The sequence below is a fragment of the Candoia aspera genome, chromosome 15 (assembly GCF_035149785.1).
Source record: "Candoia aspera isolate rCanAsp1 chromosome 15, rCanAsp1.hap2, whole genome shotgun sequence".
NCBI lineage: Eukaryota > Metazoa > Chordata > Lepidosauria > Squamata > Boidae > Candoia > Candoia aspera.
The window spans coordinates 2,079,720-2,356,571 of NC_086167.1; the positions used below are offsets into that span (position 1 = coordinate 2,079,720).

Sequence of the window (276,852 nt, forward strand, 5' to 3'; positions counted from 1 at the left end):
ATCCATCAGGGCCTCCCAATCTCACTTCTGCCACGTAGGAAACTCATCCCAATTTGAAGAGGGGCCAAAGAACCAGATGGAATGGCTAACTGAAGAAATACAGAGCTAGATGCGATGTAGGAACTTTTGAAAATTGTAACATTGGTTTTAGCTGTTTCCTTGTACCATTGATCTGATTTTGTTCTATCAGTATTATTTGTGTCTGGATGTGTTCTCATCCCTGGAAAATTAGCTTCAAATTAATGCGCCTGCAGAATTCCTGGTAGTCCCCTGATAAAGAGTAAGGAAGGTGACCTTGGCTGAGAGAGGCCAGATATGTTGCCAAAGCGACAAGGAGAAAAACATGGCTTAAGTCCCAAACAAGCAGAAGGAATGTGAAAATGGCTCAGGCACACACACCCCTAATTAGCATGAGTATTGGGGGAAGGGGGCAATATTAAGTAACTTCAGCATTCCTGTGGAGCTGGTTTCTTGGTCTAGTCTACAGTGGGGCTGACCTCTTTTTCCTTTCTTGGGGAGGCCGCAACAGCAGGGATGGCATTGGGAGAGTTTAAGGAGCCAGCTCATTACATGTCCTGCTGGGAAAGCACACACTCCATTACAAACGTACTCCACCCTCTGACCAAACTATTTAACTGGCACGTTCCTTCCCTCCCCACAAGCCATACTAACCATGTCATTGTGGGAGGGGTTGATGCCAGCAAGCTTGAAGGATGCCCTTCCTTAAGAGGCCCTCCCTGGAGCCACCTATACTTGATGACCATTGCCGGGTCTCCAACTTTGCCTTCCAGGACAAGGTTGGGGGTGGTGGTGGTGGAAGGCCAGCTAAGAGTGCTGTAGAAAAAGTGGATTACCTAAACCCAGAGATGGGATGGAAAGATCAATCTGGCCAATGACTGTTGGGGGGCAGAAGGGTGTTATGCATCTCCCAATCCTGTTGTACCTCTGATCCTGGCCACCATGGTATCTTTTGGACCATCTATGAAGGTTTGGGATTGGAGGCAGTACTCGTTCCTTAGCAACTGATCCCAGTTGGTGGTGGCAGGGAAGGAGAGGCAGGCCAGCCGGTCACTCCCTTGCGGAGTTCTATGGGGTTCAGGCTTCTCCCCACCTTTTTAATGCTTACATAAAGCTGCTGGGAGAGCTTGTCAGTTCACGATGCAGTATCAACACACTGAGTATCACCACCCTAGACCACTTTGGAGATGCTGCCAAACCAAATGGAAGCTATTGGGCTTGGACGGGATGGGACAAGCTGAACCCTAGGAAAACGGTACGTAAGAGTTCTCCATGAGCTCAATGGTTGGCTCCCAATGGTGTGACACTACTCCATGACATAAGTCCTCCTGGACTTGGGCTATGCTGAATGGGTAGGTAGAGCAGCTGCAGGCCTACAGAGAGCAAGATGTCCCTGCAATAACCAATTCCCCTATCACCATCCATTGCAAGGTGCTCCATGGAGGGTTAGGGTTTATAAGAAAGCCACTGCTGAACTGGGTGAAACCTTTATGATCAGCTTTAATAATTCCATGAATAAGTTCCTTGTTTTCCAGAAAGATTTGACACTGATTTTCTTTTGGTGCTTTCTTTACAAATTCTGTTTTTAGTGAACCTAATTTTCTTGATGTCAGCTGCAATCCTGCAGAATCTTAACATGCTGAAAGAATTAAACTTCAGCCCTGCCTCTTTCAAACCAACACTTAAGCACTTTCGTTGTGAACATCCTCCCCCAGCTCTCGCCTGGCGGCTTTATTTACATCAATCAGTGACACGGACAGCAGCACCACCCTTATACACATGTCCACATGCTGTAATGAAGGAGGGCTGTACATTTTCATCCTTGTAGCTATCAGCAGTCTAATTTATGTTGGCAGCATAAAGGCTCCACTGCCTGGGCTCTTCCCAGGGCAAAAGTGTGGCTCGATTAAACAGCAGTACAAAGCCAGGTCTCTGCAGTGATCCCCACTCCCTCAGGAAACAGATTTTAATCAGCCCATAAGCTAACTTGCATGGTGGTGTTCACATCCACTTAACCATTGGCAAGCCAGGGAAGTTTTATAATCTACTCTTTTTTGAAAGGAGTCACTGATGGGCCAGAGGTTTTTTTTTATTATTATTTCTTCACTATCTGAATGACATCTTCGTCCTCCAGAGTATGATCTTTTCCCACTTTCTGAGGGTTGTGCTTGACAGATGAGCCCCACACAAGGGCACTGGGAAAAAAAAGAAAGAAACAGTTAAAGCAGAGCGTTTTCATGCAGATTTGCATCAGGCTCCCCATGTGACCATCTATAATTTCATTACTAAATTCATTCCCTTGATCCTGTTGTTCTGAAATAACAGCCAGGCATTGCTGGGTGAAATATATTTGTGTTCATTTCAGTCTGCTGTTTCTGGGACTAAAACAATTATTTTCTTTGGGTGAATTTTTTTTTTCCTGGTGGTTTGTCTCGCCCTGCTTCCATTCTGATCTGGTAGGGAGGTGTCAGGCATGCTGGAAACTCACATGCTGAAATTCTTTCTCTTATGCTGATCAGCATCTACCTGAAATCACCAGCAAAGACCACCTGAAGATGCAGGGGTGATGTACAGCAAAATGCTAACAAGACGCAAGTCTGGATCCACTGGGTCATGGGGAGGCTGTATTTGCAGCCAGGGAGCAAGCTCACCAAGCAAGCAGCTACAGAAAAATATCAGGAGCTTGAGGTTTTAGGAGAAATCCCTAACCAACTTTTGCCCCAAAGTCAAGATCAGCCCCTGTAACAATGACCCACAGTAGTTGCAGCATCTTTGCTTGCCTGCCTAAAAACAGCCTGCTGTACACTTGCAGCAAATGTAAACTCACAGGAAAAGCTAAAGGATTAACATTAAGGAAAACTGAAACTGAGGTCAAATACCTATCTTGGACTTCAAAACAATGAATTCTAATAACCTCAGAGCAATGGCAGATAGAATTTCCTGGGAGGAGAAGCTAATGGGATTATAAGAATGAGGTGAGAGCAGAGAAGGATGCTGAAAATTCTTTAGATGTATTTTAGATAAGCTCAAAATAAAAGGAGAACAAAAGAATATATCAGCTGCTCGGAGAAAATGGCAGAATTTTAGCAGATAACAAAGCAGTACCATGTGACAGAAGCAAACATGTTGTCCCCATCTTCAAAGAGGAAAAAGTAAGATCTGGCAAATTACAGAACAATAAATCTTACAAGACCTGAGAAAATTCTAGAGCCAATCCTAGAATTGGACTGAAAACCAACTGAACCTTGGAAAACAATACAAGTTGGCATGGCTTTGTTAAGAAAAAAATCATGCTGCATTAATCTTATCTTTTCTTTAAAAACCAGATAACTTCCTTCACAGATTAGGGGAATGTTGTAGGTAAGGTATATCCTGATTTAAACAAAGCATTTGGGTGGGTGGCTTAGCTTTCAATACCTCCACCTCCTTCACAGACAGCTCGGGCACTCTGGGGAGGAACCGGGGCAGAAGCAGTGGCTGCAGCTCCCAGCTCTAGTCCAGCCAATACTCACTACTTGAAGTCTTTGATTAGGTTTTTATGAATCTTCGTGCAGAAATCCTCCACTGTAGTCCGAGAGTAAGGCAATACCACCGGGGAGGTATAATCCGGGAGTTGCCCTTTCGGTTTAGTGTAACTGTAATTGAACACAATGAAGGTTCCTTTATAAAGCATCCTTGCTTTCAGACAAGACCCCCGTCTAACCAAGATTGTTCTTCTTTACTCTGCCATGGCTACAAACAAAGTGGTTAACCTAAAGCGGTACCACAAGCAAGGGAGCAGGAAGGAAGGCCGCTCTAGCCTGAAATAATTCCCACCTGAAAAAAAGCTGCCTGTCAGTGAAAAAGAATTTAAGGTGATCTTCTCCACGACATACCCATTTTCTACACATAAATATGCTGGGTTTTGTGCTGGAGCATGTCCTCCAACAGTTCATGAAAAAATTCATTCTGATTCCTAAAAATATCATGGGTCGGACTATTACTTTTTTTACAGAACATAATTGAATGATTCCAATACGTACAAAATTTTTCTGACTGCAGTCCAGCATATCTGAAAAACTACCAAAATTCTGGACACCAGAGAATTACCAGGAACACTGAGGATCAAGAAGATAGAGTTGAGATTTCTGAGTTGAGCAGGAGGGGGAATTGACACTATGGAGCATTTTTAAGGAATGAAATACATTTTGAGCTCTGACAAAGCAAAACTTACATTCGCACAAGTTTGAGGTAGTCCCAGATTTTCTCCAGCAAGTCATCAAAGTTCCACCGGTGATGAGCAGAGATTGGAACACAATGGGGCACTTTGTAAATGATGTCTAGTTCCTCAATGGAGATTTGATCAATTTTGTTCAACACATAAATGCATGGGATGTAAACTCTGCAAGGATGAGGAAGTGAGCAAACAATTGAAAAGATTCAGAGGTCCTTCCTATCTTCCTGAAGGGTAGGAGACTTCCAATTCCAGGTAGTTTCAGTAACAAAGCAGGGAGAGCAAGGAATCTGCCTTGTAAGTTATAGCCAGCCAATTTACTATAGCCCTAACAAGTAGCAAGCGTTGGCATTTGTTCAGCTGCTGGAAAGCAAAGGTAGGCCTCTGCCATTTCCACAGCACCTGAGACTCATTCCTTGAACAATGCCCTGCACTTGGAACCAATCACAAGAGCCAAAAGCAAGGCTCTTGGAGTGGAGGAGGCTGTTCCCACAAGGTATCTGTCAAAAGAGCAGCCATGTTGTAAGGCACCCTCAGTTCCCTGCCACATAACAAAAGACAAGCCCCCAGAGGTTCCACTGCACCTCTTCTTCATCAGCCCATGGACACTACCTGTTTCCTTCAACCACATCAATGAGGTCATCTGCAGTCACATCGCTCCGCAGGGTGACATCAGCATTGTGAATTTTATACTCGGCCAAGATGCTCTTCACGGTTTCGATATCTAGCTCGCTCTGAGGACACTGATTGAACAAAAAATTAATTAAGAAAACTCTGCAGACCCACAATAGGGACTGGGTCAGGAGGGGAGCACACTGACGCTAACCGTATGGCAGGAAGGGCTTCATGAGTCAATTGGCAATTTTTGATGTGGAGCTTCCCTGCTCAGGACAGATGATGGCCACAGCACACCCAGATGGCATGGATGCCATACAGAAGCCATGGAGACGAGGACCTGAAGTGGAGGATCATATCCTTCCCAGAGCCCCAACCATGGTGCTGAAAGCCTCCTGGACAAAGAGGAAGGCCTGCTTCTCCTCCTATCTCATCAAGGAAAGGCCACTCCCCGGTGTCACAACTGAGCCAACATCTTCAGCTGCACTTCAGAGGGAGGCCTTGTTGGGAATCAGGGACTGTTGCCAGAGATCACGTCCAAACATTTCTTCAGGTATGGCAAATGGCCAGATTTCCCATGCACAGCAAGGTAGGAAACATCCTGTCCACACCTATACTTACTGTGGCTGTGAGGTTAATGCCTCCTTTGTCCTTCTTCTTAAAGCCAATATTGGGAGGTTTGCTGTTCAAACGTATCCCGAAGCCCTCCAACTCACTCTCAATTATCTTCTTGTGTCCCAGAGGCTTGAGAACATCCAGGACTATCAGTATAAGGTTACAGGTTCGGGCAACTGAGAAGAAAGGGGAGGACCTGAGAACATTTTCTGTCAGCCTCTTCTAAAAAGCCAAAAGTAAAGTGTCGGAATCTCAACCAAAAACTGCACAGTCCATGTAATCTCCTATCTCAAGCCAGAGTAATAAACTAAATGTATTTTTAATCAGATGCAACTCAAGGAAGCAAGAAAAAGCCACGTGTCTACTTTATATGAAAAGGCAACACTCTTGGGATCAGAAGCAATGCCAACAGCACCTCTTCTCTTTGCCTCACCAGCCAATCCTACTCTCCCTTCTTGCCCTTGAGCCACCAGCACTTACCTGCAATGACCTGGCGACCTCTGCCCTTCCCGTCTTTGGCACCCTCAATAATTCCTGGTAAATCGAGAAGCTGCAAAGTTTGTGGAAAAACAACTCAGAAACTAGAGATGTGGAGAAGCCTGATAGTCTAACTTAACTGGGTGTTTTCCCCTCAACACTTTGCTGACCATCAGAAAACCACCCGTTTTCAGAACCCACTGCATTATTCTCCACCAAGGATTGGCTTCCACAACTCTACTTAGCAACCTACAAAATTCTCAACCTCACTGACAACAGTGTGAAAGTGTGTGTTGAAATCCTAGCGAATTACTTGCTTTGTGGTGATCTGGGAGCAGATACCAAAGTTATTCTGCTCTATTACTGTCAAGAGGAAATAACCTTGGATGGATTTATGATCTGAAAAAGAAACCTCAGTACTCTGGAATATCATGAAAAAGTCTTAAGTGCTTGAATCTTTCAAAACTGAGCTTGGCATATATAGCTGGCAGATATACCTGAACAAACTGAACAAGGGACAAATACCCATTAAACCCATTCTTTTAATTCAGTAATTAAAACAACGTAATGCCTCCGGCCGTTCATCTTAATGGTGGAGTCCTGGGTGCTCTCTGAGCTTGGCTGTTCGCTTGCAGAATTTCATGACCCAACCAGGTATCATCATCGGTGCTGGTGAGGGTGGGCTTTGCACTCTGTTTATATACAGTAGCTGGCCCTGCCAGTGGGAGGGGGGTGGTTTTCATGTAGCTTTGGATCATTTTCCACAATAAATCTATGAACAAGTATAATGTTTTTGACTCGTTTAATTGGGTTCTCTTCCTCTAGTTTTGGGACTTGTGTGGAGAACAGATCACTTTTAGGTCATATTTATCAGAAATACTGAAAATTCAAAAGGGCTCACAAACTTTTAGGCACCGCTGTACACCTCACTGATCCATTCCCCTGTTCCTGTTTTACCATCTTCTCTTAGCAGTACACGGACCACTGCATTTCCCTTCCTTTCCTGCTGACAAAAGAGCCCTATGCCTAAGTTCCTTTTGCACTTTAACCTTTCTTTCTTTCTGCAGGTACCCACTACTGTCTGGTATTCCTCATGGGTGATTACACCCATCTTCTCTTCCCTGTAACATCCCTTTTAATTCACAGCTCAGGGGAAAGCTCCCTGCGCATCCCCAATGGTTTTCTAATCTGCAGAGAGACCCTACCCATGGATCATGCGACTCGATCTATTCCTTCCAGTATCTGTGTGCTCATTGGTACTGGCACATTCTGCCTACCCTTATAGTCCCAGGGATCACAGTATTTGCTGGGGGAGGGGGGTTCTCCTCCCGCCCCAGGATTCAATTTAAAGTCCTCCAGATCAGGTTTGAAAGGCACCTTTCAGCTGTGCTCTTCCCAGTCTTTGAGAGATACTGCTTGTAATTCTATTGGGAAACATACCCCAATATCAAGCAATCCAAATTGTTCCTGCTGGTCGAAAGTCTTGTGATTTTGTAACGGTTTCCTATCTATGTGTCAACCATGCTTAGGTTTTTTTTCTAAATATCAGCTAAGGTTGGCTTGGTAGTTTATGAAAATCAGAGAGCTACAAGTTGCCTACCCTGCCACACACCACAGTCTGACTTACATACAGAGCAAGTTCCTAGAGTCGTCACAGATCCGCCCGTAGGTGAACCAGCAAAGAAAGCTTTGTACGCCCAAGGCTCAAAGCTGTGAGGCACCTGTGACGTATGCACCTCCACGGCTCTGGTCGTCCTCGCTAGTGTAGATACACTTCTGTGTGACGTAAGAGGCACGCACAGGCACAAACCTTGGCTTCATAGCCTCACCTGTATTTTGGCTCCTTTGTACCGGATTACTCCTGGAACTGTGGTTAGGGTAGTGAACTCATAGGCAGCTACTTCTGAGTAAACACCAGCAAGGTTGCTCAGCAGAGTAGATTTCCCCACTGAAGGGAAGCCCACAAAACCAATTCGGGCATCGCCAGTCTTTGCAACATCGAAACCTACAAAGTGATCATTAATTCAGAGTAACTGACAGGCCCCAGGAAGCCTCTGCCAGGAAAGCCAAAGCAGAGAATTCATCTTTGTTTGTGCCACCTTGGGATCATCTTGAGCAAGAGAAAGGTTAACCGACCCACAACTGTCCCTCCCCTCCAGTATGTTGGGTACCCACTCCTCAAATCTATCCCCAAATGACAGCCTGGTACTTAGCTGCTGAAGCAAGTAGAGAAATGCATTATAAAGCCCAACTAATTTAAAATTCTGCACCTTTCACATAAGTTGTTCAAACAAAGCAACAGGAACATACTCATGCACTTTGTATAATTCATGACAATTTATACTAGTATGAGGCTGGCAATCTTCACATGCCAGCTGACAAAATTGTGTGGGTATGATATACCCAAACCCGAATGAGTTTACATGCACACACACCTTCTCCAGGTCCGCTCCCTCCACCTCCCTTTGGCGTAATCAGCTCCCGACGCAGTTTGGCCAGACGGGCCTTCAACAGCCCCAAGTGATGGGCCGTGGCTTTATTCTTTTGTGTGCGAGCCATCTGGAACAGAGAATACACACTCAGAGCCAGCAGTCGATCTGTTCCACAAAAGCCCAGGACTGTGGGAGAGATGGCAGGGCCAACAGTGTTCCTTGGCCTCTCGAGCTTATGAAAGACGGGCCTGTCTATTATGGCAGAAAAGTATTTCGGTTATTGGTGGAAAGAGCAACACGCACGTTCTGTGAAGAGGTGGTTCAGGAAAGTTTGCACCATTTTACAAACCTCAAAGCTCATCGCCGACCCAAGGCTCGGTTTCCAGCCTGGCAACCATTCCCTGCGAATTAATGGATGGTGGCCCAAGAGCTGGAAAAGGCCACTGTGGTGGGTTTGGGTTTTCTGGTTATGAGAGAGCCAGTCTGGTGTGGCAGTGAAGGGGCTGGCCTAGCAACCAGGAGAGGGTGAGTTCTAGTCCCGCCTTAGGCACGAAAGCCGGCTGGGTGACCTTGGCCAGTCGCTCTGTCTCAGCTGAACCCACCTCACAGGATTGTTGTTTTCGGGAAAATAGGAGGAGGAAGGAGCACTAGGAATGTTCACCACCTTCAGTTGATCATAAAAGGAGGAATAAATAATAACAATTATAAAAATAATCGCCTTGTTCTTCTCTTTATGACCCCCAGGCAGCTCCTGGCCAAGTGCACTGTCTGGTCTGCCTCGTTTAGGGACGCCTTCAGGCAGCACCCCCTGGGTTCCAGCTGCTCTCAAGCCCAGAGGCGACCAGCCCCATCGACCCGCGCGAGCGCAGCAGCCTCCGGGGCCGACCGCGCGGGGCTCCCCCCTTTCCTCCCCACAGCCCTGCGGGGGGTGTCTGACGCCGACGGAGAGGCGGCAGCGCGGCTCCTCCCGCGGGGCAGGCCAGGCTCCGCACCAGGCCGGCGGGCGCTGTGGCGAGGAGTTCCACCGGCCGGCGCCAGAAGAGCTGAGACGGCGCCTCACTCGCCTCCACCCCACCGGCATCAGGGAGGTAGACTGCCGCTGTGCGGAAGGCTCCCCCGGAACGTCACGGCTCCCCCCACCCCTCCCTGCAGACGCAAGCAGCCCCTCGGTCCTCCATTACCTCCGCCTCGATCTCGGCGATCTTGGCCAACGTCGTACTCATGTCGGCGGCGGCGGCGCCTTCTGACCGCTCGTTCCCCGGGGCTGCAGCCGCGCATGCGCACAAGGCAACTCTCGCGCGACTTCCGACAAAAGCCCTGCGGGGGGCGGAGCAGAAGAGAACGAGAATTGACCCGCCTGGCTTGCGCACGGCTACTCCGCGCGCTTCCCGTGACGCAGGGCGGGAAGGTGCGATAGAGCGTGGAGGCCAGAGCGGGACCCGGCCGCCCAGCCCTTCCGCCGACGCCACTTAAGGGCGCCCCCTGGAGCCGAGAGCGGGAGCCGCGGCGGATCGCCGCCTCGCTCTGCTCGGGGGCGCGCTCGGTTTCCTCTCCGGCGGCAAACGGGCAGCGAGCCCCCTCCCCCGGCCCCCCGCGGAGGGCAGCGCGGCGCTCCCGTTCCCGCGGGCCGACCCTCGGGGGCCCCGGGCGGCCTCTCCCTCCGCGGCCGGGGTAGAGGGACGGACGACCCTCGCCAACGGGGGGCAGGCCGTGTCCCGCGCCCGCCCCGACCCCGCCGCTGCGCCGGCCGCAGAATTCAGGCGCTGCTCGTGCGTTGTGCGGAGCCGATGAGCGGGGCCAGTTCTGTGCGGGGTGAAGCCGGGAAACTGGGGCGCTCCCGGGGCACCGGGCTGGGTTAACCAAGGTCAGCAGGTCATGCGGAGGCTGCCCCCGACGGTGGGTCGCAGGTTTCCAGTTGCCGGACTTTCAAGCAGTCCCCGCTTCGGGGCTCCAGCCGCTTAGGGCCCGTTCACACGAGCGCTACAAACCCGTCGCCAAGGTCCCAACAGGGAGGGAAGAAAGCGGGTGTGGGGCAAGGCTCCGGCAGGGCCACACCGGGGTCCGTCTCGCAGGGGCCCTTGAACCGCTTCGTGGCATGGCTCGTTGCCAGTCCGTGGGTGCCCAACGGGGGTAAGCATCGTGAGTGAACCAAGCCACGCTCAAGTCAACTCGCAGCACCTGCTGCCAAGAAGCATCCCGGCTCCCAAATGCAAGTCCAGCTCATGCCTGGCAAGAGCCCTGAGGCCCAGGTCGCTGGACGCGTGGCCTCCACGAGGGAGGGAGGGCCCTGCCAGGGCCGCTTTGGTGGTGGCTGCTCAGACCCTGCTCTCACAGGCCTCCAAAACCCGACGCAGGCCACGCGTGAACACGCAGCCTTCACCAGAGCACTGCCCTTTGCACACTGGCGGTTTGGGGACCGTGGAGTCCTTGATGCTCCCAACCCTGGGCTACAGATACTGTCTTCGATTGGCTTGGGGACCAACGGCAAAATCTCTTTTTCATGTTCCTTTAATAAACTGATAAAGGTGCTTGAGTGGGGTGCCAAGCTTCAGTCCCCCCCAAAGGAACAAAGGCATTTACTTCCATGGGAAGCACCCAGAAGGGTTCAAGGAAACCTGGAAAACGACACCCTTCCAGCACCAGAGGAAGATGTTTCTGCCGCTTGGCTTAATCAAGTGAGTTTATGGTGCGCTTTGAAAATGGTCATTGCTATTCATGAATATACCCTAGGGCAGTGGCTGGCTGAGGAATTCTGGGAGTTGAAGTCCACACCTCTTAAACCTGCCAAGGTTGAGAAACGCTACCCTAGGGTATATATAAAGCAGCTTATTTTAAACAGATAATATAAAAATAATAGTAATAATGATAATTCAATTTAAATCCTACCTATTTAGGAGACACTCAATAAACTATGCACAAAGAACATAAATAAATAAGCCTACAATTCAGGGCAAACTGTGGAAAAGGCTATTTTGAGCTTTCCAGCTACTTTGGATGTCATTTGACTGCTCAATTCTCTGAAAAAGTCCCAATTAGGTTTCTGGGTGTCTTGAGTTTCCAGATCCAACCCTCTAATTCAAGTAACCCAACTGGGAATGGGGGAAAATTACAACTTCTATTCTGATGTATTTCCAGGCACGCCTCTGCTGGTGGGGTACATATTGCTGAGATGGGACTGAACTTATGCTGCTAGAACATCGCTTGGGATCGATTTAAAGAATCTATGCGGGCACACAACTCAAACATAGCCATTCTGGGTGGCATACAATAAATAAACAACAAAGCAAAATGAACAAATACAGCTAAAATCCAAAAACTTTAATAGGAAATCATGTCCAGATCTCCACATGTGCCACATGGTATTCCATAAACCATGGTTAATAAACCATCATGGGAGCATTCACACAGTAGGCAATAAAACACTCTCTGCCTTAAAGGGATGCAAAACTCAGCCAGACTACATTTGTGTACCACTAACCTGGTTTCACTGAACACATTAAGCCAAAGACTAATGGCTAAGATGCAAGCAGTGAGGCAGAGGAAAGTTCAGCGTGCTGTGCAGTCAAAAGGCCTGTGAACCAAGGGGTGAGGGGCACACAGGTGCCAGCCTCTGCCCGTGCAGGCTCCTTCCTGCTGCCATGCCCTGGTAGAGGGGCTCTCGGGAGCCCCCTTGCAAAGGCATCAGCACCCTGGGAGAGCCTGCTGCCCAGCTGCTCCCTTCTGCGGATGGGGGTGTTTTCTTCCTGCTGGTGGGGGACTAACACCAAGATAGAAAGGCAAGCCTTGGGGGGCAAGGGGTGGGTTTGCAATTGGGGGATGCTCCCCAGAACAGCCGCACTGCCAGCGCTCGCTGAGCCAAAGCAGCAGTCCTGAGGGTTGACCAGCCACCTGAAAGCAGCTGAGCTGGGTGCCCCCAGAGAGGCCCAGCTTACTTTGACTTGGGGAGTGCAAACAAACCAGCCCCCCTCCCAGCAGAGCATCAATGGGGTTGCAACCCCTTTGGTTGTCTACGTTTGCTCATGCGTTGTGGCTGCCAGGCTCTTGCTTTGTGACTTTAATATGCACCTTCAAGGGAATGGCCCCCAGATACACACATCCACAGGTAGTGCCCAGCGATGATGCAGCACTGTCCACCCTGAGGGCGATTTCCGCACAGGAGATGCTGCCTGGCAGGCCCCGGCCCTGAGCCGGCTAAGCACCCCCAGAGTGCAAGGATGGCAAAGTCGGGCCCCCGGGGTGGCCCGGGCAGTCTGCACACTCTGGCAATCTTTGGGGCACCTCTTCTCCAAGAGGTAGGAAATGTGGATGCTGGTGCCATGGCAACAGATGCTTCATGGAGACAATGCTGCCCTGAGAGAGGAAGGAGAGGAAGGACAGAAGGGACTGAGGCAGGCGAGGAAACATCCTGACAGTCCCTGGGCAGGAAAAATGACAAGGATGCCCCGGGGGGCTGTTTATTCTCCCTAAGAGCTGTTTGAAAATCCGCGGTCAAACACGAACCACGTCTGGCTGCCCGGGAGTTTCACGGTCAAGCAAGCCCCATCCCGGTCTAGCGGGTCCCTCCGGCCCGGCTACAGAGGGGCTCTGCCCTGGGGCGCTCGGGGCGCAGAAGCGGCGGGCGGGCGCGCCAGAGGGACTCCCAGGCCGCGGAGGGGCGCCTCTGCTCCCAGGGGCCGGGCGAGGTCTCGGCCCCGCTGCCCGGAGGCTGGAAGCGAGCGCCGGGGCGGCCGGGCGCCGCGGCAGGAGCCCCGGGCGGGGGGCGGCGGCGCCCGTGGCCGCGCTCGCATTGGCGGAGGCGCAGGGAGGGGGGGCAGGAAGCGGGGGGGGGCAGCGCGTCGGCGGCCGGAGAGGCGGCGGCGCGGGGGGGCCGGTGCACCGGGCGGGGCGGGGCGCGGGGGCAGGCGGCGGCGGGGGGCGGCCCCGCGGCGGCCCCGGAGCGGCGGCCGGCCTGCTTTCGCGGCGGGGGGGGTGGGGAGGGGGACGGCCCCCTCCCCTTCCTCCCCCCCAGGGGTGAAAGTGCAAGAGGAAGTGCAGCCGCTGCCATCTTTCCTCCTCTGCAAACACACACACACTCGCACGCACGCACGCACGCACACCCAGGGAGGGAGGGAGGAGGGAGCCCCCCCGCGCCGCGCCCGCCGTTCCGCGCCGACGGCGGAGAAGAGCGACTCGCCGAGGCTTCCGCCGCGGCCGCCCGCCCGTCGGCCCGCCCGGGCTCGGGGAGAAGGATCCGGCGGGGCCTGCTGGCGGCGCCCCCCCCGCGCTGCTGCTGCTGCTGCCGCGGCGGCCTCGGCCGGGCCTTTGTTCGTGGCGGGCGCCCCCGCCGCGTCCCCGGCCTCGCGGGCGGCGGGCGGGCGGCCGGGCGCGCGCTCCCCGCCGGGCCCGGGGCTGCTGGAGGGCGCGGGCGGCGCGCGGGCGGCCTCCCTGACGGGCGCGCGCCCCGGCCCCTCGACGGGGGAGCGGGCGCGCGCCTCCTGCCGGCCGCCGCCGGGCACAGCAGGCAGGTAAGCGCGGCGCCGCGGCCGCCCCGATGGAGCGGGTGAGCGAGGCGGCCGCCGCCGCCAACAGCAGCAACCCGTGCGGCGCGCCCCCGCCGAGCTGCTACACCTACCAGGTGAGCCGCCACAGCGCCGACCTGCTGCACAGCCTCAACCAGCAGCGCAAGAACGGCGGGCGCTTCTGCGACGTGCTGCTGCGCGTGGGCGACGAGAGCTTCCCGGCGCACCGGGCCGTGCTGGCCGCCTGCAGCGAGTACTTCGAGTCGGTCTTCAGCGCGCAGGGGCTGGGCGGCGGCGGCGGCGAGGGCGGCGGGGCCGGGGCGCCGGAGGGGGGCGCCGGCGAGGCGGGGGTCGGCCCCGTGGGCCCGGGCGGCGGCGGCGGCGGCGGCGGCGGGGCGCGCGAGCTGGAGATGCACACCATCAGCTCCAAGGTCTTCGGGGACATCCTGGACTTCGCCTACACCTCGCGCATCGTGGTGCGCCTGGAGAGCTTCCCCGAGCTCATGACTGCTGCCAAGTTCCTGCTCATGCGCTCCGTCATCGACATTTGCCAGGAGGTCATCAAGCAGTCCAACGTGCAGATCCTGGTGCCCCCCGCTGCCCGCCCGGACGTCATGCTCTTCCGCCCAGGTGCCACCGCCACCGACCTTGGCTTCCCGCTGGACATGACCAACGGTGCTGGGCTGGCGCCCAACGGCAATGGGATCGCTGGCATGCCTGAGGATGAGGCCACGCGGGCCGTGCTCTCTGCCGCCGCTGCCCAAGCCTCGCTGCCCGTCCTGCAGGGGGTGGACCGCCTGCCCATGGTGGCTGGGCCCCTCTCGCCCCCCTTGCTGGCTTCACCCTTCCAGAACGTGGGCACCGCCGGCCCCTCGCTGAACAGCAAGAGGGGCAGAGGGAGACCCCGGAAGGCCAACCTTTTGGACTCGGTGATGTTCAGCGCCCCCGGGGGGTTGAGGGATGCCGGCATCCTGCCGTGCGGCCTCTGTGGAAAAGTCTTCACGGATGCCAACCGCCTCCGGCAGCATGAAGCTCAGCATGGGGTGACCAGCTTGCAGTTGGGGTACATTGATCTCCCGCCCCCAAGGCTCAGTGAGAACGGGATGCCAGGTCTGGACGACCCCGAGGCGCCCCGAAAGAGGAGCCGGACAAGGAAGCAGGTGGCTTGCGAGATCTGTGGGAAGATCTTTCGGGATGTTTACCACCTGAACCGGCACAAGCTGTCGCACTCTGGCGAGAAGCCGTACTCATGCCCTGTGTGCGGGCTGCGTTTCAAGAGGAAAGACCGAATGTCCTACCACGTTCGCTCCCATGACGGTTCGGTGGGGAAGCCTTACATTTGCCAGAGCTGTGGAAAAGGTTTCTCTAGGTAAGACAGGAGGCGCTGCTGGGTTCAGAGATGCTGGATTTGAAAGGCTACCCAGCCTGGCTCCCTCTGGGCACCTTGGGGCAGCAACGGCCCCAACCTGCCCCGAGGCAGCAGGCTGAGGAAGGCAGGCAGCAGCTATTGGCAGTGGCACTGGGGCCCCAGCCCACCCCCCCCCAACGTCAGCCCCCTGGCTAGAGCGCTCTGGGTGGGACGGCTGTCCCCCCAGCAGCAAATTGGACCATGTCACCTCCCAGCTCTTCCGTGATGGGGAAGCCATCCAGATGTGCAGGGGGACCGCCATGCTCTGGCCCTCTGGCTGGCTTATACTGTGCCATTTTGTGGCACATGGTCCTGGCAACTAGGCTGGTGGATTTGATTCCTCAAAGATGCTTTGGATTCAGTTTCTGGGGAGAGAATTTCAGGCCCCACGTGCTGCAAAGCCCCTTTTTAGAGTTGCATCCAAAGCACTGCCCAGTTCTGGCTTCACCTTTGATAACTTCTTTGCATTTTCTCTCAGTCGGTTCCTGTTCTTCAGCTGAGCTTAAGGTTAGTGGCTTCCACAGGGTTGCAGCCTAAAGGGTGCGAGGAAGCCTCTTCAGGATTTCAAGGCTGCACGTCCACTGGGAAAAAGAGGATGGCTCGATGGTCGGTGCGCCCCCCCCCAACAAGGCCCCTGTTCTTTCTGTATTTCTTTTTCCAAGTGTACTATTATGGTCTGATAGGCAGTGGGCGGCAGTGGCTTGCATGTCGCATTTTCCCACTGTTTCTCCTGAGCAGAGGTATAGATCCAGATTACCCCGCTGGTGGGATCAGTAATATTTTTACAGAGGAGATCCTGCTTTTAAGTTATTGGAACGTCCCTGTGCTTGTTCTTCTGCTATCTCAGCTTTAGAACTCAATCCTTCCAAGATTACGAGAGCAGGTTCAGACTGGGACCGGTCTGGGCAAGAGGACCGGCCTGTGAGGCCGGTTTGCAGGACTGACGTTTGCTAGTGTCCAAAGGGAGAAATTTGCTGTGGCCGAGGTCACGCTGCGCACTGAGCCAAAACGGATTTGGGGCTTGGCTTTGTGTTGTGCAGCCCGCCAATCGTGCCTCAGTGTGATTCTCTCCACTCCTGTGTGAGGGGCAGGCGCCAGGTCAAAGCAGACCTCTTGCCCTATTCCCAGATAGCCCCGAGTCAGTGGGGTTGACGGAAGGACTGCTGACAATTTAGGGGGTGCCTCTTGTGAGATCCTTTGCCAAATCCAGGTCATTGTGGATCTGAGAGAAAGAGTTGGGAAACCTCTTTAATTAACCTCCTGCTTTCATGCTTGATCTGAGTATCTCACTTTGTTTCAATATCTTGAGTGCCATCCTGTCCAGGCAGGACAACTTAGCCAGCAGATCAGGACCCACCCCTTAGGAGTAAAGGAGCCTCGTTGAGCCTGGCAAGAGTTTTGCGCACATCTGCCTAGGACCAGGTGGTCAGAACCCATGCCGTAGCCCTGCTTGGCAGCCGGCGGCCTTAGGAACCTTTTCCAGGTGGCCCAGCAGCTATTTTTCCTTCTGGCGCGCCTGATCTGCATTGGCACGAGGAGCTCAAGGAAAGATGGCAACTGGGGCACCTTGTGACCTGCACATGCAAGGCTCCCCTTTCTGAAGAGTCCTCCGTGTTTCAGTCAGGGACCGGCACCCCCTCCTGCCTCAGCCCGAGTGGCATCTCAGCCCAGACGTGCCGTTTGCGACAGCGCGGGACATCATCTTCTCCTGGCACTCCCACTGTCTCTGCAGAGCTAACGGTCACTCTTCCCTTCCTTTGACCGAATGAGCATCGGGAGCCAGGATGTGGCCATCAGCCCAGTGGGCCTGCTCTCCTCAGACATGGCAGTGGCGTTCCCAAGAGCCTGATGGCAGGGGGCGTTGCTTGGCAACTTCATTGGGCAAAGTGGGGCAAAACGTGTGGTGTACTCTTGAGTTGCCCTCTGCGTGGAGAACTAAGATGGGAGCAGCCCCGTATCTCGTGGCCTGGCATCTTTGCAGCTCTCTGAAGAAGGGGCATCTTTCTAGGCTGTTTGGATGCCCATAAGTGGGAAGGGCTCTTGTGCAAGCCCCCTTAAGGGCAGTCCTGTAGGTGAAAGTGAGTTTAGCAGGGCTTCCTTCCAGGTAAGTGGGTTGAGGGTTGCTGTCTTTAGAAGAAAGGCACGGGAACAGTGGACATCAGCCGGGGTTCAGCAGCTCTGTGGAGGTGTCCGTGGCAGTCTGGAAGATCCCCCACAATTCCAGCCATGCTGTTTCTTCATTAGTGGTTGGAATGAGGTCACCGCCTCTCCTGAGCTTTCCATGTCGTTACGGTATGGTATTATCAAGGCCTCAGGTGAGAAGGCCAAAGGGTTTGGGCCCTCCTGCATGAGACCGCCTGGGATCTTGATGGTGAGATTCCTGTCTTTAATCTGGGTATTATTCTATGGTGCCCATGTGTGATCTTGCATGATGGCACGCAGCACCTGGAAAGCTCACGGTGTGGGGAACACTTTTACGGCAACCTTTTAGTTATATTAGCATTTGGGAACAGGGCTTAGCTGGGGGTTGGCAACCCAATGAAGGCAGAGGGAGAGTAAGACCTCGTGAGCGGCAGCAACCTTCTCATGGCCAATGCATTTTGGGCCTCACAAAATCTGCCCTTTCTGGAACGCACAAAAGTGCCGGAGGGTCTTCTGGCTGAGTCTTGCACCCAGACTCACAGAGAAGGAGAGAGGTCTTCACCAGCTTTGAACTTGGGGCGTAATTTAAGAAGCAACAAAAGTTGTAACGAGAGATCTTTGAGGATTTCCTTAACAAACACGCAAGTGCTTCACCATCTCCAAGTTGTCTTCCCACGGGTGGTTTGAAGTGCTGTCTCCCTGCAGAAGGCGGTGGATAACCCGCTGCTGAACTGTCAGGTTTTATCACGTAGTCCCAACAAGCTGCAAGAGAGAAGCCTCCACTGAACAGAGGGAGGTTTTCCTTTGACTCTAATGTCCAAAATTGCCCTGTGCAAGAAGAACCCCAAACACTGCATGGAGATGGTTGTTGTGAAATTTTATCACTCCTAATAGATGAAAACTGCTCTTCATGGCTATCCATCTTGGGCTCAGTCCAGTCCACCCTTCCCTGGCCATCCTTGGTTTTCCCAGGAATGTGTACAGCCTGCATGCTTTCTAATCAAGAGCTTCCAAAAGACCGTTTCTAGGCTTGTGCTGGTGCATGAAAGAAGGACGTGCTTGACTGTGGAGGCCGCCAAGCTCAGGACTGGCTACCAGAAGGGCCTCTCCAGTCTGGTGCCCATAGCTGCAGTAAGCTTCTGGTCTACCTCCCGTGGGTGAATTTCACTGAGCTGTGTGCAGATGGCCAAGGACAGAAATGCCAGGGAGGATCATCTAGTTTCCAAGCAACTTCTGGGTTTCAGACAATGCCAGGCTTTCTTCCCACCAGGGTTGGGCGGGGAGGGAAGACTCCCTTGTTCCAACTCATCTGGTGATGCTTGAAAAATAAGCTGGTTTGTGGTTGCATTGCCTACTGAATGGGATCTCCAAATGCTCAATTGTCCCTTCAGGTGGCAGTCCTGTGCACACTTCCCTGGTAGTGTGTCCAGTTGATACTGATGGGTGAACTCAGTGGGCAGAGTCCAGCAGAAGGCGATGGCCTGGCTAGGCTAGCCAGGCATCCGGATCCTACAGGAGCAGATCACCTTACAAGTGTGCATCCCGTAGCAGTGTTGCTCTTTCACTGAGTAACTCTCTAGGCCCCACAACAATCTTCCATGTTGTTTATCTTAATGGAACCATTCCAAAGAATTCCACAGTTTTATCCTGCCTTTTGACCCAATATTTTGGGAGGCTCCGGGCATTTTTCTTCTCCAGACCCTAGTGAATCACATGGTTTCTGCAGTGGGCTGCAACAGATTCCCTGCTAAGTTGCAGAAATGCTCCTTCAGAGCGATGACACTCAAGACAGCTTGTGGAAGATTTTAAATGTTAAATGATAATTAGATATTTTAAAATCCTTCAAGGCGCCAACTGATGCTTGAACATAAAAAGGAATGTTATGCATTACATCTTAAATTGATAATCTGCATAAGCTTGCATGTGAGCTTTTAAAAAAAAGCAACAATTTGTTTTGACGATGCTGAGAAAGGAACTTTTGGGGTCGGGGAGAGAGGAAAGGGGAAGTGCCTCTCTGAAGGTGGTGTGGAATCCCTGCAGTTCTTAGAAGTACATGATATAAAAAGAACACTTAGGAGAGAGGTTGTAGTATGGAGCTGTCAGGGGAGAGTGGGGCTGCAGAAATTCACCGGTGAGCCCCCACTGCACTGCTGCCGGTCTGGGCCGATTGTAGGAGGGCTGACTCCCAGCCATCCACGGCTCCTGACCTGCCTGCAGTGAGAGTGACGCCAGGCAGAAAGCAGGTGGGCCTTCTGCATGAGGTTCTCCTGTTGGGGATTTCTGGCTGTCGAGGGAACCAGAGTCCTTTAAGGTGCCTAGGGCTGGACCACTGGGTTTTCATGTCGGTCTTTGGACATGCAGGCCCAGCTGAGCTGGCTCTGGAGGTCTCCTCTAGAACAAACGTACCATTTCTGGCTGCAGCCCCGTCTGGAGGCCACTGGTACCCTTGGGAGCCTGTGGAGTTCGCGTTCACTCATGGCATGATTGCTGCCTTGTTCTTCAGGACATTGGGGGGTGGGCATGGCCTGTGTGTAAATGTGGCTGCCCCTCCCTCACTTCTGGAGAGACCTTGACAAGGGTGTGATGGTTGAGCTTTGTGTCCAAGGAACAAACTTGCAGACTTAGTGATGTTTGTCCCTGTTTTTCTTTTCAAGGCCTGACCACCTGAACGGGCATATCAAGCAGGTGCACACATCAGAGAGACCTCACAAATGTCAGGTAGGTGTTCTGGGGTGGGGTGGGTGTGCTCTTAATAATAAATGTGCTTGCAGTGAAGGTGGAGCCCTTGGGTGGCCATTCCTTGCAGTCCAGAGGCTGTTGGACACCTTGTCCTCTTCCTGATGTCATCTTTGGCTTTTCCAGCTCCATCCCTCCCTGGAAGACCCTTCCTGCTCCCCAGCCTTGGATCCCTTTTTTTACAGCTTGGCTTCTCCCAGTTAGATGCTGAGTTCCCCACACCTTTTCCTCTTCAGCCTGTCCACCAAGAACTGGCTGACCGTGATTTGGGGGCAGTTCTGGCTAGCCCCCGAACACCATTGGCTGGATGTCCCCTCCCTGCCTGAACAGAGCAGAGCCTCAGGTTGGGAATTGGCTGCTTCTTTCTTGCTTTCTCGCAAGGCTTCTGGCTGAAGCACAACTGGAGCAGGCAAAGCACGTGCAGAGTTTTCCTTCCAGTTGCCTAAATGTTTGCAATTGAATTTTAAGAGCACTGAGTTAATCCCTGTGTAGTTAGCCTGAAAATAGAGCTTTTGTTCTTTTGACTTAATAAGATTTGAAAAAAAAAAAACCTTTGTGCTAAAACCAAAGCAGTGTACAAACGTTGAGACTCTTGTCCAGCTGTCAGGATACCCCAGGGTCTTGTTGCAGCTGCAGGGTTCCTCCTCTTTCCCACGTGTGTGCAACACCCCCCCCCCCCGCTTTCCTCTCCCCCGTGTCAAGTATGTTTGACCATGTATAGCCCAGCCTCCCCCAGCCTGGATGCTCTCAGACGGGTGGGCTTCAGCTCCCAGAATGCCCCAGTGTTGCTGTTGCTGAGAATGTGGGAGGTGAAAGCCACCCATCTGCTGGGTGCTGCGGGTGGGGGGAAGGCTGGTTGAGCCCCAGAACTCCGGTGGAGATGAACTGGGCTTAAAGGGGGCTTAGCATTCTCTGATTCTCTGGTTTTGTTCTTGGATTTTTTGGCAGAATTAATAATAGTACATATGATATCAAGCCAAGATAGGGAGGATTGCAAGCTGCAGGTTTGGGTTTCTCAGAAAGGCCCAAACTGAGAAGCATTAGAATATGGGGAATTATTTCAGGCTGCTGTGGGGTTCCTAGCATGTTCTGTTAGACATGGGTGGTAGCCACTGGATGTTGCAGCCTCAGTCAGTCTTCTGGAAGTGCCCTGGGCTACGGGCTGTTCAGCTCTCCAGGGCAGAGGAGAGGGAACACCCCCCAAGCAACCCTGCAAATGGAAAAGGATAAATTACTTTAATTTGGCTCCAGGGAGATTAACCATGTTAAATGTTAGGAGGTTTCTTTGTGGAGGAAATTTACGTGGGACGGCTCTGCAGGTTTTTACTTGGTGGAAGAGGCGAACGTTTGCAGCCAGGCTCTCGGCCAGAAGGGCAGTGGGCTTGTTCAGGGATGGCGTTTGGCTCAGGAAGGTGCTGGAGCTGGCGTGGGTTGGGCTGTATGACCAAGAAAGGCTGCCGGAGGCCCCCCATCACCTCACCTTGTTTGGGGGTCAGAGCCAGGTTCAGGTGCTTTCCAGGGGCAGCCCCATTTGGGTATGTTCTCTTTCTAGGAATTGCTGACTTTACCAATGGTCACAGCCGGAGCGTTAGACAGAACTGTGCAAAACCCACTCCCTGCCATCGTCATCAGCTGTAAATTCAGAGACAGCCAGGGGGTCCCTGGGCGCTGATCTGCTCTTTCAAGGGAGTCCAGAACAAGCTGAACCCCAATCCTAGAAGCTGCACTCCAACAGCATCTCCACCTTGTCTGGACTTAACCTGAGTTTATTTTCCTTTGTCCATCCCTGCCAGACTTTGGCAGGGTCAAGAGGATCAGCTGCTTCCTTTCATGGAGGGGAAGGAGTAGCACAATGGGGTCTCACCAGCATTCAGATGGCCCCCACCTCAGTGCTCCAGTGGTCTCATGTAGATGTTTAGAAGTGTTGGGAACAAGATGGTGACTTTGTGGGGCATCCTAGAGCAAACCTAGGCACCAATTTCTGTGTGTGTGTGTGTGTGTGTGTGTGTGTCAGCGTCAAAATCCAACAGGAGGGATGGGCTCCTTGTAAAACTGTGCCCCCAATCTCAAGACTGCCAGGGGGTTGAGAAGGATATCACGCTTGATGGGAATGAAAATCTTTGGAGATCCAAGAGCAAGTAGGGCTTGCATCCGGATCCCAGCACAGGTTACCTGACATAGTGGCTGCATGCGCTGGACCAAAGCCCTCAGATGCCCCAGAAACTATAAGGCCGCTACACTCTTAGTCACTTAAGAGTGTAGAAATGGGGCATTTGAGGTCAGCCATGGTATTTTCCAAGTCAAGGGAAGTTTTCTTTAACAATGTTCTTATTGCCTCCTTTCGGCAGGGAGGGGCCCTTCCGACTCAGGGAACCATGACTCCTTGGCTGTTCCCCAGTGGATGAGCAAGGGGCACGCTCTCCTTACCAGGCCCCCTTTTCTCCTCCCACCCAGGGAGCTGGGGGAGGGGGTCAAATGGGGCCACTATTGCAGCCACCATCTTGGCTTTCTTAACACCCCCCTCCCCCCATGAATGCCCCTGCCTAGCTAATCAGCCAGCCCTTGGGACTAGGTCTTTTCCTTGTGACTTCGTGCCCAACGTGGGCAGTGTTTCCCCCCTTACTGTGAAAAGCATCCCCAGCTGGCTTCAGCAGAGCAAACGAGTGTAAACGACTGTGCTGTAACTGGCACCCCCAGATCTGCTGGGCCTGGAGGTCACAGGGTTGGAGGAGACTGAGCCACGGATACCCTGTGCCCGGGGATCTTCGTGGCGTGGCTGAGAGTCCGGCTGAATGATTGGTGAAGACCATTTTTCGTTGGGGTCAAAGCATATTTATTGGTTTTTTGCTTTTTCGGTAGAATACCTTGTTCTGGTGTGTGCAACTGTCCTAACGAACGAAAGAAGAAAAAATTCAGGTTTGCTTCTCTTAAGAAGCAACAGCCGCTCTGTGTACATTAAATTGCAAATTATACCTCCAATATTTTGAAATGTCTCCTGTGTTGAGGTTTTTGGTTGTTAGTGAATGTTCTTACATTTAAATAATTTATTTATGTAATTATATTTTTATATCTCGTAGTTGGCACCTTAGGAAAGAAACATAGCATCATTAGGACTCCTCCCCCCCGCCATCCTCACAGACAGTGTTGGTTTTAGGCAGCCTAGTCTGTGCCGCTCCTGCTTCTGTCCAAGGCAGTTTGAGCCGCTTTGGCGGGAAAGGCGCCCCGTTATTGAAAAGTTCGGCCGTGGCTAAGAAAGCGCCCTCCTTTGAAAAAGAGGAGCCAAGACTGAAACAGAGACGCTTCCTCCTCACTTTTGACCCTTCTGGCCATTTCTCCAGAAGCCAGGCAGCTTCCAGGGTTTCTGGCCGTTGTGGCTGGTGGGTGTGCTGAGATCAGGATCACATCCGGCTGAGGACTGCTGGCTTGAGAGCGCGGCTCCTGGGATTTGCAGAACCTTCTCCGGGGCTAACCCTAAACCCAGGCAATGGTGGATCATCCAGAAGTGACTTAGCACAGGAGTATCCAGCCGGTGGTCTTCTCCCTTCATGCACTGCCCTCCACACACCCCTCTTCCCCTTTGGCCGACGGGGAGTGTGCTGAGAGGGCGTGATCTGTCTCTCCTGAGTTGTGAAGGCTGACAGTCCTGGTTGCTGACCCGGACGTGGCCTCAGGGCCCTCTGCCGCACCCAGGGTTGGGGGTGCAGTCCTTGAGCTATGCAAGGTGGTACGAGTTAGCCCTGGCACCACGTAGCACAGTCGAGGGTGATATTCTCCATTTTGTCATGACTTTGCCATAGTTCTCGCATGCACAAGGACAATGCAGGTGTCTGAAATTCTGGGAGGGAAGCGTTCCTGCAGCAGCCTGAGCAGAACCCTGGGTTTGCTGTGGTGGTCTGGTTCTGCAACCCTGGGAGTGTCCCGCTGAGCTTGGAAACTTCCACAGAGCAGTGACCCTGGGGAGAGCTGTTCTGCCTCAGCTGGCTGTACATCTGCCTTCTGCTCTGGTGCCAGTTTGTACCAAGGCCTCATCTGCGGATCGTGCCCTGTGCCCCGTGCTGCGGAGCAGGGTTAGCTGATGGACTGCAGAGATCAGAGTGGAGCTCTGCCTGTGTAAAACCCCGAGAAGGGCTGTATTACCATAATATGTAGCAGCTGCTCAGGACCATAAAATGTTGAATTTGCTCTGAGTGATTTCCTGCTAAGTAACAGGACTCTATGCTGATCTGGATTGGAAGAGGAAAAGGTGATTTGGGGTACAGGCAGGTATATCTGTCACACCTTAACATCAAGCCCAGCTTTTTCTGGGCTCATGCATGTGATCCCAGGGAAAGTGTGCCTAATTTAAGGAGGCAGAAGAGGCACGCTCACACGCCCTCTGAAGCACCTTTTCACCTTTGGGTCTGGAGAGGTGCACAGTGATTGTCTCCCAAGAACTGATTATTCATTTAGTGCAGTGTTTCTCAACCTGGGCAGCTTGAAGATGTGTGGACTTCAACTCCCAGAATTCCCCAGCCTGGGAGTTAAAATCCACACATCTTCAAGCTGTCCAGGTTGAGAAACACTGATTTAGTGGCAGATGTGCTGCCCCCGTTCACTGTAGGGAGTGGATCTGCAGATGTTTCTTATGTCTAGCAGTAGTTCCTGCCATCTTGTTCCTGGTTCTGATGACGATTTCCTTTCCTCTTCCACCTGTCTCGGACCAAATCCACGCGGTAACGCCCCCGCCCCCCCAGGCCTCTGAGCTCTGGTGGTGCTGAGAGCAGGTGGGAGCCAGCCAGCCTTTGCCCTCTGAATGATGGAAGTAACTTCCAGTGTCTTGCACTGGGTCCCTTTGGGTACTGCTGGGCTCATGTTTTTCAACCTTGGCCACTTTAAGGTATATGGACTTCAACTCCCAGAATTCCCCAGCCAGGGGAATTCTGGGCATTGAAGTCCACACACCTTAAAGTGGCCAAGGTTGAAAAACACTGTACTGAGCTGTCTTAAGCATGTGGGGGCCAGTTCTGATCCTCAGCCAATCCAGGCTTGTACTGACTGAAAATAAGAGTCAGCTTTGAGCAGCCCAGCGCTTCCCCACTGATGTTGTTGCAGAAATTAGTCTTCCTTTTCTAATCTTTCTTACTTCCTGCCTATTAGCAGGAAAATTCCAGCCTCCAGGGGATAAGCTCAGAGACCTCTGCATCCATAGAACAGTTGAAACTTCAAGAGGTATTTCTTAAACACTGTTTATTCTTTAAATATAAATACACTTCTCTGTGTTTACTATATTTGCCATGCTTGACAGGAAACTACTGGACGTTTTATCTATTTATTGTTGTTAGCAACAGCGATCTCTTCCAATATTTTATTCTTCTTTAAAAGGCATTAACGTTTTGTGGTTTATTTTAAATTGTCTGAGTCTTGCATTTTTTTTTTTGTTATTTCTGATAGCTGACCTCTGCATTCTGCATCTTGTATTTTGGTTCCTTTTAAAATTATTGCTAGTTTGACCTTTCAGTCTTAATTCAGTGTTTCTCAACCTTAAGCCACTTTAAGATATGTGGACTTCAACTGAGAGACACACTGCTCTAATTTGAGAATAAGCTGTGATTTGGCATCAGGAGAGATGAGCGAATTAAATGTTGTCCTAAGGACTGGTCATTGGGAAGTTCTCTTGAAGGAGAAAGAGGAGCCTCTGCATGCAGCTCCAGCTCCTTTCGGTGAGACCTATGCAGGACATCCTGAAGCCTCCTAAGATCATGATAGGGGGATTGCTTACAAGTGCAGGACAAGTGATACAGTTAGTCCTCACTTAAAGAGCACACCAGGGACTGGAAAACTGGTTGTTAAGAGGTACGGTTGTTAAGTGACTCACCACATGACCAGACCTGATTTTACGGCCATTTTTACAATGGCCGTTAAGCAAATCACTGTGGTCTTTAAGTGAATCATGAGTCATTAAGTGAACCCAGCTTCCGCAATGGATGTTTTTTGCTGGAAACTGGAAAAGTGGCAAATCACGATCATGTGACCGCAGGACGCTGCAACTGGTCATAAATGCAAGCCGGCTGCCAAGTGCCCAAATTGCAGTCGCATGACTGGGGGCTGGTGTGAAGTTTTGCGACAGTCTTAAGTGTGGGTACATGTTGTACAGCACTTTTTACGAGGCTGTTGTAACTTCAGCTTGTTAAGCGAGGACTGCCTGTACTTTTCTTCCCTTTATGGATGCAACGATAGCTATAATGTAGTTCTGTGAACTTTAACTGATAGGCTTTCTGACAGCCAACAGACTGATAACTGCTTGGTGTGGGGAGTGATCAGGACCGGGAGGGACGGCTTTCCACATCCTCAGCAGGAAAGATGCTCGGAGGGGACACCCACGCGCCCCCTTCAGAGACCTTTTCTGCTTCCATTGGGAAGGGCTCCACTTCCATTGATTATAAAACGGAACTCTGAATAGGACCTCAGGCCCAGCTGAGCCCTTTCTGAGGTTTCTGTTTTTGGGCACCCTCGCTGTTTCCTCCCGAATAAAAGGTGCGGCTCTTTGGCTCAGCGCTAGGTCTTAACCAGTCGTTACCTGGAATGGATGTCACCGCTTGGCTGTCATCGTTTAAAATCCCAGAACCCTTTCCTCGTGCAACGTTAGCGACCCCGGTTGCACCCAGTTGCGCTGCGGAACAGAAACGGTCTCGTTTCTTCAGGAGGGGATCAGCTGAGCACCCGGGGGCTCCCAAGGAGCCCCTCATTGCCAGGTTAGCTGCATGGCCCCTCCCTTGTGTGACGCAGAGCCTGCCCTTCCACTTTTGCTCCACCACACAGATGTCGCTGGAAGGGCAGCTCCTCTCGGGGCCAAATTATTTGCCCAACGGAACCCGCTAACATTTCTGTGAGGACTGGGGCTTTTTGATACAGAGCAGGGGAGTCGGGGGGAGTGCCCCCGCACTGCATTTGGGTTGTTTCCTGCACTGAGTTTTGCCTGAGCAGAGCAGGGTCGCCCTGGGGCTTGTCCAAGAAGCCGCTGGACTAGTGGGCAACCCCAGTCGGGGATAGAATGTCCTAAGCAGGTACAGAGTGATTGCCACCGTGGCACCCAGAGATCGGAGTGAACTGGCATCGAGATCTTACATCGTCACTCCCCTTGAGTATGTGAAGGCATCACTGTTGTTTTCTTGGCAACCTGATGGAAGGAATCAAGAATTCTGAGGTCCAAGTGGTGCAGCTTTAGGCCATTGCTTTACTTAGTCCTGCACTTTACATCGTTTATTAAATCTGTGTAATTTTTGTTGCTGATCCCGAGGAAATGTCCGGCAGGGATATGGAGAGGTTAGAGTGCTATGTGAACCCAGCTTTTGTGGTTTTAAAATCATGACTTATAGCTTAGCAGGGTCGGTAAAGTTGTGGCTTCCACATGAACCACAGTTAAGCAACCCATCCCCAGCTTTAGGGGAATGGCTGCCATCCAGTTGGGCCCAGAGGGTGCGCCTCGCTCCATCTTCCACACTTCTGTGCAGATGGTTTGTGAATCACATGGACTTTCAAATGGGAGTGCAGGGAGTGCCTTGAGACATGTTCTGGCTTCCATCCTCATTATGGGACACTTTTCTGCACCAGGTCATTTGGCAATGAAAGGGGCAGTCACATTGGTCATGCATGTTCCAAAGAGCGGCTCTTTCCTTGGGGAAGGGACCTGGGACATTGCTCCGGGCCCAGCTTGGCTCCCTGGCTTGGGGGTGGCTTTTGTGAAAGATGCCCAGGAGACTCAGAGCGGCCTTCCCCAACCTGGTGCCCTCCAGGATTCCTGCCGAATGCCATGCTGACCAGAATTGTAGCAATTGGCCTTGCTGTTTCTTCCTCTGGGGGCCTTGAAGGGGCCCAAGAGAGAAGGTCGGAGGGGAGCCCCATCCTCTTCCCCAAGGAAACTCTTCTCGTTCCCTGTGGGTTGGGGTCACCCATCGTGCTAAGTCCTAGAACCAGTTTAACAGACCGCAGTTGCTGTGGTTTACATGCTGTGTCAGACTGATGAATGAGATGATGTTTGAACCTCCACAAATGCTCCTTTTCGAGCCCAGTCCGGTGTGCTGTGTGAGCCTGGCTGTGCACATGCCTTGTTTCCCTCCTGTGTTCTCCATGGGGATTGCAGTAAGGCTGCCTTGTACCTGGGGGGGAGGGGGGCCCAAAGCCCCTGCCCTTGCCCTCCCACAGAGCTCCACCACAAAGCCTTCCCTCCGGCTGGCTGTTCTTCCCTTCAGAAACTTTGCAGGAAAGGCAGAATTATTCCTGCAGCGTCAGTGTGTCTGTAGGGGGATTTAATGTTGCCCTGGAGAAACCAGGACAGCCAACAGCCCTTGAGGAGAGCTGAGATTCTCCAGTAGCAGCTGCTTCTTGGGGTCACAGGCCAACTTTGCCAGGCAAGCCCTGCAAAGACAATGTGAGGAGCAGGATGGATCTCTTCAGGCCGGAGGGTGAATTTTCATCAGTGCTGAAACCAGCCCAGAGACCGCGGCCTCGCGGATAGAAGGACTTGCTGCACCCTTTGTTCTCTTCAGGTCTGCATCTTAAAAAATACCCAGCTAAGCACCTCCTGCTGTTTGTCACAGGACCTGATACTCAGGTTTTATTCATCTGCCACAGGGCAGGTCCATGGACTGTGTCTTCAGAGGCTGCTGCCGCACAGCCTCCCACAGCTCCATGGATTCCCAGGCCTGGCTCGGGACGTGGCTGTTGCTCGTGGCCTGAGAGGAGCTTCGACAGTGCTTGCGCTGGTGATCAGTCAGGGAGGCTGGTCTGTCCAGCTGCAGGCACTGCCGCGGTTGCGCGCAGAGGCTCCTGCTTGTGCTGGAGCTGTTCTGCAACTTCCAAGAAGTGCTTGCTTTCCCCTCTGGGAGGTTTGCTTTGGGTCATCACTGAGTTCTGCATGGCCTTCCCCCAACCTGTGAATGCGCTCTGCTTGCCTGGTGGAGGTGGGGAGGGAGTAGCCTGGGATCAGAAACAGGGATGGCTTGGATCAAGCCAGCCTCTCCCAGCCCCAGCCCACTAGCAGCAGGGATTGTGCACGCGTTGGGTTGCAGCCACGGATTTTGTTGGGGATGTTGGCTGTTGTCAGCCCTCTGAGGTAGGCCAGGTCAGGGAACAGATGCTGCATGACCTACTGGAACTCTTTTTTTGCTATAGGGAGCAGGACCACAGAATCGTGAAAGGCTGGTAAGAGTTGCTCTCCCCACTCTTCCAGTAAAGTGAACCGAAGTGGGGGCACATCTTTTCCTCATCCCCCCCGTGTAACAGTCACTGTGTTCCTTCCTCAGGGCCATCTGCGTCCTCCCCTGTCCCTGTGGGGGAGGATGGCCCAGAGCCCTGCCTCCCATTTCCACCCAGGCCGAGGCGGGTGGTTGTGTGCCTGCGGGAAAAGGTTGGCAAACATTTCCTTCAGGGACGTGGTCTTCTTGGCTCCCTAGCTGTATCTTTCCTGTTTGAAACAGAAAAAGAGCAGACCTTTCTGTGAAGATCTCCTGCTGGGGAGGAGCCCTTCCTGACAGAGCTTCGGCTGGTTGAGTTTCTCCTCAGTTAGGGCTGTCTTGGTTGTCCTTCTGACTGACAACCAGATGGTGGGTGGGGTCTGCTGAGCTTGCACCTGCAGCCCCCCAGGCAGATGAGGCAGGAGCAGGGCTTGTGGTGCTAAGCCAGACCGTGGTTTGGATTTGGGCATTACAACCCTGCCATTGTGGATTTATAGCTAAGGATGAATTACAGGCCCAGCTTATGCAGCAACCGGTGGTCAAACAACCCCAGCTGAACTTAGTCCCTTCCTCCCCCCGTCCGGCTAATGTCCCTCTGCTGCCATCCACAGACCTGCAACGCTTCCTTTGCCACCCGGGACCGGCTGCGCTCACATCTGGCTTGCCACGAAGACAAAGTTCCCTGCCAGGTCTGCGGGAAGTACTTGCGGGCCGCGTACATGGCGGATCATTTGAAGAAACACAGCGAAGGACCAAGCAACTTCTGTACCATCTGCAACAGAGGTAACAGATCCCCCGCTGCTGGTAGGGTGAGGGCGAGGGGAGGCCGGCTCGACTCAAGCTGACTGATGTGGTGGAGGGGGAGGAGGAGGCTGAGAAAAGCAGCTCCTCCGTTGTGCAGGAGGAGGTCCTCCTGGCTTACTTGTTGACTCTCTGGCACCCGGGCACAAAAAAGCCCTGGATCGATCCCTGCAGCCGCCTCCTCCATTGCTGCAGCCATGGTGCTTCTGGACACTCACTCAGGCCTTCAGGTTGCCGAGGGTCAAAGGCTAAGAGCCTGGGCATTGGGCAGGGGCCAGGTATGCATGAACCAGCCCCTGCTCTCTGAGTCTTCTTGAAAAAGAGGGATCTGAGCAAGGGAGAGGAACCTGGGGCTGTGCCACTGGCTTCTTGCTTTTTCTGGGCACAGAAAAATTTGATAAATAAAATAAATAAATAAAATAAACTCCTCCCACCCTTCCAAGCAGAGAAACAAAGGATCTCAGAGAACAGCATTTCCAAGAACGTGGATGGGGGTGGGATGGGGGAGCGACACCTGCACTTTTCAGTGAGTGTGCAAGGCAAACAAGCCCTTCATCAAAATGAGGGCATGGCAGCAAAGTCCCTTCCCAGGTTTTGAAATGGATGGGTGCTTCATTCTGCAAGGTGTGTGTTTCTCTTACTCAGAAAAGCATACCTGAGTCCTGAAGAATCTTTCCCAAGGCCACGTTGCAGCCTCAGGGCCATTACTTAACTTTCCAAACATGTGACCAGGTGTTGGCTCTGCTCTGTGATCCTCCCCCTCCCTGTTTCCTTCTTGAGGAGTCCCTCTGGTTTCAGTGAGCCTGCTTGAGATTGCAGCCATAGGCCAAAAAAGATAATATTAAGAGGTAAAGCTGTTTAATTCTTACTTAGATGGCTTGATTTGGATGCTGAAAATAATGACAAAGAGCTGTGGGTGATATCCTTTGGACTCCAGGAGGGGTGAAATGATCCTGCCTCCTCCCTGTTTTTCTGAGAATCCTGCTCCATTTGTGGGGGTGAGGAATGCAAGAAAAATAGGGATCTGTAGTTTAGTAGATCAGGGGAATGCTGTGGACATAGTATACCAGGACATTAGCAAAGCCATCAGAAAGTCTCTCATGATTTTCTCCTTAATAAAACGGTAATGTATAAGCTGGACAATATTACTATGACGCACTTAATGGCTCCCCTTCAGCTTGAGGGACATTTGGGATGGAGTGCCCCCAGTCCTGTGCAGTTCAACATTTTTATCAAGGACTTGGATGGGGTTGTTGAGGAGAAACTTACAAAGTTTGTAGATAACACAGAACTGGAAGGGATGGATAAAACTGATGAAAGAGAACATATTCAAAAAGAGCTATCCAGGGCATTCCAGTAGAATTTGAACTTCCACGAGTTAAACATGATCCGGCAGTGAGATGCAGCTGCTAAAAAGGCACATGCTACCATGAGATGCATTAGTAGGAGCACAGAGTCAAGATCATGAGAAGTAATTGCCCCCTTCTACTCAGTCCTGATCAGATCCCATTTGAAGTATTGTGTCCAGTTCTGGGCACCACAGTTCAAAAAGGGCACTGACAAATTGGAGCAAGTTCAGAGGAGGGCTGCCAAGATGGTGGAGGGTCTGGAAACGGTCTTACGAGGAAAGATTAAAAGATCAAAGTAAGTTTAGCCTACAGAAAAGAGAACTGAAGGGAGATATAATAGCAGTCATCAAATATCTGAAGGGTTGTCACATAGAGGAGTGGGTAGACTTCGTTGCCCCAGGGGACAGGACCAGAACCAGTTGGTTAAAACTACAAGGAAGGAGGTTCAGGTTAGGCGTCAGGAGGAACTTCCTGAGTGTACAAGCTGTTAACCAGTGGAACAGGTTGCTGTATGAAATGGCGAGTTCTCCTTACTGCAGGCTTTTAGACAGACTGGATGGTCATCTGTCAGAGATCCTGCACTGAAGCAGAGGATTGGAGTAGATGACCTCCGAGGTCCCTTCCAACCCTATGAGTCTATGCTTCTAGCACAACTTGGTGGCCAGTGCATGCAGAGAATCACAAGTGGTCTCACCATCCAATTTGGAAAATACTTTTTATTAGCTGGGGTGAGAATGACAATCTCTGCCCCAGGCCCTGGAAGGCCCTTAGGAGCAGAGCAGCTGCCACTGGGCTGCGAAGACAAAGGATCAGGGAAAAGACAGATCAGGGAATAGAAAGCCATCATCAGAAGGTTCCTCAAAGAAGGACACACTGAACAAGGAAAGTTCAGGCAGAGGAGGAAGAGACCACCCCAGGAAAACCCACCTTCAGCTGCATCGTTCCTTTTGGGTGGATACTTGCACTTCGACCTTTGTGAATGGTTCCACGCAGAGAAAAACGTTTATGGTTGGTGGAGAGGCTGAAGCAGGTCTGGTCATCCTGTCAGATGGTTCGAGGCCAGGGGCATCTGTTAGATTTTGTCAGAGATTAATATTTCGAGTAGAAAGGACTGATGAAGTGGAGAGGAGAAGGAAGGACAATTCAGAAAAAGTTAGAAAAACCAACAACTATAGATCATTGCTGAAACATTTGCTTTCAGCCAGATCATACGTGTGTAGATTCAGAAATACAACCAGTTACATCCAGTGATGTTTACATCCATGCTTAAAAGCACCGGCTCAGTCTTTTCTGGTGATTGCCAGAATCACATTTTCCACAGTGCTTCGAAGAAACCATCCTTTTTAGGTCCAAATTATCACTGGGGTGTGCTTCCTTAGCGACTGTGCAGGAGGTCTGTGGGAAAGGGAAAATAAACCTTTGAGGTGTCAGATGTTACTATCAAAGCACGAGATACTTGTGCCCTGTTCCTCTTCAGTCAGTAGGGAAAGTAGGCTGAAATCTGTGTTCACCCAGGAACTTCCCAAGCCTGCAGAGTTGGATTCATCCTCTCCAGTACTTTTCAGACAAGGAACCACACAAGCATTCCAACAAGGGGGTAACAGATTTCTGTCTCCCGTATTTATTAATTTATTTGCTTGCTAGGGAAGGACGGGGGGATGATTAGGGTAAGTTCTTATCTCCATTTTCCTCTCCCTGAGGGATCCGGTCCTGGACCACGTGATCTACACCTTGGGGAAGTGTGGAAGGCCCCCATGAGTGCAGGAGGGCAAGTGTTGCCCCCGCCTTCAAACAGGGAAAAGGAGGGTCCCACGAATTGTGGACCAGCAGCCTGACCTCAGAACCTGAGAAGACCCTAGAATCTTTAACGAAGAACTCGCGTAGCTCAATAGGCTGACTGCGCCTCATGTCTTGGTTGGGTAGCTTCCTTAAGGGATTGCTGGGATGCTGTAGATGTAATTTTAGATTCTTTATCAAAAATGTACGATAGCCAAATCATGGGAAGTCATCCTTCCACTTATACTGCCCCCCACCCCCCATTTCTGTGTCCAGTTCTGGGTACCACATTTTAAGAAGGATTTGGAGAGCGTGGAACATGTTCAGAGAAGGGAAGTGAGGACTGCGGGGGGAGGGGGAGCGCTAGAAACATAGAGGCTGGATTGGTGCCAGGGGCGAGGGGGGCAAAGCCATGCCAGGTGGGCCACGCTGCCTGGGCTCTGCTGAACTGGGGCCGGCCAGCCTCTTGGCTTCTTGTCCCTCCGGCTTTCTGGTTGAGGAAGGGCAGCAGGCTGGTCCTTCCCCCTTGGCCACCCTACCAGCTAGGTCCCCACCCTGAGGCCAGACACCTCGAGGGAGCCCCGCAGAGCCTCAGCCGCTGGGGGCGAGGAACGGGCTGTCCTGAGTGGCCATGCCAGCCCCTGCCCTTTGATCCCCTTGGGCTCCCACTCCGGCCAAGGTGTGCCATCCCCGACAGCCCCCCTTCCCTTTGCTGTAGGGCGGCCCGGAGCCTCTTCCCACACCCTGCCCACAGAGTGGAGCTGGGTGGGGCGGGAGGACCGGCCCAAAGACTGGCAAGGCCAAGGCCCAACTTCCTCCGCTGCCACTCTGCGCTTGGGCCCGTCGGCCGCCATGTTTTGCCCGGCTCCAGCGCTGCTCCTGATGGCATGGGCTTGGCTGAGTCTGGGAGCGGCAGGGGAGGTTGCTTCTGCCTGGCACTGTGCTTCGCCTGCGGGGAGGGCTGTGCCAGGCCCCCCAGGTCAGTTCCCCCTTAGTTGAGGCAGAAGAGTGGCCTCCATCGCACTGGAGCCACTGGAGCCAACTGGAGTGATGGCAAGCGGGGGCTCGGTGCAGGGGACCCTGGGAAGGATTGGGAAGGGGGGCTGTGCGGCCGAAGGGGGTGTTGGTGAGCGGCGCCTTTGTCCCTGCACAGGGGGCTCTGAGCTGCTTCTAGGGCGCCTGGATCGGAGCCCCCCAGCTGTGCTCCTCCTCCTGTAGCCTTAGCTTAACGTGCTTCCTGGGCAGTGGTCTGATTCGGGGGTCTGGTGCCCTGCGGATTTTATCTCCCATTCCCCAGCAGCGAGGTGCCCCCCTCTGACCTCGCTGAAGGGGGGCTCTCAGCTGGAAATGTGGCGCAGGTCTACTTCCTGCCAGGTGTGTTTGCCTTGTGGGTCGCACCAGATTGTGTGTTTAGGGTGCCTCTTCCCAGCTATTGCATTTAAGCCACAGTCCAACCCACACCCTTTCCCACAGAAGCCCCTGTGGATGACAAAACAGGAATGCCCAGTCTGTGCCCGCCATCTTTACCCGCTTGGATTCTGCCAGGGAGGGTCCTGCGGGGATCCTGGCAGACCTTGAGCCCAGCCACATGCCATGGAGGAGCGGAGGCTGCCAGTTATCTGGGCATAGTGGGCAACCCTCAGCCCCCCCCCCCCCCCGTTTGCAAGCCCTCCAAGCAGGATTGTTGGTGGCACGGCCTCCCTCCATTTCAAGCTCAGGAACACCGGAAAAGTGCAGCATAGGCCCTGAAATGGGCACATCACGGTTAAAAAAACAAAACCCTCAGAGGCCCTGAAGTTGGCCCCATCCGGATGTGTGATCGGCTCCACCCAGCCAGTCTGCAGCTCGCAGCTCTCCCCCTGGTATTAGGTAACCCGTTTTGCAAGTCCGCTTGTGGTTTCTGTAGGCTGATGCACGGGGTGGGAAACAGGCCTCCTCGATTTAGCCTTTCCCCCTCCAGCTCCATTTGGACTTGCCAGCTGGGATTTCCTGGAGCTGCGGATTCCGTCGGGTGGGATCCAGGTCCAGCCTCCGTCCCGAGATGGCTTTGGACTTTCCCTTCTCAGCCCCTCCCCACAGGGCCAGGCCAGGGCGGTCATCTCAGATGCTCCTGGGCTGCAGTGGATGTGGCTGCACTGAGTGGGCACATCAGGGCATTTTTCCTTGCACAAAGAGCTTTGGTAGAGAAAACAGGTTTTCCCCGCAGCACGAGAAGCAACGGCTCCTTTCTTTACTCGCCTACTGTATTTAGCACAGCCCCACAAGCAACATTTTGAAGGGGCAGCATAAAAGTATGCAAGGCCATTTGAAACCATAAAGTATGTTCTGCAGGCAACACTAAACAGCCAGTCAATATTAAATAGGGGGAAAGGATTAGGAAAAAGTAACTGTCTAAACGTGTCTGAGGATAAGACAGTCCTATTAAAGCAGCAGGCTGCAGGAGCGAAAATGGCCCTGTGCAGCACCTCCCTCTCCCTCCCCTCCAACCAGCCCGTTTTCTCAGCCCCTGTGCCGCCACAGAGGCGCTTTGCAAGTCCTTCTGTCAGTCCCGCTCTGCGGCCAGGCCCCTCAACATGCTGCTCTCCTACCGGCCTGACTTTCCTCTCTCGCCCACCTTCATTCAGCACCCGTTCGTTCATCCTGGCCTGATCTTCTCTTCTTTTACCAGACATGTTTCTTCAGAAACCGTCCCACAACATTCGATTCATTTTTATGCCTCTTCAGATGGACCCCGTTCTCCCTTCCGTGTAAAACATGGTCAGCCCCTTATTCACCTCCATTTAGCTTCTTTTGACAAAGTTTTATTTCTTGAGACAGACCACATCCTACCTACTCCCTTTCTAGTCTTCTTCCTTGCACATTGTTGAACCGTTCAGTAAGCATTGCCTTTATTCCCACACTCAAACTTCAGCTCTTTTCTCATTCTGCAGCCAGCCTTCAGCTGCATTTCCACACGGCGTTCCATAATCCAAGCCTTTCCCACTTGATCGTACACTTTCTCAGAATCAGCCAACATACAATAAACGTTCTCATGTTCATACATTTCTCAGTGACCTTTTGAAGAAGAACAACCCTGCCCAGCATGAAGCCACACTGCGTAAACCTGGGCTCCTGCAGGAGAGAGAGGAGGGAACGTGCCGAGGTGCCCAGTCCTTCCTGCTTGGAAAAGGGAACCTGAGTGCTCCAAGGGGACCCCGAAGTGCCAGAGGCAGCTCCCCGGAGGTGTGGTGGTTCTGGCGGTGTCCCTCTGCATGAACAAGGCCCTGATTCTCACAAGGCACCTTCCCACAAGGAGGCCCTTGGCGTGAGTCGGCTGGAAGGCAGGCCGTTCTTCTTCCGGCCCAGAGCGAACCTTGCCGTGCTCGCCTTAGCCAGCGTGAGGCCCGTGGCCCCCCAGACCTCTGGCTCTCTGTTTCCTGGGGCCTTGCACTTCTCTCCCCTTCCCTCCCCAGCAACAGTACATTTGCACATGGCTTCACCTCCAGGGACAGCTTGAAGCAGGTTTGCAAGCCACGGTTAAAGCTAATCCTGCTGCTGTGGACCTCAGCGCTGTGGGGAAGGAGTGACGTGGAAGGGAACCGCATTAGGCGATGGAACTCCCCTTCTCAGAGAGGGCCGGCGGGAGGTACTTCAGGTGGAGGGTGGGCACATTTCTGGCGATCGGGCTGTCAAATTCACATCTCTTGCCCCCTTTCATTGGAATTCTGCCAAACCCCTTCCCTGCCATTGGAACATTCCCTCATGCCCCCCATTCCTTCGTATAGGAGAAGGATAACCGCATCCGTCCAGTCCTCAAGCACAGAGGTAGCCTTCTCACGCCCTTTAAGCAGGTCACAGCTGCTCCACACGCAAACCTCATCCACGTTTAACGCTTTTCCACTGATACCGGCCGTGGGTGCAGCTTTTCTGCTGGAGACTCCCTGTTTAGGCCTCTTCATCCACTTCCAGAACAATTCCACTTCTGTCTAAATAGCTCTGCCTCTTTTCAGGTGTTGGTTTCCTTGTCTCCATGACCACTTTCCACACTTAGGGCCTTTATCTGACACCTTTGTTGAACAGACCACTGGATAATCCAGTTTCTCCTTGGGCCTAAATCCATATTATCCTTCCATAAAATAGCTAAAACTCTTCTGGTGCCATAGGGAGGCCTGGTTGGCCAAGTCATCAGGATGCGAGGCGTTTCAGCGAAAGGAACATCAAGGGTTGCTTTCCCACCAGAGCGAGGTGTGTGTGTAACTCTTTCTTGCCTGTGACTGAGGCATCTTCTGGCTGACACACCCCCTCCCCGTTTTCTTCTCTTGGTTTTCTATTGTGATCTTGTCTTTTATTCGGCATCTTTAGCTGCATTCTTTTACATACATTGCCAGCCACCTCAGGTGCCCTCAGAATAAAGGTAAATTCCAAGTCAATTTCTTAAAAAGTCCAGCCAAACCCAGAATTTGTGAAATGATCCCTAGCAGACCGGAGCCTTTGCTACCGGTGTGCACACATGCTCAAAACTGCAGCTGTATGAAGCCTTTCTGCACAATCCCAGCTTTTCAGAGCAACAGACCTGGTAAAAGCTGCCAGGTAACACAGTTTTATTTAATCCTGACAGCTCCGCAGCTGCTGTGGAGGTTTCTGGTGCCCTCGAGGTTTTAGAAAAATCCCTCTGTCAGGAGTAACTTTATGTTGTTTTCTCTCTCAGGAAAATGAGAGAAGCTCTTTTGTTGCTCTCCTAACTATAGGGCCCAGTTTTCCCACTAAAGAAGGAGATGAAATGCAGAGAGCTGAGAATGGCACGTTAGTGGTGAGCTGCTTTGCTTAGGGGGTAGAAGGACCTGGGCTCAGCCCCTCTAATTAAGGCAGGCAATGGCATTGAGAGGAGACTCCCTGGAGGTGCAGGGAAATGGGAACAAGGCCCGTGCTGACCTCGGGAGGATGTACACAGTCAGCACGAGAAATGTCTTGCTGTGATGGGGGTGGGTGGGTGCAGAGTGAGTCCCTTTTTTCAAATAAAAAGGGTGGCTCTTCTTAAGGGAGCGGTCTAGTGTTCAACCAACACCCTTCTGGAGAAGGTGGTCCCAGGCTCTCTGCAGTGTCCCGAGTCTCATCCCTGCCATTCCTCACCCGGCGCCCCCCTGGTGTGTCGGGAGTGCAGCTATGCTGGCAGGGAATTCCAGAGTTGCTGTCCTATCATGTCTGGGGGGACCCAAGTTGGCGGCAGCAGATCTTGCCTCTCCAGGAGGATTTTCGTCTTCCCATCCTGTCCTACAAGAAGAAAGATCACTTTGCTGCCAGTCTTGATGTGTTGGCCAATGTTTCTCACTTCCTTTGACCTGTTGTAGATTAAAGACCAAATATGGTAGATCCCTTCAGCAGCAAGGTAGACTTGATTGTTTAAACCAGTGTGTCTCAACCTTGGCCACCCTTAAGATGTGTAGACTTTAGCTCCCAGAATTCCCCATGGCTGGCTGGGGAATTCTGGGAGTCGAAGTCCACACATCTTAGAGTGGCCAAGGTTGAGACACACTGCTTTAAAGGCATTCCTGGCATGGGATGTTCTGGAAGGGAAGCAGCTTTGAGGTGGATTCTAGAGTCCTGGCGTGTTCTTGCCGCAGCATCTCCTGGGCCTGGAAGTTTCCCTGTCACTTCTGGGCAGTTTTCCCCCACCGGTGTGGCGCAGAGGAGAGGGCACCCTTTGCGGGTCGCTGCCTCTTCCAGGAGCCCCGTTGCGCCAGTTCTGGGAGCGTCTGGCGAGGTCCGAGGGGAGAAAGGCAGAGGCGCGTCGTGCTGGTGGCAGGATCTCATCTCCTTTTGTCTTGTTTAGGTTTCTCCTCTGCCTCCTACTTAAAGGTCCATGTTAAAACCCACCACGGTGTTCCCCTTCCCCAGGTCTCCAGGCACCCGGAGCCCATTCCGAATGGGGGAGCGGCGTTCCACAGCGTCAGGACCTATGGCATCAAAGGCAAGCGACCCCTCCCCCGATCTTGGTGTAGGACTGTGGCGGGGGAGGGGCGGGGAGGCGGGGGAGGGCGGCCAGGGCCGGGCTGAGCGGCGCAGGCTGTGGGTGAGGACAGGACAGGACGAATGCCGTAGGGAGGAAGGGCAGGCAGAGGAGGCGGCCGACCAGGCCGTGCCCAGGGAGTCGAGGGCACCCGTAGGCTCTGGGAGGGCCGAACTGGTGTTCTGAGAGCCGCCGTCTCTGATCGGGGCCCTGTCGCTCTGTCTCGCTGAAGAGACGCAGGTCAGCCACTCCCATTCTTAAGTCCGCCTGGGACGCTGGGCATTCCTTGCTCCTCCAGCAGCGCATTCCACAGGTTGGGCGTTTGCTGCGTGGAGAGGCAGCGTTTGAGGCAAATGGTTCTGACATCATCTTTCTGACCCTCAAATCAATGTTTCCCTCACAAGGAGCCACTGACGTTTTCCAGACACAGGGTCCCCCCACCCAGCTGGGAGCCTCAGAAGCTTTTAGGGGAGCCTCGAGAAAGACCGCTGGCGCTCCGTGCGATGCTCTGGCCAGGGAAGCCCAGGCTGCCTGGGGGGAGGGTGAGAGGGGCTTAATTCTCCTCCTCCCCACTTCGTGCATGCTTTAGACCTCGTGGTGGCCTTCCCGTGAGGTCAGGGAGACGCGAGAGCCGTCGCCTGGCACACACCAGTGGGGGAGACCGGGGAGGGGAGGCTCTCAGCGCGCTGACAGCTCAGCCTTCAGACGGACAGCTCGGTGGCCCTCAGACAGGTGCCAGGCGGCGATGCCGGGTAGAAGGTGTGGCTCCGGGTCATCTTGTTTTGATGTGCAGGGATGCTTCTGAGCACAGACCCTGCCAGCAGTCACTGGGAGTGGGAACAGGGCCCGGCTTCTGAAGGCTGAGAAGACAGTTGCACCGTGCTTGGAGCGGCCACCAGATCTTCCAGGCTTGGTAGCCCACCAGGGCTTGTGTTCCTAGGGGATAATGGACCTTCCTCACCACCACCTTGTCATGCCTACACGTGGATTGAGCCCCTTCTGTGGGGTCTGGCTGGGAGAGTCTGGTTTTGCTTGCTGAGGGAAGTGACTAGAACTCGGACACGTGTAGCCTCTGGGACGTTCTTCGGAGAGCCCTTGCCCACCTCTGTTTTCTTCTCGTTTGCTTCCCCGATGTCCCCCTTGTGGAGCAGGGGCTCTAAATCATCTTTGGTCGGTATGATATTCCCCCCCCCATTGTTCTGAGATTGTCTTCTGGCTTAGGCCAAAATGTGACTTGATCAATACGTATTGTAAAGCTTCATTCACGTGTGATGTCTTCCTCTGGGTGCAAAAAGTTTGCTCCTGGGCCAGGGGGTCCTGGAGGGGATCCTTTCCCGAAAGCTTCTGCAGCTCTGTCCTTGGTTCTGCTGACAGCATTGGGCCAGTCTGGCAGGGGCCCCCAGGGGGGCATGGCAGCATAGTGTAGCCGCTTCCCAGTTTGGCCACCTTCATTCAACACGGTTAAACCCTAAGACAAAACACAGATGCTGCATCCACGCGTCACATGCTGTACCTAAACAAATACGCTCTAGGATGACTTAACTGCAGGGCCTGGCTCAGCACCCATATGAAGACCGTGGCCAGGCTCTTCAGCACGCAAACTCTCTGACCCCTAGACTGGTGTGTAGAGGAACGCAGCTTGGAGTGACACCTGGGAGATGGAAGTAAGGCTTCTGCGTGCCTGTCTGTGCCTTTCTGAACATGGCAAAGGGGTGCAGTTGTAGGTGGGAAGTGCAGCCGGGCCTGTTTTCTATTTGGTGGGTTGCAGAGATTCGGGGGGGAAAGGTCTGCTTTTGTCCCCCGAGTGGGTGGAGCCTGGAGGGTGGGGCTGCTGCAGGATCCCCCAATGATGCTCGACTTCCAACCAGGGAAAGCGGCTGTGCCTTTAGGGATCTGCATGCGACATCCGTCTGCGCCTTGCAGCCAGACTGTCACACACGGCGCTTCCTAATAGCTTGGCCTGGGATCCTCCTCTTTTCCGTGGCCAAGGCTTGGTGGACGCCGGCTCCTCCGTTGCAGACTGGGGGGTGTTCTTGTTTCCTCTTGCACTTTCACACCGTGAGTGCATCCTTGTCCACAAAGGTGTGAGCAGCGGCAGTAGATAAATCCTCAGGGGTGAGAAGTGTTTTGTGGGGCTCCTCGACACACACAAAGGCTTTTTGGTGCGGGATGGAGGACATCGCGGTCTGGAAGGCCGATTAGCACAGGTTTGGAACTAGCCCTGTGCTGGAATCGGGCCGCTTGAGCTAGGAGCCTCTTGTGGCCACCGTGTGTCCCTCGGGGCCCTTGGGGTAGCTACGCCAGCTGTGGCTGCGCCTCTCAGCTAGAACGTACATGGATTGCGTGGGACAGAGCAGGGTTCCTCAACCTCGGCCACTTCAAGACGTGCGGACTTCAATTCCCAGAATTGAATGCTGGCTGGGGAATTCTGGGAGTTGAAGTCCGCACGTCTTAAAGTGGCCGAGGTTGAGAAACACTGGGATAGAGAATATAGAAGGGACACCCCTGGGAAACGGGTGGCTGCCTTCGGATTTGAAAACTGCCATTTCTCTCTCTCCCTAGAAGGCCAGAAATGCTCACATTCGGACCAGATTGAGAGTTCAGATTCCTACGGAGACCTCTCTGACGCCAGCGACCTCAAGACTCCCGAGAAACAGAGTGCCAACGGTTCCTTCTCCTGCGACGTGGTGGTCGCCAAAAGTAAATTGGAGTCAGAGGGTGATAAGAAGTACCCCTGCCCTGAGTGTGGCAGCTTTTTCAGATCCAAGTCCTATCTCAACAAACACATACAAAAAGTTCACGTCCGCTCCTTGGGGGCCCCCTTAGGGGACCTGGCCTCCGCCTTGGGGTCCCCCTTCTCTCCCCAGCAGAACATGTCTCTCCTGGAATCGTTCGGGTTTCAGATCGTTCAGTCCGCCTTTGCCTCGTCTCTGGTGGACCCGGAAGCCGACCAGCAACCGATGGGGCCGGACGGGAAGTGAGGCGCCTTTGCTCTTCACAAAGCAGTGGTCGGTTTTTTTTATATACACATAGAGAAGATGGCTGTGAGACACCAGATCCAGTTTTAGAGCGGGGAGAGGTTTACTCAAGTTCCTTTTAGGTTCCCACCCTTCCCCTTTCTTTTCTCTCCAATCCCTTCCCTGGACGGAGACGCTTTCAGCTGACAATCTGCAGGGTCCCTGCATGATGGCGAATAGGTGAGGGGGGTCCGTTGGTGGAAAAGACCCAGCTCGGGAGTCATGCGAACAAAACAGAGGCCGGAGGGCTGGATCCAGAATTTTGAGACGTCCTCGCTCACCTGGCAGAGAGCCAAATGCTCCTCTGCCCGCCCTTTGGCTTTTCTCTCTGCTCAGGATTCACACATTAGCAACCTTGTCTGCTCATCCACACCTATCCAGTAGGTAGAATTGCTCTTTTCTTTGAAAGGAAAATCCACGGGAGGCCAGCTTTTAAAAACAAACCACGTTTTTCCTTTAAAGAAGACAGGGCGGTTGGCAAGAAGCGAAGAGATGTTGTGGGGAGGAGGTGCCACCAAATTCTTGAGCTGAAGAGAGAGCTTGCCTGCACGAGACCCCCCAAGGGAGCAGCTGCTACTTGCACGCCTCTCCTGCTTCCCTGAGGACCTTGTGCGGGGGCATCTCCCCCGTTGTGTTGTTGGCTTGTTTTTCTGATCCTCAACACTTGGCCATTGGTTTCCTGTCTCTCTCTCTTATAATTATGGTTATTATTATTACATTTATGATTTTAGGACCTGTTGTAGTGATTTGCTACTGAGATGCCTTCCAGGGCAATTATACAGAGAGCTCTTAAAGCAGCAGTCATGTTAGGATAGGATTAATTTTTTTTAGATGTATCATAATTAAAAACTTGGCTAGTTGATTGTTTTTAAGTCTATGGGATAATATAGTTATGCAAAGTGAAAGCAAGTTGGGGGAGGGAGAAATAAGCTTAAAATTTAAAAGAAGGTAAGAATGCACTCTTGGTTGGTTGATGCATAAAGACCTCCAGAAGTTTAACCTTTTCAATGAGATGATATGTTTTTTTGTACCACCAACCTCCTGTGCAAATAAATGCAGAGTTCACAGAGTGATTTCAAAGCAGAAAATAATCATTGGATTGGACTGCATTAAAGAAGTTAGAATGTTACTTTATAAACTTTCTTTTGTCTTTTTTTAATTTTTTAATTTGTTTTTATTTGTTTGGTGCAGGGATTGAAAGGTGTTTGTGCACTCTGATTGCAGAAGAGAGATTGTCCTGGTGTGAAGATGCCATTTCTGATCTCTGTCTTTCGGGGCTCACTCTCCCTCCTCTGTGCTTATGTTTGTCCATAGGGAGATAAGCAGAGCCCGTTAGATCAGACCATCCCCTTGCCCTGTTGCTCCATGGCATCGGATATTTGTTGGCTGTGATTCTATGGGAATATAGGCAGCTCGCAAGACTAGTTGCCATCAAGAGCCCGATCACCAGAAATGTGCCCACCCTCCTGAAGTACCTCCAGCCGGCCCTCTCTGGGAAGGGGAGTTCCATCGCCTAATGCGGTTCCCTTCCACGTCACTCCTTCCCCACAGCGCTGAGGTCCACAGCAGCAGGATTAGCTTTAACCGTGGCTTGCAAACCTGCTTCAAGCTGTCCCTGGAGGTGAAGCCATGTGCAAATGTACTGTTGCTGGGGAGGGAAGGGGAGAGAAGTGCAAGGCCCCAGGAAACAGAGCCAGAGGTCTGGGGGCCCATGGGCCTTGTGCTGGCTAAGGCGAGCAGGGCGAGGTTTGCTCTGGACCGGAAGAACGGCCTGCCTTCCAGCCGACTCACGCCAAGGGCCTCCTTGTGGGAAGGTGCCTCGTGAGAATCAGGGTCTTGTTCACGTCACCTCCGGGGAGCTGCCTCTGGCATTTCGGGGTTCCCCTGGAGAGCTCAGATTCCCTTTTCTAAGCAGGAAGGACAGAGCACTTTGGCACATTCCCTTCTCTCTCTCCTGCAGGAGACCGAATGGCAGAGTAGGAGCTGAGCTGAGCTTGGTGAAGCCGGGTGGTGGGAGCGACTAAGTTAATGGAAGCTTGTGATGGGTGGAGAGATTGGCGTTGCAGCAGGTGGCATGAAAGGAGAGGACAGTGGTGTAACAGTCCAAACAGCCAGGATGAGGAGCCGACCGGACCTCCCTCCTAATGGCTGCCTTGCATGCAAGAGATGCAGGATCCCGATGGATCTTCCACAAGACCACATTGGAGTCTGCATTCTGATGGCCCGGATTACTGCTGGTTTTGCACCACCATGTGTGAGCAAGAGGTGTGGAAGCCATCCCAGCTTTTGTTCAGTGTATGGAACTGCCACCTTGGCTCGGGCACCCCTGTTGGGTGAGAGCCAGGCTACCTGAGTCACAGTGTTTGGAGCCTGGGCAGGGAGCAGCAGGTGGGGTGGGAAGTCAACAGCTGCAGCTTCTCCCTCTCTGCCAGACGGCCCGGGCAAGGTCTCGGGGCAGGGGGCTGCCTTGGCGTCTGTAATGCTCTGAGTGCCATGGGGCTGCCCAGCCAGTTTGCAGTGCCATCTTTTGCGCGTCTTCCCAGAACGGTAAATCTTGCAAAATTGAAGAGCCCTGCTTATACTGAGCCATAAACCAGCTGGCAACTTTTGATTAGTTACAGGAAATCATGGTTAAGCCCCCCTTGGTTAAGTCTATTGTGTGAGCACAGCTGCTGTGACTTATTCCAAGGTAAACCGCTTCATATTGCAGCCAGATAAGGATAAGAAGTTTGGCTGGGAATGGAGGGGGAAATGGCTCCGAAGGGCATAGCCTTGGGAAGGCTGACCACGAGGGTGAGGTGTCCTTAAATGCAAGTCTTCTGGTGCAAACAGGGCAATTTTGCAGATGGGTTTCCAAGTTAGTGCTTCCAGAGTTGGATCCCAATTCTACTCAGAGGCTGGGTTAAACGGGGCACAATGGCTGGGTGCACGCAACCAACCCAACTATGATGGTTTAGCGTGTTATGAGCCCAACCAGAGTGTCTTCCTTTGGGTGAAGAAAATGCAGGATGGAACTCTCCCAGGTTGAGGAGCTGCAGAAGGGGATGTGGCCATGCAAGGAACCATGGTTTCTAATGTTCTCCCTATGAGGACGCCCTGTGGTTGGCTTGCTTTAGAACACTGTTTCTCAACCCTGGCAGCTTGAAGATGCATGGACTTCAAGTTGATGTCCACGCATCTTCAAGCTGCCAAAGTTGAGAAACACTGCTTTAGAGAGCATTTCAAGCATGGAGCTATGCAGACAGTGTGGATCTCACGAGTATCAGACAGTTGGCACAGTTTGCCAAATTTCCTGAAAACGTGGCAAAGCTGTGACACAAGATGCCATCTGCTTTGGCCCCTTTGGGATGGTCTCTTGCATTTGATGCTGCTTAACATAGTTGCCACCAATCACTTCCTTAGACTTAGTGAAATCATTTCTGTAGATGCAAAAATATACACACGTACACATACACCATTTATTCGTATACCCACTTGCAAGCTGCCTCCCCAAGGGATTCCAGGGAGCTTACAGTCCATAAAAAACAGCACCGCTGCATAAACCCACAAGGAAAGCAACATCACCCAGTTGCCATCCACCATGAGAGCTGCCTCCTGTTAGCCCGTCCCGTCCCCCCCCCCCCCGAAGAGCAGCCTTTGCAGTTGCCCTCAGAGGGAGGGGCTCCTCTCCCTGTGAGGCATCTCCTCCTAAAGCCACTACCGAGGTCTGAGTCTGCTCCATGTTTAGGGAGAGGCCATACCCACCGCATGCCCTCCCAGCCAGCATTTACGGGGTGGGGGTGGGGGTGGTCTGCTTGGAGTAGATGGTCCAGAACAGTGTTTCTCAACCTTGGCAACTTTGAGATGAATGGACTTCAACTCATTGCTGGGGAATTCTGGGAGTTGAAGTCCACACATCTTAGAGTTACCAAGGTTGAGAAATGCTGGTCCAGAAGCTAGCAGATCCATCAGCAGCTTCACCCCTTCCTTGAACTGAACCCAGAAGGCAACCAGCAACCAGGGCAGCTCCCACAGTATCAGTGTCCTGCCACTGCACCAACTTCCACCTGTCAATAGGCAGGCTGCTGAACTTTACACCCACGGTAGCTTCTGATTCTTCAGGGGCATCCCATGAAGAGCAAATTGCAGTACTCGAACCAAGGCTCACAGATTGTGCATCCATTCCTTCTGGGGTAGCAGCATCCCACCCAGGGCTAAAGACTGAGGCCCCTGTGGAACCCAGGGGCTTCTGGTGAACCTGTGCCTCCATCTTGCTAGGATTCCTCGTAAGCCAGTTCTGCTCCATCCAGCCCTGGGACCTTCAGACCCAGGGCCAACTTCCGTTGCATCTCCTGTGTGTGTGTGAATAAAATTTGATGAGCAATTGAAGTGTTTTTATTCTAACTCGAGAATTTAATATCGCAAGGAAAAGTTTCATTAAACAATGTACATTTATCTGAAACATCACAAGTGACAGCCAAAGCAAGAAAGATATGCCAGATTCATTCTGTAATACTTCGGCAGCTGAAGCAATCCAGCCCAAATTAACCAATTTTGGAATTGTCTTTTTTTTGGGGGGGGGGGCAGGAATTGAGCAGATTTGTGACTTCCCCTCTGAAATGCAGATGAGACAGACATGTAGTGCTTCCATTATGCCCCAAATTCTGGGACAGTCCTGGTCTAGCAATAAATAACCAATTTCCTCCCATTTAGGGGGAAAAAATACATTGTTGGCAATAGGTCTGTTCCCCTGCTCAGTAACACCTAAGATAAGGAGCTCCATGCTGTCCTCCCATCAACCCTTACCTAACCAGGTTAGAAAATCGGTCAGAAAAAACTTCCCCAGTGAGCCATGGCACCCCTTGGAAGCAACAGGGGCCCAATGGCCAGGGCCGCAATGGGGGGGGGGCAAGTGGGGCATGTGCCCCAGGCGCCGCGCTGTGGGGGTGCACCAAAATGAGCATGGGGGGTGTGTGCCAAAATGGGCGCAGAATCCACGTTTGCCCCGGGTGACACAGACCCTAGTTGCGGCCCTGCCAACAGCTGCTTTCGGCAACTGATGGGACTGACTGCAGTGTGGATTTTAAAGGGAGGAAGCCCCTTCACTCCACACAGCCTCCATTTTGCCCCCAAGGCCTTTCTGATGGACTCTGACGAGGGAGGGTGGGCAGCCAGCAGTCCCAAAGTCCAGCTTGGTCCCTCAGCAGGAGAAAGGCATAGGTGATGCCACCAACCTTAGTTTTGGAAATGGTTTATATAATTCATTCTGGAGACAGTCCTCCCCCACCTGACCCCTTCCAGCATGGCTGGTGCTCCTCCTCCCTGGAATTCCAGGAAGAAGTCTGGGGGCAATGGAAGCAGACGCCAAGATGGCTGGGCTGTTTAATGTGAATGGTTCCCCACCTCAGAAGGTAGATGGTGGCAATGGGAGAACATGCGTTTCTTTAGCAGCTAAGCATTGGGGACACGTCATGTTAGGCAACAAAACTGAGGGAACGTGGTCAACGTTCAAACATTGCGTCTGCAGTGTGGAAAGCGGAGACCCCCCCCCCCACAAGCCCTGGAGGGATCCCCCACGGGCACCTGATAACCTTCCCACCCAGCAGCAGGAGCTGCGACTCTCTGCCACAAGAAGTGGGCCCGACTCCTGGCTGGGGCCTTTGGGAGGCAGTTGGGCCCGCTGATGGGACAGGCAGCGGCTGGAGCATCGATCCCCAAGGCTCCTATGGGCCACTTTCTGCAAGGCACGGAATGGGGAAGTTCCCGCACATCAGTCCTGCTCAGTGTCACAGGACACCCCGAACCACATGGGCCAGCCAAGCATGTGCCGTCCACCCAGTCTCTGGTTAGTCTGAGGTGCCTCGATGAGAAAAGGGCATTCTTCTCAACGCTGCTGGAATTGCCTTTCTGCATACACGCATGCATGCATGCCTGCTTCTAAGTGCGAACAGTGCCTTATGGCCACACATTCCTGCCACGCCTGGGGCTTTGCAGGGCTTGGCTTCCCTCTATTCAGAGGCTGCCCCCTTGGGGCTTGTCCGAACCTGGAGTCCAGCTGTGGGTCAAAGCAGGGGAGAAGGGGGCGGCTGCGGCTTCTTGGCATCGACCACCTGGTCTGCCCATCGCATAGCTGGCAGGCCCAGCTTGTGAGGCTCCTGGTGTCCTTTCAGTACGTGTGGCTCCCAAGCTGACTCCCCTTACTCAGGGCATGCTTTGCCAGGAGCTCTGCTGACATTGCAGCATTTCCGCGTGAGCGGCCAAGACGGAGCGTGGCCGGCTTCTGCCCTCAAAGGTGCTGGCAGCCCTGCCTAGCACAGTGCCACCTTCAGATGCAGGGGGGTCATTTGCAGAGCATCCCCTCTCCTTTATTCAGGCCAGTTTTAAAGATGGATTGTATGTCCTGAGGCAGTGCCAGTTCTCCCCCCCCCCCCCGTCCTTTCAGCTGCAGGAGTCCGCTGCCTGGATTTTGCCACACCTGCACCCCCTTTGCTAAGTCTCTCTCCTGCGCACGGCAGCCCCGCAGCTGCCCCCGCCGCTCAGCTCTGGGAAAGCTTTCCAGCTGGGGGTGTCAGAAAGCTTACAAAGCATCCCTCCCCCAGCAGAGGAAGCTGGCATTTGGAAAAGCAGGATTTTTCCAGGGGGGTGGGGTGGGCTTGTTTGGGCGAGCTGCCCTAAGCGGGGGAGGCCATGCTGTGCTTTGTTCCTCTCCTCTCCCCCCCCCTGCTGCTTCTTCCCACAAAGGCCAGAGCTTGGAGGGGAGCAAACACCTTAAAGGGGGTGGGATACCAGGCAGGGAAAGCGGCCTGTGCCTTGAGCAAGGCAGCAGAGGGCCCTTCTCCCCGCCCCGGACTGTGGGCAGGGAAAGGCCTTATTTTTCTCCTTATTGTGGGGGGAGAAGGAAATCATCTTTGCTGAAACTCGCCCCCCACTCCTCCCCGTTTCCACTCTCTTGGCTTTGCTGCATCCACAACCACCCTGGAAGCAGATTCTCGCCCTTCCCCCCCGCAACCGCACTCCAACCTCAAGCTTTGCAATTCAGGCTGCCTCTCCTGAAAGCAAGCTGGATCGGGGGCGCCCTAGGCCCTTTCCACTGGGCTACCCACTTGCAACCAGCTCTGGAGGATCAGAGAAACGGCCACAAAGGAGCCATTTTCACCCCCTTCACCTGACAGCCATGGGTGGGAGGAGAGGGAGGGAGGGAGGGAAGCAGGGCTTGGTGGTGACTGTTCTCTCTGCAGCCAGGGCTCCTGTGGGGAAGCTGCCCTCCTGCCCATCTCCCCTCCTTCTGGGCCCAGGGAGGGCCAGGGAAGCGAGAGAGATGGCTTTCTAGCATGGGGCAGGCCCCTCAACTTCCTGCAATCAAAGGCAAACAGCCCTGAAAATCAGTGACCAAGGCAGTGTTTTTCAACCTCCTTTCAAGATGTTTCTACCCTGACTGGCACTAAAGATGCCTTTCGGAAGCCCAAGTGGTTCTCGCTTCTTGGATTTGCCAATGATGTGGGGCGTGGGTGGAGCCCCCTACCCCTAAATGTACATTTGCACAGGTTGTGCTGGCAGAAGTGAAAAGCACCACTCCTACACAAGGAAAGCATGCAGAGGCCACACCATGTGGGCAAAGAGTGACGTCCAGCACTCCTGCTCCCAACAAGCACCTTGGCCAGGCCAAGGAGTCTTAGAGGCCTCAGGCAGCCCTCTGGCTGCCCATTGGAGAGCTGCCCCTCTGGGATGTCCATTTGCATTCTTCCTCTGCCCTATTATAAATAGGCCCCATCAAGCTGTGCCCTGAAGGTGTGGAGCATCTGGGGCTCCCTGAAAATAGTCAGCTGTTTCCTGGCCAAGCTAGGGACAGGAGAAGCCCTACAGTGAGCAAGAGGGGGAAAGTCAGTGAAAGCAGGACAGGCTTGGGGCAGGGAGCCTGAAAGCGGTTGCCAACCAAGCCAGATCATCCCCCCCCCCAAAAAAAAAAAAAAACGGAGGATGTCCTGCCCTGCACACAAGATCTTGGCAGCCTCCCACAGAGATTCCTGGAGAGGGTTCAGGCTGCAGAAGGTCTGCTTGGCCTGCCAAATTACATCTCAGAGTCTGTCCCAGGTGGTGCAGGCCAAGATTCCTGTGGCCTAGGCCATCCTGCGCTGGTAGGCTAAAAGCCTGCTTGGCACAGGAAAGGGTAGTTATATTCAGAAAGCTCTAGCCTGGCAAAGGCTTGAGGATGACACTTGGCGCAGGAGGCCGTGCTGAGCACTTCTGTCTCTGTGGCAGAAAGCACCCAGCCCAGAAGGGGTGGCCTTTCAGTCGCCTGCCATCACCTTAAGAAAACAGCTCTTTGGTGGGGGAGATGTGAGTGCTGGGAAGGCAGGCCTCACGCCTCCAGTGGGTCCAGACAAGGCCCTGCGAGTCTCACAGCTGGTCTTGGCACAAGCAAAGTGGCCAACTGGGCACCTTTTCCTTGACCCTCTCCTGCTTTCTCCGTGAGAGTTTTCCCCCATTGCTACTTCCATCTCCGAGAGCTGCCTAAAAAGGCAGTGATAACCTCCAGGGATCTTCTAGAGAAGCGGAATCTCCTCTATGCTCAGCCAGTTCAAAACACATCAGCACTTGGGTTGAAAGGGTGACTGCCAATCAGACCTTCCAAGTACAAGTCCCAAAGCAGGGTCATTCTCATCAGAGCATGGAAAAGAATGTGGCTGGGTTGGACTCTTCTTTGCCCAGCAGCACGCAGGTGTGAATGCCCTCCTGCCACTCACCCTGCACCAATGCTGTAGGTGGCAAATACCCACCAGACCAGTAGCCATTGCATGACTTTGTCCAGTGCCCCCTTTTCTAAAACCATCCCAGTGGGTAGCCATCCCCTCTAATGAGCCAAGAGGAGGTTTGATCCTCGTGTGGAGAACAGGCACCATGCCCAGAGATGGCCCCTGCCAAGCAACAGACACACCCAGGCAACACTATCACCAGGCTCTTCTTCCACGTGCCTTAGACTGTCCACATGGAAGGCCTTGAGCTGGCAGCAGGAGGAAACGTGTCCACCCAGAACACCTGAACCATCTTGGGCCGCCTCAGAAGCAGGCTGGAGATGAGACAGAGGCAACTTCTTGAAGACGCTTCCTCTGCAAGCTGTGCAGGAGGCATCTTTGGGCCTGGCAAGGACAGCGTACTTGGCTCTCGCAAATCACACGGATAAAATGGCGCCTGGTCCGAATGGTAACTTCCCAGTGCTGGTAATTACGTCCTTAAACTATGTTTGTGCAGGGCCCCAGTTCTTGCGGTCTTGCCATGTCCTGGAGGATCAGTGCCCTCTGCCACTCACTCTTGTCCCCTCCTCCTGGGGTTGAAAAACCACTGCTTGAGCATCTGCCACAGGAGCATGGAGGGGGTGTTGTCAATCGCCATGTTCAGCTCACCCCCTTCTCACCAAGCCTTTGCCAAAGAGCCTGGTGCACCAATGTGGGGAAACAGGAATAACTCTGGGGAAGCCACAAGGCTCCTTTTCTCCAAGCCGCATCGGTAGCTGTGATCCTGTGATCACTCTGGCCATATTCTCACAAAATCTGGTTTGGAACATTGTGAGCTAAGCCATCATTTTCGCTCACAGAAGGACCACCACCTGCCGGCTGCGCACATCCTGCTGCGCTAGAGCGCGTAGCTGACAAGCCGGAGTGGACAGTTAACGCAACGAACCAAACGGCATAAAAGCAGACTTCGCCGCCGCCGCCGCACCGTTTAGCAAACCCAGCCTACCTTTGCAAGGCAACAGAGCTAGAATTACGGTTAGATCCTTTCGTTATTTCAAAGGGCTCATTATTATTCAATCATCTCTTCTTTTTCGGAATGTAAAAGAAAAACGGACGACTCGAGAGAGACCAGGAACCCTTCAGACGGGGCTCTGCTCCAAAGCAACCCACCGCACTGCCGGGAAAACGCACGCGCGCCTTTTGAGAAGGAAGGCGCAGCACCTGCCTTGCCCAGCCGACCCGCCGCCCATCCCAGCCGAGGAGCCCAGTGCTGCAGCTCTCCGCGCGGGTCCGGCCCAGCCCGGCAGCCCGCTCGCCCCAGCGGCGACCAGGCCCTCCAAGCGGGCGCTCCTCGGGGCTCTCCGCCCGGGCAAACGCCGTTTCCAGGCCAGCAGCGGAAGCAGTAAGTCGCGCGGCCGCCTCGAGCCTTTGCCGCAGAGGCGGCGGGCCGCGGCGCTCCCGCAACGAACCCCATCCCCTCCCGCGGAGGGACGGGCGGGCTGGACGTCGAGCCGCCCTTCTCCCCGCGCACGCCTCGGTCTCCGACGAGCCCGCTCGCTCGCTCGCCCGCCCGCCCGCCGAGGAGACCGGTCCGGAGGGCGCACAGCGCCGCGCGGCCTCCCCCCGCACAAGGCGGAGCTGCTCCCGAGCCCGTCTCCCCGTCGGCGCCGCGCTCCGCCCGCTGGGGCCTTTCCAGATGGGCTGGCCCCGCCGGCTGAGGAGGAAGGGCGCTGAAGTCCGCGCCAGTCGGCTGGCTGCTGCTCGCCGAGAGGGCGGCCTCCGGGGCGTCTGCGCACTCCGGCCGACGAGGACGGGCGGCGCTGCGGGCCGGCGGAGCGGCGTCGGACGCAGCTCGCCCCGCCGCCCGCCGGATGGAGGCTGCCGGGCTGCTGGCGCTGCTGCTGCTGCTGCTGCTGCGCCTGGGCTCCGCGGCGGAAGGTGCGTCGCTCCGCGCGGGGCCGGGGCGGGAGGGCAGGGAGCAGCCGCCGGAGCGGGAGTCCGGCTGGGCGCCTCCGCCGGCGGCGGGGCGAGACCTCTCCCGCTCCCGCGTGCAGCCGCCCCGCCGGCCGCTGTGGACACGCGTCGAGCCCGCCCGGGCGGGTGCTCGGGGCGGGGCGCTTCCCGGGCACGAGCGCTCGGGCGGAGGGCCGCTCCCCCTGGGACGGGTGGACCGCGGGCAGGGCGGGCGCAGGGGCAACGCTCGGGGCGGAGGCCGGCGGGCGCCGCCGCGCGGGGAAGAGCAAGTGCCCAGAGCCCCCGACAGTTGCGCCGGCGGACGGCGGACGGCGGACGCCCCCCCCCGGCTGCTCCAAAGCACGCATGCCCCGTCTTTCGCACGGGGCTGGGGCGGGCGGGGTGACGTACCTGTTTTTCTCTCCGCGTCCCCGCCCTCCTGCCTCTGATTGGTGCGCGCTGTCTCCAGGCTCGCAATGGGCCCGTCGGGGTGATGTCATCCTCCAGCCGCCTTGCTCCGCGGAGTAAACAACTTGGCCCCGCCTCCGGCACGTGGGCTGCCCGTGGGGTGTGTTCCCGGCGAGGCCCCGCCTTGTTCGCACGCGCCGCACCTGGTGCCCACCTGGGGCGCCGCGCCCCGACTCCCGCCGCCTTCGGCCCGCTGGCCGGCTCCCTCCCGCGCGCGGCGGGGCGGTCGGTCGGTCAGGCCGGCGGAAGGAAGCCGGCTGTTCGGCCCAGACCGGGCTCCGGCGGGCCTCGGTCCCTCCCGGCGGCCCTTCCCGCCCGCGCGGAAACCTACCCTGTCCCGGCCGGCCCGGCTCGCTGAACGGAGTCGGGGGCGCCCCCGTCGCGGCGCTGCGTTCGGCTGCCCCGGGGAAGGGGCGCCGCCTGTTCTCCGGGCGGGCCCACCGCCGCGGGGGAGCCCCGGCCTTTCCGCGGGGCGGCCGGGGGGAGCCGAGGCGACGCGGGGCGTCTGGCCCGGCTGGACTCGCGCCGGCGGCGGCGCCGCCCCGCGGGCTGGGGTCGTGCTGCGTTGGCTCGGCCGTCGGGGCCCGCGGAGGGCGCCGAGCCTCGCTGAAGCTCCCTCTCCTCCTTCCTCCTTCCTCCTCGCCAGGTGCGACCGCCGCCACGCCGGCCCTTTCCGCCCGGACGGCAGCCGCTGAGGAGGCGCCTCAGGCCTTCGAGCCCGCCCCTGGCGGGTCGGCCGCCGTGCAGCCGGTCGTGGGCATCAGCCAGAGGGTGAAGATGAGGCCGAACGAGAAGAAGGACCTGGGCACGCTGGGTGAGGAGGGCGCGGGGCCCCCTTCGGGCGACGGGGCGGCGGCGGCGGCTTTGAGATGGACCCCTCCGAGGACTGGGGTGGGGAGGGTGTGCGCGCCGCGCTGCGCATCTTCTCCCGAGAACTCCGTTCTTGCAATGTTGAGAACGTTTCCGAGGTGCTGGATTTGCGCGGCATGTTAGGCAGGAGTGTGGGAGGAAGACACCCAACGCCCCCCCCCCCGCAGAATGGCGGGCGATGTTCCTTTGTCTCTGGGAAGCACCCCGGGGTGGGGGGCCACCTGTGTGCCGCTGGGCCATTCTGCCCTCGGAGGAGCAAAGACCGACAACTGACCCGGGTCAGCTATTTGGGTGGCGGGTGGGTGCCTCAGGCGTAGGTGTGTGTGGGGGGGAGCAACCTGGAAGGTGCACCGGCCCAGATTGGGGGGGGGCACTAATGGCCTTGCTGATTTCTCTTTCCCGCCACAGGCTACGTGTTGGGCGTTATCATGGTGGTAGTCCTCATTGGTATTGGAGTAGGAATTGTTGTGGGCTATCTGTACAAGAGGCAAGTACTGGGCTGGAGCCCTTTGTGCCTGTGGGGGCGGGGGCGGGTGGTGGGTTAATTAATTCAGCCTCAGCGTCCCCCTTGGGTTCCAGCACATCCCCAGCCTCATCCATCTCATTTGGAAAGGAGGTGCGTGTGGTCCAGAGACAAGCGCAAAGGCTGCAGGGTGTGTGTGTGTGTGTGTGCTTTCCTGCTCCGTGGTCTGTTGTGCCTGTGCGCATATTTCCCTGCGGACCTGCCTTTTGTAAAACAGTTTCCTTGTGTTTTCTGAGGTTTTGCGTTTGCGCTCAGACCTGCTTTTCTCACACCCTTAATGCTCCACCAAGAACTTTGCTCCATTTCTGCCAGGGTAGAAAATGCAGTTTGTGCTTTGGAATTCTGATCACCTGTTTGCTTTGTAGTATTGTTTTTAGGCAGGTCGCTGTTCTTAGCCTGGGAGCGTGTTTTGTCCCGCTCTTGTGGCAGAACTTTTGGAAATTGGCAAGTCACCCACTGCCCCTGCAGCCATTTTGTGAGTGCACCTACAACATGCTCTCAGAATTTGAGATTTATTTATTTATTTATTATCATATTTTTATCACCGCCCATCTCCCCCACAAGGGGGGACCCTGGGCAGTTTGCAATAAAAGCAATTTAGAATTCAGTAAAAATCATAAAGACCAGTAATCAATAAATTTATAAAATACAGTCAAATCCAAGTAACAGCAGATCTAATTCAGCCATAAGCCGGTAAGACCTGTCCTGGGCAGGACTAGGGAACCAGCCTGCCCCAAGAATGGTTCTTCCTCTCCCCACTCCAAGCATGGTGGCAGAACCAATCTTCAATTTTTTTCCTGAACTCCAGGAGAGAGGGGGCCAACCTCACTTCTGGGGGCAGGATGTTCCAAAGGGTGGGAGCTGCTGCAGAGAAGGCCCGCCTCCTGGGCCCCGCCAGACGGAATTGTCTTACCAACGGGGTCCGCAACATGCCCTCCCTGCACGACTGGGTGGATGTAAGGGGGATGAGACGGTCCCTCAGGTAGCCTGGCCCCATGCCATGTAGGGCTTTAAAGGTGATAGTGAGCACCTTGGACACCCAGAAATGTGTCCAGCAAGCCTGCCTGGGAGAGGGATCGCCAAATTGTTGGGAGGGCGTTCTTTGCATGGCAAAGGGGGAGGGGACGCAAGTACGGGTGGTGGAGGCGTTTCTAGAACGGCTTTTGTGGGGCAGAGGAGAGCGTTGTTTCCAGCCCAGCGTGTGGTCCCTAGCAGCAGCCTTTGCTGCCTCCCAGGTGGCTGCGCAAGGCCAAAAGTACCTGCTCTGTAGCCCTTGGCAGAGACAGAGGTGATCAGATCTTGCACGGGGCACCGGTGCCATGAGGCGGTTAGGGTTTCCTGCATTGGCCTGGGGAGACAACACCTGCATCAGTCACACCCATGCAGACAACCCCACCTTTTTGCTCTTTCAGGGGCAAAGATCTAAAAGAGCATCAGGAGCGGAAAGCCAATGAGCGCGAAATGCAGCGGATCACTCTGCCCCTCTCGGCCTTCAGCAACCCAGCCTGCGAGCTTGTGGAGGAGAACGTCATTGTGGCGCACACCCACCCAACCCCAGCAGAGGAAGCGCAGGGGGGGAACACTCCGCTCATGGGCCAGGCGGGCACTCCCGGGGCATGAGGAAGAGACGCCCCGCTGGACCTCTGAGGCGGATGCCTCTTTGCCTCTCTATTTAACCCGAGAATCCATTTGTATTTTGCTTTTCCATTTGAAGACAGGCCCCCTGGAATGGGCAAAATGCTGCAAGGATCAGGGCTAGCTCGCTGAAGCAGGAAGAGAGGCATACTTGCTGCTCAAGCTAGGGGCTGCTCTGCCTATGGAAGGTCCATCTGGTGCAGGGACTGACTCTGGGAAGGGCCTGCTGCCTCTGCTAGAGGAAGATTTTTTCCCTTGTGGGTCCTGCAAATTCTTTGATCAGGGTAACGCAGGACTGGGGAGCTTTATTGAAAAGGGAGTCAGTGCTTGTGCAAGGATTTGATCTTGTTTGCGTTGATGCTGCTGAAAAAGCTGCAGCCCTGTGTCTGGCAAGCACAGCATTTTCCTTCAGGTGCAGGGAAGCATCAAGCTCCTCTGCAACTGCTGCCTTGAGAGCCCCCTAATGCTCCCAGGGGCAGGTGGGGTGGGCCAAGCTTTCAAGCACAGTCTCTGCAGCCCAATGGGCTCTCATGCAGCCCTGGGACAAATTCTGGCATGATTGAAATGCTTTGGCATCCTGAGGAAAGCAAGCAGCTGCAGAGATTGGCGCCCTGTCTCTCCCTTCCCCAGGCCCCAAACCGCATCCGAGTTCAACGGGAGCAGAGGCGTGCCGCCCAAAGGGCACACAGCCAGTCCCAACCACTTTTAACGGGCTTCCAGCAGAGGTGCATTTTCCTTGAAAAGGGTTCAGGCGGTGGCACTGCTGCCAGCCCTCCAATTTGGAGCCAGGCAGAAACCAGTCAGAAGCCTGCCTGCTTCCTGGGGTGGAAGGCGGCCATGGTGGCGACGCTGGAGGGCAGGACTAAAGGCAAGGCTTGGAGGCAGAGAATTGCCTCTGGAAGGGCTTTGGGGCAGTGCTAAAATGGTGTGCATCTGTCTCAGGCCAGCAAGGAAGCACTCCAGCCATGCTGTTTTTTTTAAACCTTTTACCACTTGAGGGAGGGAACTGAAAGTGGAGATTTCTTACAAGTTCTGTTTGTGCAGGTTAGAGGTTTTTAAAAATGTTTTAAATGCCTTTGAATACCATTTATTTGTAAGTGTTTTAATACCTCATGCCTACAAAATAAAAACTATCCAGGTTGTAAGCAGTGTCTTGTTTGGCGGGATTCAACATGCTGCGTGTCAGGTGTGCTGCAGCTGCCTCTTCCCCCCAGCTGCCCCATATCCAAAGCCAGGCTGCTTGTGGTTCTGCCAGAGTTCATCAGGGCCCAGACCCCGCCCCCCAATGGGTTAGTATTTGCTCCATCAGCTGCCCAGCCCCCCCAGCTGTCTCTTCACCAGCTCTGAAGACTGGTGGACTCGAGTCCCGTAAAAGTCACCAAAGACCCTCCACCCCCACCTAAGTTTCCTGTTCAAGAGCAGTTGTTTTCTCCCCTTGAGCAGAATTAACATGGGGCCAAAAGGGAAGGTGGCTGGACGGTGTTGAGACGCCAGGCCCTATTAAGAGCAGCACTCTTCCTTGGGCATTTCAGAGAGAGCAAGTACATCTGCCTGGCACAAGCACTGGCAACACAGTGACAAACTCCAGAGTTGTGTTGCAGGCGCACTGGAGGAGTTTGGTGCCCTTGTCCTTTGCAACGTAGGAACTGTCACCCCAGGGCAGGAAATGGGCCAGACCCACTGGAATGCCTGTGGGTGGCCAGCTCCCAACTTTGCTTCAACAACTGCCATCTATTTTCGTCTTTGTAGAACAGAGTGTATTGCTTTTAATTTAGACAAAAAAATCACCATGCAATTACAGGAGTGTGTTGTGGAATCTCTTGAACACATGACCCAGGTTTCTCCTTCCTGTAGCTAGCCCATTTATAGCGCGCACATGCACACACCTTTTAGGGAGGAGGGAACAAAATCTGGTCTAAATGCACTGGATCTGGAGCAATTGCCCATACCTACCATGGCTCCCACATTTTGAGTTTCGGTAGTGTGCGAGGGGGATTGGAGACCCTCTAGATACCACTGAACTACAACTCCCAGCATTCCTCACTCCTAGACATTTGGCCAGAGCCGCTGGGAGCTGTTCCATATCTGGTGGTCCACGTGTTGCCAACCCTTAAGTAGCTCTTAATATATTTTGCAGAGGGGAGAGATGCAGCCAGCGCAGCTTCCCCTCTACATCTGGAAGAATGTGGGAAAAGATGGCTCCAAGCCAAGTGTTTCTTTTTCTGAAAGGGGAGAGGCCTGAAATGGAGGACAGAGGTAGTGACTCTTAATGATGAGCCAGTCTTTCGGATCTGTGGCCCAGGTTGATAGCTCTACTCCTGGTCAGCTACATACAGTCTCAGGAGTATAAGCACTTCCTTCCAGAGATCCATCTCAACCATCTCCCAGTGGACCAGGCCCTCCCCCAAACGGAGAAGCTGCTGATTGCCTAAGAGGAAGCCAGCCCCCACCCCGTGTCTACGGCCCTACGACTCACGTGCCGCAGCTGCTTTGCTCAACGGGGTAGGCAGATGAACTGCCCCGCCCTATCCATGTAGCGCAGGGGCATTTCTTTGGCCGGAGAGATCATGGTTTAGAGCTGTCCCTGTGAGACAAGCTGTGCAAACTCCAACAGCCCCATCCGTACAGGGGTGTGCAAGGCATCGAGGTCGCCCTCCCGTTGCCTGGTCTGGCGGAGCAAGGAGCCCCGGGGCTGCATCCCGGCTCTGCCCCTGCTATGTGAGCACAACCAGGAGGCTTCACAACCTGTAGTGTATTGAGTCGGAAGGCAGGCCCGCACCCAGACGCTCAGGAACTGTTTCCAAAGCTAGAGCATCCGTCTTAAGAAGCAAGTGGCATGAAGGAAAGGACGATGCTTTCGGGAAGTGCCGCAAGTCCACGGGAGGTGCAGGTGCTGGAGTTGTAGCAACGAGGCGGAAGGTGCCCTCCTGTTGTCTTCCAAAGGGCTGGAACGGAGTTCTTTTTGCTGCCGCCAGGACATCCGTGGCAAGAAGACGCACAGTGATGGCGGGGGGTGGGTGGGGGCGGGGGCCTATGTGAGGCTGCCAGGCAGCTTGTCCCGAATCAGGCCGAACTGCATGCTCACGCTATGGTCCAGTTCCTCCAGTTCAGAAGGGAGAGGGATGCCCAGTTCTCCCAGGTACAAAGAAAGGGCCTCAAAAGAATCCTCCAGTTTGGAAAACGGGGGCCTAGGAAGAAATGCGGGAGAGGGAAAGGGTAGGAATGTGGCTCTCCAGAGAGCAGGTATCAGCAGACTTCCCAATGTAATTACAAGCACTTTGCAAAAAAGGAGCTGGCCCTACCTTCCATTCTGTGCCAGGTTCTTCTCCTGGTTAATGACCGTTTCTGCCCCAGCCTCTTAAGCCACCAAGAAACCCACCGAAGAGAACCAGGCCCAGGACCTGAGAGGTCCTGCTCTGCCACGAATCCGCCAGAGAACAAGGAGCACGTAGTGAACCGGTTACATGCAGCAGTGTGGTCGCCCTGCCTGCCATCCGCCCTCCCCTAAACCGCTTGCTTTCAGCACCAAAGCAGGGTGTGGCAGAGGAGGGGGTGCCCCCTTCAGACTCACCTGCTCTCTGGCTCCAGCCTGCAGCAGATGGCTGCCAGGGGGAAAAAGGCAGGGGGACAGTCCACAGGAACAAACTTTTCCCAGAACAGCTTCACGTTGAGGCCGAAGTCCAGGGTGCGCGGGAGGCAGTCTGGATCCGCATACACTTGTCCTATGATCTGGAGCAGAGCCAGTGCACATCATTCCCTCCGGGCACCTCACGCAGGGCCTCCGCTTAAGCTCCCTGCTCCTGCTGCTGACCCTCCCGTCTCTTCAAGAAAGGAGTCTGAGGCCTAACCGTGAGGCAACCGGCCAGCACCCAGGTACCCTGAGGCTTGATGGGAAAAGTAGGGTCCCTTCTCACAATCCTACTGACATGTACGGCCCGAGGTCCCAAGGGGCAGTCCCTGGCATTTGCTGGGCGGGACCGATGCCCAAGGCCCCCCCACAAACTCCCAATAGGCTGGGCTTACCTCGCAGAGCACAATCCCAAAGGAGAAGACATCGACCGTCTCGTCGTAGCTCTGCCCTGCAAGTAATGGAAACGGCCGTGTGGAGCAGACGCGTCACTGAAACAGAGGCGGTGCAGGCAAAAGCCAGTGGGCGTGTTGGAGGCAGCCGGACACAGGAGGGAGCGTGGACGGACAGGCGTGTCCTGCCCTGCAGGGTGTGTGCAAGTGTCACACCCACATCCAGCTGCCAAGGAGCTTTGGGGGCCCTCATGGGAGGCCCCTCTCAGCCTGCAAGGGGAGGGCAGGGAGGGAGCCTCCCCATCAGCACCGGGGCACCCCTTTAGGGAGCCTGTCCCCAGAAGAGCATCAGGCCCAGAGCTGCAGGGGATGAGGACAGAAGGGAGGCAGGAGCCTGTCAGCCCTGCGAGGTAGTCCAGGCAAGAAACACACCCAGGAGTACTGGCTCTGTCTTTACTGTAAGGTCACAGTTGTGGAATCTTGCAAGTCTGAAAGGAACCCTCCCGTCCCTCACTTTTACTCCCCCGAAAACGAGGGAGGGTCCCTTCCAAGAACTTTCTCGGCCCCCGTTCCTTCTGAGGGCTGAGATATCACTCGTCTGACTCCTGCCCCGTCTGCGGCTCTTCCTCCTGTCTCCCGAGGTCATTCCCACAGACTGTTGCAGAGCCCGTGGCAGGACAGACCTGTTGCAAACACACACAACCGGAAGAGACACCTCGGCCCGGCAGCTGGGCTCTGCAACGGTGAGAAGCTCTGCAGGCTCCTCTGTGGCACTGGGGACAGGGGGCTCCTACCATTTAGCATCTCGGGGGCCATCCAGTAGGGGTTCCCGACCACTGTGTAGCGCTTTCTCCGGTCGCTCTTGCGCAGGGTGCGCTTCTTGGCCAGCGGCTTCTCCAGGGAGGGCTTCTTCCTCTCCTCCACGATGAGCCGGGAGAGGCCAAAGTCAGCGACCACCACCGTGTTGTCCTGGGCGAAAGGCAAAGCAAAATCCAGGAGGGTTAGAAAGGCCCCTGGGAGCGCTGGGCCAGTCATGGCAGAGGAAGCACTGACACCCAGAACAGGTTTCCGGGCGGACATCCCTGTGCCCAGTTCCAAGCCACTCGTTTAGTCCATGTGGCATCAGCCCAGCTCAGGGGCATGTGCTGTTCTCTAGACAGCTGCCCTCTGGGAAGCTGAGGCTCCCCCAGCCCCTCCTGCCTTCACCAACTGCCAGCAGTTCTTTGGTTCTCAGGCATAAAGCTTTTCAATTGTATTTTAATTATATTTGTGGTATCCAAGATGGACACAAAACAGTTAAAAGCCTCCAGTTTAGGCCTTCTCCATTCACCAGTACTCAAAGAAGTTCACAAGTTTCATCTGCATTAAAAAACCCAAAAAACCCAGAAGGGGATATGAGTCTGGGACCCTGGAAGAGCAAGGGATGAGCTCTGATGCTCATCATTTGTATCTTCCTGGAGTTGTTACATCAGTGAATGGCCTTTGATTCAGAAACTGCAGTATTCTCAGGGATACTGGTAGCGGGCGTGTTCATGGCCCTCCCCTTCAGAGTAGAATACAGGGTCAAACAGTAGCAACAAGCAGTTCGACTGGCATTCACGCTTCTCCAAGGCAAAATACACCCCATTACAGTGTTTTCTTTCTGAGCACAGGGATACCCAAACTCCTTATCAGTTGCAAAACAGTTCTTCATCGATGGTCACATGCATGTATGCTCATCTTGATCTCTACAACCTGGGTTGACCAGTCTTGGGTGCTCTTTGCTATTAGTGGCAAGAGAAGAATGACTTGCTGCAACTTGCTGACCTTAACAGAGCTGTTGTTGGCTCCTCTCTAATGGTTGGCGTGTGGCTAGGCGAGTTTTCCCATTGGGAGAGCATCGTGCAAGTTCAACCCGAGGGAGTTGCGCTCCTATGGAAAAACGCTGGACCCCAAAATTGCAAGGAAAGCCAGTCTCCTGGGACTTTGGCCAGCAAGCCAGGAAGCAGACCCAGCCATGGGCATCCCAAAGAAAACTTACCAGTTTGATCAGGCAGTTGTGGGAGTTCAGATCTCGGTGGATGATGCGCATGGAGTGCAGGTAAGCCTGCAAACGGGAGAAGCAGGGTGGAAGAAGAGGCACCGTTAGGCACAATGCTCAGCTGACTTCCACATGGGAGTCTCTGGTGCCTGCAAGTGGGTTAGGGTTAGTGCAGCCCAGCCCAAGCAGCACATTCGGCCCCCAAAGGCCATCTTTTGGGAGGCGCTGACACCAGAGGAGGGCAGTGGAAGACCCTGGGACCCCACTTTCAAGAGCGTGCTCACCCTGTGCCGGTGAAAAAAGCTGTGGGGGTTGAGGTGATGAACTGAGACGGAGGACTTGGGTTCCAGTCCCCATTTGACCCAACCTACCCCATTAGATTATGGCAGGGATAAAACGAGGGGAGATCTCATTATTCATGCTTGGAACTTCCAAGAAAGGTACCATGAAGCAACCTGCTCTTGCACCATTCTTGCTTTGGAAAGCACATGACCCACGAAATCTCTGATGCTCCCCCAGAACATTCTGTGGACTTTGCACCCATTTGGGCAAACCTTCAGACTGCAGTTGAATGAACTGGCAATCCGCGCTCTCTCATATATACAATGCACCCTTTGCCCCTCAGACACTCCCCTTCCCAAGGCCCCAGGAGGGGATCCAGGAAGACAGCTCACCATTCCAGAGGCAATTCCTTTGGCAAAGCTGACCTTCTGTTCCCAGGGAAATGGGTCCTGCAAGAAAAAAAGGATCCCTCTGTTAACTTCTCTTAATGGCAGAGAGGAGTGCCAAAGGTCTTGCCATCACAGCAGTGGTAGGCATCTAAAAATTGACAAGTTGTTACTGATGTGTAGAGCAGGATGCAGATGGGGCACAAAGCAGGATTTTCTGCAGGCAATTGAGCCAGAACTGCCCTTCCCAATGAGCTTGCAGAAAACTGCTTCAGCACCTGCCAGGAATTTCATCCTCTTCCTTAAAAAAATTTCAATGATAACAAGACTGGTTGCAAAGCAAACATTTATGTCCAAAACCATTTTTTTTTTTGGCCAGGAATGTTTCTGGGCTCCAAATGAGCCCCCCAGGGTTTTAGAAAACAAGAACAGGTCTAGGGCTGTGGGGGGTGTAAACAAGATGACCTTGATGGAAAAATGCAGGAACAATTACCCAGGTAAAAGGGGCCGGAACATTTTTAAAGTCCCAAATAGCAAGGCAACATCTGAAAGCAGCTCAGGCAGATTCGCTGGATTTCAAGGAAGTAGTGAGAGTACATCAGACTTAAAAGGCTGATGTCAGTCCCACTAGGTAGACCAAGCAGGAAATCAACTCCTTGGAAGGTTGAAACTGTTTTTATTGAGATTGGTTATAGCAACAGAATCTCACCAGTGAATCAGACAGGCGTCTACCTGAGCCGCTTCTGAATGTTATATTGTTGTTCTGGACTTAAAGCACGTTTCAGCCCCTTTTGCTTAAGCTACAGTCCCTGTGTACCTCCATCAACGTAATTTTCCATAGTCTCCATAAGGGCACACGCAAGGCCCAGAGCAAATGGGCTGGAGGCAATATTCTTGCGGTCAAGAGGGGCGGCAGAGAGCAAACAACTCAATACGCCTTTTGTAAGTGGGATTTTGTGACTATCGATGCCGACTATGTCGGCCATTTCGGGGGGAAGTCCAGGACTTGCTATCAAATTCCACATAGCCCAGAAAGGTGGCTACGTGTGTTCTGGAATGAATACTTCGAATGGGAGCAAAGCAATTATCAGGTACTAGTGGGCTTCACACGCCATGCTAAGCCACGGTTTATTGAAAGGTCATCACTGACGTGTTTAAGCCAGAAACCAAACATGGTTTTTCGCGATACAAGAACCCAGCCATAGAGTGGGATTGCATTTTGTGCTGCTTTAGGGAAAGAGTCTTAGTCGTTTCTTCCACAAGGACCAAGTTTCCCCTTGCCACCGCCTACTGATGTTGTAAGAGACTGAACCCACCACATTTCGGAGGAAGTCCTTCAGAGTCCCCCCTTCAATGTACTCTGTGAGAAGATTCAACTTCTTGTCCTTGTACAACACCCCGATGAACTTCAGGACATTGGGATGCTCTAAGCTGCGCATCACCTTCACCTGTAAGAGAGAGGACAGCCCAAAAACTTGGAATAAACCAAGGCCATTGCCTCTCCTCCAGGGACCCTCCTTTTAAAACCAAAATAACTCTGGTGTATCACAGGGTACCAAGAAGCCAAGAAATGTCCAAGGGTGAAGTTGCTCTTCCTCTGGTGGGATCCTACGCATGGTGGGTTGGGAGCCAAGAGGGAAGCGCTGTCCACTGCCTGCACATCTTCACGAGACCCCTTTTCAGAAATCGCGCTTACCTCCGTGAGGAAGGTCTTCTGCGTTTCTTCATCACAGCGAATCAATTCCTTCATCACCATCACCTTTCCCGTGGCTTTATGAGTCACCTGAGGGACAGAATAGTATTACATCTGTGTTAAGAGGCATAACTGGAGAACGGGATTCTTCTGACTTTGCCATGTTGAATCACTTTCATTCTCACTAATTCTGCCCGGGGCTCTGGAAAAAGAACCCAGCCACAAGCAGGTGTGGGAAAGGAAAGAAGCCACGCCTGGAAGGTGAAGAAGTTCTTCCCTCCCACAGATGCCTGAGCACATCATGTCCTGCTGTGACCAGGGCTTGTTTCTGCTCTTCCAAGATTTGAAAGTGTTGGTCTATGGGGGAGTTAAGATCTCCAGCAATTGACTCCCCTATTTGTTGCTGTTCAGTCGTTAAGTTGTGTCCGACCCTTCGTGGCCCCATGGGCCACAGCTCGACAGGCCTTCCTGTCCACCGTCTCCCGGAGTTTACTCAGATTCATGTTCGTTGCATCGGTGATGCTACCTAACCATCTCATCCCTGCCATCCCCTTCTCCTTTTGCCTTCAGTCTTTCCCAGCATCAGGGTCCCCTGCTATGACTGCAGGCACATGACAAGCAAGTGAAAGATTCAACATGATCTATGTCTGGAAAATCCAGGGTGGTTTTGGGGAGGGCTTATTCCTTTCTGCTCTTCAACAACCTGTCGCCCTGACAGAGCAAACAAGACTTTGCACGCTCTCTGCCTCCTTCACCAGCAGGCATCAGTATCCATGTTGTGCTGAAACTGTTTCACCATGACTCTGGGCACATAGAGGCTTAAGCTACTCCTTCGCGCATTGGAAAACTTTTAAGATGCCTTCATGCCCACAAAGGCACAAAGACTTCACTTTCCGCTTAAAAACTCCCCTTTTCTACCATCTACACACGGGGGTACTTTTCAGGCTAGGATCTCAAGGGCAATGCACTCATAATAGGGCATGGAAATGCATTTATATGTATACTTGGAGCATTATTATTTTGCACCTAAGAGCGCCTCTCCTTCTGTTGGGTTTGCCCAACCAGGGGGCCAAACTGGCCAGAGAGCTCCCGCTAATGAGAGCGCTGCAGGAGATCGGGAGCCACACAGGCAGCCCTTGCCTTTTGAAAGCAGCCTTTGCAATATGCCCTGGCAGCCTATGGAGGGAAAAATGTGGCTATGCGAGGTCTCCCGCAGAAAGACAAGGGCACCCAGAAGCCTTTGCAAGCCCCAACCAGGGTGCTTTCTAGTAAGCTGATCCAAATCAGCCTGAGCATTTTGCAGAAGTAATTATGTTGAAGGAAGCCTTTGATTCAAGCACATTTAGGTACCAAGACATCCCACCAATTTCATTAGCCAGAAAAACCTCCCCAGCACTTGGGGAGAAGTGTGTGAACTTTTACCCAGTAGCTTCCTGGCAATGTTGAGTTAACACATCTTATTTACATTCACAGTGCCTGTGTGGTTATGCTCCCCCGCACAATTCCCTGTGACAAAAGCTGGGAAAGTTTGTAGGAGAGTCCAGATCTTCACAAGGAACTCTTCCCTGTGCTCTGCTTCTTAATCATCAAGCTACACAAACTGTGACAGGGATATTTTTGGCCGAGGAAATGTGAAGCTGGCAGAGACCAAAAGGCAGGCTCTGTACTGGCTCAGAAAGCTGCCACAAGTTATGACAACGCAGAAGGCTCTGCTTAAACCAGAAAAGTGTTTAGCACACCCCACAGCCTGGTGCGCTTTGTCTGTGCTTTTATATCCAAGATCAGGCTGGGCAACTTGCCAGCCAGGCCCTTTCAACACATCACATCAGCCCTGGAGTCAACAAGGCAGACAAGCAACAACAGCCCAGGGAGGGGAGGGGACCTTTTAACAGGCTGCACCTTGTTGGGCTTTGTTCTCATTTGCAGCTATACCTACCTAGGCCCCACAAAGACAAGATGTTCCTGTCTTGTCTTTACATACACTCCAGTGCCTAAAGCCATTTCAAACCAGGATGCGAACTCATAATTTGAGGTGGGCAGCAAAGACACTTTTGCTCCCTTTCTACTGCCCACAAATGATCTCCAGGCATGATGGCTTACAGTCAAACTGCAACGGCCTACCCAGGGTCAAGCAGAGGGGCCTAGCACAAATGCTGTACTGTAGTGCGAACTGCCACTATGCAGGATATTTAAGAAGCTAAGAACAGCCTCACTGGATCAGGCCAAGGTCCCGGTTAGTCCAGCATCTTGTTTTTCACCACGGCTAACCAGATGTCTCTGGGGTACTCGCAAGCAGGACACGGGAGACCCACTCCTCTCCTGCAGCTCTTTGCCAGCAACAGGCATCTGGAGGCGTTCCAGTAACACGGAGTCTTCCAGGCCAACAGCCCATCAATTTATCCAGCCCCACCAGGCAGACCAGACCAGGAAGTCAACTCCACAGGAAGGCTAAAACCATTTTTATTGAGAGTAGCTATAACAACAGAATCTTGCAAGTCTGGCACAGAAACACCTAGATGCCCTGTTCTTTGTTGAAACATGTTGGTGTGAATCTTTTTGTCTCTTTTGCATCTCCTGGGTATTGCATCCTGTTGGAGGGTGGGAAAAAAGGACAGGAATTTTCCAGACACACATCCACAGAATTCTTCTCTATTTACAGCAATATTTAATATATATACAGTAGCCTTAGCTTAAGAAGTTATACGTATACAGGTAGTCCTCACAACTGCCTCGATCAGTGACCGTTTGAAGTCACGACGGCACTGAAAAAGTAGGTTTACAACCAGTCCTTGAAGTTACAGCCGTTGCAGCGTCCCTGCGGTCACAATTCAGGCACTTGGCAACCAGGGCACATTTACGATGGCCGCAGCATCCCGCGTTCACAGGATCACCATTTGTGACCTTCACAACCGGCTTCCAACAAGCAACGTCAATGGGGAAGCCAGCAGGAAGTTGCAAGTCACAGGCATGCGATGTCTTGCTTAATGACCCATGGTGATTTGGTTAACGATCACAGTGAAACTGACGTTGTAAGTCAGGTGCAGTCATGTGATGTTTCACTTTATGACTGCATCACTTAGCAACAGAGTTGCCGGTCTCAACTGTGGTTGGTAAGCGAGGACTACCTGTATAGTTCTATACAGACTATTTCAAACAGACCACTGAAATATCAGTTCAAAGGCAGGTGCTTTAATTAGGCACAAACCTTCTCAGTGTTTCCATGATGTTAAGCCTGATTTTGGCCCAGAGGAAAGAAACCTTTAACCATGGGACCACTGCATCATCCCAAGTCCATCAGGGCAGATCATCTTGCCCACAGCCGCAAAATAACTCTCTTCCAGGGGATTGGACAGTCCCATTTTAAGACATTATCTCTGTTTGTGATCCTGGGCTTGGAATGATATGATAGTGTAGCTTATCTCCCAGAGTTGGAAAAAGAATCATAGATGTCACCATAACCTCCAGAAAGCTAGAAGCCAAGAAAGAAGGCTAGTCTTAAAATTTACTCTGCTTCAGCATGGGAAAAAAAATGCAGTTCTGGGACCTTGAGACCAGTTAAGGCAGCCAAAAAGGTGAAGATTACTGAGGTTCTATAGCCAAAGTAATTACAAGAGACGAACAATTCCTTAAACTACATATCACCACATACAGAAGAAAAGCATGTTCAGGAGAAAGACCTTTGGGATAATACAGCTAATGGTAAGCCACCCGTTTATCTTAAAAATAATACAATGTCTCAGACTCTAATGACTTAGATAATATTTCTCCTAATATTACAGCTGTTAACACAGTGTGTAAAAATTGCTTTTTAACGGCCCAGACTGTAAAATCCACAAATAACTGCAATTTCAACAAAAATAGAAAAGCGATCCTTTGATGGGCTTACAGAAATCACTGCTAAGAATACAATAAGATCACCTGACTTTAACCCAAACTCCTTAACGGCAAAAAGTACTGGTAATAACAACGCGAGGAGATGGCTCTATACGTAGCAAGTAACAACATCAATGCTAGGAGACAGTATTCTAAAGAATCTGCTGAACTTTATGTAAGCCAACTTCTTCACTGCCAACTGCAGGCATTAAGAGTACCACCTGGGTTCCCAGCCATAATGGCAGAAAAAGCATGAACCACCTGGCTATCCCAGCAACGTTGTTACGGGCGAGAACCCATCCGGGCTCCTCTGGAACTTCCTCCGTGCGAGTCTTTATTGACAGCAACGTGAGAACACTCTCAAATAGAGACAGGCATTTCCTCCTGGATTTATTTATTTATTTATTATTCACATTTCCATCACCGCCCATCTCCCCCTAAATCATACAAAACCTTAAACAAATATTGATGACAAACACCAATCAGTCCTCCCCTTTTGCTATGGACTGAAGAATCTGAGCTCGGTCCATTTGAGCAAGAATTCATTATCTTGTACAGCGAGGTGCCACAAGGCAGGCAGACAGATACATTATCCAGGATATAAAATCTCAGACCCGCAATGTTGCAGATTTGGGAGTCGGCAAAACCTTTGGCAGCGGTAACAGACTCACAAAATGACCCTGAGTCAATCCAGAATGGAGTTTTGAAGTCACAGAGAGAAAAGGAAAGACAATTGCCTACTTTACTGACCCCTGAGCCATTAAAGAGAACTCAAGATCTCAAAGAAAAGATGCAGGCACAGAAGGTGATCTGGCCGCAGTTAATCTGAGAATGACATGCAAGTAGGTGCAGATTTGCTACAAGATTCTTCCCCCTAATTAACTTTGTGGAAAGTTAATTATAAGGAGACAGCTCCAGTCACACACTTTATCCCAACAAAGCAGGCCAATGGTGTGAGAAAACCCTCTGAGAGCCATCCCTCTCATTTGGACACTACGCTACAGAAGGGGAAGGCCCTTAGGGAAACTGGGAACCAAGTCAGGGCACCCCCACCCAAATAATTCCTCCTAACTCTACCAAGTGGATGGATGTCCTTTTTACACCTCACGTTGAGGACCTACCCCAGACAATTAAGACAAGTCTAAGCTCATCTCAAAATTCCTTACAAAGGACTGAGGCCCCCAACATACATGAAAATTCGCCACAAAAGCCTGTTCTCCATCTTGAACAAAGCATTTGTGATGAGATGATTATGTGCGACCTCTTAACCAAACCACCCTCATGTCATAGGTTTTCAACTGATTTTATTTAAGACCCTCTGGGGAAAATTAACCAGCTATATCAGTTGGAACCTTCTTATCTAAGAGTTTATTTTAAAGACTGTGATTTACACGATAGCACACACGAGGTACCTCAACAGTAGATGAGATAAGCCACTATGCTCTGACACAAACTTCTTCTCTAGAACCAGGAGATGCTGTAGTTAGATTACCAGCTACAACTGACAAAAATTGTTTGCCCCAGGTTGACAAGACAATTCCACTTGGTGTAGACCAGTTAGCTGGGTGCAATTTATTTAAGGGAATAGAATCAAAGGAACGAGTACAAGTGCCAAGTGAGGCAAAGTTTAAGGCCTACTCATGTCATATTAGGGGTATGAGGGATCAATGAAATAGAAGAGAGCACTTAAAGCAATATTTAGAGAAAACCCCACCCTTACTTTTTTTTTTTTTTTCATAAGGAACACATGGCTGGGACATAAATAAAAAGGATAATTTTTTTCCATCCAACAATTGGTCAGCAATTCATAGCTAGGAGTTAGGGGAGTCACTTTAATTTTAACTAACACTTTCAACCTGCAAAATGTTAAAGTCAAGGAAGACCCCAAAAGTCAATTCACATTAATGAAAAGTATTTATAATAACAAGGCCTATACTTTGGCTTCCATTTATTGCCCTTATCAAAACTCACATAAGCTTCTTGAGTTTATCTTCTCTAAATTATCAACATTTAATTAGGGTTATAGTGTTTTAGGCAGAAACTTTAATTACGTCGCAGACATCAAATTAAATTAAAAATACGGTGAAAAATTTACCCTGCAGATAAAAATATAAATAGTTAATTAAACTTTTTACTTAATTTTCCCTAACTGATGTCTGGAGGAAAATTAATCCAACAGCTAGAGATTATACATATTACTGCCCAAGATTCAAGACATATTCTAGAATCTATATTATAAATTATATATTAATTCTGATTCTTTAAATTTTTCAATACTTTCAGCCAATATTGAGTATATTAGCCTATCTGATCATGCCCCAGTCTGCTTTCTTCCAGTCTGTTTCAGAATGCTTACTCATAAATTTGGAGATTAGATCCATTCATTTTAGATAAATATAGTGGAGAGAATGAAAAAATGCTATCTCACAATACTATCACTTCAACGACAATTCAAACACCTCTGGGGCAGTTATCTGGAATGCCATGAAAGCTACTCTGAGAGGGGTTTGTATCAAAAAATGCTTCTTATTTAAAAACAAAAAGGCAGAAGGTAAATTTTCTTGTCAAAAAAATCAAAATCAACTCACAAAGAACCAGGTATATAAAAACTCATTCAGAAAAGGAAAGGACTTGAAGCACTGGATTGTCAGAAGATACAGTAGTCACTAGTTTAGTCTTACTAAACAGAAGTTTTATGAACATAGAAACAAAAGCTCAAAATTAATGGCAAATAAACTAAAAGAAAAAGTGAAACGTAGAGCCACACATTCAGTTAGAGATTCTAGCAGCAATAGAATAGCTAGCAGGCAAGAAATCTTTAATTCTTTTGTTAATTTTTACTTTTCAACTTTATATATTACAGAGCCCACGAATAATAAGGAAATTAGTAATTAATTGAGTAGCTGTAGTATCTTACCACTTGAAGACCACCATGGGGAAGAGTTAAACTCCCCCTTCATAAAAGAAGAGATGAAAGAAGTAATCTCAAATCTGAGGAATCATAAATCACCTCGCCCAGATGGCTTTACAGCCTTGTTTTAGATGAAACTGGGAGATATCATAATTCCAAAACTGGTGACTTTTAAAACTATCTTAAGTGGGAGCTTAATTCTAGAATCATGGACACACTCTAGAGCAGTTTCTCAACCTCAGCAACTTTAAGACATGTGGACTTCAACCCCCAGAATGGGAGGCTGGCTGGGGAATTCTGGGAGTTGAAGTCCACACATCTTAAAAGCTGCCAAGGTTGAGAAACACTGGTCTATTTTATTCTTTCCCCACTGGATGGCTGTCATTCCCTTCCTCCCATCCACCAAGCCCAGGCATGCTCAGCTCTCCGTGGGTGACTTTTCTAGTTTTCCTTTTGAGCACATCAGCCTGGGCATTCTCCCTCCTTCGGGAAGGTCAGCCAAGGAATGCCAGGGATGATGCCTGCCTGAGGCCTGACAGGCCGAATCCCAAGAGCAGCATGGGGAGCAAGCAACGGATGCCAAACTCACTCTTGAAGCCAAGCAGCTGAATCTGACCTTGCGTCCAAAGAGATGACAGAACCCCGAGGAAAGCAGGCAACAGCAGGAACTGGCCCCAGATCATGGCCAGCAAGACAGCACAAAGCATGTGAGGCAGAATCTGCAGAAAGGCTCCTCGGAGGCAACGTCTGCTCCTTCCCTTAGGCATACAGAGGTTTATGGAATGGGGAGTGGCATGACGGGGCGCACACAAACACAAGGCAGGGACTGTCAGCCAAGCTGAGAACCCCAGAAGGGGCCTTGCTGCAGAGAGACCTCGGGCTTACCTGGACTTGCTATCTGCTACCCAAAACAGCAGCCACAGCCGCACCAGGCTTACTGGTGAGGAAAGAGAAAAGGCAGCATAAAGATGAGCCCTCGGCCACAACCACTCTCCACCCCAGAAGCACCAGGGCCCGGCAGGACGTGGATTCAGCCGCCCCTTAGAAAGCGACCCCGAGACACACCGCGCCTGGGTTTCTGTATGCTACTTCCTTTTGTTAATGTGGGGGGAAAGTCCTTTCAGATCCTAACAAAAACACTAGAAGTAAAACAATAAATTATGTAATTTAAATATTTGCTGGAGGAGCCATCAGGCCACGGATGTCGGGAGACAGGTGCCAACCTGCTGTTGAACTGGCATTCAAGTGAAAGGACCCCTATGTTTCATCAGCAGCACAACTGCCCCTCCCCCGGATCTATACTTCTGCTCTGTTTATTAATATAACTATACCACTCCTCATTTAGCAACCGCATTCCGCTCCAACCACCAGGTGGCTAAGCAAAATGGTCGCTAAGTGAACACGTGACAGAGAGAGAGAGAGAGAGAGAGAGATGCTGCGAAGATCACTGGTTGCTGCCATCTCATTCAGATAAGATTCTTTCATACAGCTATGCCAGCGTTACTCTCACTCCAGCCTGCGTTGTTGCCAGGTGTGCATGAAATTTGGTTACAATGCACGCATTGGTCGGAAAATGAATTTTTTATCGCCGCCATATTTGAAAATGGTCGCTAACTGATGTAGTCATTAAACGAGAAGTAGGTGTAAGGTATAATCCTCAATTTTAAATGAGAAATTATTGGTGCATTTATTAACAATCACACAATTTGACCTTTATACAGTAATAGCTGGACTAGAATTGGGAACACCTTGCAGATTTACACCCTGGCACTGCCTGCTTTAGGAATGGGGCGTTCAATGTCCTCCAGGCAGCTGAGCACAGCCTGTGATCCAAGAACCATTGCCACACTAATTCCCATATTCCTGCAACAGGTTAGACTTGCAGGTAGACTGTCTTCTGGGAGAATTCACTAGAACTTAAACCAGCAGCTCAGCTCTGAGCTTGCCTTGCCTAGCTGAAAAACACCTGGCATTTTCTTCTGCAGACGGTTCACGCCAACTCTGCAGACTTCTTCAGTTCTTTCATAGCCTCCATGTCTCACATTCCATGACAGTCCCACCATCCTTCTTTGAATCACAAATTTTCTAGCAGTCAATAAGCATTTAGATGTCATGCTGCATGAAAACGCACACTAAGCACAGTGCAGTTATCAGTGCAGTTTTCAGATGCTGGTGTGGTTTTCAAAACAATCCTGAGACACGCATGCATGCTGGTTTAGAGGTCACCCTGGAGTCCCAAAGAAGGGGAGAAAGCAGGCTTTGGTTAAGGCTTCCATCCCATCTCCAGCCATCTTTGCTTTGACTGAAGACCTCAGCCAGAGGAGAGAGTTGCAATCCACCCTCCTTCTCCCCAGCAATGAGGTTCTCCCTCCTCCCTGTTTATAATCCTACTGCAGGGCTTCACAATTGCCTTCCTTGCAGACTCCCTCCATGCTGAAAAGGTCCTGCTCTAACCACCACAGAAGACCAAGCCTCCCCAACCTGTTGCCAGCCAGATGCAGTGGCAGAATTCTGCTGACGCCCAGGAAGCCGTCTGGAACTGGCAAACTCTACATGTACAATTCTATATGTAGTGAATTCTACAATTCACTCCACTTCAGGGGCCACCTCCAAGGCTCTTGAGGATTTGGGGGTGGGGTGGGTGAAATTAACACGTGAAGCCTGGGTGTTGGGAGAGGGGGTAGGCAAGCTGGCTTTCTCACCTTGATTGCTTGGCCAAAGAAACCTTTGCCCAGCACCTCCCCATGGATCAGGTCACAGGGGCGGAAGATCTGCTGGGAACAGCTGGTTGAGGAGCGAAGTGATTCTGAACGACTGATATCGCGGCTCAGGATGAGCGGTTCCTTGGGGGAGCTGGGACCAGGGGACTTGGAAATGCTGTTGCTTCGCCTGGAATACAACACATTCAAAAGTTTATGTCTCTGACAGGACTCCAAGTACTATCTCCAACCTCCAGGCTCCCTTTCCAGTGAGGAAACAGGTAAAGCCTCAACCAGGCCAGCTCCCATCACCCTCAACTAATTCAAGAAGGTGAAGAATTGGCTCTGTGGAGAAGTAAGATGGATATTCATGAGCCAGACCAGGATCTAGGCTACCAAACAACCCCCCGCCTTTTAAACTTTTGCATGTAAGTTATTTTGCCCAAAGCCATTCCTAAACTGGCCACTACTCTACAGGAGGAATAGATCCAATTAATGACTTGATTACTAAATAGTTCTATCCTATCAGTCCAGAAAAAAATAGACTGGGGTGGGGAGGTCTTGCTCCTTAACAGCAATTTGCTTTAGGATTTTCGGTGTTGCCCTTGTAGGAGAGTGACATTAGCCTACGGCAGCCAAAAACCAGGAAGTCTGGTAGTACCTTTTCAGACTAACAGATCTTACGTTTGTCCTACAGAGAACCCGGAGGAGTACTGCTGGCAGATGGTGCCACTGGGAGAAAGGCACGCGATCGTGTGTGCACCTGGCCTTATCTGTGACTTTGCTGGGATCCGTGATGGGGCTGTGGGTGTAGACACCTGGATTTGTTGGAGGGCCTGGTTTTGGGTAGCTTTCTCCGGCAACGTTTGATGGAGTGTGATGGAGAGCCGTATGGCTCCTCCAGAGGGGTCTGCAGGGAGGGAGTCAAAAAAGTCAAGACACATGAAAAATGGGGCACGGCTTCGACTGCATGATTGTGGCTGCCCTCCTGACTATTTTGACTACTGGACTATTCTGTCCCTGAGAACACTTCTGGCTCCACCAATGGTCCGATTTAGCAGGGGAGGGCCAGGATCATTCCTGGCAATAAGTTGGGGTGTCTGAACTGGCTGGGTTCACAGGAGCAGCAGATCGAAGATGAATTCTGGTACTTCATCCCACATGTCCGCATGCTCTCCATTCACGGAAATTCTTCCAAAGGAGGTCAAGCTAACGCTCCTCTGCTTCCTACTTTCTTTGCGAGAGTCGGCCACTGATCCTGGCTCGGTGCTGCTGGTACGACAACTGCCTGGCTTCTCTTCCTGAGCCCAACAGCCATCCTTACTTGCTGCATTCTCTCCAGTTCCATTTATCTCAGACCTCAGTTTGTTTGTTTCTTTATCCAACTTACGAGACCACCCAACTCCACAGCCAGTTCTTCTGGTGCTCTCTGAAAGCTCATCCTACTTCCTCACTCTTCTTGCACCCTCTCCCAGTGCCGGGACACAGGACGGAATCTTCCTCTGTGCTCTCTCACTCGCCTTAACAAGGTTCATGGGGGTTGGCCAGTGGCACAAAAGTTGGGGCTTGGAGCACACCCCACTGCAGACTTTGGCCACCGCCTGCTCCCTGGCACAGCATCTTTGGAGAAAAAGGGGGACCAGGACAGCGAGGGCCCCTCGAGGCCATAGCATGGGGCAGGCAAGCCTTCTCCAACATTCCCTGCCCTTCCAGGAGAGGGAGAACACCGTGAAGGAAAGCAAGCAGGGAGTGCACGTGCCTGAGTGTCTGCTGGGGGTGGTGGAGCGAAGGGGAAGGCCAAGACAATTCTTTCAGCCCCAGAATTATGCTTGGGATTTCCAGAAAACCAAAAAGCAAGTCCAGATAAAACTAATCAGAAAGGAACTTCTGATTCAAGGACACAGGTTAATGTCTAGCTAGTAGTGCACTAAGATTATCCTGTATTTTCTATGTGCTAATTAAGATCGTTGTCTCTGTTGTTTACTGCAAATGAGTTCCTGGGTATGTCTGATGCCTCTTGGGATCTCTGAGCGGTAGATCCATCCCACCTTATTAAAAGTGGGGTTTATGATTCAAGCGGTGTAGGGACGCGGTGGCGCTGCGGGTTAAACCGCTGAGCTGTCGATCGGAAGGTCGGCGGTTCGAAACCGCGCGGCGGGGTGAGCTCCCGTTGCTCATCCCAGCTCCTGCACACCAAGCAGTTTGAAAACATGCAAATGTGAGTAGATTAATTGGTACCGCTTCGGCGGGAAGGTAACGGCGTTCCGAGTCGTCATGCTGGCCACATGACCCGGAAGTGTCTATGACAACGCCGGCTCCAAGGCTTAGAAACGGAGATGAGCACCGCCCCCTAGAGTCGGACACGACTGGACTTTACGTCAAGGGAAACCTTTACCTTTACCTATGATTCAAGCAGCATTTTTCAAAATTTCCTCTACCACCAATTGTTTTACATGTGACCACTTACAGGTAAAGGAATGGTTATATGTTTTTCTTTTCTTAATATTGATTTTAATTACACCTTGTGACTTTGATCTAACTCCCAAAATAGGGAGGGGGGATTTTCCAAGTCATAGTCCTCAAAGGACCAGGGGTGGTGCTAGAGAATTTATCTCATGTTTATCACCTGTTTTAATTCTATTTGCCAGTAAGGTGCCTAGGCTGTGGGATCCCTATCTATCTCACACATTAGGACCGCAGGGAGGGACACCAGGCAGAAGCATTCTTTGGAAGACAAATACTGGGGGCAGTAGCAAGGAGGTATTCCAAGGCAGGGCAGGAGGACAAAGGGGTGTAAATCCAGAGGGTTTCTGGGAGAGAAAGTTTGAGGCCTTCAGTCTTTCACCTTGTAGCTCAGCCACTACAGAGATGCTCTGGTCAAAGCTACTGGGTCAGGAAACTTGATTCAGAGGACAGTATCCAGCCTATGTCAATTATTTCTTACATTTCATGTATCACTGACTACCAGTCCCCAGGTAGCTTACAATAAAAGTGGAGAGCCATAGACCAAATCAACAGCAGGCTAAGTAGTGGTGGTGGTGCCACCGAACAGGAAAAGCACCTGCCTTGTAGAGAGTCATAGCTATGGCCTTGGAGAAACTATGCAGAGATGGTTTCAACCCATGCACAGCAACATGATTTAAGCCTGGGAAACAATATTAGGAAGGAACTCAGACTGGCTCCACCCTGACGTCCCGTGGTATAGGAGGGAGGGAAGAGAAAACACAGTCAGGCTTTCAAGATTCTGTTCCTAGAGCTCACGTCAATAAAGTGGAGCTCCAGTCAAACCTGTGGAGTCAGTTTCCTGGTCTGGCTACCTTAAAGGACTGTTATGGCCAGAGGGCCAGCAATTGCTTTGTGGTCCACCTTGCCAAGCTGGTGAGACCAGCTGGAGATTGGCAGGTGATTCTGCAGTCCCAGATATGTTACCTGAGGGAGCGACGGCGCAGCGTTCCTTCCAGATTCTCCTTGAGCTCCAGGGCAGAAATAGAGCAGGATGAGGACTTTTTATTGCACCCAGACAGCCGAGAGTCCAGACGCAACCGGTCCAAGCGCTGGGAGACTGGGTCGTGCTCAATTAACAGCTGAAGAGTTTGATTTGTCTTGTGAATCAGTTCCTTGACCTGAGAATGAAAGAGAAGAGTTCAGGGAATTGTGCCATGCCAGGAAAAGGGTTCCAAAGCAACGTACCCACGTTCTTCCTCCATCGAAGGGGAAAGGTGCTGCTCCTTGGGATGGGGCAGGGTTGGGTGAGGGAGGCGTCTCTTTGCCCACTCATTTTCTTAAGAAGCAATTGAGCTGAGTTCAATTAAGAATATGTCTTAGTTGTTTAAGCAGCTTGTCCTAATCAGGGCTCCTTTATTTATGTCACCTACAGCTAAGACGAAAACCAAAAGATGCAAGTCTTTCAACTGGCCCTCAGGAAGACAAGAACACGAAACACCTATTTTTGCTTTAAAATGCCACCGTAAGGAGAGAAGTTAAAGTCTTCTGAAGGATCAGACAAATCCCCCAAGACCCTTCAGCCAGCCTGCTCTTCTCTGTTCTTCTCCGTCAGCACCTCTTCACGTCTCCAGAGAAAGATCTCTCACAATTACTTAGAGGGGCCGAGAGGAGGTGCTCCAAAACTCAGCTTGCGCCCCAGGAGGCATTTGGGTCCCTCCTCAAGTCCCGAGACAGCAGGAAATAGGAAAAGGCGTGCAGGACGTACCTCTTCGGTTTGGAGTGTGCGCACTGGGTTTCCATTGATCTCCAAGATCTTGTCTCCGGAGTGAATGGCATTTTGGACATCAGGGCTTATGTGCGTTCGGTCGACTCTGAACCAAGAGAAAAACATTACATGAGATCAGAAGAACTGGCCTCCTCCCTGAGTCTCTGTGAGAGACCACATCGCAAAGGGGAAGAGAAAAACGTTCAAGCAATCCAAACCACCTCTGAAGGAAGGACACCACAGCAAGCATTTCCTCCTAGGAACAAGTAAGGCAGTCCTCGCTTAATGACCATTCATTCAGCGACCATTTGAAGTTACGATGGTGCTGAATGAATGGTGGTCACTCCTGGTCCTTGAAGTTACAGCCATTGCGGTGCCCCCAAGGTCACGTGATCAAACTTTGGGCACCTGGCAGCCCACCTGCACTTATGACTGCAGGGCGTGCTTCAGCTCCACCCACCCATCTCTCCCCTTTTGGCCGCCCTGCACTCCACCGCCTGCCCCCGCCACCCCCTGCCGCCCTTCGCCCTCCTCTTCCTTCCTTCACGTGGCCCTGTGAGGCCTCTGTGAGGCCCCCTCCTCACGAAGGCCTTGTGAAGGGCCTGCAGCTGCCTCGGCCAGCTGTGCCTCATCAGCAGCGGGAGGAAGAAGAGGGTGAAGGCCAGTGGGGGATGGCGGGGGCAGGCGGCGGCGGAGTGCAGGGCGGCCAAAAATGGGAGGAGAAATCCAGGATGCAACTTCTAAATTCCAAAATTGCCCCCCAAAACGAGACCAACCTTGTAGTTTAAATAATTAACCTTGCCTTCTGCATCCTTGGATGATATAGAAGAATATTTCTTAGCATACACGAAGGGCGCTATAACATGCTCCACCACACACCTCTTTCTTTCCTCTTTTGGAGTAACAGAATCACGGAGTTTAAAGTGGCCGCTGAGGCCAGCAAGTCCAATCCTTTGGTCAGCAGAGAAATTCCATTTCGCTCCTCACCAGAAATGATCTCTTCAGCCTACGCAGGGCACTCCCTACTTTCCTAAAGCCGTTGGTTTTGCGGTCAGGCCGCTCTTACCGTTAGGAAACTTTTCCGAATGGTCTGAACCTGCCTCTCTGTAGGTGAAGACCATGATTCGGTGTCCTTCACTCTGGAGTGATCAAGAAGAAGTCCTGACTCTTTTCTTACGACTTCCTTTCAAGTACTTGAGAAGTATTAGTATTCCACCATCTAGTCTTCCCAAGACTAAGCACCCCTGGTTCTTTGTAGGACTTCTTTGCAATCCTTTGGTCATCCTTGTTACCCTTTACTGAAACTGTTCTACTTTGAAGCCTTTTGCCAGAGGGTGTCTGAGTCTGGCATCACTTTTTCCAACTAAGAAACTTATTAAAAGGCAGAAGCTTTCACGCACTACAGCTCACTTCATCAGACGCACAGACTAAGGCGGAAACTGGATGAGGCCGAGGGAGGAAGGACAGGGAAGACTAGCTGATTACGCAGACGCAGGTTACATGTGAGACAGATTATAAGGGCCTTATCAATTAACCATGGTAATGTGTTGAAAATGCATTTTATTTCTTGGGATCCTTTCAGGAATCTTTTTAGAAGGATTCAGGAACAGAACCAGTAGAGCATGATGCCTCCAATTTTCAAGCTGCAGAGGAAGGCACCTTGGCCAATGGCATTAATGCCACTGAGGGATCCAGGAGGATCAAAGGAGACTCCTTCCTCAATGAAGATCATCACTCAAGATGACCAAAGCTATGTAGGCGTCAGAGCCATGCCGGAATCTCGAACGGAAATGCAAAGCCACACGGGGTGAGAATTTGGATCCCTAAATTCCCAGATTAGAACAAAGACCCATGCATTTCCTCGCTACAAGAGCTTCATACGCACTCTTTCACTTCGACAGTAGCAGCATAGGGTGAGCAGCCCCCTTCCACAGCCACAGTGAACCCCCTTTTGCCATCAGCGGCCGCAGGCATAGAGATGAGAGTCAGAGTGTACGGCAGCTGTTCACACAGCGACTCTGTCGACAGCCTTTCTATCATTGGTGTCAGCACAAACTGGTTATGACATTTGCCACTGAAAAAGGAGAGCAGAATTTTGCTGTTAGTTTAGACCGGGGGACTGAAGCGGCCATGTATGCTTTCCGTGCCCAGGTTGTCAGCTAGGAAGCAGCCCATCGCCTTGCCTTTCCCTACAGTGCTACGGGATGCAAAGACAAGGCCTATATTTGGACAGCTGTTGCTACCAACATTCACTCTTTGGCATTCCAACACTCCATTGGTTATCTCCCCATGCAGGACCAGGGAATGCACCAAGATCCCAAGGCCATAGATCCAAGGGGGAGCTTGGCTGACCAGTGGGAAAACATATGGCCTATGTTCCACTTCTGTTTCAAAGGAGTTCCAAGACCACATGAGGACAGTCATCAACCTTCTACCTTCCCCTTTAGTGAGCACTCAGAGATCTGGGTTGCACATCCAGCTCATGGCAGCTGGCCAATGAACCAACTACTGCCTCCTACAAATGGCACAGGTCTCTTGATTCCTGTTCCCAGACACTGTTCCTATACACTGGCAGGGCCTCTTCCACCCCAGCACATGGATACGAAAGATTGTCTGAAGAGAGGAAAAGCAGAACTGTCTCATGCAGCCTTCCCTTACTTGGTGCCCTGAAGATCCACTGATTCTACAATGCTTTGAATTCCCAGCCAGAATGGTGGGGACATGACTGCCCTCTTGAGTCCCCTTCCCTCCCTGGGGGAATGCAAAGGGTAAAAATACAAACCTCTCTCGCCATCCCACTTCTTCGGGGTGAGGACAGATGAGGGCCAAGAGCAGAGCAGAGGAACCTGCCCCGCCTCAGAGAGCCATCCGAACCCACAGCCAGCATTGCTGCTTCTCCTTACCAGTAAAGAGCCGAGTGCTGCACCAAGGCGTACGTGTCACCATCTTCGATGATCACTTTACATCTCATACACACAAAGCATTCTGGGTGGTACTTGTATTCCCCAGCCACCTGCCAAGAAAAGGGATGTGCATGATGGTAAAGAAGAAAAGTGAGGAAGGAACCCCACCACTGAATGAAATCCCAACAATGTTTTTGCCCTTTTCCTGAAAACAGACTCTGCAGCACTGTCAAGTCAGAATTTTATCACAATCTTGATGGGAGAGCCGTGCTCCAGGTGAGTGCACGGAGCAATTGGGGGACCCATGGTCCCTTTGGTTCACTGTGGCGGGGCTGGAATGCAGCTGGGAAGGAGAGGCCGGGCCAAGGTGGAGGGACAATCCCAATGTAGAGCAGGAAACAAGGAGCCAAATCACAGGGCGGCTGCTGCTGGCCAGGAAACAGAGGCAAGATCGACAAGCCAGGACAAGGGCCAGGTATAGATGATTCAGGGAAGGAAGATCTTGGGAACCGTCTGGGGGAATCACCTTGTGAGGCTCTGCTGGGTTTTAATCAGACTTCTCACTCACCAAATAACCTCATACAGACTGCTGGGATCTGGGAGGGAGGCTGTAAGCAAAGCTGATCTACAGGCCTGTCCTTGGCAGCATTTCTCGCTTGCCATGCTCTGCCTTCAGGACTGCCCCACAGGACAGCGGATGCGCTCTTCCCCTTCCCTCCCTTGTGAAGGGAGTAGGGACGCTGCCCTCTACTCGGGGCAAAGCAAAGCTAGAGAACCTGGGGGCCCAGAGACACCCCCCACACCCTCTCTTTCAGCTGCAAAAAGTGGTTGCACAGCTTCCAGCTACTGTGAAGAAAGAAATGATAAAACCAAGAGACTCAGCCCAATCAGAAAATGTAGGAAATCCCAGTTTTGCCCATAAAATCAATGAAAACCCCCATTTTCTCAAAAGGAAGGAAATAAAGCCCCAGTTCCTCAAAGGGATGGCCTTTCCCCTAAGTACAGAATCTGCAGGCTTTGTGTAGAGTGAGGAGGGGGCTTCCTCTGTGTGGCAGCCTACCCCTAAGCACCAGGCAAAGATCTCAACCAATGTTTCTCAACCTTGGCAGCTTGACTGGGGAATTCTGGGAGTTGAAGTCCACACACTGTCAAGCTGCCACGGTTGAGAAATGCTGATCTCAACCCACAAGGCAAACAAGGCCAGCGTGGGAGTAAAATATGAAAATATGAAAACATGAAAGCCGGCTGGATGACCTTGGGCCAGTCGCTCTCTCTCAGCCCAGCTCACCTCACAGGGTTGCTGTTGTGGGGAAAATAGAGGGAAGGAGTGTTAGGTATGTTCACTGCCTTGAGTTATTTATAAAAATAATAAAGGTGGGATAGAAAATGAATGAATGAATGAATAATATGGCTCCCCCTCTAGCCTGAGAGGGCCCTCTGGTGGCCACCACCAGGTTTCAGCACCAGCTGGTGTCATGCATGAATTTGGGCCCCAGAGTCCGCTGGGGTCACCAGGACTGAAATGGGCTGCAGTTTCTCACCACTATGAGACAGGAAATACATGAAAAGAATAGCAAAATCCATTAAATGGGATTAGCATCATTTAGAAATAAAAATACTCCCAGGCCCAGGAAAAAAACAAGAAACCATGCCCGCACCATGCAAGTGACCTTGCCTTGCCACACCCCCTGGCATTCTGCTCCCACCCATCCTGCTCCCCTGGCATCCTGCTCCCACCTTGCCTTGCCACACCCCCTGCCATCCTGCTCCCACCCAAGAGGAAGCTTGATCCCAGGACATTAAAAAGCCATTCTTCCAGCCCAAAGTGGGACCCTTACTGGCCCTTGTGGGAGGGGTTAAGGGATGAAATCAATGCCTCACTCCTTGACCCCCACACATACCTTTTCCCAGTCAGGCACCCAACCCTTGAAAGGGCCAAAATTTTGGAACAGTGACTCATAAAATAAAGCAATCTTTGGTTAAAAAGCCCAATGTTGAGAGGGTGGCCTACCTGTCTTAGCAATGCTGATATTTCCAGAAGACCCCTCCCCGCTTGCCGGAAGACCACGTTTACCACCCCTTCAAGGAGAGAAGCCCACCAATCCCATCCTCGTGGCTTCGAAAGGCAACCCCTCTCTACCGCAGGGGAGCTGGGGGCACTAGAGGGAGAGCCCAGGACAAGACCTCACCATGACGGGCCCCGTCATCAGCAGCGAGCAGCCGTGGCAAGACTCTCCAAACTTCCGCCAATAGTCCTTGGGGCAGTACAGCTTGGCATCCTTCTCGTAGTACCAGTTGGTGAGGAGGTCCTGGCACTCAGAACAGCTGGCAGGGAGAAGAAAGAGTGGTGGATGTTTTATTTGCTGACTACCTGGAGGGCACCGTTCAATAAGAAAACATAGAGAAACTACAGGGAAAACGGTGCAGAGACGGAAGAGCCAACGGCAGCACCGCCAGCAGCCGATAAAGAGCAACGTAGCAGTTCAGACCCGAAGTACTGAAGAGCAAGTGGACAGCGAGACAACCCTGCGACAGGTGGCCAGGGCCAGGCTGTACTGAGAGGACCGGCAGCTTTGCCACCCCTCTCCAGGTGACCGTGTCCACTCTCATGGCGGGACCCGACTGCCATCAAACAGAGCTGTAAACAGATCGAGAAGCCAGAATAACCGGGATCTCTCCAAGCTGCCAGCTGAAGCTTCCACTGGGGGGCAGGCCTGCGAACAGCTGGGGGGCAGGCCCCTTAAGACCCAGTGTGGAAGCTAGCTCAGGTGGGTGCAAGGGACAGAGCTCTGCCTCCCTCCGAGTCCCACGGCAGCTGTGACCCTGAACTGAGGCCGACAACAAGCCTGTCCAGCAGGGCGCCTGGACCAGGATGGGAGAAGACACACCATCTGGCTGCAAAGACTTTTTTTTAACAGCCAGCTGTTTTGGGGAGGGCCACTTCCATCTTGCCCTCCTGTCCCTCTTTTCGTTTTGTGGTACAGGTAGTCCTTGAGTTACGCCGGCAACTGGGACTGGAATTTCTGTCGCTAAGCAATGCAGTCATAAAGTGCAGTGTCACATGATCGCATCACTTAGTGATGGCAACCCCTGCAGACCCCACTGCTGTTGTTAAGAGAGGATCGTGGCTCATTAAATGAGCACCTCCTCGCAACTTCCTGCTGGCTTCCAACAACCACAGTGAGTGGGGAAGCCGGCAGGAAGTGGCAAGTTCCACGTGGGCAGCAGGCAGGTAAGTGGCTGCTGCCCGGTGGGGGATGGAGCGAGGGGGTGTGTGGATGGCTGGGGAGACACAGTGCAAGCCCAGCGGGGCTTGGGGTGGCTGCTGCCCGGTGGGAGAGGGGGAGTGAGTGACCACGGAGGCTCGCCACAACGTCAGCGGGGCTTGGGGAGGGTGTGCAAGGCTGGCTCTGCCTGCAAACACCTTTGGATCAGCAGTGGCAAATTAGATCCCCTTGTACCTATTTGAGAAGAAAATAATTAACTGTGCCAGAGAAGTGCCTTCAGCCTGGATCCACACGGTGCTGACAGTAGGGATAAAAAGGTAGATCTCCCTGCTTAGTACAGGATCCACTCCAGTATCTCCGGCAGATGATCATCTAGCCTGTTTTAAGATGGCAATTAATGACAGCTCACCACCATGTGGCACTTCATGTGTTCCACCGGTTGATGGCTTGTACAGTCAGGAAGTTTCTCTGATATCCAGCCTGAACCTCGCCTTTTTAGTTCCAACCCAATGGTTCTGGTCCTGCCCTCTGTAGTAATAGAGAATAAGTCCACTCCCTCTTTTATATAACATCCCTTCAAATATCTGAAGACTCTTCTATTGTATCTCCCCTCAGACTTCTCTTCTGTAGACTAAACCTGTCCAGCTCCTTTAACCATTCCTGGTTTCCAGAAACTTCACAATTCTGGTAACCTGTCTCTTAACTTGGTTCAATGTATAGAAAAAACCTTCAATAGTGGTCATTCAGTTGTCAGACCTTCTAGGATTTAGTGACAAGTCTAAGAAGAGGCCAATACCCCTTGGACCCAGTTACGTATTATCTGTGATGATGAAATTTTCAAGTTGGAGTGTGTTCTGAACTGACTAGACGATTGCTAAGCTCATGACACCTCTCTTTTAAACTGCTTCCTGGGATCAGGGGAAGGAGTAACTCTAACCCGGCGCTCTCCTAAAGAACCTCAAAACCCACTATCACATGTGGGCTGAAGAACAGCAAGGCTACTTCGTGCGTCCTTCACCTCTGACTCAAGTCTACCATTGTGTAATATTGGAGGGATGATGTTCCCTCAGCATCACTGCTTCCCTCCACCACAATTGCCACACACCCTTTGGAGCAGCAGCTGAAATGCTACAGTCAAGCTAGAATCTATTTTTGAAGGTATCTTGCCTTATTCCTGAGAAACCACAACAGAAGATAGACTACAAGAGGACACAGTTGTTATAATATATAGAAAAGAGAAGCAATTCCCCAAATGTGTATTTCTTTCCAACTTTTATGATTCTTCTATCTCTTCAGGTTCTTTCAGAGCAAAACTAAGACACCACTAGATTATTGTTCTGAAATGATACAGTACAGTCTGCTCCTCCAAAAGGAAATATATAGCTTCTACGGATGAACTGGAATATTCCAGCTGCATTTGGCAAATTTAAGGTCTCCAGCACTTGGTGCTGTCCATTCTTTTCTCCAGTTCTTCAAGGGTTCGGAGACTGCTAAAAAGATGACCTTGAGATGAGGCTGCAATGCTCATCAGAGCCAAGTTGTAGCCACAACAAAGCTCACTCACCTCCAACCATCTGTAATTGGCTACTGTGAATATTAAGATTAATCCTACGTACTAATCTGACCAGCAAAGTCAATGAGGGAAGCTGGATTTGCTTAATGACCCTGGCAAAAAAGGTCATAAAATTGGGTGCAACTTACTTAACAACCGCATTGCTTAGCAATGGAAGTTCTGGTCCCAGTTGTGGTTGTAAGTTGAGGACTACCTGTATTTCCATCTGCCCTGAACCAAGAATCATCTTCTGGAGGATGGACCATGATGAAAACAGCTTGGAGGCTGTGCTATATTAAAAGAGCCCCCTGAAGCAGCTGTGGTTACCCCTGAGCAGCAAGGAAAGAGACTGGAGAACTCTTAGCTATCACTGAGCAAGAAAATAACAAAGAACCCCCTCCCCCCACCCCCCGTGGAGATAAACTGCATTCTTGCAACGACTCTGAACACTTTGTGACAAACACCACTGGCGGCACCTGACCCTTGGCAAGATTTCAAAACTATCTATCCTCCCCAAAGGTTCACTGGCTTTGCAGCACAGACCCATTGCTCCATGGGAGGAAGCCCTTTGGCTTATAGCTGCAGACTCCTGAAACCTTCCCAAGCAGAAGACACGCTGCTGCTGGCGGGACCACGCTGTCTTCACCCACTTGGTATGCTTTTCCACAGAAAGCTCCACCCACCCAATCTGTTCATCATGCAGCTGAACATGAAATCTGATGCCTGTTGAAAATGTGTCATTCTGAAACTCTTTGCATTTGTTTTCGTCTCTCGCTGGTAACAGGGCTGGGATGGGGATCCAGATTTCATGGCAAACAGGGAGATGCGTCTGTAAAGTGAGTACCAAAGTATTTTATGCAGGAGTTCACTGGCACAGATTTCCATGCAGCATGTGTACCTACCAAGTGAGTTTTGGAACTCCCCCGGGAAAAAAACCATGATCCTGCCCCATGCTATTCAAAGGCCAGAAACAGTCCCCACCCACCTCTTTTTTCTGTTCTTCGTATGATCTATAGCAACATTCACTCAAGGGAACATCATATTGTTCAGGTCCTTCTTAAATTTACATGCAGCTTCCAGGGGTGCGTTTTGGAAATGGGCCCAGGTATCACCTTTTCCTTTCCCAATTTTTATTTATTTTAAAACAAGTTTCTATTGTTGCATAAAAGCCAGACAAAATCACCTCTATCTAGGAGGTGTCATGAACTGGTTCAAATCTCCTATGTGTTTTGCAATCTACATAGCACTGACAAAACAGCACATTAAGTTTTAAAGCCAGATTCTAAGTACTGTACGCCTAAAGAAAACCAGCGGATATTCTTTTGGTTGCCTATGTTGAAAGAGGCAGCCTGGTAGCTGACTGACAGCTTCTGACCATCAGTAGTTTCTTATAAGCTGATCTAGACCAGGGAAAGGCAATCTTTTGAGATGGGTGAGAACATGTAGAATTTTGAGAAGACAAGACATAGGCACCTTCGTTGAACAGCTGCCACGTTGGGAAGATCATTCACAAATATCTTGGTTACCACAAAGTCAACTAGCAAAACTGCTCACTGCCACCCCCCCTATCAAAAATGTTCTTCACCATCTCAGCTCACCTTTATCTTTTTTTCCCCAGATTGTTAGACATACTTCCAAAGAAAGAGTGCAGTTTCCCACCATTTTTACCTTCTAACAACCTGAGGCTCATGGGGAATATAAAGGGAGGGATTTGTGGACACTTTGGTACTCATAGGCACTACATAGCACCGACTGCTGATGTCTATCACCAGGCCAGGAATAATAGATGTTATCAGTGTTACATTCCAATAAAGTATGGAAATCATGTATAAAATTACAACTTCCTCTTCAGTAATAAATTATTAGTCTTATTTTCCACTTAGTGTCTGCCCTATGGACAGAAAATCCTACCACAGAGTGAAACAGACAAAGAAACAGAGTGAAACAGACAAATCATCCCTTTACCCAACTTCCAAGCTAGGAAGGAGGAAGACTGATTGAAGGCAGGGCTCCCAGGCTTGGGCATCCTTGGGTTCCCAAACTGTTGCTTCTCTTCACAAACAATGTCTACTAGGCAGACAACTTAAGGGAAAGAGGAGGACAGACGGCCAGGACTCACCAAAAGGGCTCCCTTGGAGTGACGTAAGCCGAGGCAGACAAGTAGCTTCCCATCTCCAGAGCACTGGCTAAACCAGCTTAGCAGCAAACCTGTCCAACTGCTTCTACTCAGCCGATATGGCCACAGCAAGGTGAGCTTAAGCTCCTGCCGTTTCAGGTGTTAGCACAAGAATGCCAGATTCCGGGCCAGCGGTTTCTTAGGGGACCTGCCCCAGCGCTCATGGTCTCCTTCCCTGGAACTGCCCAAGGGGCGACTCAACTAGGAACCTTGCAGGAGGACCATCGTACTTGTGCAGAGGCTGACCAAGGAAGTCAAGACTGACTGAGCCACCAAGTTTCCTCCCTTTGCAGTTCTCCCGCATGGGTGGAAGAGGCGGAGCTTTTTCCAGAAGAGAGGTGGATAGTTAAAATGATCAGCAGGAGATAATAACTGATCAGCAAAGGGTAGAATTGTAGCCACGGAAATCCTGGAGGGCATTAAGCACTTGCAAAAGAGGAAGCTGCCTCAAAGGTCAAAGACGCAAAATCAAGCTCACAGCCAAAGTTTGCTATTATGCCTATTCTCTGCAGCACAAATAGCAGCAAAGCAGCATTATTTTCTTTTTAATAATTAAAGTTTTTTAAAAAAATAATAAAAGACAATACAAACTAAACTCAGAAAGGAAAAGAAAAATAAAGAGAATAGAAAGTGCAAGAGAAAAGGAAAGAAGAGGAAAAAGTAAGAAAAAGAGAAAAGAAATATTTAAATAAGTGACTTCAATCGTCTTCACAACAATACAAACTTAGTAATTCTTCACCCCCTATAACAATTCTCCTCCCCATGCTGGCTGGGGAGTTCTGGGAGTTGAAGTCCACACATCTTAAAGTTGCCGAGGCTGAGAAACGCTGCCCTATAAGGTTACATGCAAGCATCTCTTCTTCCCATAACCCAACCCTTATCCATACACAAATCCATATACCATTAACATTTCAGCCCAGTTATCAGCAAAAAGTCCATAAGGGTTCCCAGAATTTTATAAAAACAGGTCCTAGTTTAACCTCGGTCAAACAAACCAACTTTGTACTCCTTTCTTTTGCTTCTAGCAAACTTGATCTTTAATTCATTTGGATGTTGTCAGAGGATTCGATCTCTCTTCCGTTTTTCTTTTTCCCATCTCAAAAGCTTCTTCAAGGCTTTAGCAAACCTCTTCTGTAAATCCAGTTAAGTAGCCATTTTCCAGGTCATTCTCTTGGCTTGTCATTTGTATTTCCACTTCAACTGTCACATTTAGCTTATAATCCACCATTTTTTAAAAATTTTCCAGTATTTCAACTATTTATTTATAGTCTGATATTTCTGCATCAGATGAAGTTTGTTTCAGCTCTTTATCCTGTAGATCTTCCAAGTTATTCTCTTCCACATCTGACATTTCTTCTTTAACACCTTTTGGACAGAGTCTATCCATAGCAGCAGACATCACTGCTGAGATTGTAGCTGCCAGTTTCTGTCCCTATTCTTCAAATATCTCCTGGAGTATTCAAATGTCACATGTCAAATGTCAGTATTCTGTCATTTTGTCTGTGCTGACCAAAGACAAAAGGCAAGCCTGTCTTTTTTTTTTCCTTTTATGCCTGGAATCTTTAGTCTCCTCTAGTGTCCAATTTCTGAAATCATAAAGTCTCAAATTTCTGTTATGATTTAAGATAGACTAAACAATTTAGTTCTTATGAAGGTGCTGTTTATTATTAACTAATATTATTATTTCCAAAATTTATAGCAGAAGTCCTAATATTCCAAATTCATTCCAAATTCATGTGGTCCCTTAATTTGTTCGTAACTTCCTTGGATTAAAGTCTTATTTAGCTTTTTGCCATTTATTTCAAATTCTTTACATTCTTAAGCTTATAGCTAATTTTTCTTTTATTCTGGAATGAAGATAAAGTCACCAGGTGGCTTTGCAAACTTCTTTTTTTGAAGATCTCTAATAGCCTTAAGATAGTTAAATAGGTAATTTCCAAAAGTGATTGGAAAGTGCGGTTAGCGAACCCAGTGTCCTTTAAAAGGCTCCACCGCAGTTGAGAGCGTGATGGCTTTCCTTTGTCTCCCAGCATTCAGACGCACAGGAAACCACTATCCTGCTGTCTCCTTATGAGGAGCAGCCATCTAGAGCACAACTGGGCAATCTCCTGTCCTCTCCTTATTCAGAGAGATTTCGTGGGACCGGTCTACTCGCCAATCCTTCAGTCGTGGCCATGACGTCATCTCCACTTGTTCAGAGACATGCTAGTTTGCCATTCCTCACCTGGAAGTCCCTCCAAAGCAGCATTGTTTTCATCCTGGCTGCCACTTTGCTGCTTCCCAAGAATATTCTGGAGTCTCTTAAGGTGGTCTGACAGAAGGCATGAAGTAACCTTTACCAGGACACTGTCAGACCCAGATTGTTAGATGTTTCAAGGATAAGATCCAGTATCTACCACAAACAGGATATCACAATGAATGCAGATCAGAGCCTGTGTGATCCAGTTTTGTGTTCTGACCAACTAGACCAGACACGGAAGAGGTGACAACGGATTTATTTATCACAAATTAATAAACAACTGCAATGGTTAATGTGGGTGAACTGGATTCAACTCAATAAAGCTGGAGACAAGGACTGACGCTGATGAAACCAGGCAAGGAATCAGACCCAGCTGACAGACGGAGTCAAGCAGTGGCAGAATGATCAGAGCAGCTGGACAGGAACTGGCCGGGACCACAGCGAGGCAAGACAAGGCAGGACTGAAATCGCCACAGCAGGAAATTCAGACTGAAGGACTGACTCACTCAATAGCAAGGCAAGGAGCAGAGACAACCAAATCAGTGACAGTCAGCAGTTCCGCAAGAGGCGAGGTTACTCTCATCAGCTGAGGAGAATAATCCAAGGACCAGGGACAGCACCGCAGCACAGCAGAAGGCAGGAGACAGGAGGCACCGCAGCTGAGGGCTTCAGAACGAGCGGTGGCCAGTGGCAAGATCAGAAAGCAGGAAGCACGGCAGAGAGAGGCTTCAGAGACAGTGGCGGCTCGGCGGCAAGTTCAGAGGCAGGAGAAGCGGCAGAGACAAGATCCTGAAGAGAAGAGTCGGCAGACACGGTAGGGAGATTGTCTGAGGCGATGAGGTCTGGAGATGCGGCTGGGAGGAGAGAACGGTGGTCACCCACAACCCGTTCTCGGTGCAGGCGCCTTTTAAGTGCTTGACTTTCCCGCCATTTGTGGCGGGGAGCCAATCACCTTTCAAGCTCTTGAGTTCTCTTCGCCGCCCTCCACTGTCAAGCGCTGATTGGCTGCTGAGTCTCTTCATCGGAGACTCCACCAATCAGCGGCTTTGAAGGCTCTCTGGTTTTCGCCCCCTCAACCGACTGTCATCCGGATCTCCTCCTCCGCACCGTCTTCGGAGTCCTCAGACGCCATCTTTACATATTGTTGGATTAGTTTGAATTACTATAGCCCTAGGATGTGGAGAAAATGCTTGGCGAAGTCCACCAACCAATGCAAGCTCACTTCCACTCTTCCTATCGAGGTTTAGAAATGCTTCTCCGGGAGAGACAGCAATTCCAGCTACTCCTCACTGACCTCCCCAAATATTTAGCAAGTGGTTGGTGGCACCCTTAGATGGCACTGGCTTTCCAGATGCAGTTTTTCTGAACATTGCTGTCCCAAGGGTGAAACCTCTGCCGGGAGGCAGACAGAGAAACATAATCTTGCTAGCTATCCTTGGGCTTCTCAGTAGCTTTTGACACTGAGGACCATCATACCCTTCTGGAAAGCCTGAGTAAGTTGGAGGAGGGGAATTACTTTTGGATGGTTCCAACACTACTTGAATGGTTAATTTCAGAAGGTGGCACTAGAAAGCTTCTTAACTCCTTGGCATTCATACTGTGAGTCCTCACATGATTCATTTTATCTTCATGCTAGGTACTTCCTGAGTACATGCCATCAACTTGATTTCTACCTTTCATCAAATGCACGTAAGGTGGCAGAAGAGTTTAAATTAGTCTCCCAAATGGGAAAGGATTGAATGAGAGCCAATAACCTCAAACTTAGCCCAAAGTATTTAGTAGACAGCTTATTTGACTAATAACTGATATTCCAACTATTCAATGGAAGGCTGCAGCCCCCCACCTCTTGAAAAACGAAGCACGTAATCTAGGAAGTGCCCATGATTGTCTTTGAGTTGGAGCATCTGTAGGAGTCTTGTGAATTTGAGAATCTTTTACAAGAATAAGTGGAAATACCAGCTACAACCCTCCTGGGACAATACCAGCTACAACCTTCCACGTGCTGGGAATTTCCTGTCCTGACCAGTTTCCAAAACCATTCCATAATGTTAGTTAGGTCAGAACAGGGCTTGCAGGCAGCTAACTGGGAACAGGAGAGCAGAGCATCATTCCAGGGCTCCTCCAACTGCCCTGAATCCTAGAAAATCTTTTCCAAGGTGATTCAAGGTGCTGGTTTGAATCTTCAAGGTTCTTCACAGCACGGAATCTTTCCCCTGCTTGCATTCACCCAAATTGGCTGAGAACTTTCTAGAGACCTCCCTAAGGGCCAAATGAGACACAGGAGCACATGGCTATTGGTAAGGGTCGTTTCAGTTCCATGGTGCCCCAACTGTGCAGTATCTTCCCCGGATAATCTCATTAGCACCTAGATTGCTTCATTTCTGGGCTAGACAAATAGACCTTTTTGTTTTGTTTTTTGTTCTGCAGGCTTCTGAATCTGCCTTAGCTTTAGGCTATTTTTATGCTTCAAGACTTTTCTATGGTGACTGCTTTTTAGTAAAGGTAAAGGTTTCCCTTGACATTAAGTCCAGTCGTGTCCGACTCTAGGGGGCGGTGCTCATCTCCGTTTCAAAGCCAAAGAGCCGGCGTTTGTCCGTAGACACTTCCGTGGTCATGTGGCCGGCATGACTACACGGAACGCTGTTACCTGCCCGCTGAAGCTACCTTCAGTACCTATTAATCTACTCACATTGGCATGTTTTCGAACTGCTTTTTACCGTTACTGAAATTCTACTTGTTTTATTTCTTGGTGTGAGCAACTCTGAGAACTTTACTATAGGAACAGGGTCTCAGTTGCTTTGAGATTCATGCCCCACATTTCCATTACCTCTGTTAATGTTAATCACAGGGACAACAATATTGGGAAATCTCCAAATATTTAATGTCTATTTGAATTTTATGTAAAAACTCATACATTTATCAGTCACATCTGTCATGCATCATGGACCAATCCCTCCAAGTGCTAAACAAATGCTGAGGGCAGCTATGGCCCCATTGATTCATCAGTCCAAACTCCCACATGGTCCAGTCACAGTGGCCAATCAGATGCCCTCCAGGAAGCCCCAAACACAAATACACAGCACTTCTCAACACAAGCCCCTCTACTGCTGCCTCTAATTCTGGAAGAAAAATATAGCCACCAGTGGCCATGCATAGTCTTATCCTCCAGAAATTAGCCTCACTTCTTTTTCAAGCCATCCATGGCCATGGGCATCACAACTTCTTCTAGTAATGGATTTCAGAGATTATCTGTGGGTACATGGATAAGGATCTGTTATTGTCTTGAACCTCCTGCTTTTCAGTTTAATTAGGCAATTGTTACATACAAAATTCAGTCCTGAGGAACTTAAATGTTGCATTTTCCCCCCTGGATCATGCCGACCTTGCCATTTCAGAAGAGAACTGGACGACTCCCATGAATGATCAGGCTGGCATAGTTTGAATGTTCTGCCAGAGGACCTGAGTTTTGCACATCCTCCCTGGACAACTGTTTGAGTCCTGCTCCTCTTTTTATTCCACGCCTGAAGAAGCTTCTCTGCTATACAGCACCAACACCACACATCACTCCTGCAACTGGTCTAAACTGGTGGGTTTAGACTTTTCTCTATATGCTGTCACTGAGAGCTTCCTCAAAAGACAGCATACTGTAGAACTGAGAAAAGTAAATAAAGAGGACCGACACTTGCCTCCAGATCAAGACAATAAATCACTCAGGGCAGGAGGGAGAGGAATAGGACTACGGCCTTCAGGTCCTCACAGCTGGGACCCAATCATTTTCTTTGTCCCTGGATGCAGGAAGGAATCTGACACACACATCACCTATCACCAACTGCAACATCCAGTCTATCTTTTCCATTTTGAGAAAGATTTTGAACTGCAAACCTTGTGGCTGAAACATCTGGTCAGATTTTTGGAATTTCCAGTTCTTCCCTGTCCCCAGTTTCGGCATCAGCGAATGATGAGGAATTCAAAAGCTGCGTGTTAAGGATTTATGGACCAACCCAACCATGAAAACGAGACGCTGACTGTTGATCCTTGACTTGGAAAGGAGATTTGCCATACCCCTTTCATGGGAGTAACAGATAAGCAGGGTGGGCCCCAGCGGCAAAAAATGACCACCCTTGCTTTAAAATACATATAAGCTTTCAAAGTGTACAAATTCATCATCCAGGCAAGCCACCCTTCCTTCCAGCAAGAACGCAAAGGCACATTTTGTCACATTTTGAAAGGAAACGGAAGTTCCAGCTCTGCCCAGAGTTCACAAGATGGCTTGGTCTGAAGTGCCACACAAGTATAAAAGGAATGTATGCGCTGGCAGAAACCGTCCAGTACTGGGGAGAGACAAAATAGACATGAAATGGTGTGTTGACCAACTGGGTGTTACATGCTGCTCCCTGGCTCAAGAGTTGCACCAAACTATTGTACTTTTGGTATTGATTCTGCTCTTTGGACTCCTGCCCAACACCCCTGATTTCATTGTGCAAGCTTGCTATGGGAACTGGTCTGGCTGAGCTCCTTGATGCCTTGCTGAGGAAAGACAAGACTGCTCTAAACAAGCTGGCAACATTTGGACCTCTTCTTAAGAAACCTACCCTGGATCCCTCAACGAGGGAAAATTATAAGGCAGTCTCCAACTTCCCTTGGTTAAGAATGATGATGGAGAAGGTGGTAGCAAATCAGCTTGAAGTATTTTGGAGGAAACAGATTATCTAGACTATTTTAAGCAAGCTGTAAAGTAGGCCTCAGGGCTGAAAAGGTCTTGGTCAGCCTGACAGAAGACCTTCACTACGGAACTGTCTGAGAGAGTGTGACTGTTGGGTTTTTCTGAATCTCTCCATGACTTTTGATACCATGGTATCTTCTAGATTTATCAACCGAGGGATTGAGAATTGAGGCACTGCACCACACTGGTTCCATTCCTATCCTTTGGATAGATCTCAAAGGATGCTTGGTGACACAGTTGCCACTCAAAATTTACATAAAGTCCCTCTGGGCTCCACTTCGTCATTGATATGAAACTGCTGAGTGAGATCATCTTGTTGTTATCAAGATGCTGATGACACTCTAACTTATTTCTCCATGTTACTGCCATCAAGTAATCTTAAATGCCTACAACAATGAGGCTGGGCAGTGCTTCAGACGCAAAAAGGTGTTTCAGTGTGTGTAGGGACACTCGAGTAGTACCTGTTGGAAACTACTTAACCTGTCTTTTCCTGAGATCGTGTAGCAGCTGCCCAGGACAGCCACACGATCTGAGAAAAAGATGGAACTGCTTTACAGAGTTGCTAGCAGGTGCCATTTGTGGGTCACTGCACCCTCTGAAGCACTTTTAGGAATCTGAAGTGCTGCATGCCGCAAGAGAGGTTGATGGGAGGTAGTAAGTTAGAACTGCATCCAAGCAAGGCGAAAGTGCCATGGTCATGTAAAGGCCATGGTCTGGGAGACAATGGACCGTCCTATTCCGGATGGTATTATACTGCCCTCAGAAAGCACAGATATACCAGCCATCACTCCTTTTCACCAGCTAAGACTATGACAATAGCTCTGCACATTTCCTGAAGACCCTCAAAGCAGCAGCACATCAACTGGGGATCTCCAGACTAAACTACTACAACATGCTCCACGTAAGGCAACCTTTGCACATGGTTCAGAAAATTCAGGCAGTTCAAAATGTGGCCAGACTGGTAACAAGGGCTACTTAGAGAAGCAGTATTATGCCTGTTTTGAAACAGCTGTACTTTCCATCCATGGGTTTTCAGACAATGTGCCCAGTCGGATTTCGGGTGTGGCACCAGCCGAGATGCCAGGGCAGGGGAGGAGGGGTGGGAGTTGTCATCAGAGAGTCTCTAGTGGCCTTCAGGGGCCCTGCTCCACAAGTAGCTGGTTGTGAGACCCTGTTTTTCAAGCTGGGATCCCGAGAACAGTTGGGGGTGTTGCTGCTGTACCAGCTTCCCTGCTGCGTAGCAACCTCCCTGCCTGAGCTGCTGGAGGCGGTCTCAGGGTTGGCGGTGGAGTTCCCCAGGCTTATGGTTCTGGGGGACTTCAACCTGCCATCCCTGGGGCGGGCCTCGGAGGCAGCTCGGGAGTTCATGTCCACCATGGCGGCCATGGGCCTGACTCAGATTATTCAGGACCCGACTCGAGACAGTGGCCTTACCCTGGATTTAGTTTTCTTGTCAGACCAGTGGCAATGTGATCTGAAGGGAGAGTTACATCTTTCCCCTTTGTCATGGTCAGATCATGCCCTGGTGACCTTGGGATTCTCATATGCCACCCCGCTCCGCAGGGAGGCAGGACCTATTCGATCGGTCTACCCCCGGTGACTGATGGACCCAGTGCGGTTTCAGAGGAAGCTGGGGGTTATACCCGGGGACCTGCTGCACGGTCCAGTGGAGGCCCTGGCTGCTGCCTGGAATAGGGAGGCAGCCGGGGCCCTGGATAGGATCGCGCCTGTGCGGCCTCTCTAGTCCCATCGAACCCAACAATCCCTGTGGTTCACGGAGGAGCTGAGGGTTCTGAAGAGGATTAAGAGACGCCTGGAGCGCCGCAGGAGAAAGACGAAGACTGGTGGTGACACTGCAGCTCCAGAGAATCCTGGAGGAAGCGGATTATCTAGACCCCTTTCAGACAGGTTTCAGGCCCGGATATGGGACAGAAACAGCATTGGTCGCACTTATGGATGATCTCTGGCGGGAGCGGGATGGAGGCAGTGCATCCATCCTTGATCTCCTTGACCTCTCAGCGGCTTTCAATACCATCGACCATGATATCCTTTTGGGGCAGCTCAGGAAGTTGGGGGTGGGTGGCGTAGTTTTACGCTGGTTCACCTCCTTCCTCCAGGGCCGGTCCCAGTTGGTGTTAATAGGGGAGGAGAGATTGGGCTCACGGCCCCTCCTTTGTGGGGTGCCGCAGGGATCAGTTCTCTCTTCTCTCCTTTTTAACATCTACATGAAACCACTGGGTGAGACCATCTGTCTCCATGGGATGAGGTATCATCAATATGCTGATGATACTCAACTATACATCTCCATCCCAGGGGAAGTAAGCAATGCAGTGACTGCCCTCTCCAGGTGCCTGGGGGCGGTTGGGGTCTGGATGGGGAACAACAGGCTTCAGCTGAACCCCAATAAGACAGAGTGGCTTTGAGTTAACGACTGCTCTGCTTCTAGGAATTTGCCATATTTAGTCTTGGATGGGGTTGCACTGCCCCAGACAGACCCGGTGCGTAATTTGGGGGTCCTCTTGGACTCACAACTCCTGCTCGAAGAGCAGGTGGCTGTTGTGGCCAGAAGGGCCTTTGCACAACTTCATGTTATTTATTTATTATTCACACTTCTATCACCGCCCATCTCCCCCTAAAAGGGTTATGCACAAGTTACACCCCTTCCTGGAGCGAAAGGCCCTTCAAATGGTCACTCATGCCCTGGTCATCTCCCATATAGGCTACTGTAATGCACTCTACATGGGGCTACCCTTGAAGAGTATCCAGAAGCTACAGCTGGTCCAAAATGCAGCTGCGCGGGCAATTTTGGGTGCTTCAAGATCAGCGCATATTACCCCATTGCTGCGCAAGCTGCACTGGGTGCCAGTTTGCTTCTGGGTCCAATTCAAGGTGTTGGTTATCACCTTTAAAGCCCTACATGGCATGGGTCCAGGCTACTTGAGGGACCGTCTCATCCCTGTTACATCAACCCATTCCACCCGGTCGTGCAGAGAGGGCATGCTATGGACCCCCTCTGCAAGAGAATTCCATCTGGCGGGGTCCAGGAGGCGGGCCTTCTCTGCAGCAGCTCCCGCCCTTTGGAACATCCTTCCCCTGGAAGTGAGGTTGGCCCCCTCTCTTCTGGACTTCAGGAAACGTCTGAAGACCTGGTTTTGTCACCATGCCTGGAATGGGGAGAGGAAGAGCCACTCTTGGGGCTGGTTGGTTCCCTAGTCCTGCTGAAGCCGGTCTTGTTCCCCTTTGGGTGGTATTAGATCTGCCATTACTTGGATCTCATTATGTTTTATATTTATTTATTGATATTGGTATTTATGGATTAATGGTATTATTTATGATTTTATTGAATTTTAAACTGTTTTATTGTGAAGTCCCCCTTATGAGGGAGATGGGCAGTGATAAAAATATGATTGATTGATAAATAAATAAATAAAATGTCAACTGCTGCTTATCATTGTAAAGCACTAAATAGCTTTTGCCCACGTTACCTAAAAGAACACTTTTATTTAAGGTGATCAAGATAACTTTCCCTGTATAACTCTTCTGCTTTTTATTTCTCTGTGCAAATTTAGTAACTGTATGTATTCAGCCTGTTATGCATATCTCACATTGTGTATGAGTAAATTTCCCTTTAGAGTTTATGATTTTGATTAAGAATTTGGAATCTCTTTATTGCAAGTTCTTCTCTAGCAGATGAGCACCATCATATGGTCTGTCCGGAACATTGTATTTTCTTTTGGAATTCCCTTTTAAAACTGCTGTATTTCCATGATCTGAACAGCTTTGTATTTATCTCCTCCAACACAGAATGTTGGCATTATAATACCACCTACATTAAAAAGAGTTCTTACTTTTTTAAAAAAATGTACCCTTTAAAAACCATCCTTAATACTACTGGGCCAGGAAATGGTGTTATGAATTTTATTTACTTCACTTCTTCATTTTTTTTTAATTTGTCAGAAAAACAACATTAGTACATTATCAATAGAAACATTATTTTTAAAGCCTAATTTTATCATCAAAGTATTTTCAAGGAAGGGGCACACACTAAGGGGAGGGTAAAGCTTTGCAGTCAAACCCTGCCCCCCCAAACTAGGCTTTTTTAAAAAAAATTAGGATCTACTAGTGAAAAACAGGGCTGGGAAGAGAATGTGACAGCCAGCTGATATGGGACACATCAGAAGGGCAAACTGGAGATTCCTCACTTATGCCATAAAGCAGGGTTCTGCTGCTCAAGCTATAGAGACAAAATAACAGCTATTTCCACTAATCAGCACACAGTATTGTTGTTTTAACTCATAAAAGGCTGTGTGGGGCTAGCATTGGCTAACGTTTAGATGGAAAACCATCAGGGTATCCCAAGACTGTAGGCCGGGAAATGAAAAATGCATCCTGGAAGAAAGCAATGGCAACCTATGGCAGTGTTGTTGCCAGTACAACACAGAGCCCATCGCCAAGTTTGTTGTTAAATTCCTTTGAGGAAAAAGGCAAGCTGGGGCTATCAGCCATGATTCTGGGTAGAGCAGGCAGCCTCCCCAACCTGCTATGCCAGGACTATGCAATTCCCACAACTCTTAGCCAACATGGCCTAGGGATTCTGGGCACGGGAGTCTCAACACCAGGTAGAGCAACCCCAGCTGAGCTCAAGATTGCTAGGGACTGCATTCTGGGGAAAGGTTCCCAGGATCCCTCTTGGTTAGTCTTTCAAGTCAAGAGCAAAATGCAAATCCATCTGAGATTCTGGCGCAAAATCTGGGGCTGCCCATCTGCGGAGTTGGGGTGCACCGGAAAGAGCCAAACTGGGATGAGTTTATGTCTAGGAAAGGATGCCTTTTTTCCATATCAGCCTTTCCTTCTCATATTCCATCCCATCCTCTTCTGAATGCCAACTTGCATTCTGTAAACAAAACTGCCACAAAACATTCATCCCCATGAATGCGCAGGGTGTGTGCAGCGGGAAGAGAAAACATTGCTTCATCAGTAAGGTGACAGGGGAAATTGCCTCTGCCTGACAACAATCCATGCACAGTAGCTAACTCTCAACCCTACATTCCTGTGTTCCCCTTCCTTTTTCACGGTGTTAAGCAATTCTGAATCATGGAAAACAAAGTGCCCAACCAAGCCAATCACTCTTAAGAAATTCCATTTGGACACTCCCTTAAAGTCAAACTAAGGATTCAGGATATTACTTTAAACAGGAAATGTCTCATCAAACCCAGGTCTGCTTCTGAATCAGGTTCTGGCAAGGAGTCAACTGAAGTTGTCCTTTCCAGCAGAAGATATTTAGCAGCAACGAAAGGAAAGACGACTTCATTGCTCAGCCAGGAATACAGCGGTCCTAATAAAATGCAGCCTAGAAGAGAGATTCACGTACTTGTACTAAGTACACTTCTCTTCATGTTCGAGCTACTGTTCTTCTCCCCGGTTAAGCTTCACCGACTTCCGACAGTAAGGAGAGTCATTTCAAGGGGACTGCCTGATCACAATTTTTTAAATAAAATGTTTCAATCAACCTTCCACAAAGTGGGCCCCCTCTGGGGATGTGGACTTGAAGTCCAGGATGGTCACGGCTGAGCATTTATTTACTGTATTTACAAACGTATTTACCAACACATCCAGAAGACATCCAGATCAAGGAAGGTAGGCTATGCTATGCTATTCTTTTTAAAGGCAACCTCCCTATTACAAAGGACCTTGGGTCTCTCCCAAGACTTCTGGGCACTGTAGTCCAATGACAGCACCAGGGAATGCCTTTTCCTGATAACCACCATCCCTGAGGTAACTGGCTCCCTTTTCCAAGCTGCACAACCAGTTGCTAGGACTGGCAGCCACTTGACCACTCCTGAGAATTCTAGGAGTCCACACATTTGGAGACGATCCAGCCTGGTGAGGGCTGGACCCTGAACTTGAATACAGTACTTCCTTTCCAAAAGCAATTAATGTAACGGAAAAGGGAAAATAGTGGGGTGCAATCATTTTAACACAATTTAGTGCAATGAAATACTTATTAGTTTGCAAAAGATGAGCTCTTATTAATCAAGCCTGGGAAAACTCATTAGGAGGAGTAAAATAGCAAGGGTGTCCTACGTCCTTTGCTATGTGGACAGGTACTGGTAAATCAGAGCAGTGGTCTGAGGGACAGAAGGCTTGAGAAGAAAGGAGCAGGACAAACCAGCAGACCACAGGCTCTGCCTTGTATCTACAGCCCTCGCCCGAGAGAGAGGCCACCAGGGCATGCGCTCTCATAAGTGACAGAAGGTGGGGGAAGATAAGCAGAGGGTAACCCACAGATCAGAAGGACAAATAACGGGGCATGACTGGCCACGGAGCATGTCCGTAACTGATTTACACCGCTCAAGAGAGAACCGTGCTTCTGAAGGGATGATGGTCGACCAGGCATCCCCACCCTCCCCAGGGCAAAGAGGAGCCTGTGCACCGGAATCATCTCCCGCAAACTTCTCTAAAAGCTGCATCCAACCACCACGGCCCTGCAGGGTGAAGGCAGGCTGAAGCTGCCACCCAGCAGAACTACCCAGCCCAGGCAGTGCTGAGTGCACAAAATGGGAATTTGGGGAAGGAGGAAACTTCTCCCCACCAAGGCTTTCATCCTGAACCTGTCTTATAAATGGCTTCTGGTCACAGAGGGATGGAAAACATCAACTAAAAATTGGGAATGGGAGGAAGCAGGGATTTATCCTGGGATCTAAAACTCATATCACATCTAACCCTTGGCAATCCTGACTAGGGCCAAGACTGGGTGCTCTCTGACACAGCCAAACGGATCCTCGCCACCTCACGGGGATATCTCTGCTGCTGCAACACCTGGGCAACACACTGCAATCAACCGTTTGCTTCTTGGGGGGTTTTTAAATGCCAGCGGAGGGGGGCTTGCAGACCCCCTGCACCCTTCCCCCAAATGTTCCTGTGAAGATGTTGAAAATGCAAAGGGAGGACAGGCAAGGACTAAACCCTGTTGCCCTGCAAACCTGGAAACTATGGAGGGCTCCTAAGAGGCAGCAGGGGGAAAGGCCATCATTTCCTAGTAGGACTGTCAGAGGGGCGACACTGATTACATTTGGGCAAGTAACCTCTGCTTACAGAAAAGCTGCTCTCTGATTACAAACAAAGGGGAGCAAAACTGGTCACACCTCAAACTAAAAATAAAATGGTGTTCATCGGTTGCTGAGCTTGCAGGACAGTAAACTGGCTCAAGGGTGTGGGGGGCATTGTGGGTTGCTGTATGAAGACACTAAGCCAAAAAATGACCCAAAGGTCTGTCTGAGCTAAAGTTAGTCTTGTCCCCACTCCTGAGTTGAGAGGGATAACCCTTTCTCCAGATTGGCATAGGGAAGCCCACCAAGTCACTGTGTTTAACCACAGGCCGTATTAATGGCACCGCACCAGCCCTCAGTCAATTGGCAACTGTCTGGCTATCGGCTCCGGGCCAGATCCTGTTCCAGCCAGGTCCTACCCGGTGCAGAGCAATGGTGAACCAGCGCCCAGGGGGCTTCCTAGCAACATCCCCTTGTCAGGCACCTCCACCCCATAGTTTAATGCAATGAGGGCAGCATCACTGCATGCTGTGGACAAATCCCGTGGCTGCTGAAAAGGGCCCCAAGACTCGCAGAACTGCAGAGAAGCAGCAGCAGGTCACATCAGTGGCCTTGCACCAAGGCTATCATGTCCGCTTATGGCTGGTTTCAAGCTCAGGGGTATCAAGAGGCAAAGTGAGAAAAATCTGGGCCCAAATGAGAGGCAGGGAGATTCAGCCCCAATTGTGTGAGTGCTGCCTTGGGCTGAGCAGAGAGTTATGCATGCCTGGAGGATGGCCAATCGCACAACTGCACAGCGGGCCAAGGAGTCAGCTAATCCACAGACAGCCTGTCAACAGCCTTCACATTGCTGGAACTTGAGGCTACAAGCTGCCAAAGGGTTTTCATCCACAGCAGCCTCTTAAAAATTTGGCACAGGAGCATTCACTCAGCTGCGGAAGGAATCAGGGCTTTTTTTTTAAAAAAAAAAGAGGCCTTCTTGAGGAAGGAAAATTATTTTGTTCCTGGGCATGCAGGTGGAAAGACATTTCTTCAACTGCAGTTTCAAATGTAAAATGCTGTTGTCCTGACAGGGACAGCTGGCCAGAAAGCAAGTCCCAACGGGTCCACCTGCAGGGTGCTCAGCCCTGGAGGCGAGCACTTGGCATCCAGCTTTTGTTGACACCACTGAGGCTGGAGTGGATGCTGGCCCTCCACAACAATGTCCACCAGAGGAAAAATCAAGTCATTTCCACTCCAATGACAGAGGGACATGCGCAGGCAGTGCCAGATTCAACCTCCCTCCCTCCCTCCTCCCTCCCACCCAGCAAATGACCTGGGACAGGACCAGCTCCGGCTGGGCAGAGTCATGCGCCAGAGGGAGAGACTGTCTGGGCAGGGATAAAGCTGCGTCCAGCTCACCTGGCCCAGCCAGCCAAATCAGCTCTGGCAATCAGCTGCAGCTTGCTGCTGGGAGTTTGTTTCACTAGTTAGCTTTAAAGCCTGCCTTTCCTCCAGGAGTTCAAGGCAGCATGCACAGCACTCCTGCCTCCAATTTTCCCCATAACCCTGTGAGGTAGGATGGGCTAAGGAGGACTGGCCCAAAGCCACCCAGGCAGCTCCCATGAAGCAGACCTAGTCTGCTGCCTCAACCGCTCGCTATACACGGTTCACCTCCTTCTTCCTTGTTCTACCTTTTAGTCCACAAGATGTTAGAGGTGACCCATGATCTATTTAAAACAGCAACACACAAAACCAGGAAAACATCTGAATATCAGGAGGAAACCATTTCCTGATGATTGTTTTTAGGAAGAAAAGCTTCCCCGTGTCACGGAAAGACTTTCTCAGAGCAGCAAGAGGGGCCTCCCTCTGAAAGGTTTTCCAAGTCCTGAATGTGGCATGAGAGAGAAGAGGTCCTGATCTTCTGCATACCACTTTTCAGACACTTGAGTCTTACCAAGCCCTACTCAGTTGTCTCTTTTCAAGATCAGACATGCATATATGTCTATTCTGTCAATCTTTCTTCACAGGGCTTCGTTTCTACTCCCCCATCATCCTTACTTCCCTTCTCTGAACTCATTCCAGTTGGTCTGACTTCTTCTTACAGAGGGATACCCAGAACAGAACACCATACTCAAAATGAGATCTGACCATCACAGGGTAAAGCCAATTGCCTTGAATAAATAATAAATAATAAATCCATGATTTATCTCACTATGTAATGAAAAATGATCAAAACAGTAAATAATAAAAATGCCCCCAAATAGAATCCAATTATCAGTATAATAATACACAAGGCAAGGGATAGAAAAGTAAAATAAAAATCTCCATAAATGTTTAGATTACATTTTGTTTTTCACTAAGAGGAAAAGCGACAGTAAGACACTCATTCTCCAGACTTCGGTTACCACAGACATAATTTTTCTCCAGGCTTCACCACCAAACAATGGTTCATTGTTTCTAAAGCAGCCTGGACGATGATGTAATTTCACATCATCGGCACAGTTACATAATTGACTTTGCCTCTGACCGTAATTATGCAGTCAGGATTTTTACATCATTTGCATCATTGAAAAAAGTCTTAAATCAACACATAACATAAATAATAAACCATGTAACTATGTAAATTATGTAAATTTATGCAGATGACATAAATTACCTAACTTAAAATTTACCAGACACCTTTCCCCTCAAATGGTTCTTTAAACTGAGGTTTTACTGTACTGGGGGAGGGACCCAGACTATACTGGGGGTCGCAAGGGAATGGTAATCTGCTGAGGGGGCTCCATCGTTTATAATCTGACACTCTCTCTTGGCCCTTTCAGGATAATATTATTTTTTGTACTTTTTGTATGTTTTCATTTTTTTTTTAATGGTCTGTTTGTACGCTGCCCAGAGTCCTGTCACGTGAGATGGGTGGCCATATAAAGAAATAAATATAAAGAATAAATACTGGCAATACCCCTAATGAGCCACATGCTCTGAATTTTTATAGTCCAGCACAGAATTCACAGCGTTAGGCACCAGGAAGGGGCAACAGGACCCCTTTGACCTACCGGAAACAGGAAATGTGCCAAGTTTCATTAACAGTCTTGAAGAGGCGTTGACCAGTTGCAATGCTATTGCCACATCCCAGGCACTTCCAGTCTTCTTCACCTGCATCGAGCACAAAGAATGGATGCTTCAGCAGATGCTCTTTCACCGGCAGATATACAGGAACAGGATATGAAGAAATGCCAGTGTCTGAACAGGTAGGAAAAGCCCAATACGTGTGGTTATTCTACAACCCGCTTCCTGCACAGCCAGCCAGGTGCTACTAGGGAGCCTGCAAGCAGGAGATGAAGGTAAGAAGTCCCTTTCTCAACAACTAGTATTCACCGCAACTGGGTCTCCAAGAAGCCCAAGTGCATAGGCTAAACTACAGGTTAAACCTCCTTGCGTTTGAGGAACCTTGCCCAAATCCATACATACCACTGCTATGTCATGAGGTAGCAGAACAAAGGGGTGTAAAACAGTTGCTTAAACAGACAGCTGACTGCATATTACCCCATTAATCCAGTGTTTCACAGTTCTTAAAGAGGAGCAAATAGCTGAAAAGCTTCACTTATGACAATTACTTGGGCTGTCTCCTCCCCACACAGCTTGATTTCCCTGGCAATCATCAACTTAGCTGAAATGCCCACAGACTTCTATGCCTAATACAAATCTATTCTCAAGCCAAGGAAAAAAAATACCTTTGGCAGCACTTGAACTACTTTAGCCCATGGTCAGGAGCTGGAATTACAAACTCCCTACTGAACTTTGAAAACACAGTACTGCCAAAAGAAAATTACTCCTGACAAAACTGCCCATATCAAAGTTCTGGTTCCCAAAATTTCACATTTTTGCACTGGTTGCATGTCTACCCTACTCAGCTTCTAAAGAATTCAAGGCACTATACTGGTGTAGGCTTTCACAGCTGGTATCTGTTGGGCAGTGTTGGGCTTCAGGGTTTAGTGACCATGGTCTAGAGAACAGATTTCCTGCCTCTGAAGATGCCAGCCAGAGTTACCAGTAAAACATCAGGAAATCCAGTTTGGTCTAGTGGTTAAGGCAATGGGCTAGAAACCAGGAGACTGTGAGTTCTAGTCCCACTGTAGGCCTGCTGGGTGACCTTGGCCAGTCCCTCTCTCTCAGCCCAGGAGCCAATCAGGCATGGTATGAGAGTTCCAGTCCCACCTTAGGCACGAAAGCCAGCTGGGTGACCTTGGGCCAGCCCCTCTCTCTCAGCCCAACCTACTTCACAGGGTTGTTGTTGTGGGGTAATTAGGAGGAGGAACGAGTATTTGCTATGTTCCCCACCTTGAGTTATTTATAAAAAATAATAATAATAAAGGCGGGATAAAAATAAAAAATAAAGTAAAATAAATCTGTTCTCTAGACCATGGCCACTAAGCCCTGAAGTGCAATGCTGCCCAATTCAGGGCACCGTTTGAGCTCACTAATGCTGTCAAGAAGTTGACCTGAGGAAAAAACGATTTTGAAAACTGAATTCCCTGATCACTGCAGACAGCTCTCATTTGCTTGCAGCCAATACATGCATTCTGGCTAGTCTGGTGAAGGGTCTACAGGGGGGCATCAGCTCAACGAATTCCTGAAATAACTCTGTCCACCAATCACCTCCCATCACGCCAGCCTGCTTGGCTGGTTCAGACAAAACCCTTCTGCTGGGTTCCCTCCTTCCAGGCTACTTTAACAGGGTGAGCAGGAGGAAGAGCTGTGAAGCAGGCAGCCTCACTAAGTCCTTCGTGATCTCAAAAATTCACCAGACGGAGCCTCGGCCATGCAAAGCGAAGCTGTGGGAATTCAGCCTGTGGACAACTTTGGAAGAAAACTGTTTTCTGCCATAGAGTATTAAAAGCTAATTACCCGTTTGGGCTGGATTATATTAATTCACGCCGAGACTTTCCTTAGAACTGGAACACAAGCAGACCATTTCCCAGAAAGGGAAATGCACGTGTCCTTGACGCTACAGACCAGAAAGTCGTTTATACTGCAGCTCCCAAACAACTGTTATAGAACACTGGAAAGCTGGCCTAGTGAAAATAATATTCTGGCTAAAGACCAAATTGGATTCAGGGAACAAAACTCCACATTCTGTTTAATATCAGATAATTTGGCTCATGATTGTACAAGTCCATCTCTCTTTGTGTGAGTTATTTTTGAGCAGCCTTTTATTCAATCAACAGAGACTGTCTGGAGACAATTACCAGCTACAAAGGGCACTGTCTCTCTGATTTTGTTCCAATTTTTAAGTGAAAAACCAAGTTTCCCAGGGAGGCTTTTCTTCTGCAGGATTTAGGTCTGATAACATGTAGGTGACTTGCAATCAAGATCAGAAGGAATGTTGGTTACTTAGTTGCAAACGCAAGCACAGATGCAATCGGCATAACAGAAACATTATTAATGAGATGCAGGTGATCCTGAATCCGCAGGGAAGGCAGAGAAGCTACACTGGGAGGGAGGGTCCTCTTTACAGCAAGGAGGGTATCAATCTAATATACTGGAAGATCAGATTCCGATTCCTCTGCAGAATCACTCAAGATCGCAGTAGCTGGCCTTAGAGATCAGCTAGGTCTTGGGAGAGGATGCTATTGCATGTTGGGTCAAAATGCTGAAGGGGACCCTGAGATGGTAAAGACTGAGGAAGCTTGCAAAGGAAAAGTTATTACAATACTGGGAGACTTCAATTACCTTCACATAGACTAGATATATGCTGAATACATATTGAAGGAGGTTGGATTGGAAGATAAGTAGAGTCCTCCCTACTGAACGTAACCTCCCCCACTTGGATTTTATATTTATATTTATTATTTCAGTATCTCGGTTGCATACTTCGTAATTTTATACATGGATGCTTTTAAATGCTTAATTTTATTGTAAACCGCCCAGATTCCCCCTTTTTGAGGGGAGATGGGCGGTGATAGAAATTGAAATGAATGAATGAATAAATAAATAAACAATGAGCATGCTTTTAACACTGAAGGAAGAAAAAGTAATAATCTGTGCTGTGCTGATGATAATTCTCCGATAGCTAAAAAGGCAAACAAACTATAGACTCTAGTGATGACACTCAAGGAGCACAGTGAAAAAAAATGGGACTAAGGTTAAATATAAAGAAGACCAAACTAATGACAACTGGTTCAGCAACCAGCCTTAACACTGACAATGAAAATACTGAAATGGCGGGCAGCTTCTGCCTTTCAGGATCGACTATCAATGGTAAAGGAATTGGCAGTCAAGAAATATGCCACAGACTAGTCCTTGGTACAATTAGCAATGAAGGCCTTAGAAGCTATTCAGTTCCCAGGGTGTGTCTATGCGTACAGAGAGCAGAATCCTGAAGCCAGTGGTTCTCCTTGTGAGATTCCACGGACATGAAAGGATCTCTGGAGAAACAGCACAGAAAGAGTATTGATCTTTTTGAACTCTGGCGTGGGAGAAGACTTCTGAGAATGTCATGGATAACCGAGAAAATAAACAAGTGGATCCTAGAAGAAATCAGTCTAGAGACTTTACCCAGGGCTCAAGTGGACAGGCCCTCTTCTGGGGCAAGGGTGCCGGGACTCTCGGCTCCTGCAGAAGCAGCAGTTGGAGCTTCAGCCTCTTGTAGCCCCCAAAGGTGAGGAAGCTAAACTGCAGCCACTGAAACTTCCAGGGTTGCTCATCTTTGAACTGTGCTGTGAAAACTCTGTCTTCTAAATGTGTTATCATTGTCAAGGCGCTGGTGCTCTCTGAGCCTGGTTGTTTCCTTGCAGACGTTTCATTGCCGGACTGGGCAACATCTTCAGCACGGAAGATGTTGCCTAGCCTGGCAATGAAACGTCTGAAAGAAAACAACCAGGCTCAGAGAGCACCAAGGATGCTACAGTTCAACCCCGAGCTACAGATACTCGCTTCGATTGTTATTATCATTGTTGTGATTCTGATTATTTTCAGTTACTGGTCAAGCTACATTTTCTTTAATACACTGGACTGCCTATAACGGCCCTTTCACAACAAATGAGGACAAACGTTTAGCTTGGTTCCAAAAGTTCAGATTTAGTGTTACATCTTCCCTCTAAAGTTTTTTTTAAAAAAACAACCTCTGAATCCTGTTTCTAAATAACAGACCAGTCCCGAGGGCAGGTGCAGCCTAAGGCAGGGGTGCTGGGCTGTCGGGATGACCCAGGGGAATGTGAGTGTGAGTGCTGAGGTGAGCAGGTGTGGTGAATGGCTGCCTTGGCCTGGAGGGGAGAATAAGGGGTAGAAGGAACCTGAGGGGGGCAGGCTTGAACATCGAGACCATTAGATGTGGTCTCGATGAACATCTACCATTAGTAGAGAGCAAGTTTGGTCCAGTGGTGAAGGTGCTGGGCTAGAAACCAGGAGAGGGTGAGTTCTAGTCCCGCCTTAGGCACGAAAGCCGGCTGGGTGACCTTGGCCAGTTGCTCTCTCTCAGCCGAACCCACCTCACAGGGTGGTTGTTGTGGGGAAAACAGGAGGAGGAAGGCGTATTAGGTATGCTTGCCACCTTGAGTTATTTACAAAAATAAGGCAGGAAAATGAATGAATGAATGGTAAAGTGAGCAATGGTGGGATCCTATGAGTGGGTCACTCTTGAGAACGCTGGGCATACTGTTTAAGAGCAATCCCAAAACCCAGCCCTTAGGATTTCCCCTTGGGGACAGGTTATTGGATCCCTGGGGGCCCTGGGCTCTGGCTGTTGCTGTAATAAAGTTGTCCTCATCCACAATTCGATAGTGGATGTGCTCACCCGGGTTTTGGGCCAGGCACCAGCTGTCCCTCCAGCGGAGGGAAAGTGGGTCAGCAGATAACCAGGTGTGAGACACCCCGGTTGAAGTTGGGCTCTAATTGTTGGTGTTGTACCACCCTCCCGGCTGCACAGCATCTTCCCTGCCTGAGCTTCTGAGTTCCCTTGCTGGGCTGGCAATAGAGACCCTGAGGCTGATGGTTTTTCAGGAACTTCAATCTGCCACTCGGCAATGTGGAGTTTGGGGTGGTTCAGGAGTTCCTGGCCACCATGAACCTGTCCCAGGTCATCAGGGGCTCAACACATACCAGAGGTTGCACATTAGACCTAGTTTTTGTCTTGGAGCAGTTGAGTTGTGATCGGGTCGTAGCCTGGAATAGTGTGTGGCTGGGGCTTTGGACTGAAACTATGCAGCCTCTCTCCCTGTGCAGATCCTGGGGCACACTTTTGTTTTCTGAGGAGCTTCAGAAAATGAAGCACAAGAAGAGATGCCTGGAGCACTGTTGGAGGCAAAAACCGGGATGAGTCTGCCTGAACACAGCTAAGATCCCATATTCAGGATTACCTCAGGGTGATAAGGGCAGTGAAACATTCTTATTTCTCTGCCCTAATTACATCAGCTAATGGCTTTTCAGGAAGGAAAAGAAATATGCCATAAGTATTAGAGATTATGGTTGCAGTGTCATGTTCCCTGATGGTTACTTCTGTTTCTTAAGGTACACAGGAGAAAGGCATTTATTTCTTCTTGCTTCCTTCTCAGTTTTGCAAATTAGCTAAACACTTACTGTTGTACCTCTCCTGCCCAAATCCTTTAAGCTTTATTATTCACTTACTCAGTGAGCTCATATCTTGGAAACTGGCTACTTTATATTCCCCCTGCAGTCTTTCCAGTGGCCTCTGCTTCCTCAGCAGGAAGCAGTCATTTAATCACCCACAATGGGCAATCAAAGAGCTCTAAGGCATACCCTTTGCCAGAGGATGGGATGGCTTAGCACACAGAGGAGCACACAGTCCTTCCTGGTTACTTTCCTGCACTCTCCCTGTTGAACTCCACTACCAAACTCCTGTTAGTGCTCCCTCTTTGCTGGCTCAGTCAGCTCCTTGGAGGATTCACACAACCATGAACCCTCAGACAAAACAGAATACTGAAACATTACAAAGTGTAATTACAATAATTAGACATCTAGTTTCTGGATTCTCTAAAGAAGTCTGAGGCAAGAGCCTATACTGTACAGCCCTAAAAATGAACACATGTGCTCAGAGTCACACAACAGGACAAAATCTGGACAAGGTGGAATATAATTACTGAGCATGAAAACGTTGCAGAGTTTCAAGTCGACACTGGGCTACTTCCAAAGAACTCTGAATTATCATGTAAGGCTACAGAACGTCTTAGGCCACACAATCTCCTTTTGTATCTAACAAGATGCCATTTCAAACCTCAATGGCTTTCAAACTGACTGAATTAGCAGCCAAGATTTCTGCAACCACCCACCAATTGTTGGGTTATTGGTGCTCAGAGACAGCACCAACTACCCAATGATGTTACCTACCCTGGCAATGAAATGTCTGCAGGAAGAGAAGCAAACTTGCAGAACACCAAGAACCCAGCAATTCAACCAGAGCTACACGTATTTTCCACTAGGACAGTGTTTCCCAACTTTGATAACTTTAAGATGTGTGGATTTCAACTCCCACAATTCTCCAGCCAGCACTGCTGGCTGGGGAATTCTGGGAATTGAAGTGCACACATCTTAAAGTTATCAAAGTTGAGAAGCAGTGCACTAGGGCAACCACTGGTGTAACAGGATGTGTTAAGCTTGGCCTCCAAACACATCAGGCTCCCCTGCAGCGCTGCCCACAAGGGTCCCATCAGCAGCAGTAGATATGGCACTTGCTCAGTTTTAATAGCAGGGCACAAGGTTAACTAACTCCCAGAGTGGCATACAAGCCGTTATTTTATTTTTATTTATTTATTTTCTATCCCGCCTTGATGGCTGAAAGCGAAGAGGAACTGAGGAGCCTTATGATGAAGGTAAAAGAAGAAAGTGCAAAAGCTGGCTTGCAGCTAAACCTGAAAAAAACCAAGATTACGGCAACCAGCGTGATTGATAACTGGCAAATAGAGGGAGAAAATGTAGAGGCAGTGAAAGACTTTGTATTTCTAGGTGCAAAGATTACTGCAGATGCTGACTGCAGTCAGGAAATCAGAAGACGCTTAATCCTTGGGAGAAGAGCAATGACAAATCTCAATAAAATAGTTAAGAGCAGAGACATCACACTGACAACAAAGGTCCGCATAGTTAAAGCAATGGTGTTCCCCGTAGTGACATATGGCTGCGAGAGCTGGACCATAAGGAAGGCTGAGCGAAGGAAGATGGATGCTTTTGAACTGTGGTGTTGGAGGAAAATCCTGAGAGTGCCTTGGACTGCAAGAGGATCAAACCAGTCCATCCTCCAGGAAATAAAGCCAGACTGCTCCCTTGAGGGAATGGTATTAAAGGCAAAACTGAAATACTTTGGCCACACAATGAGAAGACAGGACACCCTGGAGAAGATGCTGATGCTAGGGAGAGTGGAAGGCAAAAGGAAGAGGGGCCGACCAAGGGCAAGGTGGATGGATGATATTCTAGAGGTGATGGACTCGTCCCTGGGGAAGCTGGGGGTATTGATGACCGACAGGAAGCTCTGGCGTGGGCTGGCCCATGAAGTCACGAAGAGTCGGAAGCGACTAAACGAATAAACAACAACATCCCGCCTTATTTTTATAAATACCTCAAGGTGAGGAACATACCTAGTGCTCCTCCCTCCTCCTATTTTCCCCAAAACAACAACCCTGTGAGGTGGGTTCAGCTGAGAGCGACTGGCCAAGGTCATCCAGCCGGCTTTCGTGCCTAAGGCAGGACTAGAAGTCACCCCCTCCTGGTTGCTAGCCCGCTGCCTGAACCACTAGACCAAACTGGCTCTCCCAAGTTTAATACATCATCATCATCATCATCATCATCGGTTACAGACTCCCAGGCACTGTTTCCAACGCCTCCTCCAAGCAGCCCGGGACGGAGTCCCCACCGCCCCAGCAGGAAACCGGAAAGAGGCTGCGTTCGGCCAGGTCGCTCCCGCCCTTCCCCCCTCCTGGGCCAGGGCCGCCTCCCTCCCCTCCTGCAGCCGGGAACCCGAACCACGCGAGGGACGACGCGCCCGGCCGCGGCAGCCGCCCTCGCGCGGCGGGTAAGGCCCCTCGGGGAGCCGGAGCCCAGGCTCCCGCCCGTGGGAGGAAACGCGCTCCGCCGACCGGGCCACGCAGAGCAGTCCGAGGCCGCCGAGGCCGAGCTTGGCTGCGGCCACGCGCCCCGCCGGCACACCTGGAGACCGGGCGACGCCGCTTCCTTACCCGCCGGCGCGGCGACCCCGCCGTCCATGGCCTCCGAGCGCCGCCTCAGCGACCCCGCGCGCGCGTGTCGTCACCGCCACCGCGAAGGCGGGGGCCGCATCCCCCGCGCCAGCGCAACGGACACCGCGGGCGACGTCGCACCTGGGCCTCCGGGCGCGCCCGCCCCGCCCCTGCGCGCCCGCGGCCAATGACGGGTCCCGCGCCGGCCCCGCCCCTCTTCCCCGCCCACCACTTCCGACCAATGGGGCCAAGGAGTGAGCGCTCGCCGCCCGCCTCCTCGGTTTCAACTTCTCTCTGCGCCGTTCTATCCCCGCCCCTCGTCCTTCCGGGGAGCCAATCGGCGCCCGCCGCCCCCGCCGCCGCACGTGGCTGCGGATGCGGCCGACTGGTGCTCCGGAGAGGGGCGGCGGAAGCTTGGGGTGGCGGGCTGTTTGCGTTCTGACGCTGCGCGGAGCCAGATCGCCTGAACACCCGCCCAGGGCTCCGCTAGGCTCGCTTGGCTTCCCCGAACGGAGCATGTCGAGCAGGCCCAGCCCCCCGCTGGCTTTTAGTCCCGGGGATTCGTAGGGCGAAGCCAGAAAACGAACGCCAGGCTGGCCTTGGCGCTTGCGGATAACCGCGTCGTGGGAACGCGCTCGATAGTTGCCCGCAGAGCGCAGGAGAGGAGGCAACCGGGGCTGCCGCCGCTCGCGATCCCGCTGAGGAGCTCGTGCGCCTTCGCGGACCCCACAAATCCAGGGTTTCGCCTCGGGCCGGAAAGGCTCCCTTCTGGTGGCCGTGTATCAGCGCTGGAGCGAAGGGGTTGCTTTCGCCTCTAAAGCAACGCGAAGCCGGTTGCCTCGACGCCCCCACCGGTCCACCTCGGACGCCCGCAGCCCTAACGTTCCAGCCGCCGGGGGTGCAGCGTCAGGCTCGGCTGGCGCTTCCCGGGAGGGAGAAGGAAGGGTCCGAGAGAGTCGCGGTTAGCGAGCCCCACCCCTCCAGACGATGTTCGGGGAGCCCGGTTGCATCACCGGGGCCCTTCCTCCAAAGCCGCTGGATGGGGCTCCCCTTTCCTGTTGGTGGTGCCTCTCCAAAGAATTGTGCGGGAAATGAACTCCAAGTAGCCGTAAGATAATGTAAAAAGGTGTTTATTCTGACTTTCACAACAGTGAAAATTAGTGAACAGCAGTGTTGCACAGTGGTACCATACTTTGCTAACCACAAGCTGAGTGGAATCTGAATAGGTGGTGCAGAGAAAAAAATAGGAATACAAAGAGTGCGGGCAGAGGGGTCCTTGAAGACCACAGGAAGTCCAGGGGTGGGTCTGTTTATCAGACAAAATGTCAGGAGGCCGGTGGCTCCCTGAAGCAGAGAAGAACAGAATCTGCCACAATCAGCTTCAGCAATTACACAAGGTTTGCAAAGCAAAACTTTAAATCTTTCAAATGCCACACAACTGTTTCCTCAAAAGCAGGCAAGAGAGACAGATCCCCCCCCCCAAAAGGCAATGCACCTTGGCCAGCACACCCAATCAAAGGGGGGTCAACCTCTGACAATTCAACACCTCAGCTCCTTTCCCACTATTACAGCCATTTGACCATTTTATAAGACTGATTTAGAGACAGCTTTTCTGGTATGGTGCAGTTTCTAAGAAAGGGAGGAAAATAAAAGATAGTTTTCTATATTAAAATGCAACTGAATTCTCTGTTGACAGTAGGTGGCACTCTGATCTTCAAGTGATGGCACTCCTGTCACCGAGTTTGATTTTGCGATGAGAGAGAACATTGCTTTGTCAAGCTAGGCCTGCCTCCCGTACTGAAAGCCCAAGTCACAAAGGGAAGAGCCCGGACAGAATTTGGGGCACCAGATCATCCACGCCTGGCATCTCACTTTGGTGAAAGGAAGCGGTTGTGACATGCACCCAGCTCCTGGGATTTCCAGCCTCACCCCCCACATCAGATCTACAGAAAAATAAGCCTCCCTGCCACACCACCAGTGCGGTTGGTCCAGCATGTCTCTGTTAACATCCAGGAGAAGATTAGAAGTATTGCAAAATAAAAAAGAGTAGAAGTCTTTGAGAGGCAGTCATCCAAGGGAGACTTTTGCACCCAGTGGATCCCAAAGATTCAACCGCAACTTGCTTTAAAGCACCATTCCTCCCCGGCCCCTTCTGTACAGAGTTCTCCAAATGCACCAAGTACCATCATTTGGGATGCTCTGCTACTAAAGCACTGTTCAAACTGCTGCTGCGTTGGGCCCATGATTACCCTTCAAAAAATCATTTCTTTGGTGATTTGAAAAAGCTCACACACTAATGGCCATTTGGCCATAGGCAAACCGCTTAAGCAGAATTTCTTGTATTATCAAAAATCTACAGACTTATTCCCACTATGTAATAGTCATAATTGTGAGGTGGGGAGGCATAAAATACTCAGTGAATTACCCCTGCAAGAGACTGTTCTATACTCCTCTCAGTTAGCCTATTCCCAAATATGGAAAAAAGGTCTCTGCACATTTCAGGAAGGAGAGATGTATATAAATAAGAACAGTAGCTGGAACCGTCTACTTAAATTAAGAGTTGATGGCTGCTACAAACCCTTTAAAACACTGCTTTTATCAGCGAGGAAGTGTGCTGCATGACAGCCAACAGCCCCCACAAACTCTGAGATGAGAGAGCCCCCACCCATTGATTCCAGTAAATGTAGGTATGCTACCATTTTAGGTTAGAGTCTTTTATCCTTTCACTTTTGTGATCGCTGGAAAAACAAAGGTGATCGGTCTTTTATCACTTGGGTATGTAACAGCAGGAATGGGACACAATCCTCCTCAGCCAGACGTCTTATTTATAGAAGATATTACCTGGAGTCAGTTGGCTTTTCAGCAAAATGTGTAGATGGGTTCTGAAGTCCACTGATCCCCTTCCTCTGGCTGTTCTTGAGACACAAGCTACTGGGATATATGGCAAGAGCCTCCATTGCTAGCCACCATGCCTGATGCCCTCCGGAGCCAGCATCTCTTCCAGCTGTTTGGCACAAGATTCAAACGACACTCCCCTTTGAGGTATGGAGCTCAAACCTAGGGGCACAGTTCCAGCCAGATCCTTGCTGTGTGAGATACGGCTGAGTTTCAGAAACTTTTTAAAAACTTTAATTCCGTAATTCTGGCAAAATGAGACTCCTCCTCACGTGAAGACACCAGTGGCTTTAAGGAGCCCATCATTAGCTGAAGAATTAAGACACCAAGGGGCAGACAAGGAGACAAGCAGCAGTCTGTGACAAGTTCAGAGCTCCACAAACCATGGTGGAATAGATGGTATGGAGCAACGTTAAGCTATCAGGAGCCAGAACATGATGACCAGGGCCACGAACAGGAACAGCCGGGACAGAAACTGCTCATCCACATACTGAGGAGTCCCTGGAACAGCTAAGGAAAGAGAAAACCTGCAGTTGTTATCTCCTTTCAGAATTTTCAACCAGAACCTGCCATTTTCCCAGAGTTGGAGCTCTAATGTGGACTCCAGTGTTCTCAACCTTGGGAATTTAAGATGTGTGGATTTCAACTCCCAGAATTCTCCAGCCAGCATAGCTGCCTGGAGAATTCTGGGAGTTGAAGTCCACACATCTTCCCAAGGTTGAGAAGTACTGGTGGAGTCGGACTGTAAAGCCTTTTTTATCAGAGAGCTTCCCAGAATCCTTATAATGGACAATTCCTACAACCATCTTGTCTTAGAAATAGATACTTCAGAAGGACTAGAAAGAGGTCCTTCCAAGGAGTGTATGTGTCCAATAGCTGCTCGCTGCTCATTTAGTCTTTTAGAAACATTCAACCCATCTAAAGGAAGAAAAGCTGTTGATTTGGGAGAAGAATGAAAGGCAAAAAATATTTCTCTGCTATTAGAACTTCATGGAAGACAGTAAAGATCAGTAAACTTCCACCAACATGGCATTCTACAGTCCCTGCGGTTCCTAACCTGGGCAAGCCAGTTTGTGGAAACCTGCCTTAGTAGAACCCAGGAGGAGGTTCAGTTTGGTTTAAATGAAGAAACAGGAAGCTGAACATAGTTCTATTGTAAAAAGGTCTTAAATCACTGGAAGGCAGATTCCAACTGAATGCCAGAAAAATGTCTAAGACTCATTGAAGAGTTCAGCCAATGACCCAGAGAGGTAACAAGTGTCCCTTCCCTGGATACGTTCAAGAGGAAGCTAGGTGGCCCTCTGATGAAAATGCTTTAAGGTGGATTCCTTCCCTGACAGGAACAGCCCATCCCAACGCAAGGCTTCTGTATGCATTAGCTGTTCAGGAAAGCCACAAAATCTTGCAGTTTTTGCAAAGATCTCCCAAAGGAGATGCCCCTGTTCTCCAAAGCCTGCCGTGATTCATCAGATGCAGAGACTCTGAAGTGTGTCACATACAGTACAGCTCATCAGGCACAGCGGGTAGAGGAGTGTTGGTTCATGGATGAATAGTTAAGCAGAAAAGATCAGAATCCTTGGCTGCACAGCAACCAAAGCTCAATGGAGCAATGCCAGCCCAATCAAGATTCACCAGGCTAATTTTGCTGAATTCAAAATGGAGATGTTCCATACCTGGAGGGGGCCGGCCATCGTTTATGTTGAAGGCTGTAGCAAATATGCCAAACGGAAACGCTCCAATTCCAAATGACATCTGGAAGCCTCCATCACCAAACCCAAACCCCTGGAAACCCTGGAAGCAAGCAAAACATGGTCGGTGTGCATGTATGTCCCAGTTCACAAACTGTAACCCTGGCTGGCTGCAATCTCTCTCAGCCGATTAGAGAGGGACTTCCAACTGTGTACGGTGAGAACATCATGAGCTGAAAGTGGCACTCCCAGACCAGACTGTTCGATGGACCCGGCTCTATTTCCCTTCCAACAGAAGAGAATGAATATAGCTCAGGGATGGATTGTGCAGCCCTCTTGGCTTGGTTGGTTGCTGGCAGACATTTCATTACCGGACTAGGGAGCATCCTCAGCGCTTCTCTGGCCTTGCCCCTTCCATTCAGATGGCAGTTCTCTTCTGCCACTGATAGGTCTGGATAAAACCTCATCTCTGCAAGGCCAGAATGGAGCAAAGGACCCGCACTTCTTGGCCACTGTTACGCTGAAACTTTTCAACTCCACGGGCTCCCTAAGAGAAGCAGTAAGGACTTCTGCATAAATACCGAGACAGGAGTTCGGTTCAAGGCTTTGTAGGAGGGCTGTTCATCCATGGAAGCAAAACATCAGGTGTCTCTAGTACCTTTTTCAACGAACACATTTTATTAAATTTTATTTTATTCCATTAAGTAGGTTCCTCAGAAAGGGTGCTACAGATTCCTTCTGATTTTTGAGCTGCAGCTCATGAAAGCTAATGCCCTTAATAGAATTTGCTAGCCAGGAAAGGCGCCACCAGACTCCTGATTTTCAAGGCTTTCTAAAGGAAACCCTTTTTGGGTGCAAGAGTGAAGCTTACTTCCAATTTGAATCTAGCATGGAGATAGCCCTCCCAAGACTTCAGGAGATGAGCAGGAGAGTTCTTTGCTGGGCACAGGTCACGAACACTACCTGAGCAACCTGACCCTGTCCCCATAGCAGAGAGAGCCCTGAGGGTCAGAGATCGACTCCAAGCTGGGCGAGGTAGCATGTGTGCTTTGCCATGGGCACGTTGGCCATGGCAGCAGGGCATGCTGAAAAGGCGCCCTCCGCTTTCAGCAACTGATTCAATCAGGCACTGGCTCTCCAGGGAGCGTGAAAGAGAAGCGCTCCTTAATCACACCCAGCGGAGCTGTTTGTTTGATGAAAGGAGGCCCGTGGGAAGCCTCTGGAGGGCCCAGCCGACTTGCATGGAAATATGCAATTCTTTCGTCAGGTCATGCATGCTCACCAGCTCAGGGCTATGAAATGCTGAAAATGCCCCTTTCCTCCACTGGGCAGAGTGTGCTATTTATAAGGCTAGCACTCACCATCTCTTTTTACACATCTTGCTGCACCTCCTAACTTGATACCAACTGTATTTTAAGGGTGGTTACACTGGAGCTGGAAGTTTGCAAAATCTACCCCACAACATTATTCCTGCCAGACGTTTGACTCTATATCAGTGTTTCTCAACCGTGGCGACTTCAAGCTGTGTGGACTTCCAACTTCCAGAATGGGTGGAAGTTGAATTCATGCTGGCTGGGGAATTCTGGGCATTGAAGTGCACACAGCTTGAAGTCGCCAGGGTTGAGAAACACTGCTCTGTCTATATAAATGGGCATCCGGTATTTGTCTGGTTTATCTTGGCTTACACAGACCTGAAGCAGACAAGTATGAAAGGTCTCCCAAGCTTCTCCCATCCTCCAATAGTTTACCTGGGTGCCTTTTTACTCTATAACTCTGAGAAGCACAAACCTCTCCCAAATTCTCTGTTACTCACCCCTCTATTTTCTGGCTCAGGCCTCTGGCCTTGGGGTCGTGGTGGTGTTTTCTCCCTGCAAGATGAAACCCATTGTGGGGCTTAATGAGGATGCTGCCGCCCACTCCCTGTATGTCCCAATCCCTCCTCCTCATCCTAAGAGCCAGCCTGCTGCAGCACTCATATCCCTGTGTCTGGAAAGCACCATCAGTCAGGGTTATGCTCTGAACAGCAGGAGAGAGAAAAGACTTTGCTTGGTGATGGAATGCCAAAGCATGACCAAAATTATTGGGCTCTCGCTGCCAATGATACATTAGCAGAAAATCCAGAAGGAAGGAAGGGGGGGGGGCTTTCCGCAAATGGGACGTACCCTGATCCACGTTTGTCCTGCAAAAGTCTCCCTAGGGAAACCAATCCAGTGGAAGAACTCATCTTCCAATCATCTGTTCCCTTGTCGGGCATGTCCGATCACCCTCCCACTGTTCCTGGAGCTACCGCAGAGCAGGGCTGGGCAACCTGTTCAGGCAGGCGATTTGTTGAAAATTTGGTCCAAACATCGTAACATTCTGCACATCTTGCATAAGAACATCCAAACGTTCATCAGGAGAGTTGTAGGCATTGCTGCTGCGGAGCCAATCACAGGGAAACGGGGGAGCGGGGCGGGCACGGAAGTCCTGAAAATGGGCTTACTGGAAGTGCACAGAAACCCACGCAAGGTTCACTCCAGTTATGCAGAAGCCTCCAAACCTACTGGAGCATCTGCTAGGAGACCCCTCCGTGTTTCAGCAGGCCCGGGTCACAGGAACCCTGGACAGGCATCGCCACCATGTACGAGCAGTGGCACGCAAACAGCCATTCAAGAAAACACCTCTACCGTTCCTGACTGTCTTCTGGAAGAATCTCAATAAAGTCCTAAAGAAATAAAATCCTCCTGGACACAAGTTTTTTCTTTATTATTATTTCTAAGTGCCAGAGAAGGCTTCCACTGTTCAATAAGGCAGCTGTCTGCAGCAGACTTGGACTGTGACCTGTTAAGCTTATGCAGTGCTAAATTTGTGAGTCCTTAAGACGTCCACAAGGTTCTTTCTTGTCTATCCTGCTATTCCAAAGGTAGGGATAGGAGGGGAGGAGAAATCCCCAGAACCGAGTTTGACAATCTTTGCTTGACAGATTCTTGGCTTGTGAGCCTCCTGGTACAACACGGCAAAATGAAGACGCGGAACGCTATTTTCAGTCTCCAGCTCATGTTAAGCTACACGTGACCCCACAGAATGCCGGGGCAGAGGACAGGCAGCACATGGAGCAGCGTATTACTAGTAACAAACGTTCGAACGGTGAGATTTTTACCGGTAGGAAAAGTTTGCAGAAACCTGAAGACTTAACCTGAATCAAGATACAGACAGGTTTGCTTTCATGAATTCCACCTGACTGGAGCTTGAAAACCAAAGGCTGTTTCCACAAGAGGCCTTCTTACCTGGGGTCCTGCTGTCCCGTGCTGCCCCTTCCATAGAGTGGGATAACTTTATCGCGGCTGATTCCTGCTTTACATACAGGACACACCTGTCTGTTGGGCCTGGTCTCTAGCCACTGAAAGGCAGAAAAGAGGAACAGCATCCGGTGAAAACCTGAACAGCCAACCGAAGAACGGCTTGCATCTCCCAGGCCCCAGGATAGGATGTTCATGGAGCTGTGCTAGTTGTGCAGTTTGTCTGGACACTTAGGCTCTTCTTCTTGTTTTTTCTATTTTATGCATAATCATTTAGGAGCCACCCAGAGTCACTTTGGAACTGGGCGGCTCCTAAATCTACTGAATAAACAAAAAATAAAATTATGGAATGCTGCAAAGGTGCTGCAGATTGGCTCTACAGGCAGTCCTCGTTTAGTGAGTGCAATTGGGACTGGCAACTCAGTCGTTAAGCAAACCAGTCACTAAGTGAAAAATCACATGACTGACTGTGCTTACGATTTTACTTCAGGTGTCCATTATTTTATTTATCAAATTTCGTCACTGCCCATCTCCCTCCAAAAGAGGGACTCTGGGCAGTTTACAATAAAGCTAAAAAAATTAAAATACAATAAAAACAGGATATATTACATACCATATTAATAGAAATGTAAAGTATAAAATAGTATCCAAGATAGCAAATAAAAGTTCTGATTCAGATTATAAACACACGGGGACCACTTTAAGGCGCCAGTCACCCCCAGGACTGACTACCCCCTTCCCGCCCCAAGCGGGATGGCACAGCCAGGTCTTTAACTTCTTCCGGAAGGCCAGGAGAGAGGGGCCCTGCCTCACCTCCGGGGGAAGAGTGTTCCACAGGGCGGGGGCCACAGCAGAGAAGGCCCGCTTTCTGGTCCCTGCCAAACGAAGTTCTCTTACAGACAGGGTCCGCAACATGCCCTCCCTGCACGACCGGGTGGGCCGGGTCGATGTAAGGGGATGAGACAGTCCCTCAGGTAGCTGGCCCCATGCCATGTAGGGCTTTAAAGGTGATAACCAACACCTTGAATTGGACCCGGAAGCAAACTGGCACCCAGGAAAGGTGTTACAGGTGCCCTTCTAGGGGCACCAAAGATAGCCCGCATGGCTGCATTCTGGACCAGCTGTAGCTTCCGGATACTCTTCAAGGGTAGTCCCATGTACAGTGCATTGCAGTAGTCTACATGGGAGATAACAAGGGCATGAGTGACCGAAGGGTGTCCCGATCCAGAAAGAGGTGTAACTGGTGCACAACATGAAGTTGCGCAAAGGCCCTCCTGGCCATGACTGCCACCTGCTCGGGAGTCGTGAGTCCAGGAGGACCCCCAGATTCTGCACCAGGTCTCTCTGGGGCAGTGCAACCCCATCCCGAACTAAAGATGACAATTTCCCGGAGACAGAGGAGCTGTCAACCCACAGCCACTCCGTCTTACCAGGGTTCAGCTGAAGCCTGTTGTTCCCCATCCAGACCCCCACAGCCCCCAGGCACGGGGTCGGATCTCTCGCTCCCTATCAACACCAACTGGGACCGGCCCTGGAGGAAGGAGGTGAACCAGCGCAGAACCACGCCGCCCACCCCGAGCCAACCCAAAAGAATACCATGGTTGATGGTATCAAAAGCCGCTGAGATGTCAAGAAGAGCAAGGATGGATGCACTGCCACCATCCCGCTCCCGCCATAGTACATCCATAAATGCGACCAATGCCGTTTCCCATATCCAGGCCTGAAACCCGACTGAAAAGGGTCCAGATAATCTGTTTCATCCAGAACCCTCTGGAGCTGCAACGCCACTACTTTCTCAACCACTTTCCCCAAAAAGGGGAGGTGGGAGACCGGACTAAAATAGTCCAGCACGGTCGGGTCCAACGACGGTTTCTTGAGGAGGGGGTGCACCAGCGCCTCCTTAAAGGCAGCCGGACACATCCCCTCTCCCAAGGATGAATTCACCATTGCCTGGACCCAACCACATGTCACCTCCCGAGCTGCCTTCACCAGCCAGGAGGGACATGGGTCAAGATGACAAGTGGTGGCATTCACTGTCTGGAGGATCCTGTCCACTTCCTCAGGTCCAACAGGATCAAACAATTTTCATCCAGTCTCCCACCTCCCCTTTTTAGTGAAGGTGGTTGAGAGGGTGGTGGCATTACAACTCCAGAGGGTCCTGGAGGAAGCGGATTATCTAGACCCCTTTCAGTCAAGTTTCAGGCCCAATAGGGAATGGAAATGGCATTGGTCGCACTTATGGATGATCTCTGGCGGGAGCGGGATGGAGGGAGTGCGTCCATCCTTGCTCTTCGTGACCTCTCAGCGGCTTTCAATACCGTCGACCATGGTATCCTTCTGGGGCGGCTCAGGGGGTTGGGGGTGGGCGGCGTGGTTCTGCGCTGGTTCACCTCCTTCCTCCAGGGCCGGTCCCAGTCGGTGGTGATAGGGGAGGAGAGATCCAACCCTCGACCCCTCCTTTGTGGGGTGCCGCAGGGCTCGGTTCTCTCCCCTCTCCTTTTTAACGTCTACATGAAACCACTGGGTGAGATCATCCATCACCACAGGTTGAGGTATCATCAGTATGCTGATGATACCCAATTATACATCTCTATCCTGGGTGAGGTAAAATGATGCAGTGACTGCCCTTTCTCGGTGCCTGGGGGCTTTGGGGGCCTGGATGGGGAACAACAGGCTTCAACTGAACCCTGGTAAGACGGAGTGGCTGTGGGTTGATGGGGCTTCATCTTCTGGGAAACTGTCATCTTTAGTTCTGGATGGGGTAGCACTGCCCCAGACAGACTCAGTGCGTAATCTGGGGGTTCTCCTGGACTCTCAACTCCTGCTCAAAGAGCAGGTGGCAGCCGTGGCCAGGAGGGCCTTTGCGCAACTTCGGGTTGTGCACCAGTTATGCCCGTTCCTGGATCGTGAAGCCCTCCGAACAGTCACTCACACCCTGGTTATCTCCCATATAGACTACTGCAATGCACTCTGCATGGGGCTACCCTTGAAGAGTATCCAGAAGCTTAAGCTGGTCCAAAATGCAGCCTCGCGGGCTATTTTTGGTGCCCCTAGGTGAGCACATATAACACCGTTGCTGCGCGAGCTGCACTGGGTGCCAGTTTGCTTCCGGGTCCAATTCAAGGTGTTGGTTATCACATTTAAAGCCCTACATGGCATGGGGCCAGGTTACCTGAGGGACCGTCTCATCCCCATTACATCGGCCCGCCCCACCCAATCATCCAGAGAGGGCATGTTACGGACCCCGTCCATAAGAGAATTTCATCTGGTGGGGTCCAGGAAGCGGGCCTTCTCTGTGGTGGCCCCCGCTCTCTGGAATATCGCCCCTGGAGGTGAGGCCGGCCCCCTCACTCCTGACCTTCTGGAAGGCCCTGAAGACCTGGTTCTGCCGTCTCGCCTGGGGTGGGAAAGTGAATAACCATTCTTTGGGATGGCTCACACCCTAGAGTCCCTCCCACCAGCCTGGATTTTACATCTCTCTTGGATTTTATTTATTTATTGTGTTTTATCATAATTGTTTTATGTGATTTTAATGTTTATGTTTTGTGTGGGATTTTATTGTAAACCGCCCAGAGTCCCTCTTCCGGGGGAGATGGGCGGTGGCTAAATCTGAGAAATAACCAAACAAACAAACTGTTCCCAGATAACTAGGTAAGAACGTTCCCTTGGTATATCCACGGACTATGCCTCACGCTTGGAGTCTAACTTGGAACAGATCTGAGCGATTTTATCCTGCGGATGCTCAGAAAACTCCTCCGCACTGCCCTGTAGGTGGGTCGATGGGCCCACCTTCCCAAGAAGGGATTGAGTGATTTTAAACAGGGCGGCTGGGTGGCATTCTGCAGACGTGATAAGGGCGGAAAAGTATTGACACTTCACCTCTCTGATCGCCATAAGGTAGGCCTTAACAGCGGCTCTGACCTGTGTTTGGTCAGATTCGGTCGTTTGCTTTACGGCGTCAGAAGGATGGGACCCAAACAGCCGGGTGAGCCCAAATGGCAGGGAAGGTTTCCAGAACTTGACTCACAAAGAAGCCGGGGAAAAGGGCAAATTTTATAGCCCCCTTTCCCCACTCCCCCACCCTCAGAATGCTCACCCCGGTGCTGGGATAATTAGTAAGAAGAGAATTAATGTTTGCATTTACATTCATTGGAGAGGAAGGGATCACAAGAGAGTAAGCAGGCGCACCACGGGAATACGCATGGAAAGGAATGGGCTGGTGTTCAGGAGGCAAATAGAAGCCTTTAGTGTGAAACTGATTAGGGTCTTGTCAATTTCAGGCAGCAGCTGCAAGGGGCCCATTCCAATCAAGTAATTAAGGTCACAGAGCTGAGCTTGTTAACTTGCCCTTGGCACTTTTTAGGGAGGCCCTGTACTGCAGAGAAAAGCAGCTCTTTAGGCAATCTCTCCGCTCTGGGAGGGGCTGGGTGGGGAGAAGAAAAAAACAGGTCAGGTACAGGACAACAGGTACTACCTGACTGTAATGGTGAACAGTGACTGAGAGAGAGACGCTGGGAAGGTTGTAAATGCGGGCACTGGTCGCAAGGTTATTTTTTCATCACCATCGTAACACCACCATAAAAAGAGAGACAGTTTAGTCTAGTGGTGAAGGCTCCAGGCTAGAAACCAGGAGACGGTGAGTTCTAGTCCTGCTTTAGGCATGAAAGCCGGCTGGGTGACTTTGGGCCAGCCAGTGTCTCTTGGCCCAACTCGTCTCACAGGGTGGTTGTTGTGGGGAAAGGAGGAGTAGGAAGGAGTATTAGTGCTGTTCCCCGCCTTGAGTTATTTATAAAAACAATAATGGGACTAAAAAATATAAAAACAAAAACAAAAACGGAATGGTCACTGTCTTGAGGCAGTCACTAAACGAGGACTACCTGTACTGTTTGTAAGGGCCCAAAGTGTCCAGCTCTTTCCCCTCCCACAGAGCTCCAACACTTTAGAATAATCCTGAACTCTGGACAGAGCCTTAATAGCTCCATGATTTTACCCCATTGGGATTATGGAGAGGAGAAAACCAAGCAATGATTCTCCCTTAGGCCTTTCACCCATTCAATGGGAGGTGGGTCAGCACCTTATCAGGCACAGGCATCGGACAGCACAAATTAAAAGAGGCTGAAATAGCAAGAGACATTAGCAATCCCAGTATCGCACCTTTCTTATCTGAAAGTTACAAGATCCTTATGTGAGAGCATCCAAATCTCATCAAAGGTCCAATGTGTTGTCTACCCTGTTGTAGGGCTCAGGATGGGAAATGTGATTTAAGCCCACCATAAATTCTAAAAGGTGTCCCCTAAAACCATCTAATCTGCAAACTGAGGTATTAACCTAGTGTTTCTCAGCCTTGGTGGCTTTAAGATGCGTGGACCTTGCTGGCTGGGGAATTCTGGGAGTTGAAGTCCACACATCTTAAAGCCACCAAGCTTGAGAAACACTGGATTAATCTAACCTACCTCATAGGGTGACAGAAAGGGTGGACAAAACAGGTCCTGAATGCTCATTAACACTAAATAGTGCCATCTCATGCCACTCTCCCTTCTTTCCTACAAAGCCCCAAAACAGAAGATTGCCAACAATTGCATGTTAACACTCATTACCAAATAGAGTTACCTTGGGGAGGACACACAATCCATCTAGAAATGGAAAGCCATATTGCACCTTCCCAGAGTCCCTTGGGAAACGAGGAGGTGGACTGGGTAACAAAGGCTGATGAAAGACAGAGCAAAGGAGAACCAGCCTTACCTGGTGTAAACAAGGCCAACTGTAGGGATTCCCAAAGTGATTCATTCATAGAGTAGAATGTCAGCACAGGCGGCAGTGGGGAGAGAGATCAACATACATGCGTTAGACATGAGCAACCAGCAGCCTGGAATCTAGCTCTGCAGATCTGACTCTCGGACAATACAACCACAGTATTTAAAAAGGCACCAGCAAAAGCAGAATTTTCCTCTCCTTGTTAAATCACAAGTGGTCGTCCCACTTACACAATCCAGTGCAGAGATTTCTTGGACGAAGTGACTGTAAAGTGTGACCCCCCTTACTAAGAAAGCACAAATTGAATTCTGTATAACTAATTCTGTATCAATTGAATTCTGAAGTAACTGAATCCTGTAGAATAAGGAAAAGACCATGAATGAAAAGCAAGTCCCGCCCCCAGTAAAGGAATGCAATACACAGCCTGAATAACTAAAGGGCATCACACTCAGAAAGAGAAGGCAGGACTTCTTGCTGTCAAGTGTCAGAAAACAGGCGGTCTCAAATCTTGGCTCATCAGCTGCGCAAAGAATCTTGGATGCACTCTCACATTACCTACAGCTGTTTCACTGATGCTACTAAAATATTTCCACCCGTTAACTGCATGTGCTACTTATGGAAACCCAGGATTAGCTAAAATAGGGTGTTTTTACATTGATGTAAAATGTCACACCCTGGCAGGACCTGCCCATGTTAAAAGTGCCCTCCAGGATCTCCTGTCTTTGTGACTCAAGAGTTTGGCCCATTGTCTTCTCCACACTTTAATGAGAGTGGCTGAAGCTCATAGTCATTACACTAAGAGAGAAAGAGAAGGTCTAGATTATGTGGCTGGTTTTGGAGCTTGGGTACAAGACAAGATAGTTTATTCCATCTGCTTTAAATTCAACGAATTTTATTTCAAAAAAGACAAGAGACAAATTTAATCCGAAATATTAAGTCAGAGTGAACAAATACAATCACAATTGTGTGAATTTTGTCAAAAGCTTCTTGGCTGCTGCTAAGCAACATCTGAAATTCAGGTCCCAACAAAGCTGCCTGTGAGGACGTGACAGCGAACAAATGCAGGAAGCCACCTTATTTTAATTTCAGCCCCTGGCCTACCTACCCCAGTTTAGTCATGGTTGAATGAATAGCAGTTGGCTGCGCTTACACACGGTTTACAAACCACAACAGCTGGATTTGCACAACATGCTGAGTCAAACCCAATCAAGCCAAATTATGCTTTAGCACAGTGTGCAATTCCAACCACTAACTAGCAGCAGTCACCATGACATCCAATCTGGAGCACCGGGTGGCAGCTCACAGCTCATTGATGAAACACCTGTTTTGCAAGCAGAAAGCCACAGGCTCAGTCTCCAGCATCTCCCAAGGCCTTAGTTATGAAAGCCTCACTTTGCCAGGGGCCTCGGAGAAATGATCATGCCGAAGGAGGTGGGTTGAGGGGCCCCTAGAAGCAAAGCAGACAGATCCATCATCTGTGCATGCCTCTGCCTGCCGCACCCGCAATCCCCACGATTCAGCCTAAGTTCCCTTTGCCACAACTGACACCCAACAGCAGCAAACGTTGCTGTTCTGCTTTCAAGGGCTCTTGAGCCAGGAGCAATTTTCCCAAGGAATGGAATGCCGCAGCAGCCAATCCTCAAAACAATCGCCACCAAACTGAAGCCAGGGTGGGCTGTGAAGGAGACACAATTCCATCAGTGCTATGGACGCAGCAAATGGGCTACATCCTGAGCCACAGCTGGGACTGATCACAGACACCCTTTCTCTTTCCTTAGCCCATTCCTTCCACAGCTCCACCCCTGGATGCATTCTCAAGGGTTAAACGGCGCCATCCCCCACTATGGGGAGAAAGTCGACTGTTCCACGTAGGGTTGATAACGAGTGTAAGACTCGGGCTTTACAGCTCTCAGCTGCCTAGGAAGGATCGTGCAGGGACAAAAGAAGCAAGAGGGGGTCAGAGCCAAGAGGTATGATGTTAAGCATTTGCCCGCTGAGAAGTAGGAGTGATACTGACCAGAAGAGGTGCCCGCACAGACTGATCACCGCATCCTTGGCAGTGTCCAAACAGATGTTGCATTCAAACGTGCTGTCCGGACTTGTGCTGTCCCCGTTGCTGCTGTTCCCACTGGCCCCACCCGCACTGGAACTTTCTGTGGAAGCTGAAGCCGCAGGTCCTTTGCTGGCCATTTTTGGCTTCCAATTTGGACCAGTCAAGAAGCCTATGTGGAGCTGAATCCTGCCAAAGCAAATAATAATAATAATAACAACAACAATAACAACAATAACAATAACAATAACAACAACAACTAAAAAAAACACCCTTAGATTATTTTGCTAATTATGCCCACAAGGATACCACCAGAGGCTCCCGTTGTGCAATAAGAGCAGCGATGACAGATCTTAGACTTTAGAACAGGCAAGAGACATCCTGACAGATTGAGAAACAATCAAGTCTTAATATGAGAATAAGAATCCTGTATGTACTTTTTATTCAAGCTAATTTCTGCCACAACACCGCACACAGCAGTTTCTGAACACCGGTTAGAGCTCACTGTACGCATCAGTAGAGTCTCTGCACTATATAAACGCATAACAACTAATAAATGAAAATTACATATCCATGAGCCGCCCTCTGCAGAGAACCCAGAACAGCTTATTTGTGAGAGAGCAAAGCTGAAATACAGGTTTAATGAAGAAGCACAAGAAAACAGAGAAATTCCCTACAACTTCTAGCATTCAATAAAATGTGTACAAATCTTTAAGAGAAAGAGTTTGGTAAGCAACTTGTTAGGCAGGGTGACCACTCAGCAGCCGGAAGAAGGGTAGCAGGAAAACAGGAAGGAGCTCAGATCATCAGAGGAACACAGAGAGACCCAGTGGTAGCCTCTTAACATTATTCTAGCAGGAAATATATCTCTAAATAAGGGGGAAATAGACTAAATTGAGAAGAACGTAGTGCTAAATTACAGGCTGCCCCTCTTTGTATTTTTCTGGCTTGAGGAAATTCCTCATAGGAATTTCTATAGTGACAGATGCCTCTGACAGTCCTGAGTTTCACGATAGAAATTATTACCTCTAAAAGGACTGAAAGAACCTGAAAGCCAAGTGTTTCTTAATAACAGTTTCTGAAATTGTTACAACATTTAAAAACATTGCATCCTTAAAAATTACCATTTGAAACAGACTTAACATAACTTTAAGGATCCTTCACTGTGTGCATTAACATCAGCTAATTCGTAGCTTTTTTTACTTTTCTAAACCAATCTCTATACATCTTCCCCTGCAAGGCCACCCCAAATTGTTATAAGGGATTAGGCACAAAGGCCTTTAAAAGTCTGTATTAATCACACACCAAGCTTGGGGCAGGGTTTGAAGATTAAACCGCATATCTAGAAATCAAGAGGCGCCTGGGGGCACCTTTCCCCACTAGCCAATTTTCTGAAAAGGCAGAAGCTCCATCAGATCCAAAGGGTGGCTTGACTGGTAATAGGATGTGGGCTCTAATACTCGGTGCCTCTAACGAAGGCAGCTGCGCTCACAAGAGCCTCTGTCTTTCAGGAAAATGTGAGAGTCAGAAAAAGTGCTCCCGGAACTCCGGATTTACCACCACCATGGAGTAATACAGCTCTCCTTCAACAAGGCACCTCAAGAAGAAAGCCAAAATGCTGCTAAAGTTTTTTGGAGTCACTGCTTAAATCTACTGCCTTGCCTGTCTACAGAAAAAGCTGCATTTGGGAAGCTGCACTCATATTATGTTTTTCAATTCAGTAGCATGAAAACGTAAAGGATTACTGGAACAGAGCTACAGCAGGAAAAAAAATCTGCCTTCCCCAACATCTGGGATCAAATCCAAGCAGTCTGCCTGCCTAACCCACAGTGAAATGAACAGATGCCACAAAAGGGCCTGAAGTTCATTTTTAAGGGTTTGTATGGATCGCTATACCTAATGTGTAACTTCAACCTCTCCTGTCCAAAGAAGCAGATCCGATGGAAGACAGCACGACGTCAGTTACAGCTAAGCTGACTCCTTCCCCATTCCTATCTGGGGCTGAGGAGCTCCCTGTGATCATTCAGATTCTTGGCTCAGCACCACAAAGGGCAAAACGGACCACAGAACTTCTCTAACTCACAGGATAAAAACAACATAGCGCCATTGCTTTGTGATCCTTCAGTGTCAGCTCTTCCTATCCTTGTGAACCAGAATTCACCAAGGGTTGGATTGTTCACCCACTAATAGGAAACGTGAGCTGGGATTAGACCGTCATGAGACAGGCTAGCGTGACCCTACTGATGTGATGTTGCACTAGTAATCCTGCTCAGTACTACAGGAGCCGCAAGACTTATCATTTTGTTTTAGTTTTCACGTATAAAACACAAGTCTGCTCCCAGTCTCCCCTATGGCAATACACCAGAACCTCCCAGGTTAAAGAAGGGTGCCCACAGCATTTGATACATCACCTGAAACAAGGCTGCTACTCAAAAGTACTGATCAAATCTTAGTTAAGTAACATCTAAGTTAAACTGCAGCCAAATACTTGGGGATGTGTTATAAAAAGAACCGAGAAAACACTTCCTCCGTCTTAGTTAATGAATTCAAATAAATCGTCATCGTCGTCATCATCATCTCCTCCTCCTCCTCTTCTGGCCTTACTCACCTGAAGGAATCTCTGTTCACGTCCTATGCAAACCTTTCCAAGAAAAACAAAGGGAGCAAAGAAGACCTCTGCATCTCCTCTCAGCTCTGATGAAAAAGTTCTGTTCACACACAGCAAGGCAGCTCCACAAGCAATCCAGGGAGACCCCGTGCCCACAGCATCCAAACCCAAGTGGGGAAAGAGAAGGCCTCTATTTCAACAGACTTTTTTTCATTCAATTACATCATGCAGCAGGATGTCCCCAAAGGACAGCGCCACAATCTGCTGGCAAGCATCTAACAGACCCAGCTTTGCCAGCTCTGGGCTCTCTTTAGTGACGTCAAAGTGTGCAATTAGAATGAAAAAAAGGCAATACTATAGGCAAGAGTTAGCACCAAGTTTCATGACATCTTATGCTTCCTAACTCACAGAAAAAAAATATTCTCTAAACTTAGATGTGGAAGATAATTTTTAAAAATTAAATATTTAATTTAAATGCTTTGCCTCTGTGTTTGAAGCTCCCAGTGCGAAATCTTTACATTTATGTTACGATTATTTGACCGTTTGGTACATTAATTATAGCCCTTCAGGCAATGAATCTTAAAGCATTTTCCAGGCAAGCCTATGTATATATATTTGGAAATAAGCTCAGTTTGTTCATTGGAGCTGTCTTTTTAAAAAAAATACAAGGAAGAGGAGGTAGGGTGATATTATTTTTTAAATACAATCTTTACACTAACCATGTACAGTAATATAGTCACTTGCCTACTTACCAGCAGCAAAACATTGTATTATATTGGGTGAACCCTGTACAACTCACTAGAAAACTAACTTTTAGAATAAGACTGGAAAAAGATGGCTTTTCATACAAGAGTCTAAAATTCTTATTCTGAAAATGCATAGTGCTCAAATATTAATTCCTTCAATTTAGGCACCACCTAACCACACTGGCTCTGGGTGGCTCACAATACAAGGGAAAAAAAATTACAATTTACATAAACAGTAAATGAATTTTAAAAAAATCTTTGCAAAAACGACTATTAGGAACCCAAAGTATCCTTTCAGCTTTGTCATAAATTGTACAATATTCTAAAAAACTTAATATGATTAATTGCAAAACTATTATTTATTTATAGCAAAACTAAATGTTAACCTGGAAAATTAAGCAGTAATGATTATCTATGAAAGGATGCCTATAAACTGTTTCCCATATATGGAACCAAAAGACATGAAGGGCTATCCTGGATCAAGCCTGAAAGCCTGTCTGGCCCATGGATGTCCATGTACAGCCATCAGCCAAGACAAATAGTGACAAACAGCCTTAATTAATTCCCTTTCAAAGCCTCTGCATCTTGAGGCAGTGAGTTCCATGCACCTCCTTGAATCTCCATCAACCAGCTTCACGAGACAACCCTGAGTCCTGGTAGTCCTAGTACTAGAAAAGGGGTTTTCACCAGCACAGTTTTTAGGCTTATTTATGATGGAATGAAATATTTGCTTGTTTGGGTGTGTTTGGGTGTGTGTATAATGCTACCCAAACAACCAAATATTTCATTCCATGATAAACAAGCCTAAAAATTACACATATACACATACATATCTTTTTTATTTGTATCCTGCCTTTATTATTTTTATAAATAACTCAAGGCGGCGAACATACCTAAGATTTCTTCCTCCTGTTTTCCCCACAACAGCAGCCCTGTGAGGGAGTTGGGCTGAGAGAGAGCGACTGGCCCAGGGTCACCCAGCCGGCTTTCAGGCCTCAGGCGGGACTAGAACTCTCGGTCTCCCAGTTTCTAGCCTGGAGCCTCCACCACTATATTAATTATATTATATTGCATGCACACACCCACCCAAGTATTCTCCTCCCCCGTTTAAAAATCCGTCCGAAGCCCCGGATCGACCCCGAACATCCTTCTGCAGGCGTCATTTCCTGCCAGGCCGCTCTCCTCGGGACCCCACGTAACACACCCGCCTTTCCCACATCTCGGGCGAGCCGCCTCGCGCCCGCAAGACCCTTCCCCGGCCGAGGACCCCCTGCCCAGCTCCGATCTCGGTGGGGCGGCTAGTTTGCCCGCCAGAGGCTTCAGGCGGATCGGCGGGCGCTCCTGCGCTGCCCCACGGCCCGTCCCCAAACGCGCCGCTCTCCCGCCCACGCGGCCCTCCCGGCGCCCTCCGGCCGCCTGGCCCGACCCGGGACTCCCTCCGGAAGAAACGGCGCCGGGAGCCGCCGCGCCTGACTGCACCCCCACGGCGTCGCCCCCGACCCGGCCGACCTCCCGCTCACCGGAAGAGGCCGCAGCCGCCGCTCTCCCCGGACGGCTTATGTTTGTTTCTTCCCCCAGCCGGAAGTGAGACCTGCATCGGAAGCACCCTGCGCCGCCACGCGCCGCCACGACAGTTCCGGCTGCGAAAAAGGTCGGGGCGATCAAGCCGCTCGCGCGGCCTGGAGCGGCCCGGGACGCAGCAGGTTGTCGTGGCCCAGAGCCCGCGGAGAGGCTGCGCGTCTCGGGCCCGCTCTCCCCACCCGCCGGGGCGCCTCAGCGGCCGCCGGACTACAACTCCCAGAGTGCTCTGCGGCCAGGACGCCTTCGACATGGCGGCGCCTAACCGCGACGCGAGCGACAGCGACAGCGAGGAAGAGGCGGCGGCCTGGGAGCGCCTGCGGGAGGCGGCCTGGGATCCAGCGCTCGGGCGAGCGGCCGCCCTGGCTCCAGGCGGTAGGGCTTCCTGGCCTCCGAGGGCCGAGCGGGCCCCAAGGCTCCTCTGCGGCGCCCGGGAAGGCCCCTCCGATCAGTCAGGCAGCTGGTGGCGATGGGGCCCGGTTGCCAAGGAAGCCTCCGTGCCCGGGGCGTCCCCGAGAGGCAGCCGAGCCTTTCCAGCGCCACCGTCGTCGAAGCGGCGGAATTAGCCGCGGCGGCGGGGCTTCCTCTTAGGTTCGCGCCCGGGGAGGCGAAGGAAGGACGGAAGCGGCGCCACGCTTCGGTTGCTGCCGGGATGGGTCTAGGGAGCCTTTCGTGTTTGTGTGTTTGTACGATGAAATATGCATATTGTATGTTTTATATATATACACACACACACAATTTATATACACACACACAGTGTATACATGATATATAATATAATGGATTTTATATATGTATACACACACACACAGTACATAATGTAAGAAGGGGGACTGAAAGCCCATCACCTTGCTGTGGCCGAGTTTGCCCAACAGGCTTGGCTGGGCTCCATGGGAGGTACTTCAGGTAGCAGACCCACCACTCAGCTCTGCAGGCTCGATTTGCTCCTAGCCCAGGGATGCTTGGTTTGGGGCTTGGTGGCTTCCTCTGATCAGCTGCTTACATCAAGTGCTAACCAGGGAGTTGACTAACTTTGCCTCTTCGGAGCTCTGGACCGTGTCCTAGAGATGACCTGCGTCTGTGGAAGTGGGGCAGGTCTGGGGCTGTCATCTCTGCTCAAGTTCTGATATCCAGACACCCCCAGACAGGCGAGGGAGCATAAGAAATCAGACAGAAGTGGATGGTGGTGCATAGCCCCCTGCTGCTGCAACCTGTTTGCAGGGATGCTGATCCTGACTGTGTCGCTGATGTTTTAAAATATTTATGCTCTATCTGGTTAAACAAAAACCTGGGGCAGGAAGCAGCAGTCTTCCGTAATGCTGACTGGGAGGACTGAAAAAATGGCTGGCATGCAAAAAATCCAGCTGTCCCATATTACGTGCTGACAGTTCATAAAAGTGGGTCAGCTGATAGCGTGAGGAGGGCTGTGGTGAACAGACCTCTGTGGAACAAGTCTAATTCAAGCAATTAAAAGACAGGAGTGGTGCTGTACCTGCCACCCAAACAGAGGGAAAAAATTCCTCTGCAGAGCTTGTTTTAGCATCACCGCCAAGGAAGCCACACCCAGCACCAGCAGGTCTTGCCTGTCTTGATGTTTTGTGATCTGACGGTGAGGCTTCCAGAGAGGATCTTAAGATCGAGGAACTCAGCAGGAAATTGTGGAGAGACATTTGGGGTCAGGACACCTTTTCCACGCTCGTGTGGCAGGGTTTGGGTTCTCCATTCCTGCTGCTCTGACACCCAGCTGTGTTGCTGCTGCCATACCTGTGTGTCCTTTCTACTTCTCTGAGTTGCTTGCCCCTCTGTTTCTTACAAACCATTTGGAGTTCAAAATCATTAACTGAAATTGAATGTTTTACGCTTTGTGCTAAGCTATGCATTGTTCTGGCTTCATGTGATGTGCCTGATTTGTAACCCATGGCTTACAACAGGACTCACAACAAGTCAAATTCCAGCTAGCAAAACACAGCAGCTGTATTCTCGTAACTTGCTAAGACTGGTTCGCACAATATATTTAGGTTACCACTAGATTCTCACAGCATGCTGAACCAACACTTAGCCAGTCCTGTTTTAGCTCATGCTAATGTGTGGAACTTGCCAATGCTTAAAGAAGACTCCTTTTCTTGGCTACATTAAGGTATCATTTTATAGTGAAACACCCACTATAAATGAAGTGAAACACCCACTATAAAAACACCCACTGTGGAATTGTGTTAGTCAAGCTTTGCATCAGCAGGATCCACTTTTTAAAATTGGACCTGCATCGTGGCACTCTCCCCCAAACGACTGGAGGTTACAGAATTGGACACACCCACACATTCCCCAGTGGGAGCATGGAGAATATGGTGCCACACTGGATGCTGAATGCAGTCATAACCAAAGGGAAAGAGCCCCCTCTCTCCCTGCTGCCAGGATGACGACTGAGAATGGAGCTTGATAGGAATGTGGTTATGGTGTCTAGAATTCCACTGGTTATAAAAAGAGTAATTGATAGGCAGAGGGGTAGCCATATCCTTTATATGATCCTCCATGAAAATTAAGGTACTTTTGATCATATGGGGGTTGGAAGGGATCAGGGGTTCATCTAACCCTTGCCCAATGCTAGAATCCGCTACTGCACCTACAGATGGCCATCCAGCCTCAGTTTAAACCCCTCCAGCACAATCCACCGTCTCCCAAGGCAATCTGTTTCATTTGTTCAGCTTTTGAAGTTAGGAAATTTTTCTCAATGTCCAACTAAAACATTGTTACTTTTAATTTAATAATAATAATTTATTAAACTTGTGTGCCACCCAACTCCCAACGACTCTGGGCAGCTTTGAATTACTTGCTTCATTTCTTGTCTCCTGTAACAATTCTAAACAATTCTGCCCTGTCTAGTACATGACGGCCCTTTGGGTATTTGAAGACAGGTGATTGTATCCTCCTCCAGAGTTCTCCAGACTAAACATACCTAACGCCACCAACCTTCTGTTCCTCCTCTTCTAATCTTGGTCGTTTCCCTCCTCCGCTATGCAAATGTCTCTCCTAAAAGGCAGTACAGGTAGTCCTCACTTACCAACCACAACTGGAACCAGCAATTCCATTGCTAAGCGATGTGGTTGTAAAGTGAAACATCAAGTGACCGTATCAACTTACAACATCAGTTCTGGCTGCAGTTGCTAAGTGAATCATCCATGGTCATTAAGCGTGACGTGTGACTGTGACTTGTGATTTCCTACCGGCTTCCCCATTGACTTTGCTTGTCAGAAGCCAGCAGTAAAGGTTGCAAATGGTGATCATGTGACTGTGGGGACATTGCAACAGCCATCCCTTCAAGGACCAGTCATAAATCTCCTTTTTCAGGGCTGTTGTGTCTTTAAATGGTCACTGAGTGAGCAGTTGGTAAGCAAGGACTACCTGTGTCCAGAACTGGATAGCATATACTAGTTGCAATCTGATCAGCACAGGACGAAAAGAATGATTTCTTCTTTTTATCTTCTGCAGCCTAAAATTTCATTTGCCTTTCTCGGAGTGCTATCACACTGTTGGCTCGTGTTCAGCTTGTGATCCATCGAGACACCCAGATCCCTTTCACAAATCTGGTCCACCTATCCTGTGTGTGTTTTTTTAAGTTTTTAGCTTTATTTTTTTCCTATTCAGATGTAGGAGCTTGCCTTTGTCTCTGTTTAAATTCATCTTGCTGGGTTTTGCTCAGTGTAGCCCTGCTGTTTTTTTGTTACCTGTAAGTTGATAATCCTTTTTCTAGTCCCCTGTCCAGGCCATTCACAGAACAGAGGCTTGCAATCCTCCCTGACACCTCCCTCCAGCTCAGCACAGAGCCATTAATGCGTACCCTGGTTACAGTGGTTCAACCAGCTCTGTATCGATCCGCTGGCAGCATCGTCTGACCCCTATTTTAATAACTTCCCTGCTTGGATCTCACAGGAGGCTTTGTTCAGTGCTTTAATGAAGCCAAGATACCCTGTCCACTGCATTCTGGGGGTCAAGTAAACGGGTCCTTCCGTCAAATACTATAGTCCCAAGCGTGGTGGTTTCCTCTTGAAGTTCTTTCTAATTTGGATTTTTGTTTTCAGATAACTCTTGGACAAGGAACCAGCAAGCAGCTGAGTCCAGCATCAGGTAATTAAACTGTCCCAAATTGCACGTACTAGAAATCAGTCTGAAACAGTGGCACCCCCTTCCTCCATTGCAGGTTACCGCTTCCTTCCCAGAAGTAAGAGAAACGTGTATTTGTGAAAGAGTAACACACTGAGGAGACTAGGCGGAAATCCTTGACTCCTGGCATGCCAGCTCCCCAAAGGCAAGAATCAAAAGTTCTGGTCCCTGCCCGCTGGCGATTTGGTTACCAAAACCCCTCCAGTGTCAGAAACGGGCGGGGGAGGGAGCACAGCTCCTGAAGAAGGCATGCCCGCTCTTGGTGCAGGCAGTACTAACTCAGGATGAGGCTCCTTGTCCGCCGAATTGGTGATCATTTCTTGTGAGTTGTCATACGCGATTCTCGTCTAGATATTAGAGATCTACTACGCTGAAAGCAGACAAATGAGTCCCGCATCAGGCTGTAAGAAGCGGATCAGGTGTTTCTGTGCCCACAGCTTTCCAGGAACGTCCAGCCAGCAGAATCATTGCGGAGGGCGCTGGCAGCTGCACTTCATACTAACCATCTGCCTCACCCCCGATATTTTAGGGGTGGCCTTACGAACTGCAGTTGCCAGCACTCTCAGTGATCACCACGTACACCCAAATAATTCTGTTCAAGGTTAACTGCCCTGACTTGCAACTACTTGATGTATGTCTTCCAGAAGTTACTCCTATGGCAAAGGGAATGCTCCAAGAAAATAATTGAATGTTCGTTGTTCATTCTTCTGAAACAGAGAGAGGATCTGCAACCGTGGACAGGATGGGAATGAACTGCAGACCACACCAGAATTTCAAGCACATGTTGCAAAGAAACTGGACACCATCTTGGACAAGTAGGAACGGGCATTTTATTAACATTTTCCCTTTGGCATGGCCCTAGTGGGAGCTTTTCCTAGAGAATTCTGTAGAGTACATTTTACATTCACACCCCAAGTGTCTATCAGTATCCTGCAGATTCCTCCTAGTTAGTGATATGCAGACACCAGTATTCCTAGCTTGCAAAGGACTTTCTAGATTAGAGATCCTGATTTGCATAGAGTCATGTGAACATCCTTGGATTAATGCTCCACTGTGTGCTTGTAGCTCAGATATTCCAACCCGGGTGGTATCGTCCTTGGCAGGCAGTGCTTCATGTCACATGGATATAACTAAAACTGATACTTGGGATTATACATTCACTTCTTTACTAAACGTGTTCCTTGAAAGGCTTGGTGGGTAGCAGAGGTCAATATCTGTGGACCCATCTAGTGATGACCATGGCATACAGGAGATGGTGACTTGGCACATAAGAGGAGAGAATGTCAGAGAGCTTGAAGTAACAACTGAAAGAAAGGATAGAAAAATACAGGTAGTCCTCGATCAGCAATTGCCTCGTTTAGTGACCATTCACAGTTACGACAGTGATGAAAAAGTAACTTTACAGCCAATCGTCACATTTATGACCTTTGCAGGTCTGTAAAGCAAAGGAAAGCTGAAGTAAGATCATCAGCGCAGTTGCAGTTTCACTTAGTGATTGCTTCGCTTAATGACTGATTTGCTGGGCCCCATTATGGTCACTAAATGAGGACTCCCTGTAGATATGCCATGGGTCTGTGAAGTTAAGAGAAAATAACATGATGTAATAGATCTGAATGAAGGTGATCTGGTCCTGTGGACTGGAGTTGATGAAGTGAGCTAGTTTGATGTAGTGGTGAAGGCTCCAGGCTAGAATCCAGGAGACCAAGAGTTCCAGTCCCACCTGAGGCCTGAAAGCCGGCTGGGTGACTTTGGGGCTGATCCCTCCCTCTCAGCCCAACCCACCTCACAGGTGAGTTGTGGGGAAAATAGGAGGAGGGAGGATCATTAGGGATGTTCCCCGCCTTGAGTTATTTATAAAAATAATTAAGGCAGGATAAAAAAATCTAAAAAAAAAAGTGAAGGTATAGGTTTCTTTATTAATAGAAGGGCTAAAACGCAGGTCTGAAAGCGTGCATTAGTGTCATCTAGGGTGTGGTGGTTGCATATTTATTTTTATTTTCTGTCCCACTTTTATTATTTGTTTATAAATAACTCAAGGTGGCGAACATCCCTAAGACTCCTTCCTCCTCCTCTTTTCCCCACAACAACAACCCTGTGAGGTGGGCTGGGCTGAGGGAGAGCAACTGGCCAAGGTCACCCAGCCCGCTCTCAGGCCTCAGGCAGGGCTAGAACTCTCGGTCTCCTGGTTTCTAGCCCGTTGCCTTAACCACTAGAAAGGTAGGAATCCATAGGTTGGAGGTATTTGCATGTTACCCTTCAATGACTGGGGATGATGGAAGCACCAGAGGTGAATTTGGGGGGACAGTGTGCAGCATTCGGAATTAATGTGATGAAGGGAAAAATATTCCGTTAAGGCACCTGAACGGATGTGTGGAAACGAGATGAGAGATTATTAACCTTACTTTTCTTTTTTGAAACTCTTCCTTTAACAAAATAACTGACTTTAAAAATGGACTTCTGTCTTCTCTAAGGTACGTTACTTCCAAATCAGTCGTGCCGAAGTCCTGGATTTCTACATTCCTTTGTCTGGGTGTGGGAGGAGGGGAAATAGTTTCCAGAGACATCTCTGCAGGCTCGTGACTGGCATTTCCCCGTCTCCTTCTGTGTTACTGCTCTGCCGGGAGTGGGAGCTGGCTGGTGTCCCGTGAAGCCCTGGAGAGAAGGCTTTCTGCTTGTCCAGCCGCATGTCTCCGGTTCACAAGGCCCAGGGCGACGGGCCCGGCCTTTGCTTTTCTGGGAGTCTCGGCTGGCTGCTGGTGTTGACGATCGGCAAGCACTACATGGGGGATCTAGACAGAGCGTCACCCTTTTTTCGGACAGCAGGTGCTGGAGGAAAACTCACTACTAGCCTTCTAGTAGTGGGGCCACTCTTGAAGGCAGCGTGGCTCCCTCCCTTTTTCCATTGTGCCAATCTTGCTTTTCCTTCTAGCTTGATAACCACCTCGACGTGCCCGTCACTACCCGCATGGCGCGCGAATGGGGGCTCCCTGGAAGAGGACGACGGTGAGCCGCCTGCTTGGGGAGGCGCCCCGGGGTTAACTTGACCTGTGCGTTCAGCCTGCCATGCCAGGAGCTCTGAGGCTGGGTGGAGGTCCCGCTTCACCCGAGGTCGGGGCTGAGCCTCACGGGTGACCTGGCTGACCGGCTTTCCCCTTTTGAGGGGGCCGCCTGCAGGCACCAGAGAGGTCGGTGCCTGCAACGCAGGCTGTGCGAAGCTTGGCTCCCAGGATCCTCGCTTCTCTCTCTTCCGGGCAGCAGCTTTTGACCCCAGAAAGCAGCCTTAGGGGTGCCCAGCCCAGCCTGAGCCACTCACTCACGCGAGTCCTTCCCTCTTTTCCTTCCTGAAATGGCACAGGCTTTCGCCTCTTTTCCTCTTCTGTTCCGGGGGACCGCAGGGAGCCAGAAACCACCCCTCGGAAAAGGCTGGTGTTGCGGCTGTCCAGCTCCAGGTGAGGCGTGTGAACCAGGGGGGCTCCGCCATGAAAAGGTGCAGCAGACAGACCCCGGCTCCGGCCACCTGCCTGCAGCCTTCCGGCCGGCAAACTGGTCTCAGTGGCCCTCTGAGGCTGGGTCCGGCTTTGGTGACCTGCCAGCTGAAGGGTGCCTTGGCTTGCTGTGTTCGTGTGCTCGGCCAAGCCCCAGTCTTCAGCTGAACAAGGGTAGCCTTGGTAATTTTCCAGCCATGGCTTAGAGGGTTGTGTGAACCCAGGCAGTACATTTTAACTAACGCTAAACAAGCCTTTGCCTAGCACAGCAAGGTAGAATTTACACCGCACACACAACCGTAAATGGACTGGGCTTGCATGTCACGGTGATTGTGCTCACATGGTGTAACAAGCACATTTTAGCCAAGCATATTGTGGAAACTCAGCTCATGAGGTTAGGTGTTGTGCAAACCTAGAATATTAACCATGGTTAAGTATAAGCCAGCAGGACTCACTCATAAAGGAATGACGTAGCTGGTCTTCCAGCCTATAAATACGGTTTAATTCAGATGCCCTTGTGTGTATCTGGATCTTCCATAACCTCCCAGACTGGGTGCACCATTTCAGCCTCAGAAACGTAACCTGTTCATAGGAGTTCATATGTTTGCTGAGTATGGGGGGAAACATAATCGTGTGTTGCTTGCGATTTTTCCAGTGACCTGGAAAGTGACCCAGAATGGCAGAGATGCCAAGAAGCCGCAGTGACGGCCGCAGACATCCTGAAGCAAAGCGGCCTGCCACCCCCGGCGGTCCAGGACTCCGGCCAGGGCCAGAGTTGCCAGACAACCAAGGCCAGATGGAAGGAAGTCAAGAGGAAGAAGAAGAAAGGGAGGAGAGAGGTTGGCCAGCAAGGGGCCATTGAAGCAGCGGGTCAGAGCCAGACCGTCCTTGGGCCTGAGGGCCCCTCTTGTCCTGGCAGGGCCCACAAGAGCACAGAGGCTGCCAGTCGGACAGGCTCGGTGCAGAGGAGGAAGAAGAAGAAATGGAGGAAAACAGAAGCAGGGACAGAATGATTATTTGCCAGTGAGAGTTACGTCTGGGGGGAGGCAGCTCCTGAGCTTGGCCTGAGAAGCCAGAGGCTGGGTTCAGCTGTCTATCCTGGGAGGGGCCGGCCTGTGGAAATGGAGGGGCTCTCTCGGCGATGGGAAACAGCAGCTCCAGCTGCAGACATCACTTTCAGGGCAGTTTGTGGGGGTGTCCTGGCTGCTTGGGCCGTAGTTGGAAATCCCGGAGGAAGGGTGGGCTGGCATCCCTTGCACCCCATCACAATGGACCCCCATGGCTGTCACTTTCTCAGACAAGCCCCAGGGGCTCTGGGAGCTGCAGGACACGGCGGGGGTGTGGCTGGTGTGGCATGGACGACCCCCTTCACAGGTTGCCTGGGGGGGAGCAGCAGCAGCAGCTTCCCTGCTTCTCACCTTGCCCATCTGAAGAACGGTGTGACTCTGCTTTTACACGTCCCCCCTCCACGTGTACGGTCCTGGTTTCTGTGAGATGCTTATTTTATGAACAGCCAATACACATAACAGTATTGTAGATACAATATCTCCCCCGTTTGATTGACCAAAAATTAAATATATTTACAAGACAGAGCTGAAGAGGCACTTAATTCCGGAGGTCAAATCTCCAGAGCACTCCGGGGCCTAAGAGCAGCCCCTGGAGCTTGAAATACCCAAATGGAATACCTTGGCTACCGATTTATGACATTCAAAAGCCTGGTAAAAAATTATTTGAGCCTAAAATAAGCAAGGACATCAGTGTTACGGGTAGACTAACTGTTCTTATGCCTAGTTAAGTTCTAATTTTCCTTTTCACTCAGTCTTGACCAGCATGTTTCCCTCTGTGGTTCTCTTAGCAACAGAAAGATCTTGGCTTTCTCTGTTTGGTTTGGAGAAACTGATCCCCAGCGGGGCCGAGAGTGAAGGTAGCAGATCCCCAAACGTTCACTGTGGAGGAAATTTGAATGTTGTAGTTTGAGAAGTGGCGTAATGGGCTATGTCTGGGTTGCTGCTTTTGACGGCAGACATAATGGAGCCTTTGCACCGGCCTCTGGCCACTGCTCAGGTGTCTCCAAGGTCTGTTTTCAAGATGAGCAATCTGTAGAAAAAGGCACAGAGAGCAGCTAATGCTTTGCGCTTCAGAAATAAACTTTCTGGGAAAAGAACTTCCTGTTTCTGCAACTGGTTCAAATTATGCCCAGTCAGAGGCTGTGTTACCTAACCAACCTAGCACTTGGGGGTGTCTGAATCCAGGAAAGGAGGGTTGAGGCCTATCAAATGCAGATGGAGAAAAGCTGATGGGATGCAGGTTGTCTCAAATCAAATTCTTTGACTCATGGAAGCAGCAACAAAGTCCCTTTGTTTCTAAGCAATTTGTAGAAATGATGCTCATCCTTTTTTGGACGTGATGGGATTTATTGCTATTTTTACTAACATTTATGAGGACAGGCTATTTGGTTTGCTTATTTCTAAAATGGGAGAGGAGACTCTCAGATTCCAGTACCTTCGGCATTTGAACTCCAGGTCCATGTTTTACTTAGCTAGACTCATCTGTATTATGAGTGCCTCTTTTAATTTGAATTTGAAAACAGTTCCTCTGTATTCTGTTTAGGATGGTTTGGTGCTGGGATGCAGCTGTCATGCTTGATTGCTGCAAGAGCAGAAACTCCTAGTTCCTTGCACCAATGCGCAATGCGCAAGCATGTAGAACAGTGTTTCTCAACCATGGCAACTTGAAGATGTGTGGCCTTCAACTGCCTGGCTGGGGAATTCTGGGAATTGAAGTCCATACATCTTCAAGTTGCCACGGTTGAGAAACACTGATGTAGAAGATCTGGGAAGTATCTTTCGCTTGCCTGGTTCAGACCTCTTGCATTGTGACTGCTCTCCTTGCGCTTTCTACCTTGCGCAAGGTGCTGCTTGTGGGCTGAGAAGCATCCAGGAGCTCACTGTGGCCGTAGCCAACTTGCATCTGGTTAGAAAGCAGTGGCCACAAGTTCTCCCAGGGTTCAGCGCCCTGGGTGTGTGCCCTGTTCTGCCCCACTTACAAGAGGAGGAATGCTTCCTTTTATTTGTTCTTGGCCTGTGGGCACATTACTCCAGCTCTGCTCTCTCCTTCCTCCAAGGCTTGCGCTGGGGGCCCATCCGGAGCGGCGAAGGAGCCCCACTCTTCTGCTGAGCTGCCACTTGTCCCTCGGCAGCCTTCCTCCGGGGACAGCTCAGCCTCAGATCAAAGAATGTGGTCCCCTGAAAGCCCTTCCTGTCCACTTCCTCTAGATTTTCTCAGCAGCGCAAGCTCCCGCTCTTCCTTTCTGCTTGCTTGGTGCATATTTTTGCTCAGAGCTCTGAAATCACAGCGCGGGGGGTGGGGGAGAGCTGTGCCAACCATGGCAGAGGAGGAGGCCGGGACACGGACAGGCCTTCCCTCCCAGGAGCAGGGGTCAGGCATGGGAGAGGGAGAGGGAGGCCCCCCTGCTTCAGCAATGGTTGCGGATTGTCCAGCGGCTGCCTGATCATTGCGTGGAAGACGCCATTTGGGTGGAGATGAAGGTCTCTATCACACCATGGGTGGAGGGCAGCAAGTGGCCTTCAGTGGAGTCGGAGGTCTGGTAAAGCACCAAACTGCCGGAGGAGGCTGTTTTGTGGGGAGAAGGGGACGGGGGAGCACAAACAGCACATGAGCACATTGCGTGAGGAGCATCTCATTTCGTTCCTTCACAATCCAGAGGGTAGACCCTCCCCACCCTGCAGGTGTCACAGCCACATTTGATCAGCTATTGAAAAAACATGAAGTGATTATTTTAAAAAACACCTGTGAGGGGCAGCAGGTTTTATTCCTAACGCAGTTTATGGCTGGCTGTTGGTGGCATCAGAGAAGAGATGTGCCTCTCAGCCTTGCAGGGGACAATGACTCTTCTGAGACGGTGCTCCAGTGCCAAATGAATCCTCACGTAAGAAAGGAGGATTCCTGTCCCCGTCTTACATCACAGGCAGGTGAATGCAAAGCTTACCCGCTGGCATTTGTTTTAGGGCTGTGGGGAGCGTTTCGGGGGGAGGGCTCCACCACAGAGGACTGCTGGAGCAAAGCATCTCCTCAAAGCCATAAGGGGGTTTGGGGGTGCCTTGCTTCTGCAGATTTTCCCCAGCTAGCTGCACGTGTTTGTGCATGCTCATACAAGATGAACTGACTGTGTGTGTGCTGGGTTCCACATGGTTAGCCGCAAAAAAATTCCAAGATAACCAGACGTAGCATTTCTGTGAAGGCAGCTGTGGGGTCCTTGTGCTGTATGGCTACACCTTAAGGCAGCATTTCTCACCCTCAGCAACTTTAAGATGTGTGGACTTCGACTCCCAGCAAAGCTGGCTGGGGAATTCTGGGAGTTGAAGTCCACACATCTTAAAGTGCCGAGGTTGAGAAACACTGCCTTAAGGTGTTAAGTTGAATTGAGAAGAGATTAAAAACATCACACAGCTTTAAAAATATTTCAGCACTGAGGGACCCTTTCATCACCTATGAAATGGAAAACTTTGTTGGCTCCAATATGGAGGCTTACGTTGATAGCCCCACAAATGGGGGCTATGAATGAAACGCTTTGGGATCTACCAAGAAATTGAGCCACTTCTGGTGCGAGTTTGCAAATAGCGGCCCCTTACCAGCAGGGCTGGAGGTCAGGCGGGAGCCCGACTGAAGGTGCTGCTGGATGGAACCTTCCTGGCCCTGCAGGTGGACCGAAGGCTGGCCAGGTGGTGTCAGGAGCCCGGATTCCGTGGGGGTCTCAGAATTGGATGTGAAGATCTGGGGGGAAATCATGAAAATGCGCAGGCAGTTACATAGCAGGCCCATGCTACTTGCTAGAGCATCACAGTAGAAGATGGACATTTTTGTCAAATAACCATAGCAATGGTTTTGGCCAGGCTTAGCTTAGAAACTAAAATCAATCCAAAGCATTCAGAAGAAATGCTTTGGGTCTTGCAGAGCGACAGCTCCTCTGCTGTTCAGTATCTGGGGATGCGACTCGTTTGGTCCCAGGGACTGAAACTCATGCACTGTGCTGCTCTACATCGTAGGCTTCACCCTGCCCCTTTATAACCCATCCTGCTCCTCACATGTCCACACACCTGTTCGCTGAAGAAGACCGAGCCAAAGCTTTTCATTATCTGTCAGCATTTTGAGTTCTCCGTTGAGCAGCTGTTAAATGTATTCTTTCCTAGTTCCTTTATTTGAACATTATTATTAGCATCCTTCACTAAACTTCATCTCATTCAGAGCGTTTGCTTTCCTCTCTCTCTCAAGCTGCAGGCTACCAGGCTGTGCTCTCCCGTGGTGACCTGACTTGCTTTCTTTCCATTTCCTGTAAGCCTCTTTTTTGTTTTCAGATCTTCCCTTAGCTTTTTGGGTGGCTGGCTTCTTGTTCTCTGTTTCCTTCGATTTATTTATTGGCAATGGCACTTTTAATATCTCCTCCTCCTCCTTGGCTCCCCTTGAAGAAGTCAAAACCTCACAATACCATAAAATCAGTAAAAAAGCCAATCATGCTGCCCCTGGCTTTGGATCTTCTCCTCCAAAGTCTTGAGATTAGATTATCAGCACTTGGCTGGCCACAAAGCTAAGAAAGAGGTAATCTCAAAACTTTCAAAGGAATGAAGTTCTGCTAACCAGATGACATTATAGAGGAGACGCTGTTTTCTCTTGTCTTCTGCCTAGCAATATCTCAGCTGTTTATGGCCAAGGAGAACCGGCCCTGAGTAAGTTTCCTGTGTTCACACAACCCATTTAGGCAAGAGTAGGCAAGCTTTGGTTGACTGAAGAGCGCACCCTGCTCCCCTTGCCAACCAAAGAGCTGCAGGATACCTTCCAGGAACCAGGTAACGTTACCAGAAAGGGTAGGGCCAATATTGTTTAACCTTAAGGGTGGGAATGAGAGCAGGACCTCTGTGGGAGGGAAAGTGCTTCCATTTCTGCCTTCGCATGCACACGCCCCAGAAAACTCTCCAAGAATAACCCAAAATTCTGCCACTTGAAATTTGGGTGGCAAAATTAAGCAGGAACCAGAGATCTAATCCCACATTGCCAAACTCACACTTGTATTTGGCTAGCAGGATTATCTAATTATTTCTGCACATCACCAGTCTCTTGTTCTGCAGAAGTCACTTCTCCCAGGGAGACTTGCCTCTTGGGCCTGGGTGTGGCCTGCTGTGGATACAGACGCAGGTGCAGCAGGGCTCGGGCTCAGCTTGTTCTCTGTTGCTGCCTGTGTGGTGGGCCTCTGGGGCGCTTTCAGCTGTGTCCTCCCCACAGTCCCCCCTCACCTGTTTGGTTGGTGTCAGGCTGGCCAAGGCGCTGAGGTTTGCTGTGTCTGTTATCACCATGGTCTGGGGTAGAAGGCTGGTATGGGCATATTGAGTGACCTCTGGCTTGTGGCTATAGAGAGCTAGGAGTAATGGAGATCAAGAAGGCACCATGAGCAATGGAGACCCCAAGGGACAAGCTGGGGAGGTCCTCCTTTCCATCAGCTCCAAGGGGATCTTGGATGCCTCTGGCTTGAGGATTCAGTTCTACTTTTCCATCCATAATGGATATTTGGAATAAGAAAAAAATGAAACCCAGCAAGGTTTGTCTGATGAAGACATTATTGTCTGGACTTCTCCTAAAATAATGTGCTCCTAAAATAATGTGCAAGAAACTCAAGCTTGTACATCTAGTTATTTACTTACTTACTTACTTACTTACTTTTTTTTTTTTGGTGCCTTTGAGTCAGTGTTAACTCCTGGACTAGTCCCTGCAGTTTCCTTGGCAAGATTTCAGAAGTGGTTTGCCATTGCCTGCTTCCAAGGGCTGAGAGAGAGTGACTGGCCCAAGGTCCCCAGATGGCTTTGTGCCTAAGGCGGGACTAGAACTCACAGTCTCCCAGTTTCCAGCCTGGTACCTTAACCACGACACCAAATGGGCTCTCTATTTACTTATTTACTTACTTACAGTATTTTTGAGATTTATAGGCCACTGAGAATCTGTTAGGACGCTGCTCAGCTTCCAAAATACAATAATAAAAAACACAGTAAAAACAAATAATTTATCATCAAAAAAGAATGTGTGGCAAAAATCAGCAATCCTTTAAAAGGCCAGAACATCCCACAAGGGGTCCATCTCCCACTCTGACCCGGGGCCAGGGCACAGAGCCAGGTTCTGAAGCCCCAGTAGGTAGACCAGACCAGAAAATTAACTCCACAGAGGAACTACGCTTTATTGAGGTAGGCTCCGGAAACAGACTTTTGTGGCCATCCTCTTTCCATAACTGCTAGTAGAGGGAGCCTGGTGGGAACGGATGGTCACTACCATGCACCCTCTCCCTGCCTTTGTCTCCAGGGTCAGGAGAATATTGTGCCCAGACTAAGCTAAACCTACGTAGCTTTCTCAGAGGCCAAGTGGATCCCCACTATGCCTGTCCCAACTCTTATCAGTTGGACAAGCCTTTCTCAGAGCTGCATCAGGTAGTAGCACCCATGCTGGGACCGAGAAACGCTCCCATCTGTGTGTGCCTGACATGGAGAACTCCCGGGATTGCCGCCCTCACTTCGAAACCTACCATGAGGAGCCTGGATCTGGGCCATGGTGGCCATGAAGGGGCTTTGGTTGAGGTGGCCCTGGACTTGCTGCATAATTGGCTGCTGGTAGGACGGGTGCAGCTGCTGGGAGAACTGGACAGGCTGGAGGGTGGTAAGGCTGCTTCCCATGTTGTTGATCACAGGGACACTCTGCGCTTGAGTGGAGGCAAGACCTGGGAGGCAGGAAAGCGCACATCAGGCTTGGCAGAAACCACCCAGAGCTTGTTGGATTGCGGCATCTAGGTGCCAGCCTGTCAAAACCCCCATGACTACCCACAGCCCATACATAAACCCGCACACAATTGGATGGGTTCATGCATCATACTAACCAAGAACAATTAAATTTGAATAATAAATAAATAAATAAATAAATAAATCGTTTGGTTTTAGCCTAGCAGAGTCTTTTTTTGCAAAATGTGATGACTAGTTTATTGTTATATACAAACCTGGCCACATTATGGCTTGTTCAACCAGCCATGCAAATTGGCTTAGCATAGTTTGAGAACCTAGCCATTGAGCTGAAACATTACATGGCTTTTCTTAGTGTGTCATGTAAGCCCAGCTGTTTTGATTTGTAAACCATGGTTTCTGGCTTTCTGTTATGGACATGAGCTTACTCAAATATTACTTAAAATGAATTGTGACTTAATGGAATGTGTGAATCCAGCCACAGACTCAAACTGATTAACATGGGGCACAAATCTCAGGGAGGCATCTTTGGTTCCTTTGGGTGAGGACTGAGCTCAGTGCCTACTCCCGGCCATAGTATTCTCCACCCAAAAATATCCCCATAGCTGGAAGTTCCCAAGCTCTGGGTGTTGGAATTATCAGGGGTCAACTCAGCATTGCCTCATAAGCATATGGGGGTCTCTCTAGCAAACACATCTCTATTGTGCTTGTGGGATGTCACTTGGGTCACCTGATTTCCACTTCCTCCTTCTTCTTGGGCTTGGGGATTAACAACCTCCATTACCCTTCTGGGCAGACATGCAAGCAGGAGCTGCTGCTGCATGCAGCTCCTCCCCCTTCCATCTTGCCTGCACGCAAACTTTCTATTCCACATAGAAAGTGTCTACAAAGAACCAGTGATTAAGTGCTTTTCACTATGAACCTACCTGTATCCAGATCTTACTGAATAAAAGTAAGCTATCTCTATTTTTCTTCACCTAACTACTGTGTGAAGGCTGAATTTATTTCTGAATGCAATTAAGCTTAATGTGCAAGTTCCTTTTTTTGGTTCACACCTCTACTCTGCAAGATTGCTGTTAGCTGCTTGGAGTTCTTTTATTAACCTTTAAAAACTCCATCAGTGGGAAGCACCTACCAGTTAGAAAGGCATGCACAAACTGGAGAGAGAAGGGCATGGCTCCACAGGAGTGGACTGCCCTGCATACCCACAGGTGTCAGTTCCTTTCATGGTGTTGATCAAGAGCCCCCTCCCCCCCAGATGTCTCTTCACTTACCAATGACTAGGGTGGAGGCCCCCGTGTTGGTGAACGTCGGCAGGGAAGGTGCGTCTCCAGGGCCAATGGCCATGACCCCCGGGAGCGAGGCCATGATGAGGTTCTGCGTTTGATGGCTTAGAGCATGTGGGTTCTGCTCCAGACTGTGCAGCGCTGTCAGGGTGCTGACAGGGGGAAGCGAGCCCCCTGGGACAGAGATCTGTGGGACAGGAAGGAAGCCAGAAGGTCTTAGAGCAGCGTTTCTCAAGGTTGGTAAGTTTCAGATGTATGGACTTCAACTCCCAGAATTCTCCAGCCAGCCATGCTGGCTGGGAAATTTTGGGAGTTGAAGTCCACACATTTTAAAGCTACCAAGCTTGAGAAACACTGTCTTAGAGAGAGCACTTAGAGAGCCTTGACCTGAAGTCTTTGGGCACTAGCATGGCCCCCAGCCAGCACCTGGGGGCCACGCTAGTGCCCAAAGACTTCAGGTCAAGGCTCTCTGCCATCCTTTGCTTGACCTGGCGGGTCTTGATCCTGGCTACTCCTTCTCCTGTTACGTTACACTAGAGTCAGCACCCAGCTTGGACTTAAGTACCCTGGGCAATCTTTGCCAGGTAACGTTCCCTTAACATTGTGCTAAATATTGTGCTGGCGTGTGGCTTAACAGCTCCCACACCTGACTAGTCAATGTTCAACTCCGCCAGACAATGTGCATCATCTCTGGCACACAGCATGCTACGCCTGTGTACTGGCTACCAGTGCTCAGCAATATTATTCCACCCCACATCAGACGACAACAAGCCCTCGCCTGGTTATGGTCAAGGACGCTGAACCACACGGCCCTCCCTATTCATCAGGATACTGAACAGACCACCACGAGACTAAAATCTCGTAGGCCAGCTTAGAAAGCAGCCGTACATCTAACATCTATCCAGTTCAACCCTAAGAATGCCTGGAGAGAGGAAAGGCCCAAGTTGCCACATCGCAGCTTGGCCATTAGTGGTCCCTCTTCCAAGCCTCCTGGCTTTAACCTGCCTCACTCTGCCTGGACGAAATTGAGCAGAATCGGATGCGATACTGGAAGGACTGCCTCCGCTCCGTATCAATGGGGCTGGAAAGACCCTCCTTGTTGCAACTGTGGTGCCGATACACAAACTATCAAACACATTGTGCAAGACTGCCCAGATGTGTGTTCCTGGCTCCTCAGAAGAGCTGCACGAAGCAACGCCAGCAGCAATCGCCTGGATAGCTGAACTGGACACCCAGTTAGGAGGCTACTCCTGTCTCCCTGCAGAAGTTTTGTGCATAATTGTGTGGACTGTGTGTTTGTATGTGCCTTTCCTTTGTCAGGTACCCACCATACGCTATATAAATACAATGTGTCTATATACATTCCTTTAACAGTCTGCCTTACTGGCACACCAGAGCCAGAATGTACCGGGATGGGGAAGTGCCCAATTGCGCCCAGAAAGGATGGCAGAGACTGCCAGGGGTGCTTCTCCCTGGCGGCAGGATGTGCCCCTCTGCGCCTTGGCAGGCTCTGGGAACCCAGCCCGGATGTGCCCCTCCCAGCGCCCCGCAAGGCCTCAGCACGCGTCGCTCACCAGCTTGGTGTCCGGTCCTGAGCCAGTCCCGGCCAGGCAGAGGCTTGGGGAGGATGCTTGGTGCAGGATGGCCTGGGTGGTCACGATGGAGCTGTGCTGGCTGCTGTTGGGGGAGTCGGTCTCGCTGACCGGCTGCTGGCCATACCTCAGGCCCGGGTCTGAGAAGGCGAGGCCTGGCTGCGGCTGCGGCTGCTGGAGGGGAGATGGCTCTGAAAGGACAACAGTGGCAAGAAAGTCAAAAGTCAAAGGCCAGGAAGTTCTTCCAGCAGCGGGTCCTCAGGCTGATGGCACTGAGATACCCTTGCCCTGCCCCCGCTGTGGTCAGCAAAGCCCATGCTCTGCCCCTCTGCCCCAGGGCCCCCAGAGCAGGGCGGTCCACAGCCGGGATTTGGAAGCCCCCTGGGCAAGGAGTGCCTTCCCTTCAGAGGAAGTGGCAGGGCCCCCCCACCCGAGAGGCAGCCCACTGCTGCTCTGCTCGTGGCCCAGGCTCAGGGGCCAGCAGGGGCACTGAAACCCTCAGCCAGGGTTGGGGGACTGTGCGAGGGCCCGGGCCCCTTTCTCTGGGCACCCGGTATCCAAAGGCATCACACAAGGAACCCCACCGATCCAGGAATGCCAGCAGCCCCAGCTTACACCCCTCAGTGTCGGCAGCACAAGAACAAAATCTGCGGGCGCAACTTTTCTGGGTCTGAAAACAGTAAGCAAAATAAGCCGTGACTTTGCCCTCAAGCCAACACCACCACGAGATGCTTTATGAGCAGGAGGAACCTCTCCTCCCATCCGGCATTTCTCCCAGGACATGATTGCTCAACACGTCAGATCCTGTCTTGCGCAGACCAGAGGGAAGTTCTTTTCTCTGCCCTGTGCCGGACCAGCCAAGATGTCTCAGGCAAGACGTATCAACTGGGACTATTGGGCCAGTCAACTTGGACAGGCATTCCAGCAACCTTTGTGGGGCTTGGAGTCTGTTGCTTTTTGTGTGCATGGTGGTTAAAAGAAGCAAGACAAAAATTCATGTTGATTGGGTCACAGCCTCTACGTTTCCTTCTGCGGCCCTTCAACTGTCCTCCCACGCGCACGCACACAGCCCCCAAAGGGGGAAAGAGGGAAGAGAGGGCGGCATCAAGGCTGGGGAAGCCAGTCCGTTCTGGCCACCTGTCCCTCACCTCAAAATGACCCTCTCATTGGGGTCCAGGCAGGAAGGCTGAAGGACCCCAAGCATCCATCCAAACAGCTTGGATATACCTGGTGCTCAGCAGGCTCACCCATATCCCAAAGGTGGTCCAGGCAGGTTGTGCCACACACTAAATCCCTGGATCCCAATGCGCCCCCACCCCCCGCCAACACCACCTTTGGCAACTGTCAGGCTCCATCTTCCATTCGATCTGATTTGATTTGGTTAGATTGTGGTAATTTAAAACAATTAAATGGGAAACTGGAATGTTGCAAAGCAATGCATGTGTAGAGAGTAAGGGAGAGGACCTGGACAGAAATATGCAAGAATCGTTACAGAAGCAAAGAAGGTTGAAACCCTGCTTAAGTCCTGAGAGGCACGATAGCATTTGGAAGGGACTCAGGCAGACGCCTCCCTGATTCACTGGGGTATAAGCCGGAGGGGAGGCACGGCACAACCGGGCTTGCACGATTCTGTGCCAGAGCCAATCTCAACAGAGGGCGGTTCTAGTCTCCCCGTGGAGTTGATTTTCCAGTCTAGTGGAGCTGGCAGCTTCCACATGTTTTACCTTTTATGTGGGAAGTGCGTCAGCCCCCTTCGGAGGCCGTAACCTCCCTCTCCCCCCTCTACGAAGAGCATGGCAGAACTTGAGGCTAGTGTGGAACTGCAGAAAGGGAGCAAATTTCCAGCATCTTCCTGTTTCACTCAGAAACGGAACTTTAAATCTACGTCTACCTCTTTGTGGACAGTCACACCTCCTAGTCCAGTGTTTCTCAACCTCCAGTTCGAGGGGTTGACGTCCACACAGCTTAAAGTTGCTGAGGTTGAGAAACCCTGGACGAGTCCCTGGAACCTCCCTGGGGGCCTCCCATTGCCCCGCTCCCTCTGTCAGGCACTCACCATGGACTTTGCTTGGGGAGAGCGGAGTCACTGGCTGGAGGGAGGAGGAGCCGTGAGAGGCCAAGGCAGGAACGGAGCCGGACTGGGGGCCGTTGTAGCTGTCCATGGCAAGCTTGTGCCGGAAGGCCTCCTCTTTCCGGCGGTTGGCAAACCAGTTGTAAACCCTCACCTCAGTCACCAGGTTGGAGCCCAGCCCTTGGGCCTGGGACGGAGAGACGCCCCGCTGAAGGCACTCTGCCCTGCCGAGAAAGGGCACGGCTTGGTCAGGCCTGGGGCAACCGCGGGCCTCCCCCATCTGATATGATCCCGATATGGCACAGCCCAATTCCTGGAACTCTCAGCACACTGACTGGGAATTCTGGAAGCTCTGATTCCCAAACATCTGGAGGTTGGGAAAAGCCAAGGTGACCTTTAGACCTCAAGAATACGTTGCGGCTGGCTGTAGGGAAGGACGACAGTGACTTGGTTTAGCATCTCATGCGGTCCCGGTGTGCTTAAGGCAGAATTATTACAGTGCACAGCACATTAAGCACCCATGGCTACGGAGATTGGGTTGATTCAACCGAGGTTAAGCAATAACGTGCCTTGTTTAGTTGTGGCTGAGGTGATATATGAACCCAGCAAGAGCTAAGGCTTCTGTGCCAGAGAAAACCATGATTTTCCTTACCGAGATTTATTGACCAAGTTTACAGTTGTGCTAAACCATAAATTGTGATTCATGACCCACAATTGCTGGATTTACATAACACACTAAGCCAAACCCAGCAGAGCATATTATGGCTTAGTTGATAGGCGAACTAAGAGGTGTTGTGCATCGCTTTGGCAAACTGTTCGAACAGACCTCAAAAAGAAGATACATCATGGTGACCACCATCCTGAAAGATGGCTTGTTTAGCCCAACATGCAGTGGCAGAGAAGTCTTGTGCGCCAGAACTGGCAGAGTCCACAGCAGGTGCCGATGGACCCCAAAATACTTAGGTAGGAATCCAGCCCTTTTTCCAAGGTTCAGGTCTTTTGAACAGGCAAATTCTTGTAGAAATGCTTCTCCAGAGATAGGAAGTTTGAAAGCCTTTATCATGAATAGCCCAGGGAAGCTCTCATATATTTATTCTTGGCAGCTGCACTGCACTAATTGTAGTCTATGATTGTGCTGAATCTCTCAGTGCTGTCCCATTTTAGCATCAAATTATTGGTGCTCAGATTTGGTTATTTGTTCAAGGTTAGTTTGGAACAAAATAGAGATGGAGGGCTGAAGAAGCATTCACTCCCTTTCCATCTGGACCAGACTTTCCTGCTTGACTGAGGGAAATTAATTAAATTCCGGCTGCCCCTCCCAACTGGTGCCTGGAAGGCTTCTGAACACGAGCTGAATTCACTTGCTGACTGGTAAGAACAGACAGGCCCTGCTTTGTGGGGCTGGACCAAGAGGCCTTCAATCTGGCACGGCCTGTCCAGTGGTGGCCTGTGGGCGGTCCACAAGTGGGATCCAAAGGTCTTCTCCTGAGGTGGCCTTCCCCAGGACAAGTGGCCACAGGACAAGTAGGAGGCAGTGCCCTTCTCCCCCAGTACCTGTTGCATTCTTCTACTAGGGCCTCCCGTTCTTCCTTGCTTGGGTTCTTCTGCCTCTCATAGGCTTGGAAGAGGATTTGCTGTGACGCTGGGCCCCACTTGAAGCGGTTCCTTCGGCCCTTCTTGGCTGGAAGGTCCTCTCCCATGGGGTCTTCCACCATGAGACCCTGGCCGGCGTGGGTGAATTCTGGAAGGCAAAAAGAGGGTTGGAATCTGCAGAGAATCCAGCAAGAGAGCATCAGCTCTTGAGGCCTGGAAACTAAGTTACTGCTACTGGAGAAAAAAGCAAAAAACGCTTTTGCATGTTTTCTTGGGCCTGGGAGTGGAGGCATTATTTCCTTGGCACTTCTGTTTTTGACTAGCTTTCCCCAGTTGGTCGCCCTCCAGGACCAAAGGCCATTGCTGGTTGGGAGTAATGGGAGTTGCTCACATATCATGGGGCCCTGATTTCGATCCCACCTCCAAAATCCATCATCTTGCAGTGTATGACCGTTGTCAAAAAAGTCCATCCCAAAATTGCCATGAAATTTTAAGCATGCACATGACAGAAGGAGGACACAATTAAATGCTTAGGGAGTCACCATATGAGCTGTTTTTATTAATTACATGTATATGTACAATTAAATGAAATTTAATTCAGTTAAACCTAATCGTCATGGCATTGCTGCCTATTCCTTTCTCTTGACCCCATCTTCTTTTTGGGGGTATAGGCCTCCACTCACAGACCCCTCAAAGTTTACAAGGATCAGGATTTCAGACCCATAGGATGACAAATTGCTACATTTCCACAGGAAACATTTTCTGCACAGCTTGCAATCCAGGAGGGGCTAATAATAATACAGGTAGTCCTTGTTTAGTGACCACAATGGGGACCAGCAATTTGGTCATTAAGTGAAGTGGTTGCTAAGTGGAACCATGACTGTGCTTATGATCTTACTTCAGCTTTCCTTTGCTTTACAGACTAAGAAGGTCATAAATGCGAGGATTGGTTGTAAAGTTACTTTTTCATCACTGTCATAACTGCGAACAGTCACTAAATGAGGACTACCTGTAATAATAATAATAATAATATTAATCCCCCAAACTTCTGCAGATGCTTCAGAGGCCTCTCTGACTGTGGCTAACATCTGGCCATTTCCTGCTAAAAACTGTCAATGAAAACCAAGACAAAATGGCTGTCAAGCCTTAGAACTGGCCCAGAGTATCTCATGCCTAGAATAATTAGCCTTCCCAAAGCCCACCTCTTCTTCCCACTCCTTCCGCATTGCCCCCAGCCCATGGCAGCCCTCAGCCCTGGAAGGAGCAAGTCTGGCCTGGCTCTCAGGGCTCCCGGCCTCAGGCACCATCTCCTCCAGGTCTGCCTCTGGGCTGGGAAATCCTGCTCCGAGGAGCAATGCCTCCGGGGAGGCTGCTTCCAGCGTGGAGCAGAGGCCCCTCCCGGAATTCGGGCCTTCAGGGAGGGAAGGGATGCTGACGGCTGCTGTACTTACGCTGGGCCACCTCTCGCTGCTTGCGAACGTACCAGGTGTACAGGGCCGCCCTCTTCTGGGTCTTCATGGGCGTGCCCTTGTTGAGGTGCTGGGAGAGGTGGGACTGGTTCAAGCCCGTCGTGTCCACCACCTCCCGTTGGGGGATGTTGTGCTGCTGGAGGTAGGACTTCACCATCTTGGCCACCCTCCAGGGATCCTCCCTGGAAGAGACCAAAAGCACCTGCCTGAGGGAGGGGTGCTTTGGCCCCATGAATCTTGAGATACAATCCAGAATTGCTGGGTTCATGCAACATGCTGCCTCCAAATGAGTACACCTTCTACGGTCTCTGAATCCTGCAACGTGTGAAGACGCTGGCTATATCCCCACAGCCCTATTTTAGCCCAGTGAATGTCAAAGTAGGCTGACTAGGAAGCCAGGATCATGCATGCTCAGACTACTTTTATTCCGAGGCTACAGTAGCAGAATCTTGCTTCCCCCTCCCTTCCTTTATCTTTGTGAGAACCAGGGAGGGTCTTGCCTGAGCTGTTCTCAGGTTACAGTTCCGGCCGGGACTCAATTTCCTCTTATCTGACCGTTGTCTTGTGGTGGCTCTTCCTCCTGTTCCTCAAGGTTGTTCCTTCTTCCCCTTGCAGCGAGTTGTGCAAACCCAATCAAGCCTCAATGAACACAATTTCTAGTGCACAGTGAACAGCAAAGGCATACTTCAGGCCAAGCTTCATGTCGGCGTGGCTTGATGTGTGACTTTTCAGAGGCTCACCCCCCCCCATTCAGTAACCAGCTGACAGCCAAGCCTTCAAGCAACATCACAGAAAAGCTTCCCTGCATTTGAGAAGAACCTGGAGCCCAGCAGAAGTTTGGTTCATCCCAAACCCAGGCACTCTGCCGTGTGTGTGTGTGTGCACGCATGCGTGCGTGCATGGTGTGTTTGCTCCCAGGGTTTCAGTCTTCCGCCTCCTTCTCCAGCCCCTTTCCCAACCTGGAAGATGGAGGCCCTGCGCCATCTCCCCAAAGGGTCCTGCCTGCTTGGCCCCTCTTGGCTTCCTGCCTTGCAACTTCACTCTGACACTGATACACTTTTGCACACGTTGTTTCCTGCCCAGTACCATGTGCACCTGAGCCCTGCATGCTGGCTTGTCCGTTTTTCATGCAATAAGTGAAAATGGTGCTGCGTTGAAAATAGGGGGAAAACAAGGTAAAAAATGGTGCAGTGTGAAAAAGTGCACCTTCCTTGGCTCCCTGGGTCACATGCAGGGCTAATCCTGGGCGCTTTCTGTTGCAATGCTGGTCTCTTGTCCCACCCCTATCCCTTACAGCAGGGTTACCAAAGTGCAGAATCTCAGGAGAACTTCCTCCTTTCCACTAAACTTTTCTCTTTTTTTCCTTCTGTGGCAGAAACAGGAGACTCCGGAGAAACATTGGGATTTGGTACATATATGCTCCCCCCCAGCCCATATCCATCATGAAACAAACGTTATTTGCAAAGACAGGAATACATGATCCTCCAGGCAGCTTGGGCCTTGCAAGGTGACCAAGCCAGGCTTTGAGAAACAGTGAAACACCAAGGAGGATGGAATTTAATACGGAGAAATGTAAAATTCTGCATCTGGGTAGGAGAAATGAAGGGCACAAGTACAGGATGGAGCAGACTTGGCTTGGCAGCGTACAGGTAAAAGGGATTTGAGGACCCTTGAGGATGACAAGTTGAAGATGAGCCAGCAGTGTGATGCAGCTGCCAAAAAGGCAAATGGGTTGCAGTAACAGGAATATAGATCATGGGAAGTAACAGTTTCACTCTACTTTGCCCTGGTCAGACCCCATTTAGAGTCCTGCGTCCAGTTCTGGGCACCAGGGTTCAAAAAGGACAGTCAGAAATTGAAGAAGAGGGCTACCAGGATGGTATAGGGAAGCCAAGACCTATGAGAAACACAAATCTGGAGCCTAGTCATATATGCACACTAGATTTCGGGAGAACAAGCAGCTTAGAGGAGTACTAGGCAGAATCCTGTGGACAAAAATCCTCAGGTCAAAGGCAGTGCAAGAGAACTTCTTCTCAAAATTAGGACACTGAAAGTAAGACCGCCCAGAGTCCCCCGATGGGAGGAGATGGGCAGGGACAAATTGAACGAACGAACGAATAAATAAGACTGCACCCCATTCCAAAGAGGAAAAAGACCAGCGGGCAGCTCAGGAACCCACCCTAGACACGCAAGGAGCTTTTGACTGAGCTAAGAGCCAACAGGGACAAGGAGGGGAAATGGAAGATGGGTGTAATCCCCACGGAAGCGTATCGGGCGGTGGCTAATTTCGGTAGCCGATATCGGCAGAAAGGAAGTCAGAAACACTGAAGTGCCAAAGGAACATCGGCTCACAAGGGAAGCTGAAAGCAGTAAAAGGGCCTTTTGCCTCCACCGGCAGTAAAAGCACAGAGCAGGAGGGGGTGGGCCCGCTGCTAGGAGAGGATGGGAAGGTGGGGAGAGGGCAGAATTCCTACTTTGCTCCGTCTTCTCCTCCGGGGAATTGCATTCAAGTGCAGCTGGGTACAGTAAAGAGATGCTTAGGGCTACTGACTGCTGCAGATGGGTCTAGGGCTCCAGGATCAGACCAGTTACATCCCAGAGACATAAAGGAGCCCGTGGGTGCTGCCCTGAAACACTTTTTGGTGGCATCTCAGGCATCACGGAAGAGGGATTTCGTGCCAGAGGATCGGAGAAGGGCAAAAGCAGTCCTTCCTTCAACGGGGGGGGGGGGGGGAAGAGCAGATAGCAATACACCATTCAGCTTGATGCTGCTCCTGGGCAGAACTCTGGAACAGATGACTAAGCAGCTGGTTTGTGAGCAAGAGAGAAGCATGAAGTGGCAGGGGTCCATTCTAGGCCCTCTGCTGTTCAATGTATTTATACATGACTTGGAGGAATGGTTAGAAAATATGGATGTCACAATTGATTCAGTTCAAACAACACAACAAAGATGTGGGAATGCTGAAGAGTTTAGATCAATGTTTTTCAACCACAGTGACTCCAATATGTGTGGACTTCAACTCCCAGAATTCCCCAGGCAGGGAATTCTAGGAGTTGAAGTCCATACATCTTAAGAGTTGATAAGGTTGAGAATCACTGGTTTAGATGATTATCAGGATTCAGGAGGATTTTGATGAGTTGGAATAAGGGACAACATCCAGCAACAGAGGCCAGCGCAAAGGGATTCATCTCCTCACTAGCAATTAAAAGGCCTTCACATGCATCACCTTTGTGGATTTTAAAGTCTGTTTTGATTTGGTTGTTGTTGTTGCCGTTGTTAACTGGTATCCAGAGATTTTGGCAGAGAGCTGTACAACAATTTTTCAAAAGAAATAAAGAGATAGCAAGACTATTATATGCACAAAGATGGAAAAATACTGAAATACACACAACAGAAGAGTGGATCTGAAGAATCTTTTGCAGAAATGGTGAAATTGACCTGTTTGATCACAAATAAGACAACAAGTACTGTTATAAAAGACTGGAAACACTTAAGGAGTTTTTGCCGATGGAAAAGAATGAATTGGTGATTTATGGGTTTGCTGATTAAAAAGGGTTGAGTATGAGAAGAAGTCCATCCTCCAGGAAATAAAGCCAGACTGCTCACTTGAGGGAATGGTATTAAAGGCCAAACTGAAATACTTTGGCCACATAATGAGAAGACAGGACACCCTGGAGAAGATGCTGAGGCTAGGGAGAGTGGAGGCCAAAAGGAAGAGGGGCCGACCAAGGGTAAGGTGGATGGATGATATTCTAGAGGTGAGGGACTCGTCCCTGCGGGAGCTGGGGGTGTTGACGACCGACAGGAAGCTCTGGCGTGGGCTGGTCCATGAAGTCACGAAGAGTCGGAAGCGACTAAACGAATAAACAACAAACATGAGAAGGAGAGAACCACGTGCCATGTGGTAACTTTAAAGAGGGAGGAGAGAGAATGGATTTGTTCGTAACTACTGTAAAGAAGATTGGAAGGTGGAACGACACGACTTTTCTTTTCTTTCTACCTGCACTGTCTTTTCTACTTATTCTTTTATCTTTTGTCTCTCTCCTTTTTTCTTAATTTCATTCTGTATAATTTCATATTTGTATTTTACATGTGAAAATGTTATATATGTATATGTGTATATGAAATAAATGAATTTAAGGTAGCCACAATAACTTATTTTACTCTGGGGAGAAAATCCCATATTTTATTGTCCCATAATGCAGGTGAAGAAAATTGAAAATACAGGCAGATAGGCAGAAAACTAGCAGAGAGCATCCATGAACACCAACTAGCAGTCAGAAGACTTGATGAGAACTCCTTAATCTCACAGCACATGGACAGACTCAACCATAGTTTCAACTGGGAAACTGCGAGCATCCTAAACCGAGCCAAATCCAAAAATGCCAGAGAATTCCTGGAAGCCTGGCACTCAGACAAAGCAGCCATCAACAGACACATGGAGGTAGACCACATTTACACACCCTTCAAAAGAGGCAATAGAAAAGCCAAAAGACCAGGACACTCCCTTGCCAGCAATCAACACCCAGATATGCAAAAATCAACACTAGGATCAACACCAGATGAGCCATCAAACAACACAATACACCCTAATCAAGGAACTATTAACTCAGGCAATCAACCCAGCAGCAAACAACAGCCCAATCGAGCAACTCCCAAGGAGAGAACAACACCCCCACCAACACAAGCAGGGCAAGCCATGGTGTATAAACTGAGAGCAAGGCCCACTCCCTCTTTGCACTGAAGATGTTGCCGAGTCTGGCAATGAAACGTCTGCAAGGAAACACCAAGGCTCAGAGAGCACCAAGGACTCCACAGTTCAACCCTGAGCTACAAATATTCGCTTTGATTGGTATCAAAAATACAGTTGAATGAAAGAAAATACACACGTAAAATGTGCCCATGTGTTCCCACCATGATCCCAGTTACTTTGGTGCAGCCCCAACTGGGGGTACTTGGGGGTAACAGTGTTCTGCAGCAACAACTTCCTCTCCAATGCCTGGAAGGGGAGCCTGAAAAGAGCGTTCAGACCATGTCATGTCTGGCCTTCTAATGTGGGGCAGGGCTGGGGAGTCAAGATGGTCCTCAGAGAAGCCCTAGGAAACCCAGACATTCAGAAGGTGACCCCAATGTCCCACCAGCGTCTGCTGGTTCTGCAGGAGGAACACTGCCCTGGCGAGCCTCCCTCTGCAGGATGGTTCCTGGAGGTGGGACGGCTGGGGAGGGGTCCCTGGGCCCCCTCCTGCCCATGGGCTTTGGCTACCGACATCCGGACTGCTTTTCCCCAACAGGGGTCACCACTGGGGTTCAAGTTCCCTCTTTTGCCCAGTTCTGAGGTCACTCCTGAAGGGCTTTCTCACCTCCCTTTTGTTACCTGAACAATAAGTAACCCAGGTAGTTAGTTATCAACTCAAAGAGAACAAGAGCCTGGTTGATAATTTATAGCGGCATCTCAAATTTAAATGGAAAGTAAATATCAAGTAGTTAGCATTAAAAGAAAACCCAATCCTCAGAACAGGGAATTCAACATTCAGGGGTGGGGGGGACGGCTCCATGTTCCTCCCATCATCAATTTCCCTCCTTAAATATCCTTCTCTCCTTTTCATTCTCTTCCACGTTCAGACGTCTTCTCATCCTCCTGTCCTGCTTCCCCACCCCCATCCCTGGGGAAGGGCCAAAGGGCTTGGGCGTCCCTGGTTTAGCCCAGGTCAAGCAGGACCCTGGATTCTTGGGAAGCCACCCTGAGGCTCCTCTGCAGAGGACCAAGCGGGACACCAGATCACGACGGGTGCCAAGGCTGCCGCCACTCCTGCTGGCCTTTGACCCTGGGGCTCTCATCTCTCTTGCTTTCAGGGAATGCGCTGGACTTGGGAGACGGACGGGAGGGACGGTAAGAGCTGCGTGCAGCGATGTGTTTTGTTTTTGTGGTTGGATTTGGCCCTACCTGGCCTAGGCTGGATTCTGCGCAGTCGGAGGCAACACCAGTGATGTGGCAATTTTCGGTCTCGGGCCCAATTATCTGCACAGAAACAGTGGGGAAGGGAGCCTGTGCCCACTTCCATTTCAAAGAACATGATTCTAGCTGTCTAAATGGATTTCCTTATTACTGGAATGGGATTCCACTCCCCCCACTCCAATTCCTTTTCTGTTTGCGTTTAAAAGAATCTTTGCCTGGCATTTTCTTTCAGGAAGCGGGCATCCTCCATACTGAAGGGTTTGATGCTCAGTCCGTGTTTTAACCCCCCGCCTATCAGTTGAACATTTGTGCACGGCTGCAGCAGCCCTTGCTAGCGAGGGGGTCGACCTTGTTCGACTCCTAGGGACCCGCTCAGCCTTGGCTATTACCCGCCTCCCCAGTTCAGAGACTTGGCAGGGACCCTGCTGGGTGCTCCATGCCCCCAACACATCCTCTGTTTCCTTGGCTGCGTGTTACAGAATCAAATGGTAATGGCGGGCAAGCTCTGTCAGTGGAAGTTCTGCGGGAGGCCAGATGTTCTCCAGGACTTCCACGGAGAGAACAAACTTCACGAGAAGGAGATGTGCTGTTCCCTTGCAAGCACACCCACACCCTCTGAGGCCTCCCAGGCAGGGACCGGCTCTCCGTTGGCTCCTCTGTGGATCCCTCTCTCCGGGGAGGGGCTGGAAGAGTTGCTATTCGGCTGCGCAAGGGCCACCTCGCTGCCTGCGCCTTTGGAGTTATCAGTGTCCTTCCTAAGGCCAAAGTCCAAAGTGCTTCCATAAGTGGAGTGAATTAATAGGGCGGAAGGGAGTCCATGTTTACTCTCCCCTCCCTTTCTAGATAAAGCGTACAATGTGTACCCTGAAGGGCAGTAAAAAGGCCTGGATGTGGTCCAGAAATGGCCCTGGAACCAAACAAGGTGGATCTGGAACGCCACCAGCGGCAGAAGGGTGGGCAGACTTGCGGGGCACGGCCCCTGCGGACTGCAGCAGGGTGTTCCCTGCTGGGCTGTAGGGGCCTTCCCCTGCTCCTCTCCACGCCAGTTATTTCTGGGTCTTTTCCCCAAAGTGGCTGCAACCTTCTTACCAGCCAGGGAAGGCGAGCAAAATTAGGGCTACTCAGTTCTTGGAAAGAAAAGTGCCAGGGCCTCCGGGGAATGTAGGCCAGACTGGGAAGCCGAAAAAACCTCCCAGGAAAAGTCACCTGTGGCCGTGAAAAGTGGCCGTGAAGTTGTTTACGAAGCCACAAGGAGCTGAGATGGGCTTGAAGGAGGCGAGAATCAAGGGAAGACTCTTCTTTTAGCTATTTTACACAGAAACTACCTTTGCTGAAAACGTGCCTACGAGGAGTACTATTGCTAGAGTCAGATGCACAAACATGTAAATTAATTAAAATCGGTGCAATCAGATTCAGATGCACTAGAGGGTTTCAAACAAGGCCTCTTAAATAACACATAAAGAATCCCATTTTTTAGCTCATTGGAGCCTTTAGACTAGATTTGTATCAGACTCCTGGCATTACAGACTCACACTTTTGGTCATGTGACAAGAGAGTGGAAAAGCTCAGTTTCAGTCTTGCAGGATCTATTTTATTTTATTGTATGATTTCCTAGGGATCTGTATAAGTATCTAATCAGTTGGGGTTGACTTCAGTGATTCAGCCAAGGACCTAAGAGTCACGGATGTATTGCCGTAAAATGTATGCTTTTCCAAATAGAATGGTTTTTGCAAAATTAGGGGTGTCAAGTCCAGTAAGTTTTAAATGTTTAATTATTTGGTGAATCTTTTTGGCATTGCACCAGGGCCCTGTTGTTCTTGTTATTTCCAGGAGAGGTAGATGCAAAATACTGGCTAGGGCATGAGCCAAGTACAAAATGGTGGCTTGGGGTCAAAATGGCTGGAATTGGCAGGGGTGTCCACTGGATGTAGTCAAAGAATGAAAGATGATGGCTATGATAGCGTGGTAGAAACTCTGCCTGTTGTTTATGCATGTTGCACTAAAAACAGGCAGAGCTTCAATCACTCGATTGTGGCCACCATCTTGACTTTTCTGACTACACCCTGTGAACACTCCTGGTGGGATACAAATCCAGTCAGTTAATCAACCAAGGGACAATGCCACATAAGTCTTGGAGGTGGTTCATATTGTTGCAGGTTCCTCTGATCTTACCCTTGAGGCTATATTCACACAGCTTGCAGCGGTTAAAGGGTCTGCAGAAGAGATGACCGAGGGGAGATGTGTCAGCAGCCTTCAAATATTGGAAGGGTTGGCACAAGGAAGAGGGATTCATTTTATTCTCCATTGTCCAGAGGTCTGGAACCAATGGGCTGAAGCTATGGGGAAGTAGATTCAGGTTGGATATGAGAAGCTACTTCCTGATAGCAGAATTGCCTGCCTCTAGAAGGGGCACGCTCCTCTTCACTGGAGGTTTTCAGACCCAGGCTGGAGAGCCATCTGTTGGAAATGCTTTAGCAAATCCTACATGCAGTGGGGGATTGGACTAGATGACCACTAGCATCCCTTCCCATTCTAGGATTCTTTGAAAAATCTTCTGTTGTTGCTGAATTTCAGCAGCCCAACCTTAGGAAATCTGGGGCTGAAAAAGATAGCAGAGGGGCTCATGTGACCCTCAAGCCATTAGTTGTCCATCCTGCATTTAATATGATGTGTGATCGAGGTAATTGTGAGTCTTTAAATGAACCTGGATTTAGCAAAGCATGGTTTAGTATTATGTGTGAATCCAGTTGCAGTCTTATGTTCTTGGCTAATTCCTCCCAAATATCCTACCCCAGACTAAAACCCAGATGAGGAATCAAGATTTGGACTATGGAAAATTATAATAGGTATCCCAGAGAGGAAAGTGTGTGAATGGAAAGGTGACTTTTTTGTAGCCAAGTGGCCAGATGGTTTATAATGAGGAAATGCCCTCCCTGGGGAGAACCTTGACAGTGGAAGAACCACAGGCAGGCAGGGAGTTACCCAGAAGGACAGAGGGCACCCATACTCCCTGGCAGAGGTTGCACGAGGAGAGTCATCTTAGCCTGTGGTGACCTTTTGAGGGTCACCAGTTTTATGATGAGGCATATCGTGCCTCCTAACAAAATATGTTACTTTAAAACAGTATTTTTCAACACCGTGCTGGCTGAAGAATTCTGGGAGTTGAAGTCCACTCATCTTAAAGTTGCTGAGGCTGAGAAACATTGCCTTAAAAGGTTCTGCCAGATTCTTTCTGACCTATATTCTAGGTGCCCCCTCCAGAATGTCTGAGCATGGTCTCCCCAAGTGTCATAATATCTGGAGCTTTTCCTGAACATTCTCTAAAAAAGCAAGAACACAAGGGAGAGAAAGGGTTGCTTTGGCCCTGAGAGGGCTCTGGAGGGCCTCATGTTCTCTGCAGAGAACGAAACCAGCTGGGGATGATGGGCCCCAACAGGTTTCAGTTAGTCCCATATTTGAAGGGAGGACCATGAGGTCAGTCCAGTTTCCCGGGGTGGGGTGAGGAGAGACAGAAAGGCTGATTCCTGAAAGAGAGGCCCGGTTCACACCATGCCCTGAGTTATAATGCAACTTGCTTGATTTGGGGAAACCCAGTGAAGTCAGTCACTGTGGTTTTTTCTAATAAATAAATAAATAAAGCCATCATTTATGGCTTTATGAGAGCTTGGCTAAATCCTAGTTTAGTATAATGAGTTAACCCTGTAAATGTGTGTGAGATGTTTTGAATTCAAAATGGAGCCAGATCAGATGGCCAATATTGCTGTAGCTGGGGCATATTTCTGCAAAGCTGGTCACCATGCCCTCACTGAACATTCGGCACCCAACCCGCGCGCACCCCCAGCCTAGTGCTAATGTGGCCAGAGACCCCCCTTCCCTTTCCTCTCCCCCCTCTGCCATCCTGGCTGCCCAGGACCGAGCGCAGGACAGGTGTTCTCCGGCTTCTGCGCCTTCCTCTCAGAAGAGACACCTGATAAATCATCGGAAGTTAATGATCAAAAAGCTTATCTGAGCCTTTTCGTTTATAAATGTATAAGAGAAAAGAGAAATAATAAAGCCACTGGATAATTAGTAACCAGTCCAGTCCTGAAGCTCTGGAAACCAAGCTGACCCTAGATCTCAATGCAGAGTCAGGGCAAGTTGGGGGACGAGAAGGGGTCATCTGAAGGGCAGGGTAGCCTGGAAGTCGAGCCCAAGAAGGGAAATTAGCAAAGGAAGAAGGAAGTCTTTGGGGCAAGTCTTCTTAGCAGCAACAGAGGAAGAGGAGGGAGCCCAGAGGCCTGCCTGCTTCACCCCACAGGTAAGGATTCGTTCTAGGGCATTCCTGTCCTTTGCTGGGGAAGGGAGCTGCATCGATTTACTGGGCCGAACAGCTTCCAGACTCCTGAGTGCCTCTGGCAAGAGATGGCGCTCGGTTTTAACCCTCCCTCCCCAACACAGCCCTGCAATCTTTCTGTTCCTTTCCTTCTAAAAGAAGGGTGTCTGCATTCACGCTCAGCCTGCCCCGCCGGTGCGGAAACAGACTGCTGGCCCCAACAGATCTGGAGTTGGATCTGGATGGGCCCATTTGGGCTTCCCATTTTCCAGCGGAGCCTTTCATAAAATATACAATGGGAGATTCCTCGCCCTTTGTCCAGATAGATCTATGACCCGCCCTTCAGCAATGTCCCAGAATTGGAGAGCCATTTAGAAAAGAAGCATAAAACAGCATAAAACAGTGCCAGGAAACAGCCGTTGCATTAAGTTCAAGGACAACTAAAACTCAGGATGGGGAAGGGGCAAATCAGAGGGGTCTGCCAGAAAAAGTCACATTCTGGGCAGGAGGCATGATGGTGGGGGAGCGGTCACGGGACTGATGCCAGCCGCAAAATGCATTCCCCGAAACACGTTGCCCAAGAATAGGAAGCCCTCATACAAAGACCTGAATTAATTGCGGTAGAATTGCACTTCTGATTGCCCCGAGAGTGCAACCAACAATTTTTAAGCTGGTTAGGTACACAGCAATATGGCTTGCGGGTTGTGTGTTTGTGCAACTCGCTTCATGTTGTGCCACAGGTTCCAATTAATACATGTGAAAGGGACTTCTGCCATAAACACAGTTCCTTCACAGCACCCAATGTTCATAGAGGGCTTGCTCCCCGTTTGGTTCTATGGGGTTCCTGCATCCAGTTCCCTCCAAGCACTCTTTGAAATGGAGGCCCAAAAGACCAGAACACAGAAACTTTCTGTTTTGACTGAGGAGGGACCCTTTCCCAGCCATGCCTGAAATGTTCATGGTTTCCCCCCACCCTCTTTCACGATTTCATGGCACGGTAGAAAATGTATCTCCCTGGCATTGGGATAAAACTCTGGATTTTAGATTAGTCGTGGTCCCTAAACTACCACCGAGGTACTCTTTCTCTGACCTGGCCACCCTCCACATGTGTTGGACTGCCGCTTCCATCATCCCCAGCCAACACAGAGGGATCCTAGCTGGGTAAAGGGGGCCCAGAGTGAATGAGAAAGAAGACAGAGCCATGGAGGAGGGGAGGGAGAGGGGCGAGAAGAGGACAAGAGGCAGGAAGGGCCCTTACTGTAGTAATCTCTCCACCACGGCTTTCTGGTGAGCAGCCTCTTCGGGACTCAGGTTTTCCAGCTGCTTCATGATCGGAGGAGTAAAGTCTTCCCCATCATCAGAGGTTTCCTCTTCCGACATCCTTGACTCCCCCATTCCATTGGGGACGCACGAGATTTCGGGGCAAGGGCCCCCCTTCTCTGTGTGGAGGGTTCCGCCGGGCTGCCGGCTCTCCCTGTGGTGGGGATCAGACTCCGCCAGGGCTTTGATCAGGGTCTCCTTGCTTAGCCCCGACTCCAGCAGGGCCGCCAGCAGCTCTACCTGAAGATGGGTCAGTTTGGAGACCATGGTCCTGACTCTCCTCCGCTGCTGGAACCTGCGCCTTCAACGCCTTTTGCCCCAAAGCGCCTTTCTGGGGCTACATCATGCTTCTGAAGTGACACGTCCAGCCGTCGGCAGAGTAGGGATGGCCGCAGATCTTCTCTCTGCAGACCCCCCCAATTTCTCCAAGACAAAAAAAAAAAGCGCTGCCTCAGACCCCCCACAACTGTCCTGGGCCAGTACTGATTAAGGGACCCTCGCTTCTCTGTTTACATTGGAGCAATGCAAATTCTCCAAGGTTCATATTTATCTGTGTGCTTAGGCGAGTAGCTGGACTTTGGACTTCGGCATTGCAACAGCCGTTCACAAAGTGCATGAGGAGGGAGGGAGGGAGGGAGGGGGAGCAAAAATGGGGGAGAGGAAGAGAGAGAAGGATGGTTTGTGGAGAGAAGGCCTGGGGCACACAAGAACCATCTTCGTGCAGCTGCTGGAGAAGGAGCTTCCGGTCAAGGTGAAAAGTTGAGGGGCTTCATCTAGGGAGTTCCATGGAAGCTTGACACCTCGGAGGGGCCCTCCAGAGCCTCCCTCCTCTCCTCTAGCAGAGCCATCCCCAGCAAGGTATTGGGGCGAAGCACAACTGGGAAGTGCCCCCCCTCCCCGCTGCCTGCTCAGTGTGTCTTCCTTGCCTGTCTTGTCAAGGGACCTTCCCGCCTGAGCTGTAGGCCTGCTTCGCAGACCTCGTTGCTCCGGCTCCCCCTTCTGCATCTTGACTCCAGCTGAAACATCCCTGCTTTCTCTCCTAGGGGAGGGAAGGAAACCGCTTTACCCAAAGCATAAGCGCACACGGGGAGATGGTGAAGGCAACGCAGCAGACAGAACGTTTGATCCTGCTTAACCCCAGTTCTGTCACGGGTTATAGAAAAACCACAATCTCTCAGTCCATGTCCATGAAATGGATACAGGGTTGAGCTACTTCTTTGCTTACAAAAATGTGGCAGGATAGAACTGCATGATTGTGCTTTCACTGTCCCCAAAGGCAACCTAGAGACATTTTAAAATAAACATGTTACATAGTCATAAGGCACCTTGAAGACTAGTAAGAAGACATCTTTGATTTGTTTTGGTTCTAAATATTGGCTTTACTGGTTGATTATTAACTTGTAAACTACTGTTATTGGCTGGAATTTCGTAACAATTGTGTTTTTCTTTGGATCTGTACAATGGCTTAGTAAAGGCTCATAATGAATATGATGATGATGATGGTGATTAACCAGTTGCGCAATAAGCTTCCTTGATCCATTGCTAGAAGCACTTGGCTTAGCCTGCAAAGGCAAAAGGGGTATTTTAATGACAAGCCTCCCTCCACCCGCTAACTGAGAAGAAAACAATAAATAAAATCTTGCATTTTTCTATGATGTTAGTGTTTCAGAAACCTCACATATCTTATGCTGAATCAGGATGGCACAGGACTAGCACAAACTTTTAGAGAATCCCCCCACTGAGGCTAGACCTAATTCCCGCCCAGGAAGCTTATGTGGGGCAGGGGGCCAATTCTCCTGAGAGGGCGTGGCCATGGCTGCCTCCTGATTGGTGCAGGGAGGAGGGGAGGGGCCAACAGGCATATAAAAGGAGGTCTGCTGGGCATGAGCTCCAGAAGGTGCCAACCTACTTTCGATCTGCTTCTTGGGGTCCGTTTGCTAACTATTTTAAGAGAGAAATAATTGAAGTTTAGACAGTGACTTTGGATTTCATGCCACAGGCAGGGATTTTTGAATGGCAGCAACTTTTGACTTTGAAATACCATGATGGAAACTTTGGAGTTGGTGGAACCAACCAACAGAACAAGAACTGAATTAAGGAGCCATCTGCAGTTTCCCTGTTGCAGAAAAACACAAATATCTAGATTTTGTGTACCACAGTATGCAATGCATACTCCCCTTCTTCATAAAGTGAAAATGTGGTAACCCCAAAATCTGCTAATATGGAATAGTTAAAGAGGGAGGGATGGCGCTGAAAAGGTGACTGTGTGAGAAGAATGCTGCCTGTCCTAACAGTCAGGAACCACGCTGAGACGAGGAGTAGGTCTCTAGTGTTTATTACTGCTACATAAGACAGAAAATCCTAACAAACTGAAGAAGCGTGGGAAAAACCCAGACAGAAAACCCCCAAAGTCAAGGCGGGCCTGATCTGTGTCTCTTTGAATGGCCGCTCAACTCCTCAGTACTACGCATGAGTTTTCCCCCCTGGATAGGGGCCCCCTCCTGCTCGCCATCAGTACTCATGACACTGCCTGTGACAAGTTTTTGTCTCAGTGCCTTCTTGCCAATAATTAATTAATTTTAATTTATTTATTTTTTATCCTGCCTTTATTATTTTTATAAATAACTGAAGGTGGCGAACATCCCTAGTACTCCTTCCTCCTCCTGTTTTCCCCACAACAACAGCCCTGTGAGGTGGGCTGGGCTGAGAGGGAGGGACCAGCCCCAAAGTCACCCAGCTGGCTTTCAGGCCTCAGGCAGGGCTAGAACTCTCTTACCATGCCTGATTGGCTCTTGGGCTGAGAGAGAGCGACTGGCCCAGGGTCACCCAGCCGGTTTTCATGCCTAAGGCAGGACTGGAACTCATGGTCCTCTGGTTTCTAGCCCGTTGCCTTCACCACTCAACGAAACTGGGGGTTGTATATGTGGCCTTTGGCAGCCTTAGCTTGGCACAATGTAAAGACGCTTATGTAATGATAACCATTCACCTTGTACAACGATACAGCGCCCACTTAGCGGGCACAGCCATGTTTGGATGGAGGAGTCAAGCAACGATTATCTAGGAATGGACACCTTATTTATGACCAAGATACTAGCGTTTTTATATCCTGCTTGCGGCATAAGGAAACTTGCCAGGTTAGCAGAAGATTGAGGCCTGATGGCACTAGCCGTGTGCTAAATCAGAGTCTCTTTTATGTTTGTTCTGTTAGTGTGGTGTAATCTGCAACTGCCTTCCTGGGAACGGGCTTGCATCTTGCATAGCCCCACAGCTAACAAATCAGATTATGAGCTTGCAGTGGGTCTCAAACATACATTTCTTGCATGGGACTGCAAGTGGGCAAAGGTGCTCCAGGTCCAACGCGGGACTCCTCACTCTACTGTCCACAGCTCCTTAAGGGAGCTGCAGTTTTTCCTGGGCTCCCCTGCTCACTGTGGGCATCCAAGGTTAAGGCGTCCCCAGACCGACAGCTCTCCAGCCTCCACCTGAGCACGTCCAAGGATAGGCCCCTGGCTCCACTTTCAAAGTGCTCTTATGGTTAGGGTGTTTTTCATCTTGCTTATTTGGAATCTGCCTCTGGAATTATTGAATCTTGGACTTGGGAAAGGCCATCAAAGAGGCCAAAAAAACCACTGTTCAGCCTCTAGGAAAGGGGCTGAGCATTTCTTGGGGTCATTGGTCCCACAGTCAAATTTCTATCTTATGCTACCTGTACTGACTGCTGTTTGTTTTTACATTTCAGGTCTGCCTCCGAGTAGCTTGATGGGAAAAGGGGACAGAAATAGATAGGGGTCTGTTCACCAGAAAGGAAATCTGAAGAGACTGGGGTAGGGGACAGGGGCTGTGCCCCAAGAAAAGCAAGGCATCCTTTCCAAGCAGCTGCTTATTCCATCAAATGTATTGAAAGGTTATCTCTGGCTCCTGTAAAATTCTACTTCAGAAGTGCAATGGAAGCATATTTTCCTTCTGCTGAAGTTGCCCACTCAAGTGACTAAAAACAGCTTGATCAAATTTCTAAGCCTCCCCATACTCAGCGTGAGTATTCTTGCTCTCAAAATCCAAAACATTCTCACACAATTACAGATTCTGCATACGTGCCAACATACAGGTACATATCAGTTGATTTTTCATTAACCACAATAGAGTACCCGACTAAATAACTCATTATGAGAAGCAGCTGGGGACAGAACTGTCCACCTTGAGTTCCCCTGCAGTCCCTAACAGCTCCAATAATGTTGGATGTAACCTGTTCCTAAGATTTCTGGATTTTTAAAGGTATCTTTGTAGCAGATAACAGTCAACGCTAACTGGCCTGTTTACAGGTTGCTGACCCTTATTCTATCCAAAAACATGAATTAGTAGGGATGTTGCCATTAAGAAAATATATGTCTTTCAATAGGACAGAAGGTGAATATTGTTAAAGAGGTTTTATGTGTATTTAATAAAGTTAATTAGCATTGCAATTTATCTATATTCTATTTTTGTCATTTCATTCATTCTACAGTATAATTGAGAAAGGCATCCTCAGAATCCCACCTACTTCTAAGCAGCTTCTATATCAGTTGCCCGCTCCCCCTGGCAGTCCAAGCAGTGGCTGGAGGGCATCCCAAAGTCCAGGTGAAAGACTTCCAGATAATAATGGTTGTTAGCATTGGGTTGCAACCCTAAAGGAAGACATGACTGAAACACGCTTGTTAATATTCTCATTATTTTAATAAGTAACGTTTAAGTGCACTTGACTCAATCTTTCTCTTCGTTCAGACTTCGCCACAAAACTGCCATCCAGAATTTATCCTGCCACCATCAACCCTGCTGGTCACCTCCCCCTCCCCTGAAAACTTGGAGCTCCTGGCTGCTGCTGATCGGGTCAATCTGATCTGAAGGATCAGCTTTCGCCTGCAGAGAGGCCTTCCCTCTCTCCTTGGCTGAAGGAAGAGACCCCAAGGGCTAAGAAGCATAATTTGGGGGCAGGGGGCAGGGGAGATCTCTAACTGATTCCCCTTCTCAGTGTTGGAGGTCCTGGCAAATTGTGAGCTGCAGCTGAAAAATCAGAAGGAATCCGGTAGCACCTTTTCTGACAAACCACCCGAGGCAATCAGATCTGTGATGGTGGCAGCACTTTTTCCAGGCAGGGCAGGGATTTTCCGTTTTCCCTCCTGAGTCAGAGAAGCGGCTTTGGGAATCCCCCCCTCCCTTTCTCCAACCCTGTTGAAACAGCTGATGGCTTTCATCACCGACATTGTGTGTTTCTTGATCAAAGCATCTGGGAGCAGGAACAATTGCGATCGGGGGTGGGGGGACACAAAAAGAGTTGGGGGGAAGCAAATGCCACTTTATTATTTACTGACAGTAAGGAAATATATTCCATAGCCCTCTGCCTAGATCAGTGTTTTTCAAAATTGGGAACTTTAAGATGTGTGGACTTCAACTCCCAGAATTCTCAAGCCAGCATGCATGGGGGAATTCTGGAAGTTGAAGTCTACGCATCTTAAAATGGCCAAGGTTGAGAAACACTGATTTAGATGTTCAAGCAGTTGCTCTGCACGAGACCTGCTCTCATCTGCCTAAGAACGAATGCCAAGTCGGAGACCCCATTGTCACTCTTCCTTCCCTCCCGTCCCCAGCACACGCTGGGCATCCCCTTCGTGCCCAGCAGGAAAGCCCAGAAGCTTTGCCGGTGGAGGTGACTCTACTGGCCAAGAACGTTTTTGCTGGAGGCAAAGCCACAAGGCCTAGCCCAGGCATGCGGCCTTGGAGCAGACCTCCTCGGGAGGTTTGGAGGCAGGGACCACCAGGGCAAACTCAGGCCGCCGAGGGGAAGAGGAATGGGGCTGATGTGGGCTCCTGGGGAGTGCATTTCTGGAAGGAGGGAGGGAGGGAGTCATGGAACAGCACCATGGAGTGGTGGCTGTGGGGATACATTCTGCAGAGACCGACTGGGGCAGAGGGGGATTGGACCATTGTGAGCCACATGCTGGCTGGCTACCATATGGGGCGATGCGCCAGACCCCCGAGCCAGGCAGTGGTGTAGGGACAGGGAGACAACCATGAAGAAGCAATCTGAAGGCTGTTGGGGAAACACCAGCTGCAGAAGAGACACTTGTGACGTCAGAGAGGCAGGAGAACGTTGCAGACACTCAGACTAGCCCCCCCCCCCGCACTCCCTGGGGTCCAAGTGGGGGGAAAGAGAAGACCCAGACAGAGTTGCAAGGTCTTGTTACTAGAGCCTTTTTCAATAAAGTCAAGTTCTAGCCTTCTATGGAGTCGGTTTCCTGATCTGGTCTACCTCATAGGGCTGATGTGTGCATAATTGTCTTTGGCTTGGCTTTTCCACTCCTTTCTCCTTCCCTCGAAGCTCACATGGAGCAGCCTGCAGGAGGAACTGCCGAGAGACCCGGCCAGTGCCTTTAGGCTGCCCTCACGTCTTCTATTCTGCCCCACAACCCATTTCCCCCTTCCACTGCTCTGTTTCTGTTCCCCCTATTTTTCTAATCCTCTCTCCTTTGAAACCCCCACCTGTATTACATCAATTGAACCCCCCACATCCCAGGCCTCCTTGAGGAGTTCGCAGTGAATTTCCAATGTTGAAAGTGGGGGGGCTGAAGCTTCTTCCCTGACTTGCAGCTCGGTCTAGCCAGGCAGCTCACCACCCTTTGGGATGTCTTTGAAACGAATGCGCTGGGTCCCTTGCGTAATAACAAAAGCAGGGGGGTCTGCAGGACAGGGTCAAAAAAGTCAAGGTGGTGACCACAGTGGTGCAACACATATAAAAACCAGGTTGTCCTTTGATCACACTCAACATTTTTGATCCCATTCTGCGGACTCCACGATTGGATTGGAAGATGCCGCAAATCTCTCTGTCCTCTATAGACAGCCCCAGAGATTCGCCAAGGGGGAGCAAGAGGTTGGCTTGGCTGCTTCCCGTGCCACACAGACCAATTCCTTATCTCGTGAACTAAGCCAGTTCTGCTGCGTTTGTGTCCAGCACAGCCCAATTCACGCACCTTTTGTTCCCCTGAAGCCGACTCCTTCACCTCACCGTGTGGCCAAGACGTCTCTGCCCCCGTGCTTGCTCCAGAAGACCAGTTGTGCGCATCCGCACGAGGGGTTCAGAGCCTCGCCTTGCCCAGATGAATGAGACCCGAGGAGGCCATGACATCCCTGCCTGCATTTAGCCAGGATCTTGGAGGCCCTGAGGCTGGATCTGTGAGGTTCTTCTCTCTTGGACGGAGAGGGAAATCTTTTCTCTGGAAAAGCAGAGATCAGACCTGGATCCAACAGACAGATGAGAGCTACCTTTACCTGTTCCTCCTCAGCGGAAGCAGCTCAGGTGGTGGAGGCCCTAAACTGAGCAGGGTGATGAATGGCTGAGGGCCAGTCTGTGGAGCTCTGTCCAGACAGAGCATTGCTGGCGAATGGCCGGCCTGCCCGTTCACAGGTTTCAGCCCGATCTGGGAGACTGATCCCAGCACCATTGTTGGTCCTGAAGGCACAGGGGTCCTCAGTGGCTAAGGGGGCAGAGGGGTGCAGAACACTCCCTCTTCTGTGAAGACAATTTAGTGGCCTGCTAGAACCACTGAAATGGAGCAGAGCTTATAACACAGCTGAGAAGCTGGCACAGAAAAAGAAAATTATCTTAGATAGCTTCAGTGAGCATGCCAGAGAAACACAGGTTATTGCTCTTATACATTCAGCCCCCCCAAGCATAAAGAATCACATGCTTAGGCACGTTAGGTTAAGATAAGTAAAATAATTTCTTATTGACTTAATTGTTGGTTCTGTTACATCCATCTTGGTGGAAAAGATGAAGTTCCTTTGTTCTTCTTTCCTTTCTAAATACTTAGTTTTGCCCTAAACTCTCAGCCCTACAGCTGCCAAGAGCTGCGTGGAAGAAAGGGGAATTCCAGGCCCACCACTTGGTACCCAGAATGGAGGAGAGCAGCACACAGCCCTGCGCTTGCTTCTGGGGGAGAAGAAGGAAGAGAGAAAGAGGAAGTGGGAGTGGCAACAAACAGCTTCCTCAGAGTTGCATTGTGGGATGACTCAATTTGCATGTTAATTCACATGCAAATGAGGCATGCTGGATTTGCCAAAACTTCCAACATTCTGAACCCAGAACTGTGTTCCTACGTTGCAGGTGGGGTTTCAGACCGGAGCCCTCAGGTTAAGGTAGGAACAGCTCACATCCAGTTCCAAATGGGGAGCACCTGTCATCAGCCCCTGCCGATCAGCGCTCTGGGCGTTCACAGTTGCCATTGTTAATGTCCCTCGGATGACCTCTTAATTGGATGAAGAGATCTTTTTGTGGGGGGAGCCTCAGAGACAGCGCAGACATTTCAGCTAGTCTCAGACAGAGCTGTTGCGAAGCTGTGGGCTGGGGCTCATTGTCCCAGCCACAAAATGGGGGTGCTTCTCCCTCTGCCCTGGCTTGCCAGTTCATTCCCAGGCCCGGTTTGGCGCACTGGGGCTGCTGATCCCGGCTGGCTGCTTCTTCCTTTGAACCTGAACCCTTGTAGGTTCCCCTTGGCTCCCCGCTTTTTTATGAATTTATGTACCGTTTCAATAGCTTGCCCCAATCAGAAGATTCTCAGTAGGTTATGTGAAAGTAAAGCAATGCAAAACAATATAACAGCTCCTGTAATAACGATGCCTCCAGCACCAGGTCGGGTTAAAAGCTTAGTGCAGTTTTTCAACCTTGGCAACTTTAAGATGTGTGGACTTCAGCTCCCAGAATTCCCATCACTATCTTTCTGGTGCAAAGCTAAGCTGCTCCTTTTCTCCCAGGCATTTCACTTTTAAACTTTTTTATAGTTTAGATTTGAAATGTAATGTGTCTGTATCAGACTGAATGAGTGATTTCTTGTTAATTGCATTTATTCTTTTTGGCGCTATTTATAGTAAACTTTACAGTATTGGTTCTGTTGCTCCCTTTGAAATCCATTGGGCGAAATAACCAACCCTTTGCCTATTTATTTTAGGTAAGAACCTTCCGCTTTGTAAAATGGTAGAATAGTTTCTTTTCTCTTAACGAGGGCAGCCAATAGGCTACACAAGAGTTGGGACCTGGTAACATATATGTAAAGTCAGTCCACTTGCAGAGGAGCTTCTGTGGAGCCCAAAGTGCCAAGCCAGCGTCCCTTGCCCAACTCTGATGTTGGGTAGGGTTGGTCTTCTCTGCCCTGGGATGGGGGAAGAGGCTTGGGGGGGGCAACCTCTCCTGTCCTTGTCTAATGCAGGGAAGGTCTGCCTACTCCTCACCTTCCAAGTGGGAGACAGGACTGGCTAGAAAACTGAACACAAGTTCCCCCCTCCCCGATATACTGAGATGAGATGGAGGGGAAGATTAATGTCTCCCTGCGTTCCCACAATTGACACAAAGTCTTGCATGAGAATGGAGGTTCCCCCTCCCTTCAGAGACTCGTGCTGACATGTGGAATCCTGCAATCATGTCACAAACATGTTCACACACGGGGCTCTCCCATTCCCTCAGTGGGTGCCTCAGGATAAGCACCAAGCCGAGGGGGGATGCTTCCCTTCCATCCCTTGGTCCTTTTGCTCAGCAGGCAGGCCCGTTTCTAACCCAAGGAAGCCAATACCCCCCTTCCCATCTCTTACTCTTGAAAGGTACCCAAGGGATTCTATTAGACTACTTCAGAGTAAGTGGTTTGAAGATTGCAGCCTAAGGCCACCATATCATTATGACGTATGCGCATTACAGAACTTCTCCACTCTCTTGGGAAAGTTGCTAGAAAGGTTAATGATGTAATTACTATTATTATCATAAGGATAATGAGTAGAATTGCCTCATTTACTTTAAATGCTGCCTAGCTATTTGCTCCCTGCTGGACTTTTCCCCAAAGGATAGCATCTCTGCTAATCCTCCTGGCAAATCCATTCTTTCCTTTCATGTTAAACCTATGAAGGCTGGAAGACAAGTTTGAAGCCCCAGATTCAATCCTCAGACATCTGCATGGGTGCCAGTCTGTGCCATACCTGGGGTTGCAAGATGTAACTAGCAAGACCAGGGTTTCTCAACCTTGGCAACTCGAAGATGTGTGGACTCCAGAATTCCCCAGCCGGCATGGCTTTTGGTCCTTTTTGGTCCCTGAGCAAGATACTTAAGACTTCCTCTAACCCTGAACTCAGCACTGGATTCCTACCTAGCAAGAAGCCACAGCGTGGTTGCTGAATCCTGAGTTCACGTGTGCTAGTTTCCACCCATTAGGGTTCCTAACCGCCATATATGACTTAGTGTTCTGTGTGAACCTTTGTGGCTTGTTCAATAAGCTACAGTTAAAACAGTCTTAGCTTAGTGTGTGCAAACCCAACCACTTGAATACAAAGAGATAGGGTACTTTTTTGTTGTTAAGATTAAAGATTGTTTTGTTAATTGTGTAAGCATAAAATAAATGAAATTTATTTTTAAAAAGCATCAAAGATACTGGTTTCTGCCCCCAGCCTTCAACTTTCCTTGATTCCTCAGTTGGGCTTAACTGATGACAACTGACCACTTCAATTATCTGGACTATACAGTACATTAAGAGCATGCCTGAATGAGGGTGTTAGTTCCACTGTCCTAGGGAAGGAAATGGGCAATGGATAAGAAGGGTTTCTCTGAAATAAGGATTTCAGTCTAGGAGTGACTGATTCACACAAATCACTAGGCTACATGTGGTGAGCTGATGTGCGGCTCCACAAATTCTAGAGATCCAGCCAACTGTGTTCCTCCATAAACCAACTGATAAGTAAACCTCACACTAACAGTTGTGTAGACACAGCCACAAGGTGTGACATAACTCAGATGACAATGCTATTCCGTCCTTGAATTTTCAGGGAAGTGACCACTTTATCCCCCTTTTTGTAAATATGTCTTTTTTCTACTCTACTCTGCGTAGGCTATCCCCATCTTGGGTCTGGCATAGGGCACTTCCTCATCCTGGCTATCTTCATTCCCCAGCCTCAAAGCAGCTCACAACTGGCCTGCGGTTGTCTTCACCGCTGCTGAAAAGCAGGAAACACGTTGAAATCATTATGAGGCAGCGTGCCCTCTGACTGAACAATGGAGTAGTCCAAAAATGTCATTCAAGCACTGCCCAGCCTTGAAATTTCCCCTAAAGAAATAAACACACAACACTCCCACTCACCAAATTGCTCCGCGCACACACACCAACCCATACTGTGTTTTGCTAGGACGGCTGCAGTGTGGAAGATACGTCCTACATAATACAGAGAGGCTTCAGGAATTCCACTGCACTGTAAACTGCAGCTGGGATTGATTTGGGCTTTTCTGAAGTTTTCAGATTCTTACCATTCTTTCTGGGCACAGGGGGATGTGGGCCAAAGGCACCTAATGGATGAGGCGTCTCTTACAAAAAGGCAGGCTGCTGCTTCTTCTGTTTTTAGCTACTGCTTTGCAATGGAATGGCTTGCTTGAGCCCAGGGGGAGGAAGAGGCAAGAATTCTCACCAGGGGCAGATCGCATTGCTCACAAGCTGCAGCCTTGCAAAAGGAAGACCAGTTTGGCTTCAGGCAGATCAGAGCCAGGAAGAGCTGACTTGGTTCTCAAAGAAGAGCAACGTCATGCAATCAAGCAGGCCCACAGGCAATTTTGAACTGGTACAAAATCTGTGTGTGAAAGTGTCCGTGTTGGAACCAGTTCACAAAGGAGAATGAGAATGATCTGAGACAGAAAGTAAGTCTACGAAGCAAGATTGAGGGAACTGAACTTTTTAGCTGGAGAAAAGAGGGCAGGAAGGGGGAAGATGATAGTTATGGGCACCACACAGAAGGTCAAGGCCCATTTTTTATTGTCCCAGAATGCAGGGCATGGTAGGAATGCAGGCTCCTGTTGAGTATCAGGATACACTTCTTAATGGCAAGGAGCTCCTTTGACCAATGAAGGTGGTGGGCTCCCTTCATTGTATGTATTTTGGAAGAGGTAGGACAGCCATTTGACAGTTTAGATTCCAGCACTGAGCAGGGATGGCATGAGGTCACTTTTCAACCTTGTGATTCTTCTTTCAGGAATATAGAAAAAGTGAATTGCAGCCTTACTTTGATGGATTTTTAAAAGGTTGATAAAAGAACTCCAAGCAGCAAACAGCAATCTGGCAGAGCAGAAGCGTGAACCAAAAAAGGAACTTGCACATTAAGCTTAATTGCGTTCAGAAATAAATTCAGTCTTCACACAGTAGTTAGATGAAGAAAATAAAGATAGCTTACTTTTATTCAGTAGATCTGGATACAGGTAGGTTCATGGTAGAAAGCACTTAATCATCACTGGATGATGCAAAAGGGGAGAGCTGCATTCTGCAGCTCTTCCTGCTTGCATGTCTGCCCACGAGGTAATGGAGATTGTTAATCCCCAAGCCCAAAAAGGAAGAGAAAGTGGAAATCAGGTGACCCATGTGACATCCTACAAGCACAACAGGGATGCGATTTTCTAGAGAGAGACCCTGTTATGCTTATGAGACAATGCTGAGTTGACCCCTGATAATTCCAACAACTTCCAAATAAATGAAGTTACCATATGACTGTAACTTATGGGTTATCTGATAGATTGTGAGCTTGGTTGGTGAATTTTTCTAATCCAGTTCAAATCTGTCCCTTTCCTTTGTTTTTGTCAAGGCAGAGTCCCAAGGCTAAAACATTTAGTGGATATGAAAACACCATTTACTTTGCTCCTCCTGTTTCTTTCTAGAAAGCAGGTGGGCCTGCCATCCTGCAAGAAAAGACATGCAGGGAAGACGTTGAAGTGGGGCCCCTTGATCCATGCTGTATTTGTTCTCATAGGCTTGGATGAATGTCTGGACTACAAGGAGGGAGATGTTCTATGTCAGGCACAAGGATGTTTTCACCTGCTGGGGGCTGCACTTCTCTGCGTGTATTTTGGGGCAGTGGACGCACTCAGCCTGTCAATGAGGGGATCACATCACAGGTGGCATGGGACGTGGATGGTGGTTGATAGCAGAACAGGGAATAATTTTTCCAAACCTTTTTCAGGCATGTTAAGTCTATCTGTTAGCTTACAGAAGTCAAAATTTTAACAGCATGCAAGTTAAAATAAACCTGTCAGTCTTTTTCAAATCAAAGGCATAAACCCACTGTATGGCCTTTCATTTGTTGCAATTCTATCTTTCTTTTAGTAGAGTTCTTCTTTTCCAACACTGTTTTTGGTCTCCATCTTTTCCCTTTTGGGTTCACAATTCCTGCTCAAAGAGAAGGAGGCAGATGTAGCCGGGGGGCCTTTGTACAGCTTCATCTGATGTGCCAATTAAGACTTTTTCTGAAGACCCTACTCACAGTAATGTGCACTTAGTCAATGCCTGTTGGGACTACTGCAATGTACTTGACAGAGGGTTGCCCCTGAAGATCACTTGGAAGCTACAGCTGGTGCAGAATGCAGCGGGTGCACCTTGATTTGTCCATGGAACACAGGTACTTTGAGAGCTGCAATGCTTACTAGTTTGCTTCCGGGAACAATTCAAGGTGTTGGTTGTCACCTTTAAGGCAGGCTTGTGCTATGAGATTGAAGAAGGGGCTTCATCCAGGGTGTCAGCCTTCCCAGGTAGACCAGACAGGAAACACGACCAGGTGAGCTAATTCTACTTTATTGGGAGGCTACATTAACAGAACCTTGCAAGTCCGAAAGTACAATTCTCCCACTGTCTCCTTTACGGCCTGAGAAACTAGGGAGGGTCCCTTCTGAACCTCCTGCCCCTCCCACTATCCAGCTGCAGGCTATGCCCTCTCCTGTCTGACTATTCCCTAGGCAGCATCTCTTCACCCCGCCTCCCAAGGCCCTTCCCACATACCATTACACAGGGTCCCTCTTTTATAGAATGTTAGCTACAGTGCCTTAAGGCAGACTTTTTGGATCACTGCCCCAATTCTCTGAAATAGCATCCCCCAAACATTCAACTTGCCCCTACCTTATTGGGATTTAGGAAGGCAATCAAAACCTGGCTATTTCAATAAGCCATGGAAGGGGAATTGATTTGGGAAGGATTTTTCCTGTGTAAGCATATACCATTACTGTATATGAGATTATGATTCTTTGGCATAAGAATATTTTATTATGTAATATTGTTTGGCTACTTTAGTTGTTTTAATCTTGTTTACATATGGTAGGATTGCAAGATGCTCACAGTCAGTTTATGACTAGACTGGCATATAGGCTTAGTAAATTAATAAATATATATTTATTACATATTATTATTACTAAATACTAGGTCAGTCAATGGGCTGGTACCACTATCTAGCTTCTGCACAAGCTGGTACCACTATCTAGCTCTGTAACCATGATAAACATTGATGTGACCCAAGCCTGGGGTGGCCATATTTTCCAAATACCACTAACCAAATTTGAAACCAATTTATTCCAATTAATCTATCAAGTTTTTTCCCCTGGGTATCATCATCAGTTCACACTCTACCCACATATAAAGAGAGAGTTAGGAATTTTTGCCCCAATATACATCACTTTAGCTCATATTGAACTATATTTGTCACTTTGAGGTCCATTCCCTCCTTCGAGAAATATAATTTGGAGTTATAAAAAAACCCTTGCATAATTTGATGCCATTTGCAGATTTGCTACTGTGCTTCGCTGCTCATTTCCAACTCTAGATCATTTATGAACATGTTTAAAAAAATTGGTTTCAGCAGCGTAAACTAAATCTCAGTTGTCTGGAGAGCTCTGGCTATAGAATTCCACAAGTACCGGCTTCTTCAGGAACTTCAAGATATATTCCTTAGATTTATATCCCACCTTTTTTATGTAACTCAAGGTGGCATAGATAGTGCTCCCTCCTCATATCTGCAAATGGAGAAGATGTTATTTTTTTTAACAACCTGTCAATTTAGGAGTGCTTCTAAAGCCACCATTGTCACTTGAAATCCCATTCAGAACTCTTCTCAAACAGGGACAACACAAGCAAGGTTGTGTTTATGCACTTGTGGCCTCAACAGTGAATTGTGGAGTTGGAATGTACTTTAGAATCAGTTAGCCTACGTACTCCAGTCTGGTCTTGCATTCACTGGAACCTCTGGCAAATTTATGTATTTATTTTAAGTTATGCATATAGCCACCCCTCTTGCAAACATGACTTTGGGGGGCTAACAAAATTAAAACCATACAGCAAGATCAAAACCAAAACCAACATAATACGGCATCAGAAAAGACCAACAACCTGGAATCAACTAATCGCCTTACCCCAAGGCCTTGGAAAACAGCTAGGCCTTAAGGGCTTTCTGAAAGTCCAGCAGCCTCTGTTTGAAGACCTCCAGCCGAGCAGAATTCACCACTCCACACGGAGCTGCTTCCAGTGACTTACAGCTTGAACTGTCAGGAAGTTCTGCCTGATGTCTAGCTTGAACCTACCTCCTTGGACTGGACGCCACTTAAGGTGGGCCTGCCCTTGTTGCAGAATTCAGTGGACAGGCTTCCTGACCGAGATGCTTTCTGTGTGAAGCACTTTGCTCAGGTCTGCACTGCAGCTGTTCTGTTATCAAACAGGCTCAAATATCAGAGATAAATATACTGAGCTTTAAACCATAGACTGTATGGGCTGGAAGGTACCAGTACCAGTACCAGTTGATGCAGCCCAGGATTGCATCACGTTCCCTTTAACAAGTTCAGATGCCCATATGGTCTTCCCATACTACATCCATGCTCTTGGTTTTTTTCTATCCAAGTGCAGGATTTTGCATGTGTCCCTGCTGGTTTCTGCCCATTGTCCCAGCATGCCAAGATCCCTCTGAATCTTAAACCTGTTTTCTATTTGTCTGTTTATCTTGTGCTGGTCATTGACTAAATAAAGATTACTTAAAGCTTAAACTTGATACTGTCTTCTAATGACAGTAGGGCCATCTTTGGCTCATCTGCAAACCAGATAATCTGTAATGGTTGCCTATTCTGACAAACTCAGTCTCACAAGCAGGTGCTTAAGGATAACTGATTTATTGAAAGAATAGTATGCAGATACAAAGAAAGCTGAGAATGAGCAAAAGCGCGCCAAATACAAACTAAAAACCCTCGCTTCAAACCCGGTTCCACCCTTGCTCGCGCTTAGCAACCACCCCCTCCCAGGTGCTAGCAACCGTTGCCCACATCGGCCTGAGAAAGTAACCTTGAACACATTCCATAACCCAAACATACATTCCACAGTTACAGCAAGGAGATTACAGCCTGGCACGGCTGGAAATCTCCACCCAGCAAACACGGATCAGGAAAGTGACATGCGAAACGTTACGATGTATTCAGAACATTGGAACGATGAACATGACATAATCATTATTTCCTAACTCCTCATCCAAGTCATGTATAAATAAGTTAAACAGCAGAAGACCTAGAACAGAGGTCAGTGGTATGCCACTTGACACTTCCTTCCTGGCCTGATGTAGAGCCCTTGATGTCGGAGTAATAATTTATTACATTTATGTGCTGCCCAACTCCCAGCAACTTTACAAATGGTTCAAAGGGGGTTTCAATCATGCTTGCCAATGGCCTGGGCCCTTTGAAACAACTGCAGTGTGTGGGCCGTTTGAATCTCAGAGGGAACCTCATTCCAGATGCACACTTGTCGGGCGTGATTGTTCAACCAGCTTTTTGTCCAACATAGTGAAATGAGATTACCACACAGTAAATCTCCCTTTGTACCAGCTCTACAGATATCCATGATGTTTAAAGAAGGTCCTGCTGCCCAGTCCAAAGATTATGAATTATTTTCTTGTGACATAAAATAGATAAATAAACAAAGTAGCCCATCTAGGGTAGAACAACTACCGAGGGTGGCCTTTTTAACGGGAAATCACCGAGTTTTCTTCAAGATGATGGATTACAAAACAGGTAAGAATGGGCACCCAGGCAGTGAGTGAGGCAAGGCTTGCCCCACCCCCTTCCTCATGCTTATGATTGCAACCCAATACAAGATAGCACCCTGGACATGGAGCTGGTGGGAAAGGTAAAATGTGATCGCCATCATCACCATCATTAAAACTCTTGTGTCTGTTTGTGACTTTTAACTGGGTGAAATAGTGTGTTATAGGCCAACAATTTTTGAACCAAGGTGCCTTAACTGGGCTTACAGAATGTGTCCAAAATCCGGGACCCATGACTCCTGTGGAACTGAAATTTGGCAAATTTTATAAAACATTTTATGACATAAAAACCATCATAAAACATTTTATGACATAATACAAAATGACACAAAACATGTCCTGTGGTCAACTCCTGATGTTTGACTGAGCTATAGAGTTCAACATTGACTACTTTCAAAGCAGATCCATCTCTGAATGTCTCCCTGAATTTTTAAGAACTTTTCCAGCACATTAGAAGCCTTGCCATTGTTAAAGGCATTGCGGAATCTGGTAAGGAAATATCTCTGAAATGATGACCCCACAGGTCAAGGGTTGTCTAGTAATTTATTAAACTTGTACGCTGCCCAACTCTCAATGACTGGGCACCTCACAACAATCAAAAGAAATTACAATAAAATCAATAAAACATTAAAAATAAAGATAAAGTTTGAGGGGTTTTGTGTGTGTGTGTAGCTTCAAGTCAGTGTTGACTCCTAGCAACTGCCTGGACAAGTCCCTGCAGTTTTCTTGGCAATGTTTTCAGAAGTGGTTCACCATTTTCTTCTTCTTCCTAGGACTGAGAGAGGGACTCCCAGCTGGCTTTGCACCCAAGGCGGGACTGGAACTCAGTCTCCCGGTTTCTAGCCTGGTGCCTTCACCACTACGCCAGACTGGCTCCGCACCTTTGAGTGCAGCAGGTGATTTCCTTTGGAGCAGGAGCGGCAAGCCCGAGGCAGAATCTGAGCAATGCTAATGAGACAGCAGCGCTTAGGAATGGTTGGTCTGGTCTGCACTCCAGCAACATCAGCAACAACCAACAGCAACGGGATTCTGTCAGCAGGCCTGGGGAGCCCAGGTTGATAGAGCCGATCTAGTGGCTGATTTGATGGTGTTTGTGGCCATTGCAGGGGCGCGGGATCGATGGGTTTTTGTATTGTGGATTTTAATTCTGTAAGCTGCCTGGAGTCACCACGTGTGAGTTGGGCAGCTGTAAAAATGTGTTTAATAAATAAATGAAGCATCTTGCCTTGGAGTAAATCCAGTCAATGGGAAAACCACCTGCGTAGAGATGGCCCTGGGCTGGCGGTGTCTTCCACCAGCTCTCCAACCCTGACCCCAAGCAGGCAACATCCCATTTGGGCATCCAAACTCCTCTGCATCTCATTCAGTTGCCTTGATCGGTGTTTCTCAACCTCAGCCGCTTTAAGAGACGGAGCTGATCGAGCTCTCCCAGCAGATCAACATGAACCGTGAGTGTCGGCCGCCTGCCTGCTGCCGGGGGCGGGGGGGAGTGCTGGCCCTCCCTCGGCCCCCGCCTCTCCCGGACGCTGTTCTCCCTGGCCCGATCCTCCTGCTCCCCACTTTGCCTGCCGTGCTGCACTAGCAGAACCCGGGCTTGCGCCAGGCATGTGCACTGCCTGGCCACAGGCAGGATCCACACGACCGAGAGCTCCGCGTGACGCCGCCTTTCCTCTGACAGGGTCTGCCACAATCCACTCCCCTGTATGGCGCCCTCAGAGCGGTCCCTCCAACGCTCACGCTCATGACCTCCTTCCTCGGCCGGCTCGGCCGTTTCTGCAAGAACAGGAGGGTTGCTTGGGCCACGGACTCTCTGGCACGGGTCACCCGGGACACTCAGCCCCAAAGCCACGTCCACAAAACTTTGTTTCAAAACTCATGTTCAGGCTTAATGAGATGTGCTGGTTTGCGCAAGGCACCCTAAAGCAATAGCTGAATTCCTGCAGTGTGCGGAACCACAAAGCACCCTCTCCGCTTAGCTTATAATCGGTGCTGTGTGAACCTCTGAACCTATAGCAAGGAGTGAGGCTGCATTTTGGGTTGCATCGCTCAAAGCATCACTTTGAAATCATGGAAAGGGATCATTCACGTTTCACTGCACTGCTCAGACCTACCTCAAGTCCTGTGTCCAGTTCTGGGACCTTATTATTATTATTATTTTATTTATTTAATCCCACATTTTACGGAGGATTTAAAGCAACCGAAACAGCAACAGCAAGCTTATGCCCTTTGATAAAACCTGTTAGGTCAGAAAAAGTGCTACCAGCCTCCCCCTGATTTTGTCACCATAGACCAGTGTTTCTCAAACTTAGCCTCTCGAGGATGTGTGGATTTCAACTCCCAGGATTCCCCAACCAGCATTCTGGGAGTTGAAGTCCACGTCTTAAAGCATGCTGGCTGAGGAATCCTGGGAGTTGAAGTCCACGCATCTTCAAGTTGCTAGGAGTGAGAAACGCTGGCCTTGCTCTCTCGGGCCACAGGAAGGCGGATTCCAGCGGGATTCTGCTGTCCGGAAGGCAAGAGCTGCTGGAGCCCCTCTGCTCCCTGCGCTAATCCAGGCTGTGCAGCCGCAACGGCGCAGCCCCGACCCGGCCCCGGACGGAATTCGCACGGCCCCCGGCCCCCGGGCGAATGTAGCCCACGCAGGCGCAGTAGCGCCGCCAAGCCGGGCTCCCCTCGGGGCGCACGCGCAGTTAGATGGGCGGGGCCTCCTCGCCCGTCCCTTCCCCCGCCCGGCGCCGCTCACTTCCCCCGACGCGACTGCGCCGGGGCACGTGAGCCTGTTTGGGCCACATGACGCGCTCCCGCCCCGCCCCGCGCCCGCCAAGCCCCGCCCCCTCCGCTCGAGAGCGAGCAGCGAGCGGCCTCCTTCCGGCGTTTGCCCCGGCCCGCTCCGCCGCCGCGCCCTCCTCCCCGGTTATGAGGCTCGCCCGCCGGCGCTGGAGCGCAGCTGGGTCTGTGCGGCGCGGCCGCCGCTGAGGCATCGCCGCCTCCGCCAGGGCGGGGACCGCCTTCCCAGCCCCCGCCGCCGCCGCCAGGATGGGCCGGGAGCCGCAGCCCGCCCGCCGCTGAGGCGCGAGACGCGGAGGGAGCCGGGAGCGGGAGGACCGCGTCGAGGAGGAGCAGGAGGAGGACGGGAGAGCGGCCGGCGCCATGGCGGAGCAGACCTACTCCTGGTGAGCCGCCGCCGCCGCCGCGCCGGTCCGGGCCCCTCGCGCGCCTCGGCGCTCCGCAGCCCCCGGGAGCGCCGCTGGCGAAGCGCCCGGCCCCGAGCGCCCCCGAGCGCCCCGCGGCGGATCTCCGGGGGCGTCGCGCTCCGCCTGCGGGGCTCGGCCGGTCGCGGGGCCGCCTGGCTGCCGCCGGGCTTGGGAACTTTTGTCCCCCCTCCGCGCGCTCTGGTGGCCGAGGCCTCCCAGCGAATCTTGGGTTGCGCTAGCCTTGTGGGGGAGCCGGTTGTGGCGCGGAGGCGCGGATCCCCCTCAGATCCGGCCGTGGAGCTGATGCGGGGCCTTTTCTCGGCTGAGAACCCGCCGATTACGGAGCTGTAACTCAGGCCGGGCTGCTCTGTCAGAGAGGAGAGGTGGAAGATGAAGGGGAGAGAGTGTGCCCTGTTGCAAAACAGGATTCCGAATCCCATCGGCCTGGAGTCTGATAAAGGCCCGGTTGCTGCGAGAGGAGCTCGAGACGCGATAATCCGGTCAGGGCTTAAGCAGCAGGGCATCCCACCGGCACCCTTACACAGGGATGGCTCTGCGTGTGTTCATCCATTTGTTCTTGGGGGACACCTAAGCACACCTTTTATGGTAATCTCTAAGGTACCTTCCAGCCCTTCTGTGAGGAACATGTTTATTTGTATGGAGAAAAAAATGGAGTTGTAGAGAAGCATGTTTTCAGTTGGGGGGGGGTGGATTTAAGAGAGAGAACAAATCCTGTGATTTCCTTGAATGACTTTTTTATTGATGTGGGCTCCTAACAATTTGTTTAGTTGTGGTGGCAACTTTGCTCAAAGCCTGGCATGTGTGATGAGGGGGGATAAAAGGGGCTCTAGCTTTGCCCGTGTCTTGCAACGGCTGTTGGTCTGATAACCCCCCAAAAATCCTAATGGTGAGAAAAGACAGCCCTGTCCTTTCTGCTAATGCCTTCTTAAGATGAACTCCTACAGAGGCATGATTCATACTGCATGTTAAGCCATAACATGGTCTGTTTTTTAACTATTATTTATTTACTACTCTTACAGACACGCACACAGACTGCTGTAGTCAAACAAGATTCCCAGTAGATTAAAATATTCCTGTTAAAATACCAAAATCAGATCAATAGCACAACTGATAAAACAGTAGGTGTACATTTTGATTATTGGATAGTGTAAGCCCAAGCGTTGTACTCACGGTGTGTGGTTTAGCATAATGTGTGAAAACCGCGAGGATCTAGTGGGCTTCATTTGTAAGCGAATGGACATAATATGGCACCTGCCCCCAAGTGTGGTTGGGAAGTGAGTACATAAGACTCTCATACAATCACATGAAGCAGTGAATGGAAATGCACGGATGACCTTCGTGTTAAGTGGTGCTTTTTCATATTCCTTTGGTGATCTTTTTGTAAGGTTAGGCTGATGCCACATGGCTGAAAATTTGCTGCTTTAGTAGAAAGTATGCTTGGTATTAGGCTGGATGCTTGTGTTGCAGGGATACCTGAGTATAACTGTTAGAGTGAATTGTGGTTAAATTGAGATTGAGGTAACTAAACACTTAAAAGAATATTGGCTTGAAATTGTATGTTTAGGCCATTACAAATCACATGCCAATTAAAGTGTCCTAGAGCCAACATCCTAACTCAGATTTCAGTCTTGACAGTCCTTTCCATGACAACTAATTGATGAATTAAAAAGAAGTAAATTCCTGAGTCACAGCAATATCCACTTGAGAGTTCTTAAAGAACTAAAATGTGGAATTATTCTTCTAACAGAAATACTTCTGTTTAAAGTTGACATCTTCCTGAGAACTGGAAAATAGTTAACATAACTCCAGTTTTTAAAAGAGAATTGAGGGAGGAGACAGGATGGACAGAATATAATGTCTATTCTGAGTAAATGATAAAAAACATTATTGAAGAGACAATAATTAAGCATACAGAAGAACAAGCCTTGCTGCTGAACAACCAACATAGCTTCTGCAAAGATGTCAGTAAGCAAGTATACTGGTTATGGTCAACAGACATTTCCACATTTTGAATATTTTGAATATTTCAAAAAGTTTTTGTTGATGTCCTTCATCCAAAGTTCCTGTACAATCTTAAAACTCTTCAATAAAAGAGCAAGTGCTGTCATAGATGTTCAAAATGGACACAGATCAATGTTCAGACTGTTACTTTTAATTTATTTGGATTTAGGATTGAGTAGTGAGTTGGCCAGGTTTGCCAATGATACCAGTTGTAACATCAAAAGAAGATTCTGGGAACTTCAAAAGGATTTCCAAACTGGATGAATAGTTGTCAAAATGAAAGATGCAGTTCAGTGCAATGGCAAAAAGGATCAGATTGGTACACCAAAAAAATCCAAATTTCACATGTACGTTGATGGGATCCAATCTGATGGTGAGTGATAAGGAAAAGATTCTTGAAGTCATAGTAGATAACTCAAGATAATTATTAGCCCAGAGTGTGGATGCTGTGAAAAAGTTAAGTTCCAAGCTATAAATTCTTAAGAAGGGAACCAAAACTAATCCAGCCACTCTAATGTGGTTGGACCACACTTGGAATATTATGTGCAGTCCTGGTCACCACCTCAGAAGAAAAGGAATGGTGTATAATTGGAGAAGGTACAACAAAGGCATCCAAAATAATTAAGGAGCTGGAGTGGCTTCCCAGTGAAGAAGGCCTTGGAATGATGATAAGATGTGATAAAGATAAAATTATGCATATTATGGATATGAACAATTTTTTTCTCCCTCTTGCAATATTAAAGCATGCGGTTATCCATCTATATACCTCTAAAACTCTCATGTCTTTTTGTCTGTAACCTTTAACTGGGCAAACCGGTGCATCATAGGGCAACAGTTTTTGAACCAAGGTACCTCAAATGGGCTAACTTACACAATTTAAATTTGGCAAATTTTATAACACTTTTTATGACATACAAATCATCATAAAACATTTTATGACATAATACAAAATGTTATAAAACATTTACTGTGGTCAACTCCTGAAGTTTGACTCTGCTATACAGTTCAGTATGAATGACTTGGGCTATTTTCAAGGCAGATCCATCTCTGAATATCTCCCTGAATTTTTAAGAGCTTTTCCAGTGAAGGCAGTACATTAGAAGCTCTGCCATTCTTGAAGGCATTGAGGTAAGGAAATATCTTTGAAATGATGAGCCCACATGTCAAGGGTTGTCTAGTTAAAACTAAATGCAGGGAAATTCAATACTGTTAAAAGGAAAGATTCATTTACATAATACATGGTTAAAAGTATACAAGCTGTTGTATTCTGATGTGATGGCTTGTGGCCAGTTTAGGGGGTTGGATCAATTCATAGAGGATCAGTTATTGATGATTACTATTCTTTATGGCTATGTTCTGTTTCCATTTATCATGGCCAGCTGATCTGAAATACCGGCTGCTAGGAAGCAAAAGGACTGTTTTCCTTGTGAGCATCCCAAATCCATCTGATTGGCCACGGTGTTATCTAGAATGCTGAGCTAGATGATAGCTGACCTGATCTAGTAGAGTCTTAAGTTCTTAATTTTTGTGTCAGTTAATTTTATAGTGATGTAATTGATCCAAGAGGTGAGAATTCCCAAGCTACAGTATAGGACTAATGTGGTGTGGATAGAGAACATCTAGTTTAAATTGCTCTTTCAATTAACAGTTACATTTGGTTGCTGTGGGCATGTTGCCGTGTTCAGGTTCAGATTTTAAATGTGCGTGTTGTGCTTCTCTCTCCTTTCCTTGTGGAATCTTGTTACCTTTATTGCTTTTTTTTTTTCAGTAGGTATAATCCAAATTGGAAAAACTGTGTTTATGACAAGCAAACATTTGCTTCCAAATCGGAAACAGGGACTTGTATCACTCTGTCATTTTGATTCTAGTTTGCAGGAAACCTAGAACTCTTGTAGAAATCCATCAATAGTTAACAGACTGTTGTTTGTACATGACAATGATAGTTGGTTCATTGTTGAAACGTTGCATTTTTGTACATTATTTACAGTTGTGTTGTACATCAAAATTATGTGATTGAAAATGACCATTGAAGCAGATTCAGACGTGATCAACCAAGCGTCATCAACTTTCTGTTCAGTATTAAGCTATAACACTTTAGCGGGAACATACATACATACATTTGTTTGTTTGTTTGTTTGCAGTTTTTATATCCTGTCCCAATCAGGGGACTCTGAGCAAATTATAACGGAGTACAGATATGAAAGAATATAAAATGCTATATTAATACTAAACACCTCCCCCAAATGAGCCTTTTAAATTAAGGTAAAAGGCTCAATGATTACATAGGATGAATTCAGCTACTTTTCAAAATACCACAAGGGAGGGGGCTTGGAATTGATTTTACCAAAGTGTGGGGGCCGCAGTAGGAAAGGCCTGCTGTCTGGTTCTGGTCCACCTAATCTCTGATGTAGTGAGGGGGACTCTTAGAGGGTCCAGCCTTGCTCACCACATTGGATTCTCTCCAGTCGGCATTCAGCCCAGGGTGGATGCAAGTGAATTTATCTTCCAGGAAACCCACAGAATCATCTGGCAAGTCTGAAAGCATCTTAGCCTATCCATCTTTCTCTAGAAGAGTTTGGGTAACTTTGAACATGGCTACTGGAGTCTGTGTGGAGAAAATTTGATGTTTTGCCACCATAAAGGCTTGAAGATGAATTCTTACCAGTGCTTGATTGGTCACATTCAGATTTCCCTTACTTTTGTTCAAAGTGTGTTTTCAATCACTTAATTTCCCTTATCTTAATTTTCTTTTTTTTAAAGAATTTTATTAAGTTTGAAACAAAAATAAAAAATACAAAAAAAGAAAAATACAAAAAAAAAAAAGAAAAACTAAGAGTGAAACACAAGAAAAAAGAATGTTGAAGATTACATAAAGTGACTTCCAACTTTCAACAGCAAGAATATACAGCAATTTCCATAATCAATCCCTTAAACCAAGATCACATTATTTCTATAAATCCTTCCATTAGCACATGTACAAATCACTAATGCAATTGCTCCTTCCCCTTATATAAAAAAGGTATATATATTTCTAAATCAACTTCCCTCCCCCATAAAACATTTATATAATTATTTCCTTCCTACCACTATTCTATATATTTCTGTCCACTATAATAAAAATCAAATTATAAAAACATATAAATTATCTACTTTTATAATTAATAATACTACAGCAATCTTAACCCTATTAAACCTAAAACCAAGCAATTATTATTATATCTTATAGATACCTTATAAATCTTACAAATCAAACAAACCTTAAAAAAAAAAGTCTAGTAATGGCAAACCACCCTGCTATAGTCTGTCAAGAAAATGTTGCAAAAGTGGCATCCCCCCAAAGGTTCAGACATGACTCGGTGCTTGCACAGAGGACCTTTCACTTTTACAAGTCTTAATCCAAATCGTTAAAGAGAAATGAAATTGTAATAGCCTCATTATCAATCAAATTACACATTCTTAAATTTTTACCCCACTTAAAAATATACTAAGACATTTACATATCTCCCTATTACACCCAAGGCATTTTTCTTGCAAAAATCAATCAGCCCAACTGCCCCCCTTAAAAACTCAAACTTCTCAGCAAAAAAACTCCCACAAATCAGATTCTCTTCTCATAACATTCCTTCAGAAAAACAACCCTCCTTGCAGTCTGCAGTTCAGACTGTCACTTTAACCCCTTCAGCACCAAAGTGTAGTCTTCGTCTGGCATTACTTCAGCCTTGCTGTCAGTGGAAAGATCTCCATCTTTGTCAAAATCGTCTTCTTCCATAACATTTTCAGCCAGATGGCACACTTTAGAAATAATATCTTCCCCAATGTCCCGAATATTCTGCAGAATAGCCTGACAGCGATCTGAAAAAATCTCTTTGAAAGTCTGCTCAGGCTCACAACAGGACTCTGAAAAAGTCTCCTTGAAATCCTCCAAGTTTCAGGCAGCAGATTATGGTGCCCCCTAGATACTTGACTTGCTGAGATAGGAGTTAATAAAAAACTTCCCAGTGAAATTAAAACAGGAGAAAGTGTGCTAGCAAACAGCTCTCAGGGAAAGTGAACAGAGGACTAGAGATTCCAAACAGCAAATTCAACGTGTAGGAAAATATTAAATCCTTCAAATTCAGTACAAAAATAATAACAGGGAGGCAGTTATTTATTCTCAATTCTCCTTAGTCTTTGAATGGGAAAACAAGCCAAAACTTTAAAAGATTTTAAAATTTAATCCAGAAAATAACGATAAGCACCAAGAGAGTCCACTTCTTCTTACTGTAGAAAGCGTCTCTTAGGGTGCAACAACTTTTTGAAAAAAAAGTAAATTGGGTGCTTTAGAAATGGGGTGATTGGACTAACTGTCCCTTTAAGGGCTGCAGCGTGGCTTGGAAATGGTGAAATCCCAGCCTCCCGGTGAAGTTTTACCCATCGATCATGCACGCTATCCACGATCTGGCTGCAACTTGCCATCCGGAGGATGAATGGGTCGATTCCAAGCATTTTCCTTAATCCAGAGAAGTGCTCTGGGCTATAGGAGAAACCAGCCTGCGCCCGAAAAAACTGCCATGATGCCAGTTCTGCCTGCAGAGCTTGGAGGCACACCTGCTCTGTCCACCATATTCCCACCGGAAGTCCCTTATCTTAATTTTCTTGATAAACCAAAGAGCTGCTTAGGGTCATCAAATGGACAGGGACTTTTCAGGAACAATGTCACAAATTGTTTTGGTGGCTTCTGTTTTCCAGAGATTCACTAGGCATGCGATGGAGTTGGCTTCCAAATTGTTTGGGAATTCCCTGCATGCCCTCAGGAATCCTTCTAAATCCATCCTGTGTCTCAAATGGACCATCTGAAAGGGTCTACAACTCATAGGGTAGTCAGGGGTAGTTGGAATGTACAATTTGGCAAGGAATTGATTTGACCACAGTAAAGGACAGCTAGTTATGTTATCCATTTAATGTTATCCATTAATCTCATCTGCTCTGTGCCCTCCCATGTGCTTTGAAGCTGATATTACTTGAGGTAGGCCCATGGTCACATGGAAGCCATGAACTCCTGAGCTGTTCCAGAGCTCCCCCTCAGGTCATAGAGATTCCCCTAGGATAATGTCTTAAGAGCTCCAACACCACCCCTGAGATGCCATCCAGGAGCTTGTGAGGGGCCATGACCTTGCAAGGAGGTAGTCACTACGCTAGCATTAGCCCTAGGGCCCAACTCCATAAAAGAGTGCAAGATCTTATATCTTCTGGATAAGTAATTCTTTTTTTGTTGTGAGGGGGGGACTTAGAAGTATTTGAACTAAAATATGCCAAGTCTGAACCCATATACAGGTACTTGGAAGTATGTCTGATTCTGGGTAGACGTATATCATAGTGTTATTACAGGCTAATGCCATACTTAAAAAAACCCAAAGTTTTCCTTGGAGCTTTACTTTTATTAGTATATTGTTATAGATACGGCTCATATGTAACTACTGTTTAGTGCTCAGTTGGAACCTTATGTTTCTTTTTCTCCTTTCTAAATTCCTAAGGGTTATATTCCAGGTAGTCCCTTGTATTCGAAATGTATTAAGGGGAGAGGCAGGGTTGACTAAAGTCGAAACAGGTACATGGACTTGAATCATAGCATACTGGCTGAAGTTAACTGCTTTTTCTCATAGGCTTGAATTCTTTCCATATTGAGGACAGTTGTGAATCAGGATGGACTGGGACAATTTTATAAAAACTCAAAAATCTCAGCTTTTCTAGAGAGGTGTCCTTAATGATGAGTTATGAGTATATATTTAGTGCATATACCAGGTAGTCCTTATTCAGCGACTGCCTCATTTAGTGACCTTTCACAGTTACAACAGTGATGAAAAAGTAACTTTGCGACCAATCTTCACATTTACGAGCTTTGCAGGTCTGTAAAGCAAAGGAAAGTTGAAGTAAGATCATAAGCACAGTCACGGTTTTGCTTAGTGACTGCTTCGCTTAACGCCCTAGTTTCCAGTCCCCATTGTGGTTGCTAAATGAGGACTGCCTGTGCACAATGTATTAAGAATCTAGAATCCTACCAGGACCAGTCTGCTTTATCCAAGAATGTTTTTCTGAGCAGTCAAGCCCCCCCACTTTTTAAATAAAGCTTTATTAATTTTTTCAACATATACATAAAATACATAAAAACTAAAAAGAATGAAACAATGCTACAAGAAAAAAAACTAAAAAGGTGCGAAAATACAGAGAAGACTATTATATGGTGGCTTCCGACTTTCTACAACAAAGATATATATATAACTCATTATTAATCTCTTACTCTAATTTAAACTAAGATAAACATTTCGGTGGGCAGGTAACGGCATTCTGTTTAGTCATGCCAGCCACATGACCATGGAAGTGTCTATGGACAAATGCCGGCTCTTCGGCTTTGAAATGGAGATGAGCACTGCCCCCTAGCATTGGACATGACTGGACTTAATGTCAAGGGAAACCTTTACCTTTACCTAAACATTTCTATAAAGCATTTCCATCTCTATATGACATTCTCCTCTAAAACAAGCTATCTCTCTGTCTTAAAAAAATAAAAAACCTTTTCTAATAAGCAAATACTCAAATATTATCCTACTTCACTAAAATTTTGCCTGCTAAAATAACAAAAAATAAATTATCTACATTTGGTTAAAGGTAACCAAGGTAAAATCATGATCCCCAAAACAAAAGCATTAAAGGTTTAGAGACCATCCTGATAAACACATTTAAACAATTATCCAACTTCAAAATAGACTAACGCATTTACGTGTATCGGTATTACACACAAAGCTTTCCCCTTACAAGTCTCAAATTTGGCAGCCAGCCTTGATTCTTGATCTCGGTTTTCAAGGAACACAGCCAATCGTATCTCTCTCTTTGCACCCGAATCAAAGTTAACTCTCCACAGTCCAATTTTTCTCCCTTCACTTTTTGACTTGGAAACATTAAGCCTCATTTTCTTCTTCAAAGGAGGAGCACTGCTCTCAAAGTAGTTTTCACTCTTGTCTTCTTTTTCATGTTGTTGGTAGGCTTTAGACTCCACAAGTTCGAGGAGACGATCCAGGGCTTGGGTAGAGTTCTTCAGAAATCGCTTTCATTTCTTCCATGTCTCTCCACAGTGTGTTACCAGGAGAAAAAAGCTGTAAACAAAAGCCGTTCTCGCAGGAAAGCAGAGGCAGATAGCTCAAAACTCAGCTCCGCAGATTCAACAAAGTAGATAAATCTTTTATAATCCTCAAAACATTAAGAAAATGGCAACAAAACAAAAAATCTTTAAATCCCAATATTAGAACTTAAATATTAAAAAGGCCAACTTTCCAAATTTGTAAATTCCAAAAATAATGAAAATCACCAAGAGCTTCACATTTCTTTGTTGCGAAAGGCCTCTTTTCAGTAACAAGTTAAAAAAAAACCCTTGGTGTTTTAGAAATGGGGTGGCAAGATTTAGTATCCATTTTACAGCTTCAGCGCAGCCCTGAACTTGATGACATCTGCGCCTCCCAGCAGTCTCAATCACGGATTGATCGCAGGGACTCTGTTCTGGGACCCCTCCACAAGAAAATGCTGTCCAGAGAACAAAAGGGATGATTTCCTGGAGTCTCCTGACCCGGAGAATTCTTCAGGCTGCAGGGACCCAGCCCGCACCCAGAAAATGCTGCGCTGCCGGCACTGCTTTAAAAAGCAGTACCGCTCAGTCTGCCATTCCTCACAGGAAGCCCCCAGTCAGGCCCCCTTTTTCAAACCAGCGAGATACTTACATCACCTAACTGTCTCCAAATTCCAAAGAGCTCTAACTTTAGCGTGCTTTAACCCTCTTCCCACAGCAGTTTTGGATGGCTGATATAAAAGTTTCCTATGAGCTTAGACTACGCCCCCGTGGAAAAGGGACTATGGAACGTATAGCTCATGTTCTGTTATACTATACCCTCTGTAGCTATCCTAGGACCAGCCTTATAACTCCTTACCTGGTAAAACACCCCAGAAATTCTGATCATGTTTATGTACAGTTACTATTATCAAATCAGTATGACTTAGTTTCCCTGAAGGTAGTCAAATTCTGTTATATCACCTGTAAAATTAGACGCATTCTGACTGCCCGTCAATTAATCTGCTACCAATTGTAACATTCTTATCCTGTTTTTTGTTTTTAACTCTTAGTTTATTTTTAATGTGTTTTGTTATGAACTCTGGTTCGTGACTGTAATAAATTCTGTCTTATTGTAGAGAGCCATGGAGACGGCCTTGAAGGGAATATTCAGAAGCCATTATAGAAACAACAAGGGCGGAAGCATTCCTTAAGGAGTTAGTGTTAGGAAGAGGCTCGGGTTCGTTCTGCCCTGACTTAGGTATAAGAGGGAGAAAGGATAAAATATAAGACTTGCAAGATTCTGTTATTGTATGCTGTCTCAATATAATATATTCTAGTCCTTCTGTGGAGTCAGATCTGATCTACGTCGTAAAGGTAAAGGTAAAGGTTTCCCTTGACGTAAAGTCCAGTCGTGTCCGACTCTAGGGAGCGGTGCTCATCTCCGTTTCAAAGCCTTGGAGCCGGCGTTGTCCATAGGACACTTCCGGGTCATGTGGCCAGCATGACTCACGGAACGCCGTTACCTTCCCGCCGAAGCGGGTACCAATTAATCTACTCACATTGGCATGTTTTCGAACTGCTTGGTGTGCAGGAGCTGGGACGAGCAACGGGAGCTCACCCCGCCGCGCGGTTTCGAACCGCCGACCTTCCGATCGACAGCTCAGCGGTTTAACCCGCAGCGCCACCGCGTCCCTACTGATCTACGTCGTAGGGCTGAGAATTATGTCAAAACTCAGCAAAAATATTTCCCTTAAGCTGTTGTTTAAAAAAGTGAGGGCACTTTAGCTAATAACACACCCTATGAGTTGCACGCATAAATACATGCTCCTTAATTTTTGCCTTTACAGCAAGCACCCTGCGAGGGAGATTATGCTGAGAGGCTGAGTCCTAAGGTCCTCCAGAGAGCTTCCATGGTTGAGTGTGAGCTTAATCTGATTCTCATAGCTGTAGCCCAACTTCTGAACACCTCACAGGCATGAAGAATATTGCCTAAAACAGAATATTGTAATCATTCTATTTCTCAGATTTAATTTGTATTACATTGCTGCTTAATGTCACTGTGGTGCCTTTGGATGCAAACGTACCTGGTGATGACATTGGGTGTTCGCCAAGATCTCTGCCCCACCTGATTTTAAAGGTAAAGGTTTCCCCTGCTAGTCGTGTCCGACTCTAGGGGGTGGTGCTCATCTCCATTTCTTAGCCGAAGAGCCAGTGCTGTCCGAAGACACTTCCATGGTCATGTGGCCGGCATGACAAGTAAGGAACGCTGTTACCTTCCTGCTGAACCGGTACCTATTTATCTAGTTGCATTTTGCATGCTTTCGAATTGCTAGGTTGGTAAGAGCTGGGGCGAGTGTGGGAGCTCACTCCATCATGCGGGGCTAGGGTCTTGAACCGCCGAACTTGCAACCTTCCGATCGGCAAGCCTGGCATCTTAACTGCTAAGCCATCGCGCCCCCTCACTTGATTTTAAGATTCTTTTAATTTAAAAAAAAAAGTGGAAACTAGCATATTGCAAAGCAGAACATCAGCTTCGGTCATAATCTCAATCTCCAAGAATTGCTCTGGGCCTGTAACAATAGCAGAAGCATTTTTAGGAAATAAAAATGGTAAGTGGCAGCTGTGTAGAGTTTTGTTTGGGAGTGTGCCCACCTGCCCAGAAAAACGGTGGCTGGAGAGGCACAGAAGCTAGAGGCCTTGGTGGGGAGCAACCTCAACAGCTTGCCTTTAGCTAAATGGGAGTTTTGTGACTGGCAGTGCTTGCTTATAGCAACCAATTGATGCAGGTTCTGATGAGATGCTTTCAAAATTCCAGATGTGCCCACCAGCCTAAAAAGGTTGGGGACTCCTGGAGCTGGTGATTGGATGTATTGCTGTTTCACTCTCCCTTTAATTATACTTACTTTGCCATCAGGACGGATTTATGGTTGGCAGTCACCATAGTAAGCCCAATTTAGATGTCATCAAGCTGTTAAAAGTCTGTTACTGCAAAAAGAACTTTATAGCACCTTAAAAAGTTACTAATGTATTAGAGCTTAAGCATTCACTTCATCTGATGGGAAATTAGGGTTGGTTAAGAAGGAGAAAACAAATACCCCCAATGGCCAAAGTGGTTTGTTTCATTACTTTCCAATTTAACATACTTGGAGAGATAGAACATACACGGGCAGAAAAGACTTTGTGGATTACTACATCTTCATATAAACTACAATATTAAACTGCAGAATGGGATAATGTTACATAAGTTGTAACAGTTGGCTTCCAGATTGAGGATTCAGGCCCGTACAGGTGGAGATGCTTCCTTTATTAGTGAAGATACCCTCCTACTCTCTCTGTGCTGCAGACTTGAGTGAGATACTCATGTACACATAGCTATATTGGCTCAAAATTGAAAACAGTTCACTTCCTGGAATTCTTGTACCATTACTGCTTTCACCTTAATCTTACAAAGGGAACTCTTGAGATTCATGCTTGCAAAAAATCACTTTCAGTTGAGGCAGATACAGGTAGTCCTTGACTTAGGACCGTTCATTCAGCCATTGATTGAAGTTACAATGGAGCTGAACGAAGCGACTTATGACCAGTCCCTGAAGTTATAGCCGTTGTAGCGCCCACACTGTCACATGATCGTGATCTGGGCACTTGAGAACCCGTTTGCACTTACGACAAGTTGCCAAGCGCCCCACAATCATGTGATCGCCATTTGCAACCTTCCCTGCTGGCTTCCCTAGAAAGTCAATGGGGAAGCTGGCAGGGAAGGTCACAAGTCACTGGGGTAAATCTCCCCCATCCACGCATCCTCCCCAGCCCCTTTGTGCTTGCACCATGCTGGCCATTCATGCACCCCCCCACACCCTTCCTGACCTGTTCTGCACCCCTGTGTGTCCTCCCCAATCTGCACCGCACCTCTCACACACACCCATGCACCCTTCCTGACTTGCACTGCACCCCCTCGTGTCCTCCCCGACCCATGCCATACCCCTGTGGATAATCAGTGGGTAGTAACTGATCGCTGGTGGGATGAACTCTGATGATGTAATTATTGAAAAGTAAAGGTAAAGGTTTCCCTTGACGTAAAGTCCAGTCGTGTCCGACTCTAGGGGGCGGTGCTCATCTCCGTTTCTAAGCCTTTAGAGCCGGCGTTGTCCATAGGACACTTCCGGGTCATGTGGCCAGCATGACTCACGGAACGCCGTTACCTTCCCGCCAAAGCGGTACCTATTGATCTACTCACATTTGCATGTTTTCGAACTGCTAGGTGAGCAGGAGCTGGGACGAGCAACGGGAGCTCACCCCGCCGCGCGGTTTTGAACCGCCGACCTTCCGATCGACAGCTCAGCGGTTTAACCCGCAGCGCCACCGCGTCCCTAATAATTATTGAAAAGGAATGTATAAAATCTTTACTATATTGAAATATATGACTTGCATTGTTTTTTTATGCCAGATATAATTACACATAGCTTGTGGTATTAACGATTGTAACTTTCGGGACTCTCTCTAAAATTGGTGCTTTCTGAAATATGGAAACAATGTTTTTTTGCTTTTTAAAGAAAATCTAGGAATACTGGTCTATGTTTCATATTAGATTCTTCAGAAGTAGCATCCAGACACTTGCCATCTTCTTTTTTGAGATTTAAATCACTGGCAATATTTGCAGGAGAAATGGGAGCTTGTGGTATCATTTTAATCTTCCACGTGCCCTTTGAGGTTTCGGGATTACCATGTTGTATGATAGGCTGCCATCTTGAATCCTTTTAACATTGATGATAGCATTCCCATAGCTGTCTGAACTAAAATGTAAATCTACCTTGTTCTGAGCTAAACTGGGATTTCACTTTTGAATTAGGTTTGTTTTATCCATAATTTGTGGAATAAGCCATAGTTGCTTGGTATACAACGCAATGCTGAACCATAAACCCTGGTTTGCAGACCCCTGTGAACAGTATGGATCCAACAAGAGTGCAAGGCAGAGGTTATGCAGTAGCCACAGTTTCTATACTTTAGTATCTTTATGAGGAACAAAGGAATGTGCTGGGAAACTCTTCAGAAAGAAATGATCCTTTCACTTTAAAATGCAAAAAATGTTTCAGAAGCCATATGATATGATGTGATAAGTTCCTTCTAAATATGAATTTGTGAGGATCGTGGGTTCAGATATCCCAATAATAAGAAATCTCCCTGGAACCGATCAGGTCTCAGTAAAGTATTTCTTTATTGTAAGATACAGTTCCATCTCCATCTAAATACTCAAGTGAATAAGATTCCCCAGTTCCCTCCTTTTTCTTGCCTCAATTTCCCGCCTTTGTTTGAAATTGCTGACAGGGGAGAAGGACCAGAAGGGGGTTTTATGGCTTCTGGGCCAAACCTCTGACATACCCCACCCAATGATAAATCTCTCTCTCGAAATCGGAAGAGTGCTTCTAGAAAAGAAAAGAAAGATAGGTTATATGATGCAGGCATAAAAGCATGAAATGTTACAATCCCTACTTCACTACTTTGGTTTATCAGGATACATGTTACGAAAGTCCTTCGTGAGTTTCTCAGCTCTCACATCTTTATTATTTACCCACTCCGATTGAGCAGGAGGGAAATGTTTCCATCTGATTAGGTATTGTAGCTGACCCTTGTGAATTCTGGAATCAAGAATGGAATGTACTTCGAAGTGTTACTCCCCCTCTGTCATTATTGGTGGTGGTGGTTTCGTCTTGGGATGCCATTGGTCTGAGTCCTTGAAGGGTTTCAAGAGGCTGCAGTGAAACATTGGATGGATTTGCTTTAAGGTCTTTGGCAGATCCAGTTGTACTGTTACAGGGTTAATGACTTTCACGATTGGAAAAGGTTCTATATACTTGGGTCCCAGTTTTTTGGATGGCAGAGTTGACTTTAGATATTTGGTGGATACATAAATCTTCCATTGTGGGCCTCATTTGCGATCAGCATATTTTTTGTAATCCTCTCTGGCTTCCTATAAAGCTTTTTGAATGGTGCTCCAGCTGTCAGATAGTTGTTTGATCCAGTTCTCTACAGACAATTCTGTGGGTGGTTCTGACGGGAGTTCTGGTATGGCTATGAACTCTTGGCCTGTTGCAGCTCGGAAGGGGGTGAATCCTGTGCTTTGACTTACTGCATTGTTATAGGCTATTTCTGCAAACAGCAAGTCAACCCAATCATCTTGTTGGTAATTCACATAGCATCTCAGGTACTGTTCCACTATCTGGTTACATCATTCTGTCACCCCATTCGTCTGAGGATGGTTGGAGGAGCTTAACGCTTGCTCCACCCCAATGAGTTTTAGGAATGCGCGCCAGAATTTGGATTGGGGTGTTTTAGCACTGGTTCAGAAGTGAACAGTCCTTTTAGGTGCTCAAATGCCTCTTGGCATTCAGCAGTCCATTTCAACCCCGCTCCTGGTCACTTTGCTGCTTTCTGGTCAGCCTTGAGTAGGTCAGTTAGGGGCAATGCCACTTGTGCAAAGTTGGGGATAAACTTGAGGTAGAAATTAGCAAACCCCAGGAAGCTTTGTAGCTGTCTCCTCATTTTAGGGGCTTCCCACCCCACCATGTCCTTGATTTTCCCAGGGTCCACTTCAGTTCCTTTACTTGATACTCTGTACCCCAAATAATCCAACTTTTCCTTATGGAACTTGCATTTAGATAGCTTCACATTTAACTGGTTGCTTAACTCTCTTTAAAACCTCTCTCACCAAGGTGACATGCTCCGCCATTGTGGCGGTGTAGACCAAGATATCATCCAAATATACCAACACTCCACAGTACAAAAATTTGTGAAGCACCTCATTAATTAATTTCATGAACACGCCTGGCACCCCCTGCAGGCCAAACAGCATCATGAGGTATTTGGAAGACCCCAACTGGCAGTTAAAAGCAGTTTTCCACTTGTCCCCTTTGCAAATTCTGACTCCAAAGTATGCTTCCCTCAAGTCTAATTTTGTAAATATTTTCCCTTTCAAGAGGTGAGCTAGCAAGTCCTTCATCAGGGGTATGGGGTATTTATTGGATGTACACACAGCATTGAGACCCTGATAGTCTGTACACAACCTCAACGACCCATCCTTCTTCCGGAAAAGTACCGGGGCCGCCATTGATGATGATGCAGGTCAGATGAAACCTCTCACCAAGTTCTTATCCATGAACTCTAATAATGCCTCTGTTTCGGTCTGGGTCATGGGGTATAGTTTGGTTCTCTGCAGTTTGGCTCCCGGTATTAGTTCTGTGGCACAATCAGAGCTTCTGTTGGAGGGCAGTTGGTCACATTTGGTTTTGCTAAACATTGCCCTTAAGCCTCTGTACTGTAATGGAATGCTGGCTTCCATCTCAGCAGTTGACCCGCCCCTATCTCCACTGGCTGTCCCATTAACTCGCCTCCTTTGGGGGGATCGCTCACCTTCAACCCTGGGTAGGTTCCGTTTGCAAACACCATCTCTCCCGACTTCCAGTCCACCCTGGTGTTGCGATGTCTCAGCCAAGCTAATCCCAGGACTGACTGGCTCGCTATGGGTGCTACTAGAAATGACAGACTCTCTTTGTGCGGACCTATTTGCATCTCTACTGGTTTGGTGTAAAACTCGACAGGGCCCCCATGCATGTCCAATCCATCCAGGTGGGTAAAAATTATGGGATCTTTGAGTTTCCCCATCTTCAGTCTCAGCCCCGTCATGATAGCTGGGCGCATTAAGCTGTGGGTGCAACCACAGTCCAGCATGCCCACTAAATCCGCAGCCCCTCCCCCTGTTAGGGCTTGGATTCTCAGTTCTACAGCAGTGAGGGGGCAATGTCCACTTATCAGTGGGTCTTTGTGCCCACTGACCTAAGCTTGGCCCTGGGCGCAACTTAGGACAGGCTCCCTCCATTTCCCGCCGGTGCATGATTTTCCTCGCTGGAGTTCTTGGAATTGGTGAAGTGATTTTCGATTCCGGTCTCCATGAGAGACGCAGTCATGCCTCAGCTTTTATGTGCTGGTGGCTTTGGGTGGTCAGGCTTGGCGTTTGGCTTGGGAGTTGCTGTTAGGCGTGGGCACTGTCCTATGCAATGCCCTTTGTTTCCACACTTGAAACACAGTCCCTTCTTTGCTCTCTGCTCCTTTTCCGCTTCCCAGCTCTGGCTAGGCTTCTTCAGTGCGGCAGGAGAGCTCGTGGGGGCTGTTGCCGGTTTCCCCCCTGGCTGTGTGCGCAAATGGCATTTGAGTTGAAATTGGGTGTCTTCTACTTCCCTGGCCAGGCAGATCCATCCTCTCAAGGTTCGTGGGTCTCTGCGCCCCAAGGCCCAATGTAGGATCTCTGATTGCAGCCCTGCTTTGAAATAGTCTACCTTCAGCTATTTGGGCCAGTCCAGTAGCTTCCCATCTAACGCTTTGAACTCCATGGCATATTCCATTACTGATTTCGATCGTTGCTTGATGTGCTGCAAGCCCGCTTTCGCCCTGAGTTTTGTGAAGGGTCCTCAAATCACTCCTTTAGTACGAACATAAATTCATCCAGGGCTTCCAACTCCGGTGCCTCTGTGTCATGCAGTTGAACGTACCAGTCGGCTGCTGTACCTTTCAGTCGTTATCCCACCAATTGCACTTTTGCCTGCTCCATAAACGTCTCAACGTTGGTTAGGAAGAATGCTAATTGTTGGGGGACTCCATCAAACTTTACATGGAACTCCCGGGAAGCTCCCACCTCTGGGCGGCTTCACAATCCTCCAAGACCTCCTGGGCGAAAACTGCTGGTTGTGGTTCACACTTCCCCCCATGATACCAAGTGCCGTTTGCGTTCTTGCCTCTGGCCTCTCTCCTCTCCCGGGTCTCTCCTGGTCACTGGGGAGGGTTGCCTGGTTGCTGGTTTTGGGGTCATCTGCAGTAGGAGTAGCTCTAGCATTTTCGATACCTGCTGCAGCATTGTTTCTATGCCGGACACCCATTCGGTTAGTGTGGAAACGGTGCGGTCAAGTTGACCAATTCTGTCTCTTGATTGGCCTCTTGCTCCTCTTAGCTGAAGGTTTACCCAGTGGCTGATGACCAGTTTTGCGCCTTCCCCGACTCCCGCTGACCAGCGGTGTCGGTGTCTTATCAGCATCGCCTGGTGGTTCCCATTCCCTTTCTGCTGGTTCACTGGGGAATGCTAGGACACTAGGGTTAGGGTTAGTGCCCCACTTTTGACAAATCCCTTGAATTACAGCTGAAAGTCCTGATTTCGCTCCCATCTGGGTGTTTTTCCTTTCAACTTCACTGTGGTGGTGTACAAAAAACTCGGGGTTGTCTTAAACTCGGGATTATTTTCCTTTAGGATAAATACAGTATGTGTATTATGTAGTATGAGTATTAACAATTGTTTTTAATAGAGAACAATGTGGTTCACATTATTTGTAAGTGAATGCTGGACTATGGAAAAAAATGTACGTATCTGACTTCATAACCAGATGCACATTCATAGGAAAAGTGTTATGTATTGTTTGAACTCCAAGTTGTTTCTATGGCACAAAATACCTTTTATTAGCTTAGACTGACAGCTGTGATCCTATCTGAGGATGTAAAGAGTATGCTGCTCAAAGCTTGGTGCGCCCCTTGTCCACTGTTAAGTACCTATTCCCTTTCTGTAGTGAGAATCTGGCCTCGGTTAGGCTTTGGTGACATCCAAGTTGAGAGTGCTGTAATGGTCTTTGAAGACTGTGCAGATAGTTAGCCTGGCATGTTTATTAGAAATTATCAGGTATGACCCTTGAGAGACCTTCTATCAGCATATATTTATACTTTCTTCAAAATAATTGAATACAGGAATAATTATATTTTAAAATCTGTTCTTTACCTAATAAAGCTTTACTAGCACAGAAACATACTTTTTATATATGTTATATACATTTCTGAAGAGCAGCAGGAATCTGAACAAAGTTCTCACAGGTTTTTTTTTTTTTTTTACTAAATAGCATGGGTAAAATAAATCAATCCAAAAATATAAATTTTATCTTACTGCAGGCTGCTGAGAAACATTAGTGGTTAGCAATATAGCAAGCTCAATAAATAAATATAATGCATACATTGAAAAGTAATCAGATACTATTTAGAAAATTCCATACCAGCATGACTCACAGTGGTACTTGGAAAATAAACTAGTGATCTACTTTATTGCCCATAATTTGTGCCTGATAATTATCACTTACGTGTAACATAAGAATGATTAATGATATATAATTTTTATTAAGGATTTTGATTACAAAAATAAAAACTAATACAAACTAAACTTAAAGAAAATAAAAAGAATAGTAAAGAATTAGAAAGTGCAAGAAAAAAGAAAGAAAAAAATGTGATAAAAAGAAAAGAATTACATAAAGAAGTGATTTCCAACCTTCATTACAACAAGTATAGACAAATTTAATAACTCTTCACCCCCTATAAGGTTACAAACAGATACCTCTCCATCCCATATCCCATTCCATATCTGTAAGGAAATCCATAAAACATCAACTTTTCAATCCTGGTGTCAGCAAAAAGTCCGTAAAAGGTTGCCAGAACTTTGCAAATAAATGTCTTATTTTAACCTTGATCAAATAATCCAACTTTATATTCCTTCCTTTTATTTCTAACAGTCTTAATTCTTAGTTCATTCAAATATTGTCATAGGATTTGATTTCAGTTCTTCTTTATCCCATCGCACAGACTTCTTCAAGGGTTTAACAGGCCTCTTTTGTAGATCCAATAAGTAAACATTTTCCAGGTCATTCTCTGGGGTTGTCATTTGTATGTCCCCTTTAATTTTTAAAACTTCAGCCAGTTTCTTTTATATATCCGGTAAAGCATCCTTTTCCAAATCATTCTCTTGGCCTGAAATTTGTGGTTCACTTTCAGTACTTGTCAGACAAAATTTGTTCCACATCTGTCATTCCCTCATTTGACATCTTTTGGAGATATCCATAGAATCAGACATCCTTACTGTTGATACTGTAGCTACTAATTTCTGGCTTCATTCTTCAAAGATCTCTTTTAATATTTCCAATGTTATGATGTTTTGTGTCATTTTGTTAACCGACACCGAAAGTGGCTTGTATTTTTTTTCCCTTCTACTTAGAATCTTTAGTCCCCTCTAGTGTCTAGTTTCTAAAATCTTAAAGTTGCTTATCTTTGTTATGAGTCAAGATAGCCAAAATAACTCTGGTTCTCATGAGAAGCTATTTATTTTTTATAGTTAATTCCAAAATCTTATAGTAAAAGTCAATATTCCAAATTTAATTGGACCCTTAATCCATTTGTAACCTTCTTAGATCTAAATCTTATTTAGCTTTTTGCTGTTTATTTAAAATTCTTTAAGTTCTTAAACATGTAATTAATTTTTCTTTTGTTCATAGCTGAAGCTAAACTCACCCAGCAACTTTTCAGACTTATCGTTCCGAAGGTCTATAATAGCTTTAAGATGGTTAATAGGCAATTTCTGAAAGTGATCAGAAAGTGAGGCTTGCGTGTCTTAGTGTCTTTTAAAAGGCTCTTCTGTGGTTGCAAACAAGACGGCTAATCCCTTCATCTCCTGGCACTCAGACCCATGTAAGACTGCTGTCCTGTGGTCTCCTTGCAAGGAGCAGCCATCCAGAGCACATGAGAGGGCGATCTCCCGTCCTCTCCTTGTTTGGAGAGGTTCCAAGGAACCGGCCTATTCACTGGTTCCTTGGTCTTTGCTGCAGTCATTGGTTCTGCTTTCGTAGAGATGTCTTCAGTCCGCCATGCCTGCCCCGGAAGTCCATAACATAGAGTGATCAGTGAATGCATCATTGCGTCAACCTATTTGAATGAGTCAACCTGTTTCTTTTGTGAAAGAAAATAATACTATTCAGAGAATCTGTTGGGAGAACAAACTATTCTCTTCCATCAAAATGATTAAGATCTATATACCTTTTGACAGAGAAATACACATTTTTAAACGGGTTTTGAATGTTTCAAAGTAGTGTTCTTTTCTTATTAACTAATATGTCAAGTGTCTTTCCCCATTTTAACTGAGAATGTGAACTTGTCAGTATCAAGTTCAGATTACTCCAGAGAATTCTGATTTCTAAAGACAGTGTTCCAAAATGAAGACAGGTACAGAATCTCTTCAACTGCCTGTGAACAAATTATTGAAATAAGTGTGCCAAGATTTAAGGCAAAAAAAAAATGTGGCTTGCCTGAAATGATTTCTGTCATCATGTCTCTTACAATATCTTGCTTTCCTTAAAAGAAACCCACTTTGCTCTTTACTAAAAAGTACTTATTATACTGAAACACTTTATGTCTGCAGAATGCAAATTTATTCCATGTTAGCAGGGCTTACATTTAGGAGAAAATGTATTTCCATGATTTGTATTACTAGATGTCCAACATCTGTCAGTAGCCTCTAGTCTGGAATAGACAATTTGTCCTGGCCTTCCAGTTTTACAACCATTGTAAATTAACAAGATGTTCTCACTTAATTTGCAAAGATAGGCTGTTAAAATAAATCATGCACAGGGTGCCTGCCAGCAAACTGGATTTAAAGGGGATGGTGGAGTGATATCAGAGTGAAGCAGAGATCCAGATTCCGAGAGACAGACATGGCATCGTAGTCAAGGATTGAAAGGCAAGGCAGAGGATGCAGTCAAAACCAAGTAGGGTCAAACTCACCATGAACGGAGGCACATGAGAGCAGGCTGTAGATGGGAATTTTTTCCAGCACCTAACTACATGTGGGTAAACCCTTAAAATCTTTCCCTGGCACATCAAGTACCCGCCTCTTTTTCCTTGCTTTTGAGCCTGGCATTTTTACACACTCTTCGTTTCTTCTAGTTTCTCTTCCGGAAGCTGGTAACATTTCTATGTATTACATGATCTGATATCTAATTCAAGATCAGATCTGGAGGCAGGGCCAAATTACTGTCTGAAGCAACCTTTCGATTTGTGTCAGAGTTTGAGCTAGTAGGTCAGGGCTCTACACATCTGCCTGGCTAGAAATTCCTTCCTTTTCCAAAAGGAATCATAAGCTGACTCAGTGATGCAATGTGATCACTCTGAACCTAACGAGATTTGTAATTTCTGCATTCAGGAAATGCCCAAATAATATTTGTGGTAAGACTAGTTCTGTTAATTCTGTTGTTAATGGGTATTGTCCTCTTGGCAGCTGTTTTGTGAGAGTATCGGTGACATTTTCTCAAGATTCCAAACATTCACCTGCTGGAAAAGGTTGAAAATTTCTTCAGTTGGCCAGGTAGAATACTCTCAAGACAATGGCCAAGCATTAAAAAACAATTTCATTGAAATATTTTGCTGCTCATGGTCATGTTAATAGGTGCAAGATCACTCACAGAAAGCCAGTAATCCAGTAATAGAGAATGGAAGACATTTCATGAAACTGACCTTAGCTGTAGTAGACTGGAGCAGCATAACAATACTTCCATTGTTTACCTAATCCAGATTACGGCATGTATATGTTATCACTGCCACAACATGGCAAGTTGGCTCAAAGGTTTTAAAACCACTGCTGCAATCTGTATAAAAAGTAGTGAAAAAGAGATTACAAAAAAGGCCATACATCCAAACCTTCTGATAAAGTATACGTAAAGAATATGAAATATGTAAGGGAGATGAAAGTCTTGAGTCTTACTGTGGGAAATAAGAATTTTAGATCAGATCCGATCAAAGAATTAAACCAAGATCGAGTGGCAGAATGAAACATTAAAATTAAATTTTTGGAATATAAAATTTTAGTACTCAGAGAAAAAAACCAGTAAAAGAAACAGAATGCAAATTATATCAGGAAGACAGCAATGGAGGTATCCAAGGCTCATTGTATCCCCTGGTCATGGAATGCATACTTACCTCTGAAAATTTAAAAACTAAACGTGATCTGTCAGTTTTAGACAGATCAAAGCTTAAGAAAATCAAACACTAAGGCCTATCAGGGGGAGGAAGATTTCTCTCTCGGATGGGTTTTTAAAAGAAGGTAGGGAGAGCCAGTTTGGTGTAATGTTTAAGGCATGAGGCTAGATACCGGGAGCTTGTGAGTGCTAGTCCCACCTTAGGCACAAAGCCCGCTGGGGGACCTTGGGCCAGTCACTCTCTCAGTCCTGGGAAGGAGACAAGTGCAAACCACTTCCAAAATCTTGCCAAGAAAACTGCAGGGATTTGTCCAGGCAGTTGCCAAGAGTCAAGACTGACTCGAAGGGACAAAAAAAAAAGCGGGGGGGGGGGCTCTATTTTGTCTTTGTTTTTTGTCTTTCATAGGAGGAGTGGGGTCACCTCTTCCCAGGCTGGCTAAATGCCAGGTAAGAAGAAGCCCCAATATCCAGAAATCTGTGATTGGAGAGTCAGGAAAAACATAGCTGTCTAGGGACAAGTAGAAGCTAGATACAGATTGGAATTTTGATTGTTCTATGGAAAATGATTTTGGCTACAGTCCTTTTATTCTGCCTCGGGGGGTGGGGTTGCAAGTCAGCATGTCTGCACGTTCCTGACCAAAGGAGAAAGTGCAGTGGCGGGGATTGCCCCTTTAGAGGTTACTAGACAACCTGTGACCTGCTGGGTCACTGTTTCAAAGATATTCCTTACCAGATTCCTCAATGCCTTTAACAATGGCAGAGCTTCTAATGTGCTGCCTTCACTGGAAAAGTTCTTAAAAATTCAGGGTGAGATGCATCTGCCTTGAAAGTAGCCGCTGTTGAACTGTACGGTGCAGACCGCAGGAAATGTTTTGTATTACATCATAAAATGTTTTATTAAAACTTGCCAAATTTCAATTCCAGGGGAGTCATGGGTCCCAGATTTTGGACGCATTCTGTAAGTTAGCCCATCTGAGGTACCTTGGTTCAAAAATTGTAGGCCTATGACACACCATTTTGCCCAGTTAAAGGTTACAAAGTATAAACAGACACAGGAGTTTTATATTTTCTTTTTCTCTCTCTTGCTTTCAATTCTTAACAGTTCCATAATCTTGAGATGCAAATCTTGAATTTGCACTGAATCGGCAATCTCATTCTGAAAAAGTTTAACTTTAGCATATGTTATCTCCCCTGCTCGGTTAAGTTACAAACTAGGAAAGAAGGAGGGGAGGAGGTAGCTCGTTCATCTCTTCCTGAGTAATTCCACTTCGGAGAAGACTCCTCTGGGGTAAAATAGCTGGTGGCACTAGCTGCCAGCAGACTCTCCTCAGAGTTGTGCGAGTGTCCAAGGGGGATTGTGGGGTTGGGGTTAGGGTTAGATGCCCCCATGGGACCCACAGCGGCCAACCTGTCACATCCCAAGTATATATGCATTTGCTCCATTACAGCTCCCACTCAGAACACTAACATCGTATATATGCTGTTGGCAAGAAAAAGTTTGTAATATCAAATTTTCCATGCTTTAAAAAAATACAGTGTACAGAAGTACAAAACATAATTTAAAGGTAATGTATTTACATATAGTTTCTTCAATAAAACTTTTCAATTAAAACTAAGAAAATTAACCATATGATAGGAGAATAGATAAAAGAACAGTTGGGAAATACTAAAGCAAATTTAAGATACACATTTTAACAAAACCAATAAATGAAATCAAATTAGTGATATCTGTAAAATTTATTAAAGCCTAACACTTAAAACTTGATCAGATGTGTAAGTATTGGCTAAGATACTGCTTCATCTGTTCAGGAGTTTGACAAACTAGGCAGTGGGATTTAAAGAGCGTCATAAAGTTTCCAAACAACAGTGATAATGTGACTAAAAGCAGCATTACTTCACATTTAAAACGACCGAACAAGGACTTGCCACAGAAAGTAGGACTGACAGTTATGCTATGGTGTCTGCAAACTGCTAACACTTCCTCATTAGGTAAATTAATCTTGCAAATAAAAACAAGAAATACAAACAAAACAATTATGTTCAAATTATATCTATTCAGAAGCTTGAAAATTAAAACTTTAAGAGATTAGAAAAATGTACCCCATTTACTGAGAGTAACTTGTTTTTGTACCTGTTGAAAAATTCATTCAAATTTAGAGAAAGGAGATTCTCTACGTTGAGGGGAGGGGGAGGGCAGATGGAATTGCTGTGAATAAACCTAAAGAAAGTGTTGTAATTCCAAATAGTGTGAGGGGGACACTGCTGTCTTTCCTACCATCCTTATATGTGTATTTTATTCTGAGAACCTTATTTTTCTATTGCCCACTCTAGGACCTGGCTCTAACAGAACTAACTCCTTTTCAGATTTTACGTTATCAAAAAGCAATTGAGAAGAATTGTAAAACAATTTGAAAACTGAAATAGAGAACACTATAATCAACTTAGCATGGTGGTTGGTGTGTTTTCAGTTTAAATTGTGGATTATGTTGATCTTGATTCTGCATACTTCTATGGATTTACAGGTAGTCCTCCACCTATGACCATTCAGTCAGTGACCGTTCCAAGTTACAACAGCACTGAATAAATGGTGGTTATGACTGGTGCTCGGAGTTCCGGCCATCCCAGCACCCCTGCGGTCACGTGATCGCGATCTGGGTGCTTGGCAACCTATTCACACTTAGACTGGTTGTCAAGCGCCCCGCAATCATGAGATTGCCATTTGCAAGCTTCCCTATTGGCTTCCCCAGAAAGTCAACAGGGAAACCAGCAGGGAATGTTGTAAGTTGCTGGGGTGAATATCCCCCATCCACGTACCTTCCCCCAGACCCTCTGCACTTGCGTCATGCCAGCCACTTGTGCACCCCCATGCACCTTCACGTACCCGACCATGCAGTACCTCTCCTGCACCCTCCCCGACTGGTACAGTACCTCTTGCACACCCTCTTGCACCCTCACCGACCCATGCAGTGCCTCTCATGCACCCCTTGCACTCTCACAAACCCTCCCCAGCCCTCCTTTGCGCACCCTCCCTGTGCCTCTTGTGCACCGTCCCTGACCCCCCCCACCCCCTTGTTCCCTCCCCCATCCGGCAGAGCCACTTACCTGCCTGTGGGCCTGGGACTTGCAACTTTTTGCCAGCTTCCCCACTGACTGGTTGTGGGAAGCTGGCAGGAAGTTGCCTCACCTAATAACCGTGGGATTCAGTTAACAACGGCAACCAGGACTGCAGGGATTTTTGTTGCTAAGCTATGTGGTCGCTCTTCATGACCGCTTAGTGATGGAAATTCCAGTCCCAATCGCCTTTGTAAGTTGAGGACTACCTCTATTCGTTTACTAACGTTATATGGTGCTCTGCTCCCAATAGCTTATACAGGGTTGTTGAAACCTGAAATTAAATAATAGGATTTTAAAGGTTGTCTATACCGGCCCCTTGTTTAGAGCAGGAATTTACTAAGGCAATTACCTTCAGCCTGGGCGTAGATGTTTGTTTTTCATTTTTAAAAGGAAATGAAGGACATAACGGTCATGGTCACCCAGTCGTGAGAGTCAGTTTGGTATAGTGGTTAAAATTCCCAGGCTAAAAAACGGGAGATTGTTGGCACTAGTCCTGTTGTAGGCAGAGAGCCAACTGGGTGGCCTTGGGCCAGTCCCCCTTTCTCAGCCATAGGAAGAAGGCAAGGCGAAACCACTTCGGCAGAGGTTGCCAAGAAGACTGTAGGCTTGTCCAGGCAGTTTCCAGGAGTCAAGACTGCTCTGAAGATGCTTGTGTGTGCACGCACACACACAGCAGCACCTATTTGTAACTTTTATCAGCACACGGGTTTCCTTACTTCTGTGTTTGTAGGGATGTGCTGTCATTTTATTTATATTTGGTGCATTGCATTTAGTGCTGTTTATGTTTACTGCGGGGATTTGTCTGGGCAGTCTCCGAGAATCGGGCACGATTGAATGGATTAAAAAAAAGATTACTGACATCAGTAACTTCAGAGTTTATGAGCCAAGCACATACTGTAATTGTGCTATTCATTGATGTGACAATCAGAATTAGGTTAAGTTAACTTAATTTTTGTGCATTTATTAATTTGCTGTGATTATTAGAAAGTTTTTATTTTAATGCAGTTGTGCGTAATTGTGAGACTGTGCCTCCATGTTGTGCTTCCTCAAATCATTTGATGCTTGGATTCGAGTCTTCTACTGATAAGAGTCATTTGAAGTGTTTATTATGCCAATAGACATTTTCAAATGAAGCTATGAAACCATCTCATGTTCCTCATCATCTTCAAGTAAAACACAGAGAAAGGCTTGGCATATTTGAAACATCTTCAGTTGTAGAGGAATACAGTGATGGCCTTGAAGGAACTGTGAAATAACCATTAGAAAATCTGAACTTAGCCTGGGGAAACAGGCTTGAGAAAGAATGTGAAGACTGGCCCACCTTCACTACTGGTGTAAGAGGGAGGGAAGGAGAAATGCTGTCGGCTATTCTACTGTATTATTATAGCCTATATCAGTATCAATTGTGGTGTCTATTTCCTTACCTGGTCTACCTTGAAAGGCTGATAAACATCTAGCAGTCCCCACAGTATTTAAAAAGGTACTGAAAAGGCCATAAGTGAATGCACTGTGTATCAGGAATTATCAGTAAGTGTGGTAAACTGAAGAGTAAAGGACATTTTAATAACTCTGGCACATGCTGGAAGTTTTCAAAGTAGTGCATTAAGATCAAACAGAGATCTTGAAATTCAAGCCAAATAGTCTTACAGCTGTACAGAGGTACATTGATAAAAAGAATAACGATATTGAGGAACAGTTTCTTCAGAACAAAACAAAACAAAACAAAAAGTCTTCCTGCAGTTGGACAAATCCACAGTTATGAACAGCAGAGCTTCAGTGGCGGCTTTCTGCGAGAAGACTCATTGATCGATTTGATTGATTGCCATCAAATCTGTGTCAGTTCTTACTGGCCACATTGATAGATTCTCTCCAGGGTGATCTGTCTCCCGTTTGGCTTTCTAGGTTTCTCAGGGGTGCATTTGTTGCTGCTATAATTGAGCCCATCCACCTTGATCATTCTTTTCTTCCAATTTTCCTAGCAACTTATCAAGGAAGTGGGCCTTCATGTAATGGGTCCAGACTATGATGATTTAAGCCTGGTCATTTGTGCCTCAAATGAAAATTATGGATCGATTTCTCCTGTGATGGAAACGTCTTCTCCAGCACCAGAGTTTAAACACGTCAGTATTCTCTCTCTCCCTCTCCCTCCCTCTCTCTCTCTCGTCCAACTTCTGCATTCATAGTGTGTCATGGAAAAACCATTGTTTGAGCAATTCTAATCTTGGTAGCTGTAGACATGTCATGGCATCCGAATATCCTTTCCAGCATTTTCATTGCCAAGTGCTTGTCTGTGGTTTATTTCTTGGCTGCTGGATCCTTTACTGTTGATGGTCAGTCCCAAAAGACAGAAGATATCTGCCACTTCACTCTCTTCATTAATCAGTTCTGAAGCTGGTTGCTGTTCTAATGCCCAGTTGTCATTAGTTTGGTCATTTTTATATTTAATTGTAGACCCATTTTTTCACTATGCTCCTTTTCATTACTAGAGCTTTTAGATCATTTGCATTTCCAGCTACCCAGGTAGGGGCATCAGCACAGTATGGGTCACAGTATTGATGTTTCTTCCTCTGATTTTAAATCCACGCTCATCTTCCAGTCCTGCTTCCCTCAGTATATATTTAAATGTATGTTGTTGTTTATTCGTTTAGTCGCTTCCGACTCTTCGTGACTTCATGGACCAGCCCACGCCAGAGCTTCCTGTTGGTCATCAACACCCCCAGCTCCCCCAGGGACGAGTCCGTCACCTCTAGAATATCATCCATCCACCTTACCCTTGGTCGGCCCCTCTTCCTTTTGCCCTCCACTCTCCCTAGCATCAGCATCTTCTCCAGGGTGTCCTGTCTTCTCATTATGTGGCCAAAGTATTTCAGTTTTGCCTTTAATATCATTCCCTCAAGCGAGCAGTCTGGCTTTATTTCCTGGAGGATGGACTGGTTGGATCTTCTTGCAGTCCAAGGCACTCTCAGAATTTTCCTCCAACACCGCAGTTCAAAAGCATCGATCTTCCTTCTCTCAGCCTTCCTGATGGTCCAGCTCTCGCAGCCATATGTTACTACGGGGAACACCATTGCTTTAACTATGCGGACCTTTGTTGTCAGTGTGATGTCTCTGCTCTTAACTATTTTATTGAGATTGGTCATTGCTCTTCTCCCAAGGATTAAGCGTCTTCTGATTTCCTGACTGCAGTCAGCATCTGCAGTAATCTTCGCACCTAGAAATACAAAGTCTTTCACTGCCTCTACATTTTCTCCCTCTATTTGCCAGTTATCAATCAAGCTGGTTGCCATAATCTTGGTTTTTTTGAGGTTTAGCTGCAAGCCAGCTTTTGCACTTTCTTCTTTCACCTTCATCGTAAGGCTCCTCAGTTCCTCTTCGCTTTCAGCCATCAAAGTGGTATCATCTGCATATCTGAGATTGTTAATATTTCTTCCAGTGATTTTAACTCCAGCCTTGGATTCCTCAAGCCCAGCATGTCGCATGATGTGTTCTGCGTACAAGTTGAATAGGTAGGGTGAGAGTATACAGCCCTGCCGTACTCCTTTCCCAATCTTAAACCAGTCCGTTGTTCCGTGGTCTGTTCTTACTGTTGCTACTTGGTCGTTATACAGATTCCTCAGGAGGCAGACAAGATGACTTGGTATCCCCATACCGCTAAGAACTTGCCACAATTTGTTATGGTCCACACAGTCAAAGGCTTTAGAATAGTCAATAAAACAGAAATAGATGTTTTTCTGAAACTCCCTGGCTTTTTCCATTAGCCAGCGGATGTTGGCAATTTGGTCCCTAGTTCCTCTGCCTTTTCTAAACCCAGCTTGTACATCTGGCAATTCTCGCTCCATGAGTTGCTGAAGTCTACCTTGCAGGATCTTGAGCATTACCTTACTGGCATGTGAAATGAGTGCCACTGTTCGATAGTTTGAACATTCTTTAGTGTTTCCCTTTTTGGTATGGGGATATAAGTTGATTTTTTCCAATCTGATGGCCATTCTTGTGTTTTCCAAATTTGCTGGCATATAGCATGCATTACCTTGACAGCATCATCTCGCAAGATTTTGAACAGTTCAGCTGGGATGCCGTCGTCTCCTGCTGCCTTGTTATTAGCAATGCTTCTTAAGGCCCATTCAACCTCACTCTTCAGGATGTCTGGCTCTAGCTCACTGACCACACCATCAAAGCTATCTCCGATACTGTTATCCTTCCTGTACAGGTCTTCCGTATATTCTTGCCACCTTTTCTTGATCTCTTCTTCTTCTGTTAGGTCCTTGCCATCTTTGTTTTTGATCATACCCATTTTGGCCTGGAATTTACCTCGGATGTTTCTAATTTTCTGGAAGAGGTCTCTTGTCCTTCCTATTCTATTGTCTTCTTCCACTTCCACGCATTGCTTGTTTAAAAATAATTCCTTATCTCTTCTGGCTAACCTCTGGAATTTTGCATTTAATTGGGCATATCTCCCCCTACCAATGTTGCCTTTTGCTTTCCTTCTTTCTTGGGCTACTTCTAGTGTCTCAGCAGACAGCCATTTTGCCTTCTTGGTTTTCTCTTTCTTTGGGATGTATTTTGTTGCCGCCTCTTGAACAATGTTGCGGACTTCTGTCCATAGTTCTTCCGGGACCTTATCTACTAAGTCCAGTCCCTTAAATCGATTCTTCACTTCCACTGCATATTCCTTAGGAATATTAGTGAGCTCATATCTAGCTGATCTGTGGATCTTCCCTAATCTCTTTAGTCTGATCCTAAATTGTGCAATAAGAAGTTTGTGATCTGAACTACAGTCAGCTCCAGGTCTTGTTTTTACCAGCTGTATAGACGTCCGCCACCTTTGGCTGCAAAGGATGTAGTCAATCTGATTTTGGTGTTGTCCATCTGGTGAAGTCCATGTATAAAGCCGTCTCTTAGGTTGCTGGAAGAGAGTGTTCGTTATGCAGAGTGAGTTGTCTTGGCAAAATTCTATCAGCCTATATCCTGCTTCGTTTTGTTCTCCCAGGCCATGCTTACCTGTAATTCCAGGTGTCATTTGACTGCCCACCTTAGCATTCCAGTCTCCTGTGATGAAAATAACATCTTTTAGGCGTGTTGTCCAGTAGATGGTGCAGATCCTCATAGAACAGCTCTACTTCAGCTTCTTCAGCATCTGTGGTTGGGGCGTATATTTGGATCACTGTGATGTTAGATGGCTTGCCCTGAATTCGAATTGAGATCATTCTATCATTTTTTGGATTGTATCCAAGCACTGCTTTTGCCACTTTACTATTAATTATGAAGGCTACTCCATTTCTTCTGTGGTCCTCTTGTCCACAGTAGTAGATCTGATGGTCATTTGATGTGAAGTGGCCCATTCCAGTCCATTTCAGTTCACTGACGCCCAAAATGTCTATCTTTAATCTTGACATCTCACTAATAACCACATCCAATTTGCCCTGGCTCATAGATCTTACATTCCAGGTTCCAATGGTGTGTTGATCCTTGGAACATCGGATTTGCCGTTCACCACCAGCACTGTTGGCCGCTAGCCATCCTTTCGGCTTTGAGCTAGCTGCGTCATCACATCTGGGGCTAGTTGAACTCATCCTCTGTTCCTCCCCAGTAGTGTTTTGACCATCTTCCGACCTGGGGGTCTCATCTTCCGATGGTATACCGACATCTCTCTGGTTGTACTGATCCATTTCGTTTTCACGGCAAGAATACTGGGGTGGGTTGCCATTACCTTCCCCAGGGATCACATTTAGTCTGATCTCTCTGTCATGACCTTCCCATCTTGGGTGGCCGTTCATGGTTTCGCTCATGGCATCACTGAGGTGCTCAAGCTCCAGCACCATGACAAGGTAATGATCCTTTGCTGAAGATTTAAATGTATAGACTGAATAAATAAGGAGAGAGTATACAGTTTTGTCTCACTTCTTTGCTGCCCTGAAGGTGGTCTGTTTCATCACATTCTGTCTGGATAATGGCCTCCTGTCCTATGTATAGATTTTGCATGAGGACAATGACGTTGTGAGACTCCCATTCTTCTAAGGCGGAGCTTTCCAAACTTTTCATGTTGGTGACACACTGACACACTGCAGGTGCGGCTGCGTCATCAGATGTCACGCGGAATCAGCTGTTTCGACCCAATTATGCATACTGCCCATGCGCAGTACCTGTATGATCCCTTGACTGCACAACACACCTATACACTGCAGTCGACACACTAATGTGTCGCAACGCACAGTTTGGAAAGCTCTGTTTTAAGGACTTCCCACAGCTTAACAGGGTTAAGTCGAAGACTTTTCTATAGTCATTGAAACACCTACTGACTTCTTTTTGGGTATTCTGTGGCTTTTTCTGTTGTCTGGTGTGGATCAGTAATGTCTTGTTTCTTGGCCTTTTTTAAAACTAGCTTCTGGCATTTCTATTTCCATGTAGGGCTCTAATCTGTGATAAAAAATCCTTAATAGTTTTTACAAAAGGAGAATCAAAGTTGTCGCTTTAAACGCACCCTTTGAAAACACCATTATTCCACTGACAGACATTGTTGTTTGTGCGGAGCTTCAGTTGTGATAGGAAAATAGTATGGATTTACGGCAGTTTCGAAGAAGGAGGTTCCAGAAGTTTTTTGCACTCAGTGTGTAATTCACAGACATCTTGGTGCCAGATGTTTAAGTTGATACCTAAATCAATGCTTTATGGGTAAATGCAGTAAATAAAATTAAAACCAATTCCAAGACTGATCAGCTGTTTCAACTACTTTGTCGAGATGACGATAAGCAGTTTGGCTATTCCTTATTACACGCTGATGTTTGGTAGCTTTCTCAGCGTGATTGTTTGACACATTTAGTAGAATTATTCAAGGGTGTATTTGAAGTCTGTCTCTCTCTCAGTGAGATGGGCGGTGACAAAATCCGATATATATGAATATAAATATATAAAAATAATGAAAACAAAATAGGCATCTGTAGAATTTTTTTTAAAAAGGAAAAAAAAAGCTTTATGTGACAGGAGTACAGTATCTAAGAAGCTTAATGAAATTTCAACTTTGGCTAGTTATACTTACTGATGTTTATCTCAGTATTTACTGACAGCATCCAGGCAAAAGGTCTTGCAGAAAGAATTGTGCCAATTCTCGGAACTTCAGGAGCTTAAAACCGCTGACACAGAAAAAGTTAGAAGCCAGTTAACGCGCTCTGAGAATTGACTGATGACTCAGTTCAGTGGCCTAGTAAATTTGGAGGCTGAGGGTCAACGCGCTCAGGGCGAACATGCCGAGAGGTAATTTTGCAGTTGCACCATAAGGACAACGAAAGCCTGTTTTGTTCCAGGTAGAAATTTACAATTCCAGCCAAACAAGAAGATGCTCTTTACCCACAATTTGGAGCAAACATTAAGATCATTAAAGTTGCTGGTTTTCCAACTTTGTATCTAGTTGAATCAGGTTTCAGTGCAGTCAGTAGTCTTTTCACAAAAGAAACACACTTTTGGACATATTCTTTTATAAACAATATATTTACATGAATAATGAATACATATTTGTGTAAAATGGATTCAATAACAAATTTTTTTAAAAGGGAACCTATTTAGAAAATTTAAGTTTAACATTTAAATTAATTAAAAATTAAAATGATTAACAGAACCAAAATCTAACAGTTGAATGACAGTAACAATTTATAAAAAGGATATAAAAACTAAAATTGTATGTAAGCTAGTGATAAACCTATTGCAAATGTAAAAATATTGAAAAACTGGGGGGTGCTGATTGAAAAAGGTTGAATATCATTGCACTAAAGCATCCACATAGGTATAGCCTGTTGCTAGGCATCAGGTGGCATATAAACTTAAATTATTATTTATTTTTATTATAGCCAGTGTTTGAAAGCCTCCCTTGTATTCAACCTGAATCTCCTTCCTATTAATTTCAACCCCGTTCTTGTTTTGCTCTCAGTTTTGCTCTCAACAGAGCATAGGCCTGTTCCTTTGATAAGGCACATGCGAGCCTTTTAGGCAATTGTGGACCTCTAACACGGGGTCTCAGTCCTTCTGTATGCAACCTGAACAAAAGACAACAGGTTTTTCGGTCCTGGAATTGGAAGGCTTCTGAATTAATAGTCACTGTCTTGCTTGGGTTTTTCCCCATCTAGATTCTGACAGCCTCCAGGCATTGAATCATGACTTCTATTGCAGCTCCCGTTGGGGCCGAGGTGGAGATGTACAACTAGGTATAATTAGCATATTAATGATGCCTCACCCCAAACCAGCAGATGATTCTCCCAGCAATTTCATGGAGATGATAAACAGGATAGGGGAAAGGATCGAGCCATGATGCACTCAAGTCCCTCCCCAGGTCACCCGTGAGAGTGACCAGTGCAGTTTCCCTCCCATATGCAGCTCTGAAGCCAGACTGCCACAGATCAAATAATCAATTTCCTCTAGAGTTCTCTGTAAATGCAGTCACGGTGCTTTTTCAGTGACCTTCCCTAAGAAGAGAAGATTGGGCAGGGGACAGTATGCTGCATGCAGCCCTGGCTCCTGCCAAGTGGGCAGACCAGTGCCTCTTCAGAGTTGCTGGGACCTCACCTTCTTTCGAAGAAGCATTTGTTACAGCTCCAATCCAGCTCTCGCTCCCTTCCCTAGCCGCTTTCAGTAGCCAGGTGAAACAGGTGTCCAGTTCACAGGTGGCAGAACTTTGATCACAGAGAACTCTGTCCATTTCCTCAAGGTTCACAGGCTCAAAAACCTTCCAAAGCCTGTCACCTCTGTTATCTTGCTAGATTCTGTCCATTTGGCTTTGCTCTGAGCCAGAATGGAACAATTTTTTTTGGAAAGTGCTTGGGCAAATTACTGCAATTTAACCTAATAGGTTCTTCCAGTCTAACTTTCATTATTAGGGATTAGGACATTCTAAATAGTGCAGCTGACCAACATTCCACAGATGCAGTAAGGGCAGAGAAGTAACTCTGTTTTGCCACCCTTATTGCCACAGCATAGTCTAAAATTTGAGCTCATAGACGTGTTTGGTTACACTTGTTTCTTGTTTATGCCAGTGATCTTCACCTGCTTTATTTCTCAAAGCTTCTCAGAAAACCAAGGAAATGGATTAAGTTGGTGGAGCAAGGATGGTGGAGATGCTGCTCAAGGGCAGTCCTGTTCAGTGTCTTGAATGCCTCTCTGTTCTAGAAATAAACAAGGCACTCAGTAGATCTGCCCTCTAGATTGTTGGGAAAATCTCCAAGTAGTGTCTAAAATGCTTCCACATCCATTAGGCACTCGCAGTAGGCCATCTTAATTGGCTCTTCCTCCCTGGGCGGTAGGTGGTGCCAGTTAATTCCATTGTCATGAGAAAGTGATCTGTCTGTAGCAAGAAATTGATGGAAATGTTCCCCAGAACTAGATAATGTCTCAGCTACTCCGAGGTTACTAAGCCAGGTATCTTCGATATTATAGCTTTGCATTTAAGCTTTATTTATTAAGAACTTTTCATCTGTATTGGTTAACTTTCATTCTGTTAGTTTCAGCTGATTTCACCAACCTGTTGAGATAGTTTTGAATGCCATTTGTGTCTCCTAGAGATTAACTGCTACCCAATTTTGTATCATTTGCAAATTTGATAGGCATTGCCTCTACTTTGTCTGATGAACAAAGTTAAAAAATAGACTAGTCGTTGTGGCACTCCATTGGATATATCTCTCAAATTTGATGAGAATCTATTAATGAACATTATTTTTAGCACTGTATTTGAATTTTAAGGTAATTGCCATGCCATCCAGCCTTCATTTAACTAGCTTACCATTCAGCATGTAATGGGCTACTTTGTCAAATGTCTTCTGATTCTGAAGCTGAAGAGAACTTGGTGGACTCCAAGTCTGCAGTTCAGGAAGCAATAGACTGTCAGAGATCTGTAAGTGATGGGGATGACTTAATGTAGGTAGCTGTTGATTCAGAGTCTAAGCCTGACCTTGGGAGAGTTCCAAGCCCTACATCATACATCAGTAAAGAGGGGTAAGCAGCAGTGATCAGAATGATTCCTTGAGAGGAGACGGGGCAACTTCTCTATTTAAGAACTTTGGCTATTTAAGAGCATCTTCCAGACCCCCTCCTATTGTTGGAAACAGCTCAACTTCTTTTTTACCTGCGTTCCTGTGACACCCATTCCAAGTTCCTCCTGCTTGTTGCTCTAAGTGCACCTTACGTGTCATGACTCTCTTTGATGCAGTGCTTCTTCTAACAAAGCTCCAAAGAAATGTGAAGTCATCATCCCTTTCCACTTGGCACTGGTGAGACCATACGGAAGTTCTGGACACCACATTTCGAGAAGAATATTGAGAGGTTAGAGAGGGTTCAGAGAGGACAATCAAGATCATACAAAGACTTGAGGATATGCCCTATGAGGTCAGGCTGAAGGAATTTGGGATGTTCTATCTGGAAAAAAGAAAATTAAAGGGAGATGAGGTAACCATGTTCAGGTACATAAAGGGAAGCCACAGGGAAGATGGTCTGGAAGTATTTTCTATGACCACAGAAACCAGGATCAGGAATAACAGGTGTAAGTTGCAGCTATCTAGATTTAGTTACCTAAATCTAGATGACATAGCCCCTTCATTTTACTGGTGGTCCTGCCAGAATGACTTTCCAGGCATGTACATTCAACTTGTGAGCCTCACAGAAGGGCTGTTTTAACACTTGGAGAGGAGGGTTTTCATTTGGAAGTACCCTCTTCCAGGTGCCTTGTGCAGCTTTTTGTACTTATACATTTGAAGTAAAAACAAAGACAGATCAGACCCTGGAGAAAGTTTTTGTGTTTCTACATACCCTGTTCCTTTTTTAGAACTTTTTTTCTTTTCTAAACCATAATAATAATTGGGGCAAAGGGTAGTAAGCTATTATGCTGTGAGTTTGAAGTTGGAATTAAACCTGTCTCTAGTGACTCTTCTGTAAAGCTAGAAGGCTACTCATTCTGTTGGGTGGTTTTTTTCTTTTTTCTGGGAAGAGAAATGAGGGATCCTGAGCCTGAATCCTGCACTTTGTAATGCCTGCCTACTCAGCTTACCATTAAATTTGATTCACACATGGTTAAAGTAGAAATCTCTTTAATGGAGTGTAGTGTGCAGTACAGTGAAAAAATTGCGAATAGAAGTTCCCACACTTTCTCCAAGTTAAACAGCCCAATGAACTCAATCCCCTCTCCTCCTTTGGTATGCAGCCCCCCCCTCGTGCCAGTTTGTTCAGTTTTGTGCAGGTGTCTCCAACGGCTCAGCAGCTTGACCAAAGATAGCCAAAGATAGCCTAAACAAGAGGCTTTCACACTCCTGGCTCGTCCCCCTCCCACTTCTACCGACTCGCAAGTTTTGACAAGTGATGACTTCATTCATGCATGCGAGTCCGATCAGATGTTCTGGGAACATTTGATCTGGGAGCATGACACACTGTGGTCTCCCTCCACCTTCTGTTCCAGTCTTGCAGCTAAAATTCAAAGAACCCACCTCCTGTGCAGCTTCTGGCCATCTGTTCTTTCACTTGGGATGTCTTGGCAGAGCAGTAGAATAGGTGAACAGAAAGACCGACAGTTCCCTTTGTATGTCTGGTGTGTTTTTGAGCTATCTGGAGTTGTTGCTTGGAAACTATAACTGTCTGAGCATTTTGCCAACGTGAAAGAAAGGGACTAGCCAAATTTAGGTGGCTGTGAGCTCAAGATTGAGGTGAGATTGTCCCATTGCACACAACTGTTCTTCCTACATTTCTCGGAATATTGCTTTCTGGATCCACTTCTTCCTTGCATCTTTCATGGGCAAAAAAAGAGAAATGAGTTTTGTGTCCACCACTGTCACGAAGTGGCAGATAGTGAATTAAGTTAATTACACAGGGTGACTGATCTGCTTGAGGTTCCCATATATGTAGAACTAAGTTGCAGCACATAGCTGACCTAATCTAGCAAATAAGACCACATTTTCTGCGTGAGCACCACTTGATGAGACATGGGGGGGTTAGTCTGATTTTGCATGATCTCAGGAAAGGTAATCAAGATCAGAGTTGGGTAGTACTTGAACGAGAGATCACTGGGAAATGCTAGGTCTACAGGTCAGACTGGGAAGTTGGAAAAAATCCTCCGAGGAGAAGACCGTGGCAACCACCTCATTGCTGTTGCCAAGAAATGACATAGCCACACCCATGTAGTCACCAGGAGTTAAGGGACTCTGCTTTCAGAAGCAGAGCCACCTGAATCTGCAATTGTCATGGTTCTCCTACCCTTGCTTTGCAGTTGGCCTGGAAGACAGTCTTCATTTACAGCTGCACATTAGGTTTCCTTTGTGGGGGTTTCCTTTGTCATTGGGTACATGGGGCATCTGCGTAGTGACTGTGCTTGTGTGTAATTGGGTTCCCTTAGGCTTGCCTCTTACTGCTTTTATGTCTCCAGTGTGCTTCCTGTGCTTGTAATCGGCATAGGCAGTCCATGGTTTTGCTCAGCTGGCATGGGATGAAGAGATGGCTCAGTAGAACACGCTCCTTACACATCAGTTAGACCTATTCCAGGAGAACCCACAGTGTAGGTGGGTTTGGAAAATACATAGAGCATGGTTCTCTGGTTAGCTGCATTTGCAAATTGCTGTCAGAAAAAGGAAGATCCTAACGCAAGTGCTGAACGGTCTTGTTGCCATGCAGGGCTGCACAGGCATGTTGTCTTCGTGACAGATTATAAACCGTAGGGAACATGTTGACTGAATGGAGCCTAAGTGACAAAAGTAGACTTTTGTGTCTTGACTGGTCTTTGACTAATTATATTAACAATAATGATGAGTTCCCATTCAGATTATGTGATCTCGGGATCTGCACATAGGTGTTTCTTTGCAATGTGAATTTGAATTGCTTTTCCATTTTAAAGTTTCATTTTGTATTCATTTATTTAATGTTTCTTGTTTAGAAAGCTGAACTTTCTAAAGGAGCCTTAAAAAACTCTAAACAAAAGAGTTTTATCTATACTGCTGATTGTTTTTATTTTTATGTTTTCCTGATAAGTAATAACTAAGAGATGCTGATTTCATTGTAATTATTATTTAAATATGTACTTTATTTTCAATTTATATAATATGTACTATTTGGATACATAATTTCAATATTTTTTTCCCAAACTAGAAATGTGTATGCCACTTCCCCCCATCATGACTGTGAGCCCTCTTTGAATAGCTAACAAAAATTATTGCCTGTGAATTGGGAATATTTTTGCCAGGACTGTGTAGCAATTGGGATTCAAAAAGAAAAGGCTGATTTGGAATGTGGGTGAGAGTACGTGTCACACCTGTTGCACTTCCTTAAATCAAATGTGCCTTTTCCTGAAATCCCGTGGCTGCTGCAGTGTAAGTCTAGGATAAGATGGACCCTCTTTAAGGAGTTGCAGGAAGTACACCACACATGTTCACATGCACACTGATTCACCTTTTCTTCTTTAAATCTGGATTACTGCTGCCCCTTTCCCATTTTTTGTCCTACCATCAGATTGTGTTCATAATATTTAAGCCCCATGCATCAGGGAAGCTTTATCTAGGACATATATTTCTTTTGTCTCCCATTATGCATCTTTCTGAAAGTAAGAATTGTAGGAGCCGCCTTTTTGAAGGTGTCCTGCAATCAGTAGCTTACCCGTGTGGTGTGGTGGCGTGGGCTTTTTCTGTATTGCTCTGAGGCTAGGGATGCCCTCAGAGTTACATTTGGCCCTCACTGTTTTGTAAAGAAGGGTTCTATTTCCCAAGTTTAACAGTTTTATTTTATTTTAGTATGAGTAATACTTAGCTTTCGATCTTGTATTATGTTTTTTTAAATTTTGTTGGCCGCCTTGACTGTGGGCATAAATTGAATAAATAATATTTTTTCTGTTTGTACAACCATGGATCTGACATTTTCTGAAGTTTAAACTCCTACAAAAATGTTAATGAGATTCTTCTCTGTTGAAATTTAATTAAATTTGATTCTGTCTCTCTTCAGCCAGAATTTTCTTAGCAGACTCCTGGATTTGGTTCCTTCTGAATTTTAGCAGTGCATTTCATGGATATGAGCCAATTTTGCAGAAAGTTATACAGTAATCTTGTAACAACTGGCAGTTATAACTAAACCACTTTTAATTGAAGGCAACTTGGAAAAATTATTTATTTGCAACAGGGCTAGTTAGGGTGTTGGCAAGGCCCATAGAAGCCACTGAACCCAACCGTTTTTCAGTGCAGAAGGCCAATTTACTCTCCAGCCTCTGTTTGAACATTCCCAGTACTGATACTGATTGCATTAATTACCAAGGGTTACTGTGTGCATCTCTGAGTTGGTGGGATATGGGCAGCGATGCTGCAAGTAGTGAATTTATTGTGATACTGCAAGTAGATTGCATAGAACAGCACAAGCATGCTTGGGTAAAATTCTGCTTTAGCTGCACTTGTGGCACTTAGTTAACACTTCTGTATCTCGCTAAAATTGATTATGTGAGGCATGAGCATAAGACTGGTCATATGGACAGGCAGTGAAGGAATGATGATTACTCTGTTTATGATCAATTAGCAATAAGAGAATTAGTGATGAGAGGGGTGTATCTGAATGTGAGACTGACTATTCTTTTGTAATGTCAACAGTGAGCTTGGAAGAGGAGAAGAAAGTGGAATGAATGCGGGAAGAGAAAGCATGTCCTTTATGAAGAACTATTAAAATATAGATTAATATCCCAACAGAATGAATGGGAATTGGTAAGGAAAAGGGATGAAAAAAACTGCTTGGAACAGGGAAAAGAGAACCATGTTACAGAATGCCACAGAAGTGTGTGGGAGTATGTTAATGGGAACTGTGAAAAAGAAGGCTTAGTGGAGCGATGAAGGGAGTGGGGCAGTGGATGATTTAAAAAAATGCAAAGTAGAGAATGGTGCAAGAAATGTGAATGTAAGGAAATTATAAAGAGAAAAAAATAGTTGCAAAGAGGGTAGTCAAAGGGAGCACAGAGTTGGTTAAAAAAGGCAGAGAAAACACGGAGTGATTTTGATGGAAATTAAAAAACTGTGTTCTGGAAATAGGGTGAAGAAGCCTAAACAAGGAGCCTTCAACACAGTGAGTAGAATTTTAAAAAAAGTAATGAATTTATTTGGGATGAAATTCAGGTGAGGACACACTGGAAGGAGTATTTTAGAGACTTCTTTGGAAAGAATACCGATATGTTGAATTGAAACAAATACTGTACAGTGAGTGTCCAAGAAAAAAATGACGATAAGGCAGTCAGAGATGCCATATAAATACAGTCTGAGATACTTAAGACTGCAGGTGAAGGTAGTATATCTGGAGGAATGTGGCTTGCTCATGGAATGGCTGTGCAACTTGTTCAGTGTGTGTGTGAAAATGTTTGGAAGAATGTTGGTATTATTTCTTTATACAAAAGGAAAGAAAGCCAGGGTGAATGCAAAAGCTACAAAGTGATTAGTTGGTTAAGCATGCCTGTGAAAGTTTTTGGCAGAATTCTCACTGAAAAGTCATGAAAGGTAAAAATGAGAAAAAATGGGGAAATGCAGTCTCTCCTTTTCGGGAGAGATGGGTGGTGATAGAAATTTGAAAAATAAATAAAATAAATGTCAGGCAGGGGGTGTGCAGATCAGGGATTTGGTCTTCTGCAAGTGATTCAGAGCTCTATGAACGTGAAAAATAAAGTTCACTGTATGTTTGTGCGTTTGAAAACAGTATGATTAAGTGAATTGGCTTGAGTTGGGGAATGCTTGTCATGGCCTCAGGGCCAGGCTGCGAGATGCAGACAGATCAGGTCCTGCTGGGCCTGCAGATTGAGCAACAGCAGACCTTCCCTCTTGCAACACCATCAGATTTTTTGTCATACCATCAGATTGTGTTCATAATACTAAGCTAAGGTGCCTCCTTAGGTCTCTCAGTGGCCAGCACTGATCTTTCTTTGACCAACATGAGTGCCAAGCAGCGGGGAAGACCCCCTGGGCCGAGAGTCCTGGGTCCTGTCAAAGCAAGCACCTTCGGAGTAAGCAGCAAGTCGCTGACTCTGAAAGCCAGCCAAGCGCTTCATTACTGGCAACTGCTGAGCGAGGGAAGTTTCAGCTGTGTGCACTCAGTGGGGAGAGGATTTAAACCACACGGGGACTGCCTCCCGTTGCTGGGAGCAGCTTTGGCACCTGGCTTCAAGTTTTCTTGCTCCTGACCCCTGTGTTTTTGATCAAGTCTTGGGTGCTTCCATTGGCACTTATTGTGTGTTCTCTGATTATGGACTGACTGACCCGGCTTACGTCTCCTCTTCCGCCTCCAGTAAGCAGTTGTGCATACACATGCATTTTGTTCTACTTCCCAACTTCACTCCTGTTGCCTCCCCCATATGCCTGCCCTGGTGCTCTCCTCATGCCTCACCTTTGCCCTCCTGTCGCTGTTTCTCCAGCCAAGCCCTCCTGACACCTTCACAAACCTCACTGGAGATGCACTCTTCCAATTGCTCATATAAGCATCTCCTTGCTTCCCTGCCTCTGCAACTTCTACCCGGCTCCCTCTTCAGTGTCTCCCTCCCCAGCACCGCTCCAAGGCTCACACACTGTTGCTTGCCCTGTGCCTGTATCTTGCCTACCAGTTCCATGGGTGTTTGCTCCTTCTGCTGAAACCAAGACATGAAAATGCCCTGCATGAATATGGAGTTGAAGGTTGGTTGTTGAATATGGTAAGAGCAGTATATGATGGAAGTAGACCATGCAGGGAATGCTTAATTCGTACTGAGAGGGGAGTCAGAAGAAGAGGAGAAGGTAGATGAAAGTGGGTCTGCTATCTTGGACTTAATCCTCACCACCCAGGAGGAATTGGCTGAAGAAGTAAAGTTTAAAAAATTGGAACCTTGGGAGAAAGCGATCATGTTATCCTTGAATTTGTGATGTCCAGAGGAGGAGTAACTAAACATGCATACTGAACTTCAGAAGAGCAGTTTTTGATGAACTCCATGTAGTTTGGATCCAATTGCTTGAAATCATATTTTCAAGGAGAAATGTGTCCAGAAAGGATAGAAAATCCTATGCAAAGAAATGCTGAAGGCACAATTGCAAACAATCCGAGAAAAGGAAAATGGGAGAACTCTAAAGAGCTCAGCATGGAAATATGTAGTGCTTACTGAAATGAACAACGAACAGGAAATGGAGGAAGCACATAGCCAAAGAAGACTACAAGGTAGTCTCCAGAAACTGTAGGCGATGTGTCAGAATAGGCCAAAGCTCCAAATCAGCAGAAGTGTGCAAGAGATACCAAAAATAACACAGAAGGATTCTTTTATTATGTTAAAAATAAAAGGAAAACCAAAGAGGATATCCATTGCAAGGAGACAGTAGTGAACTAGTAATGGGTAATAGTGAGAAGGCAGAACTTCTAAATTCTAATTTTTTGTCTGTCTTCTCTTAGAAGGAAATGAAACTCTAGCTAGTCCCTGGCAGAAAGGGGGAAGCATAGTTTAGGATACCACTATTTCCCAACCTTGACAACTTCCAGGTATTTGGACTTCAAATCCCATAATTCTCATCAATGGCCATGCTGGCTGTGGAATTCTGGGATTTGAAGTCCATATACCTGGAAACTGCTAAGTTGGGAAATACTGGGATAGACAAAAGAAAGTCAAAAGAGGGTAAATTTAAATAAACGATGGTCTCCAAGACAGATGGAGTTTATCCCAGAGTATTTAAGGAACTAGCAGAGATGTTTGTAGAACTTCTCTTGGTAATCACTGAGAATTCCTGGAGGACTGGTGAGGACCTAGGAAACTGGAGGAAAGCAAATGTGATACCCATCTTCAGAGAGGGGCAAAGGAGGACTCAGGAAACTACCGATCTGTCAACTTGAAGAAGAGTGTCTTAAAGCCTCGTTCCAGGCCCTGCACTATTCAACATTTTTATTAATGACCTGGAGGGAGGGGATTAAGGGGTGGCACCAAAATAGGAGGAATGAAAAGAGGGAAGATTCAGAAAGACCTAGACAGGCTTGTGCAGTGAATTGAAATGAGAAGGATGGAATATTACAGAAGTGTAAAGTTTGGGTAGGAAAAAATGTAAGGTACAAGTTGGGTGGGTGGGAGACCTAGCTAGGCAGTAGTACACGGGAAAGGGTGTCCTTGTTGACAATGAGCTAGTAGTGGGATACAGCGGCTAAAAAGGCAAATTGCTATCTTGGGGTGCATTAACAGGAGGACAGGATCTTGATCATGGGAAGTCATTGTTTCTCTCTACTCTACCTTGGTCAGATCCATATGATGTACTGGCACCTCAGTTTAAAAAGGACTGTGACAAATTGATCTGTGTTCAAAAGAGGACTACCAATAAGGTGAAGAGTTTGAAAATCAGGTCCTATGTGGAACAGTAAGGGTCTAGCTATGTTCACCATACAGCAAAAATAACTAAGGATATGATGATACGATACGATAAAGTATTGTCATATAGAAGAGGCTGTGGATTTATTCTCTGTTGCCTCAGAGGGCAGGGAGAGAACTAGTAGGTTAAAACTAAGAGATGTAGGTTCAGGCTGGACATTAGGAAGAGGGTCCTGACTACAAGCTATGAGTCCTACCAGTTCATGTTTAGAAGCAGAGTTGATTGAACTGGGGGTGATTGCTTTTTCACATTTGCTCATCATATGTTGTATTACTCTGCTTATGAAATAAAGGAAACAAACTCCCAACTCTGGTGTTATTTATCTCTAAATCTCTGAGTCTGTGACTCACTTGCTCTCTATAGAGATTTAAATGATTTACTGTATAAAGAAAATGGCACAAATACAGTCACTAGGAGACAAGCCCAGTTCAGGAGTATAATGTTATCTGGCTTCTGGATCATCAGATGAAAGGTTTGGAAAAAGCTGCTCTCATGTGATGATCCAAGGTACAGGCAGAGGCAAATGGAAGGAGTCACCAAAACTGTCTCTGGATAGATCTTTAATCCAGTATTGTTCTGGGGTGTCCTAATCCATTTAATTCAAGAAAGGCGAGAAAGTCCCAGGCTAAGGCTGGAAGTGGTTCACGTCTTCCGATTGGTATCTCCTTAGAAGGCATGGATTTCTCCTCTTAGGAAGAACTGGAATGCAAAGGTCCATACTGAAGCGTATTGAAAGTACATTTGGAGTAAAAATTGTGACGGGTGTAAATAGCTAATTGGCAGCTAAGAAAATTCTCTCCAAATGAGCAGGCAGGGGGCCATTTATAAGTTTCTGGGTTTTTTCTCAATGAACTGTTTTATGCATTGCTGAAGCCAAGGATGATGCCCTTGTGGTTGTGTGGCATCCAAACCTGTTGCACTGAAGATGGGATGTGTCTTTGAGTATAGTTGAAACATGCTTCTAATAGGAACATCTGGAGTCTGTTTAGCTCCCCTTTCAGGCCCTGAATGCAGAGCCAGAAGGCAAGAGGATAATCAACTGCTCCAGACATCTCGATTGTTCTCTACTTTCACCCACCCACAGGCATGGAAGGCTTAAATAAGAACACTAAGGGGTGATGGTAGGCTGATGGTTTCCTGTCTCATTTGTTGTGGCTTTAATCCTGGCCGCCCATTGTGTCAGCCACATCTCGTATCCTTAGTTCATGCTAAATCAAGGGTAGCATCGTTCATTCATTTGTATGAGGTTCTACATACCACCAGCTTTGTAGGACAAAAAAGCAGTTACAATTCTACATTTGAAAATAAAACCCCACCCCCCAAAATGTAACTAAAGGCAGCCCTCCCACCATCAGTGCCCAGACACCCTGCAGGATAGTGTCTTCCTTTAAAAAAAAATAGCTTTATTATTACAGAAGCACTGTACAAAAATATATTAAAAATAGAGATGCAAAAAGTAAAAATGTAGTATAATGAAAAGCACATTGTAGAAAGAAGCATTCAGTAGTGCACTTTGCCCCTTTCATTCATTTTTCCCCCAACCACTAACTTCTACCCAAATATTAATACTTTGCTTTAAACTTTTACAGTTGTTGTTTCTATCTAGTTAAGTAATTTTTCTGTTTTTTAATCTATTTTCTTCAAAAGCCATATTCTAAATGTCTTAAATTACCTTGCTACGTAATATATTGTATGTAAGGGAGCCATTCCTGCTTGAATTTGGTTTGATTTCTGTTGTGAATATATAAGTCAAGTTATCCATTATTACATACTCTACAATTTTGGTCTCCCAATCTTGTACTGTTGACAAGGTTTCCCTTTTCCAATATTGTGCAAAATTGATTCTTACCACCATCATAATGTATTCCAGTAAATTGTGATACTTTTCATTTGTACTCTCCAGAATCATTCCTAATAAAAACATTTGTCATTTTATTCATATTTTATTTTCAAAATTCCCTGAATGTTTTGATGCATTTCTTTCTACTTCTTTAGAATGTTTTTTCATGACCACCACTTAATGATAAAATGTTACATTTCCAGCATTTATTGCTATGTGATTTGTGCATTTGGCAATTTTTGACTGAATTATATACTACCCGTGAAATTTATTTATTTATTTATTTATATTTATTTATTTTCTATCCCACCTTTATTATTTTTATAAATAACTCAAGGTGGCGAACATCCCTAATACTCCTTCCTCCTCCTATTTTCCCCACAACAACTGCGCTGTGAGGTGGGTTGGGCTGAGAGAGAGGGACTGGCCCAGGGTCACCCAGCCGGCTTTCAGGCCTCAGGCGGGACTAGAACTCTCAGTCTCCTGGTTTCTAGCCTGGAGCCTTAACCACTAGACCAGACTGGCTCTCCAGTATTTTATACCAATTTTCCTTTGAATTATAGCTTGGAGTAAATTTTATTGATTTTTTTCACATAACTTTTCCCATTGATCTACTGAAATTACTACTTCGATATTTTACATCCATTTTATCATGCAATTTTTTGTCCTGTCTCTGTATCATATTTCAGTAGCAGTTTATAGATACAAGCTAATGATCCTAGTTATATGTGAGGGTTTCAAATTCTGTCAGCTTTCTCAAAGTCCCTCCTCTTTAAAGATCGGTTTTGTCTTTCCAGTTATTTGCAAATACATTAACCATGGTAGGTTCCTTCATTCATGGAACAATTCCTGTTGTGTCTTTAATCTGTTTCCCAAATCTGAAGATATCATATTGGGCTTAGAGTAAGTAAGTTGTCTTTAGGGTAAAAAGCATTTGATGGTGATGCTAATGGTGAAATCAGATTTTTTCCTGCTTTTAAAAGATTCCTGATTTTTAACAAACTTTATCTTATGTTCCTTCAGAATATTTTCTTTTGCGTCTCCTTATACCATAGATGGAGTCCATTAGTTAGGCCTGTCCCTTCCATACTATTCAGAAATTCTATCCATTCTGTTATCCATAATAACAACTTGCTCTGTAATACAGTCTAAGATTAGGAAATGCTGGTCCAAATCTTGCAAGGTTTTGAATCTTACTCTTGTTTTTCCCCCACTCCATCTAAACCTATTTATTGTTCTTTGCCAGTCCTGCAAATTTTTGTCTGAAATTGGAATTGGTGCCATCTGGAATAAGAAGTTCACCTTGGTGATATATTCATGGTTTTTGTCACAAAGAGTTCTAGCCAAGAAGGTTTTAAACTTTCCCACCTTTTGGTGCCTTATTTCTTTACATAATTTGTTATAAATGTTTTGAAATATCTTTATTGCATCCTGTCATAAAGTGCTGGATATTTCATTGGATCTTTTGTTGTCTCACGGCCAGTCCACTTTTTCACAAAGTCTTTTTCTTTGAAAGTTAAATGCCTTGTTTTTATCTTAGTTTTCTTTTCACTGATTTTGTATCCCAAAAGGCAGCCAAAGTCTTCGATTATTTTCATCAGCTGTTGTATACAGCTTTGTGATTGCATAATTGTTAGTAATATATTTTCTGTACAGAATTTCATCTTGTAGTCCTCTGCTTGAATTTTGATCCCAATTGTTTGTCTTTGGGGATCTTGTCTGCTGAAGCAATTATTAATAATAAAGGAGAAAATGGGCTCTCTTGCCATGTGCCTTTATGTACTGAGAAGCTGGCAGAGAGTTTTCCATTCACTGTGATCTTTGCTAATGCTTTCCACACAAGTTTTGAATTCTTCTCCGAGATTCATTTTGTCTTACAAGAATCACTCTCATGAAAGTTTTAGCTGTCTCCAATAAGGTTGTCTGACATCCCTTCGAGTTGTATTTAATTTGAGGAAGCATTTTAATTCTTCTTTATGTTTCTGTAATGTTCCTTCTTGTAGTAGCGTATCATTCATCCTCCATCTAAAGGGCAGTTTTTCTCCTTGGAACCATGATATTAAAGTTGGATTACGATCTGTGTATGTCAGTGAACTTATCTGCCCTTCCTTAATAAATGATGTGGGAGCCTTGGAGGTCCGACATATATAGATTCCTGAATACATTTGATGTCTAGCTGAGAAAAACATGTAATCTCTTTCTTCTGGTTTTTTTAGTCTCCAAACCTCCATCAAAGCCGATGTGTCCATGCACTGGAAAACCTTTCTGGGGAGCTTTCCTCCTTTTTTCCCCTTGAACTGGTTTATCTACTAAATTCAACTCCATTCATATCTCTTACAATGATTGTCTCCTCCCCTGCAATTAGCGTGTGGAAAAATCTTTCATAAAATTGTTATATAGGTCCCTGCATGGTTGAGTAGGCAAAGAAAAGGCCCAGTAAGTGGCTGGATGGCTTTTCAGAGCACAGATTAACAGCTGAAAAATAAGACTTAATGGATTTCTGAGCAATAACAAAATAAGAAATATAAAGCACGTTTATTTATGTGAATCACAAGTTCTCTTGAGGCAGAATTTTGAGAATCACCTGGCTCATACTTAATGCTAAGCTATGGTGAGGTTTGCTTGTTTTCATTTAGCGTGATGTGAAACATCCTCCCCTCCCACCCCCAAGCTGTGGCTTAGTATGATGTGTGAATCAGGTAGTACTCGGCAACCTGTGGCTTAAGTGATTCTGATTTCGCATTAACGTGTGGATGTGTCCTGATTACAGGATGAGTTAGTATGGTTTTCTCAGGCTTGTTTTGATTGCCATCTTGGAAGGTTTTCTTTCCCTGGGGTGTGCAATTCCTTTGCCATCCTTTGTTGTACCTGCTTCTTCTTGCACTTAGCCAGTCTTTAGTTCATATGCAGCCCAGGATCGGGTGTTACCCCATCTGAGCCGTTGCCTTGCGTTGCTGACAGAAGGCTGCGTGTTTCCAAGAACTCAGTCCTTTCTTAATGCCTCCTTGCTGCAGACAGATAGAAATGAGTTATGCCACCTTTTGTCTAGTTACAGAGCAGGAATAGCTCCCTCTTCCAGTGTTGAGGATCCACAGTTTAGTTGCAACGCTATGCTTTCAAATCAAGCGTCTCGGCATGTGCCTTCAGAAGCAGCTGCTTTTTACCTGTTGTATATTCTGAGTCCACGCGTGCAGTCGATACAGCGTTCGCATGTTTCTCGGATTGCTGCTCACTTCTTTGAAATGACCCTTGGCGGCTTGAATGTGCTCAGCTCGGCGGCCGGGCCGGGCCGGGCCTTTTCCCCTTCGAATTTGTATTGTGCCAGATCAGTCTAGCTTTAACTTAGCGGTGGTCTGGCCGGAGGAGGAGTGGGCTATTCCATTTCACATGTGAGCACATGGAACCATAGACCCTCAAGACCCACATTTCCTAGCAGGTTGGTCTTTCCTCACTGGCTGCCTGCTTGTAGTGGGAGGGAGCCGTGGTGTGTGTGTGAACACGTGCAGAGTTGGGTGTTCCAGTCTTTCCAGAACTGCAGAGAGATGCAACGCTCCAGCAGGACAGGGGCCCTGTCCTGCTGGAGAGGTGGGAATTCTTCGTATCTAGAAATGGCGTTAACTGCTTGTTTGGTTTTTGAAAAGAAAAATACAAAACGAACTTCGGACCCCTGATGCAGAAGGGAGGGTCACTGGGATTCTCTCTGAGCAGGTAGACGGAAACCAGGCTGACAGACGGGCACATGGCAGCAGATTATGATGTGGGTGTTGGTGAGGTCAGGGCACACAGTGAGACTTCAATGAGACACTTCACTTCCGGGATAAGACCACGAGAAGAAAATAAGAAAATAGGCTTTCAATTACAAGGTTTTCTTTTTTTACATTTCCTTCCATGGGTAAAAAGGGATTTTATTTTGAAAAATGATGTGCAGATTTATTTAAATTTAGCGAATAGTCTGACATTCTAGACCTGATTTGAATTTTTACAGTGTATTGTAAAAATTGGTGGTGTGAACAAATTTATAGCAGTAATAAACATTAATTGAGGCAAATAAACCCTTTCACTCAAGGGAAGCTGCGCAAAAGACAATACCAAGTTGCACATTTGACACCTATAATAAAAAAATGGTCATCTCACAGACGAAACTCCGAGGCAGCAAAAGTTCACAAGTCGGACAATGAGGCTGATGTGACTCAGTTCCAGAATCACTCCACTGCTTTGAAGCTGGCTATCTCCCCCAACCGAGCACTCATTTTACAGAAAACAAGCCAGTTAATTTCCCCCAATCATTTTGAAATTGATTTATCTTAAATGAATTGTTTCCCAAATTAATTTCCCACAGATTTATTACCAGAATAAATTACTGTTCAGCTATCTCTCAGTAACAATCATTTTCTTTTCTGCTGCCAACTCATCTTTTCCAGCCTGCTTCTCTCGGTCAGCCAGTTGTTTTTTTGTTATGTGTATGACTCTGTGTATATAAATATGCAACACCCATACACTCACACTCCCCCCCCAGATCACTCCCTCCAAACGCACACTCATATACACACATCATCCTAATTCATTTCACCCTCCTCACCAAAAAACCTAAAGAACTAAAGTCACAAAAACCACTCTGCTGGATCAGAGCAGAGACTTACTAACGTCCCACCTGGGTTCCTGGCAGCTGGAGTTCGCAGGGCTGCAGGGACTACAGGTGGCATAATCACCATAGATTGCCTGTGTTCTCGACGGCATCTGATCTCCTTTTGGAACCACGTTCTGACCCTCGCTGCATCTTTTGGGAGAGAAGTTCACACTCGTCAGGTGTGTGTAGCCACCTCGTCATCGGGGCCGTTCAAACCCGGTATCGAGAACTGAACTCAAGGGTTATTTGCACTTTATCCATCTCTGGCCTGAGAACTTAAAGAAAGGAAGTGGGCTGGATACACCATTCTAACTTTCCCATAAAAACAATCCACATACGTTTCTCAGGGAGAATTCTTCCCCAAAGCGTCTCCATTACTGAGCAGGCTTTTGAAAAGTATTGTGTTCTTTTGACACAAAACATGTATGGTTTGCTTTTATTCTTGTTGATGTGAGGCCTAACTAAGCTTTCAGAAATGCTTGATAATGCAAACAACCTTCTCCAAGTGGTGCCCTTTAGACGTATCGAACTGCAACTTTATCCCTAGTGGCTGCAGTGGTTGAGAACAATAGGAGTCAAGTTCCAACTCATCTGGATGTTGTGAGTTTGGGGAACTCTGATTTAACTGGCGTAAACTCTTCCGCTAGCTCATCCCTACAACAAGACTCTTCAGCCTGGTTTGTCTAGTTGGCCTGGCATATGAGAGACCGGTTGTACGCAAGAGTTTCACAGGGCAGGAATGCTGAAAATGTAAATAAGCAGCTGCTACTGGTACGTAGTGTGAGAAATGGAAAGCGGGATTTCCGTTAAGGACAACATACTTGGAATTTATAAAGATACTGAGCTGTGAATTTTTCAGGCATAAATCTGGCCCAAAGTTTTGTATACAATACAGGAAAGAGAAAGAAACAGGTTGCTGATATATGTGAGTATTTGATTAGCCTTTTGTGTGGTGGGGGGGGGCAAAGGGGCAAAGAAGATGATTTGCAAGCATGTGATCAAAGGTTTTGGACTCTTGTGTGATGTTTCCCCCCCCCCCCCTTTTTTTCTTTCTTTGCTGGTAATTTTGTGACTTCATTAATCCTGCTGTTGTATGCATTTGTACCTTTTTATCAGTTTGCATTGTATTTATGCAATAGGGTACTTTTTATAAATCTCGATATGGACACACTTGGCATCAACAACTAATTCATCTTATTCCGTGTCAGAGCTCATACTATAAAAAAAATTACTGCAGAAGCTAAATCCTGTGCTGTCCCTTGAAGAGGGGGTTGAAACATGTATTTTCCAGTTTTTTTTAATGTTGTTGTTTTAGCTTATAAGTTTTATTACAATAATAGAGGTTATAAATGTTTTAATGTTGTTTTCATGAACATTCACTATATTAACCACCTAGCACTGTCAAGGGGACAGGTGAAACAGAAAATGTCTAAAGGCATAAATTGCCAGCTGTGTCATCTCTAGTGTCCAGGAAGCTTCAGCCAATGGGAGCTTGACAGTCTCCCATAGCATGTGCAAAAAATATGCCAGTTCAGAGATGGCTACTTGGAGGTCCTTGGTTACCTTGCATCCTGATTTTATTTATTTGGAACTTAAGTATGCTACCCACTCCCTTCAGCTTACAGAAACACAGTTAAAACAACAAAAGTACAATTAAAACAAATTCTGAAACATTTTAAAACAGTAAAACTATGGATTTCTAGAGTACATGTGTCATTTTCAATTTTTGTATCAGGGAGACAGATCACCATGAACTTTGTAGAACCATCCTACATTTAGCTATGTACTTTCCTTATGAAAATGTCTACTCCTTTTTTTATAATAAATTTTATTAAAAATTTCAAGAAAAGACTAAAAACTGCAAAAAACTACAAAGAAAGAAAAAAGAACTAAAAAAGTGCAGAAACACAAGAGGGGATTTTTTTAAAAAATTTACAGAAAGGTGTGGCTTCTGACTTTTAACAGCAAGGATATACAAAATTTCCATAATCAATCTCTTACTGTATATTAAACCAAAACACCACATTATTTCTATAGATCATTCCACTTTAACACATAATAAAAACCACTAAGTACAGTTACTCCTCCCCCTTATATTAAAATGAAGAAAAAAGAAAATTCATATAAACCTCTTGAACATCTTTCTCCCCTCCAAAAGATAAAACATATTTAATTATTCCCTTCCTACCACTATTCTATACATTTCTGTCTACTATAATCATTTAAAATCACATAACTTGTCTGCTATTATACTTAATAATACAATTATAGTAATCTCAATATTCAGAGCAGTGAATCCAAATCTTTAAAGGCAAATAGCATCAGTCAAATCCTTAAAGCAAACCAAATAAACATTCTTCAACCTGTATCCCACTTCAAATAAACCACAGCAGTTACATATCCCCACAATGTATACAGAGTTTTCCTCTTAAGAACATAAAACAGCCCAACTGCCCCCCCTCAAAAATTCCAGGTTCTTTTGGCATTCCACTAGGAGATTAATACTTATATCTTGCAGATCACTCTCTCCCTTGGATTTCTCCAACTCCATTATCCAATCTTCATCTCAATAAAAATCCCAATCTCAGTCTTAAAAAAAAAACCTTTCTATCACTCCCAAATTCTTTAATTTCATCCACCACATCCTCAACCTGATGGCACATTTTAGATCTCATATTTTCCACAATGTCCTGGATATCTTAGATAAAAGCTTGATAGAAGTCGGAAGAAATTTGTTTAAGATCCTGGTGAAGGTCAGAAAGTATCTGTTTGAATTCCTCCATGTCTCACGCAGTAGATTATGGTGTCCCCCTAAGACCCATCAGCAAAAGTTGAAGATACTCGAAAGTTGTTTACTTAAAGTGAGAGTGAATAGCAGACTGTTCTCAAGGGAAAGTGAACAGAAAGCTGAAGGTTCAAATCAGCAGATTCAATGTGTAGGAAAATGCCAATATCTTCAAATTTAACACAAAAATAATAACAGGAAGACAATTGTTTACTCTCAATCTTTAGAATTTCCTTTAAAAGAAAAACAAAAATCCAAAACTTAAAAGAATTTTAGTCCCCAAAATAACATTAAAGACCAAGAGAGCCGGCTTCTCCTCCCTGTAAAGAGCCTCTCTTGGGGTACATGTACTTAAAAAAAAGCAAATTGATGATTTAGAAATGGGGCAGCCGGTCTTAGTGTCCCTTTAAGGCTACAGCGCGGCTTGGAAAGTGATAAAATCCCCGTCTCCGGGCTGCTGTTACCTGTCGACTGCGAAATGTTGCAATCTTCTGGCTACAAACTGTCCCAAGGGCAAGTGGGATGATTCCAAGTATTCTCCTTAATCCAGAGAACGTTTTTGGGCTTCAGGAAAGCCTTCCTGAGCCGGAAAAAAGCCACCATGTTATCCGCTTTGCCTGCTGATCCAGTGGGTGCAGCCATTCAGTCCGCCATTCCCACCGGAAGCCCGAAAATGTCTACTCCTAAGGATCACTTATCTCTGTTAATATATTCTTCCCCCGGTTGCTTGCATACATGTGTGTGTATTCTCCCCTGTGTTTCCCCGAGCTGCCCCCATCACTTTACTAGGCTGAAAAGCGTTCTAGGAAAATGAAAATGATGCAGCACACCAAACAACCTATAATTAAAAATGCAGAAAGTAGCAGCAGAGGGCCTCCAGGCACCAAGGGAATCTGGGGATGTTGTGGGACCTACTGATGCTTTATTGAAGAGAGGAGAGTTACTTTGCTCACCCAGGTCATTAATAGATTGCCTGTATTCTAGTTATGGTCTTCATGTTATAATTATGAACACAATTATATAGGTAATTGTTTTACGATCATTCATTCAGCAACCATTCAAAGTTACGGCGGCGCTGAACAAATGGTACTTATGTCCGGTCCTTGAAGTTATGGCCGTTCCAGCGCCCCCTCGGTCATGTGATCAAATTTCGGGTGCTTGGCAGTCCACCCGCATTTATGACTACAGGGGCACTTCAACTTCCCCCAGCCCATCTATTTCCCCCTATTTCTGTCCTTTTGGCCACCCTGCACTCCACTGCCCCTGCCACCCCCAGCTTTCCTTTGCCACCTTCCTCCCGCTGCTGACAAGGCGCGCCCAGCCTGGCCCTTCATGAAGCAGCTGCTGGCCGCATGAGACCTTCTTGAGGCTGTGCATGGACATCTCAAAGTTGCATGAGGCCTTCAGAGTTCTTGTGAGGCTTTGGAAGGCCTTGAGAAGGGCCAGACTGGATGTGCCTTGTCAGCAGCGGGAGGAAGATGGTGTAGGTCAGTTGGGGGTGGCAGGGGCAGTGGAGGGCAGGGCAGCTTGCACACCCTCCCACCCCTGGCAGCAGCCACCCCGGCACGGCTGTGCTTGTGCTGGGCCGTGGCAACCACTTACCTGCCTGTTGGCCTGCTCGCGAGCTGCCTGGGACTCGCGACTTCCTGCTGGCTTCCCCATTGACTTTGCTTGTTGGAGGCCGGCAGGAAGTTGTGAGGAGGTCCTCGCTTAACGTTGGCAACAGGGAGTGCCAGGATTGCCATCGCTAAGCGGTGTTGCGTTTTATGACCTCATCACTTAGTGACAGAAGCTTTGGTCCCAATTACTGTCGTTAACTGAGGACTACCTGTACTTAAATAATCGCAATGCTACCCTCTGTAGGATGCAAAAGGGATGCTGCCAGGGGTTACTTTTTATGCCTTTAGATCTATGTTATATCTATCAATTTACAACATTGAATGGATGTTGAAAATAGCTTTGGAGTATTTCTATAGATAGAACAGCCTTTGGGTTGTATCCCATTGCATAGGCTGAACAGCTACTGAAGGTGAGACTCCTGATGTTCTTGTCTTTATGCTGTGAATGCTTTTAGTGTTGTACATTTACTTTCTGATTATTCTGTATTGATGGGCTATTGTGAACCACCCTGGGGCTATTGAATTGAAGAGCAAAACAAAAATATTACCTGGCGTGTGGAGGAATTAAAATTTTCAGCCTTATTTCCTTCTGTGATTGAAGATGCTGGAGAAGTGGGTCTTGTGCTGTGAATCCAACCTCGGGCCAATTGCATAAGTCCTCTGCATTGTGACCCAATTTATATTCTGAATCATGAAATCGTACACCTGGAAAAAGGCCATTTGGGCCATTGTGTTCAGCTTCCTATTTAGCGTAGGAATTCAAATTGAAGCATCTGCGATGTCCAGCCTCTGCTTAAACATAGACAAAAAAGAAGAAGCCCAGCATTGGTTCTGTTGCTTTTATCGTAGGATTGTTTTCCCCTAATACTGAATAAATCTCTTCATTCTTTGCCCCTGTACTCTGGAAAGGTCGAGAATAAATCTTGACTTTCTTCTACATGACATCCTTTAGGGTGCTTGAGACAACGGCCATATCCGCTCCGCTCCTCCCTGACTGCTCAAGGTTAAACATTCCCAGCTCCTTCAGTCTTCACAGGGTGTGACCATCCTTGCTGCCCATCTGTTCCAGTGACAGTGTGCTTAGTTCTCCTGGGATGCACGTGTTTGATGGTCACAGTGTCCTATAAATGGGCGAACGTTGAGAAGGCGAGTAAGTGGAAAGGTCAGATATTGCGACTGATGCTCTTAGGCTTATTCAGAGTTTTCCATGAACCCTTCGTCCAATTTTGGAATGATCAGATTTTAAATTGGAGTGCTTCGTTATTGTGATACGCTGTGTGTCTCTATCTTGCATTCCAGGGCTTACTCCCTTGTGGACTCAAGTCAAGTATCTACGTTCCTAATTTCCATTCTTCTCATTGTTTATGGCAGCTTCAGGTAAGGTCACTGGCTCTTGTGTATTGCCACTGCTCCTCCCCAGCAAGTCCACAGATTGCTGAATGTAGATTGATGCTCTTTCCCTGAAATGCGTAGTTGCAAAGCAGGCCAGAGCTGGAGAGCAGGTCACTTAACATGTTACTTCTTCCTGAAAGCTTTCATGAAAGGTATTTAAGAAAAGGTTAAGTGAAGAAACAATTACTTTGATCGTGACCTGCTAGAACAATATTTAAAGGTGAACATTGAAGCATTTGTCAATTTATTCTTTTTAAGGCTCACTTTAATCCAGCTTGCAATAAACAGTTGTAATCTGGCTCTTTTATCTGGAACATTCAAGATAATTCAGGGAAAGAGTGACACATTCCTTGAACTTCTAAAGAAAAAAATAAGCAAATACTCCAGAGCTGCTACAGAAACCTGAGAAATCTAAAAATAAAACAAGTATTGTGCAGTTGCTGCTCTTCTTCAGTGTTGTTTTTGTTAAATTCATAGAGATTAGATTCTTCTTTGAAGAAGAATTGAAATGTTCTAAAATTGCTATTCCTGATCTACTGAAGAGGGAGTTTACAGGATGGATGGATGGATGGACGGACAGACAGACAGACAGACAATAGATAGATAATTTATTGACTGATTAGTCTTATGACCATATAAAAATAAATAAACATAAAGGTAAAATACAAGCTATTTTTCCAAGATAAAATAGGTAAAAGAAAATACAGTAATAAAATACGTATGTGCTAAATACAAAGAATCAAGATTCAGAGAAATAGACTGTCTTTACACAATACCCTGATCTGTTCAATATAACGGATTCTTAGCTGTACTGCCTTGTTTATAAACTTAGCAGTTCTCCTAACAATGTATAGGTTAGAGCCCAGGAGGAAATAGGACAATCTGCGATTCAGGTCCCAGTGGGCTGTTCTTTCAAGTTTTAAATTGAAAGAATTTTAAATATGGGATTTTAAATATCTAAGCCTAAAAGGGTCATACAGTTGACAATATCTTTGATAGCTGGGGCACTGCATATACCCATTTCTCTAATGAAATGGCAAGTGGTGGAAGCACCCCTACTTGGTCATGGAATCCAACAACTCAAATCTTGCTCTAGAATAGGCCTGTCTTAAGAATAGTGTCAAACTCATTGACATATATTTTTCAGTTTGGAAAGTGGTTTTGTTCTTAGCCAGTTTAAAGGTCTGTTTTTTGCCAATAATTCCATGTCTGTTTGGGCACTAGGACTCTTGGTTTAAAAATTTCCTTTGCCCAGGAGGCAGTATACAGTAAATATTGGGTGGAAAACCCATGCTGTAAAGTAACTTTAGTAAGTTGACTTATCCAGGAGGTGGGCTGAGCCATACTTACCTGTTCATCTGAACATATTTTGGGTAGCCTATCAGGGCCCATTGAATGGATCCTTTGCCAATAGGTAAAAACTTTGATTGTTGAGTGTCTGTGTATGGTGTGAATACCTGTTTCTGCTCTGACTGGGTACATGAGGCACCATCACTGGCCATCAGGGCAGATGATATATTACTTATTGCCACTAGAGAAGTGACCATGGGGTTTTTTAAAACTACTCAAGATTGATCCAACCAAACCAAAACACTTAAGAGAAGGTGTCACTAAAATCCTCAGATCAGTGGAAATGATAGCAGATTTGGCTTTGAACACCCTACAATGTACAGCCAGAGCCATGGCCGCCAGAACAGCAATGCAACATAGATTGCGGCTCACTCAGTGGGAGATCAATCACTGTTCTACTTGTGGGCAAGCCCTACATAGGAAAGAAGCTGCAGACCATGCCAATTTTGAAAACAAAGACAAGAAGAGCAGATGCTGATTTCTGTAATTCCAGGTATTATACTTCAAACTCCTTTCAAGGGAGTTGAAAGGGAAGTGGTAATATTTGAAGTCCCCAATACAGCACAGACATTTGGGGTGAAGAGTGAAAGCTTAGTGGAAACATTCAAATTGATACCACCCCCACCTAGTTGGAGAGGTGCCTATAGCACTTTGGATACATAACAAGTAAGAGCTTACTCGCAAAGCAAGACGGGTGCTGAATTGGGCTATGTACTGGAATTCAGCAAAACCAAGGAATGAGTTCTTACCGTCTCCCTTCTCAAGGAACTGGGAGAAACAAAAAAGGGTGAGGGAAGCAATAGATCACCTACAGTATGGGAGCTGCTGCAATAGAACAAATGCCTGACTACGGAAAGGAACTCTTTCCTGTTCTCTGTTCCTTTCATGGTGCTGAGGAAGAACAGGGCTTGGAGAGCTAGACTGAAACTCTTGAACTCTCTGTGAACAACTTCATAGACCTTTACAGGGCAACCACTTGGTCAGTATCTTCTACCTTCATGAAACATCAGAAGAGATCGCATCCAGAGGATGTCTGATTTGATTTGGTGCTAAATCTTAATTATAAACTCCAGTTTAGTAGCAAAATTCAGCTGTGTGCTTATAAGTGTGCTGTTAACTTGGCCAAATATTTAGACTAATTTCAGATGCCTCTTCAAATATTTTATGAGTCTAGATAGGTGGGCACTAGATCTGACGAAAATCTTCTTGGATTCTGGTACCTGTTTGTTAAGAGGTGGTTGTGCCGCCATCTGAAATATGCTTGTTTTGCAGGTGGACTGAGAAAAAGCATATTTTTTTATTAGTGTTGCTTAGCTACAGAATGATCCCCCTAGGAATGTACAACTGATCCTAACTGAATCTGGAAACTGAATCTGAAACTGAAACTTGAAACTGGCTTTATATTGATTGTATAAGCTGATACTATTGATATTGTTTTAATATTATATTTTAGCTTATTTTTTTCGCTTCTCTTTCTATACAGTGAACCTAGAAAAATGTCTTCAGAAGGATACAAATCTTAAATAGAAACAAAAATAACTCTTTTGTGTAAGGATTTTTTTTAATGAATGATGCTGCTAGATTTGATTCTGTGATTGCTAGCATTTACATTAGTAATATTTCACAATTTTCTGCATAACTGATTTTTGTTGTTACATTTACTATTTTATTTTTGTAAGGCACTTAGAAAAGCCGGTATGAATTAGAAAACAGATATTTTGATTGCACAGATGTTCCATTCAAGGGTATCAAAGCTATGAACAGTTATGCCCCTTCCAAACGCGAAGCAAATATTTTGCATGTGTTCATTTTCTGCGTGGCAAACCACCCTGCTCTACAGTCTGCCAAGAAAAAGTTGCGAAAGCGGCGTCCCCCCGAAGGGTCAGACATGACTCGGTGCTTGCACAGGGGACCTTTCACCTTTCACTTTTTTCACATCATTTTCTGCAGGTCCCTGAACATGGACTTTGAGAATCAAGACAAGGAAAAGGACAGCAGCAGCTCCGCTGGGCCCTTCAATGGCAGTAGCACCAATAACAGTAAGACGGCTTCCTTCAGCAGGCCAGCTTTCAGCAGGGAAGACAATAGAACAGTGTTCCTCAACGTTGGCAACTTTAAGACGTGTGGACTTCAACTCCCAGAATTCCCCAGCCAGCCATAAAGTTGCCAAGGTTGAGAAACACTGCAATAGAATAATAAGTAGACTGTGATTAGCACTGGCCTCTTCCCACAACAGGCTGATCCAGCTCTGTGTAGCCCCACTGAATAAAATGGGAGCTGGGTGTCCTTTCTACAAAAAAGAGACATTTAAAAATCTTCTGTTGCTGGAGAGGGGTAGGTCTTTCCCACTAAGAATTAAGGATAGGTTCCACCCCAAGGTGTTTTTTGACTACAGCCAATCTTTTCATTTGGGTTAGGAGGGCATAGGCCTTTTTTCAAGGACCCCTCCGTTCTGCCCAGCTCTACAAAAAAGCATGTAAAAAAGGAAAGTTCTTTAGAATGTCTTGTCCAAAGTGAGAAACAAACACAGAACTTAGTTTTATGCAATAGCATAAGACAAGGAGTAGCTTAGTAAGACATTTCTTTTTAAATAGCACTAGCATACAGCAAGATACAAAAATGAGCTTATTTAGGAAAAGGGGAAATAAAAAAAGGAAGGCAATAGTCACAAAGTCCAAATAAAAAGTCAGAAGTAAAGTTAGTTGATAACTAATCACGTGTTATTTACTTGTGTAAGTCTCAGAACAGCATCTGCTGAAGCAACTGCAGTGAAAACGAGTCTCAGAAGCTCCTGATTACATGTTTTTAGGAGGATCTAGACTGTGAATTAAGTCATCTGGGACTGTGAGATCGGTGAAAACCTCTCTCTTAGTGGGGAGAGTAACTCGTTTGTCCAGTGGCATTCTGTCATCTGTTTCTGGTGTTCGTGGTCTAGACAGTAAATCTTAAAATTACTGCATGGCTAGGCCCAACTGTAATGAATAACACATTTTAGATGCATGTTGAGGTGTAAAAAAAATAAGACATATTCATATTACCTAGCATGAAGAAGAAATGTAGAAGTTAATATCAAGATTTTGCAAACCTTTCACTCTCTTTCCTTGTAGTAATTATATTTGCCCTGCACAAATAGGATCAACATAAAATTCAGCATTACTAGTGTATGGTAATAACAATTATTTCATTTTGAAATAGCAATTCTGTTGTCTATAAAATATAGGTGAAATATTTTAAGAAAATTTATCTGATCTTGGAAGTTATAAGTAATGCAATACAATGCATCTTTTCTTGGAAAGAAATGTAATGGGGTTCATTCCATTTTTAATATTTTTAGGTTTACAGGTTAAGAGGTGACGATATATAAACAAGTTAGTGCAAGTATTAAACTGTCTCCGAATGGGCTGTGTTTTTTTATTTTTTTAATTATTAGACTTTTAAATAAAAGCACTAAAACTACAACAATAATGATTAACAGATTAGAATAAAAATAATCAGGGACTTCAAATAATTGAATAGAGTAGAATAGATTGAATTGTGATACCCTCTTTAAATCCTCCCCTTCAAAATGATCATTCATCTTCAGCTCCCCAAACCTACATTATTGTTGAGGACAAATGTCTTATAACGGATTCTGAGTGAGTACCAAAGTGAATAAAATCTTCCCAGTTTGGATTAAAATAGATGTTTTGTCTGATACTCTACATTTTATGTATTGTATCAGTGATTTTTTCTATTTCTAATAAGTTAGAGTACCATTGGCCTAAAGCTGGAATACTGGTCTCTTTCCGCTTGGGGACTGTAACAGTGGGCTGTGATTTTGATAACGATTACATCTCCTCTTTCTCACCCCTCTCAACATTTGCTATTTACGTTTTAAAAATCACGCACATCTAGTTTGTCACTCCAGTTTATTTGTATGTGTGGCACCAGGACCACATAGACTGATGCCGTTCTGTATGCATATGCTGTGGGATGCCAGATAATCGTCACCTCTCTTTATCTTACCCTGTAGGCATCCAGACCATCGATTCGACACAGGCGCTCTTCCTACCCATTGGGGCATCCGTGTCTCTCCTGGTTATGTTCTTCTTCTTTGACTCAGTTCAGGTGGTTTTTACAATATGCACAGCAGGTGAGGAGGGCTCATCCTGGAAATAGAACAGTCTTTGTGGCTGGCTGGTTGGCTACAGCAGGGGGTCTTCAAACTTTTTCATGCCACAGAAACTGTTAGCCAAAAACAGATTTTCTGGAAACCAAGTACAGCATTAGTGATAGAAATTGGCTGTATTTGAATGAACTTTTTTTTTTTTGGCCTTAGTCACTCAGAGACCCTTAGGATTCCATGGAACAGTTTGAAAAACCTGGTCTAAAGTTTGCCAAAGCTCTAGTTGGCCTTGTATGTGTATCCAAGAGGGTTGAATAAATGTATTTAGTTCATAAACCCTAGTTGCAGCATGAAATATTTGGGCAGAACCAAATCGTCAACCCTTGATTTGGGTAATACTTAACAGAGCAATGCTAACCCCCACCCATGCCTGATCTGATCTATTTCTGCTGATTTTAAAGTCATTTTGTCTTTATTATACTTCTGATGTTTTGATGCTGCTTTATATAAATTGCATTGCATTAATTCAATTTCACCTTTTTACTGTTGTAATTTTGGGGGGGGGGGTAAACCACCATGAAATTGGTGGGAATAAACCTCTAGAATGAAACAGTTAAAATGAAATAAATAACAGTAAAACATAATCCGCTAGGAAGCTCTTTTTCCAAAACTGTATTTAAGCAATTAGAAAGCCAGCAAGAGTCCCAGGTGCCTATTTCTTTCAGTGGGGCTGTGGAGAAGAACTGGGAGGATCAGAATCAAAATGTGCTGATGACATTGCTAAGCTTTCCCAGTTGCATATGAGTCACTGTAAGTCAGCATGCTGAAAGTCGGGCCCAGTTACAAAAACACAGCATCTAGTACATTAGGGACAGTTTTTTGAGTTCTGCCAAACATCACGTGTGGTTCTCCCTTTAAGAAAGTGTTTGTTTCATGATTCTAATATATTTGATAGCAAGTGTCGAGGGTGTTGATATCGTTCATCAAAAAGCAGGACTCTTCAAAGACAAAATGTGCTGTCTCTGAGTTAGTTGTGGATGTTTGTTTGCTTTTCTTGGGTTGTACCGATGTCTTTGCAACTCTGCTCTAATGGGATTTTTTTCCTCTTTCTGTTTCTCTTTAGTCCTTGCGACAATAGCCTTTGCTTTCCTCCTGCTCCCAATGTGCCAGTATTTAACACGACCTTGTTCACCTCAAAACAAGTAAGGAATTAAGGAATTTTGTTTGTCTTCTGTGTAGTTCCTGCGGTTGCTTCAACAGGATGGCGTTGCTATGCTAGTAATGAAGTGACTCGGCAATGAGTTCTGCAGGAGCTTTTCATGCTTCTCCTGTGTGCAGAGATGGAGAAAGAAAACCCAGACCTCCTTTTCCCTGGTTATGTGGGGCACTGCTGGTGGGCAAATAATACTGAAACAAGCAGATCTATCATCTAATTTTTATGCTGACCCAATCTCACAACATTGTTTTGTAGAAGAATTTTATAAAACTATCTTACAATATAACAGCATAAGTAAAAATAGTTAACTACTTGAATAAAAAAATGGCCACCCTTCTCCTCTAGACATCAAAGGTATTAAAGGCCCAGTTAAGAAAGAAGGGTTTCAGGAGCTTCCTGGAGTCCAGGGGAAAGAGATGAACAATCCCCAGGGAACCATATGCAGTAGTGTTGGGGCCACACCCCAAAAGCCCATCTCTGGTCCATCCCTCCTTCATTTCACAAGCAGGTGGCACCCTGAACAGACCCTCTCTTTTAGTTGCCATACCTTTAGGGAGAGAATAACTACTACAGCTCTACACACTTATTTAGCACCGGCTTTTAATTTGGGCAGGGGCATGGAAAAAATAGCCCACTATATATGACCAACTGGATCAGTGCTGTCTCCTGAAATGGTTCCCTTCAAGACCATCCTCAAGGGGGAGATGTATGACATATTCCCTGGCCCTGCTTATAAAACTGTTCCCCAGATTGCTGCAGGCTGGTAAAATTCTCTTCCACCTACGGCAGAAGGTTCAGTGATGGAATCTTTGAAATAACCCTCTCCTTTGGAGAGGAAATTGAGCCCCTTCTCTTAGTAATGGACAAGGAGAAGCTATGGAATGTGCCCTCCTCTTGTGCACGCATAATGGAGACAAGCCTTATTCACTCATTACTTGTCAAGTTACCAGGCTGTACAAACCAGTTCCATATCCATATTTTGGGGCAGTAATTCTTTTATTACTTACAGTGTAGCCAGCTGTGGCAGTGTGTAAAATACAGCGAGAATTGATATCCAGTTAATGTTAATTGGGCTAGAAAGAGTCTGTTTTTGTATTTGGATCTTAGCAGCTATGTGAATCTGTCATTTCAAACCTTTTTAAGTAATGCATCATTTTTAAATTTGATTACACATTATCTAAGCTAAAGTCACATGATTTTTAAAATTTTATGGAGGCTTACAGACTTTAGAATTACAGATTTATTTATAGCTCTTAATTGCCTTATTCTTATTTTATAGTATCAATATTATATAGGTTTAGGTTGTAGTCTCATAGGTATTTTATGGCAAATATATTTTATGTTATTAACATCTAGCTCAGTGTGTACAACATCAGTTTTGTGATTAATTTTCTATTGCTTATTTTATACCTGGTTGAAAACTGAAATAATTCAAGAGAAGTAGAAAAGGGCATTTAAGTTTACCCTTACAAATTGCTCTAGTAATTTTAATGGTTTTACTACAGGTAATCCTCACTTAACAACCATTTGTTTAGTGACCATCCAGAGTTATGACTGCAGTGAAAAAAACAGCTTGTGACTGTTCCTCGCACTTATGACCATCACAGCATCCCCGCAGTCACATGGACATGATTCTGGAGCTTGGCAACCAGCTCACATTTACAATGGTTGCAGTGTTCTGCGGTTCATGTGATCGCCATTTTCAGCCTTCCCAGATGGCTTCCAATAAGCAAAATCAATAGGGAACAGTGTGGTGCACCTGACAACCATGTGATTCACTTAATGACCACTGCAAAGAATGGTCATAAAATTGTGTCCGGATTCGCTTAGCGACCTACATTCTGGTCCCAATTGTGATTGTTAAGTGAGGACCACCTGTACGGGTTTTATTGTACTTTGTTTTAGATTGTAAGTATGACATCATCGTACTATCATATTTATTACATGCCTTCTTTTACATGGATAGTTTCTGAAAGGCAGAAAACTAACAGCTGATTTGAAAAGAGCTTTTGGAGTTCCCTTTAGCACGTTTTTGGGGACAGATCTTTTGTCACCTTGACACCTTTCTTACGGTCTGGCACTCTTGGAGTCCACCCAAATGAGAGTTGGAGATCTTTTCTCTCATTTTGCTTGAGAGGACCTCAAACCTGTGGCAATATTTTCCAGGATTTCCTTTGGCTGCTGTGGGCGTTTCACTGCTGCTGAGCTGCTCTCTTTCTCTCTCTCTGTGATGCTCGTCCTTATCTGGGTCTTAACTGGACATTGGCTTCTCATGGATGGTAAGTGCAGAATATATGATTTGGGTGCCTTGAGAAGGGTCAGACCTTCCTGAATTTTTTTCCCAAAGAGCCTCACCTTTCCCATGGAATGGTGTATTCTGTATGGGATTCATTCCTGAATTGGAATAAAGTAATTGGGTTCAAAGGGCTTCAAAATCCCTGCACATGCCTGCCTTCACAGGTTTTGTTTGTTTGTTCTACACTAGGTGTGGTAGGGTCATCTAGATCAGTGTTTCTCAACCTCGGCAACTATAGGATATGTAGACTTCAACTCCCAGAATTGCCCAGCCAGCACTGATCTACAGATAGGCAGGCGCTTTGAATACAGCCTGTCTCAAACTTGAAATGCCCCAGTTCAGCTCTCAAGAAGGAACTGGTCTGCTTGACTTGTTCTGAAAGGATTTCAAACACAGACCTGTTTCAAGTCTGAGGCACCCTATTTGAGACATGCTATCCTGAACTCCAAACACTTGCAAATTGATCAAAAAAGGATGTTTTGAATCTGAAATGATTCAGATACTGAGTAAAGGTACAACCCCTGGATTACTCGCTGCAGAGGGGCAGCCAGAATCTTCTCTGGAGAGCTGCCAGCTAAGCTTTTGCTTCAGTCACAGTTCTGCGTGCAGAAAATGCCCTTCTAGCTCATACAGACAGAAGTAGCTGTGCTTGTGGTATGCTGCCTTCATTCTTCATTTTCAGAGTAGAAAGATGAAGCGTGCCTACGTTTTTATTTATTTATTTATTAAATTTAGCCACTGCCCATCTCCTCCCAAAGGGGGAACTCTGGGCGGTTTACAACAAAAATAAAAACAAACTACTCTAATAAATATAAATACAAATATGACATAAACATAAATACAATATAAAATCCAGATGGTGGTAGTTTTTGATGCAGAAAAAGGCATGGCTCGGCTTTCAGAAATTTGGAGGAAAGACTGCGATACAGCATTTTATTGTCTATACTCCTGTAGCTGAATTAAGCACTTAAGTGACTTTGTGTTCAGAACAGGGTTTGGATTTCTAGCTAGTTATGTCTTAACCCTGTGTATAACTACTATCCTGGTGATCACCAGTGATCAAAATTGCCTGTAGACAAGTGAGTTCTTTCTCTCCTCTGGGCCCAACATAAGGAATAAATAGGCATGATGGAAAGACAGTTCTCCATCCCTCATCCACCTCATCTGGCTAGTCATTTGTTTTTATAGGCAAATAGTTTGGGAGGGCTTATTTTTGATGCTGGTATAACATCCTGACATCAAAATAACCCCTGGAGACCCGTGGCTAATGTGAAGAAGTGTAGCATGCTTTTGTATTCCATTGGGAGTTGGTTCTTTATCTTAGCTCTTCGGCCTGGTTGGTTCTTTCATCAGAGAATAAGAATTTCAGGCATTGAGAGCACCCCCTTTTTTCTCGGTGTAAATACTGCTGTTTGATTGTACACTTCTATCTCATCTAATACTCAACATTGTGTGATGAAGCCTCAGGTCCGGACTTACTTGATACAACGAGGACTGGGTGTGAGCAGAAAGCTACTCTCAGCACATTCAGTGATGCACCATCTCTAAACAAACACCTACACATTGGTAATGTTATAGAAGCACAGAACATGAGGGTTGGGTGGGACCTTGGAGATCACCTAGTTCAACTGTCTGCCCATGCAGTAACCACTCCTACAGCATCCCCAGCTGATGGCCATCCAGCCTATGTTTAAACAGCTCTAGCAAAGGAAAGTCCATCACCTCTCAAGGCAGTCCATTCCATTGTTAAATAACATTTAGGAAAATCTTCTTGATACTCAACTGAAATCCTTGCAATTTAAACGCGTTGTTTCTCATTTTGCATTCTGGACAACTCTGAATAATTCTGCCGCACCTTCTCTATGGCAGCCCTTCAGATACTTGAAGGCAGTGACCATATTTCCCTTTAGTCTTTTTTTCTCCTGGCAGTGCCCGGTGTCTCCAAACTTTCCCCATCAGTTTTGACTTACATGCCTCTTACAGACTTGTTTGCTGTCCTCCAAAAACACTTCAGCTTCTCATTGTCCTTCCCGAAATCCGTGCCCAAAATAGAATGTAACATTCTAGAGGCAGTCTGGCCCAATGGAAGACAGAAAGGAAACCTTACTTCCCTGGATGTTGACACTGTATTTCTGTTGATGCAGCCTAGGATCACATTTGCTTTTTTTCATAGTTGCCTCACATTATTTACTCACGGTCAGCTAGTGATCCACCAAGATACTAAGATCCTTGTTGCATGTACAACTGTTAATTAGGGTTCCCTCCCCCATCATACATTTGATTTTCATACCAAAATGTAGGACTCTTCATTTGTTCTCTAAGATATTTGCTTTCTGTTGCTGCAAATTTAATAATCATGTTTTCTAACCTCTTGTCTGTGTGAAAGGTGAAAGGTCCCCTGTGCAAGCACTGAGTCATGTCTGACCCTTTGGGGGGATGCCGCTTTTGTGACATTTTCTTGGCAGACTACAGAGCGGGGTGGTTTGCCATTGCCTTCCCCAGTTGTCACCTTCCCCAGCAAGCTGGGTGCTCATTTTACTGACTGCGGAAGGAGGGAAGGCTGAGTCGACCCGAGCTGGCTGTCCGAGAGAGAATCCGGCTCCCGCTGGGGTCGAACTCGGATCGTGGGGAAAGTTTTGGTTGCAATACTGCTGCCTGCCCCTCTGCGCCACAAAAGGCTCAACCTCTTGTCTAGGTCATTTATAAATATGGTGTCAGCCCCACTAGGTTGACCAGATCAGGAAATCAAGGCTAAAACTACTTTTATTGAGATTGGCTATAATAACAGAATCTTGCAAGTCTGATTATGCTGTACCTCGTCCTCCTCCTTATAGTTCAGTGAACTAGGGAAGTATCTACCTGAGCTTCTTCCAAATATTATCTCATTGTTTTGGACTTAAAAAATGTTTCAGCCAGAGTTGCCTGTGCTATTCCACTCTTCCCAGATTGACATGGAACCATTGATGCATACTCTCATCGGATATGATTGTTCAACCAGCTCTGTTCTGTCTTCTGGTAAAATAGCCCATCCTACATTTTGCCACCTTCTCTACTGGAATCACATGGGAGACTTTATTGTATTTTAACTTCCCAAAAGTTAAAATACATAGAGTGTACCACATTCCTGTGGTCCACTAAAGTGGTCACTATCAGAAAAGGAGATCAGGTTGGTTTGGTATAATGTATTCTTTGTAAACCCATGCTGGCTTTTGCCAAGCAATGCATTCTTTTCTAAATGCTCACAAACCAGCTGCTTAGTCATCTGTTCCAGAGTTCTGCCCAGGAGCAGCATCAAGCTGAATGGTGTATTGCTATCTGCTCTCCCCCCCCCCCCCCCCCCGTTGAAGGAAGGACCGCTTTTGCCCTTCTCCGATCCTCTGGCACGAAATCCCTCTTCCGTGATGCCTGAGATGCCACCAAAAAGTGTTTCAGGGCAGCACCCACGGGCTCCTTTATGTCTCTGGGATGTAACTGGTCTGATCCTGGAGCCCTAGACCCATCTGCAGCAGTCAGTAGCCCTAAGCATCTCTTTACTGTACCCAGCTGCACTTGAATGCAATTCCCCGGAGGAGAAGACGGAGCAAAGTAGGAATTCTGCCCTCTCCCCACCTTCCCATCCTCTCCTAGCAGCGGGCCCACCCCCTCCTGCTCTGTGCTTTTACTGCCGCTGGAGCCAAAAGGCCCTTTTACTGCTTTCAGCTTCCCTTGTGAGCCGATGTTCCTTTGGCACTTCAGTGTTTCTGACTTCCTTTCTGCCGATATCGGCTACCGAAATTAGCCCCCGCCCGATACGCTTCCGTGGGGATTACACCCATCTTCCATTTCCCCTCCTTGTCCCTGTTGGCTCTTAGCTCAGTCAAAAGCTCCTTGTGTGTCTAGGGTGGGTTCCTGAGCTGCCCGCTGGTCTTTTTCCTCTTTGGAATGGGGTGCAGTCTTATTTATTCGTTCGTTCGTTCAATTTGTCCCTGCCCATCTCCTCCCATCGGGGGACTCTGGGCGGTCTTACTTTCAGTGTCCTAATTTTGAGAAGAAGTTCTCTTGCACTGCCTTTGACCTGAGGATTTTTGTCCACAGGATTCTGCCTAGTACTCCTCTAAGCTGCTTGTTCTTCCGAAATCTAGTGTGCATATATGACTAGGCCCCCGTTTCTCTTTCTGTAATATCTTGAACCCCAAGATGATGTGGTCATTTCTGCCAGGGTTTCCACTGCTTTTTCGTCGTCAGCCAGCTCTTCCTTTTGTTAGGACCAGATCAAGGAGAAGCCACACCCTTGTCTTTTCTCTAGCCTTTTGGAAAAAAAAAGTCAGCAAGACCACTGAGGAATTTAAAGGACTTTGCAATCATGTATGAGCTAGTTTTCCAACAGATGGGCAAATAATTGAAATCTCCCATTATTCCTGGGAAAGTTCTGTTCTTTTGTCCAGGAACACATTATGTAGTTCTACTTGGCTTCGTGGTTGATAGCACATCCCAAATCCCTTTGAATAAACTCTCAATTTCAGATTACTGAAACTCTGAATTATGTGCATTTCCTTCAATCAGTATATAATGTTAATTTGTTTTCTGCGTGTTGAAGGCATTGTACAATTTTATAAACAAAGATAAATACCTTGTAATTGTATCTCTTCTGGTTCCCACTGCTGCACTTTAAAAACAGTGTAGGCCAGCCTTTCTCAACTTTCTGACCCTGGAGGAGCCCTTGAAATATTTCTCAGGCCTCGGGGAACCCCTGCCCATTCAGGCTCAAGTATAGGCCGGAAGTTAGAAAATTATTCTATTTGTTTCGTGGGTAGGCCTGTCTATATGCATTAACGGTGTTCTTAAACTAAAAATAAAGAATGAAATTTACCTCTTTGAAGTCAAGTTGCCCAAATTTGAAATAATTTTTTTAATAAATTGTGATCTCTCGCGGAAGCCTAGGGTGCCACGGAGCCCTGGTTGAGAAACCCTGGTGTAGACCAATTTAAATGAACACAGGGGATGAAGATAAAGATAGTGAGCAGTACAGAAGGCAAGTTTTATGAGAAGGGGTGAAATAACTGTCTGGCTTTAGTCTAGTGAACAGAAGGCCAAGGGTGTAGATCACATTTTATGGGACAGATTCTTGTAGTGTCCCATAAAGACCAAGAACCTGTTAACCGGTTCTGAAAGTTGGAAACCATGAGAACCTTCCACGTCATGAGGAGCCTCACAGTGGAGCCATTTGCCCATTGCTGCAAATCTTCAAGCAGAGGCTAGATAGGTGCCTCTTTAAGATGCACTGGCTGGCTGATTTTGTGCATAAAGCAAGGGATTAGCTAGGATGGCCTTCATCCTCTTCATCCTACTTGGGTTTTTCTAGTATAGTCTACTTGAAAGTGCCGAAATACATTAGCAGTTGGGAATTACTTGGTTGCAAAGATTACAGATTTAAATGTTTGGCTTGCAAAGTGGCAAAAGCCAAAACTGGAGAAATAGAAGATTTGTGCGAGAGAATTGCTAACATTGAGAGTGGGATTTAAAATTCATTTTGAAAGTGTTGAACCAGCAGCTTGTCTTGTTCTTAGGGGATTCTGGAAGGCCTGGTTCTCAATTGAAGTATTTAAGGTTGTTTAAAACATCATCCTGACTCAAGGAAACCCTCTGCAACTTAATAAGTAATGAAAAAGTGTATTTTCCACAAGCCGTTTGCACAACTGGGAAGCTTCCTAGATTGACAGACTATTAAAATAAGCTTGAACGAAGGTGTGTGGGATGGTAGAATTTCCTGCCTGTTGGAGGCAACTGTGGGCGTGTCTAGGGACTCGGGTTGCATAGGCATCAGGGATGGGGCCTTAGGGATGCACTTGGTTCGTCAGCAGTTAACCATGCTTGTCTTGACTAAACTATGTTTTATACAAGTCACGGCAAGTCATTTTTGTTTTCCCAAGATTAGTTGCACCACCAAAGGGGGAAAAAGGTTAAAGCCCCTAGAAAAGAAGCAGGGGAGTGGCCTGGTACCCAGCACTTTTGAGAGGAGCTGCCAGGCCAGGCGGATGCCACCGCAGCAGAAATGCCCTCCTGGGAAGGTCCTCGCCAGTTGCCTCTGCTTCCTCTTTTGGAGCTGGGCTGCCTGGGAAGGAGACGAGCGGGGCTTTTGTGGCCGCACCACCCGCTCTTCCCAAACAGGCAGCCCTGTTTGGGGGCCGAACAGCAGGGCTGCCCTCAGGTGGGGCTGGCGAGGAGAGACGGGTCGGTGCGAGCGAAGAGGAGGCCGGAGCTGGGGCCCAGCGAGGGCCGGGGGGCCTTCTGTTTAATCGCCTCTTTGACAGCAGTTCATGAGAAGACACAGTTTTGTCTAAGAGTTGGCTGTTGACATTTTCAACTGTCGAACAGCTGCAGCATGAAACTAGAGGAATGCCGGCAAGTGAGGCGTTGAGTAGATCCTGATCAACGTCCCCAGTTCTGAACTTGATGTCTCAGTTGTTGCTTTCATCTGAAGTTTGTTTCCTACGCTGCCTACCTCATGTTTCATGCTCAAGGCAGCCTACCCGAGTGTTCCTTCCTCCAGTTTTCCCATGAGGTGGGTGGGTCTGGGAGAGGGTGCCTGACCCAAAAGCCCCCAGGGAGTTTCTGTGCCCGGGTTCCCTGCTCCTGGTTCAACAGCCACACCACCTTGCTGCCTTGCCATGTTGCTGCCCGAGACCACCAGGGTTCTTGCTCCACTAAAGATCTGCTTTCACCAGTGCCAGTTGTCCTGCCTGATAACGCAGCTCTGATTGCATTTCCTCTTTGCAGCTCTGGCAATGGGCCTCTGTGTTGCGATGATTGCCTTTGTCCGGCTGCCGAGCCTTAAGGTCTCCTGTCTGCTGCTGTCGGGGCTGTTAATTTATGATGTCTTTTGGGTGAGTTTTTTAAAAATATATCTATATTTATTCATATATCTATATCTATATCTATATATCTATATATCTGTTACCGCAAGCACAGTATTCTTCCAGCATTGGAAATTGGCTTGCAGAACTTGACATCACAAGCTATTTTCACTGGAGTGTTGTTTAAGGCACCTAGGCATTATATGTCAGTGTGTTTTTGCATTTATCAACTGTGACTTTCCAAAATGCCTTTTCTTTTATATAAAATACGTTTTTTTTCTGTATACATTCCTCTGGGCTCTCATATTCACTTCAACAAGGAAAAGCTGTGGAAGTCTCTGCACGCTTCATTAGGAGGCTAAATATACAACTTAACGCCCTTCAGAGTTTTGGAAATAAATAGTGGCTATATGATTTACGTCATAAACTAGGCTCGCCACGAAAATCTAAAATACTTTAGAATTAAAGTAAACACTTGCTCTTCCGTGTATTCTTTTATTCTTTCCTTTGAGCTTGGAAGACCAGATTAGGCACACAGTATCAGCAGCTGGGACTTCACGGAAGGGAATCTGTTGGAGCTTCTGGGTGGGGAAACAGTAATATTAAAACATCACTTGACCAGCCCTTTGGTAGCTGCTCCTTTTCATGCTTGCAGGACATGACCAATGAGTCGTTGCCGTTCAGCCCCACTAGGCAGAGCAGGCCAGGAAATCACACGACAGCTAAAACTACTTTTTATTGAGATTGGCTGTAAGAACAGAATCTTGCATGTCTGATTGTGCTGTTCCTCCTCCTCCTCCTCAGTGAGTTAGGGCCCCGTCTGCCTGAAACCCTTCTGATTGTTCTGGACTTAAAAATGCTTCGGCCCCCTTTGCTTAGGTCATAGTCCCTGCACATTTCCATCAAGGTCATCTTCCTTGCTCTCTTTCCTAGACCCTAGGGCCACTGTGAGCGGGCAGGCCTCACCTTCCAGGAACCAAATCTTCCGACTCAAGCAACATCAGCAATTAATGCCCGAAGAGGGCAGATGCCACTTATTACCTGGGCAGACCTTCAAGAGGGACTGGTTATTTTAGAGTGAAATACCTGGCACAGTCCCTAGTTTGCTATTGAGTTTTTCAGGGTTCCTCACAGAAGAAAGGTAGCCAACTTGGACATGCCGCCCGTTTCCTTGTTCACTGCTGTCTAGTTCAGTTCTTTTTATAAGGAAGGGCTGCCAAGTCATAGGTAGAGCTGAATGGTGCAAATGGACAAAGGTGTCACTGTTTAACTCGACCACAAAACACTGGTGTGTGTCTTTCTCACTGGCCACCAGGCTGCTAGGTCAGGTTATTGAGACCGGGCGAACACATCTGCAAACCCTTGTTTTGCTTCCCTGTCTTGGTCTTTGTGACTGCTGTGGGTCTCAGGTTGGTTGATGGGGGTGGAATTTTTGGAAACCCTTCCAACTCGCTCTTCCCTCTCTCCAGGTCTTCTTTTCTGCCTACATCTTCAATAGCAATGTTATGGTGAAAGTGGCCACACAGCCGGCAGATAACCCTCTTGATGTTTTATCTCGGAAGCTTCACCTTGGACCCAATGTTGGTCGAGATGTCCCCCGCTTGTCACTGCCTGGTAAACTTGTCTTTCCAAGGTAGGATTAAGTTTCTTTATTTCCTGTCCTTCACTTTTCAACTTTGGAAACTGGTTTTGTGATATAATTGCTCTTATAAAATAGGGAACCTAACTGGGAGGGCGTAGTTAGGACCAGCTTTCCATTAGCCAGCCTGGCTTATCTGGTCCATGTACTGCTGATGCTGGCTGAGGGGGAAGGGCCGGTGCTGGCGGGGGGCTAACGCTGCTTGTTCTTTTGAAGTTCCACAGGCAGTCATTTTTCCATGCTGGGAATTGGAGACATTGTGATGCCAGGCCTCCTGCTTTGCTTTGTTCTGCGTTACGACAACTACAAAAAGCAAGCTAACGGTGATTCCTGTGGCACACCAGGTCCTGGGAATATTTCTGGCCGGATGCAAAAGGTCTCCTACTTCCATTGCACTCTCATTGGATACTTTGTAGGTAAGAGGAAAGGACAACTAGAAAGGGCTATGACAACCATGAAATGTACGTGTGTGTGTGGGTGTGATGTTCATTGGCTCTCTCCATGGAAAGAGTAACAAATGCTTTCCTTACAAAACTCTTAACAGTTTCTGTGGTATTTTCCTGAAGCTCTTGCAAACCATTCATTCAGGTTTGCTGTTGCTCATAATTTGGAATGGTTTATGATTCTGTCCAAAGTCCTATTTTTATGCACAAAGAAAAAGGAAGTGCAAATTCTTAAAATTCTTATATACTAATCAAACTTACTTTACGTATTCATGTTATACGATTAACTTATTGACGCAGTTTATGTAGAAGTAGGGGTAAATGGGGAATTAAACATATAAACTATTATGTATGTATGTATGTATGTGTTTTTGTATGTTAGTTTTTGACTCCTGGCCATTGCCTGGACAAGTCCCTGCAGTTTTCTTGGCAAGGTCTTTCAGAAGTGGTTTGCCATTGCCTCCTTCCCAGGGCTGAGAAAGAGGGACTGGCCCAGGGTCACCCAGCTGGCTTCATGCCTAAGGCAGGACTGGAACTCACGGCCTCCCAGTTTCCAGCCTGGTGCCTTCACCACTGCACCAAACTGGCTCTCATAGACATAATACATGCAGTGCGGATCTCCAAATGGTTTCCAGGTGGGACTCCTGGCAGTTCAGATGCAGAAAGAGGGGCAGAGTCTTCAGACCACTGTGTAATTGCCAGATAACTTCTTTGTAATTGTAAACTGTCCGTTTTCAACCCAGAGTTGATGCTGGCCGGTGAGGGTGGCCCCATCTGGGTCAGCCGCTGGGCCTCCCTCCTTGGCCGCTCACAGCTGCAGTCAGTTGGCCAGAGTAGGCAGGAGGCCGTTCATTGTGAGCTTGAGTGGAAGAGGGGCAGACAATTTAAAGGGTTTTGGGAAAAGGTGGGAATCTGAAAGGAAAGCGCAGCACAGAACACAAACACTGTGGAAGTAGTAGGTTTTGTATTTCTGCAGGCTAGTTTTTTTTTTCTTCTTTTAATGGTGATGGGTTACAAATGGAGCTCTGCAGAGTGAACTGGTTTGATGCCTGAGGCTCAGCACTTGCCTGGTAGTTGATTGTGGAAAAACAGGCCATTTCCTGAAAAGACCTGGACTGAGGTCTGGTATGACCACATCAGCCGACTTAGAGTCCGAGGGGAGTGTCCTTTGCAAACCTTTCAGCCAAACTGGGAACAGGCTTTAGGCTGTATGTTCCAAACAGAGTAATGGCCTTCGTGAGGTACGGCAACCTGAAGGTTTTGTTAAAACTTTTTCTAAACATAAGGTTTTCTAAAATATAGCTCTGTGTTTTAATTTGCTTTAGCGTATACATACAGGCTAACTGGCTGAGAAATGTACAGTCCTGGAGCCACTATGAGCTCTCAGAAGCTTTTTGGTTTTTAATTGGCATTTTCCAGAAGTACTTTAATACTTATTTCAGTGACATCATCATCTTCTGAGGTCAGGTTGGGTCAACTCCCCTAACTTTTTTCTCTCTGAAATAGGCTTTAATCACTTCCTCTGACATAAAATTAGCCAGAAGAATGAAGTTTTTTCTCCAAGGAGCTATTGCAAGTCACACTTCCTCACATCTCCATCTTAGCCAGAAGTGCTTCCTAAGATCTAGAGTCAGGGTCAAGAAAGCCCAGGCATAGCTGGATACTTGTTTGCAGCAGAATTACAGAATTCATCTTTGGTTTTGTTGTAACAACAACATGAAGTTTAGGTTGAGTGGAGGCAAGGAAGGAGTGAGGAGCTCAGGGCCTCTTGGGACAAGCATGCAGCGGGCATCCTGTGTGGTTGCAGAGCAGCCACACAGATAATTCATGGACTTGGGTGGTTTAGAAATAATTCTGCTGGGAAATTCACCAAAGCAGAGTGAGCAAAGGTTAGTGCAAAGAGAAATCTTTTCTTCTCCCCAGTGCCTTCTAGGGATAGTCTCCTGGGGTTGAGGCTGATGAGTCAGAATGAGCAACAGCATCTCCATCCATCCATCCATCCATCCAATCTACATGGCCACCCATCTCACAAGAAGGGAGAAGAAGCCCCTCGCTTTGGTTGGCAGCCCCAGTGAATTGTCTTGCCTTCCTTCATAGGGCTCTTAACAGCGACAGTGGCATCGCGCATCCACCGGGCAGCCCAGCCGGCGCTGCTGTACCTGGTGCCCTTCACCTTGCTGCCGCTCCTCACTATGGCCTACTTAAAGGTAAGAGGGCAGGATGAAGACCAGGCTCCAGGCTGCCGCCACCCCCCACGCCCCCCAGAGAGACCTGTCCGGGGGAGTCTGGCCCAGAGCCGCAGAGGGCAGCCGATTCCCAGAAGGGCCAGCAGTGGGGCCTCTCTGGGCACTGTAGGACCTGCCCTAAAAAGGAAGAACAAGCCCACAGGGGTTTGTGCACAGTTACCTTAAATCAGATGTTTTGTTTGTTTTTAATTGTAATTTTTAAAAATCTGCCTTCACTAATGCATGAAATTGCTTGGTAGTTGCTTACTGGCTGAAAAAGTTAACTCTGCAAATAATGCATAAATGTTCAATCTCTCTACTTCCTTCTTGAATCATTTTTCAGGATGGCTTACAGTAACACTGCAGTGTATAATAATAAAAGTCAATACAAGAAAATATAACTAATTCAGAATAATTACAAGCTGCCTTTAGGGCCATGCCATTCCAACAGGAAGACACGTAGGCACGTAGTCCAAATTGGCATAACTAAAATCATTTGGTGGTTACAGGATTAATCTTTTTATCTCATTTGTGTCAACGTATACAAATACATGATTGATGCAAATGACATGAAATGTGACACATGTAATTATGCACATTGGGCAAATTACATTGACTGACTGGACTGCTTTGGAAATGATGGATTTGGGATTAAAATTTTGTCCCTTCCAGCTGAAGGCCTCTAAAGGAAGGTTTGGAGAATTGATTCCCATTTCTGTGATATTTTGAACCCCACAATGGTGTGGTCATTTCTGCCAGGGTTTCCACTGCTTTTTCATCGTCAGCCAGCTCTTCCTTTTGATTAGGATCAGATCAAGGAGAAGCCACACCCTTTTCTTTAGCCTTCTGGAAAACAAAAGTCAGCAAGACCACTGAGGAATTTTAAGGACTTTGCAATCATGCATGAGCTAGTTTTCCAGCAGAAGGGCAAATAATTGAAATCTCCCATTATTCCTGTCTCTCCTCCTGGAAGTTCTGTTTCTTGGTCCAGGAGGACAGTATTCAGATCATTTCCTTGGCTTTGTGGTCGATAGCACATCCCCACAATCCCCACCATGTTTTGTTTCCCTCTTCTTGTATTCTTACCCAGAATGCTCTTGACTGAAAGTTTGGATCTCTGTACATGTATGCACTTCCCTTTCTTATAATGCTTCTCCTTCTCCTCTTTTATATGCTCTATCCCTTTTGAGTAAGTTCTGCCCTTCAGTCCTTGCATTCCACCCTTGAGTTTTGCTTCAGTGATGCCTCCTAAGTCTTGTTCACGTTCCTGCATTAAAGCTTCTAGTCCTTGCTCCCCATATTCTGTGCATTTGGAATTGGAGTCCTTGAGTCACAGAACCTGAATGCGCTTCCCACTGGAGCCTTCACATCCCATGCATCTCTGCCCATGCCCATTCCCAGCACTTTTGCTGCATTATATTCTGCTCTCTCTCTTCGCCTCCACACAGGATTCGGTTTTGGCCCCCTGGTTCAGGTTTGCAAGGTGCCTTTCAAAGATATTCTTCCAAGTCAATCTCTTGCCAGGAGCCCCTGATCTCAGAAACGTGTCCTATCATGAAAGGGTCCAAGCTGTTTACGGTTGGGACCATCTGCACAGCCAGTGGCTCTATTCTTTTCTCCCTTCCTGGGCCACATCCTTCGGTAGGAAGGAATAAAGGGGAAAAAATCCCCTGTGCCTTCACCTCTTTCACCTTCCTGCTCAGAATAATCCCTTGCAGGACCTTAAGTTCTGTATCATTTGTTTTATGTGAAGTACAGGTAGTCCTCGGTTAACGACCACTCGTTCAGTAACCATTTGAAGTTATGACAGTACCGAACGAGTGGTACTTACAAAATGTTCTGGCTGTCGCAGCACCCCTGTGGTCACGTGATCGTGATCTGGGTGCTTGGCAACCGGCTTGCGCTTACAATGTCCCACAGTCATGTGATCGCCATTTGCGATCTTTCCTGCCGGCTTCCCACAAGCAAAGTCAGTGGGGAAGCCGACAGGGAAGGTCGCAAGTCACCCTGGCAGCAGCCACCCTAAGCCCCGCCATGCTCCCACCGTTCTGGCCCCTTGCACACCCCCACGTGCCCTCCCCCACTCAGCAGCAGCCACTTACCTACCTGCCAGCCTGCTTGTGAGCCACCTGGGACTTGCAATTTCCTGTCAGCTTCCCTGCTGACTTCAGTTGTTACTCCTCTGATGAACAGCAACCACAAGACAAAAGTGCCTCCTCCTTGATCTGCCAAAGTCCTACTTGCTTACTCAGTGAGCTTGCTGTCTAGGGAACTTCCTTATATGTCATCTGAAACTGCCTCAGCTAGGTCAGTAGCCAGCACCTCCAGTGGGCATTCAGCAGTACAATGCAATTAGCAGCAGTCAAGACACAGCTCAGTAATCTCTCCCTGTCCTTGTTTCTTCTACTCCCTTTTCTCTTTTCCCTCTTCAGCTGAACTTTCATTTTTCTTCCAGTGTGTTTGCTCAGTGAGCTCACTTTCTTGGGAGCTGGCTTCCTTATATGTCTTCTGTGGCTGCCTCAGCTAGGTCAACAGAAAGCAGCGCTCCAATTATACACAGTGGGCAGTCAGCAGCACCCAGGAAACAGCAAGCAGTCTGGAATGCTCAGTCGGCACTCACTCCCTCCGCTTGGTTCTTCCACTCCTTCCTTCCTTCCTCTTTCCCCTCCTAATTGAATTCCCTGCTAGACTCCTGCTTGCCTGAAATTTAGCGATTGTTTGCCTCACACTATAGTTACTATAGTTACCCCAGCGTGTTAGGACAGCCTTCTGTAGGTTGGGTGACATCACTGAGGAGGCCGCGTTGTCCTCTAGTCTATTTCTAGAAAAGTAGGGTCTCCAGGCAGGGTATGGACCCTCCTTTAGCTGCCCATGAGTCTAAGCTGCGGAGGGCTTTACAGTTAGGCATCAGTACTTTGAACTGGGACAAGAAGCAGGCTGAGAGCCGGGGTGCCTGGGTTCAGGAGGAGAATGTCTTCAAAGGATGACAGTTTTCAAACGCTAGTGGCCGGCTTTTGATTTTGATGGGGAAATGCCAGGTCCTGCATTCACAGTGAAAAAGCAGGTAATTGTTTTTCCTCGGTTAAAACACAGCTTCTTCAGCCAGTCCTCCTAACGAAAGGAACTACTTGGATTGCATTTGAGTAGTGTGAGCCCCGAGTCCGGAGATCAGTCATCCAGTGGAGGATTTACCAGCTGAGCCAGGGTGGCAGAATTAGAAGGCTCAGTAGAAGGCTGCTGTAAAGGTGGAATTGTCGCAGGTGGAGCCCGGGCGATGCCTGGGTGGCATCCTGCCGGTCAGAATCCTCAGCGTAGCTCCTACGATGCTCCTCCGGCGCCTTCCGCTCTCCCGCCTTGCTTCCGCTCGTTCTATAGCCAAGGTGCCCCAAGGACAGCAGGCCAGGGGTTTGGCGCCCGGTCCTTCCCATGTCCGCCGGCCAGCCAGGCCCCGCCACCTCCTTTCTCCTCTGACCTCTTTCTAGGGTGACCTGCGTCGCATGTGGTCGGAACCGTTCCACTCAAAGTCCAGCAGCTCGCGTTTCTTGGAGGTATGATGGAATGGGTGGAAAGCGGCCGAACGTCTGCCTGGTCCCTTTTTTCGCTCACAGCGTGGTTGTCCGTGCCTGCGGCTGGGCTGGTACTTAGGAGAATTGCCAGTTTGCGGAACTTGTACAGATGGACGTGCTGTGCTACGCGGAGGAGAGAGCGTGACGCCGGGGGGCTCCTTCTCCAGCCTCCCTTCCTCCTTGCCACTGGAGGCGGTTCGCCGTGACAGCCCCCGCCCGGCGCCCTTCCCTCCCTCCTCCCTCTCCTGTTTACAGATAGTGCCAGGCCATCCGGTGTTCCCAAGGGGAGGAGGAGACAGACTTTATCAGAAAACGGCACAGAGTCGTTGAGGGACTTGTGAACACTACAAGGAAAAATGGCCACAGCACTTGGAGTTTCTTGGAAAACCCCACCAGTACTTTGGAACCCGTTTTTCTGTTGGACTCCAGTTTCAGAAAGAACTGAGACAGAATTTCTTCTCTCACTGTACTCTTTTTTTCCTTTTCCATTTATTTTTCTGTGGTGTGAGGTGAGCTTTGAAATCCACAGACATTGAGTGACTTCTCGCAGTACACCAGATAAAAACTTTGTTGTAACAAGTTACATTTCCACCCTGATATCATAATGCAGTGAATAAGAGCACCACACCCACCCACCCACACACACACACACGCACACACACACACACACACACCCCTATACTCCTCCTTTTATACATCCATACAGGCATGCACACACACAGACACGCACATACACCCCACACTGCAAGGGTAAAATCTGCTAGGATCATGCTTTGTAGCTGACAGGGGCTTGCTGTAATTTTTAGCATGTAGAGCAGTTGACAATGGCTTTCTTGTATATGGATCTGCAAATGGGCTGATGCCTCTCCTTGTTCCCCTCCATGAGTGAAGCTTCAGGTTTGTTTTTTTTTAAAGGTGTAGTATGTTGTACTGAGTGTCCTCCTGGATTTTAGGGGATTTTTTGATTTGCAATCAATGTAGCAAACTTAGGGGAGGAAGAAAGCCGAAGCCTTTTCCTTCCTGCCCCTTTTTGTTTGTGGGTTTGTTTTTTACAACTTGTCCATTACAGTTTTTAGTAGCTCTTTTCTTGACCTAATGCATGTATTATAGCAGCTGTTGTCTTTGTGTGTTCTGATCATAGTAATGTATGACTTGTAAATACATTTTTTCTATTTTCTATTTTTTGGTAATTTCTTTTGCATTGTTTCATTAGTGTGTTGTATTTCCCCCCATTACCCAGTGTTTAAAGGGGGAGACCCCTTCCTCTGCTGTTGTGATTGGTCAACGTTTATGATAACTACTTTGTACCTGGGAGTCTCTTAAAACAAGGACTTTTCTAAACAAATTGTCCAGGTTCTGTTGTGTTAACTGTGACAGATCAGCTGTTTCAAAGTTTCCCAGGATAACAATCTCTTTTTGATCAAAAGGAAAGTTTCTGGTTTTCTATTTGAAAGGTCTGTGCCTATAAAATTTCAAATCTCAGTAGGTAACATGCCTTTCTTAGGCTTGCTTTTCAGGAGTTGGACCTGAGGTGGTCTTTGTCGTTCGGTCCTACCTGGACAGTCATCTCCTTACATGCTACTCTCCCTCATCATTTCCTTTCTGAGTTCCCCAAAACTGTTGTCTTCACGTCCAACTTGAGTCCTTCCCAGAAGCATCTGGTTGGGCATCTGCAGGAAATAGCATTGTGGACACCATTCACTCTGATCCAATAGAGCTCATCCATGTTTACAGGTTAGAAGACACCTTGAGAAGTGATACGGGATCGCAAGTTCTTAAACTAAGGGAGCCCCTTTTGATTTCTTTTCTGCATGTATATTCCATCTTTTCTCCATCCTGGAACTCCAGGCAACCTTACTTCCATCCAGGCCCTGATCAGACTAAGATCTGCTTGACTTCATAAAGATGGTTGCTTCTGTTTTCTTTACACAGAGCACTGGTCAAGCAGTCTGTCTGAAGCATGTTGAAATTTTTGCCATAGTTTTCTTCCAGACAAATTCCGGACTACTTTAATTTCCAGACAAATCTAGCTTTTGTACTGTGTATTGAAGTCTCACAGTTTGGTTTGCTTGGCTAGTTGGAATTGCTCCTAAGAATATCTGCACGTTTCTCACACTAGACTCATCAGATTGAAGTCTGCTTTATCTTGATGTTTGCTTGCTTGCCCTTTAGTTGTTGTTCTTCAATCTTATGTATGCAAGCTTGTTTTTGCAATTTTACTATTTGAAGAGCACAGACCTTTGGAAAAGGAACCACCATTAAATGAAAGTTTATTTTGCATTTATTTGAATTCATAGGGTAGGAATTGACTTCCAAACACAGGCTCTCTTAAAAGCTTTCATTAGCAGCATGTATGTGGGTGCGTTCATGCATGTGACACAGTAATGAAGACACTTTTAGGTTGGTCACCTGCAGACAGGCAAGATTTTTATCAAGGGAACAAAACTCGTCCCCCAGTTTTGTATGCTGAATCGTTGCACCCCCTCCTCCCACAGACCCCCCCCAAACTACAGCGCAGTAGCAAACACAACTCTTGGGAGGCTGGTGGTAGACACCGTGCGAGTTTGTGGGTGTGGCAGAGGAGGGAGCGGGTAGCATCTTGGGCTGCTGTGCTTGACTTTTGAAACTCCTAGATCCCAAGAGATTTTTTTCAGTTGAAAGTTCTTGTCACTTTCAGTCATTTTTCGATTGTCAGAGTTAATTTTCTTGTTATCAACTAAAGGACAGTTTGATGTAATCACTCCTTGTCTTAAAAACATTTTTGGTGCTCCTAGGAGAGTTTACCCATTTCCATGGAGAATTGTTGTAAGAAGCAGGTTACGCGAGAGTCTCAGGAACGCTTGGAAGCCTCGGTGGTCCTTTGTCGGGCCTTCCTGGACCAGCTCCACTGGGCAGGGGACTGGCACGCAGAAGGCAGCCTGCCCACTCTGGGCAGGAACACGTTGAAAGGCCTGGAAGCAGCAGGAGGCCTGCACAGGGTCGGGGTCTCTCTGTATAAACTGGCCTTCCTCACTTGAGGTCCTGGAGATGCGTTGGGTTACAGTGACCAGAATTTTCAGCTGTGCGTGAAGCGCATGTGCGATGTTTGTTTTGCTCTGCTCAGACCATGCCTTTCTATGAAATATTCCCAATGTATGCATATTTTTAAACCATACTTTTTAGAAGTCATATTTTTACAAGTCCATTAAAAAACGCAGCTCCAAAGTGGATGCTATAATTGTACTATAATTAACATCCCAGCATCTTATAAAGTATATATTAATTTGTGCTTGTGGTTCTAATTTATTTAACGAGATGTGTAGAAATTATATGTAATTGAGGCACTGATTATCAGTGCCTGGTTTCTTCAAATCCATTTAAAAATGTTTTATAATTTTTAAAATAAATTTCATTAAAAGTTTTACAAAGAACATAAAAACAAATAAAAAGTAAAAGGAGCAAAGAAAGAAGAAAGAAAAAAAAAAGTGCAGAAAGAACAAAAAGAAATAGAAGAAGCTTCCAATTTCCTCTGCAGCAAATATAAGTACAATTATAAAACTAACCTTTATTCTACGATTACAAAAAGAAGCTCACATTTTTCTATTATCCAATTTTTTTTCTAATCATCAAAACCACAAATCATAAGTGCATTTTTTTCCTGTTTCATGCAAAAAGTCAAAAAGTGTTTCCAGTCAGCCATAAACGTAGATATTGTCTTTTCTCTAATCAAGGAAGTCAATTTAGCCATCTCCGCAAATTCCATCATCTTCACCAGCCATTCCTCCATGGTGGGTAGTGCCGAATCTTTCCACTTTTGAGCATATGCTGTAATCGTCTCGCTGCAGTTGTCATATATAAAAACAAAGTTCCACGGCTTTTTTCTAGTTGCCTGTCCATTAGACCCAAAAGAAAAGTCTCTGGTTTCAGTTGTACATTAGTCTTTAAAATCTTCTGAATTAGTGTCTTTATCCAAAATTTTTTGGCTTTTTTACATGTCCATCGTTCATGTTAAAAGGTCCCTTCATGTCGTTTGTTTCCAGCAAAGATTCAAAATACCTTTATACATTCTGGACAATTTCTGTGGTGACAAATACAACGATACATCCTTTTTCTTTAAGGCTAGAACATAATGTAAATTTCAATCCTTTCAACCACATATTTTCCTATTGATCCATTTGTATGTAATATAACCAAAATTTTTAGCCCATTTTATCATACATTCGTTCACTTGCGCTTCCTCTGTCTCACATTTCAGCAAAAGTTTATACATTCTAGCAATAACATGGTCACCATTAGTACATAATTCTTTTTCAAACGCAGTTTTACTTAGTTCAAAACCATAAAATCTTTTATCTGCTTTAAATCTTTCTGATAATAAGAAAACTAGTAAGAAAACCATTGACATGACTATCCTTCTGTTGTCAAATCCTCTTGATTTCATTTTACAATCCCCTTGAGAAAATTCTAGTACATCACGGTAAGTTAGCCATTTCTGTTTACTTATCATTTCTCGTCTATAAAATGCTGCTTGCACTGAAAGCACAAATAAGTTTTTGGGCAAAACCTAAATTTATATTTATTCCATACTCTTCAAGTAGAGCCCATCTGACAATAATTTTTAAAGTCTACATTCACCTTAATTTTGTCATACCATAGATATCCATGCCATCCAAATCTCAAATCATGATCTTCTAAATCCAATAGCCTTCTATTTTTTAACAATATTCACTCTTTCATCCAAATTAAACAGCAGGCAGCAAAATAAAGTTTCAAATCTGGTAAACCCAATCCTCCTCTTTCCTTTGCATCTTGTAGTATCTCATATTTAACTCGTGGTTTTTTTCCCTGCCATACAAATTTAGATATGTCCTTTTGCCTTTATTTAATGGTACATCACTTCTCAAAAGAGATATTGTCTGAAACAAAAATAGCATTCTAGGCACAACATTCAGCTTAATTGGAGAAATTCTACACAACTGTCATTTGTCCCATCTTGACACAGTTTTTTTAACTTCATTCCATGTCTTAACATAGTTATTTTGAAATAACATAAAATTCATATTTGTCATAGTTATACTGAAGTATTTTACCTTCTTCTCAATCTTAAAACCCGTTTTATTCATCACTTCTGTTTGATCTTGTATCTTCATATTTTTTGTTAACATCTTTGTCTTCTGTTTATTAATCTTAAAACCTGTAAGGCCCCAATTCTTTTAATTTACTAATTAAAAGTTCCCTTTAAGGGTCTGCCAAAACCAAAACCAAGTCATCTGTAAAAGCTCTTGACTTGTATGACTTTTTTAATCTTTACACCCACAATCCTCTTGTCTTATATCTCAATTCAATATTTCAAGAACTAAAAGAGGAGACAGTGGGCAACCTTGTCTTGTTCCTTTTTGAATCTCACATGGTTTAATTAAATCACAATTACTTGTGCCATCTGTGAAGTATAAATCGATTTTACCCATTTTGTAAAATTCTCTCCAAAATTCCTATCTTTCAAAACCTTAAACAAGGAAGTCCAGTTCAAATTGTCAAAAGCCTTCTGCATCTAAAAAGATCAATGCAGCTTGTTTTATATTACATTCTTCCAAATATTGCAAAATATCCAGCACAATTCTAACATCTTTTAACTGTCTTTTAGGTAAAAGCCCACATTGATCCTCATGAATAAATTCTCACAAAATTATTTTCAGTCTTTGAGCTAAAATCATTGTAAACATTTAGTCATTATTCAGCAGTGATACTGGTCTGTAATTCCTTGATAAAGTCTAGTCTTCTTTAGGTATTAATGATACATTAGTCTCTTTCCAAATCTCTGCCATTTTTCTACCCTGTGAGATATAATTCATCGTATCTTGTAAAGGTTTTAAAAGCTCACCCTCAAAAGCATTTATAATACGAACCTGATAGTCCAAAAACTTTTATAATTTTTGATCCGTTAATAATAGAACAAGAAGGAGGTACAATTATTATACAGGCATTTGATGCTGGGTTGTATTAGATAACATTATGTATTTTCTTTCCTATTTAAAACTCTTCACATTTTCTGCGTTGAGGTGCTCTGTGGGAGGAAACATTTGCTCACTTCATGGTCTCCCATCCTTGCTGTAAAGTGACTAGAAATGGGTGGATTTTTTTTTATTTTTATTTTTTGGGGTTATTTAAATTCCCTGTCTCTCTTGGCAAAGTTCGTATGTCTTCATTTGGCCATAATTTTAACAGGGGCGTCAGTTTGTCCAGAGGCCCAGTTTTGCAGAAGGCTGTTCTCTGGTGCGGAGTGGAGGGCCTTTTCCGAAGAAAAGCTGGTCGGATGCAGGTGCCCTTGCCAGCTGGGGTGGGTGGTGCTGGAGCCAGCGGAGATGGTTTTGCTATTCCCTGCCAGTCAGAGACATCCCTGATAGCAAGAAACCTCCGTATCTCTGTCTTGTCCAGATTGAGTCTCCATTTGTTGGCCCTTGCCCAGTCCATTGCCCTGCCCAAGCACTGGCTCAGAATGCCAACTCTGATGCCAAGGCTGCTGGTCACGATAGCCCCTGAGAGATCCAGGAGGACCAATGAGATCACATTCCCCGTCTTTTTCCCACCACAGGTCATCCTGCCAGGCAACCAAGGCAGTTTCTGTTCTGTGGCCAGGCCTCCCGGTAAAGTTCTAAGTCAAGTTCAGCAGATTTCCCACTCTCTTTAGCCCCCCTCTGGTGTGTTAAGACTTAGGCAGGAGGACCGCCCAGGGTGTTGTCGGGGCCCTGTTATGTCAGGAATTTAGGAAGAATCTGCTAGATGGGTCCCAAAGATGATCTGGTCCACTCTGTGCCGTGCAGACACGTTTGGAAAGCTTGTAAGGAACAGCAGCAGCACGTTTTGTTGACTTGCTTAAACATTTTGTCCTTTTTGTTAAATATTTTTATTTGATTCAGAAGCACACTCACTTTCCCCCTGTGGTATAACTAGCTGTGCGGTGGGATCCCCCGTTTGCGCGAGAGGGCAGACACAGAGAGTCCAAGGGGGATGGAGGGGCAATCCCCTGACTGCCTGCGATGAACGCTGCTTAGGCTCTTGGAGGACCCCCTCTCCATCTGCTGACGTCTTCAACCTGGAGTGGGCAAAAAGGACCTCATGCTTGGGCTACTTCTCTGGTGGTTAATCCTGGAACGGTACATCTTTCAACTTTCTCTTTATTCCTATCTTAAGGACTAATTTTGCCGGCAATATCTTTATTACGATTTTTAAAAAATTATTACTTGGAGTTGAATACTGCTTCAGTGGCAACTGATTCTAAGAGATAAGTAGTC

At 47.6% G+C, this 276,852-nt stretch overlaps 9 protein-coding genes and 2 long non-coding RNA genes across 23 annotated transcripts; 7 read left to right on the forward strand and 4 right to left on the reverse strand.

Annotated features, from left to right (window-relative positions):
- Positions 1-1,551: 1,551 nt before the first annotated feature.
- On the reverse strand, positions 1,552-9,656 carry DRG1 (developmentally regulated GTP binding protein 1). Its single transcript, XM_063315720.1, has 9 exons — positions 9,552-9,656; positions 8,374-8,497; positions 7,768-7,943; positions 5,942-6,011; positions 5,468-5,637; positions 4,844-4,974; positions 4,232-4,399; positions 3,531-3,653; positions 1,552-2,213 (listed from the first exon to the last, which is right to left on the reverse strand). The coding sequence occupies exons 1-9, from the start codon at positions 9,591-9,593 to the stop codon at positions 2,114-2,116; spliced, it is 1,104 nt and encodes a 367-aa protein (XP_063171790.1). The 5' UTR covers positions 9,594-9,656; the 3' UTR covers positions 1,552-2,113.
- A 3,690-nt stretch (positions 9,657-13,346) lies between these two features.
- On the forward strand, positions 13,347-43,433 carry PATZ1 (POZ/BTB and AT hook containing zinc finger 1). Of its 7 annotated transcripts, none has more exons than XM_063315713.1 (6): positions 13,355-15,237; positions 20,073-20,136; positions 25,291-25,362; positions 29,978-30,149; positions 39,102-39,239; positions 41,841-43,433. In XM_063315713.1, the coding sequence occupies exons 1-6, from the start codon at positions 13,901-13,903 to the stop codon at positions 42,257-42,259; spliced, it is 2,202 nt and encodes a 733-aa protein (XP_063171783.1). In that variant the 5' UTR covers positions 13,355-13,900; the 3' UTR covers positions 42,260-43,433. The 7 variants fall into 7 exon arrangements, with proteins under 7 accessions (XP_063171789.1, XP_063171787.1, XP_063171783.1 ...); XM_063315714.1 differs by having other exon boundaries at positions 25,294-25,362; XM_063315719.1 differs by lacking the exon at positions 25,291-25,362 and having other exon boundaries at positions 13,347-15,237; positions 39,167-39,239; positions 41,841-42,005.
- Positions 43,434-51,456: 8,023 nt separating this feature from the next.
- LOC134505863 (nascent polypeptide-associated complex subunit alpha, muscle-specific form-like) lies at positions 51,457-52,740 on the forward strand. The gene is made up of 2 exons (XM_063315800.1): positions 51,457-51,475; positions 52,112-52,740. Exons 1-2 carry the CDS (start codon positions 51,457-51,459, stop codon positions 52,738-52,740), a joined length of 648 nt encoding a protein of 215 aa, XP_063171870.1.
- A 49-nt stretch (positions 52,741-52,789) lies between these two features.
- On the forward strand, positions 52,790-56,818 carry PIK3IP1 (phosphoinositide-3-kinase interacting protein 1). Its single transcript, XM_063315609.1, has 4 exons — positions 52,790-52,944; positions 54,074-54,241; positions 54,706-54,784; positions 56,233-56,818. Exons 1-4 carry the CDS (start codon positions 52,878-52,880, stop codon positions 56,438-56,440), a joined length of 522 nt encoding a protein of 173 aa, XP_063171679.1. The 5' UTR covers positions 52,790-52,877; the 3' UTR covers positions 56,441-56,818.
- Positions 56,819-57,978: 1,160 nt separating this feature from the next.
- Positions 57,979-113,732, reverse strand: LIMK2 (LIM domain kinase 2). Of its 4 annotated transcripts, XM_063315486.1 has the most exons (16): positions 113,581-113,732; positions 105,454-105,553; positions 83,642-83,777; positions 81,453-81,562; positions 80,435-80,623; positions 78,550-78,655; positions 77,769-77,962; positions 74,343-74,529; positions 64,860-64,946; positions 64,480-64,611; positions 63,170-63,226; positions 62,496-62,561; positions 61,270-61,444; positions 60,479-60,534; positions 60,027-60,184; positions 57,989-59,643 (listed from the first exon to the last, which is right to left on the reverse strand). In XM_063315486.1, the coding sequence occupies exons 1-16, from the start codon at positions 113,606-113,608 to the stop codon at positions 59,487-59,489; spliced, it is 1,938 nt and encodes a 645-aa protein (XP_063171556.1). In that variant the 5' UTR covers positions 113,609-113,732; the 3' UTR covers positions 57,989-59,486. The 4 variants fall into 4 exon arrangements, with proteins under 4 accessions (XP_063171558.1, XP_063171557.1, XP_063171556.1 ...); XM_063315488.1 differs by lacking the exon at positions 64,480-64,611 and having other exon boundaries at positions 57,979-59,643; XM_063315487.1 differs by lacking the exons at positions 105,454-105,553; positions 113,581-113,732 and adding an exon at positions 88,351-88,462 and having other exon boundaries at positions 57,987-59,643.
- A 962-nt stretch (positions 113,733-114,694) lies between these two features.
- RNF185 (ring finger protein 185) lies at positions 114,695-134,231 on the reverse strand. 2 transcript variants are annotated; one of them, XM_063315477.1, is made up of 7 exons: positions 134,120-134,231; positions 129,213-129,434; positions 127,184-127,202; positions 121,430-121,542; positions 119,977-120,031; positions 118,149-118,266; positions 114,695-116,985 (listed from the first exon to the last, which is right to left on the reverse strand). In XM_063315477.1, exons 1-7 carry the CDS (start codon positions 134,194-134,196, stop codon positions 116,888-116,890), a joined length of 702 nt encoding a protein of 233 aa, XP_063171547.1. In that variant the 5' UTR covers positions 134,197-134,231; the 3' UTR covers positions 114,695-116,887. The 2 variants fall into 2 exon arrangements, with proteins under 2 accessions (XP_063171547.1, XP_063171548.1); XM_063315478.1 differs by lacking the exon at positions 134,120-134,231 and adding an exon at positions 131,854-132,474.
- C15H12orf43 (chromosome 15 C12orf43 homolog) lies at positions 134,219-143,984 on the forward strand. The gene is made up of 6 exons (XM_063315479.1): positions 134,219-134,552; positions 138,254-138,299; positions 139,052-139,150; positions 141,265-141,338; positions 141,691-141,784; positions 142,476-143,984. The coding sequence occupies exons 1-6, from the start codon at positions 134,429-134,431 to the stop codon at positions 142,831-142,833; spliced, it is 795 nt and encodes a 264-aa protein (XP_063171549.1). The 5' UTR covers positions 134,219-134,428; the 3' UTR covers positions 142,834-143,984.
- HNF1A (HNF1 homeobox A) lies at positions 143,305-169,771 on the reverse strand. 3 transcript variants are annotated; one of them, XM_063315474.1, is made up of 10 exons: positions 169,149-169,771; positions 157,604-157,803; positions 156,114-156,300; positions 154,545-154,783; positions 152,471-152,679; positions 150,885-151,083; positions 149,403-149,594; positions 148,129-148,250; positions 146,473-146,614; positions 143,305-144,790 (listed from the first exon to the last, which is right to left on the reverse strand). In XM_063315474.1, exons 1-10 carry the CDS (start codon positions 169,475-169,477, stop codon positions 144,765-144,767), a joined length of 1,845 nt encoding a protein of 614 aa, XP_063171544.1. In that variant the 5' UTR covers positions 169,478-169,771; the 3' UTR covers positions 143,305-144,764. The 3 variants fall into 3 exon arrangements, with proteins under 3 accessions (XP_063171544.1, XP_063171543.1, XP_063171546.1); XM_063315473.1 differs by having other exon boundaries at positions 143,305-145,453; XM_063315476.1 differs by lacking the exon at positions 143,305-144,790 and adding an exon at positions 145,543-145,592.
- On the forward strand, positions 163,093-173,946 carry LOC134505653 (uncharacterized). The gene is made up of 3 exons (XR_010068739.1): positions 163,093-163,512; positions 172,950-173,242; positions 173,712-173,946. It is a non-coding gene; the product is annotated as an uncharacterized LOC134505653 (long non-coding RNA).
- Positions 167,205-170,865, forward strand: LOC134505654 (uncharacterized). Its single transcript, XR_010068740.1, has 2 exons — positions 167,205-167,875; positions 170,254-170,865. It is a non-coding gene; the product is annotated as an uncharacterized LOC134505654 (long non-coding RNA).
- A 14,994-nt stretch (positions 173,947-188,940) lies between the features above and the next one.
- Positions 188,941-270,760, forward strand: SPPL3 (signal peptide peptidase like 3). The gene is made up of 11 exons (XM_063315346.1): positions 188,941-189,261; positions 245,816-245,893; positions 249,209-249,297; positions 251,271-251,390; positions 252,487-252,565; positions 254,746-254,858; positions 261,632-261,738; positions 263,178-263,341; positions 263,564-263,763; positions 265,888-265,997; positions 269,498-270,760. The coding sequence occupies exons 1-11, from the start codon at positions 189,239-189,241 to the stop codon at positions 269,567-269,569; spliced, it is 1,155 nt and encodes a 384-aa protein (XP_063171416.1). The 5' UTR covers positions 188,941-189,238; the 3' UTR covers positions 269,570-270,760.
- The last annotated feature ends 6,092 nt before the right edge of the window (positions 270,761-276,852 follow it).

Coding starts and splice junctions, on each gene's coding strand:
- DRG1 (XM_063315720.1), bottom strand. CDS start 9,593: ATGAGTACGACGTTGGCCAAGATCGCCGAGATCGAGGCGGAG. Junction 8,498..9,551: donor TCGCCGAGATCGAGGCGGAG/GTAATGGAGGAC, acceptor TCTCTGTTCCAG/ATGGCTCGCACACAAAAGAA. Junction 4,975..5,467: donor GCATTAACCTCACAGCCACA/GTAAGTATAGGT, acceptor TTGTTCAATCAG/TGTCCTCAGAGCGAGCTAGA.
- PATZ1 (XM_063315713.1), top strand. CDS start 13,901: ATGGAGCGGGTGAGCGAGGCGGCCGCCGCCGCCAACAGCAGCAACCCG. Junction 25,363..29,977: donor AACAGTTGAAACTTCAAGAG/GTATTTCTTAAA, acceptor TGCCATCCACAG/ACCTGCAACGCTTCCTTTGC. Junction 39,240..41,840: donor CAGGACCTATGGCATCAAAG/GCAAGCGACCCC, acceptor CTCTCTCCCTAG/AAGGCCAGAAATGCTCACAT.
- PIK3IP1 (XM_063315609.1), top strand. CDS start 52,878: ATGGAGGCTGCCGGGCTGCTGGCGCTGCTGCTGCTGCTGCTGCTGCGC. Junction 52,945..54,073: donor CCTGGGCTCCGCGGCGGAAG/GTGCGTCGCTCC, acceptor CCTCCTCGCCAG/GTGCGACCGCCGCCACGCCG. Junction 54,242..54,705: donor GAAGGACCTGGGCACGCTGG/GTGAGGAGGGCG, acceptor TTCCCGCCACAG/GCTACGTGTTGGGCGTTATC.
- LIMK2 (XM_063315486.1), bottom strand. CDS start 113,608: ATGGACGGCGGGGTCGCCGCGCCGGCGG. Junction 63,227..64,479: donor AGGACTTCCTCCGAAATGTG/GTGGGTTCAGTC, acceptor TTTTTCTTGCAG/GACCCATTTCCCTGGGAACA. Junction 59,644..60,026: donor AGGCTGGAGCCAGAGAGCAG/GTGAGTCTGAAG, acceptor ATTTCTTCCTAG/GCCCCCGTTTTCCAAACTGG.
- RNF185 (XM_063315477.1), bottom strand. CDS start 134,196: ATGCAGGTCTCACTTCCGGCTGGGGGAAGAAACAAACATAAGCCGTCC. Junction 120,032..121,429: donor ACGGGACAGCAGGACCCCAG/GTAAGAAGGCCT, acceptor TTCATCTTGCAG/GGAGAAAACACCACCACGAC. Junction 118,267..119,976: donor CTGAGCCAGAAAATAGAGGG/GTGAGTAACAGA, acceptor GCTTGCTTCCAG/GGTTTCCAGGGGTTTGGGTT.
- C15H12orf43 (XM_063315479.1), top strand. CDS start 134,429: ATGGCGGCGCCTAACCGCGACGCGAGCGACAGCGACAGCGAGGAAGAG. Junction 134,553..138,253: donor GGCCGCCCTGGCTCCAGGCG/GTAGGGCTTCCT, acceptor TTTTGTTTTCAG/ATAACTCTTGGACAAGGAAC. Junction 138,300..139,051: donor GCAGCTGAGTCCAGCATCAG/GTAATTAAACTG, acceptor CTTCTGAAACAG/AGAGAGGATCTGCAACCGTG.
- HNF1A (XM_063315473.1), bottom strand. CDS start 169,477: ATGGTCTCCAAACTGACCCATCTTCAGGTAGAGCTGCTGGCGGCCCTG. Junction 156,301..157,603: donor GCAGCGAGAGGTGGCCCAGC/GTAAGTACAGCA, acceptor TTTGCCTTCCAG/AATTCACCCACGCCGGCCAG. Junction 152,680..154,544: donor CTCCCCAAGCAAAGTCCATG/GTGAGTGCCTGA, acceptor TTGTCCTTTCAG/AGCCATCTCCCCTCCAGCAG.
- SPPL3 (XM_063315346.1), top strand. CDS start 189,239: ATGGCGGAGCAGACCTACTCCTG. Junction 252,566..254,745: donor CCTTGTTCACCTCAAAACAA/GTAAGGAATTAA, acceptor AATATTTTCCAG/GATTTCCTTTGGCTGCTGTG. Junction 265,998..269,497: donor TCACTATGGCCTACTTAAAG/GTAAGAGGGCAG, acceptor ACCTCTTTCTAG/GGTGACCTGCGTCGCATGTG.